The sequence below is a fragment of the Spodoptera frugiperda genome, chromosome 20 (genome assembly GCF_023101765.2).
Source record: "Spodoptera frugiperda isolate SF20-4 chromosome 20, AGI-APGP_CSIRO_Sfru_2.0, whole genome shotgun sequence".
In the NCBI taxonomy this organism is placed as follows: Eukaryota; Metazoa; Arthropoda; class Insecta; order Lepidoptera; family Noctuidae; genus Spodoptera; species Spodoptera frugiperda.
In genome coordinates, this window is record NC_064231.1 from 6943228 (window position 1) to 7204303 (window position 261076).

General features: G+C 34.7%; 8 protein-coding genes and 2 long non-coding RNA genes across 35 annotated transcripts; 3 read left to right on the forward strand and 7 right to left on the reverse strand.

Annotated features, from left to right (window-relative positions):
* Positions 1-38710: 38710 nt before the first annotated feature.
* Positions 38711-53472, reverse strand: LOC118282311 (uncharacterized). Its single transcript, XM_035603332.2, has 4 exons — positions 52983-53472; positions 46961-47464; positions 44758-44896; positions 38711-39265 (listed from the first exon to the last, which is right to left on the reverse strand). Exons 1-4 carry the CDS (start codon positions 53184-53186, stop codon positions 38958-38960), a joined length of 1155 nt encoding a protein of 384 aa, XP_035459225.1. The 5' UTR covers positions 53187-53472; the 3' UTR covers positions 38711-38957.
* A 456-nt stretch (positions 53473-53928) lies between these two features.
* LOC118281033 (protein odr-4 homolog) lies at positions 53929-57143 on the reverse strand. The gene is made up of 7 exons (XM_035601466.2): positions 56896-57143; positions 56543-56735; positions 56034-56386; positions 55458-55637; positions 55029-55236; positions 54610-54786; positions 53929-54341 (listed from the first exon to the last, which is right to left on the reverse strand). Exons 1-7 carry the CDS (start codon positions 56989-56991, stop codon positions 54154-54156), a joined length of 1395 nt encoding a protein of 464 aa, XP_035457359.2. The 5' UTR covers positions 56992-57143; the 3' UTR covers positions 53929-54153.
* Positions 57144-58009: 866 nt separating this feature from the next.
* LOC118281013 (nuclear migration protein nudC) lies at positions 58010-85785 on the reverse strand. The gene is made up of 8 exons (XM_035601444.2): positions 85555-85785; positions 84396-84473; positions 83941-84160; positions 82919-83082; positions 59910-60098; positions 59233-59305; positions 58673-58802; positions 58010-58441 (listed from the first exon to the last, which is right to left on the reverse strand). Exons 1-8 carry the CDS (start codon positions 85627-85629, stop codon positions 58390-58392), a joined length of 981 nt encoding a protein of 326 aa, XP_035457337.2. The 5' UTR covers positions 85630-85785; the 3' UTR covers positions 58010-58389.
* On the forward strand, positions 66932-82389 carry LOC118281023 (uncharacterized). 2 transcript variants are annotated; one of them, XM_050701320.1, is made up of 5 exons: positions 66932-67086; positions 68069-68184; positions 78846-78977; positions 80640-81039; positions 81234-82389. In XM_050701320.1, exons 2-5 carry the CDS (start codon positions 68167-68169, stop codon positions 81272-81274), a joined length of 591 nt encoding a protein of 196 aa, XP_050557277.1. In that variant the 5' UTR covers positions 66932-67086; positions 68069-68166; the 3' UTR covers positions 81275-82389. The 2 variants fall into 2 exon arrangements, with proteins under 2 accessions (XP_050557277.1, XP_035457349.1); XM_035601456.2 differs by lacking the exon at positions 66932-67086 and having other exon boundaries at positions 67939-68184.
* A 967-nt stretch (positions 85786-86752) lies between the features above and the next one.
* LOC118261823 (broad-complex core protein isoforms 1/2/3/4/5) lies at positions 86753-90693 on the forward strand. Its single transcript, XM_035572812.2, has 6 exons — positions 86753-86918; positions 87015-87217; positions 87484-87660; positions 87948-88289; positions 88396-88546; positions 88746-90693. Exons 2-6 carry the CDS (start codon positions 87038-87040, stop codon positions 89321-89323), a joined length of 1428 nt encoding a protein of 475 aa, XP_035428705.2. The 5' UTR covers positions 86753-86918; positions 87015-87037; the 3' UTR covers positions 89324-90693.
* Positions 90694-95275: 4582 nt separating this feature from the next.
* On the forward strand, positions 95276-109256 carry LOC118261824 (uncharacterized). Its single transcript, XM_035572813.2, has 5 exons — positions 95276-95971; positions 98991-99094; positions 104635-104706; positions 105063-105182; positions 105351-109256. The coding sequence occupies exons 1-5, from the start codon at positions 95770-95772 to the stop codon at positions 105795-105797; spliced, it is 945 nt and encodes a 314-aa protein (XP_035428706.1). The 5' UTR covers positions 95276-95769; the 3' UTR covers positions 105798-109256.
* A 151-nt stretch (positions 109257-109407) lies between these two features.
* LOC118261822 (protein still life, isoform SIF type 1) lies at positions 109408-212605 on the reverse strand. 23 transcript variants are annotated; one of them, XM_050701316.1, is made up of 45 exons: positions 212452-212604; positions 211833-211992; positions 194529-194640; positions 192217-192364; positions 191139-191323; positions 189141-189259; positions 188701-188831; positions 187773-187855; positions 187288-187449; positions 186888-187018; positions 186333-186521; positions 185302-185425; positions 181930-182134; positions 180945-181152; positions 180440-180623; positions 179474-179533; positions 179215-179280; positions 177580-177691; positions 176502-176573; positions 174811-174861; positions 164224-164424; positions 160266-160398; positions 143344-143492; positions 133494-133773; positions 133023-133154; positions 131352-131534; positions 130356-130556; positions 128066-128290; positions 126526-126712; positions 126022-126136; positions 124722-124876; positions 121848-121960; positions 121183-121356; positions 119679-119873; positions 119488-119596; positions 119222-119401; positions 118825-118962; positions 118581-118738; positions 118255-118442; positions 117703-117850; positions 117467-117553; positions 116076-116187; positions 115725-115869; positions 115496-115602; positions 109408-112424 (listed from the first exon to the last, which is right to left on the reverse strand). In XM_050701316.1, the coding sequence occupies exons 4-45, from the start codon at positions 192324-192326 to the stop codon at positions 112249-112251; spliced, it is 6183 nt and encodes a 2060-aa protein (XP_050557273.1). In that variant the 5' UTR covers positions 192327-192364; positions 194529-194640; positions 211833-211992; positions 212452-212604; the 3' UTR covers positions 109408-112248. The 23 variants fall into 23 exon arrangements, 22 of the variants coding, with proteins under 22 accessions (XP_050557273.1, XP_035428695.2, XP_035428690.2 ...); XM_035572802.2 differs by lacking the exons at positions 211833-211992; positions 212452-212604 and adding an exon at positions 196907-197534 and having other exon boundaries at positions 185302-185407; XM_035572797.2 differs by lacking the exons at positions 211833-211992; positions 212452-212604 and adding an exon at positions 196907-197534 and having other exon boundaries at positions 180440-180620.
* Positions 134500-135916, reverse strand: LOC126911940 (uncharacterized). The gene is made up of 2 exons (XR_007706439.1): positions 135195-135916; positions 134500-134839 (listed from the first exon to the last, which is right to left on the reverse strand). It is a non-coding gene; the product is annotated as an uncharacterized LOC126911940 (long non-coding RNA).
* Positions 136317-139291, reverse strand: LOC126911941 (uncharacterized). The gene is made up of 2 exons (XR_007706440.1): positions 139074-139291; positions 136317-136527 (listed from the first exon to the last, which is right to left on the reverse strand). It is a non-coding gene; the product is annotated as an uncharacterized LOC126911941 (long non-coding RNA).
* A 709-nt stretch (positions 212606-213314) lies between the features above and the next one.
* Positions 213315-232881, reverse strand: LOC118282238 (protein lin-28 homolog). 3 transcript variants are annotated; one of them, XM_035603219.2, is made up of 6 exons: positions 232574-232881; positions 230044-230202; positions 220300-220430; positions 219415-219587; positions 217234-217354; positions 213315-216195 (listed from the first exon to the last, which is right to left on the reverse strand). In XM_035603219.2, exons 1-6 carry the CDS (start codon positions 232578-232580, stop codon positions 216112-216114), a joined length of 675 nt encoding a protein of 224 aa, XP_035459112.1. In that variant the 5' UTR covers positions 232581-232881; the 3' UTR covers positions 213315-216111. The 3 variants fall into 3 exon arrangements, with proteins under 3 accessions (XP_035459112.1, XP_035459113.1, XP_035459114.1); XM_035603220.2 differs by having other exon boundaries at positions 219430-219587; positions 232574-232861; XM_035603221.2 differs by lacking the exons at positions 230044-230202; positions 232574-232881 and adding an exon at positions 225928-226509.
* Between the last annotated feature and the right edge of the window lie 28195 nt (positions 232882-261076).

Below are 261076 nucleotides of genomic sequence, written 5' to 3' on the forward strand. Positions count from 1 at the left end.
CGACGTCAACTTCACATGGATACCAAATCATTAATATTTAATCTTTATTAACTACAACGAAATTATTTTTAAACGAATTAATAATTTTATTATAACTTTGTTATCGGCCACGTAACTGTTGATGTGTCGAAAAGCAGGAGTAAGAACGCGGTGGTTTTTAGTTAGTAAGAGTCTGACATACCCTGTCGCCTCACCCAAGGGATTGGAGGCTTTTCCCAGTATGTACAGCTAGCACTCATAGTAAAGAGTACGGGTTACGATAAAATATGTATTCCAATCTGTCATCATCACACGCAATCAACAATTGATTTCATTCCAAAAAGACCAAGATACAAAATAAAATTCGTTACTTAAATTGGGCAATAATTTAAAGCGGCCCACTACAAACTCCAATCACTGTAGCCTGTATAATGTAAATCCTAAACGATGTCGGTGTTTAGGTGCCCCGGGGATCAGTAAATTGTTAGGATCCAGTCAACTTAATCAACGTGTTCCGAACTTAACAAGAAAACCTTTTTAGTAAACAAATTTTGGAATACACCAAAGCATGGATTAGTTTAGTAAACAATTTGTATTCTTTATTTAATATATCTTTACAAGATTAAACTTTAACTTTCCTACCTACAATGTTTTTTAATGGGGGCAAACAAATCTACTATTGGACGGATCTTAAGGTTGTAAGTAATAAATGCGACTCATGGACACTTACATAGCCAGCCGCTGGGAGGAAAAGGTTGTCCTTTAGTTACTTCCGTAGTTCCTAATTTGTCCATATTAGTATGGCTTTATCTCTGTATGACTTTTACATATTTCTACAAAATACATGTTCCGGTTATACTGTATACTTTTTTTTTAATTTTAAGCCTTCAATTTTACGCACGTATGCATGTAAGTGTACGGATAAAGTTTAGGTAAGCTTTACGGGTCAATGGTTCTGAAAGATTTTTCTTTCAGACAAATACTTCAGCAGATTACTTAAGCTTATAGGGTTTACGTACTAAGATAATACTTCTTTCATCAAAATAAAAGTTTCCACTGGGATGACTAAAAAGACAAATTGTCGCGTTCATTCAAGCGGCTCGTGTTGCGGGAGGAAGTCGTTATCCTATATTAGCATTTATTTTTAAACAAAGCTAGCCGCCGGCATTCTTCGGAAATCTATTCTTCAAACACCATTTATCTAATTAATCCTCGACCTTTCAGCGTCAAGAGGTTAGCTCTAAAACAATGTTATATTTAAATCCGATTTCTACTTAAATATTTTTGTAAGTAAATATCTTTTCCGTGTATTAATAAGTAAACAATCCAAAATAACGATACCAAAATAAATAATTTAACATTTAAATAAAAACGATTCCGAAAATATCCAGTACGAATCTTAATGGGTGTATTTTTCCCGAAGGATTTAATGTCGTGGATAATTTGTAATTCTGATGTCAACAGTAAGACTGAATTCGATATTGTTTTTTAAACGTAGGTACCTGGAACGGTTATATTTAGATGATGGAAAACGTACAATCTGTCTGCCTATAATCGCGTATGTGCGAATTCTTTGATCTTTGTCTACAACGGAAGATCGCTTCTGAATTACATTTATGCTTATTTTGAAGATGATTAATGGAATGGAAGTAATTCAATCTCGTGGTGCGAAAGATGCAATATCTTTTTTAAACGGTAGGCTTTTCTCCTCTATCGCTGGTGCGTTTACAAACATACAAGTTTACATACACATGACACCCAGACCCGAAACAACAATTTGTGGATCACACAAAGAGTTGCTCCGTGTGGGAATCAAAACCGCTACACACTGTGTGGCAGCCACCATATCAACCGTGCAGTCAATATACATTTAAACTTTAGTTTCATACTTCTCTAAAAGCACGAGTCCCATTCACTGCAGCTGTTGTAAATCTGAACACCAAAAAACTATTAAAAAAGTTCGAATTTAAAAAGGTCAGTACTAGTTTGTTCGTTTTTTAAAAACTCCTACTCTGCAACTTTGCTTCGGACCAAAGCAGCTATAAACAAAAATTTGCTGGCCAAATAATTTACAAATGAAAGCACATTAATTAGGAAGCAGGAAGTTTGTCTGCAATCTGAGACTTAATTAACCATTATTTCACCGGAACCCGATAGGCAGTACGTTTATAGGGTAGGCAACTGTGTAGTGTGTATATTGAACCAAAGCAGGAAATTATTCAACCACATGCTAGAGCTAGAGCTACTAGCTCGTTGGTTGAGTGATTGTAAGTTCAATTATTCATCTAAAGTTATCCTATATTAGCATTTATTTTTAAACAAATCTAGCCGCCGGCATTCTTCGGAAATCTATTCTTCAAACACCATTTATCTAATTAATCCTCGACCTTTCAGCGTCAAGAGGTTACCTCTAAAACAATGTTATATTTAAATCCGATTTCTACTTAAAGATTTTTGTAAGTAAATATCTTTTCCGTGTATTAATAAGTAAACAATCCAAAATAAAGACCCAAAATAAATTATTTGACATTTAAATAAAAACGATTCCAGAAATATCCAGGAATCTTAATAAGTGTATTTTTATTTTTAGAAGGAATTTTTGTGGTGCACAATTTGTAATTCTGATGTCAGCAATAATGTAGGTATAATAATACAAGCTACTTTGTTATAACTCAGAATTATTAAGCAGATTTGAGTCTACCTATCTGATACGGATCACCTTTTGTTAAGCGATAATATTAACGATTATTTTATTATACTAGCTTGTTACCCGCGACTTCGACCGCGCAGAATAATGACATCTGACAGAAATTAGAGTTATTATTTTTTCCTAACACTAAATATTTGTTTGAAAATAAATGTAGCCTTATTTACTTTTTAGTACATCAGCTTTCTGCCAATAAAAGTCCCGTCAAAATCTGGTAAACCATTTCACAAATTGCCAACATGATATTTTATGTTGTTATATCAAATTCCATACACGTCTTTATCCAATATATTTTTACCACTATCGTGTCATCAAAATAGTTAATTAGAGGTATTTGATGACACATAAAAGCGATTTCCTGTACACCCTTTGTAATCCCGCAACAAAATGGCACCCTTTAATTTGATAGTCTCGTCACGTCTGATTGCTTTGCCCTTTGCCAAATTACTACGTCATTTTTGTACCTAATAAGACCGAATTAGTGTGTTTGTGCTTTTATTTACTACAACATTTGATAGGTTTCGATCGATAAATTGCTTTACATTATCATACTTTATTTTCTAAGTACTAGTTTTCTGTACCCTTAGTATGAGTTTGCTTTACGTTGAACGAAAACGAAACGAGACCACGTTCGGCGCTCTGATTGGTTGGTTTTTTCGCACCGGCCAATGAGAGTGCCGAACGCGCTCTCGTTTCGTTTAGTTTTAAGGGTACTGTATTACTACAACGCGCTTACATGCACGTATAACCTGTATGAAGAGGTAGATTAAAACTAGAGAGCGCCCTAGGCAAGCACGCCTCAACCTCATAGGCGGCCCAATTTTTTTTTTGACGCCGTCGTCACTATATGGGCAGAATGCCACACGCCTCTGTATCCTGGCGCCCCAAGCACTTGCCTAGTTTGCCTTAAAGACACGAGTAATACGGCTCTGCCTGTATGCTGCTTTAAAACTATGCAAAGTTTTAATGCATAGCTAAACAACAGAGAATATCTCACCTGAATGGTAACAGGCTGCCCCAGTTACCCTTAAAACAACATGCTCATATTATCTTCACAGACCCAATTAAGCTTTCATAATACCTTATATGGTTATTCTCTTAATTTCAAACTAACTTTTAATTGGCTGTCCAGTTATAGGTATTATTGTTATATTTCCATCTTTAATCTTTTATAACAATCTGTGCTAATATTATTGTGATTGTTACACAATTATACCGAAATGGCTGTATTGATTTGAATAAAAATGTAACACAGAAATATGTATTACTTTCTAATACATTAGCGACTGAATGTATGATTTTTTTCCATATCTTTGCATAAAAGGACTAAATGAGTAGGTACCATAGAATATGAGGTTAATCCTATTGCGATAGGTAGCGAGGTTATTGCAATGTCAACATGAAGTAGGTGCAATTTTGCAGATATCACCAGATTGTACTTACAAAATTTATAATCGAATAACACTTAGTTAGACCTAGTCAAAATGTCTATGTTCCGATTAATATTAGCAACATCCACTGATACACATAGGTATACGATGTCTTAGGTACGGTTAATATGCGGGTGCAATTTTAAGAAGTGTGCACACAGCTTTAGTTCCGGAAAGCTTGCGGTAAGCTAAAGCTGAATGGATTGAGTTTTCCGACTTTTATTATGATATTTTGGTGAAAGTTAAAATTTACTTCGGCTGTGAAATATAAAATCTCTGTAAGAACAACGATAAGGTAAAACTTTACGCTTAGTTACCTGGTTCCTAGTATTTTAACACGGTATGGCCTCAATTTTTCTCCATGGTAGCAAAGTCCATTTAACATTTCGACTGTTCCTGCTTTTGACAGTTTAGGTCAGCGATTTTCGAGTTTTTCTTAGCTGAAAACTGAGCCTCTGGTAACTGTTAACTCTGAAAAATATTTCACGACTCATTAGGTACAGTTCCATTTTCTTCGTAGGTATTGATTAATTGAGTTTTTAATTATAGCTCTTTTCTTAACCATCCATGAGTCGGTAAGTGTGTGTGTATCGTATCGAACGGTTTACTAGTTAGCTGCTAAAAATCTATACATATAAAAAACATACACACATATATACATTACCTCACGCCTGTCTCCCGTGGAGGTAGGCAGAGACAATGGAACGCCAATTGCTATAATATGAATATTACATATCTCTTTCGCGTCATCATCAGTCATCAGTATTTTCATGCATGCTCGTCGGTTAGAAAAATATTTTTATTTATTTAACGGAACGAATCTCGATGCCCAAACATTTTTACATTAATTGGCTATCGGAACACTATCTAAATTTGTTTAGATATACCGAGCCCGGTGCTCAAAGGGTATGTAAATCAAAGTTTGTATTAGCATGCATTGAAGTACCTACCTCTTTGCTACGCTACTAGAACTACACCAATAAGTAACCAGTGCAAGTGGGTAAGGTTTCATACAAGATTTACAACCAGTAACACCACTCCTTTACCAGATAATTATGACTCGAGGAAATGTTAGAAGCTTCAGTTTCTTATTTATTTGCAACTAACACTTTTTAGCGTCTGCGTTTGTGAATTTCTGTGATATCCTTCGAGTGAGTTGAAGCCTATATTGTTCATATTATAAGATCTCTGTTACTCATTGCAGTTTAGTATATATATATTCAGTTAGTATATATGTATATTCAGTTTCAATAAATTTACAAACCTACAAAAAATTAATTCATTTTAATTTTTATAAAATAGCAATGTGGTATTTAGATATTGAATATTAAAATGAAGACATCATTCAATACAAACATACGAGTAAAACTTAAATTGAATCATTTAAAACCGTTACCCAATCCTCCATAATATTTAGCATGACCCATAAGTATTCAACCTGTGCTCTCTAGCACTGAAGTGACACAGCTTACACAACGATGCAGTCAAATAAATGTAAATCATTGAACAAATTACAAATGAGCCTCTGAAATCCACCCTCGGATAATGAAACGTAAAATACGGCATTGCAATTTCTGATTCATTCCGAACATCGGTTGCATGATAAATATACCAAGAGGTAATGTATACCTACACATTAAGCCATGTAATACCAACATAAACAGACCCTTGAATGTACGGAGAGATCATACTTAACGAGACCATTATAAACTGGTTTTGTATAACTTGATTGTGCTGTGTGTATGTAGGAGTAAATGTGCAATGATTGTAGTACTCTCAACGACCAAAACATTATTGATAGCCTATTCGAATATAATATGTTTGAACTTACTGATAATATTATACAGAGATTATCTGTTGGTTTGTTGACTGCCTCGTTGGTCGAGTGGTCGTAAGTGCGATTGCCAGACAAGGATCTCGGGTTCGATTCCCGGGTCGACCAATATATTGAAATTTTCGGATTATCGAAAATTTCTCAAAGCCTGGAATTGTGCCTAATATATGGCAATAATGTTAAAAATATATGACAATAATGTTAAGTTAAAAATAATTTAAATAGTTTTGGGACAGGTAATGTACCGTGTATTCTACCTATGTAAAGGAGTAAATTTGCAATGCATTGCTCACAGAGCGGTGCGAATACACCATCAATAAAGCGCCGTGAATTACTGCAACGATATTGTTAAATGGGATGTCAAATGTTGTACTCAAGTGAATATTCCATGTGCCAATTACTAGAGCTACTGCAATCTTGTTTCATTGTAAATATTTTAGTAAAGAAGTGAAATGGTCGAGTGATCGCAAGTGCAACTGCCGGACAAGAGGTCCCTGGTTTGATTCCCGGGTCTGGCAAAGTATTACTGGGCCTTTGTTCGGTATTTCGAGAATTTTTCAGTATTAGCACGGAGTCTGGAATTGTGCGCAGTATATGGCAATAGGTTTACCCCCTATTACCTGAGACCTATAACACAAATGGTGAAAAGTGGATTATACAACGGCATTACGTGCCGCAATGTGCACCTCTGTGTACCCCTTCGGATATAAAAGGCGTGACGTTGCTTAAACTATATCTATGAAAAAAAAAATCTTTTGTTATACGACGAAACACCATAAAATACATCAAAGTTAAATAAAAAGTCAGCTCATGAAACCCAAAAAATGTACCAGCTTAATTAATCCACGCCGTTCTACTATTTAAAATACTTATTTTTTAATTTTAGTATGCATTTTTGGTGTCTCCACTACATATCTACGGGAAAATATCTCGCTTCTGCCTGTACAGCATTCCAACTAATTTTAGTTAATTAAATTCTTAGCGGGATATGCGAGCAAAAACGCCTAAGTAGTAAAAACATGGAATGCATAGTATCTATGTATGTACATATATATTACATAAGTTCTGAGGCAGTCCCAGCTGTATCAACTAGGCAGCCACTTAATTAGCAGTTTTTGTTGAAGAGTCAGCACAATTTCGCCATTAACTCTGTCAAACAGATACCATGACCAACGCTATTTTTGTTCGCATATAACTTAAGTTCCTTTTAATGAACATGAGTTTCAAAAGTGCTTAAACTTCCGAAGTATAAGTAGCAGAAAGCCAAGTAGCAGTAAAATTATATTAGGTACCAGCTACATCCGCGCGGTTTCACTCGGTCTGCTTGGTTCCTATTGGTCATATCTTCATTGATTAATGCACTATCCATCACAAAAATATTTTTTCAATCCGGACCAGGAGTTCCGGAGATAATCGCGTTCAAACACTAATTAATCTATGTCTATTACATACACATATGTCTTTTACATATATTTATTCATTTCTTAACGAAAAAAAAAAACTATGAAACGCATTATAATGTTTTTGTACTATTTTCAGGAATATTAAGTTTGTAAACCAGTAACCTAAACCTTACTAAATTTCAAAAGTCGGTCATCAATTTCTACACAATTGTAGATTTTCATTAGCAGATTTCAGCTGCTTTACAGAGTCACAGTTAGGTAACCAAAACTACTAACTTATACGCCTAATTTCATAACTGCGCATGATCCATTAAAACAAAAGTCTAGAAACTAACACCGTGACATTGTGTCAAACATGTCTTCACACCCATGACAAAGACATTAGAAACTCACATCATCGCTTGAATCACATAGTGAAATATATTTTAACATTGACTGTTTAACGACCATCTCAATGAACCGTGTCGCCGAAACTACTGATTACCTAATGCCTGAATATTACGTAAGCTAGATGTCACTTGGTACTAGTCGCTAGACGTGAAGTGCCAATCAGGAGATTGTTGGATTTAATATTGTATAAACTTAAGGGCCTGCGTAGACCATTGACTTTATTATCGTTGAGAACAATGAGGATTACGAAAACGATCCATTAAGAACTTGACTAAACTGTACCACGAAGAAGGTTCGATACAGTTGGGGCAATCGGCAAAACAAGTGTGGGAGAGCCATGCTTCGGCACGAATGGGCCGGCTCGACCAGAGTGATACCACGGCCTCACCGAAAACCGACGTGAAACAACGCTCGCGTTGTGTTTCGCTGTGTGAGTGAGGCCCAGTTCCCAATCTTCCCAATCCCCGATTCCCCAACAACCCTTAAAAGACTTGTAACGCCTCTAGTGTGTATCATCGAAGAAGGCGATCTAGTAGGAACCGAGAAGCGGTTGACACTGCGCGAAAGTATCTACCAGTATGCCTTTAAGGATTCTACATCGATACAATGATAATAGTATCTCGTCTGTACAGACCCTTATTAGGGCCTGTTCATCTCTACGACATGAGATAAAGCCGTGACAATATGTTGTTGTTGTAAACTATTCTGACGCCACTTCTACTTGAAATGTGTACTTTATCTTAGCTTGACAGATCAATTATGCATTATAAGTTACAAAGGCAATTTATATTGATAAATAAATAATTTACATAATTTAATGCATTGGATTAACTTGGGTAATCAAAGTCGAAAGTCAAAGCATTTATTTCAATTAATCCTTAATAAAGCACTCTTAGTACTAATTACTCTCACTTTATTATTCTTCTGTTCTATGACCAATTCCCAAATTGAATAAGATATCTAAGAAGTCAGCATTGACGGAAGTCTCGTTCTTGAAACATTTAAATTTAAGTTGTTATTTTATAATACTGCTTTCTTAATACTTTTTTTACTATTAAGACCAAAAGTTAAAAGAAATAAATCAAACACTACAAATACAAAACTTATGCGTAGGTAGAGGTTTATCGCTTGTTTGTCGCTCAAAGTCACAATCATTTAAGTTTTTTAGTTTAAACCGTACTATAAAATTCAATGTTCAATCTATCGAACAGTTGCTACTCGTACTTTTGCTACTGGAAAATGAGCTAAATATTGAACAAACTGACATATTTATGTCACTTTGTTCAATACTTAAGTTAGTTATTTAACTAGGAAAGTCTTCATGTAACTTCGTTGTCTTAATATTAAGTTTGATACACTTTACGTCACTGTTCGGAGACTAATATAATAAGCTTGTTAAGCAAACTCTGTTAGTTTGTACTAAACATGTATAAACACACGCTTATTGCCTAGTGCATCTATCTACAGAACAAATTAAATTAAATTAGTTGAGTTAGAACAGGTTTTAATTTTACACGTTACTTAACCCAGTACTTAGCAATTGTTTTCGATACAAAATCATTACTAAGGAATAATTTAAGTAATTATTAAATGTCTCTGAGAACGGCAGTAGAACTGAATCTTCCTAAAACTTTCTACGTCCCTATGTAAGCTAAGCATTTTTTAGAAATGTCTGATTTTGTATCAGTTTTTCCTCTCAACATAATCAGTTATAAACTATTAATCTGAAAGTTAATAATACACAACCAAGTAATCTAAAAATCGCTAGCTAAACATAAATAAAGGCATATTTTCTTCTACTTAAGTAGGTACTCATAAAATACAAAATATTTTAAAAAGCTCCATAAATACTCCCAACCCTTTTGCGGAAGCCATTAGACGACTTTTCACTTAAATCATGGTGTTAAAATTTTACCATTTTGAAGGCAACTTTACCCATGTTTCATAGGTTAGTTAACATCCTTTGACTTTATATTATTAATAAAATTAGTACGACAATTAAAGCTAATTCTATTAATGGTGAAAGATTTACGTACCTTACATAGTTTTTACTCCTCTTTTATTTATTTATTTATTTGGTCTACCAACAATTGTTTATACTAAAATCTTATTTAGAAACATGCATTTTAAACTTAAAACAGTATAACAATTACTTAAAGGTAAACACCACTTGACAAAACAACTCTTCGTTTTCTAAGAGGAGAAGTAGGCCGTATTATTTAGGAAGTTCCTATCACAGCTTATTAATTCGATTCAAGTGTAGTAGGCTTTAGTGTGAGTACTATATTTCAGTGAAATCAGTGGTTGCGAAACGGAGTTCGCCGGGGTTTGCTAGTTTTAATATAAAAAACATGTGTAATTCATTATTATTATCAAAGCAGTAACTAAACTACTTTGATAACTGTTTTCATTATATAATAAAGTAGCGAACACGTTTCTCGTTAACTAAAACGGTTCCCGGAATGTGAATGAGAAAAAATAATAATTAGGTTCATAAGTTAGTTTTGTTACGCACATTATAATTAGAGGTCTTATTATTTTCTCATCAGTTTAGTAGAAGTTAACTGGTGAGATCTCTGGTTTATTTACCAGGAAAGATAATTTCTCGAAAGTTCTGTACTGAGCAAGTCCAGAATAAAGTTTGAAATGTGTAATCAGAACTTTCATTTAACATTACCTTACTATAAAGTCCAGATAAAGTTTTAGTGAAAAAAATTGATTTGCTTTCCACGGTTGGCGCGGTGGCTGGGCAACTGGCTGCCGTGCAACTTCCCGCGGGTTCAATTCCCGCACAGATTGTTGTTTCGGTTTTGGGTTTCATGTGTATGTGAAATTGTATGTTTGTAAACGTACCTACGACACAGGAGGAATACCATATTATAACATACGACAAACATAGAAAAGAGACTTAAAACTAAACAGATAAAAAAACTGATGCATATAATTTTAATTTTAATTAATATTTATTATGACATCCAATGAAATGTTGGCATTAGTAATTAATTATGACACAATGCATTATCAATGTATGTTTAGATTTGATCGATGATTATTTATGTAACATACATCATAATCATGACGTGTTCTAATTTGATTTACTCTGAATTACAATAAAGCCATGCTGATTTTCATGCGAACAGAATTAATTAAGTTGTCAGGGAAACAACTAACTATACTGAGAATAATAATTCATTGCACATTAACTGCCATTTAGTGGAGATCATGAGCCTCCTCTATGTTTCGGAGAGCACTTTGGATAACCACTGGATGGGTAGAAGTGCTAACCGCTGACACTACACATCGTCATCATCATCAGCCTGGGGCCTTAGTCTGCTATTACAATTGTGTCAGAATGGTCGATCATTGGGCAGTGCGAGAGGGATGGAGCTATACAACCTACATAGCTCCGTCCCTCTTGCACTGATCAATGATCGACCATTCTGACACAATTGTAATAGCAGACTAAGGCCCCTGTTCTCGTGAACATAGGCTTCTTCAATGGCACGCCACTGAGCTCGATCTTCAGCTCTACGCATCCTACCACTACCAGCCACCATGCGAATATCATCCCTCCACCTAGCTGAAGGATGCCCTACACTACGCTTGCCTAGACGATCACCACTCTAGAATACGTTTATCCCAACGGTCATCGGTTCTTTGATAAATGTGACGACATCACATGATTTCATAAATGGGCCAGAATAAGGAATTTTGCCAGACACCTGGTTAAAGATAGTGTACAAGTCGTACAGTTAAGAAAGACTTTTTGAAGAATATTAGGTGAAGTAGCAGATAAGGTGATCCTAAGAAGATACAAGTGCATTGCCGGCTGCCGATTTAACAAAATATTTAAGTCAAATTTATTTATCTATATCTATACATATAATAAAATCGTAGAAAAGTGCTGTCTGTACATTGAAAATAAAAATAAAAAAAATAGCAGGGGTTATTGTTATGTCGATGTCGAACCCAAAAATGTAATTAACTTTTTTTTTGTCTGTTTGTCTGTTTGTCTATTTGTCTGTTTGTCTGTGCGTCTATGCGCGCTAATCTCAGAAACGGCTGATTCGAATTGGATGCGGTTTTCACGAATATATTGTGGTAGGCTTCATAACATTTAGTGTTTGTTTCATGTCAATCGGTTCATAAATAAAAAAGTTATGTCAAATTAAAGAATCACGTCGAACACTATTCTATGCTTATACCATTAATCTCCGCAACTATTTGACGGATTTGGTTGAAATTTGGTACAGATATAGTTTAGATTTCAAAAGTCTTTAGTTTAAGTCCGTTTTTAAACTATTTTTTCAATGCCCTAAGTGAGTATACATCTATTAAATTCAAACGCAGAGCTCATTATGTTGATTTTTGAAGAGTTCCCTGGAATATCTTCTACATCTCATTTTTGAAGAGATTCCGCGAGATCGGAAACTATGTGGTTAAAACCAAAAAGAGATTGACCAATTTGCATGGGACTTTGGCTATTTTTGAACAAGCAGTTCAGCTAATAATAAATGTTTGATTTAATAGTTCATATCAGTAAGAATGAAGATACAAACTTAGTTTTGTATCCAGATTTATATTTAGTTTTTTTTTTAAATTTTATTGAATCTGTTTATGCATGAAATAAAACATTTTTTTATTAAAATTCTTTATTAATCTGATTCAAATGTAATTAAAATATGGTCTAGCAACTGGGCAGGTGGATTAATATTTTCCTGGTACCTTGCCCAGCTCAAAAACCAAATAATAGTCATTATATGTGCACAGCAATCTACTGTTCTACGGCCCACCATGCAGTTGCAGCAATATTGTTTTATAGCTGCCCTCCCTTCAGTGTTATTCTCATATAATATATATACAAAATATGTTTTTCTACTAATGTGTCTACTATGTATTGTCCCACGCAATAATCTGCAGTTGACTGAAGGGAGTGGGAAACCTTCCAGTAGGCTGCTGGCAGTATTTCTGCATAGTTCCATCGTATAGGAACCGTAATATCTGTCATTTTGACGCAAAACACAACAGACTGACAGCACTGAAGTCAACTTCAACTTCAAGAAGACTGTGAAGTTATTAGGATCAGACATTTACTAAAATATAAATAAAATTATTGGTAAATTACATTTTTGTTGAGCAGCCTGTTCAAAAATAGCCAGTTTTGGACAATCTCCTTTGCCGGAAGTCACTATTCCACGCGAACGAAGTCGCGGGCAAAAGCTAGTTTCAAATAAACCGGGAAGGCACTTTTGAACGTCAAAGCAAAATGTCTATCTGTCGGTTGGTCTTCTAGTGAAGCTATTTGTTCGTTCCAAAATATAGATTCCTATAGAGAAGAACAATATTCACTAACAAATTTATAGGAACTACTAACTAGAACATGAAAAGGGTAACTCTTAACTACAGTTTCCATTACAAAGTTATAGACAATTACAACCAAAGTTTATACATGTGTAACAAACAATTAAAATGTACTATGTCTACCATACTCTCAGGCTGTTGTACTAAAACTAACAAAACTAACGAACTGGAAATAAAATATGGTTGCGTGTAGTTAAGGCTCGATACTCATAGGACTTTCGATAGAAAAATCTACTACCATCGAAGTGTTGTATTTAATGGACTACATATTGAAAGGCATTCAATTGGCTATATATACCAAGAACCACATGTACGGACTTTGACAAACAAATTCGACCCAGAATACATGCTTAAAAATTGTCTACATCCACTTTATTTAGTACTCTTAAATATATACTACAATAACGAATATTAATTAGTATATACCTATAACTTATATTTTAGATATTACAAAGGCATACATAATCATATCAATTAAACCAAATCAAGTTGTATACCAGACCAGAAATACGTTGTATATGACAAATCAAAAAATACCTTTAGTGCTTTATTGAGTGCACAATAAACACATTCTGACCTAATATTGCGGACATTTGTGGTTAAAACCGCATATTACACATTTCCATTACCGTACGTCGATAGACAAATAGATATGACAGCCATACAAAAAGAATCTCGGATAAAAAGAAAAAAACGTCACGCCATTTATGCCCGAAGGTGTAGGCAATTTGTGTTATAAGTCCCATGTAATAGGGGGTGAGCCTATTGCCATATACTGGGCACAATTCCAGACTCTGTGAAAAACCGAAAAAAGTGTAGTAGGTTTTCCTTTCGTCGTCGTTCGTCCCGGGAATCGATCCCGAGACCCCGCACTTGCGACCACTCGACCAACGAGCCAGTCACGGTTACAATTCCCGTTTTAATTCATTATCAATATCTATAATATCTTGATAGAGGCTGCAATGGTTTTACATGGAATTATTATATGTTACTATTATGTTCTGGAAAAAAATCCATATACAATGTGATAGGGTTGAGACTTCTAACCCGTTAAGGCTGAGTACTACATCTAATTTTACCGACAAAAGTCGGGGGTCGAAGGGGTTGAATCCCCTCCCCCTAAAAGTTATGGCTATTTTAATATTTTCTTTACTTTTTTGATATCAAAGGTTGTATGCGTCGTAGAAACAAAAAAAAAACAACCAACGGTAGCTAACAACCTTGGCTAACTTATTCATTACTTTTTTCATATGTTTGATAATGTTTTGGTGAGAAAAAAAATCATTTGTGAATTATTTTTACCGAAAAAATCACTATTTTTCAATATTTTCAATTAGGGGTTCAAACCCCTATATTATTTTTTTTGTCGATAAAATTAGATGTAGTACTCAGCCTTAACGGGTTAGAAGTCCCACCCCTATCACATTGTATATAAGTCATAATTGTATACTGTGTATATTATACTTTTAGAAAAAACGACTCCTTAACTTGAGAAATATGTTTATCTTTAAAATCGGCATTTTGGGAAAATTATACGCTTGATGAAAACCAGCGGTGCGTGTGAGCGAGCGGTCACCAACCTGCTACTGCCCTGCGTAGACTATTAAAACAATAGAGTTTTATTACTTAATTATAGTAAACCTGTTGTATGATTAACGTATATTTAAGAAACTGCTATATTCGTTTAACGACTAAGCAAAAAGTAACCCGTATTTAAGCATTAAAATTTTTAAAATGACTTGGTATCTATAATTGATATGCGCTAGTTACATTGCAATCAAATAACAAATAGCATTACTAATAAAGGTAGATGTACTGTTAGAAAAACAACTTATTTTCTTGCTTATTGTAAACATCAAATCTACTTCGTTTAGCAAAATAACTGACTGAACATATATATAGAATAGAATCAGGCGTTACTTTGCGGAAATCCATGCTACACTAACAATACAATAGATTTTTAGTTTTCTATAAGCGGAATTAAAACTAAAAATGTATTGTATTGTTAGTATGACTGAACATATATTAGGTACAAGACAATTTACAGCAACAATCTGTTTGCTAATAGACATCCAAATCACCACTATAGTTTTCCATCACAACGAACAATATACCCTTTACCTTTTTCCAACTAGATCGGGGCGCCACTAGATCCAAACTATATGAAGTAAATCGAGTCATTACGGGAATCGTCCGCCATCTAGCCTAGACGACCTCGTCACGATGATACTACAATCTTAGATAGTCTCTTTTGAAGACTTCTAGACTTTTTTATGCCCTTGAGTATCTATTGGTGATTTATCACTACCAACCGCCTACTTACAGTTTGTAATACTTCAAGTGATCAACATCAAACTGAAAAAAGTCAAAGTCTATCATTTATTTTTACCCGACTGTGTCAGAAGGAGGGTTATTATTTCCATTAATCTTGAATTAGGTACTTTTGAAGTGTCAAATTGAAGGTAGGTGCTTATTTCAAAGTGTAGCTTCGAATGGAGAAGAACGAGCAAGAAACTTCATCATTATTCTTTAAAAAAAAAGGAGAAACCTTTTTTCAGGTGTTTCTGTCTTCATACCAAACTAATAACAGTCTTTGATCAGAAGAGCAAATCTTCAGGCTTATGAAGATGATTAAATATTACTATAAAATTATTTACAATGTCTCATAACATTAAGTTACAACTTCCAAAGCAACTGTTAATTAATTCATAGTATAACGATATCAATCGCGTGACACTATTACTTAACCTCGAAACCATCAAACAATATCTAACACCTAATAAAAATAATGATTGGACAAGTTCACTTTAGGTGTCAAATAAAAAATGATAAAACCGGTAATAGTGAGGCCACCCAAGTAGAGCGATAATTTTATCTGTGCGCAGAAGCGAATTAAAAACTGATGACTAAAGGCTCTAACAATACTCCTGACCCATTAACCTGGTCCAAGTTATCGCGGTTAACGCTTCTAACACCTATTACACCTCGTTAGGGGGAACTATTACGACGTCACGTGGACTCTCCCACGCCGCCACCATCCTTATAAAGGCAGAATCTAGTACTAAATTAAATTTTATATGAAAACGGTACCCAGTCTAGAGATAAAACTGAAATTATGAACTGTTAGTCTGTCCTCAAATCGCTCGATATGGTAAACTTTCGATAAACATTCAATTAACAGTGGCTGGTTCCAACTAATTGGGCACATTATTTTGCAAGTGATTATTAATGCAGATTATGTTTAGCAAACATTAGATAGGCAGCTAATGCTTAGTCAGATAAACATGAAATAAGGATTTTTGGGTAGTTAGTTCCTACGTGATGTTAATTTAAATAAATGTAATTAATTTTCTGGAACCGCGAGATAAATAGCTCGCTGATATCGAAGTTTAAGCTCTAATAAAGCCTGCCCTAATGCCTTGACAAACTTTCGGTTCGACGACCGTTTTACGAAAATCACGTCCGATAAATCTTGAATGTAATCGTATTTAGGTAAAATGGTCGCTTTCTGTGTGATCTGGTTGAAAGTGTGCCCAGATAGATTGGCACATAAATATCCAGAGATCGTTACGAACACCGGGCGGCCAACACTAGATAATATTGTCCGAAACTAATAGTTCGGGAACTTTTCTAACTTATATTTAGTGGAACTTATATTTGTTTCCGAGCAATATGTTGCACGCCAATACCACTGAACAATGAGAATAAATCATCTGGGTAAGTAAAAGAATTTGGGAAAATGTAGGTACGCCTACATTTGGCTTAGACTGTTATTTGTTATATTATTCCTGACTTCTACACAATGCCTTTGGCCACAATAAGCGATTTACAAGTTTTTGTTGTAAGTATAATCGACCGTAATCTTACTAGCCACACACCTACAGCGTATAGAACAACCTCAGTAACTACGGTACTACAAGAAACACGTTGCCGTTTCAAAACCAACAGGCGTAAAGTTTTCTTAATTATGACGTTCGTTAAACGAGAACCGAGGTTAATTTACTACGTCCTGAGCTCGACACGTATATTAATTTGACAGCCTTACAAGAGCTCACTTAAATTGTACACCTGCATTGCTGAACCAATATATTCGAGTATTTTGTTGCAAATAGCATGATACGTAGGAATGTAGTTTGCTATTTACAATAGCTGTTACGTTTGAAGCGAATGTTCAAAAACGTTTCACGGTCCGCTCGTTTTTGCTAAAGTACGAGGCACTTACGCAGTACCCACTCTATTGGCATCGGCATGCATGGGTCTATATAAGTGAAGGATTTAGTGAATGGCCTACAGGTGACCGGGTTGGAAGATTCAATCCGATTTGCGGGATTCGTGAACTTGATCTTTGAAAGCTTTTCATCCAACGCACTCCTTACTAGGAACTTGAAGACGAATGTAATTGAATTAACTAGTGGATAAAGGTGAAACGCTGGGAATACTAAAGTGGATAAACAGAGTGGAAAACACGAATGTTTATGGAGAGAGGTTACATAAACGAATGGGTTAGTAGTACTCGTATGTTTCAGGTAGTCAAAGAAAACCACAAACCGGAATGTTTTTCCACAACCTTTGAAACAGTAAGTCGGAACTGAATTAATGTAATTAATATGCAGAGAGGCTGTCAATGTTACATGTGCTTTAGATGTAGGTAAGTTAATAGAGTAGCAGTGTCCATATTAAACTGCATGCTGAGAATTTCCTAAACATATTTGTCCAATGCGACGAACAAATCTGACAGTATTTACTCATATAAAAGAGATATTTTAAGATCTTACAGCACATTTATGAGTCAAAAGGTGAGTGCCTCTATTTGAAACATACTTCTTCGTATTACTTTGTGGAAAACATTTTAGTATGATAAATATAGTATTCAAAGTTGTAACAGTCAAACTAGACTGTCATTTTGTTTGTACAAAGTAGACAAAATTCCAGGAAGGTGCCTATATGATATTCGGAAGGTTGGTCTTTATTTTCGTAATGAAAAATACAATATTACCTATTTATATCTTCTGAACTGTGATACAGATGTTTCTACTCCAATGATCCGAAAAGTCCGTCACCATTGCGTCAACTATCTTCAGGGGTATATAAAGGTTTACCGAACATTAATCTATCCTCGGTAACATCATACTCCTAGAAGTGACCCTGATTATAAATTCGGCACGATTCCAAAATCCCTATTCGTTAAAAAAAAAGTAGAAATCTACAAAAACCTGAACCGATATTGAGTCATGCAGCCGCTTCGGGTACCACTAATGAGGTAGTCGTGCCTGATCGCTTTTATTCAGGTACAGGTATAGATAGGTAGGTTCTAGTATCGGTTTTCCACATCAAAGCTTGTATCAAATTTATCCACATCAAACGCTACAAATGATGGCGAATAGTTCAACAGTTTCTATTCTGTCAGTTTGCACATTATTTACTGTTTTCACCGAACTAAGTTTCACAATTATTTAATACTTACCCACCCGCTTTTAGTTAAAGTTTATGTACTTGTAAATGAAATCTAGTTTTAGTAGTCGAGCAGTGTTTATGTACTAGTTGTCGTCTAAAAGTTATTGAATACTAGCTTTTGCCCGCGACTTCGTTCGCGTGGAATAGTGACTTCCGGCAAATTTTTGGTTTTAACCACATAGTTCCCGATCTCGCGGGATCTCTTCAAAAATGAGATGTGGAAGATATTCCAGGGAACTCTTCAAAAATCAATATAATGAGCTCTGCGTTTGAATTTAATAGATGTATACTCACTTAGGGCATTGAAAAAATAGTTTAAAAACGGACTTAAACTAACTTAAAACTAAAGAAAGCTACGAATTACGAATTTATAATAATTAAAAAAGAAACTATATTACAACCTATCCTCTATGCTATAATAACCAAGCTTAAACTAAATAATTTAAAAGAAACGACTTAAATCTAATCTAATTAAAAAAAAAATAGACTTACAATTTTATTAAAAAAACTAACTACAGTAACTACTAATAATCGATATCAAACTAAACCTACGTTAAATAGTTTAACCAAAAAACCAGGAAAACCCAACAAATAAACTTATTAATTGACAAATACAACCAATTTAGAATATACGAAACAGCAGGACCACTACAGACAAATAATCATACGACTGATAATACACTTTTTCTACGATAGTACCGAAGCGCTCGGCCGATACCCAACTAAATGAATGTAACGAAACCATAGCGCGATCTATTTCGATCCCAACGCCATCTATCGAGGATAAAGACAACTTGGATTATCTAGACACACGGCAGTGTGTCCGCCAAGTTCGAGCAAAAAAACCGACACACCGGCCGTGGGTTATATTACACGAACCATTTCGGGCCAAGTTCGACCCACCTATAACTCAAAATCTATTTTATCTACGCATATGAAATTTCTAGTATCTGTCGAGATCTACTTACTTATCTAAAATACAAAATTTCATTAATGTACCTATTGTAGGTCTTGAGATATTGACGTCAGAAAATCGCTAATTTTACTATACACTCACTGACTGACTGACTGACTCACTCACTCACTCATCAAAAACCTAGACCACTTCCAATGGTCGTATTGACTTGAAATTTGGCATGGAGGTAGGTCTTTAGGTCAAGGTAAAGGAAAAAATCTGAAAATGGCCAAGTGTGAGTCGGTTTTAAAAATAATGAAGGTGTAAATTTATATCCCTAAGGAACTAAAACAAAAAATTATCTATATCTTCCAATGGTCGTACCGACCTAAAATTCGTTACGAAGGTTAGTCAAAGTGAAGTAAAATAAGAAAAAAAGAAAATAAACCTTACAAAAATAAATGAAATCCCACCCAAAACATAAATGTGAAAGGCTGCCAAGTTCGATAAGTTGGCAAGTTTTAATAGAAAATTATATACTTGACTCATTGCGTTTAGTAGGTTTATAACAAAGTGTGTGAAAACTTGCCAACTTGTTATATCATTTTTAACTGAGGTCTGTGTATGGAACTTGGTACTTATTTAGATCTCACTTCTTTTATAGGCGAAGCATTCCAATATTATCGAACTTGGCAGCCTTTCACATTTATGTTTTGGGTGGGATTTATTTATACTCCGTTCGGGCATTTTCTTTGTACTAAAAGTTTAATTATATTGATATTATTTTTTTCATACCTTTTTACTATTTATTTACTTTTTTCGATGAATTAAAACAATAACATGAACCGAAGTCGTGTAACGATCGACATAGAATTATCTATACTCCGTTAGAGCATTTTCTTTGTACTAAATGTTTTATTATATTGATATTATTTTTTTCATACCTTTTTACTATTATTTTATTTACTTTTTTTCGATAAATTAAAACAATAACATGAACCGAAGTCGTGTAACGATCGACATAGAATTATTTATAAATAATTTATTTCTTATTTTTATTTTTTGATTTTTGAAATAAAAATATATATATGTCCTTTCTAAGGTTCTAAACTATATCTGTACCAAATTTCAACCAAATCCGTCAAATAGTTGCGGAGATTAATGGTATAAGCATAGAATGTTCGACGTGATTCTTTAATTTGACATAACTTTTTTATTTATGAACCGATTGACATGAAACAAACACTAAATGTAAATTTAAGCATCCCACAATATATTCGTGAAAACCGCATCCAACTCGGATCAGCCGTTTCTGAGATTAGCGCGCACAGACGAACAGACAAACAGACAAACAGACAAACAGACAAACAGACAAAAAAAAAGTTAATTACATTTTTGGGTTCGACATCGACATAACAATAACCCCTGCTATTTTTTTTATTTTTATTTTCAATGTACAGACAGCACTTTTCTACGATTTTATTATATGTATAGATAAAGTTACGTAGTTACATAACAACAATAATGATAATGGAATTTGTTATAACATCATAATTTGGCACAGTTATATTGTTAAGTTAATAACAGACTATTCATTTTATAATGAATACTGTCCAGGTCCGCTTAACCATTTTGGGCTTGATTGAGTAATAATAATTTAGTTAACTAACAAAACTTGATTTTTCACACATATATTAATGGAGAAAAGCTCTAATAGTTTCTAGTCACAGTGTAAGCTGTCACAGTCACAGTGTAAGCTGTCACAGTCACAGTCTAGGCAAGTGCTCTTGATGAAAAGTCCCTCTGTGACTCAAAACTAGTAAAGCTTATCTCCATTAATGTACGTGAGTAAAACGTGTTTTTTTTTTGGTAATTTACCATGTCTCACGATGGTTATTATAAAAATAATTTAGTTGTACTTGATCATAAAGTTTAGTAAAGATCAACTATTATCTACAGTAGTAGTATTTAACCATTGTTAATAAATTGTTCATATTTTCTGAAACAACGCACTCTTGACACAATACTCTATAGAGTATTGTACACTGTAAACGTAAATTTTAGGCGTACTGTAAAATTATAAAGAGCTACGGTGGAGTGCGAACAGGTTTAATCTCACGCCCTCGCATTCTGGCATACTTAAACAGGTACCTACCTCAATACGAATAGATACCTACATATTTTGGTAAACAACGTGGGCGTTCAATTATAATGCTACCGAGAAATCCGATTCCTGCGAACAATAAAATGTTATCTTGACATTTTAAGAAGGCACTCGCCGATTTGTTATGAAATCAGCTTATTGTATCTGTTTATAATTTTGTGGGCGGATTAATTTTCAGTTTTACAAACGACAGACTTCAAACTTTAAGTTATCTTATTGAATTATTTTTGGGAGTCTTTATAGTCATTTTGTCCCTTTATTTATGAAAGCTAAAGACTCGTTCCTATTGATACGTTAGACTTATCTTCTTGGAATAACGAAATTGTATAAAGTTCTTAAATAAGCACATCCGTACAGGACTCGAAGACCAGGCAGCCAGTTTCTACTATAATTATCAGGTTAGTATAACGTCCAGATACACTGTACAACTTCAAAAACTTTTGTCATCATCATCATCAACAGTCTTTATATGTACTGTTGAGTAAAGACCTCTTCTCGCACGTAGAAGGTTGAGCATCAATCAAGGCGCATTGGCGATATCAATCTTATACTTAACTAGCTTCAGCGTCAGCGGCTTCGTCAACATTCCCGTGGGATAACAAGTATCTTATGTGCTATTCCAGACCATAATCTACCCATGTTTTAAAGAACATCGGGCATTTTTGTATGGGACACTTACCTACGGCGAACAAAAATAAAATTAGGTACGGTGGATAGGCAATTAAATCTAGTTCACAATGGTATAGTTCCCATATCTGTGGGTCGTGGCAATAAGGAGAAATTGGACATTTAAAAAATATTTATAAATGTTTTTGGGCAATAATTGAAGAGGAAAAGGGGAATCAAAAATAATTAAAACAACATATTTTTCTCTTAACTTTTGGCGAAGGACTGCGATGATGATGACGAAGGACTGCGATGTAGTAAGATAAGCTAGCTACCTGCGCGAGCGCAACATATGTATACCAGTTTTAGGACTATGGGCGAGAGTGAGAACGAAACATGCACATCAACTTGACGGATTTAGTCTGATTGGGTTTACAAAAATACCACGGAGTGATATTTTAACTTACTGAGCGGTCGTTTAGTAATTAGGAAAAATAGTCAACTTATTCACTCATTTTACTTATTATTTCCATTTTCCCATTATTGTGAATCAAAATAACTACACAATATTAAATATGATTGCAAACACTATCATTTAAAAATATTTTGGTTTATGTTCGCGACTTTTAAAAAATCGGGTAAAAAACGCCCGATGTCCTTTCATCGCGATCCCTTTAGCCGTTTTGTCAAACTCACTAACACTTTATGTGTTTGTGAGTATCTTTGTTCTCACAAACTTTCGCATTTATAATATTATTAAGATAATGTCCACGTTTCCTCACGATCTTTTCTTTCAGTTTCGTACGATCCTGAATTTACCTTAATCTGTGAACCAGACACAGTAAGTCCCACATTAACGTAATCAATTAAGTACTCTAGGTGCGGTAATTCCAGGAATTACGTTAGATAGGACATTTAGTGCGTGAAATAGTGGTACATTAAAGTTATTACACATAGTTCAGAGTTTGGTTCTAGAAGGTGATATTTATTGTTAGAGCTCTTACGTGATTTGCCTAAATTATATGCTTTTTGTTCGTAACGTTCGTAAGGTCTAGTTAAGTAGTTAAACAAGAATTTTAACTGACTCGATTCGATGGTAGAAAGGCTTTCATTCGATTCTGTTCTATTCACGCGACGAAATAAAGTACTTTTCAGGATTTTATTACTGTATACCGATCACTAGGTACTAGTAATAAGATGGCGCCCAGTAGGGCTGATGCATCAATGCCTGATCCGGAGCAAAGGGCAGAAGTAAGAACGGGGTGGTTTTTAGTCAGTAATCTGACACTCCCTTTCGCCTCGCCCAAGGCTGGAGAGGTCATTGGAAGATTTCTTTCTTCATAAAAAAGGTACTAATAATATCTACTTATATTGACCGAATCAGAGGTTAAATTAACACCTTTCCTGTAACTTTTACTGCACATGCAACCATATTACTAAAACAATCTTAACAATTCACATAAAATAAAATTCAAGTATACGTGGTCGTTTCTTGAAAATGATTACCTATAAAGAGTTAGCTCCTTACACGATTTTATTCCATTACATAACAAAAATAGCGATACAATAAGCAAGATAAGTACTTTTTCTTCAAGTTTCATAAAAGTTAGAAGTTGAAGTACCCAATATTCTCACGATAATATGGCTTTTTATCTACTTTATTACCCCTGAAATCTTCAGTTCTTAGAAGAAGGCATAAACTTAACTACACAGGTTTATAAAACTTTTAGTTTCCATAAAACGTGTAGTAGGTATCTACTTGTTTCGAGTTACACAATTTTCTTAGAAATTATTGGTATTGATATGATTTGAATAACTCAAAATCTGTTATCATTCTTCTGATGTGTCTATATTTTTTTAAAGTCTTAGTAAATAATAGGCAATAGGTATATCATTTCACTATATCGATTGCATGCAGTTTTCTAGGTTGTTTGTTTTTTAATATTTTAATATCTAAGACATAAAATTATTATTGTAGGACAGCTCGAAGTTGTTAAATAGCAGGTGAATAGCAATACGTACGTATTACCTACATTTGTTTTGTCGCAAATTACTTAATTAATTGTTATTATTACTCAAATACTGTTAAGTTAGCATATAAAATTGTAAATCCGTAATTGGCCTACTTATACGCTAACACTTATGCCCTAGACGGACATATATATCGACAAGATTGGAGATATGTTAAAGAAGGGCCATAATAAAATAAACTAACTCGTTAGTTAAGGCATGCCCGCATGCACTAAAAGACTGGTGACTGTTGATGAAGCGAAAGAGGTACACAGGAATCGTAACAATTAGCGTTCCGTAGTCTCTGCCTATCCCCATAGGAGACAGGCGAAAGGTTATGTATATACGTATATTACTCAATATACTAATTATATTGAGTTCATTTCAGCATTTAAGCACTCAATTTTTAAGCAATAACTTTATTTTATACGTAACAATTTTATTTCGAGAGGTTATTACAAATTTAATTATTTTCACGTTAACACCAATTAACTAATGAAGATTCATTATTTTGAACAGCTTAGTACCTGATATTAAATACTTTAAATAAAGCTCTTAAGTCTAGAATCTTTTTACTATAATCTGTAGTTAAGTTTTTACGAAATGAAGTATTTTTAACTAGGTGTAAAATAATACTCAACTTTTGTTTTTTTCAGCAATTTTTTTATTATTTATTGTGGGTCGACGTTTGGCTCTGGGATACGGAATTGCACAAATATAGGCTTCGAAATATATTTTATTTTTTGCTTTTCACTGCAGCGACTGTCAGATGCAGCGAAATGTTTTTCTGGAGGATTTTTTTATTCCGCTCTGTAGAAGTATTGCGTTGGCTAAGCTTGTTATTTTTAGAAGATGCATATTAATTTATCAGTTTTCGTAAGTACTTCTGTTATACGATAGTGTACATTTACTTAAAAATCTATGTTTTTTGAAAAGTATAAGATATAAGGATATATCATTTGGCTACACGGTTGGAGTGGGGGCTGCCGCGAAACATGTAGTGGAATATGGTTCGATTCCCGCACGGAGCATCTCTTTGTGTGATCCACAGATTGTTGTTTCAGGTCTGGGTATGACACCCAGACCTGTAGTGTGTATGTAAAATTGTATATTTGAAGAATGTGAGAAAATCTAAATGGGGCAATGTTTAAAAAAATCATTAATGAAATTTTTACAGCAATCAAAAATGTTACAATTTACTAATACATATAAAATCCATTTTCTCTTCCCAATTTTATCACTATGTTAGTTAGTTGGTCAGGTCATTCTCTGTTTGCATTAGGCTTCCCAGTTTGAGTTCGGTTTGAAATTTTGTTGAACAGAGTCCATACATTTTATGAAACGACAGAGAACATTCAGTTTCCAGTTAGTGCCATTCATTGACTCATTGTTAAAAAACGGTAGCTGCATTGTTAAAAATTGCAGTCCGAATATTTAATTACCTACTACAAAGTTACAAAAAGCCATTTGAACTATGTAATGAATGAATGGTTTCATTGCTCAATACAATGTTTCTCTTATTCTTTTGAGCCTCTGAATAAAGCACATTACAATTTAAAATGTCAGTAAATTACTCTAGCAACATTCAGAGATATTTATTTAGGTAAATACATGAAGACATGACTATTGATGAAGTGAAAGAGGTATGGAAGATTCGTCGCAATTGGCGTTCCATTGTTTCTGTCTACCCCTATGGGAGAGAGGCGTGAGGTTATGTGTTTGTAATGTATGTAAATTCTAACTTCAAAATATAGATACTGAATAAATCACAAGATTAAATATGACCACTTATTACTGTATATCAATCAACTGACAAAAATCACCACCTCATTCCCTTACTTGTTAGTCGCACTTACGACCAACAAACGAAGCCGTCCATTGAATATAATAAAAGACATTATAAAAACATAGATAAAGGATATATTAAACTAGTGAATACAATATTCACATTATAAAAATGACATACTTACATGTTATTATTTTACAATAACTTTTAGTGACAAGCGCTGAAACTGAAGCCTTGTTACGCGCTCCATACTTTTGTTCGCTCGGCTAATGATATGTTTACATGCCAATCCATTAGAATCGATGAAACCGCAACAGATTGCAGATTTTATCAATACTGTAGATCATGTAGAACTTATTAAATACAAGTATTACCTTTTCTCCGTCATTTAAATAATTAGACCAGGTGAATTAGCAACTAACTCTAGTTGTATTTATATAGATTAGTATAGATATCGTGTCTATATATCGTGTCGATAGACTGCACGGTTGGCTCGGTGGCTGGGTAACTGGCTGCCGTGCAACGTGTAGCGGGTTCGATTCCCGCACGGAGCAATTCTTTGTGTGATCCACAAATTGTTGTTTCGGGTCTGGGTGTCATGTGCATGTGAACTTGTATGTTTGTAAACGCACCCACGACACAGGAGAAAATCCTAGTGTGGGGCAAAGTTTTTTTAACAAAAAAGAAAAAAAAAGTCTATATCTCTATCGTGAGAACTAAACTAACAAAAAATAACGGTTTACTCACACCGTCGCGCCTCCTACTGCGCATACTGCTCATAATGAAGAGTCCCTCTGTGACTCGAAACTAGTAGAGCTTTTCTCAATATTTTTACGTGAGTTATTTTTCTCTAATTCTAATTATTGTTATTTGTCAATGAGAGTTAAATCGTTGATTTTCTAGTTCTAGGTTGGTATATTAACAATAATACCTATCCAATTAAAACAACATAAAATACTGAAGAAATCGAAAACTAACCACTAAAAAGAAACTAAAAGCACCAGTTTATTTGGGCATAAAAGACTCGACTTAGTAATTGTATTTAACACTAACTATTCCTATGTAGTACAAAAACCTACTAAAAGTTTATTGGTCCGTGTATTACCTAATGTCGGTGTATCGTTCCGTATCTCAACTTTGGCTTCGCTTAGTCGAAACTTGGCTTACCAAACAGGGACTAGTACGTCCCTAATATATTAACTGAAACTGGAAGGTCGCCAACCCATACGTTAAATATAGGAACAAAGTCACTCAATCATACATGATATTGTAGAAGTTTTAAATAAATACCATAAAATACATAAACTTATCTACATATAAATTTAAACCTTATTTAATCATTCTGAGAGTGGATATTCAATTATAATCCGGTAAAATGAAGCTTATCAGATTTAAAACATAATTATTTTGAAAAGTTGCCAATAAAACCTTTAACATAAAATAGTTAAGTAGAATAATCAACATTAAATGGGGACATATCGATACAGTCCAGCGAGACTACAATAAATCGATTCTACATCCACTCGTCCAGGCATCGTGAAAACTCTGATCAATCATAATTCGAAACTCTAGGTTTGATCGATTGTTTCGTAGTTAGTCAATCACTCAATTTTACCAAATCGATAGTCTGGTGTGTGTACCTTACTAACCCAGCAATGCAAATACAACGTTCATGTGTTAATCCAAAGTTATACAGGAAACCGACCTCAACAAACTTTGGAACGATGACGATTATTTGATAGGGATCGTCATTATACATGGTTAAACGACCAGAAGATTCAATATCGTCAATCATATATAGTGCCGGTTATCAGTACAATGAAAATGTAATCAGTTCGGCAGGTACAATTAACATACAGGCATTAATTGCTTGAAGATAACAATGTGACATACGTTGCTACACGATCATGTCAAGATAACAACTGTTACAGCTGCATTACAACCAAATTGCCTCCCGAATATGAACGATTTCATAATAGTACGACAATTTCGCGCCCAAATATCTGTTCCGTAATTATTGGATTTCATATTTGCCTTCTGTTTTGTATGTTGTAAATGTACTGACGCCAGCATTACAAGCTAACCTGATATGTAAAATTTAACTTATAGATTTTCAACCTTAAAGTCTTGGTATAAAGTTGAATATCTATTAAAATATTTTGACAGTTTGATATAGCATGATCTACTGGTGTTCCTATATGTGTGTTCTCCACTTACTATTATTTGCTTTTCCAACTGAGCTTTACATAAATTCAATTTCGTATTCAGTGTTCGGTTGGATTAAGCATAACGCTATCATCGTATAGTAATATCTACATATACTAGCGGACCCGACAGACGTTGTCCTGTCAAAATTAAAAATTAATAAAAAAAAACATTGTCCAGCGGACAAAATTGTGAATCTAAACCATTCTCAGATCCCCTTGAACACACACAAAAAATTTCATCAAAATCGGTCCAGTCGTTTAAGAGAAGTTCAGTGACATACACACTTACAGAAGAATTATATATATAAAGATATATATATGTACCTACATATTGTAGGTATATTTCATATATAAACCTTTTTGAGGGAGGAAAATCATCCAATATCTTCCAGCTTTGAGCGAGGCGAGTATCAGACTCTTGCTGACTAAAAACCACTCCGTTCCTAACTCCTGCTTTTAGAGCAGGCTCCCCGGCAAACCCGCTAGGCAGTCCGCAGCTCCGGATCAGTCATCAGCCCTACTAGGCCCCATCTGTTTATGTATAAACTAGGATGTACACCTGCGTATATGTCTGTGATGTTATTCTAGATTGATTGATTGATCTAGGTCGAAACAAAAGTTTTTGGCGTTTAGGTTTTCTACCTCACATTTATTTTAATCTAGCAGAGCCTCTGCTCTCTAAAAATAACTATTGGGACTATCATTTCTGGAAGGGTAAAGTTTAATTCATGTATTATTGTCAGACTCGCGTTTCATGATCGCTTTCATTATAAAACAATCATCTTCGTGACCATATGTTTTGGCACAGGATCCAAACCCACACTGTACTTTTAAACCTAACGAGGCAGTCAATCTCAAACCAACAAAGACTAACGACCGCAGCTAATTAGTATTTTTTTCAGCAATTAGTCTTTCAGGAACTGAAAGGTTCGTGTCAGTGACTCGTTTTAAGTAAACAGTCTATTTTTCAGTGTCTTCAGCACTTGCTCTGTGATGTAAACCAAATTAGTTAATGCCTGTAAAAACCTTACACAAAGTAGGTCACTACTTTAATTACATAAAATTAAACGACACTAACAAACAAATGAAATTAAAAAAGATAGAGTACGCATATTAATCTTTTGGTTAAACAAAGACATCTCTTCATCTTTCTCTTATTAAACATTCATTTATTTTCATACATTCTCGTCTGTATAGAGTTCTCCAAAGACTTATCTACGGTTTACCCCAAAACATTCTTAGTAAACTAAGTCTATTAATATAAATACTGACCCGAGTCAAGCTAAAGGCAGCGTACAAATTAAGCGTGGCTCAGTACTCGGTGAATCATAAGGCCGGCGTTACAAGACACGGTATGTGGTTGAGACTGACCGTACCCTTTCATATTCTATTTCGTCTCAAATCTAACAAACAAGAGAAGTCAGTTATCTACTCGTATAAGGAGTCCAAACTATTTATTTGTCTTACCAAAGTTAACTCATATTCTAAGATTTGTCAAGCCACGATATTACGGCAATTTATTTCCGAAGAGATTCCTTGTTGGTACCAGAATGATACTCAGTGCGGCCTAATACTCGCTAAGTGCAAATCGCTCTCTCTTGACTTCTTATTTTTTAAATAAGCTTACAAAAATGTAGTACGTACGTAGCAACATCCACATCCAGAACCTATAAGTGGCCACTGCCGACTAAAGGCCTCTTCTCACGCAGAGAGGGTTTGAGCAATACAGTCATGATGCTTCGTCAATTCGGGTTGGCGATTTCAAACTTATAATAAGAAATTATAGGTTTGCTCACGATCTTTACTTTCACCGTTTGTCAGTGGTGTCTAAATAATCTTAGACAGTAAGTACATATAACTCGGAACCCGCACCCTCCTGGCCACCACGACCACACGACCTAACTATACTTAACTAAATTTCATCAGTTCTAAAATTAACTTTTACCAAGAATTTCTACGCAGCTTAGTGTATAAAACTACAGTACCTACGGAGCAGGCTTGAATTTAATCTGTACAGTGTCACAAAAATGCCAAAACCCGGCCCTCCACCTGTGTCGCGGAGCTCATTCATCCGTTTTAGTAATTACTCTACTGACTGCGGCTTTACCATCCTGGGTTAATGAAAAAAGTCATAAATTAATCAATGTCAGATTATTGGTAGACTCCGTGGAGCAGTATGTTGGCGGGATGATAAAAATAAGTCCTGGCTTGTTGAAAATAACACACAATCCAATTTCGGATGATTGACGAACGAGTGCTTCATTAATTAACGCCAGGAGCTTCCAATAAAGTGGCTGTCAAAAGGGTAAAACTGATACCGAGTTTAACTTCCCGTTTCATGAAACATACAAAGTTTCATTGAATAGGTAAGAATGGAATGAAAGTCTGTCGGCAAATCTTGACGGGACGCCGGACAACTGATGCGTGCGTATTTACACATGAGTAATTCCCATTCAGGCATTTCTATAAAGAAGAATACGCTTACATAATACATACATTTACATCTGCAATATAAACGTAAAGATTACACACAAATTCTTGCTTGATCGGAGACAGTAAACGTAAAAGCGCTAGGTACAGCTCGTTCACTCAGATGACAATCCTACATATACAATACCTACATTGGAGAGTTGAACCCCCTGGGAACAGCTGTTCGTGGGTTTTATCGAGAATTCCGAGTGTGGAATTTTTCGACATAATAAAATCGGAGATTGCCGAGTTAAATTCGATTTATTGGTATAGCCGAAGTCACATTAGTTCGTAGGTCGTAGCTCGTAGCAAATTGCGTAGCGCTGCTACAACTTGATTTGAGACATTTCTAGTTCATTTCTTTGTGTCTATATTATGTAATGTGTTTTATTTATTCGTAGCACGGATTCAACTAAGGACATTTTCATTGTGAAATGTGGGCCTGGATTTTCTTTTTATTATTTTTGTTGGTAATCAAGGATTTGAGGTAGTAAAACAAAAAGAACATATTTTTTGTGCGATTGAACCAGTTTTTCGAACTCTGAAAATTTTTCAATGTAATAATATCTCTAATGAAACTGATCAAGTATCAACCCAAGATACCATCCCCATATCATTAATTAAATTTCCTTTAGAAGGATTTAATTAATCAAAATAAAATATATTTTCTGCGATCTGACCGCACACTCTCACAGCTACGCACGATCAACTAAAACATACAATGATTAATTAATTGAATGAAAGCAAAGTACATAATAATATATGGCCATGTACAAACAAAGTACATGTATACTAGGTCGTCGGTTTAAAACTAACGAAATTGCTTTCATAGTTTATACAAAGGCTTTTCGGTGTATTGACATGAGTGTAAGCTTTGTTCGACATTGGATATTACAAGTTTTAACATAACGCAAAGTATACATGGCTACACGTCAAGTTACTAAAACCAATATAAATTGACCTTTGAACGAGTAGAGAGACCATACAAACCGAGACCATGATAGACTGGTTATGTATAACTTGTTTGCGTCAAATATTGTCGTTATACATATTGTTGTAAGGGTTGGTTTCCCAGCAACTGCCTACTTATTTGTTGTTCAAGATCTAAGTAACAATGAAGATTAATAACAAAAGTACTTAATAACACGATTCTGAGGTTAAGTCGGTAAATTACTTATTTAAGTTATACTCGTAATAATTTAAATGTGTTTCTATGTAAAATTATTGTGAGATTGTGGTTCAAACTAACCTAGCCTACTAGCAAACATTCTCAACCAATTTGATGCATTATTCAATCCATACGACTAATGAAACTCCCACAACGTAAAATAATAATTAAAAGTAACACTCACCTCATATGAATTGTATCCACAGAAATACAAACTGCACACCTATGTTTAAACAAAAAAAAAGTAAAATAATACATTTTAAACTATAACTTCACAAACAAATACATTAGACATAGGAACACCCAAATCATATAAATCATAATAACTTGCTACAATCATACCTACACCACATTTTCAAATTCTACGCTATCAAACTAAAACCTTTAGAACCTGCACAACCTATTTTTCTTTCTGGAACTGTTTATTTATTCTGTGAAAGTCCAACCATTGAAGTTACGAATTAAAACGTTTCTCTTTAGTTTTCGTGCTTAGTTTAACTTAATGAAGACGGTAATGAATGCACCGACTGTTAGGACAGGTCAACTCTTTGCATGGTCCTTTAGTCAAAAGACCGTTTCATGCAAACCTGCGCTCCTAACATAATATTTAGACAACGTAACTAACTTTATGTTTCACTTTTAGAGGTTCACTCTTGTTTTTATTAGGGTAGAAAATGTAGAACTTAACATTCACTTTAGAAAGGTAAGGTGTATTTTGATATTATTGCAGTCTTAGTTAAAGAGGATTATAATATATACTGATAATATTTTTAAGTCACAAATAGTAATTATTTACTGACTAGACTACTAGACTGCCTCTATGTGCTGTCGGTTGCAAGTGTGAATGTGGAGCTCTTGCAAACGCAATGAAAGGTAAGCCTCACATTATAATTATGTAGGTAATATATAAATATATATTAATTTGCACCTGTACCTACCCTTTCAACGACGTTATGCTAACATAACTTTACCTAAGTAAGTATTAATTTTCTGCGGACGGCACGCAAGGGTAGGCGGTAGGCGTTCGACCAAAACCAGAACTGTATGTACCGCGTGTTGCGTGGTGCTTCAAAGACCCATCAGACCACAACAGATGGGTCTAGTAGGGCTGATGCCCGATTCGGAGCTGCAGACAAACGGACAACGTAACGGGTTACCGGGACTCCGGCTTAAAGCAGTACTTTCTCCCTCAAAAATAGCATAATAATATGTTTGTTTAAACGCCCGTACTTTAATTAATAATATTGTTATTAGACAGGGAAAATATATGCTTTTATTTTAGACCTATTAGTTGTGGTTACCCCATGTGGTTCTATCCATTTAGAAAATTAGTTGCTCACTTTATTTGTAACGGACCATATTTAAAAGCTTTCATTATTAAAATATCTTTAGAAAGAAAGTAATGACGCAAAAGTCATTAGGTTTTTGTCGCTAGAATATATATTTATTTTTAATAGCATAGGCATTGCATTGTTTGCATTGTTGAACTGGTTTAATAAAACGCTAGAAGAGTTCTAAGCAAAAGGACAATATGAGTAATACTATCTCCTAAACACAACTCCAACGAAATGAGATCACGTTGTAGTGTAGACAATTTTCTAGACAAAACGTGTATGAGAAAAATGGCTGCCTCGTTGATCTTGCCTTTCTTGTTCGGTCGATTTTTAAGTAAAACATCAGCAATAGCCCGCAATTGTCAACTGCTGAACTTTGGGAAGGTTTGTCATCATCTACTAACGTGGAGATTTACTGTTTAGATTTTTTTTTTTTTGAGGTCGGAAATTCATTTAATGGCTTCTCTCGCCTTGGACGAAGCGAAAAAGAGTGTTAGACTCTTACTGACTAAAAATCACCCCGTTTCTGCGCCTACTTTTTGAGCCGGAGCCCCGGTGACCCACTAGGCAGTCCGCAACACGTTATAGGGATTGTAGTTATAAAGGTCCAGGTTAAACAGAGAACGCCGATACTCAGTGTCTGTAGTCTCTTAAATCTGCACGCTTATCAAGCAGGTCGGATCGTAGATCGCAGCAGTTTAAATCATCAACGAACGCTGCTGGCCTGTTTCTTACGACACCTCCTGAAAAAGACGGAGTACTGGAAGGCAAACAATCAAGTCCAATGGACTTTTTATCTAAAAATACAAATACTTACCTAAACCATATTCTAAATTCGATGGTGTTCCATGTGTACGTCGGATAGCACGTAAATCCGTCGATTTTCCAGCTCACCTCTCCCCTGTCATGTCGGATTTATGTCCCACATGATTATGGGGGTGAGGGAACGGAAAATGTTTTTGTGGTTGACAAATAACATGCTCTCTATAATATTTAATGAAATGGCTAAACTCATTGAGATTAACCAATAGACTTTCTGACAAGAAGTTTTACTGTGTTGACATATTGAAACATGCGTTTTATAAGTTTTTAACTTACATGGTCACTAACATTATCATTAGAAGTCGGAACGGGATATTTGCCATGTTGAGTTGAGTTTCCGATCATTCATTTGTCATCATGGCGCTTGCAGCAGTGCCGAAATATCGGAAACTCATAGAAACTAATAAACATGGTAAGTAAATATCCCGTTTCGAATTCTAACCATGCGTTCATTAAGAAAGAAGCTCATCAAGTCTATTAACGCCTGATATGCTTTTGTACTTACCATAATCATTTTATAGTCCCGGTACACATAATAACTGAATACGATAGACGACATCAGTCATAAGTAGTAGGAGTACCTACGTATAATTTCATGATACAAAGTATGGGCCACTTTCCCACTACGTCCCCACTTACGTAGATTTATTACGGAGACATTCATTTATCCACGAAAATAACTGTTATTAGGTAGTACACGGCATGACTAATGAACCTAATGACTATGACAAATGTGCATGAATACGTTTATAATAAGAAGTTATTGACTTCAATTTGCATACTATAAATATACTATAAATCGTTCTAGAAATACCAAATATATACGATAATTGTAAGTACTAGAAATAATAGTAATAGAAATAAATAAAAAAGTAAATAGTACTAGAAACCTGAGTACTTAGATGTCTAGTAGGTAGGTACTATTAAACACACTTTCAAATTCACCCCAATGATATTCCTTCTCGTTTTAGAAAACAAAAGAATCTTACACATATCGTATCTAAATATAAATAGGTAGGTGCCAGTGCCAGAGAATAAAAAGTGACAAAACAAACTTTTATACAGCACCCACCTTGCCCATTTATTGACTACTGTCACAGCACCGAAGCAAGTTTTCGAAACAGAGCAAAAGTGAGGTAAGTTACGTCTCAATATCCCATAGTCATATGCAAGGATTTATTTGGGCCTGGCAAGATTGAGGGACCCCAATTTACTTCGTCCATCAGTTTGATATATCGTGTGCACTATCCGTGTGACTGTATTGTGAACGAATACATAAAGTGAAAAATAAAAAGATTGTTTTGATTTTCGAAATGAAATGAAATTCATTTTAACCTCGAAAGTTCAAGAGATCTAATGTCTAGCCTAGCGGCCTTGGTTTGAGTCTTAGGATTGTTTTCTACTCTTAGAAAATGTTTATTGGTTTTCTTAGCCGAACTTAAAAACTTGGGAACTTTAAGAAACTGATTAATTAGGTACAATAAATAAGCTCTCGACTCTCGTCCTACTTAAACCTAATTAAGTAGGTAGGTAAGTCCTTGAGGTACCTACTTTATTTAGTTAACTGGGCTATTATATCTGAAGTTAATTGAGAGACGTAAAGGACCTACGTCAACAGAAAGATACAATCCACAATCTACCAAATACAGCAATCCACTAGCACATATTTTAAAGAATCAAAGTAAATTATCTTTAACGGTAAAAGTCCTGTGCACTGTTTTTGATAGCAGTTTGAAGCGCTACAAATCCTTCAAACGTTTGAAAATCAATTCGAAACAGAGAAAGGAGAAAATATTTCACAAAAATGCAATAGTGATCCTAATGCCGACAGCATAGGGATTCTGATTGATGGTCCCTTTTCGGATCTGTCGGCCGCATCCTTTCTGATTCCATAACAAAGATTCCGAGAGGCAATATTTGCCTTTTCATCCTTTTTTCACTTACTTAGGTGAGAAACGTCGTAAGGAACCATATCGGAAGTATTGTATGCAGTCTGAATACAAATCAAACGCCGCAGCATGCCCGAGGTGAGTTTTGATGAAAACATTTTCTCACGTCCCAATCAAAGTTTTCTTCCGGGTTGTAAATAAATCATGATATCATTGAGTTTTTGAAAAGGATGGTAAGATGGAGAGCTGGCTGCCGTGCAAATTATAGCGGGCTCGTATCACGCACGGAGAAACTCTTTGTGTGATCTACAAATTGTTATTTCAGGTCTGGGTGATATGTGCACTTATATGTTTGTAAACGCACCCACGACACAAGAGAAAGTCTTAGTGCGGTGCAAAGTTTTATCAAAATTAAATACCTAACTTTAAGGTAACAGTTACGAACTATTAGTCGCACATTACTATAGAGGCAATACAATAAAAGATGTAGAGATTGAAGTCATGGCATGGCTTAGCAAGTCTAAGGCTTGTTCTCGTCAACGAAGAAAAGTAAAATTTTCTTGTTTACTTTTTATTTCCAGTTGTAAAACATCACATCTTCGCACTAACCAAATTTATTTAAAGGGAAATTCCTAGCTGCTTCGATACCTAATTCGTACCTGTTTCACATTGAAAATTACCCGGAAAAGTGTCTCACATTTCAGTGGATACTTTACCTGCGTCCTTGGCCAAACACCATACGAACGATGCGATGTTTACGACACATTGTAAAACATTCGCACATAACACGACAATATAAGTACGTACTCGTACACAAGCGGAACAACTTACTACGCATATCTAACGAGCTAGATCGTGACTAGATATGAGATTTTCCGTTGTATTTTTTTTTTCTACCTTTATTGTATCTACTTACATACTAGGTAAATGTCAGTACGGTGTGCTACGTAAAGATATTAAGAATTAAAATTATTAATTATAAAGTCATCTGTTTGTTTTGCAACTTTAGGACTACGGTGTGCCTAAATACCTATACATTCATATCGATCTAGGATAATTTACTTACTTATTTAAAAGTAACTGTGACTATTTTATATAACTCACCCCTTATTACATGGGACTTATAACACAAATGGTGAAAAGGGTGTACATACACTGTTACAGTGGCAGCCGTAATGTGCACCTCTGTCTATCCTTTCGCGGATAAATGGCGTGACTTTGTAACTATTTAACATATGTGTGGCATGTATGTATGTCACACTGAATTATGACAAAATATACACAAGCCTAAAAGAAAGAAGTTAACATGCCATGACCATCATTACATTTCTTAGCCATCAATCGCACAAGTTTATTACACTACAAGGGGATAATGTTTGCGAATTAGTATGTAGCTCACACACCATCCCGCATAATATTCAGCATTCTATGGTCCCAAAACCCCATATGCATCGCCATAAGACGGCAAACCCCATCAATATTGAACATTTATTCTTTTAACTCCAAAGTTATACAGCGAACGGAAAATATAAATTCTTAAAAGTAGACGTCTATATACTTATATACTGTAAATGTATGTAGGTACGTGCAATTAAAAAACAATGTAGAGTGGTATTTTATACCTACAGGTCAAAGATACTTGCTCCCGAATTCTTACCAAGAGACTAACCCTCCCGAATATAATACCCATCGGACTAGAGGTTTATATAATAATAAGGTAACATTATAATTCTAGGTAGGTAAGCAATTTATCATTCTACCTACCTACCAGCGAAAGCGATACCTACAAATACTGAATACTTGGCATACCACAACCATGGCGTGCTTGTATTTTAAGTAGATATTATTAATTTAAGGGGCTTACTACAAAATTCTAAGTACTTACGCATACTCGTATCAACCACTCGTACAGAATATTCCTCTCATTGGCTAATTTTATCAAACAGTCACGTTCGACCTTTGATAAACAATTTGTTTAACACCTCGAAGTTAGGGAGTTTCAAAACGGCCCTGACAACTTACAAATAATAAATGTCTGTACCTTCAAACGAAGTATCTGGAAACTGTATTTGGAAAGTTTCGTAAAACCCAAATTGCGAAGACGTCTGTATTAGTCCGTAGGTACTTGGTCCTCTCGTATAAAAGACAGTCATTTCAAACCAACTTTACGTACTTATTACATTACCTTCGAGCCTTGTAATCCTGTCTCGGGTTTGGACTACTGTTTCTCACATATTTCTGTTTTTCTGTTTACTTGTTTTATTTGAAGTAGTTGGTTTAGTTATCATAATTGGTCTAATAAGTAAATGAATTGTAACCATGTATCCACAACGCAGTTAACTTTTATAGAGCAACTTAGTGCAACACGGTAACATTAGGTAAATTATGTGGATTATTAATATTTTTTATTATAAACTTTTAGCTGTCAGATGTCGCTGAGTCATCCTTGGAAACGTTGATCAACAAACAGTAACTGCGGTATGGATGCACGGTTACCGTACCTAACGAGACTACAAGTATAATTTTCATTAAGTGAATAAATTTCCATATAAAGTTTGTAAAATCTAATCTAATACATATAATCAAATCTATAAAAGGGTGTAACTTGTAAGTTATAGCCACCTAAGCAAATGCAGATATATTTATTATAATATGCGAAGATGCAAATGCATAAACTATCGATGAATAATCGAATATTGATGTCAAGGCTCCGTCATATTGATTAAGTCTAAGTACCTAGGCATGTGAACCCACACCTGGTCGAGAACCTAATAGGAACATTGAAAATAAAAAGAATTCAACTATAAAACAATATCAATAAAGTGTATTATCAATTAAGCTTTGTGATAAAAAATTAAAGGTACATTCTTATAGTTAGGAAATTAAATTAAATAAAAAATTGTCATAAAATATTTAAGCAAAGGTACATTAAGATATTCACAACGTGTTAACATTGAACAAAAACATAGAAAAATATTCACAATCATTTTGATCCCTTGTGACTTAGTCTAAGTTCGTCATAGTTGCTCTACGTGAAATATGGGGGTCGTTACTCGAAATTGACCCAAAAAGTTTTTGGTATACCCGGGTGTTGCAGGCACTCGTTCCAACTGTCTGCATAGGCGGATTTTTCGTCAATCGTCGCTTTACCCAAAATTTCCTTCTTCGCCATTTTCGTCTTACAACCAAGGCTAATATAAATACTGACTTTATTTAAGCTAGCCTTGAAAACTGTCAGTTTCACAGTAGCAGATTTCGGGTCCCATCTGGCTGATATTGCGGGAACAAATCTATCGCTTTTCCAATAGCATTCAGCTTTGTTCGCTTCTAATATTGTCGCCTTCAGGTACAGAGGAGCTGGAAACAGACAATTTACATTCATTTAATAATAATTTAATATAGCTTTAAACGTATCTATTTGTTGGGAATTAACAGACATGTATAGGCACACACAAAATATGTTATGTAGGTGACGAACAACATCAAATTATAATAATTGCACTGAATACAATTAAAATAAACATTACCACCTACGAAATAAATAATAACCTTATCGGAAAGAGCTCTCATGTTCTTGCCTGTACCTACTTATAAAACCAAACCTAAAGACGAAGTCAAGAACATTTTTTCTGGTTCATAGAAACACGTGTAAGCAACAACTAAAAAGAAATATAACTCTAAAATCACATCGTGGGTGTACATAAACATATTCTGAGTAAATATTAATTTCATGACACGAATTTCTTCGGTAGATAATCTCTACAAAGAAGTACCTAATAAATATGAGCATAACACATATAAATAGCTACATTATCAAAGTAAATATGAAATGGCAAGTACAAAATTTAATAAAACATGTAGAGTAAGTATTAAAACACGAGTCAATGTATACAGGGTAAATACCCTTGTACATACTGCCGTAAATACTGTTATTAAATTACTTTATCGTTTAATAAATTGAAACAAAATATTTTACGTAAAAAACGACCATAAGCCAATATTTATTAAATATTTTACCTTTGAATAATATACGGTTCTGATACATAAAATTGGTTTAAAAAATATAATATTAATTATCAATTAGATTGTAGGTACTGACGGCTTACTGTCGTTACTTTTCGGTGAGGATACTCAACTAGTCTCAAGCACCGTCGCAAGTAGGGCTCTTGACGTGTCTTGAAACTAGTCGAACAACATAAAGTATAATATGATAGTTATTAAGATAATTACAGAATAGCCTAGCACTCATTTCGTGCTGTGAACGAAAATGTTTGAAAATTCGCTAATAAGACCGGAACTTGTCCTGAAGAACAAATCATAGAATCCTGGGCAGTCATGCAATATTTATACAAATAATTCAATTCTAGCTTTCCACATTCTATAAGTCTGCATATAAACGAATTTGGTCTGCCAAACGCATTAATACGTTATCGTGCTATCGTAAGTCAGTCAAGGATTGAAAAATCTTTGATAACGTCAATTATCGTTTTCTAAAAGAAGCAAGTATCAGGCAATAAATACATCCATACTTCTGCCAAGGTTCATATCAATCAATTAGATCAAAGTATGATTTCCGAGAAAGTGTTCCTGTGTACAGACATATTTCCTGATAAAAGGTGGTAAACGTGTTTTTCTTCTAAGTCTGAATATGTCAATGACTGTACATCTACCAGGAGTTTGAATTGTAGATTTGTCGATAGTCGTTAGCGACGACGTACATTTTTTGTATGGCAAATTTTATAACGCCTCTACCGGTCACCTGTGGAGCAAAAATTTGCCGACTATCGCCATACACTATTGCTTCAAACTCATGGTAGAGGTACTAGTCTCTTATCAGCCAGTATATGTATAATAAAATAAAATAAAATAGCCTTTATTGCTGAACTTGTTTTAACAATTTCATTCAATTATGTTTACTAATTTAAAATAGTTTCCTTGCATGTATATAAATTAGAGACTTATCGGTAAACGGTCGTTTCTACGCTGCAGCTTGTCTTCCGACATAGGCCAGTATATATCCACCGGTAAACAAAGGCATCCCTCTTAAGAAGAGGTTTGCCATAATCCTCACTCTTGAGGGCTTGAGGGAGGTTCGGGAATCGCATTTGGTCATCGAAATGTACATAAAGAATGCCGATATTAGTTTCTCGATTGCTGGTCACAATTTAGGTACATCCTTCCTAAGTCTTTATTGACTAGCCATATTAATCGCGTAATAATAAGGGCCAGCTTTTACAGAAATAATTTATATTCGAAAAATATTTGTGTCAAAACCCGTTCGAACTTGAAACACATTGTGGTTGGTGGTGGTTTGACATTCATTGAACGGTTTTATCAAAACACATCTATATTATCAATCATTTGTCTAATCCATTATTATACAAACAGCAATCTATAAGTGGTAAGCGTATAGATTGTATATTGACAGACACATTACCTGCTTATCAGTGTTCCCTGCTTATCCTAATAAATTGACATTATACGGACGATGGTAAAAGTTACATCTACACTACTCCATGACTACAATGCGACACAGGTAATTCATTTCCCAGCGTAATTGTGGGACGTAAGTGTGAGGAAGCCATGCTTCGGCACGAATGGGTCGGTTCGACCGAAGTACTACCACGGGCTCGCAGAAAAACGACAAACCGAACCCCCTTCCCAATCCCCAATTCCCCAACATCCCTCATATTTCTAACCCCAATAGCGGGCAATGCACTTGTAACGCTTCTGGTGTTTCAGATGTCCATGGGCGACGGCGATTGCTTACCATCAGGTTATCCGTCTACTCGTTTACCGGCTTATACCATAAAAAAGTAATTAGTTATCTCCTAATTAAATAACCTTAATATTTACACGTCCCATTTTACTCGCGAACTGAATAATCAGGCCAATCAGTATCAAGAATTAACATCGTCTATATCGAGTATTAGCTTCTTAGTGTAAGGGATTAATCCTGACTGTTTACTTGTTAGTGCTCTGCCGTCTAGTTATTTGTTGACATAAGGACGTGTGTACGCGTCTATATATAACTAGTTTTATAAGAAACAGATGTGCAAACGGACACGCGCCGTATGGTGCGCGGGTCAGATGATGTCGGGCCACATACAACGGCACCTACTTTCGGGACAAAAGCCAATAAGGTTTGGCTCCATTCAACCTTACACGAATCCAACAGTGCCCGCTCATGTGTAACGAATATGACCTAAGACCGAAATTTTCAGAAATACGCGAACAATTTTTGTGAACCTTTCGTAATTGTAAAGGCGGCCTTAGCTATTTGAGTTGTGATTCAACGCACATTCGTCTTGAACGTAACTCTCTCCTCTTTAATAAGCAAACAGTATTGCGTGGGCCGCCGCGTCGCCTCGAGTGCCTGTCTCTACAGATAAATAATATGAATGAAGTTTAGTTACACGGTCGCGGGCCACTGTCCGCCTGATGAATCTCTAAACAGGTCGAGGTTGAGCTCTTTGAATATTTATGAAATTTGCTCAAATGTATCGGACACAATAACAAAATAACTTCCTGGTATATCAGTACCTAGTAATTTTGTTTTCACAGTTATTTATAGCGGGACGCGTTCCTTATGGGTTCACGGTTATTAGTTCTTGACGTTAGTTAGTCGGCCTCGTAAATCTATAGGTTTTTGTATTACATACAGATATAATAAGACAGAAACCTACAATAACATTATGTGTACAGCATACTATTAAAACAACATTAATATAGTACAAACAATCTCAATACAAACTTTCAAGTAAGTAAGTAATAATATTATTCGGGTTATCGTTGTTTTACTTATTACCGGAATATTCGTAAAACAAACATAATAAGTATGTAAGATCCCACAAAAACATTTCATGTTAAATGTTGCCAAGACGAGACCATATAGCTCGCACTGTCAAAAAGTAATCAGATCCCGTGTAGAGCCAAGTTTCTAGCCCTACATGCCCAGACCTAAATCGATAAGCCCTAATTTCACACTCAAGTTACGGGAAATTCTACAGCCATAGCTCGTACTGCGTAGTTCGTAGCGCGTAGCAGAGTTTTTACGCTATAATCTCGTAGGCGTGCAAACCTTGGACGTAACTGGCGAGTCGGCCGCACGGACTTTTTGCTATTCGTCATATGGGCTTGAGCTTAAAAATCTATTCAATCTTCTAAACTCTTTCCGTGCGGCCAACTCGCCAGTTACGTCCAAGGTTTGCACGCCTACGAGATTATAGCGTAAAAACTCTGCTACGTGCTACGAACTACGCAGTACGAGCTATGGCTGTAGAATTTCCCCGTAACTTGAGTGTGAAATTAGGGTAGGATAATGTTTTGATTTGATGAAAAGTTTGTGTTCTATGTACTTGTGTATAATTTTCAGATCTCAAGCAGGAAATAGGGAATTAAGTTTCCCTATTTCAGATTTTTACCCCTCCGCGGCCGCATTCAGACCTCTAGCGTCAAAAGTTGCGGAAGTCTCGAACAAACTTTCACCCCTAGTTTAAGGGGTTGGGGGTAAAAGTTCCAAGTTTTAGGATTTTTTTGTTGTTTGGGTACTAATACTAGCTTACATACCAAATTTCAGTTTTCTAGGACTTCAGGAAGTACCTTAAGAATTTTGTTGATCATCAGTGAGTGAGTGAGTGAGTGAGTGACGAAATCGGGGTATTTTAGATATCAATAAAATTTAAAGTATAAGAGCTATGCAATTGAAACTTTAGAGGTTTATTAAGTCTACCACTGACATTATATCCTGAAAATTTTGTTTATCTGGTATAACCCAAACTCAAGTTATGAAGGATCAAAAATACGACGAAGCGCTTCGAGAAAAGGTAGGTAGTGCCCTTGCGCTTGCGCTTCGCTTGGCTCGTCTTGGCGGGGGCACTACCGTGCCCCCAGATAATATTTTTATACCTAATATTTTAGAGGTAGGTAAATGTTAAAATTTTCTAGCCTAAACTATGTGCATGTGCGGTTACCACATGTGCAATACATCAAGTAGATCGCTTCGTATTTATCTAAGTTGTTTTCGGAGAGGAAATGCGTCCTTTATTCTTACACTAAACTGTTGAGAATAATAACCACAATTTTACCATTTTTATCGGGACGACAATCTAAGAATATGACACCATACACTGGAAAATGTTTTCCTTCACGAGTTTACGATTTAAGTCCGCGTCAGTTTATAGAGAATTGTGTTAGTTCATGCGACACTTGCTTACACAAGCCACAGTCGTCTATGTAATATATTCAGGACGTAGAGCCCTTAACTCGAGTGCGGTACATTGTTTCTCCAAATAGTTGTAAGAGGGATGCAGGACGTATACCCATAGATGCTGAGGACTAATGGTACTAGCGATAGATCCTCCCCTCGATATCATTAAGCGAGGGTACAAGATACATGGATATATTAAGGCTACACTTCCAAATATATTGAGTCGAAGTAGCAATTATTTCCCCCTTTTCCTGTACATTTAAGTAATTGTTACTTATAGCGAACACATAATGCCACTCGTATCGGAAACTGACCGAAAATGTGGCTAATTAGCGACGTGTTATCGACCAGTGTATCGTGTACTGTGTTACTGCTGTTAGATAGACCGTATTGTGATACGAATTCATCCGTAGGCCATTTTCTGTTTAGTTCTGCTAATTGTGTGGGAAAATTAAACTTGTTTTATATAATTCATTTCTTTCACAGTAGTGTATTGATAGAGCAAAATAACACAACAAAATCATAGTCAGTAGACCTTGATTCACTTGGATGCTTAACACAAGTGATTTCAGAACAAAATAACACTAGTTGACATTTACAGTAGCCGGTCATTAAGTAGTATTATTGTCTGTAGATTTACCTTTATACTGTTCTTGTTGTTGCATCGTCTGCACACTGCACCGTAGCCTGTTGACCGTCAGCTGCACTATGTCATTCAACCCGTCTTCACTCGCCGTGTACAATAAAGTAACTTCCAACTGGCCCTTCTTGTTTTCCCTCTGTAGACACAAATTACACGGAGTTTATGCTAATTGTCACAGATTAGAGGCCCCTATGGGCAATTTGTACACAATCAACCATATCTGTGCCGCCTTCAACGAACATTACTGGAGATACAAGATATTTTACTAGACAAGGAAGGAAACTGGGCACAGATCCAAGTAATACTAGTAATAGTAAGAATAAAATGGTGTTATGTTAACTACCTACTTTGTAATAATGTTAGTAGAACGATTCAGACTGTATGACTTCATGGTCGTATATGTTCCCAAAGTATTGTTTTATTTTCCTTTGACTGTCGTTTATGCTAACAGTTTTTCCTCTATAGCTTTTTTTAAATAAAACTAAAACCTTAAGCCATTTTAAGTCTTATCAGTAGGTGAGTAAGGCAATTTTCTAATGTTCTTTCTAGCGTTGAGATAAGTGTCTGATAACGTCTGACGCGACGTAACGACAGTGTTTTATTGCATTTATTTTATGTAAAATTGTACAGAAATATCCAATGACGTAATCTCTTATGTAATTTATTGAAGTGTGATTACGTCTTTCAATTTTGGTTGCAGTTGCTTGAATGGCAAGGTCAAATTGACGATCGAGGATTTCAATTCGCAAACGGAATAAATGGCTTTAAAGATTTTTATTCTTTTCGAATTCACCCATGTATATCAACAAACTCTTTATTACAAGAGGCCTACAACGTTGAAAATAATTTACAAAGTAACTGTTATATTTTAATACTTCCACGTTTGCCTTCCCAGAATCTTATTCGGGATCATGTTCACTCTTTGTCTCTCAGCTACGATTTCTCTTTTTAGTGTCTGTGTATTCAAAATATACTAGTTGCCCTTTAAATGAAAAGGACCTAGTGTTCAAAGGCACAACAATGACTAACATAATTAAATTTTCTTCACTGAATGCCTACTCAGTTCGTACACTTTAAAGCGCTTTCAACGTTAATAGTGATAAGAACATTAAACTTAATAAACTGAATTCCATAGCATTCCAACGAGATGCTAGAGCGTTAAAATGTGGTTTATATTCTGACTATCTAACCTAATTCCACTAAGTACTCACCCAGACTATAATCAACGGTATTCAATTACTAAAAGACACTTACAAGGATCGTGGGATCACTACCTAATTGGCACAAGTTATACGATTACAAATTACCCTAATTCAACACGCCACACTAACTATAAAACAATCTAATGAAATAAACCAACTGTACTTTAATAATTAGCAGAAATCAATAATCGATTAGTAGGTCTAATAAAATCGGTATGAATTTATTCGTAATTATACCGAATTTGTGCGCACGAAGATGAAGCATAGTTATGACCTTACATCATCGCAATAAACGTAGGTAGACGATCAGATGGAACCCGCCGAGGTCGAAACTATTCTATTGTACGAACAGCATTAAGATTTTATTCACACGAACACGCTCTTCGCATATTAATCATACATAACAATGACTCATACATTAATTGATATCGTTATCTTCAACTCGAGATTTCTATTGCTTCTTAACTATACTTTAAACTGTTTAAATCTATAGCCACAGCTTAGCTTAACGACAATTTCTTCATAATAGAATACATCGCCCTCTTCACGACCCCTACCAAAAAAAATTAACATGATCTTATTTGTAACCATGGCTACAACGAATACGACTTTGACGATAATTAATTTAAAGAGAATAAAGCTCTCTCTTGTTCTAAAGTAACAACTAAACTGTACAATTTACTGAGCCTTTGAAGTCTTCATTGTATTTTTGCTTGCCTAATACTTAGTAACGAAAAATAAAGACTTCACACGAAATAATAAAGATCACACTAAAATATTAGGTACAAGAAGAAACATTTTTGAGAATATTTTGTTGAAACGTAGGTATTATTTCATCGAGATCAAGTTCATTACGAACGGTAATAAACTCACTGTAGAGGTACCTAACGAGTCTATCCTCACTTGACCATTTAAGACTATTTTTATCACAGTGATTAGCATCGCTCGCGACTGTGACTTATAGCGTTGTCGCTGTTAATTACCATTGGAATACATACCCGTGAATCAGCCGCCGTGATTCCACTCGTGATTGCGTTGATTGGTCTCCAAATATCTGGAGTGCCGATCAAACCATTCTTTAGATCATTCTGAAACAACTTTGAGTCGAAATTCCAAGTCGCCGCTCCCACTGTTCTCCGTTTCTCCAGAATCGACTTTTGTGCTATCGCCTCGGCTTTCGTTGATTTGAAACTGCTAAATGTCTTTTCTAAGAATCCAGTCTTAGGTTTTGGTTCCTCTTGTTCCGCGACCTTGGCAGATTTTTTCGAATCTAGTGTTTTGCTATTTTTTCGCTTGTCTGTGTCTTGTTTTGGAGCCTCTAATATAGCATAAATGGTAAGCGACAAAAAGTGGCCGGCGAGCAAACTTTGAAGGTCAGTTTTTTCTTGTCCCTTCTTAGCATCTTTTTGTTTTAATTGAAATTTAAAATCCTCATTCCACACCGGCCAGGAACTCTCCTGTAATGTTGTTTCAAACCTACTGTCGCCGGGAAACACTTTGACCTGAAAAATGTAAATGTCGTTATTTCAGCTGGATGGTAACAGTTACATTAACTATTTTATGTGTATAACTAACATGAAACAACTTTTAGGTAATTATATAAATAGGTATAATATTAATAGCCGCAACTTTATCGTTCACAATTATTACATTTCAACATGACATCATTATGACGCTACATTGCAACTTATCATGGTGAAGTAAACCGCTGAAATTAATTAAAACTAGTTTTTTAATTCGATAACATAGCACGAGTTTTACACAAACTTGTATTGGAATTTAATTTTTAATTCTTTTGGCACTAGTTACCACGAAGTTTGCGAGGGCGCTAAAAGTATCTACTGTTTAACTAGTTAATAAGTAACTACTGAAAATTCTTGCCCGTTTTTGTTTTAATGAAGAAAAATTGTTAAGGTTATTTTCTACTTAAGAACATACCAAAAAAGGAAAGAGAAGGGAAGGATGGATAATTGAAGAAATTACCATGTTGTGGTGATCCCAAATAATTGGAACAATGCAGCCAGATTATGATGGCAGATGAAGACAAATTGTCACAAGCAGTGATATAATAAATGTCCGGATCAGACGGGATAAAAAGTATTCACAGCGGCTAAACCTCCCAACTGATGCGACCCATATAACGCTGTAGCCGCAAAAAAGCAATTTACGAATAATACATAAAAAAATATTCTGTTTTGTTTCGTTATTTTTTAAACAATAAATGGTATAAGTAGTTGTACAAAAATAAGCTCAATTGGATCTTTGTCTGTCTAGTCTAGTGTCCAATAAGAGTAATTATAGTTAGTTAATGATTTTTCTGTAAGTAAGTAACTATCTAGTTATAAGACATTTTTAACTCTGTATTGGAATGGAGCAAGCAACCTCTTCAACTTTAGGTGCCTAGTTAACTAAATTAACTCTTAAGAGACCCGTTCCTTGAATAGATGTCCTTAATTGGTAAGGATTCCGTTTAATTGATGGTAGCATTTGCCTACAACGTCATTTGAATGAACCCAAAATCACATACGGTTTTCCAAATGTATGGGGTCAGTCAAGGTAGCCATTAATCATCAATCGTCTCTGATTAGGGTTTGAATGTTAGATTTCCACATCGTTTCAAACTATGGCAATGTAACTAATAGAACCCCATTGATTGCCAGGCAAACAAGTCATACGGCATGTTGGAGCCAGTCCATTTGACCCGTTCGTTTTACCAGTAAATTGAATTTAAATTAATGTCGAGATCTCTATACAGTGGCATCAACAATACACTGTCGGGAAGGGCTTGCTTGAATAGGATTTTATTTAGGGAAACCATATTATCGTCTTTTGTAATACAACACTAAAACGTCTTCTAGCCTTTTGTGGAAATGAGTTTAAATTACTATAGTTAGTAAACTTTGTTCATTATAGAATCCCTTGAATTTTAATTGTATTTTGAACAATGGCGTTTTGTAGAAACACGAGTAGGGTCTTATGATGGGACACATGTCTTATTAAAGGAAGCATCTAGTAATTAGATACTCTAAATTAATTTCCTAGTTAAGGTCTTCTATGTCAACTGGGAGTCCCGAACAGTCGGTATTTATTATTTATCATCATATTTTTTAGATATAACTAAAGCTCAATGTTTGGATGATGATATTATACAATTATATTAACCAAATCAGTAGTGATTAAATTTCGCAGGTTGTTATAAAAACAAGAGTTCATTGTTGTTTTCAAATTTTAAATAGTAGTTATATGAAGTATCGGATATCAGTGTATCAATGGAATACAAATCTGATATCAATGAATAATTGCTTACAGTTTTAATTCATTTAACTAAACTTATGTTATAATATCAATTTTCCTGCTTAAATTTCAATGATAAATTGCGATGCAGCAATTAAATTTAATGATGCTCAGTTTTGGTGGTTTTTCAGCGAATACTTAATATTTTTTGTTACAGTGATTTTAAAGTGAACAAAGAAACCTTGTTTTATTCATAAATGCATTTGTCTTGAAGCGACTGAAGACAAAATCGTACACTGAACTTAGATATTAGTTAGATGACAAGTATCTTGGATTTAATGTTTTAATAAAATACGAGTTGTTAGGTATAGATAAGTTCTACATGATCTCGTTCAATTTCGGAAATAGTTATGTTATATAGTTAAGTAACTTTGGAAAAATAAAGTTCATTGTGGCATTTGGTTCATCAGAGTAACTATTACTGTGGACTTAGAGTTTATAGCACACAAAACAAATACGCCAACATTTTATTTAAACTTTATGGTAAACAACAGAATACAAGAAAAATGACGCAAAATTTTAATCATTTTCCTGAAGGAAAACGGTCAAAGTAAAGTTACTGTCCCGTGAAATATTTACAAAATAAGTAGTTACTTTTAAGTGTTCCCACAATGTTCTTCTCTGCTGCCATGATTCAATAAACCTTATAGAATGAAATAAGCCGTCAGAGCATCTTTTGCCATTTATATCTGCATGGTTGAACATTTACTCGAATTCCGACCCTTTTAAATTAAATGACGCTGGCGAATAGAGGTGTTAATGTAATTTCAGTTCAGGATAATGCAGAAACGGAGTAGGTAAGTATTGGCCTACATTTTTCGTAGTACACGTACCATTATTACAATTCCCATTGGAAATTCAAGTGCAGATTTCGTAATATGGAATTGTGTAAATAAATGTACCGAGATCTAATCAGTAGGTATTAGGGAATACCCAGCTAAATTGATCAAGGCCTAATTTATAAGTATAAATATTTCAATATCAAGAGAAATATGTGGTTATCGGAATTGATACCTAATCCCTAAGTAGGTACACACCAATGATTTCAGATGCATAGCAGAAAGATAAGAGAGCCGATAACCGCATTGTAATAAGAACTAGTGACTTCCATTGATAAAAGAATGATAAAACACTAGTAGGTAATGTTGGTGGTGACGATAACGTAATGACAACTTTGATTTGGGCTTTAAACATTTAAATGTTTGTATAACTATTGAGTAACACGACGGGCCTAATAGTTTAAATGATTAGGAAGAACTAAGCACAAAAACAATATTGGACCTATTTAGTAGTTGCTTAAGATACAGTTTTGTTCGCATCACAATAGTTACAATGACAAATTGACGCAAATGGAATCATCATCGTGAATTAATTTTCCAATCGGTGGCTAGACTTTGAAAAAAACTTATTCCAGTTTGTAGGTACTAAATGCATTGAAACATCACTGGTTATTGGGTACCAAAAGAAGATATTTTTAACAGATCTCTTATATCTATGATCTAATATCAGGCGCAATAAAGTGGATGAAATATCAACCTACTCTTTATCCTTTTATAGTTTGATAGGACATTTACTATACATGCCTATCCTTATTATCCGAACCATAAAAAAGCGTTTTAACAGGTCCTATAAATTAAACAAACATCTGTTTATAGATGTAGTTTATTTTTCGTGTGCCAAAAATATCGAGATGTCCATTAAACAAGACAGGCACATTGCCGGCATACAATATCAATGTTTAATGGCCTGGTATTACGTTTTGGATATTTTATTAATGTCGACAACTCAGACAGCGTTTAGGCACTCTACCACAGAACACAATCTACCGCAAGTATTATGAAATGAGAATGTAAGTAGTAAGGATCTTTTTAGAAAATTACAGTTCTTATTATTTAGAATGTAGGTACTAAAGTATTAAGCATCTTTTCACGAAACTAGTTCGTATTCTTCGAATTATGTAAGTAAGCCTCTAATTTAAAAATGCAAAGCAGGTTCGGGGCTAGCATGGCCTTCAAAATTATTTTTACTAACCAAGTACCTACCTATGCTAGGTGTTTTTCTTTTTCATTAAAGTTAATTAATAAGTATAGTTGTTCGTATAGTTTTCCTTGTTGCTTTACATGGCACGTGTAGTGTGCTAAAAGTTACAAATTGTTTTGTACCAACTAGTTACAAAGTTCTAAAGCGCTTATTCCCATTAACTTAGGAAACATTTTACATTTACAGGTCCCTAGGCCCTACACAGAAAAGTTAGGTACTGTTATGTAGAGATATTTCGGGATTCTCAGTTTAATATATACCCAACTGGACCGTTGTCATCAACAATTTAATATCAAATTGATGGATCGTCCGCATCAAAGCAAATCTTGAATACCGAAGGCTCTCGGGAACAGTCTTGCCAATGCAAGCGTAAAAAAGTTGAATAAGTTTGCCCTATTCAGGCTCTCAGTCTATCAATATATTTGGAAAGGTGAATATCCTACATGCCGCCATTTCGTCTGGAGAATAACTACTTAGGGTATGTCAATCTTACAGTGACTAACAACCCTTCTGTATTGTGTCGTATCTTTCACGTGGTCACGAAGGCACGGGAAGCACAAACTCTCAACAATCATCAATCAGCAGCTTAGATCTTATCAATACCCAGATTACCCTTAATGCAGGTACGGCAGGGTTGCGAACGACCTTACGGGTTACCGAGGTCCCGGATCGAAGCAGTAGACGAGGTGGTTTTCAGTCAATAAGAGTCTGACCCTCCCTCTCGCCTCACCCAGGACGGGAGAAGGCATTTTAGACTAATAGTTACAGGAAGATTGTTTGTTATATTTGAGATTGTTTAAGAAATCGTTGTTGTTTTTATACATATTGACAATATTGGGGCCAGGTAAATATTTGAATGAGCGGCACAATGAGTGGTGCAGTTTTTACCTCTGTATCAATTAGTAAAGATAAACTAACGAGTTTGACGGTGTAACACCGGTTTGGCCTCAATTAGAAAAACAATTAAACGGATGTTAAATAGTAGATGTAGCTACTTAGGTAGATGCGATGTCACCAACCATTGTAATGCATGACGCACCGATGAAGAGATAATGCAGCTAATTGCAAGATTAACGAAGAATTTAGCATGTAAGTGTTCAAGTGGGCGACACTGTTTGGTCCAATTAGAGCTGAATTAGTACCACTACCCCGGCTTATCTACAAAAGGGTTGATTAACAATTCAACTATCAGGGTCCGATAGTAGAACGATCGAGATTTTTGTAGATGGAAGATGTTTTGAAAAATTCGAACTACTCAACAAGAAAGTTCTTAGATAAGTAAAATAAATAGAAGGAAATATAAAATGTCATTAACTAGGAACATAACTCCAGTTTCTGTATTCAGAATAATAGGGTTTTACCTGCGTATTTATATAAAATTAGGGTACCTACCAGAGAAACATAAAAAAGGGTATAATAAAGGTGATAACTTGTAGTAACTACTGCGCATCTAATTCGACGTAGGTAATTGGGCACTTAGGTAAACAGAAAATAGTTTTGTTCTTAGGCATTTATTTAGACAGACAGTTGTTAGACAAAGTTTATTGTTCTCTTTCTGTATACGAGTAGGTTTGGTAAGTATTTAAAACCATTATGCTCCCAAACTAACTTAAAATTGGAAGGCTGTCAACCTATGTTGAATGTTTACTAATGAAGCGTAAACGGTAAACAACAATTGAAAGTTACCTTAACAAGGTATCCATGGGCGCGACTCAACCCAAACAAGGACGGAAGGTGCCGGGCGCCGATAACGGTCACATATAAATTTTTACTGATTGGATGCAAGGCCAACTTGAATCCTATCTCTGGCTCCAAACTGCCACTGCCGGCCAACTGACCCTCCCGGCTCGTATTCAAAATATTCTTCAATTTATTAAGTGAAAATGCCATTGTAAACAAAGTCTTCTCTGTGCTAACTAACGTATCACACTCGCATTAAACCGGTTTTACTGAATAATTAATCACGCAATACGATCGATATAATACGACCTCATCGTTATACGATCGCATTTGCTCGCTGTCACAATTTTTTTGCAATAATCATAACATAACTCCGAAAGTTTAGAACACCATTGCACGTCACTTTAATAAAACACACTCAACGAAAACCCATACAACACTATCGCTGTGTATGACTGACTTACGTACGATGAGCGCATACTTCTGTAGATAGTGTCATTGGATCTAGTTATCAAGTTGAACTTGTATGAATGAAGCATTCATGCATCTAGGAAACAATCGGACCTCTCTGTCACACACACGTGATTCCGCGTTGACACTAGCGCCACAAAAAAGAGACGTGAGTATGTTAACCCTCTACTAACATTGCCATTATGTCAGTAGACATGGTTTTATTACATTTACAACAGATGGCGTAACTAAATCGATAAACATTGCTTTGTATCAGTACTTTTTCTTGTCAAATGAAACAATAATAATTTGTAATGTTGAAATTGTTTTTACGATCAAGAACCTTATGAAACAGGTCTGATAATGTAATATTTATTTATTTATTTATTAAATATTTTACCTCGCAGGCATAAAATTGACCTATGTACTAATACTAAATCTTTTTTAAACTTTATGAAATGATAATTTTCGTCCTAAGTGTGATAAATAAAAAAAATAAGAATATAATAAAAAAAGTTATTTATTTATTAAAATGCGACAGTTCAAATGACACCATATTTCTGTACATAAAAATAAATGTTAAATAAAATTATTGTTTTCTCACAATAAATCATAAAATTATCTGTTACGTAAAAGAAATTAAAACAAGAAACCTTACACAAGTCATTCACAACAATAATAAGTCTTTTAAGCTTCAACAGTTATATTGGTAAAATTATAATTTCATTTATTTAGAGAGGACTTTACTGACAACTTTGACGATACCGTCGTAATAGTGTATGATGATGGAGACAATTAAAACAAACATGGCAAAACATATTCCTGTGATGTACATGAACTGGCTTGCTTCTTGAGGTGTTGCCAGTAGCTCTTCACTGCTCGCATCCCTGTCTAGGGCATCAAACTCAGACGTATCTGCAAAAAATTATCATATTAGAATACGATTTTCAAAAAAAACTATATTTTTTATGGGACAGAATAGGATAGGTTGGCTAACGCGCAGATGGACCTGATGATAAGCAATTGGCGCCGCCGATAGACACCCGTAACACCATAGGAATTACAAATGCGTTGCCGGCCTTTAGGAGGTTAGGGATTTCAGGATAAAGTATTTTGGTATTGGGGAAATTGAAGAATGAAGGAATTAAGGTGTTTGAAATTTGGTAATGACTCAAATATTTACCAGCTGGTGTCTCGACGTCACAGATTACATCGGCCTCAGTAATCTTCAGGTCTAACAACTCTCGTACTGAAAGGAGTGCTTCAGCAGGTGCTTCGCCAGGAAATAGATAATCACAGAGGTACAGGGCACCCACTGGGACTAACACTCGGCGAGGCGGTTCATTGAAACAAACTTTTTCTGTGGATATAGAACAAAAATTCAAATATAAATCATTCATATCCCAGTTTAAAGGGTTAAGTTAATATATGTATGTGCTATGTCCATATTAATAAATATCTCAAAAGGATCACTCTATCCATTGGTGAAACTACATAAAAATCTGATCAGTCATTCGGAATGGATGTAGTTATTATAAGTTACAAAGCTTATTGGATCAGGATGGGTGACTTTATTTCTTTATATCAGTGGCACATTCTCACCTTCAGGTAGCAAGTTGTCATCAATCAACGCATCACAATGCATAGTGAACCGAGATGCTAAGGATCTTATAATGTCTTGTTTCACAGCTGCAATGGTTTCACTGACAGTTGCCTTCGGATACATAAACACACTTGAAGACACAACACCACTAAAATGGATACTGCCATCACATTCCAAATACTCCACTGTTTCCGGAAGCGAGTTTTCCTGGAAAATAAAGTTTACTCTCATTACATTATACATAGTACTTTCAAGATCTTCTACATAAAAGTGGTACTATTCTTTGTCTATGAGATAATGCTCTACAATAACTCATTCATGTGTTAACAAAAGAAGTAATAGCTGTTCAAAATATTAGCATAACAAATAAAATCAATCATGCACGAGATAACCATTCAGTTACCAGTTACAAAGTATTGTTTACTCACAAATGGCACAAATAATGACACATTCATTGATTTAGGAAGTTCCTGCTGCACTGATTTAGAATTCGTTTTAGGTTTCTTCTTTTTAAAGAGTGATTCCAGAACTTCCGAGTTGTCTTTGAGTTCACCGTCTATGAACATGATGCTGGATTCAATTGTTTTGTGAGCTGATTCCAAAATTTGCTGGAATTATAAAAGTGAATGTTAAAACAAGATGATACATTATAAATCATGTCATTATCAAGAAAAATACACTATCATATAATATAGTATTAACATTATATAAAACAATTAAATCTATTTTTACATCATACTCTTATTACAGTATGATGTAAAAATAGAAGAATTACCATCTTACCATCTGCATTAAACGGACAATGCGGACAACGTAAAATTAGGGCTCCGGCTCAAAGCAGGAGAAGGAACGGGGTGGTTTTTAGTCAGTAAGAGTACTCCCTCCCGCCTCACCCAAGGCGGGAGAAGTCATTGGATGATTTTCCCCCTCAAAAAAAAAAAAAAAAAAAACCATCTGCATTATTTGGAAGGTAGTTAAATATAAGAGTATAATAATTAACATACCTGAAACTGTTGTTTAACAGAAATGCCACTCTTCTTCACTATCACAGGATACACATCATCAAACTCGTAGTAGCAGTCCAATCGCTGCCACTGTTGGGGTTTTGGCAAGAACTTCCATTCTACCGGCTTGATCACTGTACTTTTGGCAGGTGCACCAACTTCGATACTCTTACAAGTAAGGACTTTTGTACTAGTAGACATATGTAACATAAGTCTTTCATTTGAATAAGGGCAGTTCCCAAACATGTACTGGTTAGCATTCATAGCCTTGTATATGTGATTTACAATTGACTTCACTTTACTGAAACTGTTTGGCTCCTCAAAAATGTCTTCATCACTTGTTATGAAGATCCCTGGAATTTTAATATTAATATGAAATAAGAAGAAACTCTTATGAATAACAATCAGATTATTATGATAATGACTAAAGATGTGCATAAAGTAATAATAATACATGAACTTTGTTCTTGTATATTAATTTAAAACAAATCACAAAAATGTAGTCTCACCTTGAACAAACATGCCTCCAGGAAGCATTCTAGTTACGTGTTTCGCATGATCGGCGACCCAGGCCTCGGAGACATTCAAAAGTGTCTTCGTTTCTATTTTGTCCAATACATAACTTGTCTCTGAGGCACTTTCAGAACTTTTCTCATCTGGTGTGCGGGCCAGGTGGATGACATTCTCTCGAGCGGCAGTTGACTTAAATTATAAGTACGCATAGTTTTAGACTGTTAGCCATTAGACTCGTACATAGCAGTCGAGTGTAACACAAGAAAAATATGCGTTATTAACACGGGAATATGGTATTCAATCATAACATAATAGATCCTATTGTAAAATACTAAGATAATTGACTCACCTGCCCGAGAATTAATCCTATTACGAAAATTTCTTTCGAAGCATATTGCTCTAAATATTGCAAGCAATATTCCGGAGAATAAACTGTCCGGACCATTTTTATAATTTGTTTTATTTCAGGGACATGCACTGCTTTAGTTAATTGGAAAAAGTTGCGCTGTATCCTCTATTTTATTATTAAAAATCGAGTGCAAACTTTGTTTTGTCGTGTCACAGACAGAATTTACACCATGTTTCATTTGTCACTGTCACTTATCAGTCAGTGTCAATGTCAACATTATGACGTTTGACACATTAGTGTCAGTAAAGCAACGTCAAAATGCAATGTTGCCATAACGAAAATATGGATTAAAAGTATAATTAAATAAAAAGTTTGACTTGTTGACCTATTGCATAAAGTAAAGGTATCAAAATTATTTAAAAATGTTTTTGTATAAATTAGATCTAATGCAGACTTCGATTTTTTTTAACGACCAAGGTTAATGTGACATTTTGTATGGATCCTGTTCCTTTATTGAATAGAGTTCCAAATGTGTAAAAGATATCGCATACAATTACTGAAGCAATAATGCATTGCCCGATACAACACAGGGTAAAAGGGATATATAAATACGTAGTAATGTTACCTTGGCGATAAGGATCCATACAGAAATTACCATCATAGGTAATTTGAAAATAATGTGATCGATAATTTAATTTTAATAAGGTTCCTGCTTATATTATAATATGAATTAAAGCTTATATTTGAATTAAAGCTTACAAGATTTATAGCATCTAGAGTGGTTTTCGTCAATCACGAAGTTTGCGTGACACATTCTAATAAACATCAGTCTTGTCGGACTGCAGTCTTTCTCTTATGAGTATGTACATATTATAGACAAGTAGTTGCCACCTTGATTTGATCAGTCTATTTAATCGAGTATCTACCCGGTGCTCTAGTCTCTCTCTAGTAATCTGCGGTACCAGACATCTCACATACCTATTTATCTATTATTGCTCCGTGATAAATGGTCAAAGAAACTTCGTGTATGAGTTTGAACTACAGCCGACAAGCTTATAACTTATAGTTGGTTACAAATTGTGGTAGTTGTGGACAATAAATGAATAAAAACATCTTTAAAAATCAGAATTGTTATTTATTTAATATGAATACAACAGTAAACATGCTATTGTAATAAGTTCACTTAAATAATAGAAAGTGCTTGAACCGACCAGGCGATGTCCAGCAGTTATCATGGTAGGTTAACATGACCGCAACTAGTCACTCAGGGCACCAATTTTTTATTGTGCAAAACTCCCGCACACTTAAAAATATGAAATCATACGTGCAGCAACCGAAATTTTTTAAAGTATACGTTCATATACATCTTCTACAAATGCGTATGAAAGAGGCGTGTAAAATCAAAATATTTTGTAGTAAAATAAATTTGACATTAACACCGCGGTTATTGACACCAAGTAATTAAGTATTAATTAATTAATAGCCTATTATTGTTTAATTAAATTTGCATTTCGAGAAGTCCATCTCAGGATGCTGTTCCATGAACCTGTAAACAAAAAAGGAAAAAATATTAGGTATTTTGAATGGATTCTCACGTTGCGTGTCGTCACCAAATTGCTTGATTTTGAGTCTGTTGGTTCAATATTTGTAAATAATACGGTGCGAATCTCAAAATCCTTGATCAGATCCGACTGTTTGAGTAGGTAGTCTACCTTTGTTTCACACAACGATAGTCAAACATCACCAGGATTTTATCTAGAATCTTAACGTGACTTACTTTTTGAGCACATCTTGTTTCTTTTGTTCATCACTAGTAGGCAGGCCCATTTCCTTTTGCCGTTGATCGTACATCATTTTTTCAACTAAACCACGGGTTTCTCCGTCCAAATCGGACAGTTTCGATGGCTCTGAAACAATTGGGATATAAAATTAGTTTTGAAAAAATAATAATTTATTTCAACTTCCTAGTTCCTGTTTAAATGATCTTGAATTCAAGTTACAAGTAATTTTAATATTTTAATTTTTTGCTGTGGCCCTAAAGCTGCAGTTACAAATGATCCGAAATGCAATTAACGTCCTTTTCCCCGACTATTCCACCTTGAAGTTACGAATTAACCCATGGTTTCGATCTTAAGATAACGGTTAATTTGGCAAATTGAATGCAGTTTCCGGAAATACCGCATAAATAAACAATAAGTACAGAAACAGAGTCCATTAACGTACTACTGTCTATTTAACAGTTTAACTGCCGTATAAAACGCCACGAAGTACCGAGTCAGTTCTGCGTGAGCAATTAATTACCATAAATACATGCTATAACTTTACCAAAATGCTTACCTGGGTTGATCTTCCTCGTAGATATTTCCGGGTCGGTAGTGACTAGCCTGCCCCACCAATTCATTTTATTGACCTATAATAAAAATTTACAACATTATTTTATAAGAAACTCATCATTACCTTAAATTGGTTTCCACAGTAAAAAAAAACACACCATTTTACGTTACATAATGACAACTTCATTAAAATGTTTAAATAATTGTACAAAGCAATTTTAGAAGTGTTACAAGGTTTGTTTATGACATTTTAGAAAAAAAACCTCACGCATTTGTATTATCAATGTTCGGCTCAGTTGTTTACACGCTGTTATACAATAAAGAACGGAGCTAATAGGTGTTGGCTACCGACAAGGACCTTATGTTCTCTAGTCTGGAGATTACAACAGTATCCTTTTCCTTCTGTGTATGATCTTGTAATGCTTATCCTAATGTTGTAATTGATCGTGATGATACAACGGAACTTACATAATTTGGAAACTAACTATAAATAAGGAAGCAATAGTCGAGTGTCGTTGTGGTTATTTAGGACTGATTCGGTAGCAAAAAAACAACATTGGCAAATGTACGAGTAGATTCGAAATTAGCACATGTTTAAGAATTCTTAAGAGGTAGACGATTGTATAAGAACTTGAGATAAAGCTGTATTACTCGTGGCTAGAAGTAGGATCACGTACGTACCTTTTCTAAGTTGATAAGTAAATTGCGTCCATCTTGCAACACCCACGTTGACTCTTCTATCTTGACTTCGGCATCTAGTTCGCCATCGATGATAAGCGGCTGGCCTTTGATGCCGACTTTGAGATGCTTCTTGTTGATGATAACCGTTAAGTCGCGTGGCCTCAGAACTTGACGCAGTGGCACTCGAAGCTGTGAACATAAACACAGGTAGGTAGGTAAGCAGGTATAAAATTATTGTATTTTCCGCCAGACAATACGCTAGTTTTTGCACGAACTCGGAACCTGCACTAAGTACTTAAGTACACAAGTTATATGCAATGTTACATTGATATTATACTGTGTCCAAGATTCATTGTTAGTTTAAAGGTTATACGATGAAGATATAAAGTTTAAATTACATAATAAACATAATTATATAATAGCCAGAAGCTAATTATGTATACACTTTATTTATTCAATATTTACTTATAGAGATAAGTACCCAATTCCGTAATTTATAGTCTAGAATATTTAATGTTGCTAAAGGTGAGCGCTGGTCTAGATACCAATATACATAATATTAATAAGTAGACTCATCTCGGTATGTTATGTCAGATGGATCTGAAATACTAGTATGATTATGACATCTGGTAATACTGTTCTCGAAGAATGGTTCTAAAACTACCACACATATGTGGTAGTTTTTCATAAAATGTACGTATCTTAAACATATAAAAACAAACACAGAAATACGTTTGTTGAACGTAAGTTTGAAGAAATACGTATATGTGAGAAGATATGAAAGAATTACAATGGGTCGTTTAAGAGAATGGTTAGCCTTTTTCAGTTCCAATCCAGTTTGATTAGTCTAGAGCTTAAAATAAAACTGTACGGAAGGAGCAGAATATCGAAGTGATTACCTCGAATGTGAACTACATAGTACATACCACACACCGTCATAATTGTCATTTAATTGGATATCTACGTAAACGGATATAAACAACGATTGTTAATTCAGTTGCGTTTCATTCATTGAACAAAAAACTTAAGGTGAAGGGTCACAATGACACCTTAACATTTCAACACTTGGAAAAGTAAAAGACAATTTCTTGCGTTGCGTCATAATTATAACCAATATTATGGTTGTGACGTCAAAATACCTTAGTACCCAGTAGTCAATTAAAAAAAATCATAAACATATTAAAATAAGTTAATTACGATTAATTACTCGTTTAACCCAATTAAAATACTTTCACTTGTTTATGTTACCTCCTTATGTCACCTTGTTTCAATATTCAATATTTTATGTCCCGATTCGTAGTTAAACAACAACACGGCTTAATAACAATCTGGTTGAAATTTTCCAATCAAAAACAGTAAAAATATAATGTTGTTATGATGAATATGATAGGTTATTCGTCAATGTGATGGAATGTTAGACGATGCCGGATTCTGTTCTGTTCTGTTTATGTTACCTCCTTATGTCACCTTGTTTCAATATTCAATATTTTATGTCCCGATTCGTAGTTAAACAACAACACGGCTTAATAACAATCTGGTTGAAATTTTCCAATCAAAAACAGTAAAAATATAATGTTGTTATGATGAATATGATAGGTTATTCGTCAATGTGATGGAATGTTAGACGATGCCGGATTCATCGACTTCAAGATTTAAATATTCATAACAACTATCGAATATAATGTAAAAATAAATGCAATAAAAAACTTGATTTCCTTTTCTTGATACAACATTATTTACCAATTATAATTATTATTGTATATTGTTCTGAGAATGCTGTTGCCACCGGACCGGTCACGCTCATTTTAGTTGGACTTGGAAACCTGTGTATATCCTCGACAAAAAGACTAATAACATCCTCCTTTTAATAGACATAAATCGAAGGTTGTAGCAGCGAAAATCCTGTCTACATATAAATAATATAGAAGGCTAGCTTCGGCTAGGAGTCACGCAGTAAACCATTTAAGTACAATTATCAAGCCAGGCTGGTAAGCTGGACAGGACAACACGGTAAGTAACAAGGTGCTGGCCGCGAACTGACATCATAATGACATGCATAGAATACGGAATGAATAAGTCTAAAAACAACAATAATTATGTTTCACAAGAGGACCGCCAAGACAGAACGCGTTCTTCGAACGAAGGCGTGATGACCTCGCATTCCTGGCAAGGACGATGTGCATGAATATACCCGCGTCTGCGCACAACCGGACCGGACCGGACAATATACTTACGAACTTCTTTGTGAATCATTAACGTGACCCCATAATGACCATCAATTGACATGAACATGCCGAAATGATGACCAGGTGCTGCGAAACAAGTTTTAATGAGGATGGCAATTTTATATATTCCTACTTTATGCATCTGATAAGTTTGACTGGCTGTTTATTTATAATGGCGAGCCTGAACATGTTATTAAATTCGTTTTTATAAGAATTTGCTACCCGACAATTAATACAAATAAAACGCCCTCTTTGAAACATATTTGGAAGCTTTTATTCAAATGATAACAGAGTATGCTTATGAACCTTGGCCTTGATAGAATATTTTAATAGTGAATTCTGCGTTGTCACATAATATGTAATTAGTGATACAGTCTATTAATATCTAAAATAAACAACATAATGTTTAGGTGACCCGTGGCCATGATGATTATACAGATATGCTAAGATGATGCATAATAAAATGATTAAGTCCTGTTGATACGACCCAGTTCAATGCTAACCATATCTAACTGGAAATTCTGTGAGCTATTATAAATACACGGCGCTTCACAGTTTTCCTCAAAAATATTTGATGAAATATCTGATATTTATTGCAATAATTGCGCAAGAGGTTTCCCAAATATCGCATAGGTATGATAAGAACTAAGCATTCTATAAGTAGAGTCTTGTTACTACCGACATAATGCACTTATATTAAAACATTTTTAATATAGCTTCAGCGAAAAATTGGTTAAGAAAGATTTCTTTATCTGAATATTGATCTAAGATTACTCGTTACTAATTGGACAAAGTTTGCGAAACTGTTCTCCTTTATCCTTTGATGTGTCAAGAAGTGGGCGTTATCAGAATTCATAGAGCAACGGATAATTGGGCAATGATACAGCTAAGTTAATGATATAATTGCATTCCAATTAAGCTGGAGTCGTGCGTGCGACTGAGAAATTAAGCAAGCCTTCAATCCTTTGTTGCTTTAACGAATAACTTCTTATAAGAACCTTGTGGTAACTGCGCTCAATAGCGTGGTGTTATAATACCTTCACACGATTACGCGCCGATTACGGCCCCGTTCTAATGGAAGCCCAAGTCGTCGGAGTCTCTGTTCCAAACACATGATAATAGTATTCAAGCAGAACAGTAATTAGGCGCCTCGTTGTCGCCTCACGAAATTCTTAGTAGATTAGATATTGGCATAGCTTATTAGGCCTGCTTGATATTTAAATGAGAGTCATCATATAAAATGATATGCCTTATTTCTGTTTGTCGAAGCACTTGATATTATACATATTTAAAATATTTGTAAACTTACGTAATAGTCGAAGCAAAACTAATCTTTAATTGGCAGTGATTATGTGGGTGTTCAAGCGTAGCGTATCATGTGGTTGAAGCTTAATATCTTCAGAATAAATGTGTAGAATATTAGAGAATTGTTTTCCAAAAACATCGTAGTATTTCATGCAAATATAAAGAAACAAACATTCCGCATTAAGAACAGTTACAAAGTAAAATTAGTTAATTAAGAAAATAAAAATGAATTGATTTACGATCCTTTTAATGATTGGCTTTTTCTATTATAAAGACTAACGGCACTGGCTAGAGGATATTTTTATAATTGTTTTATTACTATAATAACATATGGGTAAATAAAATGAGAATACCTATGCAACCTGCAAAAATTACTACTACAATGAAGCACATCGAGAAAAGCATGTAAGCGGCCCACGGTCAAGCTTTTGATACGATACTTCAGCGGTCAATCAAAACCTCTCCAGCATTAATAGCATTACATTTATGATACTCAGTACACGAGAAACACTAATGACTTGGAATATTAATTGGTGGTTTCGTAGAGTGATAACGATCACTCAACAGATTATGACAATGAACCGCTCGTGTTCACTACTCTGTACTACATGGTACAGCGTACATACCATTGAACTCTTGATTCCCCGGTAGATTTATTGCAAATACGTCATGGTCATGGGAGGTCATTACAAGAAGCGTAAACTTCACACCTTAGTTAATTACAAAATCACTACTATACACACGTTTCTGTACGCTTATGTACTACAAACTTAGAATAAATAAGCGTTTTATCTGAGATTGTTGGTATAAGAGTAGAATATATTCAAGTATTCAAGTACTTGTGTTAGAACTTGATATATGTTAGAACTTCGTAGAGTGTGTTTGCTCTATTCAGATTTGGAACCATGTCTGTCTCTCTTTGGTACTGTCTCAGTAAATAGTAATTTGAAATAGACAAGACATACCACCTACATGAATCAATTAAGCAATGAAGATCTAAATCGGAAATTGAGTTGTCAAAGTCAAAGTCAAAGTCAAAATTATTTATTTCAATTAGACCAGGAAGGCACTTTTGAACGTCAAAGCAAATATAATAATATTAATAACGTCAGTCTGTCGGTCAGTCCTCTAGTGAAGCTATTTGCTCGTTCCAAAGTGTAGATTCCTATGGAGAAGAACGAGCAAGAAACTCCATAGGTTACTCTTTTCCAATCAGATTCACAATACAATTCATGGTTACATTGTTTCGATTGCTTGATGTGAGAACAATGTAAAACTAATATTTAGTCAAAGTGATAGAAAAAGAAAATAACCCTGAGGACAACAATCTTAATGCAGTCTGGAGCTGACCAGTCCCAGTTGACAGCGCCCGTTCACGAACATGACACGTACACCAGCACCGCCCAACTCAACCATGTTGCAGGGAATGAGCGATCCAATGCCCGTGCCACCGCCAATGAGACCTTTGAGTGAGCATGACAACTCCAAGCTGACACAAGTGCATTCTACTAGTCTAATACAGTTTTAGCTAATTACAGGGCTCTCACATTTACAATGATTGTATCTAATTTAACAGAACAAATTGAAATAACATGGTTTTATTATTACATTATTGGAATTACTTTATTTTTTCGTTACCCTGTGGAGCAACGACTAAGAATAACCCAGTAAATTCTACCAGTTAAACTTGTCTAGGTAGATTGTTAGTGCTTTCGAAAAGCATATTTCTTTTCAATAACATTTAAAATATTAAGCAACCATAGGAGAGATTAAAGATTTAGATGAAATCTAATTTTGTTCTGATATTATATTTTTACTCTCAAGTTAACTAAGATAGGTCTAGGTAACTAAAATTAAAATATATTCTATAATAAAAACATAAAGTATAACCATTCATTACTAATATTTCGATCTATTCTACACGAAGTACCACTGCAATGTACACAAAATGTATACTATCCAGTTTACTACACTGTATTTTTATTTCCCGGCTACGCCGCGTAGCCCGTAGCAGCTACAGCTCTACGGGTTTTACATGTCGCAATAAACAATGGCCAAAAAGGGTTTAAAAAACTTTACCACTGTACAACCTACAGAGTAATTAATACAATGTATAGAAGCCTATTTAGTACTATAAGTTTTTGTAATAGAATAGAGAACAGAAATCGTTTGTGAAAGAACCCATAGAAAATCGTATTTCAACAGCGGTTTTGTTCTGGTCCTCAAGATCACCCACACCTCTTAAGAAATATGGCGAAACGCGTTTAATTAATGCTACGACCGAGATAGTTGTGACGATACCCTTCGATAATCGATACACACATGATTATGCGTAAGTGCATGAGTTTCCTCCAACGTCATCATTATCGTCATCTTAAAAGCTTTCGAGCTCAAATATTTTTACAGAGAAATAAATGCAAATGCTAAACAGATAAAACTTGTATTTGTTTTTGAGGAAAAGGTATTTAAAGCAGCCGTCCTCAGGAAGGTTGAACAACTTTTATCACCAACATGAGATATTTTTAAATAGCATTCAGTAAGTATGTAGGACATACTGTTGCCTGACGTTTTTTAGACAAAGAGACTAGTAAAATGCTCCGAATTTCATTATGATATCAGCCACAACACGTCCACTGCTAAACATAAGCTTCTCCCAGTGACTTCCAGATAGGCTAGTTGGAAACGAGATGCATCCAGCGGTTCCCTGCGACATTAATTAGGTAATCCGTCCACCTAGTGGAACCGAATTTCATAGATTGTTGAAAATTAAGCTAATATTCTCCAGATCTGGGACATGTTAGGCCAATTTAGTAATTAAACATGTGTCACCTCACAAAAAAGGTAAGTAAGTTATAGTTATGTCTGGATAAATGAACTCGATAAGCAATTATATCAACTCACATCATTGAAATTCCTAACGAATTAACACCCACAAAATTGTTGCTATGAAGATCAATACGTACACAAATAAATAAAAAACACGCACACTAAAAATAGTAGCATAATGTAAAATATACGCAACAAAAAAGCGAGGGATAAAATGTTATATCTTTATAACTCACAAAACTTAATGGGTTTGGAGTGATCTAATAATTGGCTTCTTCTAAAGCTAATCGAAGGTCGTTTTCTTAAAAAACACACAAACGAAATTGGGATATCTATCACTACCTATTAGTAGAGTAATCACAGATATTGAATAAAAAAACTTGTAATAATTTGTTAAGCGCAATGTCCGGTTGATGTCGTGACCGTGATTGGTTTTTTGGCGATGAGAATAGGTGTAGTCGATTCATCGAAGTCCTGTAATGAAATTCCATGAGCGGAGAGTTCGTCCTCGCGATCGTGGACGATTACGCAACTACTGGCATCGGCTAAGGGATACGTCATACGGACTTGACTCGCCACAAACTGATGCACACAACGTGACATAGCCACCGTATTGCTTTTTTATTATTTTCCTGTGGGCTAGAGGCTATCGCCAGTCGTCGCACATGGTCACACGAAAATTGTTCTGATCCTGACCACTAGTGTTGTTATCTTGTTCATTTTTTATTTATTTATTTTAAAGTGATTCGTTTAGTGTATGTGTCAAAGTTCTTCTAATAATTCTAATAGTGATGGACGACAACATGGGAAGAGCTTCACTGGTGAGCACAATCAGTTCACAGTTCTATTAGTATAAATTGTATTACGAAAATAGCTGATTAGAAAAAAATATTCTATTTGCTAAATTCGGGAAACCATGATACTAGTTTTATCATTGATCTGAGATTTGTATTTTATATTGTGTAAGTAATATATCTGGACAAATTCTTGAGAGAAAATGAAGTTCCTATAAAATTTTGATTAAGTATTTTGTTATCCTGTTTGAGAATAAGTATCTGCAATATTGGATCATGAAATTACCGATATTGTTGTATCGTAATCGGATAGCCCCACGGGGAAAACGCGTGTGAGTAAGCTATATTTGTGTTAACATTACCAAACTCTTAACTATATCTACCTACATACCATCTGATGTTTTATTTTCCTTTACCTATCGACCTTTTTTTCACCTTTATTGCAAGTATTTCTTGATACCACAAAATGTTTGAGATGACAAATACGATTAAGGAAAACAGAATTATTTAACTAACCTATAAAGTAAGTTAAGTAAAGTATATATTATGTAAAAGTCAGGTACTTAAATGTGACCTGTGTAAGTTTTAAGAGGTCAATGTACTCAAGTACACCAACAATTATTTTTGTTATGAGACAAACCATGAAAGCGTGAAAAAATCATCTGTTCCATCGTAGAGATGCACACTACCACAATTAATACAATACTAGCGGAAACAAGATCTGTAGAAGAAATGGGTATATGAGGATTACCTAAATCTATAATATCTATCTATAATATAATAATATATTTTATAAAAATATTGCAATATTTTTCAAAATTCTATGAGAAAAGATCTGTACAAAACGGCAGCGTGCAACCTCATATATAAACCTTGGTGATTGTTGCAACACTCTCAGTACGACTCTAGTCGCTTTGCCGCTTGGAGCAGGCGCGTTGCACGACGCCGGCCACACGGAGAGGGCGAGAGAGGTTTAACTCGAAACTACAACCTAACGCAATTTTGACAGACATGTGGACCGAGTGAATGCAGTGTTCAGTGACGTAACATTAGTGAACAGATCCTAAGAGAACAACAATAATACAGTGGAGGTGGCACTAGTAAACAATGGATACCAAAAGCTCGGTAAGTGATGCATGTAATTTTTTAAACAATGACTAGCCTTATCAACATAGAGCCGGTGGTTTTGTCAAAAGAGTAAATAAAGGTTAAGAGTCTTTGATATTATCTTATTGAAATGTGAGCTTTACGTGGTTGCAGACAAGTCATTAATATTTGTTATCATTTATATGATAGATGAATAAACCTAGATTGAAATTGATGTTACTATGTTAGTAATAACTTATGAACAGGTTTACATAAACACGTAGGATGCATAATCATACAGAAATACACTAAATAAGGAAATAGACAACCTTATTATACTTTTTTTGGTAAATGTCATCCACGTTCTTAGAAGGCTCACAATCCTAACCGTGTTATTGAGAAACTAAGTTATGCTTCAAGAGCATACATTGCCTCTTCTCCAAAATAAGGATATCCCATGATATTCAGCTGAAAGTAAGTACTTAATGATCAACAGTTCCCAGACGCACTTCAACAGCTGATATCTTACTCATCATTGCGGTTGCAATAGCAATTAATAATTCTAAATGAATAAATGTTAGATACGATACATCGGAAAATAGATAAACAAATATTACAACAATAGATGAGACTAACATAATATGAAGAAAATGTAATATCCAAGCAGGTGTCACATTAAAACGGATATGTTAAATCAAAGGGTAAATGCAAACTGACAATGATCTATTCATTTGCAACAAGAGCGTTTACGTGAAGTTGAGCTTGTGTCTCAAGATAATCACGCTCGTACAAGTTACGTTTACCGCAATTGAGTAACAAGTAAACTTTCTTCAACAGTTTACGTTTTCCATAAAATCAACATTAAGAGCTTTTAAGTCAAAAACAATTACAACAACAAAAATTATAAACAAAGAGTCACTATGTTAAATTTAGCCTATGTTCTATACCACAATCTTAGACAGCAAATAGGAATGTCAAATATTAGCACATCGAGTTACTACGATGACACACCAGTTAAACTTAGCGTACACTTTCCTGTAAATCATAAAAATATTATCGAAAATACAAATGTCAACAACATTGGTCAAAGGTCATATCGATGATATTGTTTATCAGAATATCAGTTAGGTATTTCTCAAAGCGAATAAATACAAGATTTTCCTCACCAATATGGGTGGAGCAGCACTTAGCAAAGCTTTTGAGTATGTTCAAGGTCACCAGGAACCGATTCAGACGCTCATCGAGTTTAAAAAAAAAGTGGTTTGTCGTAAACTTTGGAACAAATATTTGGAATATCATTAGGTGCGCGCAACACTTCGTGCAACGGCATAATACCTATTTTATAATCCAACAAAAAATATGTTAAACAAAAAAAAGCTGTTGAAAGACGCGCATGTTAGTCCATTTTATGGGGTGAGGAGCACCCCATCCATGACTGCACGACTGGTGCGGTAGCTGGGCAACCGGCTGCCGTGCATCATGTAGCGGGTTCGATTCACAAATGGTTTTTTCGGGGTTGGCTGCCATGTGTATGTGAACAAGTATGTTTATAAACGCACCCAAGACAGAAGAAAATGCAAGTGTTTAAAAATGTAGTGTTACGTTTTTAAAAACGAAATACAAAATCTAGATATCTACATTATCAGTTTACCATATCATAAATAGTTATTAAAAATTGAAAACAATATCCCTACATTTTCATCGGTCAAAATTATAATTCATCTGTATGTAAATACGTTATTTTCCTAAGGTAAGCATTTTGTTGTGAAACATTATTTTTCTCGACCATCCAACCTCCAAATTATACAAGATTGTGACGCGTCTTCTTCAAAATATGTACGAGCTAATAATAAATATTAATGGTATATCAAATAGCTTTACATACTACAACGTCTTTAAAATTATTTTAAGTCGCTAGCTAATTATTCTATGCATCGGACAATACCGAACGTATGTGTTGTAATTAAAATGTTTGCTCTGTTACGAGTGCAATATGAATAGACCATCAGTTGTAGGTTATACATATAAAAAAGTTGGTACCAATATGGAACCCTGTGGTACACTTTTCTGTTTGATTTATGTAGGCAGATACACCACATGCTATACAGACAGAACTTTTTATTAATACGGGTAATATACTTAGAAGTAGAGACGGTAAAAACCTCATCCAATTTGTGCAAAACCATGGCCACTTAATAAGGCTTTGAACTTTACCGAGGAGTAACTTAGAGTGTATCATTAGATTGCCAAAAAATTAACAAGTGCGATTCCAACTAGACTATTATGTAATAATATTAACCTTTGTATACGTTTGTGGTTTCTATTCCAGAAATCCACTAGCCTATGAAAAGGTCTATATGATTTCATTTACATCATCATCAATTGCTCCAAAAAAGTCGTTGTAATAACTACTTGAAACGTTTAATAGATTCGTGACTCATGTGAACTTTGTGGAATCGAACTTAATCATCATCGAAGTTAATCCAGAAATAACACAGACGTCACTGTTGCCGTGATATTAAAGTTTTCCTATTTTATTTGTTCTCGAATTTATATGTTGCTACACCAAGACTCCGGTCTTTAAGAAAAGATCACCCACCACATTTTATGAAAACGTAACAATACCAAACGCATTGGCATTTCCTTAAAGCAGACTATCTATAACCTCATTATATTTTCATTAGAAGTTACATTGATTTCTTTGGAGTCATTAAAAAACGTATAACCTCTAAATCAAATTGAATTGAGAATTTAAAACTAACTACGTTTGTAATTATTGATAATTATCGAAATTCAGCCTTTCAAGTAGTCAATTATAAGATTGTTTGACCAAACAATTTTATAAAATACAGTACCTATTATATAGATAAGTACAGTTTCAGTCCCCCGATTTTATGATTAAGTCCATCAGTATAATTATTAGAATGTGACTGGCCATTCGTATGTAATTACGTTGGCAACAAAACTATTTGATGATCGCCGTCAGTGCAATTAAACAAAATGTTTTAAACAGAAAACGCATGCGATTTTCTTTCAACGATCAATCTTAGTCCGTGTGTGGAAAGAATGTAAAGCCTTATAGGATTCTCATTAACATTAAATTGACTTGCATGTTGTATTGCACCAATGTAGCCACTGATTACCTAAATCAGCAAATCAACTTAGAAATACATAGAATTGACGTATGTTAATGACGTTTTAATGATATACAATAGAGTCTGTGTCTTCTGAACTATAAAACGCATTTACATTTCCTCCTATACAAAAGTTGTTTGGCAAATACGTAAGGTGTATATGTAAATTACTATTATATAATAACAAATGTGAATCAATTCAATTGAAATGACAACAATATATTCTATATAGTATATCCTATTATGAAACTGAAGGTTAAAAAACCCGGAAGAATTCTTCTTGCAACCCTTCCGCATGTTAGAATAACCGAGAACTGAAATATTATGAAAAGCAAAAGAGACTATACTAGCGTAATAAAGGCGTTGTTTAGATTAGATTTATATTGAAAATCAATAAGGTACAGCTATACTTATTTCGAAATTGATCAGAGAGGAAGCACTTGAACTTTTAAATAATGATAATGGCTATAAAAACCGAAGCAAGTCTCGATGACTGCCTACGTGAGTCGGTAGCCAGGGCTGGTTGTATTAGTCCGAGGTAAATGGCACAGGGACTGACAACTAAAATTGCCCTCGACGCGCGGCCTTCACATTTCACAACACCCGGACTTAGCGTACATCCAGCCGGTCCGAACGGTTGCGGTGCATTCATTTATACAAAATCTCTCAATAGACCGAAGGATTTCGAGAAGTTCATTGTTTAGCATAACTCGAACAATCATCAAGCCAACCAGATTATAATCTACTTAGAGATTTAGTTTGTGAACGGTTTAATGTTTGTTTCATTACAATTATACTGATAGTATTTAAGTGCCAGGTTGCAAAACGCAACAGGTAACACTTGGACGTGGCTGTATTAAAATTACGAGCTAACTAATAGTGTTCACAATCTAGGCAACATTTTTCCCGATAGTTACATATTCTGCTCTTGCATAATATCATTTGATTAATCTACGTGATATAACTTACTTGTTAGGGTAACCACGCGTGTAAGGGTTATATTTAATTTTTGTCTTCACGTTTTTTATTTAGTAGAAAACGGACTCCTTTTTATAAAATATGTTCAAAATATTCAATTTTATGTACACAAATTAATATTAACGATAGGATGGCGGATATTTCCGTTATGCTAATTTTATAAACTAGCAGTGTCACAGCGAATTAATGAAATCTTGGCCACACTGTATTATAGTAGTTCATGGTCAAGTGTTTGCACAACAGCTAATGAATAATGACCCGATAACATTATAATATTTCTGATAGGTATTCATTGCCTCCAAGAACATCTATTGTTATTTGTAGAATGATCTGTTTGGTCGTCACAGCATACTTATGTTGCACAAAACAGTATTGTACAAATACATAGAAAAAATGCCCGTTCTAAACAGAAAATGAATCAATTGCCCCTAACATCTTTTAAATGATCTGATTGTAATTCCAAAGCTAAAATAAAGGGGTACGCCACGCTTAAAATATGGATTGGACAGTGGGGTACTCATAAAGACATTCCTCGAAAACCAAGATGACACGAGAATTAATTTGTGGACTAAATATCTTAATTCTTGTATGAGTGCCACGCCTCCCTTTGGAAGGAGGAGTGATATATCTCTGTTACGTCACACGTAACGTATTGCTCAAACGTCATTGGGCCACATGTCATAAGTTACTCGTAAGAATAGGTCAGGTTAGCAACAAGTCACATTAGCATTTATCCGCTGCCTGATAAAAGGATTTAATATTTTTTGCATCGAGATGTGTACGTTCTATTCATACAGAATCGTGCGAAAGTCAACGACACTTTATTCAAATAAGATCCTAGTCACAAATGGAACGGGTATGCTTAGGATTTTCCACTTAGAAACGGATCTAACAACAAAGTATTTATATGACGTAAGAGAACAGGTATTCATGGGACGAAAATAAAAGAAGCTTGGAAATACACCGAAAAACAACAGTCAATGCTCTATTTGTCCGTGCTTGATTAGTTACTTAATTAAATCCTATTTTTAAGAAGTATGTGGCCCTTGAATTTTTTAATATGTTATATTTATATGTTTATATTTTTATCTTCGAACGGTACATACTAAAGTGTAATGACGACATCGTTCCGAACAAGTTTCGGATTACGAAATAATTGGTAAACAAAATTTTTCGCGCCGCTGAATGTTCTTCACACAACAAATAATTAAGGTCGTTCGATTTACTTAACTTGATTTCCGAAACGAAGTATTTTGATAGATGATTGTAGTGGACTCTCTAAAGTCTTTAACAAATAGTTACACAATAAGAAACAAGTACATTTGGGCTACAAAGACATTTCATGTGTGCAACACAGAACGTCAACCGGTTGCATTTTTACGTCAGACAAAATGTAGTATTTCTGCAATTTATGAGTAACGTTACGAGACCTCATTCTCCAATCTGTGATTTGGTATTTTCCACTTTTTACAAGTTTTTATTTTTAGGTATATCGGTCATTGGTTTCGTAGCAGCAAAAGGAGGCAAGAAAGTTTCAATTAATTCACCGGAGGCAAAATGTTTTTGACATAAATATTTTGTTATTTTCGTTGATATGTTGCCAGATTGCTATTGATACATATTTACCAATACTGACCTTACACTCAATTGACACAAGTAACAGTGGATGTTGTGATATTTGTCATACATTTAACATGATAGACAGGAAGCGGTATTGTGGCTTCAGTTTTTTTTAGACTTCAGATTGCCAAGGTTTGACGTTTTGGCATTAAAATTTGCAATTAAACTCTTAAGATTATTTATTTTACGTCCTACTAGCTTAACTTATGACTTATGTTAAAATGTAAATCAACAAAAAATGGTTGTCTACATTTTATTATAGTATATTAGGAGTAATCATTACCCGATCGTTGATATAGGTATAGGTAATCATCACGTAACATAACAGCAAATCATGGACGTCAGCAAATGATGTCATCGTAACAGGTACTTAAATAATAGGAGAATCCGGCTAAGTAACCCATCTCATGGCCACTTTTTCTATTGTAACCTCCCACTCACGATATAGATTACACACAGACGAACACTATACCATGGGTAACGACTTAAAGAATGCTGCAATTACTTAACACATACAGGGAAGCACACGGTACTCATCAATTAATTACATAATCGTCTTAAAACATTCCGGAAAATCTATTTCGAGCCAAAGTTCAATCAACCTACTATTTATTGAACGTTTGGCAATATCGACGTCTACTACACTACAATAAAGCCTATAATTAAAATAATCGTTGATTGGATTTTTTACCAGTACACTGATAGGTAATAATTATCATGATATCAAAGTATAAGTTGAATTCGGTTTATTTTATTAAATCATCTTCGCCATCCTCATAACTTCAACATTATGAGAACGCTTTTTGTTCCATTTAGTTTTTGTCTTAATATGAAAATAGATAAGGAGTATATTCGTCGCTATTTGCATTGACACAAATCCCGTTAGCTTCATAAATATAAGCAATTGAGTTCAAGGACGAGCATAAGCATCATGTCAATGTTTGTGACCAGCGTGAACAATGAGTTATACAGCGGCGTCCTCATGCAATCGCGTATAAAATATGATAATTGGATGCTCAATAACACGTCTTGCTTTTGTCAAACTAACTCATAACTGAACTTTGCATTGTCACAAACGACTTTTCGAGGGCCATGCTGCATTTAAACGGCTAATACTCAGTGATAAGTTTAAATGGACTGCTTATTCTTACTACACAAAGCTAATAACTCAAGTATTCAAAGAGGCATTTTAGGAGAAACTGAACAGTATGCAAGCCGTTTCGCCGGTAGCGCCGATAGAGATCAATATTGCAACGCCCATAATTCAGTTACGATAAGTCAGTCTGACCACAGAGAGACGTGAAATTAAAAGTATCGAAATCGTGGACAGTAACCCGTTATCCATTGTGACATTTGCAGCACCGAAAGTATTCTAAGAAGAGCCATGTATCGGGAATGTACGCTTTCTCTTGTAAGGGGAACAGACTACTTAGTCTTTAGCCGATTATCATACTAAGTGTAGCGACTATTGTTTGGGATTATGAAAGTCGTTGGAGGCGTCACCTCTGCTTTTGTACCAAGTCCATCTTGAAGAAAAACAACGTCGTGAGTTCGTGACTTCAAATAACTTGAAGCAAGAAGTTATATATTGAAAAACTTGGTAATAAAACCAATTCTATATAAGTAGAATTTTAATTAACTCCTGTAAAAAATGTATCTGACGTTAGATAAATACGCAGGCAATTAACGCAAATGTCACGAAACGTATTTTACAGCAATTTCAGGTGTCGTGAGATTGCATGACGTATAAGTTGGGTTATAGTCTAATGATTTCCGCGATTACAATGAACCGTTATGAGCACGCAGCTAGAGCACGCATTGACTGTTGATTCGTAAAGATTACACATTGCATAACTAGACCGTCTCGTCAACGACCGCGACGTACCAACCGAACATGTTCTACGACTATGCACTTGTTATTATGGCGCTAAGTAGTTTCGTAACGTAACTGTTCATTATTTTCAATTACAGACAAATGATATACAGATGTTACGATTCCTTTTCAGTTAGTAGAACATGACGCAATGGTAGCTATGAAGGTTGTTTTCAGAAGTCAATGAGTCTAAGTTAATCGCGCATGTAAGTGCTCATTGCACCAAAGTAAACCAGACTGTTTCGATGATAAATGATACATATGCCAAGTAGATTGTCGAGATAAAAATAACGAGATGGACCCAAATATGACAGAAGTGTACTTGCAGCCAAGATTTACCTTCACGGTTTAATCATATTAACGTCTCAGTTGAGCATTATGATTCGCTTATATGGAAACGATGTCCGAAACGCAGCGGCTTTATTATTTAGTTTGACATCTTCATTAACTTCAGGACAAATGGACAGACAAGCAGCAGAGTTGCGGACATTAAGAGACTATTCATAAAAATAATTACAAAAAATATAATTAATAGTTGGATATATCAAAACACTAGAAACATAATTAATGATTCAAATGATCACATTGAGTTAAGACAAGTCGAGTATTTGTTCCATCAATGTGCACTATTAGTATGACAAATAATGGTTATGAGTAGAGCCTTAAAGCGCACTACATGTCTGTGAGCACGTGCTCCCACACACGTGGAAGAGCAGGCGTACAGATAATAACATTTTAATATAAACGTTTATTCAATACTTGTTCTCACGGGGTTCTTAACGTGTGCTAACCACGTGTTGATAGCAATTAAAAGTTGATTCATATGGTCATATCCGTAAGTACACACGTGCCCAATGCAACATAAAATGTACAATGCTAATAAATACTAAACCATTATATTTAAATGAAACAAGATAAAAAGACATCGACATGAACTAGACTACACTAATTATAATTTATTAGCATATCACGTGGAGTTATACTTGTGAAATAATAATTTATAACAACTAAGTTCATAAAATAAAATTTGAGTAATTGTAATATTGGCTAATACATGGAAACATTCTAATTAAATACTATTTCCTCATAGGCGCAAACAATAGAAGTTGAACAAAACGACCGCGTTCCCACTTGCTGCATGTTATCATAATCTTACCTTATTTACTAGTATACAGTTAATTATTTCTCACACAAAGAGCGAAAGTGTATGCATTTTATAGGTACGTTGTCAAGACATTGCTGAACATTACAGTGTAACAGTATCGACGTAGACCCCGGAACCGGTTCTTTGCATTTGGCGAAACATTTTGCAACGCTCACCGCCTCCATCGTCTCCGAGACGAAACTCTCGTGCCAAGAGTTGAGTGAACACTATTGTTTGAAGGTTTCAACAATGAACAATCTATCAACTGTATAAACTGAATAATTCAAGAGATATTTCGTAGGTAACCGCCGAATAAACAGAACATTGTTAAAATAACACAATAATGACGCGACCTTGCCATGTAACAATAAAAAGTAAAACGAATTAATGATATGACTACCTAAAATGCTTATCCATCATGTTATCAGAGTAACAAAGAGGACCATGAAGCCGAAAGCAAAGCTAAGATTTATTGCAACAGAGGCCGACGAAACGAGACCGCAAATAAAGAGAACAGGGACCTTGAACACCGTATCTGACAAAATCAATCGGACTCCGAACAAAACTTGACCTAAAACGTAATGGATGAAACTGAATACGATCCTGTCCATAGGACAAACACAGGAAGTTTTTTTACATCAATAATAGCCCCACGTCATTGTTTCAAACATATCATTTACAAATACAGCAGCACTTCGGAAAGCTCTACACTTGTACAGTTACATAAATAAATGATTTGTTGAGATTGAAAGGCGATCTTTAGATGAAACTAATCTCCAAAGACGCGACAAGGAAGAGTGCTGCAACGATTTCCGTACGCATTCAGTAACACCCAGACAAAGTTACACAACACAACGACACTACAGAATATGTAGATGTAAATGCCAGTTACTTTTATGGCGACGTCTTTGTTTGATGATCAATAGAAGTACATGAAAAAAGCCTTCTAGCAATTTTGCAAGAAGCAGAACATTTTAAAACGTGACGGTTGAACTACTGAAAAGATTTATTAATTTTAAGCAATTACGTTACGTCATTACTTTAGGCCTTTTGAATTTTATAGACCGAAGTAATCGAGAACTCCTTTACTGTTTCCATTTGCAATAAGACTTGACTAACAATAGTATGTCTAGTCTACGTTCAAAATTGCATTAATTAATTTGAACTTTTAATAAAAAAGTGACTAATGATAGACATTATTATTTGTTGAGGACTGCTTAAATTCGAATTGCAATTGCAATGCTATATACCAGGGTCGCGAGTAAATTCTAGTCTTCCCTATTTTTTCCTCGATTAGTTGATGTCATCGTAAGTGGAAATAAATATTTCTCAAGATATTCAAAGACGCCGCAATCCTACATAAACTGATCTACGTAGGCAGTGATCGAGTTGTTTGATATCAATTAATATGCTTTTATAGGTATTTGCACAGACAGAAGGAAAGAGAATGTCTAACATGTCGTCCTTTTACTGTAATATGAATATGTATGCAAGGACCTGCTACAGATTATAATTAAATTCATGTTAATGACATAAACTAAGAACGTTGTCTCCAACCGTCAAATAGATGAATAGGTAGAAACTCTGACATCTATTTGGTTTGAATATTTTAAGTATAATTTGACACACTTGAGGCAACTTGACCTACTTTCAAATGTAGTGTTTAAATTGAACAAAGCTTTTTAGAAAATCATTTCTAGCTTATCATGTAGAGTAATGAAAGTGCAAAAATGAAAGTGCTTTCATCCATCAATGTTAGTACATAATGAAGTCGGATGTGCTAAATGTTAGATGCATTTGCGATCAGATATTGGCGTGCCGGAGATACGCCATATTTTAACTGTGATCTTGAATTTATTCAGATTAAGTAGATCATGGAGGCATGTTTTTGTATAATATAAATATCGGTTTGAAAGCGAGGAGCTCATGTTTATTAATGTGACCATTTCAGATCTCATCACAGGAGTGGCACATACCGAGACCATCGCTATCAGGCAGTAGTGGAGCCGGGAGCTTAAGCGATGGGCGATCTCGTGGTGGCTCCGCCTCCAGCCAAGGCTCATCAAGTAACCACAGTACCCACGTAAGTTGACCTTCTAAATCATGCGTCACAATGATTACGAACTTAGTTTCCGCTTCAATTACGAGCCAAGAATTCACGTTGTGTATCGATAGAACAAAGTCAATAATTTATGCATCGATACTTTTTCAATAAGTAAATGACATTAAAGCAGCCGTTGGGTATAAAAAGTCCATGCCTAATTTGGCACCTTCGTGTGATGTGTTTGAAATTATGCTCGGCTAATTAACAATAAAACGTACATTTTTTGTTTGTTATACCTAATTTGATATTGTTTTTGTACGACATTAGATACATATTATTTTGATAATAGACGGGGTCAAGAAACTGGTTGATATTGCCGTGTCCGGTACAGGATCCACTAAACTTGTACGATCTCATTCTCATACAACATTCCACAGATTGCTTAATTTGAGTTGACAACAGTTGCAAAACTGACACACAAGTTGAACATTTTTTTAAAGGTCTCTTGTACAATATTTATATTGTTTGATATTGGAATCTATAATGAATAAAATAAACATTATACAATTTAATTCTAAGATATTTTTGTCACAAAGTATCTGTCACGTTTTTGTCATGTTTTAAATAAACGGTTGCAAACACTTTTGCTATCTTATAGACTGCGATACATTATTATACAGACCTATTTAATTTTAATAAAAATAGACCTGTGTATATCTTGTTAGAGCAGTTTATTAATTAGATGTTAATGAGTAAATATAAATGAAATATAAATATTTCTGTTCATGGTGCAATATTTCACGATGGGCGCAAGATTAATTTACAAACATGACTTTGACTCACGTGCCTAAATGGCACTTTTAATCCTATATTTTGTAATTGAATATGGCTGCAAGAACGACTTGTTTAAAGATTCACACATTATTAAGACAACATAAATTGATATTTTTATATAGCAGTGTCTTTTAGCACAGTCTTTTGCAACGTGATATTTCGACACTAACATTCCTAGCAATTTGAGACTAATAGAAACCTCACAGCGTTGGTTACTTGGTGGAACTTATTTCTTAATTTAAGCAATGTGTGCCTTGTACAAGATGTTGGAGGTCATGAATTTATTTATGTCTTGAAATAATACTCCGACAATATGCAAACTGTTAGTGCAAATAAGAACATGAAATGCAGGTATTTTTGGCAGGACCTTAAATAGACAATATCTGGTCTAGACCATTTTAAACGAACAAACGGCTCGTCGTGTCGTCTCGCCGCGTTGCGACAATAAGTTCAAAGTTCCTTATGTAGAATCGTGACATAACTTACACATGGTAACAGCGACCCACGCAGCACTCCATAGCATTTAATGTCGACGAGTTCAAATCGATTAGAGATTGTTACTTTTACTAACGCACGCTGGTATTACCGCATGCCATTTTTATAATACGTCTTTAAGTAGTTGAATAGTTTATTTTTTAGATTTTTAGTACTTGAAGTCTTAGTTAAATAAATTGGACTTATTTAAAGTACATGACACTAAGGTTGATTTCAAATTCTTAATCGAGAAGCAGATGCACCTATGAATGTAATATTCATTCATTCTTACTTATGCCTACATACTTCATACACTAGTTATAATTCAGTATACACTAGTGTGACCACTTGACAAAGGTGACGATTACTTATAACAATATTTTTTACTTCCAGAGTGTATCATCAGGCTCGTTGCTACTGAGCGCAGCGCATTTAGCACGCATGCACGGCAGAAGTGCAGAACAAGATGAGGTTGGAAGCTATCACACCAAATTAGGGAGCTATGGACGTAAGTCAGGTCATTCAGAGGCAGTGGTCGCCATTCCTGAGGAGTCACATGATGGTTTGGACTCTGTTTGGAATGGTGTCAAACGAAGTTCGGGGCCGGGTCAAGACACGCAGTCAATCGCCAGCTCGACCCACTTCACCGTAGTCAACGGCTACACAAAACATCGCACAGGGAAGGAGCCCAAATCCTGCTGTTGTGATCATTCGCACCAGATAACTGTCCTCGTTATATCAATGACGATACTGTTCTCTGCGTGCATACTCGCAGCCATATGCTTCGTTGAAAGTGAGTATTCATCATAATTAACCCACTTAAATTCTCATTCAATTGAAATTAAAGCCTGTCCTAAGTTTTTAACGTAACGCCTTGAATCTAGAACAAATTCGGTAGTGCGTCAAGCTAGTTCACCCAAGAAAATTTTATTTTTTACCTGTGTATATTATGACAATGTGTTAACCAATTCTTTTCGTTTGTTTCAGTGCGAATGCGCAAGGAGACAGGGATGTACAAATATTCATAATCTCAAGTATATCTCAAGTGATAAGTGTATAAGTATTAAATAATCGACCACAATTTACTTAGCTCGCAGTTTGCAGTTACTCGACAATCTCTTGTAACAAAATATTACACGCGAGAAACTGTTTGTAACATTTTTTAGACAATTGCTTCACGTTCAATAAGTACCAATAGTTAGACAATATAATAGTGCAATATCTTACTTACCCAGTTTGTACAATAATGTAGAATAATATAACATAAGTAAAACTTTATTTATTTTAAGCTATTAAGCTGTGATGTTCATGTTATTTTTAAATAATCTGAAGGCTAAATTGGTTTCCTCTCGATTTTATAAAAATTAAATATTAATTAATACCATTATGTTATTATGTGTATTCAAATTATTTAATAGGTATTAAGTAAAATCTGTTCGATAAATAGTTTAAATTATAATGCGATTAATTTATGAATTAAGTAGGTATTATTTAGGACCCCGGAAAGCTGTGTGGATATGGTACGTCTTGAAAGATATGGACCAACGATTCTGTAAAATAGCAGTACATGCGCAACAAAGGCTTTGTACCTAAAAAGGGAGACAGATTACGTAGACAAGAGCCATTTGATCTGTATCATCATAATTTAATTTTATCAACGTGATGACTGACGATATTTGATTTAGCGCAACAAAGCGATTACGACAGGCACCTGATTACACCTCCAAGTAAAGGGTAGCAATAGGTGTTTATTACTCTTTCAACTACAAAGCCAATTAAACTCGTTTAAGTACCAATGTAACTATTATTTTGTGTAGTAAGTACTAATTCAAGCGCGATAAGTTCAACTGCACTGGTATTACCTAGATACTGTTATAACAAATCGTTAGGAAATAAGAAAACGTACACTGTCGACACAGCTTTTATACGAATTTTATTGAAAGTGTAAAAAGTTGCAAATTTTCGTAAGAAACATGAAAATCTGCACCTTTATTATTGCCTATACATAATAACGTTTGTTATAGGACTATTTTGTAATAAGGCAGTGGCATAATAATTATATAAAAATGATTAATTTGGTTTTATTAAAGTAAATTAATTCAATTGTTATCGACAAACTGTGATAATAAACGAAAAATAACGACGCTTTGTTATTATTACTTCCTTTGTAATCTATTCCTTTACCTTTGATCACAATTTAAAACAGAATCCTCCTTTGAAAAATAAAAGGCAAGGATGCTAGTGATTATGTTAAAAAAATAAGTTAAGCCTGATAATTAATCAGGAATCAGTAGCACCTAATACTGACAATGAGTTTAAAAAAAACAATAAATTAAAATAAAATTTAAAACAAACTACACATATGTGTAGCTATCAGTACTGTTTTACCACTATGGTCCTAATATTTAAACTACAACTGAATCAACAACGGATCTGAATCAAACTGTATGGGTAAAAAAGTAAGCTATCTATTTTTTTAAATCTTCTCACATACCTTATTGACCAGTGTAATAAGACTAACTAAACCCTGAGCAGGCAAAGTGATTATATGCATGTGAAGTTTACTTGCACGAAACACATAGCGCCATCTCTTGGCATAAGTTTGTAACAACAAGAAACAGTTGCTACAACTGAATATCAACATTTAAAATGTTAATGAAGGCTTCACTTACCTCAACTTCTTCTAGAGTCTGGGTCCATCTGTAGTTTTCAAGGTCACATCCATTGCCTGCATTTGGCTTCAGTTTACCCTTCTCTTTGGGGTCATCTTCCTCCTCAGCTTCAGCTGCAGATTCTGGCTCAACTGGAGTGCCATCACCGCTGCCAACTTCTGTTTCTGTTGAAATATTGAGTGAAGAAGAAACAATATAGTTAGTACACCAAAATTATGTACCTACCGATGATATGTAATGAATAAATGAATTTGAATTTAAAATAAAACTGGCAGGACTTTGGGACAGAAAGGAAACAAAATAAAACTCTAATCTAAATAAAGCTCTTAGTCATCTTTATATATATAATTCTTCTGTAAGTGTGTATGTCACTCTTAAACTACTGGACCGATTTCGATGAAATTTTTTGTGTCTTCAAGGGGATCTGAGAATGGTTTAGATTCACAATTTTGTCCGCTGGACAAGGTTTTTTTAATTAATTTTTAATTTATTAGTAGTTGTTGATTTTGGAATGTTTTACATTGGATCCGACAGACGGCGCTACCATCGCAGTGTCAAATATTAATGACGTTAGATATTGTCATAACATTTGAATAATAATTTTCACCAAAAAGGTCCAGAATGTTTTAGCTTATTAAAAAAAGATTAAAATTTTCAAATTAAAGACGTGTAGACAGGACAACGTCTGTCGGGTCCGCTAGTAATTTTATGAAATCTGGATTACTACCAATTGTATGGCAAGAGTATAAACTTAAATTACTCCAGTTAAAACAGAGGTTATAGTGTAACATCATTATTGATTGATTAGGAGATTTACGAAGTCCAAATAATTTTCGAAAATAAAATAAAAAACTTAGGAATTTCGCCTGATCCATTTTGATTAGGAGATTGCATAAGCAAAGTCATAGCTAAATTAACTAACACACTGGATTGCTTTAGTAAAAACAAGTGCCTGTAAAATATTTCACAGCAACAATACACAAGTGTAAATAAAATAAATAAACAATGAAGTAATGACTCACGAGTTTTCTTTTCTTTGTCAATATCCTCTTGTATTTTAACAGCTTCCTGGTCTGTTATTTCTGTAACAGAGGCAGGTTCAAAGTCCTGAGCCATCCTCTCTTGTTCTTTCTTTTGCTGGATATCTTTCAATCTTCTATCTGCTTCTTCCTTCTCCCTCTTAATTTTATCAGCCTCATCCTTTGCTTTTTTAGCATGAACATAGAATGTATCTTTTACCACCTGTAAAAAGTTTGATAATTTTTTTATTTACCATTAATTTTGAAAATAGAAACCTGTCAAATAGTTAACCCTTTACCGCCGCAGTTGTATATAAGCAACTATAAAATTTAAGTTGCTTATATACACCCACCGCAATTGTATATAAGCAACTATAAATATATAGCAACTATAATATTACTACTGCGGCGGTTAAAGGGTTAATAAAGATTGCTGTAAAGATAAACAGTATCCTTACCTGCTCCCATTCACCTCCTTTGCCACCAGTGAAGAAGTCCGTCTTTCTGGCCAAGAAGCCTACTATTGTGTTCAGCAGCTGAAAAAGGCAAATTTAGAGGTTTTAAAATAAATGAATATTGGTTTAGGTGTTATATAAAGAACACCTCAATTGTAAAATTGGGAATCTAATTGGGAATTCTTGGCTTGAATTCTGGCTTTTTGTTACATAATAAGTTTACCATTCTGTACATTGTTTTCGTTAAATAAGTTGTAATATATAATCATGCCAGCTATGTTTATACTTTATCATTCAATGACTACACCAAATACCTAAGTGATTAATATTGTTAAATCATAGAATGTGTCATGAATTTAATATTGGCATACAAAGAATTTTCTATACTGCTTTTTGAGACGGAGTACACAATCTGCAACCATAGATCAAATAGCTTGTTGGACTACCAATCATCTCAATTGTAGTACCCCAAATATTAGGCAGAAGTTTACCAATTAAATGTAACATCCGTCTTTCACCGTTTAATGTTATGAGAATTATGTATTAAGGATAAGCTTATATTATACATCTCCCACACAACAGGCATAGCAATAATCTAATTTCTAATGACATAGGTAACTAACATTATTCACTATTAACTATAAAGAAGTCCATACTTAAAATTCCATGGAAAAAGATGCCCATTGATTTTTAGATTTTGTTATTAATCTTAACACTAATCGAAAGATTAGTAACTACATAAGATAAAAATGTAATTTGTCAATTTCCAATAGCCATTCTATTGAAAATTGACAAAAAGTAATTAATATCTATATAGAAAATTACTAGTAAATAAGTAAGATAATAAAGATCTGTTCAAACTATTGCCAACAACTGCAGCTAACTATATTTCATAATGGGGCAGTAACCATTCAAGCCCAAGTTAAGCCAATTCAAATTCAATATTTTTGGTTGTGTTATTCAATACAATTCCGGTAACCTAGCAAACAGGATCGTTGAATCACATGTGATCAATAATCCCATAGAACTTTGTAGAACAATCGAGAACCTAGCTACGTTTCTAGAAGAGGACAATTAGTGGAAAACTAATTAAAATATAAGGTTTTTTCAAGAATGTTTCAAAATAGTTTGATGTTTTTTGTATAATTACTAACACACTTACATCTTTAACACCTCCTTCGTGCTGTTGAGCCATTGCTAACAACATCGTATCAAATCTTTCGGGATCGTTAGCCATTGTTTCGCGTTACTGGATAAGAAGACTTGATATTATTGATCTAAACCAGACAAAAGGGCTGAGTGAAAACAAAGGTTCTGTTGTCTTTTTGTCTTCAATCACACGAGCACACGAGTCACCGCACCGCGTCGCTAGACAAACAAAATTTTCGAAATTTCTATGCTTTGACATTATGTTGACAGCGGTATTTGACTTTGACGTGACAGTTGTAATATTGACAATGAGTCTAAAAGTCCATGGTTTCATTGGTTGCGAGAGTTTTAAACTTTATCCAAAAAGTTTATCCCAAATATAAATGGACGATTTTTCGGATAAATATTTAAAGGTAATAAATACCAGGTAAATACTGAGTATTTTTCCATTTTTACTCGAGTATTTATCTACCAGGATACCAAGTACGTATTATTTGGTTGCATCACAGTTTGGGATAAACTTTTTGTGTAAATTACAATCAGAGTAACCATTACAGGTAAATGTACAGTTAGGAGTACTTTTTATTAAAAAAAAAGTGATTCAAAATTATTTGAAACATGATAATAAGTGCAGTCGTTATTATAAAATTATATCAATCAAACAAAATACTTTAATTTCACTTCTTTCCACCTTGGGTTAGAAAGTGTAGACCTAACTAGCTAAAAACTATAAAAATCACCTAGTTCCAACTAGAACTTCTATGTACTGCTCCTTCCCAAAGCCTCAGTTCCATAGTCTCGGTACTTATACCGGCAATTTACCAGTTTACAGTATGATGCCAGGTGCGATTTTGCGACGCATGGCAGAGTGTGCACGGCCGCCTAGAACCTAAGTTGTTATCATTATATGTATTTAAAAAAAAAACATTGTATTTGAAAACCTTTGGGTAGTACCTGCTGTAAGATAAGACACAAATAAAATTAAATATTATTGTGGTATGGTATACGTCTACACCATACAATGAGTATGGTGATATTAGCTGGTTTTTCACTTACAACCTGTAAATGTAAATTTTAAAACTACTTTAAATAATTACCGTACTTGTAATTTACAGGTACAGCAGTTTGTATTCACGAATTTCGAATTTTATTATTTTGCAAACTATTCAGCGAAAGCCTAGAATAAATCTCAATTCTCTATGGGATTTATTCATAGACAAAACGTTTTGCAAGAAAGTGAAAGAAAAAGACAGTGTCAAGCGTATGGAGGTCATGCCTTGCATTTTTTATGCATTTTACAAAGTTATTGAATCATAAAACAGCAAAAATTAACTAAAACTAATGTTATCTGTTAGTGTCATGAGCGTTTTACTCCAGGTTTGTATAAATTTACGTTTAACGTATGGTTTCAACGGTTTCATACACTGTCATTTGTCAAAACTAGAAGTCAGCATAATTATTTTTGTTTTGCAGAATATTCTACAGAAACCATAGGGATGGCTGATCAATTTTGTTTACGTTGGAACAACTTCCAGTCAAACATAGTGAGTGCCTTGGATTCATTGAAGTGTTCAGAAGATTTGGTCGACGTTACACTCACCTGTGAAGGCAGAAATATCAAGGCCCACAAAGTCATATTGTCAGCGTGCAGCCCGTACTTCAGGAATGTGTTCAAGGTGAATGACTTAGGACATTAATAACCTTCATATTTATATCAATGAACATATAACATGTACACATAGCTACTTTTAATTTTCCATTCTGTTTGACCCTGTTATTTTCTAAATGATGAGTTAGAGTGCAGTTTATTTTCTGTCTTAAATATTATTTTGCTTAAAGTTAATTCAACACTATCATTTGACAATTCTTACTTATAGAATTTGTGTTGAAACTTATGCAATCACTAAAGTTAATTAAAATGGGGTATGATTTATTATTTTAGGAAAATCCATGCCAGCACCCAGTGATAATACTGAAGGATGTGTCTGCTGATGACATTGTCAGTCTACTCTCATACATGTACCAAGGAGAAGTGTTTATTGAAGAGAGCAAACTGTCATCTTTCCTGCATACGGCAGCACTTTTACAAGTAAAAGGCCTAACTGGTGTGACACAACAGGTAAATAAACACTTATTATGATAATTTCTATCATCAGTCTATTACCATTCACTGTTATTGTACCTAAAACATCTTCTCTTTAAATTTTTCTGCTATTCTGTTTGTAGCTGGAGTATAATATATAAACATAGTAGATATCAATTGTGCTAAAAATAATAAATAGTTAAAAATTTTAAGACTTATTATTCTAAAACTGTTATTAGAATTACAATGTTCAAAACAACACACATCTGTCATTGTACTATTTATTTGAATATAATTAAAACAAATATTTTATTTTATTACAGAAGGAAAACTTCACATCTCCGAACACATCAAATAAGTTATACACGCAACTAACTATATCATCAAAGCCATTATTTGGTGCTGCTCACAAGGAAACGAAATTGCCAGCTTTGAAGAAGAGACGAAGTAGTACTTCGGATAAACCTACAGATGTTACCATTGGGGATGGCCCCAAAAAGAATAAGATTATAGAAACATTTGATATTTATAGCAGAAGTAACCTCACACATGCTACTAAAATCGACAATCCAGTATTCTTCCCAGAAAACAATATAGACAAGAAATGTGATGGAAAAATTGATGTACCAATAATAACTGCAAATGGAAAAAGTTCATCATCTCAGGTATTATTTATTTTTATATATTGAATAAACAGTAAATAATTTATCTGCATTATAAATTAAGGGTTTAAGTAAGTTGGATAGTAATATGTTCTCTTATAACTTGCAGGTAGCTCCAGGAGACAACATTCCGGTAACCATAAAGACAGAAAGGACAGATGACAACAACTCACCCACACTCTCAATAAATGCCAACTCTGAAAATGATGAAAGTCTTCCCGATTATGAAAACAGCATGCTTGCCAGATCTCTGCTCTCAGGTATGTTTTAACTTCTCTTACATTCTATTTCTCAGTTGTAGTTAGTGTCTTTTATTCCTAAGTTCCATTCCTGTACAGAAAATTTCTTATTGCTTAAGAATATAATTTTTGTTGCCCTTTTTAATAATAATTTGAAAATACGCGCGCAAAATAATATGGTGTGATTAAAAGTTACATGTGTGTATTTTTTCCATTACAGGAATAAATCCATCGAAAAGTGAAGCTAGTGCCAACAATTCAACTCTAAAAAAAGTGTCAAATGTGATGGTAGATGTGCATTGTTCAACTCGGTCAAAAGATATTCTTAATTCGGATACTGTGACATTCACCAATGCCCCATCTAAAAGTCCTGTGAAGTCTATGCTTACTGAAGAACTACATTTGAAACCGGAAAAACAGTCGCCGAAATCTGATGTGGAATATGAGCCAGAAGTGTTATTGTCAGAACATCAAGATGGTACAGACTCGGATAGCAACTTTACCCAAGACCAATCTCAAGCTCTACTCATGTTGGCTGGAATGTCCACAGTGCCTGTACTGACTGGCGGCGCCTCCACATCGCAAGGACTCGCACACCAATCAAACCATGCTGCTATTTGTGGTGATTGCCCTCACTGTGGCATGAAGTATTCCAACCAGTCAGCCTTAAAATATCATGTCAGATTAATGCACTCTGACTTGACCAATAGACTGTGTTGCTACCTTTGTCCAAGGTCATTCACAATGCGTGAGACATTCAAAGAACATATGTGGACAAGTCATGGTCAAAGGAATTAATTTTCATTTATTATCCTGCAAACATGTGCCTTAGGTTCTTTGTCAATTGTGCTAGGACAGTGGATGTATGAGGTGGAAAGCTAATGTGCCTTGTTGAACGACACCCAATGCCTTGCTAAATATATTTAGGTCAAATGAAGCAGCGGAAGAGACTGATAGCTTTTGCTTGAAAAGATATAAAAATTTTATAATATTTTAAGGACGATTTTGTCCCATAGTAATGACCCAATTCAGTATTTTGAGATTTTAAAAATATCCAGTGCATCTGTGCTTTCATGAAATGTTTCAAAAACTCAAGTTGCATTTCAAAACCATTTTTGGTTACCACTAAAGTGCATATTGAAGGTGCATAATTATACAGATTTAAGTGTGGTATGCAGCTGGCAGACACTTGTTGATTTCACTATAGGAAGTGATATTGTAGATATAATTGGCTGTATTTAGTTAGGATATTTTATTGCAAGAAGAATCATCGATAAAATTGTAAGGCAATTTTCTCAAATCGGTCAACAGAGGCGGCGAGTAAACGAATGATCGAATGTGTATTATAGAGTTAACATTTTTGATGCGGATTTACAAATATGTGAGTGTTGAAGGAATTTCTCAGATTGTACAAGTTTGAAATCTGTTGGAATTGCCAGAGATCTTATTGTTATATTAAAAAAGGTTACTGTTACAGTTACTAATAGGTGCTTAAATTGGTTGGATCTTATTACGAATATCATTATCAAGCTGTATGGTCCACAATGCCAAACAAAATTTGAATGTTACAAGGAATGCAAACATGTCTTCAATCTTTTATTGATATTCTTTTACTACTATATTTAAGTTGTCCTTTATTGTTGATAAATGTTTAATTAAGTTATTACTTTCGAATACAGCCACTTTATGTGGAATTTCTATAATTAAGTTTACAATAAATATAAGAAATAAGTTATTATCTATTTGAAATGTTCTTTTTGGTATTGTGCCAAAATGTTTCTTTGAATAAGTTATTGAATTAGTAGAATGTTACTTGGAATTTAAGTTACCTGTAATTCTCTGTCGTTTTCATTATTATTTTATAGTTTTAATATTAGTAGTAATAAGACAAGTTTTTATTTCTACTTACTGTTATCTCAAATATTTTTATAGTACGAATTGTTTATTTGAATTACTCCAGCGAATGCCATTAGTGAAAATTGTTATTTTGTGAAACAAATTACCTATAGATTAGGTTACCGAATCTAAATAGCTATAGTTAAATTTATAGTTAGGTTAAATAAAATATTATATTTGCGTTAATATAATATTGTTGAATATTTTATTCAGAATTTTACACGATTTACATGATTTTAAATTATGTTATAAATAAAAATTATGCTTCATAATTATTTTTATCATTTCCTTCATAGATTTTTCCCATTTTGTAATATACAAATTCCAAAAAGTTTTAAACCCTCGTAAATATAAAATTAATCGATTTATATGCCTTACATATAATACAAATATAAAATATACTATCTAAAAATTTATTGATTGAGTTTTCAATAAATATCAGATAGATACCTATCTATATTTATTGAAAACTCAATCAATAAGATGAGACCCTAATAATGATTATACTTCACTAAAACAAAAACATTGTCTCAAAAAACATTTCAAGAAAGACGTTCCGTTTCATAGCTTACGCTATTTAAATTTTATTCCCTCCATATCCATAGCTTATAAAGGGTGCCGTGAAATAGTCGCCGAGTTGGCACGCTAAGAAAAGAGGGATGCACAAAATAGCAGGGTAGAGGGTAGTTGTAGCGATACATAGGCCGGAGTATAGCCTATGGCGTCTAGATTGACAATGGGGAAGAGTAAAAGATAAGCTGTTGTAAGTATAGCAACATTCATTTATTGATTTAGGGTTTTATAGGTAGGTTTTTTCTTAGGTGGTGCGTGAATGTGGTTTGATTTGTAATACACTGTAATTACTATGAGTAGGTATTTACAGCACCTAAACGACCTACTTTCTAAATATGCCAATGAGAAAAGTTATTTCATTAAATTATGAATTTGGTACTCAATTTAGTTTTGTAATCTGAGAACATAAATATAACCTACATAGATTTATGAGACAATATCAACTTATATTCGTCATTATTTACTCACTAAAGAAAAGGATTTCAATAAAAGTCTTCATAAAATGAATAATGGATGTATAGACTACTACCTACCTACATATAAGTTAGGTGTAGGTAGATATAGGCACCGGCATGGGAAACAACCGCTCGATTCTCTGTCTACACCCCTAAGAGGCTGGGTTGGCGCGTAAGTTCGTTAGCTACCAAGCTATTTAGCCAATGGACTGTTAACATCGACTCAATTGATCCAATGCATCTACGTTAGGTGTACCTATTAAAACCAATGGTCTAAAACATTGGGTATAAGGTATAATTAATTATGCTCTGCAGATTTCTGCAAAGATATATATCTACTTACCTAATTGGTGTATACAGAGGTAACTATAGATAGTAGGTTATAGGTAGATACCTACTTGAATCTACATAGGAAAATATAAAAATAGAAAATAAGTATATAAAAAAACCTAATTACCTATAAAGTTTATACCTACCTTCTTTACACCTTGCTTGGTGGTACATGTTCTACTTACCTATGTAGCTACCTACTAAGCCCAGTCATTTATTTAAAATCAATCACCAATTTATTTACTAAGTATTAGGTACCTAAGGTTATACATTTCTACAACAAGATAAGTGCAAATTATGCTGGTTTTACAGTACAGTTCGCATTGCGGTTGCGGTATATGAATCTGCACGATTCATTTCTCTCACATTTTGTGATTTTATTTGAAAGATTGCGCATATTATGGTTCGTAGTCTGCTACATTTGTTAGCGAGGGATCCCTGCTCACCCCATCATTACGTCTGTAGGAATCTGAAATGGTAAGAAGGGTACCAAGCCTAAAATTTGTCCCGCGAAAGAACATAGATACAGTATCGATGATGATCCCCGTAAGTGAATAATGTCGTTGGTGCGCTACACGTGATGTGCGCATACCTTTACACTGTGTAGTAAGTACATAGATATTGACAGATCGCTAGCTCAACGCAACAACCCATTTCCCATAGCTGTTTGTTACAGCCCGCGTGGAATGAGATTCTATTCACACTCAATATTTTCATTCCATTTGCCATTGATTAGGTATCGTGGAAACTAAAGATACTACTAGCTATTGATTTTAGACCATACAAAGTACGCAGCTAGTTATAGATAGTTACACATAGAAAGAATGCAACTAATGCATTTCAATGTTATTTATACCTAAGCCTTATTAAAATACCTACTCAGTACGCTCAATAATTAGTTAATTTATATTTGATACATATTTCAGTTTCAGTATTCATCTGATTTAATTAGATTTTCAGGAATCATTAATTACTTAACACCGAAATTTAAAAATGTATGATTGCCACTCAAACGAACTAACTATCTCCATGAAATCATAGAACTGACATAATAGTCGACCTAGGAAACTAGACACCTACGTAGTTAACAAGCTGGCGTCCAGATTTCAAAGAGAAAAGTCAACGCACGTGCGTAACTGGCTATTTAGTAAAATATAAAATGTTCGTTGAAATGTATAATATTGACACGCGTTCGACACAAACAGTCGGCACATTGGTCGTATTGTAACACTAAGTTATGTACGAAGTGTAGGTAGACTGTGGGTAGGTGTAAGGGCGTTCGAGGAAGCCCCTTAATGCGGAGACAGCTCCACTGGGACGCTATTGATCGTCATCCGCCGTCAGTGGCCGAGGCGCCCCTATTGATTCGCCGCAATCTGCATGATAACCCGCGCCTGGCTTCTCTACAGTTACTACACAACATACATTAGAACACAATTACCGAGACACATTTATAGACGACATTGCTGACTGATACGTTATCACAGCGAAGCACTTGTACTGTTGTTACTTTTGCTCCCCAATATTGTTACCAACTGCGCGAAGTCTGCTTGAACTTAGGGCTAACACGTGACGTTACTATGAACAGAGGAGTTCACAGAACTGATTGAAATACAAATAAAATTCTAAAGGACTTAAGTCTGTTAGCTCGTTTAAAATTGATTAATTTATTTAGATAGTTAAGGCTTGACTTCATTATAATAGGAAAGTAAAAAATTACGTTTTTGAACCCCTAGGAGACCTAAGATATTTTTATTATTTAGGATTAAATTGGATGGTAAAAATACAATTTAATTCAGAGTAATCTATTTCCGAATAAAAATATACTTTTTTGCTACGAAACTGCTACGATTCTGCTACGTAATTTTGGTGACAAATGTTTTAATAAACATGTAAGTAAAGTACTAATCAAAATGATTATCAATAACTTAGTTAAATATTTAAGAAAATAGGTGATATCTAACCTATTACTCGTATTTGAACAAGTTCAAAACTGTAAACAGTTGCGTAAAGATCTCGCCGGAATTTTGAATGTTCGCGCCGGCGTAGTTGGTACACGGAGTGAACTCACTACAGTAAGTAACGTGATACATAGGTACTTTGTATACATAGCTTCAGAAGGATCTATCACACAGACGACCGGCCTACGTACTATCACGCTTTTTTCAATGTGGAGTTGCGCAGAACTCAAACATGTCGATTCAAACGATTTTTGGTAGTTTCTCTGGATAACAGTTTGTCGGTTGCCAGTTATTGGTTTCTTTGGGATTACGAACACGATATGGCAAGCCGTATCGTTACAGTTACGTTAGCCAAGGGTAACGTATAGCTTGCAATTATTGTAACAAAAAATCAATTTGCGTCTACGTATTCATACTTTAGGAAAGCTGATATTGATTTCCGCACACTGTAAGTAGGAATGTTATGTTTTGAAATATTATTTAAATAGGTCTACAATCTTTTATTAAAACCTTCTAGATGATGTCTTTATGATCTTATAGTATTCATAACTCTATCTTTACGGCAACTGTGGTGAAGGGGTAGCATAGAGAACTACCCTCTGGCACAAACGGTGTCAGTAACATGTCTCCATACTTTTGTAACTTCCTCCGTTTAAAAATTCATAAGTGCAATCATCTTCAGCGCGAAGATCGTTCCAAATTAAATGTGCTTAAAGTTTTCTCATGGTAACTTGTAAAACGTGAACCATTTAACCCAAGTTGTGCTGTTACTCTAAAGTTACCTGTGTTGTTTGTCAGTTTCACACTTTTTCAGTAACATTATGGTAACACTATGTCAAATCACTGATGTTTTTAAACTTTTCATCTCAAATTTAAAACATTGAATTATAGAAATTGCTCTACATGAATCTAAAGTATTCGTAGGTTACGTACGAGTTAAACGAGACAATGTTGAAATGTTTTGCAAAGTAAGGATATCAATAACACCAATTTTATTGAAAGTTGTGAGTGGTGTCGGCAGAGGCAGTGGCAGGCGAAGGACGAAGGGCGCGGGTGATGCGCCACATGATTGTCGCCGATGTGGGTCACTGCCGCCTACGCGCAATTCGATAAAACTTTGCAAGTATCCACCTCCTGACTACAAACAGAGCGCAACTCTCGCACTACTCATATTACAAACTAAACTAAACTTTTTGCTCACCAATTCAAAACATTCGATATAAATCCGCGAATCGAAGGAATGTTTCTTTCAAACGTCAATAACTATAACCAAAATTATAAAGGAAGACTTCCGGTACTGAAACTTGAGTAAAGTGTTAAGAAAGTAGCAGCAAAGTGATCAGGTATTTTCCTTCTGGAATATCGAGTGAAAGTGTGTAGGTACTAATTAATAGTGCAAAGTATCGATCAATCGTTTCACCATGGTTCTAAATATAAAATTCCGTCGGGGAAGACAAAGTTCGCGCGCAATACGGGCGCAGGCAGGTAGTGCGGGCGGCGAGGGCACGCGGCGGGCGGCCGCGGGCGGCGGCGGCGTATCGATTCCGCGGCGCCTTCAGTCGGCGTCCGTCGAGCGCCGCGCTGCGCCGAGCCGCCGGCGAGCGGGCGTCGCCCCTCCTCGCGGCCCGCGCCCCGCAACCGCCCTCGTCCGTCGAATCTCTCGTCGTCGCCGGCAAACTCGAACGACCTCTTTTCGCTAACTAACGTCGCACCCGCGTCCGATTCCCGCCGCGAAACTGCGCTCGATCTCTTCGCGTACTCATAATCGCACTCTGAAATATTTTTCAGAGTTTAGTAGAAATATTTTAAAGAAACTTTGTTTCATAGTTTGGAAATAAGCGGTCGTTGATTTAATGTAAGATTTCATTTAGTTTTTGTTAGAGTGGGTTTAGTCATGGACTTGGCAAGTTTAGTTCAATAGTGGTAGGGTTGTTAGAGCGCAAGAGTGCGGTGATGTGGCGGTGCGCGGCTTGGCGAGGATGTCGGTCGCGGCCTGCGTGTGCGCCGGCGGGCGCGTAGGTCCTGCACCATGGACTGCTGCAACTACGGGGAGTACCGCGGGCCGGGCCAGTACGCGCCCGCCTGGGACGGCTACGGCGGCTACGCACCGCTGCCTTACGCGCCCTACGCGCACGCCTACTACGCGCCGCACGCGCACGACCCCTACGCGCGATACTACCGCTATGACTATCCCAGTCATCACATGCACCATGAACATGTCATGCCTATGGGTTGGTATATCTCTGTTTCAGCTATTTAGACGGTAGTAAACACTAATTTATGCAAATGCACACAGTTTAACTAATTGAAAGTAGGTAATTCAGACCGTTATACAAATTAGGTAGACACTACTCAAATTGCACATTAATTACGTAATGAGGTACAAAACAGATTAATACAATAGATATTAATAATTAATATTTACACGATGCAATAAAATAAATAATAAAATATTGGTCAGTGGGTCGTTTTAGGGGCGGATTTATTAAATAAATAAATTTAATATCATATTTATATTTATTAATACCACCAGATTGTAATGTAAATTAATATTTGAATTTGTGTTAAAAACTAAATGAAAATAAGAAACATTTCTTAGCCAGCACTGATTTGTAGGTAAAACGTAGGATTTTTACTTATTTTTATTTTTTGATTTTTGAAATAAAAATATCTAGTCTAGTAGGTAGTATAGCACACATAGTACTGATATAATAAAAATAGAAACTTCATTAAAAAGTTCAGAATGTAAATTATTTTTTCATTAATTGAAATGAGCAACAACATCACATTTGAATACCTAAATAAAATATTGATATAATTATCTACAATAATAAAAAAATGGCAACTATTTTGTGTAATATAAACCTAAATTCAAAAAGTTTATTGGAACTACGTAAAATGAATGAATAACTATTAAATACAATAAAATAATATTGGACGAACGATTTAAAACAATATTTTAATTCAAAGCTATAGCCAAAAAATGCTTTCCCTCAAAAAGTTTATCTAAAATAACTAAGATTTACTTTTGCTTTCAATATCCTGAAAATAATTCTCCGTAGGCAGTATACCTAAGTAGGTACATATGCAGTGAAATATATGTAACTAATTCCTTGAACGTAATTGAATTACAAGTATTGAACTATTTCACGTATATTACATACACGAGCGGGGTTAGTAAGCATAATAACATGCCTGACAAGTACGCGGAGTGTGCGTCGACCTGAATTTGTTTACCAATACGAGAGAGATCGGAATCCGCGCGCGTGGCGCGAAGCGACATTCTGAACAATGAAGAATGAAGTAAGAATTAATGTTTACGTTTGGGCGGATTTCTCGGTGTCTACGTCACGTGTCGATGTCAGAGGTGGCGGGGGCGCGCGGGGTGCGCAGGGCGCGCTACAGGTGGTCGCTCGCCTCCGCCGCTCCCGCCCGGCCGCGGCGCCCGCCCCCACGCCGCAACGCGATTGATCGCCTGCACAGCACAGCCACTCTACATATTGACCGGGGTACTAACACCCGTGCCGCTATCCACGCTCAACTCCTTATAAATGCTACGTAAAACATGAAACGACTTTCGCACTGACGCGACCATGCCGAGCGCTCATCCGTTTTGATAGAACATGCACACAGCTTACTTAGAAACGTACAATGCAAGCAGATATTGTCTTGTTTACGAATTCCAGTTTATACATTCATCATTAAAAAAGTCGTCATCGTCAGGTCAGCGACTAATGAATATGCAGATGGAATTCTTTGCGCAATTTAACCCGACAGCAAACAATTTGTATTTTAATTTCGTCAAATTAATTTGCCAATTTGACAGCTTTCATTGCGTTACAGTGAGCATTTACATTAATGGGACGTGTATTTATTTATGAAAGAAGTTTTTCAGTATTTTTTGTTAAACTGATGAAATAAACTTTGGTTTGTGATTACAGTTTATTGGATTCTATATTGAGTAGAACAATTGCTCTATTTTGGTATTTATGGCAACTATTAATCATGTTAATGATATCGTTAACATGATATTACTTTCAGTCATTATAGACCAATAAGTGAAGCGAGTGTCATTGACGTACTTTTAATACCATGACAATATTACTTATGGGGATGTATGAAAAAATATGTTATGATATTTACAATCGCATTAAGCTAAATAATTTTAATTAGGTGAAAATTTATCCCAATTTTCATTTAACTGTTTTATAGTCGTAAACCGCGGTAGGTAATTTAATAGTCTAGTTCTCTTTACTTCCCTCTTGAGAATATTTTATGGGAATTTTTACTATACGATGAAAATACATTTTTATCTTCAGTTTATAGGGTCTACTTTTAAAGGGAAAGTAAATGACTTTTGTTTTTAATGGTACTGAACACTTGTACTATTCTATTAACAGTAATTTTAATTCATTAAAGTATGTATCATAATCATACCTTTTACCATATGGTAAATAAAAAACACTATTAATCAGTTAAATTGTTGGCTTTTCAACATACAGTTACATACATAGTAAGATTGACATGAAAATGATCACAAACAATCGGCGACTTTGCTTAGCAACGGACTTTATTAAATGTGTGCTAAGAACTAAAATTAATACAAATAGTTTGTTCATTGTTATTGTTTAATGATTTAATACAATTGTTTTTATAAAAGATACATGATACAAAACGTTTTAATTGCAAATTTAAGTATGTTAAGGACAAACGGAAAGTAGGCAATTTGCAGAGTCATTTCAATTAGTATGTAGGATTTGATGCGTCAGCAAATGAACTAATGTCGTAGCGGCAAAATATTCGTCTCCAACATTCAGGGTCACGGTTTCGATTACTATTGCTGCATCGCTACGAACATAAAACACTTATGATCGATTTTTAAATGGAATGGCACCTACAATGACGTAGGTAGCGTGAGTGCTACTTCAGCAAAGTTAGTACAGAACATAAACTAAGCGTATGTCCATAAGTTATGAGCAGAAACAGTGCTCTTGATTTCCTCATTGCTGACTATCCTCTAAATTGTTTTGTGCACTCAAGAATGTGGTTCAAAAAATGTAATTGTAAATGTGTGTGTGAGTAGTTTAGTTTATGGTATGAAATTCTGAAAATGCAATACAACCTGTTGGCCTTTGTGCTATACAGAGATGAAAGGAATTTGTCAGTGGATTCTAATAATGGTGTTGATCAATATTGACGCATGCTATTATGATGGCGTTGGAGAGATAATGATAAACAATGCATGTTTAGATTACGGCGGGTACGCGTCGAAGGAGGCGCGCGTGCGACGCTCGCTGGCGCGGCGGGAACAGCGCGCGCACACCCCCGCTCAACACCTGCCTCTCCCACCCACGGTCAGTATATACCTATTACATTACATATTACTTTCGTATTACAACTTTATTATCACAGTAGTTTACTGAAACTGCTGTACTAACCAGTTTCTCTTCAAACAAAAAGAGTTCGGGCATCCGTTACGATAACAGATATTTAAGTATCAAACTATATGCATGTATTTAATTATTTATAAGTTTCTTCTTTGTTTACGTTCTCGTATAAAATTAACAATTATACATTTCGAAATTATTAGAAATCCATACCATATTAAATATTCAAAGTATGAGTACTTAATTACTACTTAATATTTAATAATAATTTGATTAATTTCTTAATATACCTCATGTCTCTCCGGTTCTTACTCTTTAAACCATATTAATTAGTCAATAACATAAACAGCGAATTGATGACATGTTAGATGAAACATTCACGGCTTGTGTTTTAAGAAAAACTATTACCAAAGTTTTTAGAGGCGCACGACTTGACTCTAATGTCAGTTGATTCGCAAGGAAAATGTTTCCGTGGGAAATCTTCCGGAAACTTAATTGTGTACAAGTTAATGTACGTAACTAGAAACGTTTCAAAACCTCTAAGAAGTTATTGTGATAGTTACAAAATACTGAAGAGTAGTAATCTTACAGTTTTATCAATGTAAGCCTCAATAGAATCTTTATTTTGTTGTTCTTTTTCCTTGTAAGTTGTAAGCGATACTATAAAAAGATGTTTTGTTGTATTGTGTCGAGGCCACTTCAAGTAGTGCATAGAAATTTACAATTGAATTTGAATAGAATACAATATAAGTATGTGAGGTAGTTGACTCACGAACAACGAACACAATTAAGTGCCCTAATCCCCTCCGCTGATCTTTACAATATGCTCAAGAACGACAACCGACTGATACATATCTATTATCCATTCCGTTCTGAGCGGTATGTAAATATTTTGTTACAATGAACTATGGAAATATGAATGTTAATATTACATGAAATAGTACTACTTATCTCATACCTCGATACCGTTCGAAGGCTTTATGATGCAAAACAAACATTATCATTGTTCGTATAAAAATAGAAACCGTCAATGAGATATTATACTTCGATGCAAAAGTTTCAAAGACTCGAGCAATATTTAAAACACTTAAATAAGTTATTATGAACGTACTAAATCTACTGTTTATTGAATTACAGTGGAATAGGTCATCGACATACAAAAAGACTAGTTAAAATTATGTAGGTCAGTGTCAGAGGACAGTTGACATCCTCATTCGCTACTAACGTTCACTCTTCAGCGGCACTATGCATACATTATCAATCGTAAGCATTGCAAATAGAGTTTAAATTCAAGCAACACACTATAGGATTCAGTCAGGGAAAGTTTGTTGTGCAAATTCTGAAATGACTGCTCATTGAAAACAAAAGTTTGTTGTCATTTCTACTCAGACGTTACAAATTAGGTAAATGCGACGTGCCGTTAATAAATATTATACGGACGGACGGGTAGTGTGCGGTGGGGAATATGTTTGGCGAGACTTTATTCAGACGTTTCCTTGGGTATTATGAATGTAAGTATATATTTGTTGTGTCTGTGGGAATTTATAAGAAATAAAAATCAGTAAAATTAAAAGGGTAAAACAAGACGGTCATCTTTGATTTAGGCAGTCAACTAGTAGGAATGTTAACGAATAATCGAGTCGTAAGTGGTATCATTACGGCGTCATATTACGAGACAAGTGAGCGTCACAAAGGCGCTAATGAGGGCGGGGAGTGGGGGGGGGTGTCGGTGGCGCGGCGCGGGGTGAGTGGAGAGGTGGAGGTGGCCTATGAAAGCTGTCAGCGGTTGATTTTTCCGAGTGTCGTGGGCGCCGCGCTGATCGATAAGTCACGTGGTTCGCGCGCTCGCCGCTTGCCGCTCGATAGTTAGTTAGCCTCTGCAAATCTCCCGTCACTATTCTACTTCCCCCACACATGAACGGTTTTCAGGCCATTACGAGTTTATATAACGCTTCAAATACCTAACGTGAGCATTCATATATTTATGTAGGTGTATTTGGCTTAAGGGATGCCAGAACATTAGTTAGAAATGTAAAACTTAAAATATAATTACTAATACTCGTATAAGTAAAAAAATATCAGGTTGATTTAGAAAAAAATATTATCATAAAATTAACTTTTATTTACTTTTAAAAAGTTTAAAATTCATAGAAAAATAAATAAATATCATAATTAAATAACAAAATAAAATAAAACTATGAATAAAATAATTAATTTATCAAATAGAATCATAAGATCCGATGCAGAAATCAAACAACCAAAAAAATACTTCCAAACTTCAAACCGCGTAGCAGCGTAGCGGCGACGTAGCAACGTCGTAGCACAAAATTTATTTGCGGTTTTCTTTACCAGCGATTAAAAATCACGAAGAGGAACTTTTTAATATGATATTTTAGGGTATAATGAAATGAGTTTTCATCATAGTAGTGATGATGATGATGAGTGCAGTGGGTGCAACGCTACGCTGCACAGGGAGTAACGGACATCGATCGGCGGCGCGACCACCCCGCCTCCACACGCCCTCGCGCCACTAAACATTATCTCATGTACAGTTCGTGCACATATTTCACAATCACTAAACGTAAATATAGACGAACAAAATATCTTTGAAAATATTTATGGCATTAACACATTTCTTCTACAAAATATTAATCAGTTTTCCCGAGTTTAGACGTTGACGGAGTCCCTGTTGCTACGTGCGTCGTAGCACGTAACTATGATAGTTGTTAGTAGTAGTTAAAAGTTATATTTGAGCAGTTGTTATTTATTGCTGTGAAGAAATATTAATAGGTATTCTTTTAGAAGCATATAGCAAAATAAAACAACATAAATATGCATATAAGCATGAAAACATTAAAGAATAGATTTTTTTATACTCTTCTTTCTATACAACTACTTATAACAATAAAGTTATAAGAATGTCGATTAGTAGAACAATGACACTGTATTAATATATGTTTTATTTAAGTTCAAACATAATAATACATCTGTATTGTTATGTTAAGATCTCTTAACAGGTAGTTGTCTGGTTGAAACTTTTGCTGAAATAACTTTCGTTCCGTCGCTGCCGCGTCGTGAACCTCATGAAATTGTTTTAAATGTAATCGCAATTAATTTGAGCTCGTCCCGGTTGATGTTCTGTATTTATTTTAACTATTATTTCAAATAAAGTTAAGTTTATAACTTTGAGTTATTTTTTAAACTATTTATAAAGAGTTTATATTTCGTAGTTTAATTTGTAGTAAAAGTGAGATTTTGGAAATAATTGTCGAGTGTTTGGCTATAAACTCATTGCTTTTGTAGTATACGCATATTTCTAACTTAGATTTAGAGCATATCTGTCTACAAAACGGTTTGTGCTGTTGATTTCCAACTAAATACAAACTGATTATCTTTGGATGTTTGTTAAAGGCCTAAAACTTCGTATGACAAATTTTGCTAGGAATGAAGATTTTAAAACATTATTTATCTATCAATATTTTTTGTTTATATGAATATTAATAATATTTTTTGTTTATATGACATTAAATTATTTTAATTATTATATCGCTTAACATGAGATCCAAAGTTCAATGTCCAGACACTTATTGGAGATAACCGTTTCGAAATTCTAACTTGCGGAAAGTCGATGACACCTCACCCAAAGGTCACCTCTGCCTATTCCACAGGGGAGAAAAAGTTTAACTTTTTTTAGCAAAGTCATCAAGTCGGGGTTGTGTCAATATCGAACTCCGTTACGCACAAAAATGTTACATGCTTGTTCCTTTTTATCCTTTACTTTATTTTGACATATTTCGATAGGAAAAAAAACTTATTTATGTATTAATTAGAATAATAATAAAAACTTAATCTGACAAAAAATAACTATGTCTTGAAACCACAATAATAATACAAAAATGTGGAGTGTGCATAAGTTTAACATGACCTGTACCTGTCTGTCTTATGTGTTCTGTATGTCTCTCTTATGCCATCATAGCTCCAGAACGGATTAAACAATTTTGATTTCATACTTTTTTCCCTTTGAATAATAGCTCGATTGAGAGTGTTGTTCATGCAGACGCGGCTCAGTATTGTTTTTTAAGATAGAAATTAATTCTACTAGTAAATAAACCTTCTCATAGCAACGACAAGTTTATAATACTAATTCATGCTTGAAGGTCGTTTTGTCTATATATATATATAAATGTATTGCTGTTTGTTAGTCTCGCTAAAACTAGAAAATGGTCCGTGGACCGGTGGACCGTCTTTAATTATTTGTAGATAAACGTCTAGAGAAGGTTTAAAAGGTGAGTTGCGTTTTTTGAGACGGTACGAAGTTTTACCGTCAGCTGGCTAGTTATGGATAAAAAAGATGTAAACTGTTACTTAAATAATAATATAGTGTATGCAAACGAACGGATATTATTTATGCGTTGATTCATAAACGGTTCCTTATAATCTGTATGGGTTCAAGCGCACCGCTGCGCTGCTACCTGACCGCTACGCTACCTACCACACCGTGCCTTTTTGCCGTTGTATTGGAGGCCTTACAATCCTTCAACTTAGGCAAAGAGAAAGTTTTATATTGCGCAAATGAAGGAACAATAGAATACCTACAATTTCAGTTCTGACTTTTTATAGAAAAAAAATGTTTTGTATTTTCCATCTTTTGTGTACTTCGGCCTGTTGTTTACAAAACGTGACGGTTGAGCACGTTACGAGCAGGTTGCGAGTTTAAACTGAAGGTTTCAGACTTCTTTTCAAAAAGTTTTTGTATGGTATAAAACCGTATAAATTATTAAAACTGTTTCGTTTAGTTATTTTAACATTAATTAGTGCCAATTAAGTTATACATTTACATATATAAATTATGAGTAGACACATTTTAGTCATAGTACTATCAATCCTTACTGGGTAAAACTAATGTGGTTCGATGATAAAAAGTAGTTTTACCTTCCATATAGTAAGGTCAAACGGTATCGGAAGTAATCCTAGAGTCGAGTTTGCTATAAGCTGTCTGTTAGCTACTGTCTGAATCGATAAGTACCTACGCGTGGGACAGACGATCCCTTTTACTCAGTAATCAATGATGCCCAACTCCTTTTTGTTCCTATAATACAATATTAAAATACGTGGGATCTTTTAAAAATACATCTACGTATTTTTGGTTAGTAATATATTTTCTCGACAATTTTTCTTTTACAAAACCTTTATCATATTACCTACAATATAATTGAAAAATATTGACAAATTAGCGAAGACTTTCTTTTATCTTGAGCCTAGCAACATGTGTAACCTTTAATTCTTCTTTTTCTAGATCCACTCCCTTCTAATATTTTGTTAATAACGTACCGTATAGAAACATAATTCTTACTTGTACAATTAAATAATTTAAATGGTTTTCGCACAGAATGGAACGTCGAATAACACATAACTTTTTAAACATATAAAATTTGTATCGAAGTAATATAAAGTGTTATGATTACTTGAAGAGTTCACGTAATTTAATTACCCCTTTGTATTTTCAGCCGCCGCTAGAATGTGGAATGAACGGTCGGGGTCCCGCTTACTGCGAACCGCAGATGTGGCCGCATTATCAGGTAATATGAATTTACAAACTTTTTATTTATTTTATTAGTACAGTTAATATTCGTAAAAATATGGGATGATGAGTACCAAAGTTTGTGTTCGTTGCTCAGGTCGAGCAAAGGTGTTTTGAATTCGAAATTCTCAGTACAGATAAACTGAAAACAATACTCTGAGATAGTACCCAAAGTACCTATAGTAACAGCATAGTGCCTATTTCAGGAAAAAATATCATAATTAATTTTTAACAAAGGAGAAAACACAATTCGTCACGCAATTTATTCAAATGTTCACAGTTTTCTCATTTGATTGACTGACTTCGTAATATATTGTTTGCATACTTACGTTTTATGTATGTTTCCTTTTCCAGCAGATGGGTGCTATGGGTGGCGGTGGCTGGAGTGGCGCGAACGCAGCCAACGGGTGGGCCCCGCGCAATGCGTGCTCGCGTGACCACATGCGGTATCCTCCTGAATGTCGCCCGATGAAGGTTATTAATGGATATTTTCTATAATGTTTGTGTAAATATTATGAAATCATAATTTCATTTTAATATTACATTACTGTAACTTATTTTCTTGAAATTTTCTTTAAGTAGGAAGAAGTACCTACCTATGTAAATCACAATACAAAGGTTATTTTTATTACGTGTTTACAGAGTGCTCATTTGCATAGTCAAAGTCAGGCTTGTCAACAAGATGGGAGATCCACGCCTTATCCTGTTTATGAAGATTCACATTACAATGGAGAGGGTGGTGCAAGGCAAAGAAATACCCCCGAATTCACGCCGGCTGTAACACAGAGTGAAGCAAGCCGCGCTCCTCGTGAACGTTTTCCTGTCGAGCCACGTCGCTCCCCTCCCGAAGAGAAGCGGGCGCCGCCAGTAGTTCCGTTGCCAGCTTTCCAACAAGCGTTTGGGTCAACAGAGATCGGGAAATTTGCCGAGGCATTTAGTCGGACGGAGATCGCAGTCGACGATACTCCCGCCGACAATTTTATGTACGACTCGTTTCCCGAGTGGGATGGATCTGTCGAGCCTCAATGGTCCTCCCAGCCCGCGGCGCAACCCACGTCGCGGGAAATCAAATGCGAAGACAACTTTTAAGTTGTCTTTGCCCTAGTACTAATTTGTAGGCAAATATGCCTTTTAGTTAAATTAGACAAATTGTAGTTCCACCACCAAGTTGCCAAAATGAGTAGAATTGAGATGAGGAGTTGAATGTCATAGGACTATTATGATGTGATGTCAAAATTACTGAAGATTACGAAAATTTAAACGACCGGATAAAATAGTGGTGTGACTTTTAATTCAATATATAAAGTAGTTTAATTAGTTAATCCCTTTAACTAGTTTTAGGCCGATCTTGAAATGAGAAATATTATAACGAGGAAGTGGGAAGGTTAGGTACTGCATATAGGATAACAAATGAATCATGACTCAATGTGCCTTTATTCGGAGAGCCCGGCCGCTACTCGCGCGGTGTCGTCCGCCCCATTCTGCGTTGCTATGTACGACATAACATTACAATAGCAATTATAGGGACCAACGTTTAGACAAATATACACGACCCGGTCGCGTGCACACACCATGCGCAATAAGCTCAACGAAATACTTTATGAATGTTCTGGGATTTTAAAGAAAATTATAGCAACATTAACTTAAATAAAATAAATAATAAACAAATTAGTAGCTTGTAATTAAATAATAAAATAATTAAAACTTGATCTTTCAAAACTAACTGTTCCCTTTAAAAAATATGCTTTCTTATGCTATCCTGTATAATTTTGATATTAGATACATAATGTAAACCTTCTAAATTAAAAAACTCATAATAAGGCAATTCATATAATTTGATTCCTATTTCTGTTAGACATATATCTAATTATAATAATAATTATAACAAATAAATAATGATTGTTATTGAAAATATTTGAGGGGCTATGAGACGCCGCGCGGTCTTATTATAAACATTCAAAATTTTTCAGAAAGTAATGAACAAGTCATGTGTGTAGGTATAAATAGGTAGTTAAATTTGATAAAAATTTTAAAGAGATTACTTATGAATAAAATGGCTTTTTAATTGAATATTTAGGGGTCCAACAACGTTGATGTAAAGTGTTTGTCGTGATTTTAATTTTCCATTTAGAATCACAAATACGACAGCAATATATCGCGTAGATATATACTGGTAATCAGTTGCCATCGATTACCCAATACCTAGCTGAATTAATGTTACAACAAAATGTCTGTTGTTTGTTATGTTTAGTTAGGTATATCAACTTTAATGGTTGCTTGGTGACAAAGAACTAATGTCGTTTCTCGTTTAGAAACTGAGTATTTATTAAATTATTAAGTATGAGTTTTGTAAATGATTAGTGTCTGTGATAGAGTTGTTTGTGTATGTATATGTTTTAATATAGTTTGCTATGTAAATTATGTCCTACAAATTAAAATTTGGTATTTATGTTTATATTGTCATTCATTAGATGTTTAAACTGTCCACTTACAGGCGATTTTTATTTATCGTTGACGAGCTTTCGTGATCGTTTATAAGAAAGCTACGTTTATGTAAGAACAGAGAAATCCAAACATTCCGAATTATTTCATAGCCCTTTTGATTCCACAACGAATTCATTGTCACAGTGTTATTGTGTAAACAGGTCCCGAGACTATGTTTGGTATAGCACCTGTCGAATTTGTTGTTACATCTGTTTGATTGTCAGCGGAAGCTAAAGTTGATGTTAGTTACTTTGTTTCGAGCTTAATACTTAAATAAATTTATCTTATAATGTGCGGTGCATGGATAACAGTAACTTCCAGTGGTCTTCATTTTTATAGAGGAAACTTGTGTGACAGTATTTTCGGTCCTTTTCGATTAAAAAAAAAAAACAGCAAAATTAATGGAGTGCCTTACGTATTTAATATGATATGAAATTAGGATGGATGAATTTTATTCTAGCATAATTTGATGAAACACCATAATAAAATATAATAGCGTAATGAAACTTCTTTTAAATCGAGTATTTCATTAATTATTAGATATTGTAATGAACTTAATAAGAGTTATTTAATGATTATCTTTATATATAAATATATATTTAAAATAATCGTGGTGTGCACTAAATTATTTTATTGCAAAGTTTATTAATTTAAAAATGTTTTGTTATTTTCTTAGTAGAAAGAAACGAAGTATGATTTTAGTACCTAGTGTTTATTATTAAGATTAAAAATAAACTTATTCCGATTGTATTTATTTAGTTATAGTGTGATCAATTTAGGTACGACTTTATGTAACTAGTGTGTACACCATTTCTTCCGACTTCGAGTTATTTAGAGGGTATGTTTACTTTCATACATAATATATTATTGCAAGGCTTACATTTAAAGAGGAATATAGCAAATATAAGCGAACGCTGAACAATTTTATCTTGAATAAAGGGTCTATTACGAATTTTGACTTTGGGTTTATATTTTCATTTCATTTTTGAAAACGAAATGAAAGTATATTCTAACCTAAACGTCAAAAGTCGTGCTTATACCACCCTTGTCCTATCCCCTTAAAACGCCAACCGGTGGTGGTGAACAAAGTTAAAAGGATACAAATGTAGCCAGTGCCACATAAATTATGTATTTACGATATATACATCTTCTTAGATAGTCCTATTGTTATTTGTTTAAGTAATGTTAGGAAGGAATATAATTTCTAATGTAGAGAGATGTAAAGACGGTAATGAGGTTATACATTATATAGGTGTTCACAAATAGAGCTTCCCGAGTGAGTAAATCACATTTTGTCTACCATTAATGTTTTCCCTTTGTTCCCTGATCATTAAACTATTATTATCTCTTAATCTACTGCTACTTCATCTCATTTGTCATTACCTAATTTCTAATGTGTTTACTTTAAATAGTTTTCCACTCCACCCACATTACCACCTTTGTCCGTAACTAAACATATTCATAATTTAATAGCACTATTCATGAAAATTACATAGGATTCAGACTAAATCAAAGCTAAAAATAATCATTTTTAATCTTACCTACTTGCCACAAATAGATTCTAGAGCATTTTTCACGTAGAAATATTTCGAAATTTTCTTTCCTTTCATATAATAACATAGCTGAAATCTTTAATAAATAAATAAATGATAAACGTGACTGTATAATGAACTTAAATCGTTTTAAAATATTGTAGTTATGAGGCCTCCATAGTTTTTACCTATTGTTGAGGTCAGGTATGAGTGAATTGTTCTTTAAGTTTTATTCGAAATTCGTTAAAAAAATTAGGCCAACAAAATTTAGACGCGTAAGTTTTATGTAAATTTGTTGAGGCAGTTCAAAATTAATGAACAAAAATATTTAATGAAAAATATTGTGTACCTATCTAGTTATAATTATTATTAACCTTGTAAATACATACTTAATTATATTTTGAATGTTTCACTCATATCAATTTAGAAAATCTGTTTTATTAGCAAATTGTAAGGTTTTGAATCCCGAAACACTGAAATGTTTGATTTATGGACGTCGATGTACGATTTAATAAACACATTGTACCGATTACATTCTCGGCTTTCATTTAATTAGATGAAAAATGTACACTGACCCCTCTAACTACATTCTTTTAAAAAAGAAAACTATGGAACCCATTAATTTTTCTACATTAAATTGTGGATGCTCATGGGATTACAGGGAATTGAAATAAGTAAAACGGTTATATCATATTTTAGTTTTATTCATAAGCAATAAAAAGTAATTTCCATACGTGTCACAAAATTTAACATATCAAATACTTATGAAAACAATAAATACATCATTAAAATTGTAAATTAGACTAGTTGTTTTGGAAGCCACTAAAGGATACTAGAATTAATACCATTTCTTATTTAACAGGCATTGACAAACTACTTGAAAGATTTTTGGATAATTTGTCTGTGAAACTTAGACCCACGTGCACAATGTATTTAAAACATGTGAAGGCACTTTAAATTTAGTCGAAGAAATCATTATAAATTAAACGTGGTTAAGGTTCAGTCCAAGGGATATAATTAATTGTGTGGAACTACAAATAAATGTATCGTTTATTAGTAATCAATAATTAAGACACATTAGGAAAATAATCGAATTCATTTAGAGGAAACCATACATAACAGTGCACGATAGTGATCGACAGACACAAGAAGATCCATATGAAAATCTGTGAAGTAGTTCGCCAACTTCAATAAATATGTAACATTGTGTACAGGTGAGGTTTTCCCGATAATACACTGTCAGTAAGTAACGAGAAAACAACGGAATCGGCAAACAATACAAACAACAAATTATAAAAGTTCAATACTTATTATAACATTAGTTACTTTCGTATTTTACTTCAATAAGTCTTTCTAAATATTCATTCATTTTTCTACTTTACTTCCAAATGTCATTGAAGTATGAAATACAATCGCAATTAATGAGCTCATCCTTCATTTAAATTTCACACGTGTTTGTTTATTCATTTTATTAATTATAATTTTCTTAGTATAATAATAATCTATAAATTGATTGTATAAGTTCGTAATTATTAAATTCGAATATTTTAACATATGTATATTAATAAACTGTTTTATTTCAATAACTCACAAAACAAACACTTAAACAATATTCAAACTTCAAAATATAATGTGGTCACAATAATATACATACATATTACACAGGTATTATCTAAGTATCATAGTGCATACTGTGTACATATATACTCCTGGTAACTGCAAAATACTTAAAAATAATAAACATTTACTAAATCACAAGAAAACGTATAAGCTGAACGAGATAGCTCCACCGCCGTTGATATGTCCCGACATGAAGACCTACCAAAGTGCGACGAGATACTTGACACCACCGATCTACATAATATATTATTACAAGTCACAACATTTCATATATTTATATCTCTTACCAGCAGCTCAGTAGGTGTTCATACATTTACAGCAAATATTCCGATAATAATATATTACTAAGCTACCTTACTCGTAGCAGTACAAGATACAGGGGTTCAAAGTATTTCGTCGATCCAGTTTACAGTTTTCCGCGACTGCATTCAACACATTTACATTATATTACAGCAAATTAACAATCATACATATATAAGTATAATACATTCAATAATAGTAAAACCCAATTTGTGGATACATGTTATATCATTCACCTAGCCTATGATAGAACTTTCGAATTTGATCACGAAGAGAAATTATTATCAAAACTACCTAGTGTATATTTTCCATTTGGTTAGTGCATTTTGAACTATAGGGTAGTGAGTTGCCAATGTGACGAAAATGAAACGCAAATACATTACAGCTAACTACTCTGACAATATATTTATTTATTCAGGAATATCTTCACGACAAGTATCAAGCACAAGGAGGTGTCGAGAGTACCTAATTTGGCACAGAGCAGTCCGTACAAAACGAATCTATAGGACATTCGCATGCTTAACCAAGTATCAAAGTAATGCCTTAAATAAAGCTAAAGTAGAAAGTCTTTACGAGGGTGTCTCTGTAGAGTGGTGGCATGCTTCCGACTACGGTTACTTTAGTGTATATAAATTACAGTTTATGGTGTAGGCGCTATTACAAGTAGAATGTTCTATGTGAATCTTACAATCCGTTTTTTATCGAAAAGTAACATATCATTAACATTTATCACTGAAACTAATGGGACTCAAAAATGTCTTGATTTTCTATTGATATTGTCATTTATTTGTAGTTATAAAATAGACCTACCTAAATAAATGTGTCTTGTAGGTCGATTTTAAATAAAACTTATTTCTATTAATATGAGGTTTATTTATTGTTCAGCAACTACACTGAAACAACAAATGTTCATAGTGGAGCCAAGAACATGAAGCGACACTGTATTGTTGCGCGTTTTCAGTTAACTTTTCCATTTATATATCAAACCCCATAGAATGTTATGTTCTGCCATATATTTACTTTCTATTATGTACTTATAAGGAAATCTTCAGGGACATGTTACAATGCCTGTTCGAACTCCAAGTTATCTTAGATATTCAGACAATATGTCTAGTTTTCCTTTAGTAGAACGTTATTATTTTACAAAAGAAGGATCTCACCAAATAATTTGTTGTATTAATGAGGGTATTGTCAAATTATGTTTCGATATAATTAAGTAGGTACACCATACTTCACAAAAGAGCCGCACGCAGTCTTATTCGTTACGGGCACAGGATTTTGCACCTAACACAAATATATTTTGAGCTTAAATTATTTATGAAATCAAAAAATATTATACAAAAACAAAATAATGGAGACTGATTTTAACTCATTTAGGTGAACTTTGAGCTTTAGAACGAAGTTAAGAGATAGAGCAAAACAATACATAAGTGAAGGAAACTCGAGGGATACGACAAGAGGTACACAAACATCGCATGGTGAAGTGATTTGGTATTTAGGGTTCGGTAGGCGGCGGACAACATAAGTCGGGCGACCAGCCTCGAGAGCTGGGGGTCGCGGGAGGAGAGGCGCAGCGGCTCCGAGCGCGGGCGCGGGCGCGGCGTCTAGTGGCGGTGGTCGGGCGCCAGCGACTTGCGGCTGGCGGACAGGTGGTGCGGGCGCGGCGCCGCGCGCGTCGACCGCGGCAGCGTGGTGGGCGCCGCGCCGCCTGCGCCCGCGCCCCCGCCCCCGCCCCCACCCGCCGAGCTCGACATGTCGCGCGGTTTCCACACGGGCGATCCTACAACACACCAAACACCGAACTCTTTATAAAGCCCACTTCACACTTCATTTGTTCCAATGATGCACGAGTGGATACCACAGTACAGTAACGACCTCTATTGTTATACCTCAAAAGAACTTTGCATGTAGGATGGCGACCATCCTTTATATTCGTCACCACGTTACATTGTAATGTAGAACTGTAGTTATTTATTTTCAGTTGAAAAGATGAAAATCCGTAAGATTACTTTTTGTCTTACTGTACTTTGGCATCCAATTTGCAATATCAATGAAACAGGTGCCGTGTGATCTAGGCTTACATAATCTCACGGCTGTGGGCGCGCATTGCGCTGACGGAATTTGGACGGATGGGACCGATCGCCGGGAATCGCGCACGCGAGCAAAGAGTTGAATGTTTGATGAGTGTTGTGGGGGGCGGGGGCGCGCCGCCGCGAGCGCGTCGTCATCGAACATTCAAGCGGTAGGGGCGATGCTGGGCTTTGGCGGCGGCCACTACTTTAGTTAGAACATCTACTTACTTTACTTAAGCGGTAGCCTAGATACACACAGTGACGATAGAATCTACGGTGCACCGATCCATTAATTTGCATTGAATATATTTACTTTACTCACTATTGATTACTTATTTAAGGACATTCACTTTTGCTCGTGGGTGCAACATCTATTTTGACAGAGTCTGTGCACAGCTACGGAGGAGGTAAAGCACTACGTGAACATAGAGAGAGTGTATTTGTCTACGTCAATTTGGTTATATTATAATTTGGATACACAGCTAGCCTATTATTTTAATAGTAAATTGTTTAGTTTTATAATTTTAACCATATATGTAAGTCAATATTTTTTATTAATGCATATTATAGTAATATGTAATCTGAGGATGATGATTGTGTTGAATAACGGCGTACAGCGATTTACTATACCGTTTGATATCTGAAACACTCTTTGGTTACTTTTACCTCTATTTGAGATGTATCCACAAAAGTAGTTCAGTATATGACGTTTCAATATATTCAGTATGTATCTACGAATGAACAATTATGATTGGTGATTAAGTTTTGCTTCGATTAATACATTGCACAACCAGCCTATAATGCTACGAAGCTTCGAATGTTGGCCACAATAATTTAAGTATTTAATTATAATATACCTATTAGTGCAAATATTTGGAAATAACCTATCTATAATAATAATAAATGTACATTCATAAATATATGTTTAACCAAATGAACATGCCTTAAATTATATAGGTAAATATACATAATTAAATATTACGTATAGTGCACAATGGCATGTATATGTATAATAATAATATAATATTGTTTGGAGTGTAAAATATTTATGGAATATACTTAATAAATTGATAACGTTAATACTAATTTGAGCAGGTACTGAAGAAATGCGAGAGGTAAAGTAAATTAATATCATTACTTATACATACTTAGAATTGGAAGACTTAATTAACGATACAAATCCATGGCCATCTACAGAATAATACATTAAACCTATCGGGATGTATAATAACAGTATAAATTAACAAGAAGAATACTATGACGAAGGTGATAAAAGGATTAACATCAGTACGATACCACAGCCATTATTATGTAACACTTAGCACTTGGATTTATCTAGAATAGGAGTTGATTAACTTTAACATGCTATAATATACGGTTGTAATATTTATTGTGTCTACTAATATTTTACGGGGGTACATTTAATTCTACACCGAGATTCGTGAAATTACTCTAGTCTAGTACAGTTTACTATAACTGCGACATTGAATTATACGATTTGAAAATTTCCACGTATACATTTTATTTGAACGTCTGGGTAATTTTGTCGTAGATTTGAGAATATGGTTCGTGTCTTATTTAATTTCGAATGCTTAATTTCACGTCTTGGTAGTCAGATCACAAATTGGTGAAACAGTCTTGTAATGTCAGTAATTTTTGTCTTTATAATATTCTGATAGTATTCAATTGTAATACAACTTTTAAAAGTTTATTTTTAATTAAGTAGGTATAAGTTATTTTGAGTAAATAGTACCTTGGACTGTCATAATTAAAGCAACTTATATTTGACTTGGTTCCATTTTGATGTTACGTTCAGTACGTTAGGTAAGACTAGGTATATCAAATTGATTACTTTCAGATAAAAATGTATCATCCGAGGTTGCCACAATCCGGGAATTATTGAATGTTTTAGGATTTATTTAAACGTGTATTTGATCAAATTCACTCCGTTCGTGGTGGCGAGTTGGCGTGCATCGAGCACGCTCTTGGGGCATGTCGTCCAAGGTCTCGACACTGCTTCGATCTGATGATGTTAAGATCGACTGAGCAGTCATTGACTTTCGTCGAGATTTGGGCGACTTGCCCTTCCCCTTATGCTAGGAGGTTTTACTCTGCTTTTTCCCAGAAAGGTAGCACTGAACACAAGTTGGATGCTCGATAGCCTTCGCGATAGATTCAGTTGATTTTGAAACTACGATACCCATTTTTATTGCCTTATCTTCTGCTTTAGCTAATTGAGAATAATGAGTCATTCTATCTAAAGAATTCGTTCCAAGACGTGCTAATTTCTCTCCACCGGATTTAGAAGATCGTCGGCTTAAATTTGGTGACTTGCAGGGAGATTTATCGAAACTAGCTTGTGGGGTTCGCATGATTCCTTTTTTTGGTACAGGTTTTGGTGATCGGGAGCGATCGACGCTATTTTCACGTGATTTCATGATACTTCCACGAGGTGAACGGGATCCGTCAAAGCTTTGTTGAGGAGACCGAGATTTGTCAATGGATCCTCGAGGAGACTTTGATTGATCGAAGCTTCCCCGAGGAGATCGATGCAAGGTTTTCGTCTGCTTCAGACTGGATTTATTAGGAGATTTGCAAACAATGACTTTAGTAACGCGGTCTCGGTCTGGTGACGTGTGGTCGACCGATCTATTGGGAGACCTATCTCTATTGATGCTACTGCCGCTACAGGAACGTATGACCTTAATCCTCTTCTCTGGTGCTGATGTAGACGTCTTTCGTTCCGGTGATGATTTGAGAGACTGCGATTCTTGCTTACCTAGATCCTTTGCCATGGTCATGGGTTGGTACTGGGCGGGCTGGTGTGAAGACTGGATGAGGCGAGCCTGGCTGCCTGTGCTGCCTGCACTCAGCGTCGACGTCGTGCTGTAACGCAACAACACTCACATGTAGTGGGAGTAGTGGGAACCTAATTGGGTTTAACGGTATGTATAATTGTAACAATGTTAATGTAGAGCTGTACATTATGAACGTGTAGTATCCCGTACCTGAGCGTGAGATGGTTGGGCGTCCTGCCGAGGCCGCGCTTGGCGGGCGGCGGCGGCTGCTCGTCCTCGCCCTCGGACTTGCAGCCGGGGTCGCACTTGTCGGCGTCGGGCGGCGGCGGCGGCGGCGCGCGCTTCACTACCGGCTCTGTTAGTCACCACAAGCGGGTTATATTGCGCTCATGCTATTAGATAGCAGTTATAGCTACTATGTAAGTACATTTTATATTACCTGTTGCGATTACTTTGAGAATCAGTAATTTAATTATTTTGTCTGTTATTTCTACTAGCAAATTGTTAATGCAGTTAAAATATTAATAGCATAATTACTAAAGAGAGATATGCTACACTAACCAGTGGTATCGCCGAGTGTCTTGCTGCGATGCCTGAAAGCAGGCTCTTCAGGTGGAGGCTCTGGTGGGGGTTCCTCTGCATCCTGAGAATTCTCACGTGACAAGTCACCCACCTGTTAATAATATATCATTAGAATTGAAGTTTCCGTAAAGCTACCTTTTACTGTTACTACAGGTGTAATTAAAAAAAAACTATAAGGTAACCTAACCAAATAAGGCCTACCTTATTCTTATTACCGCCTAGCTCGTAGGTTTAAAATGACAATGGGCTGATAATTTCAAAATCTTATATTTATTTATTAAACTTTGTAATAATGGAATCAAAATGGCTTTACAAACAAGAATTACAATTTTGTAAACACAAATAACTAAAGTGTCACTTTGGCCTTATTGGGAACCCTATGTCTTAATAAGGCCTCAATAAAAACTAGTAAGTATTCAACTTCTAATTATAACAAAACTTTGTCAATGCTTATAATAAATGTAATGAGATCTTATTAATTAATTTTGGTCATTATACATCAGGCTAAAAGAGTTTCTCATCATGTAATACCCAAGTAACATCTTTGAAGTCATCGGTACCCCAGCATCAGTCAAACGAATGAGAATAACTTATTGTTCTGTAGCCAATTTAGCGACCGACCTAGCTTTCGTGTAGTGGAAACCACTCTTTAGATGATGCGTACTTCTTTGGAAGTTATATCTGGCTGCAGCAGCCTACCGGCTAAAACAGGTTGCATAAAATTCGAAGGGTGAATAGATACTATGAAGAATTTCCCGATATCCATTCACCCCTTTTCTGTATCTATTCACCCCGTTTACCCCTTTCTACCATTTTAACAGCGTTTTCCATCTTTTGCAAAATCCATTGGCTTTCTTTTTGACAGAAGCTGGTGATCCGTTTTCTATGAAATTACTGAAAAACAACTATGCCGTAATAAGGCCTACACGTTTTTTTTGTAGGCTTTATTAGGACATGGCACATAGGTAAACAAAACAACGATTATATGAAATACACCGATATTATAGCTATTTCACTAATGTGAGGAGATGGCTAAATGTATAATTGTCATACAGACAAAACACGGGACGTCGTATACTGATAAATATAAAAATACTAACAGTTTACGCTACTCGAATTTTATAAAAACTAAAGTGCGCTCCACGTCGTGATTGTTTTCGTCTGTAGGTTCCAACATAATCGCGGCACGGGTTGCTTGCTGTGCTCAAATTAGTTAAGTAATGTGCATGCACACTTCTACAAACTTTGGCGACCATTTGACATCGGGAAGAGGGAAATTTTCAAAATAGGCTTTATTGGGGCATAGGCCTTATTTGGTTAGGGTACTATATATCATATATTCATATATCATTATTACATATGTATCTTACCTCAATGTTTCCGGCCGATAATCGTTGTCCAGATGTTTTAGGCTTCTTAGTTTTACCAAGAGTTTGCGATCCTTGCATCACTTGCACCTGCACAAAATACATTGTTACACCACTGAGATAGAACAAGACTGATCGTTATTGTTACGTAAGTTGTTTATTCGACGACCTTTTTTGATTTTATCTATGTTTGTAGGTATGTCAAGTTAAAGGTTTTGTTGAAATTTAGGTCTTATTACCTGGTGTTTAGGTCTCTCTCGGTCGAGAGTGTGTGGGGCTCGCGGCGGTGCCGGGGCAGGCCGCGACGTCGGCAGCGACATGTTGCGAACTGACTCGCGGATGATCTGCCGGATCGTCTTCAGGAACGCGTTGCGGAAGTCAGCCGTGCTACGAGTTTACAAATAAATTAATTTCATATCACTTTTTTATAATGCACTGACCAAATATTCTTACTATTTAATGATTAATTAAGTTCACGTTCCAATAGTTTCTGTTTCTAATTCACCCTACAATACAATCGTAATATGTTTTTTTCCGGATTTAGCAATCGAACTAAAAACACGAATTGTGTTAACAAACGTACATTATAAGTAATTTTGTACATTAATAGATGTTTATTGAACAGCTTAATAGTACTAATGAATGACGTCTATTAAACTAGTCCTAAATAAGTTTCGGAGCAAATTGATTAAGCAACACGACTCGTCTATCCATCATTAACATTTAAATAGTTTCAAAACTAAACTTGGACGGGGATGGAAATGGAATCAATCATAGTTTCAAACTCGCACCTGTTAGACAGAACGTAAACTTTCTCGGAGCGACGTTGCAGTTGGCTTCGTAAATGTATGAGCTCCCAAAGGAAGTGACTGTCCATATCCTTGGCAGATGAGGCCCGGACCTGAACCTCCGTCACCGGTATCAGTACCTGGTACCTTATGATTTCTACTTCGTTTGAACTATTTTTAGATGAGACACCCTAAAATTAAAAACGCATTCTGTAGAATTTTGTTATTAAGTAAAAAACACAGAAGTACACAATTCCCTTTTTTTTTGTTAAGAAATGTTTTGTGAATTAAAATATCTGTTGAAATATGCAAGTTCAAAGTTTACGTACCATAAGTTTTTTCTTCTGCCTCAGTCTTTCTTTACAGAGGAAGACAACAGCTGATTTAAATACAAAGCACATTGCATGCAATTCCAATCCCTTTTTTATTTTTCCTAAAAAGTCTGAAATATTTAACCATTCTACTCCACCGTAGTATAACAAATCGCCTGAAAAAATACATTATGGTTAGAACTATACATACTGTTTCTACATGAAGACTAATTAATGATTAGTCAGTAGATATTGTACATACCAGGACTTAGATCTATAGGTTGCTTGCAAGACTTTTGATGTTGTCTAAACAAGTGATCAAATATAGCACCATATTCTTCATGTATTCGTTGCATTTCATTGATGTGCTCTGCAACTTTTTCCATACCTTTCAGAGCCTCTGAAATTTCATAAATTTTAATAGTACCGAATGTGAACTAGTCATTTCAATTTCAATCAATCATAAATGTTAACAGTCTCGAGTAATAAACGTCGAGGTTAATTAGACGTAGCGATCATAACGATACAACATCTTTCATTATCAAGATTTGAGAAATTGTAAACGATCAATAATTTTAAAGACGAAAGAAGTGTACTTAATCTGTACCTTAAGAATACAATTACAATTTGTAATAAATTCTAAATGTCAAGTTGCTCACCCACTAAATGGAGATGCTCCTCCGAATTAACATCAGTCAAATTTCTGAGTTGTTGAAGCAAAAGTGGATATTTTAATATCCGTTGAATAGGTTTTATTAAGTACGACTCCAACGTTGATGAATGTTGCTGTTTTGGATTTCGAGCCGCAAGAAACTCTTGTAAAGCTTGATTACCTTCATCTACAAGAAGACACGTATTATTAATCACGTACTTACACAAAGAACATTTAAAATTACGTTTATATTCGTAAGACACGTTCACTTACTTGGATGTAGCACTTTTTGAGCCTTACTGTGACTGGCACAGAACGAACTGTACAATTTGAAATGGTTGACGTAATAGAGGAAAGCATTTCCGACCGCGAAGAGAGCATTCTGTAGAAAAAAATGTCGTTAGAGGAAACGAAATGTTGTACAAGAGGTTGATAAAATTATCAAAGAAATGGTTATTTTGTACCTTAAACTGGTTGGAGAATTCAAAGTGATGAAAGTTAGGTTCAGCCTCAAGCGCTTCCTCTAAGTTTTGCAGGAATTGTCTTTGGAAAGTCACTATCTCCTGTATATTGCCGAACAAAGCGTTGATCTCGGCGTTTGATAAAAAAGTTTCTTTCTTGAGAGGTTCCAGGTAGTTTTCCAGTAAGTTGTTCAGGTGCTAGAAGTAACAATGTTAGATGTAATATTCTTCTTCTGTCTGAATTAATATTCAAACTTTTAATGTTATTCAGCCCCGTGTTACAATGTTGAACCTAAGATATGCATTAAGTTCCTATCAGTAGATTTATCTAGCTAGTTTGAGATATAATACCTATATACGGTATCTCTGTAGTAATTAGTGCTTTGATATTGAAGAGCCTTGATGCCTGGAACAATTAGTAGTAAGATGCCTACATACTGGCATAAGATTAAGTCAGTTACATCTCATATAATGTTGTATACTAGTGTCCAGTAATTTTAAGTGATAATGAATCATCTAACAATGGTTGTGTTACAAGTACCTCTATTACAGGTAAACAAAATCTACAAATAACAAATAATTTCTTTGTAATTAAAGCCATAAGTAACGTATTAAGATGAAAGTTCACTACGCTTTATTCTAATATTTTGTAAATTACTTATAGTACTTATAGACTAAAATCTAGAATTTCTTTTGGTACAGAATTAAAAATAAATTATATGTTTTAATGGCTATACTTTTTCACTTGCCTCATCCATTACTTTTATAAGCCTCTTTTGTAGTTAAAAAGTTTTTATGAAGACCGCAACGTAGTTCTAAATTTAAGATTAACCCCATTTAGGATTTATTTAAAAGTAACTTTTTAATCGTGAACAGGTAGTTATATCGCTGAGCAGGTGCGACCAGGTTAACCAAGTTTTAAATACGTTTTATAAATCCATCAAAACTTTTCGTTCGTAATGAATATTTATACGAAGATGACTTTTTACTATTACTTTATCTTTCACTCTGTTTGAATCTGAAGATTGAATCGCGTCGCAGTTGACTCGAGGAATCGTAACGAGTTTTTATTAAGTTACGGAGCAGCCTACCCGCAGCCCAAGTTATTTTAGTTCGCAATAAACTACCGGTAACTAGTCGCGAATGTGTCTCGAAGTTGTTCTCCAGATGTTCTATAGATAACTACTTGACGAGTTGACGCAGTTAACTAGAATTGGATCCTGACGACACACATCTAGGGCGTTGCAGTATTAATCAATTACCTGACGTAACAGTACCTAACACAATAAATGATATTATTGTATAGTCATACTAGGTGGCACAATGTGGTTTATGGTGACAACGTTTACGAATACATGAGTTTATGTTTCAATGTTTATTATTATAATTGGGAAGATTGTTGCTGTTAAGATTGTGATATTAGATTTTTACTATATCACTATATTGATATTTTACTTGATTCGTGTCATTCTCATAATAATAGTAAAGTTGGTGGTTGTAACCTTACCTTGACATAGGCGCGTTCCGTATCGACCAGCTCCAGTAGAACCTTCCTGAGTTTATCGGCATCGGAGAGATGTCGCGAGGGCGTGCCGGCTGCAGCACTGGCAACACTGCCGGTTGGGCTGCCACGTCGAGTCTCCGCCGGTGATCGACACCAGCCCGTCACCTGCTCCGCACTCTATACGTACCGTATAAAATATTAAGTTACATACAATTCACACACTCATCACATTCAAAAAAACAATTTGTGGATCATAGAAATTATTTGTTCCGTGCGGGAAAGAAAAGTAACATGTTGCACACCACTGTGTTAAACAATTAGTCAATTTAATTCAAAGGTAAGACGACTAAATCCAATGAAATAATATATGTATAAAATATAAGCTTCAAAGATTACGCAGTTATTATTGTAAAGAGTCACATCCAGCTTTGATAAAATCAATAGATACCTATAATTCGTAAAGTTAGAGGAAGGGATATAATAGGGGACGCTGGCGGAATCTCTAGAGACGATTATTATTTTCGAGAGAGACATTACCATGCGGGTACGCTAACGAAATAAAACGGGAATATTCTCCAAGAGCTAGATAATTGAATCGGGGATTAAGTCGCAGAGGCGTGCATGTGACGAGCGTCGTAATGTAATTTTTTTGTTATTTTGTAACGTACCTTGAGTAGATTTTCGATCTCGAACGAGTTTGTTCGAGAGCTGACTTTAGGCGGGCCGGTGTTGACAGAGTCGCCACCGTGAGCGTCAGTGTCCGGGCTGTATAACTCCTTACCTGCATAGTATTCAACGTAGTATCAACATGCAAACCACACAAACTATTTAAGCATGAACATTATTTGTGTCTGCTCAAAATTTTAAGTGTTTAAAAAATGACATGTACACATGTCACACACACATGGGACAAATAAATTTTTCCTTGCTGTGGCTGATTTAGTTTACAAGAAAATCTAATTACATTAAACATAATGATTTATTGTTTTCAAAACTCATTATTGTTACAGGTATGTAAATCACAGCTGGCAGTCGTATCTACAACAAACGAAGAAATTGCAAAAGTTTTATGAATATCCATCATTCAAGTAGATGGAAAACATAAGGTATACAAGGAGGTAGCATTACCTCGGCATGATAAATACGGAAGAATTTATTGTTGAGTCGTCTCCGACGGAATTTTATTGTATTCTAAACCAAAATTTTAATGTTCATGTAAGAGTTTTCCCCAGAATTCTAAATTGAATAGCTCATATTATATATTCGTGCCCTTATTTTATCTTTTCTTTATAAACGTTGCTATATTAAATCATATCCTTTATCTCTTTGATATTTGAACCAGTTCGATATATAGATATAAGCTGTAAAAATATGTCCTTTGACGCAGATATATCTACATACTCACACAATATTATATATCCAGTCAATATAATACTAACGATCTCTCCACAAATCCTCTTTTAATACGAAAAGATTAAGAAATGTGAAATCAAAATGTTCAATAAAACTGGTTTGAAAAGAGATGCTCAGATTTCAATAACATGAGAGGAAATTACACTGTTCGTGATGAAACTTTCATGTAAAGGCCGCTTTATGACAAGAAGTCACACAATGAGTTTTTGGCCGCGGTAAGTCAACATCGGGCACAGGCAAATAGCCGTAGGCGAGGTCGTGGCCTTTATTTAGAATGCCAGTATTTTTGTTGCAGAATTAGCACAACAACCTGAGCCTCTATTTTTATCTCTCATTGCATTGTGGAGTTAATGAAGAACTGCATTTGCAAAATTAAATTTCACAGAGGCTTTTGTTTTATAAGCCTAACGAACGAGCATTACGACAAGTAAAGTAGGTAATTCATCATCATCATTATCATGCCAGCCATAAGAGACTCTCTGCTGAACATAATCCTTCCTAATAACTTCCACGTTTACTTAAACAAAATGTGAAAACACCTCTTTGTCAACTTTCCGCTTTACTGCAAAAAATAAGAACTATTTTTCTTCCCATATGTCCATTAACTCAGAAAAGTAGTTTCATTAGTGGAGAATGTCGTGATAAATAATGTGTTTGCGATAGTGAAAGCCTTCCATTGTTACGACCAGCCGCGATTCGAAGTCAGGCCGCGTCAAGCCGCACTTTGGTACTTACTCGTACGTATATAGCTGTCATAAAACAAACAACAAGTACACGTCGAGTCAATATGTCGTTATAATTGCCTCTTATACAGCTAGAGCTCGAGCCGTGAAATAAATTACTGCAAACCTAAGAGGGGCAGCAATTTCGGATCGGTAACTTTAAATAATGACCAAGCACGGTATAAACGCCTCGAGTCAGAAACAGGGATGAAAAAGGGGTGGAAAAAATTCGTAAGGAAATAATAATTCTCAATTTACTTCTTTCATAAGGAAAACCAGGCTGGCAGGGTTTCCTTGAATGAATTAAATTTAAAAATATCCCCCAAACAAATAGCTGCCTTTTGGTGGATTAAAATTGCCGTTTTCTGTTAAAAAGATTTGAAGTAAGAGTTTGTAGATTGTATAAGTAGGTGTATATTTAGACATTCTTTAGTTACCTCACAGTCAGTATTAAAAGACGTTGCATTATGTAAACATAGTATTGTTGGAAACTTAATAACACACAATAATGACGAGCGAACGAAACGTTCAATAAGTGTGCTAGGTACTGGCATATCTTTCATTTACTGAGCCATGTTGAGCCTTGTTTGCTTCAACTACGGCGCTATCGTATCGCATTCTGATTGTGGCTCTCAGAGCTCTTGATGATTGTGTATACGGTAAACAATGCTTTCGCATAACTCGCATAGACATAAATAACGGCAATAAGCAGAATCGCACGAGTTGTAACGATGATCGATAAATAATCCGCATAGTACGATAGTACGTTGTTATGCACAGAGCATTACTGGCTGACGGCCACAATTTGAAAATGAAGATTCAGTGTGGTTCCGAAACGATGCCAAGTATTACGTAAAAGGAAATATTGAGGAGTTGCTTGTTAAGCGCTATTACGCAACAAACAAATAGTAAGATATATCAATAACGTTGTAATTGAATATGTACGTGCTTTTTATGCTGATTTAATCTTTATGTTCAGATATGTATAAGTTTTAACGATTATTAACGTAGAGGAATTATTTTGTACACATATGAAAATATTTATGGTTAATATTATTTTCCTTGTAAATACATAAACAACTTACCAAAATTATCACGAATATGACGTTGCAACTATTTATCGAATAGTAAGCTCAAATAAAACGGGAAATTAAAAATGTTTCGCAAAATAATCTGCCTCGTCACCTTAACGGGTCCCTGAAAACCCTAATGAAACTTGTATACAATGTATCTGAATGTTTTACTGAATCATCTTCTATTACCCATTTTTTGAATAGCTGTTCGACATAAAAGGTACCGGGCTAAAGTGAAAAGCCACTGATTGAGGGGCGATAGAAGAGGATCCGTAGGTATCACCTATATTGTACAAGTAAAAAATATGGGTAAACAATACGGTTTGGTACTCACTCCAGGCTGGTGCGGGTACGATGAGGCCGGATATCATGTCATCGGAGATGACTGGCGGCTCGCTGGGCGGCGGTGGGCACACGAGGGAATCGATTATATCGTCCGTGGCAGCGCGCATCACTCCTGTCAGCTCTGGCGGCTCCGTGCGAGATGACCTGCGTATAAATCGCTGCTCAAACCGCTATCTAAATAGCAATCTTTTTACGAACGATAAAATTGATTCGATTTACAGAAACAACACGTGATGTGTTTACTCTAGACTGTATACGATCGATTCGAAACTTGAAAGAAACGGGAATGAAACGCTAACATAAAAGATAATATTGCAGTACGAATCATTCGTCTCCAGCGTCGCGATAATCAAAATAAAACGAAAACGATTTACATCTTTTCTGATGGTAACATGAATTGCTCAATAATTATGAAAGCAACGCTGCCATCAAATGAAAACTGGATCAAAAACAGCCTTTGTTAAGAACCGGTGAGGTAAAATCCAACCTTCAACTTTTAATCATTCAAGACAGACTGACGCGATGTTATCCGTAGATGTTGATTGAGTAGAACTCATTTTAGATTTAGAGACCTTGTCTTTCTAATGTAAGTTACGCAAGACTTTCATAATTCGCATAAACTTTAGCAGGTTTAACAAGACAATAAAAGCGAGCGCCTTAAAGCCGGAAAGGCTTTATGTGAACGGGAAGATGAAACAACTCACAACAATAATAATATCGTGTCCCGAGTGCTTGTTTCGAGATGACATTTGTTGGGGAGCATTATTTCACGCGGTACGGGTGCGGTAGCGTCGAGAGGCTCAATTGCGGTCGTTCACAATAGCTGCGGCACGGTGGCGCGGTGACGCGGTGACGAGGCGACGGGAGCGGCTGCGAGCCAGGTGGAGGCCGGCGCAGGGCTGCAGGCGGCCGACTATGTAGGTCGCACCGAGCGCTTCAGTAAACTTGTCGTGGCCGCGAAAGGTCAGGTGTATGAGGGCGGGAAATGCCGATGAACAGGCCTTCCACCCTACCCCGGCTGTGCGCTCTTTAACTTCCGTTTTATTAGGTGCTAGGCGCCCGCTTTCCTGTTTGTCAGTGGTACTTCGAACCTCGCTAAATGGGAACGCTGTTCGACCTTTTTGTATTAAGAAATATTCTCGCTGCTGTCTGTTATGAATTATTCTATTTTAACGAGCGTTCGTAGCCGGTTTCGTCGATTAATGAACACGAGCTGTTTCTTTTGTTGATTGTTTTATCTTCAATACTTAATGACGTAAAAATATTTGTATTAAAATATGTTCGCATACCTCATCATCATGACGAGAGACAGTTCCTCTTGCAGAACGCTTTCCAGGTACATCATATCTAGGTCAGATACGATAGCTCCGTTGATTACCATTATTTCATCGCCTTTGATTATACCTGACAGAAAAATGAAAAAGAACTGTACTGGGAATGATTGTTCTTATTTTTACTCATCAGGTCAATAACGATGGCAAAAATTGAGTTACGATAGTTTTGCCTTGTTAATAGAAGTAACGATGTGGTTTTGAACATTACAATATTTATAACTACAGCACTACAGTGCTCGGTGCAATATATGGGTATATTTAAGATTAAATAAAATGTGAATGGTTCAAAAGTGTAGCAAACTAACATTAGCAGTTCATCTGCCGTGTATATAAATAAAATGTAGAACTTACATCGTGCGGAAAATTACAGCATTTTAGTAAAAAGTGTTGAAATATAAAAACTTGAAAGAAATGCAAGCGCTAGAGATGGAAATATAAAGTTGAACGATGATAAATTACCATTTTGCATGGCGACGCTCTTGTCTTCAACTCGGCTCACGTAGCAGCAGAGCTCGTCTTGCCGCTCCGCGTTCTCAATGAGTTCGGCTTCTACACTGAAGCCCCACATTTGCTCCAACGTCGTACGTTGTAATTCTACTTGATACAGGATCTTAGCACACACTTCCACGACCTCATGTGTATGCAACTATTGACAATAAAAATTTAAAGTTAGATTCCAAAGGTCTTCTACCTTATTTCGACAGTTTAATGTTGGGTCCTTTAAATTCAAACTAAGTACTCATATTTTAAAAGTTTAGTTTTTACTTAGTTTGAGCTTAATTTGGCAAACATGGTGTAGGTATATAAACGAAGGTGTTTTATAAACATAATAAAATCCCTCAGCTTAGTGGTAGTTTAAAGCAGACAAAACAAATAGTGAGTGAGTAGAGGTTATAAATATTAGGTACAGCTGTGTTTATTTTGTAGACAAAGTGACAACCCGTCCACATGGAGCACGGTCCGAAAATTGATGATACGAGTAGGCAGGCTCGTGGGGCTCACGAGATAATTAGGCATGGGTACAATGTGTGAGTATGTATGCACTAAATGTAACTTTGAATACCTACATTGTTTTCGTACTGCGAAACGAGGAATATATTAATTCATTTGTGTAAATTTACATTTTCCTTCTCTTAATAACTTTTGCTAAATTTTGCGACTTTTGCATTGTTTGTTTGTAGAGCACGTACCTACTTATTATAATTTATTCGCGTGAAAGTATTTAATTGTGGGGTTCTGCTTTCATTATGAGTTTTTAAGTAATTATCTTTACAAAATATCCTGTCCTGTTTACTTAACTTGCGGCTAGTTCTTATACATTTTTAAAACAAAAAACTTATTATCTGATCAGCAAGGAAAAAAGTAAGAATATTTACATAATATAAAACAAAGTTAAATGTAATCTATCTTTTATCTGAAACAATTTACATTTCTACGAATATTGTTGAGCTCAGTTCTACCTTCCACTCAAAGGATTATGAGATCTTTCACAAATGGAATTTATTTGAACAACAAACAAAATGGGATTTAACTTCGTCATATGCATTCCGCATTCGTTGATCCTAAAGTAACAGTAATATAACTTTTTGATAACCTTTCCACGCTGTGTCGCGCAAAGCCTGTGACGGAATGGGTCCTGTCAGACCCTACTCACGTCAACCTCGGTCACAAAACATTTTATACTTTTATTTCCACATGCATGAATGCGCGGTATACAAGTAAATTAAAAGTAATCACGCTATTATGTTGAGATAACACTATCATGATTTTAAATGAGATTACGTTGCCAATCTCAAAATGTATCTTGTCGCTTTTTGTGAATACAATTTAGGTTCGCCGTGAATTTTAAAAAAGAGAGGATTTTGCTTTGCAAATTGTTTACTTTCCGGATGATTGCGTTTTCAAATTGGATGCAGAATTGTTCTAAAAAGGTACAGATATTTCTAGTCTTTAAAATAGTCCGTTTTGGAAATATTGTTTATAACAATTTTATACTTACGTAAGTTTCAATGAGATCGCTGCGATGAGGAACGAAATAGTTGTGATCTTCCATATCACGCCTTTTCTTCACCCTGACAAAGTGTTCGAGGGCATTGAGTGAGCGTCGGGCGCATGCGGCAGCTAGGAACTCTTCAACAGACATGCCCTCGCGTACTCCCACAGTAGCGGTTGTACCTTCTGGGAGTGACACTCGCACGGCTGCCTCACCATCCTCGCGAGACATCTAATATCAAATTATATTTAGGATTGATTTTTGTTACTAATAGGAATTATGTAAATCTATCTCGCCGATTTCGTTTTTTAATTTTATGATATTAAAAATAGATTGTGTTTTGTATTCATCGAAGTAAACCACCATCACTTAACAATTAACTAACATCTTTTTCTACCTAACTTAATTTGTTCAAGTATAAGATTCAAATAGTTTCCCAACAGATTTGATGTCACAACTCAGAACAAACGACATGACTAAACTAAATCAACACTTGGAAGCAAATCCTCATTCCAAATTAAATTATAGCGAGTCAGAGCAAATCTCGAGCTCTGCCGTCACTTCTATTCAAATAGCCCCCAAGCTAGGGTTGGATTGGGCCTATAAAAGTTGTGTTTTGATAGGTACGTATATAAATTAGAATAACAAAATTATATTATTTTGTGATAAACTTTGTTCAACTTACAAAATTGAATAATTTATGCGATAAACAAATGAACAAAGTTCCCTTCATAGAAGGTACCTTCAAGGTTTACACGTTAAATAAGTTGAAAATATTTTTATTTATTCGAAACCCAATTATTTTAGGATTACGAAAATATACGACAGGCTACCTACATGATTTTGTTGTGTTAATCGGTTAAAATGTTGTAATTCTAGAAATCAAGCTTTGAGCACCAATCATAAGTTCCATTCTGCTCGCAAATAATTAAACTGTTAGGTACAGATTGCTGAAACAACAATATTAAGTAATGAGCGAGCAGTTTGCCTCGAGTAATAGTCTTTTTTCGTGACGTCCTATATTACGACCTCGCCAAGGATTAGGGGACACGCCACATCGGCATTTCCAATTCGAAAGCTTTGTTGTGGCTTTTATGTTCTTACTTTATGAGATAACGTAGTAGATAAGAAGTTTTGTTAGTATATCAAAATATATTCGCTAAGTCACTAGAGTACTCTTGCTTTTTATTTACCAAATAGTGCTTACAAGCCTTTATGCATAACAGATGAGAATTGATGTCCCTTAAATGAAGTTATTTCTTGGGAACGTCGACACAAATTACTAATCAACGTGACCTATTTAAAATACAGGGTGGATTTTTGAGACGTGACAGTAAAGGCGGCTACTTTAATCGTTGCTGGAAAATATTAACGAGAATCTGCTTTTTCTTTATAGCTTTTTTGATGGAAATATTCAGTTTTTAAAGTTACTCGAAAAGTATGTCGTCAACAGTAAATTTATATTTTAATGTTTATACCATTTTCAGGTCTCGAACCTTTACGTCAAGAGACTTTTTCTCATTTCACATTGATGATATACACAGCATTAAAGGGTGCAAGCGACGTGCACGTACGTTTTATACGCTCCGTGCTCTCCTATAGCTATTAAACAGAGTAAATGATTACGAAAGCACATTTGCTATACATGTGCCTTTATATGAAGCACGTTTGTACACTTCCGAATGACTCAGCTACCTGAGGGAAAAGCGCTCACGTATATTACTTACGACCATTTTCAGTAATACAAACGGCTTTTATAGCTTTTTAGTCTCTTTATCTCAGACTGCGCTGAGTCTCCTTCACAACACATCAAAGTTAAAACAGTATCAATACTGAAATAGCTTTTGGAAAAACTACAGCGCGATTTATAAATTCCACTAAATAAAAACTTTTTTTAAAGCTACAGTAATTTATTACAAGATGTTCTTAGTTCTACAACATTCCAATCTAAGAAATGTAAATCAAACTAAAAGGAAATACACCATAACAACAAGATTACATTGCATTAACAAGATTACGGTGGTTTGCATTGGACGAACTGTACAAAAGGTGTAGTCGTAGCCGCTGTAGACTGCTACGCGGCTACGTCGGCAATGGCGTAGCAATCTACGAAACGGTAGATTATTTTCATTGTTTTAGTTTTCATCAAAATTTATATTTGCATGTATTTTATATACTAATGAACTTTACTTTTATATATTTTAATTGATAATTCCTAATAATCGAATAGAAGTTTAAAAAATTGCTTTATAATATCAAAGTCGCATATTATATGAAAATTAGTTCTATCACTTACCTGCATAGATCGCCTGCTAGATCCGGAGTTAGATCGGGACAGTTGAGGAGCACGCCGTTTAGTGGCTCCACGTCCAGCCAGTAAGTTATTGAGCAGTGATGGCGACCGCGCGCAAATGAACGCGTGGAAAGACGACACCGTGAACACGCCCAACTTGTTCAAAGTGCTCTTTGTGCCACGCGACACGTGGGTCAGCAGAGACTATGACAAATATTTTCAATTGTGAGGAACTCAACATTTTACTACAATTAAATAAAGTTTATAGTAGAAGAAACTAGATCACTAAACATTTGTAGAAGACAAAAATAGACAGAGTAATATTAAGAAAATAATGCGGGTCTTGCAAGTTCCATTATTCTATCTACGAAATACCTTTTGCTCATCGCATATTTACATAAATATTTGATCCTCAAAAGGATATTGATATATCCGTTAATCAAACCCATTTCTGTGCAAAATTGTAAGCAACTTTTATTATTCGCATGTTGGGGACCATTATGACGTCCCGTGACATGGGTCGCGGCGTAACAGATTCCAACCCCGTTCCCCCGGTCAACGGAACTGTCAATTTGATAGCGAAGCCAACAAATTTCCTTTCTCTGTCACCTCGATGAAATCACTTGACAATTTCAACACCCCTCTCTTGTCTTATTATCGGGTGATAAATTACGATCAGCACGTTGTTTTCGTCATAATATTAGGAAAACATAATTATAAACGACCGGTGAGTTGGCAGAAAAATTTCAATAGACATGATTTATTGAACTGGCTTTTACATGAGTAACGTCGGAAGTAATAAATAAAGTCAGTTTTATCAAAGTTTCTTATATTCAATAAAGAACAGTTGTGGATCGCAAGAGTGAATCCAAACTACTGCTACGACTAAAGTTGTCGTGGTCCAACACCGAATAAAAAGTTATGGAGATTTTACTGCTTCATTAGGTAAGGTCATTTTTGTAGGAAAATCCGGTAAACTCAATTTCGTAGAACATTTACCTTGGGGTTAGGGAGTTCACCACTCTGAAGGCTTGCCATGTAGCAGCGCAGTCGGAATTGCTCACAATGTAGGCGTTCCAGATTTTCTTCCCACTGCAGCATTTGAACAGCCAGTTGTGCCCGGGTCTCGGGATCAGAGACTACAGATTGTTGCAGGTCCGCCATATGCTTTAGCTTATGATCCTGCAATTGTTAAGAGCGTTACTTATGCAAAAAATGTGTTACTTGCAGACAACTTGGTTTAAGTTAAGTATGCATGTAACATAATTTGAATAGTCCGAGCGCGGTCCTCGAACTCGCGCCTGAGGATGACGTGTGCTATGAATATTAATAAGCGCGTGCTCCCACCTGCCTGTGATAACTATCACAGTGATAAAATAGATTGTTTCCAACAACAAGCATGTGTTCCCGACCTTAATTACGGTATCTATTTGAATATTTTGCAACACAAGAAGTCATTTGAAATTCATAAAGCTATAAAACTTTGTGGCTTGTAATTAAGATAGCAAATTACATTTGGTTGTATATTATTTTTGAGACTAATGTTAAATTATGCGTTTAAAGTTAATCTGTGACACTGGTCAGAGTTTAATTTAATTTCCTGCTGCTTTTGATCTTATCCGAGTGAATGCATTGCTCAACACAGCAAACAGACGTTCGAATCGTATTTGCTTCATTTCCGTTACAGTTAATCGAAAACACGTCGGACAGAGCATATTCTCGTGTGGTAAGTATGTAGTAGTATGAGGTGGCCACAAAGGCTTTGATGCGTGCTGCGGTCACCCGGTGCGGGTCAGAAATTGGCGCGATTTACACGAGGAACGTTTCGAACCGCACGCTGCCGCCGACTCTGTCCGGAGCTCACATATGTATTCAGCTAATACATAATAACACTAGTACCTAACCTGACTAGAGAGAAGCTTGCTACTGACATATCTAATAATTTCGTTTGATCTAGCTCTACTTACTTATTACCTACTATTATGCACTAATCAAAGATCTAAATCTCAGCTTGCAATGTTAGCAACTACTACTTCTATTATGTACGCAGTGTATATATAAGCACTTATTATATAGTTGATATTTAGTTTGGTGATCACACGTTTAATTTAAACATAACGCACCTTTCATAATCCCGTTTTATTATTTTGTCAGTACCAGTTCGTATCACCAAGCGCACGGCACGGAATTTGCTATTCATCTAGTGCCTACATAATGGAAGCGAGGTGAGCCATTTGAAATTAGGTTTTACGTTTGTGTGTTTAAGGTACCACAGGAAATCGTCCAACGAAAGTAGATTTATGATAGTCAAACAACACATTGTTTGTTTAGGTCATACGATGCCCAGTTTGGGTTGGACGGTGCATAATTTCTCAGCGAGATCACTTTGTGCTTCAGCATATTTTCATTTATTCAGCTGTGCATTTAATAACTTAACGTTCAACTTTAATACGGAAGCTGATAACCTTACTGTTTAATTTTCATATGAAAACAAGCGCACACTATTATACGTTTATGTTTATGACATGTAATATACAAACGCATTTCTCGTAGAGTGCATTTTTAATTTCAAAGCCGCGCTAGGAAACATGCTACAAACAAAACATGTAATTTATTGAAATATATCTAAAGCTTATACTAAGTAAATAAATGTAAATTGTCTTTACTTACAGATTCGATGGCCTTCTCGAGACGATATATTTCCTCTTGCAGTAAATGAAGAGTTCCAGTCTTGCCTCGGTGACGAGCGAATGCAGCGGCACAAGCACTATGAATGCTATTCACCCAATTTTCGAGCTCAATCTACAAGGTATCATTTATTTTAAAAACAATGGTCATTTATTATTTGTGCTATTTTGCAATATAATGTTGATTTCATTTGAGTAAGATTATCTAATTGATTACCAAATATATCTCTCATAACCACTATTGAATGATGTTTTAATAATTCATTTTCATGAATATTATAGCTATCATGTAGTTGGTCTAGATATATGTGGATGGAAAGGTTGAATTACAAACGATCTCAAAGAAAAAGTGAATTATGATGTGAAGATCACGCCAGATAGGGGAGAATGACAAAGGAAGGTATAATGCAGTAAAATGATGATATTTGATGTATTTGACTGAACACGAACTTACCTGACATGGAGCTTGGAATAAGTAGGCGTCACCAAATGCGGTGCTCAGACAAAATATGTAGTCACGTTTTGGGTGCTCTGGTATGGGTTGCATGATGGCTCCGTCAACTATGATCAAATGTTTGGGGGCTGCTTCCACGGAGCGGCCTTCGCGGGAATCGCAGGGATAGAAAAGCAGTGTAGTGCCCTTCAAGCACACCCAGTAACCCTTCCAACCACGTTTGCGTGCTAATTCAATCTGGTGCTTCTTGCGGAGAAGCCATTTCTTCACGCTCAAGAACCTAAAAAGAAATTCTCCATTAACCTTAAAGCTATGAATACTTCAAGTTATTATTATGTCAAATGATCCTAAAGTTGTGACTGTAATTTAATAGTTATTATGCCATGTATAATTCGGTAAAATTATCCGGTATCAGTAGGCAGGTAGTCAAACTTCATTATAGTAAATGTCGTGGCTTACGGTTACGAAGTTTGTTATTTAGTTTGCTTGTAGTGGGATACAGAGAACTATTAGTTACAATAGTGAAGTTAATTGGTCTCTGTTTTTGATACTCAGCAGAATTATTTACTACTAAAAACTGTAAATACAAACATACGAATTTAATTAATTTAGTTATATCACGAAATTCTGTATATGTAGTCTTGAATGTTGGATTGATATTGGATGATGAATTATTGAAAATAATAATTGTAATCAGACTAAACATTATTTTGTATCTCATCATTTTCGATGAAAGTACAATAGGGTAGTTGATAGGGAATGAAAATTAAAAATGTATTCATTCCATTAGTTAGATAATTATAAAATACTAGCTGACCCAGCGAACTTCGTACCGCTTTCGCGTAGCAATGATGCTCTACTTTATTTTGTATAGCTGAGTTATGTATGAGTCCCTATTCAATTTGAATTGGAATCTATAAATATCCTCCATATAAAAATGAATCCATAATTTCCTGATCTCACTATACCTGAAAAGGACTTCACTAATTAAAAAAAAAACAAAATATATTTTCATAATAGTGTTTATTTCATAGGATTCAATCATTTCACTGTCCTGTAGGCGCCTTATCGGCTCTGATGACAATTTTGTGATTATCTGATGGCATGCGGTCTAATGCATTTGTGAATGTCTAATGCATCGGTCTAATGCAACTAATTCATTGTGTTGAAGGAAAAATGTTTGAAGTTGTTCATCACAATGGATCTCTTTACTGAGTTGTTGTGTGCGCAACGCTGATCGACTTCTCTTGCTGAATTGTCCATAAAATATATTTGCAAAAATGTATAGTCTTCAACAGGCACTGGCAATAAGGAACCTGTTTGATGATATATTTGAATCCCTGAATCTGCAAGAATATAAATATGTATACAGGCAATTGTATAGCAAATTGTACCACCATGTGGCTCGCAAAATACTGCCACAATACTTTACATCATTTCAAGTTAAAACTACTTTTAACCTCGACATTAAACAGCCTTCCACGGCAGCTTTAGGTAGTAGGCTTTACCAAGAACATCTTGCTCATGCCACTATAAAATACAACATGTTATAAATGTTGCTGATTAAGTCTTCGGATTATAGACTATTATTATGTATTTGATTTATTGTTTACAAAATAAACACATCACTGACTCGACATATTTTGCACCAGCTACATGGTTTTAAAACTAAAAAAAAAAAACGTTTGCCATTATACTTACTTGCTAAAAGTAGGCAAAAAATTGTCTCGTATAACTTTTGTTGCCCCAAATGATGTCATTTGAAAGCAATTATTGTACTGCTGGATATGAGTCAAAAAATTAACCAATGAATGTAGTGGCTCTGGTGGCGGTACCAATGGCGTCAATTTGACTTGCTCGCTGGCACAACACAATCCAGAGACTTCATTTTTGAATTTCAATCCCAATGTGGACACACAATGTTCATTAGTCCAATAGCAACAATTTGCTCTGAACTGTAATCAATTGCCACATTATAACTGAATGCAGCTTTGTGGGGATTAAACACAACATTTCTATCTTGATATCGATTCAGTTCAAGTTCATTTCGCGCTTCGCGATGCTCATTAGTTTGATTTGCTCTTATATTTCTTTGACTTGCCGTATTTCGAGTTCTGCGGCCTAAGCTTGTACGTCTGGTTGGTAGCATTGTTTAAAACGAAATTCCAACTGAAAATAAAAAGCTCTCATACATTTTCTGCATAACCGTGTATACCAAATTGTAGTATTTCGTAGTCACCAAAAGTTACTAAAAATCAATAATGAGGATGTGAACTTACCTTGATTAACAAACACTTATTAGCAAATAAAAATCTTCTTAGTCTTTAAAACTCGAAGAAATATTAAGATAATCTCTCAGAAATATTGAAAAATATACATTTAATTTTGCATATTTTAAAAAACGCGCAATACGAATGTCAATGTCATTCACACCAATAGACTATATTGAAAGAGCATCGTTTGTTCGAAAACGTGAATAGAAACTTTAATTTACACAAAATAAATTTCTGAACACACGCGTAACTGTTGATAATTTGTCATTATTTCTGAACGCACGCATAATTAATATTTGAGGAATTTCTATTAATGCTTAATGCACTTTTCAACATTTTCAATAGATTAAAAAAAATACAGACAATTGTTTATTCACCCTTTTCATAGTTTATTCATAAATGTCAATCATTATTTACAGAATTTGAATTTAGAAACAACAAATATTTGACATGTACAAATGAAAATTTATCGAATCTAGCTTTTGCCCGCGACTTCGTCCGCGTAGTGGTGTTAGTGGTCAAAATGCTGCCGTATGTCATCTAAAATGTGAATTACTTGAGAATATGTTACTGTTAGCATTTTTAAAGATATGTATTCCAAAGAAACCACGACCGCCGATTCATCATTTTATAATCATGATGAAAAGTAGCCAAGGTTATCTATATTATTATCCTTTAATTTCCTATATATTGCCTATCAATAAAAAAATACATTGTTTCGTTGTTATATTCCAAAAAAAAAACATTCGTGCAAGCGTAACCTCAACACAAACAGGATTACTTTCGCATTCATAACATTAGTATGGTAGTAGGGATATTGGCGATTTAAATAAGTATATGTGTATTTAAATAAGAATCGAACGCAAGATAAGCCACAGGCAACGTATTAACGAAAATGACGAATTTTCAAGCAAACATTAATCTCCTCTATCAAACATACTACGCCTTATACCCTTTTTATTAAAAAGTAGCCTATGTTCTTTCGCTCCTCATTAAGTGTCTAAATACAAAATTTCACTGTTACAGCTTTAAAAATGACGAATTTCCATATGACCATTCATCCCCTATTTTTACCCACTCTCCCCTATTTTTTTGCAATAAAAAGTAGACCATGTTCTTTCGTTCCTCATTAACAAAGTTTTACTGTTACAGCTTTTAAAATGACGAATTTCCATATGACCATTTATCCCTTATTTTTACCCATTCTCCGTTATTTTTTTGCAATAAAAAGCATCAAGGTCTATTCTATCTCAGTACTAAATTCCATCAAAATCGGTTCACTGGTTTAGGCTTGAAAGCGTAATTACAGACAGACAGAGTTACTTTCGCATTTATAATATTAGTAATTTGTTTTTTAGTATCCAATGCATTTATCCAATATGAACTTTATCCAATAGCAATAAAGCACAACTTGACTCTCCAATTTCGTTTGTATTGCTGTTTTGAGGATTTTCCCGGCAATTATTCGAACTACCTTTTGCCTTCCCGACCTCCACGAATAATTCAAGACCAAGATAAGATAAATCAGCCGTTCTGAGTTTTAGCGAGACAAAGGAACAGCAATTGATTTGTATATTATACTAGCTGACCCAGCGAACTTCGTACCGCTTAAAACTCGCGTAGCAATGATGCTCTCTTCAATAAATGAGTTATGTATGAAGATATTCCATTTGAATTGGAATCTATAAATATCTCCATATAAAAATGAATCCATAATGATCTCACTATTGAAAAGGACTTTTAATTGACTAAATATACTCATTCATTTCATAAAATCATCACTGTTCTGCAGGCGCCTTAACGGTAACTCTGATGACTAATTTTGTGATTATCTGAATGCGGTCTAATGCATTTGTGAATGTCTAATGCATGTCTAATGCAACTAATTCATTGTTTCAATGTTTAAAACAATGGATCTCTTTACTGAGTTGTTGTGTGCGCAACGCTGATCGACTTCTCTTGCTGAATTGTCCATAAAATATATTTGCAAAAATGTATAGTCTTCAACAGGCACTGGCAATAAGGAACCTGTTTGATGATATATTTGAATCCCTGAATCTGCAAGAATATAAATATGTATACAGGCAATTGTATAGCAAATTGTACCACCATGTGGCTCGCAAAATACTGCCACAATACATTACATCATTTCAAATTAAAACTACTTTTAACCTCGACATTAAACAGCCTTCCACGGCAGCTTTAGGTAGTAGGCTTTACCAAGAACATCTTGCTCATGCCACTATAAAATACAACATGTTATAAATGTTGCTGATTAAGTCTTCGGATTATAGACTATTATTAGTAATTTGATTTATTGTTTACAAAATAAACACATCACTGACTCGACATATTTTGCACCAGCTACATACGTTTTAAAACTAAAAAAATTGTCTCGTATAACTTTTGTTGCCCCAAATGATGTCGAGTTCTGCGGCCTAAGCTTGTACGTCTGGTTGGTAGCATTGTTAAAAACGAAATTCCAACTGAAAATAAAAAGCTCTCATACATTTTCTGCATAACCGTGTATACCAAATTGTAGTATTGTGTAGTCACCAAAAGTTACTAAAAATCAATAATGAAGATGTGAACTTACCTTGATTAACAAACACTTATTAGCAAATAAAAATCTTCTTAGTCTTTAAAACTCGAAGAAATATTAAGATAATCTCTCAGAAATATTGAAAAATATACATTTAATTTTGCATATTTTAAAAAACGCGCAATACGAATGTCAATGTCATTTAGACTATATTGAAAGAGCATCGTTTGTTCGAAAACGTGAATAAAAACTTTAATTTACACAAAATAAATTTCTGAACACACGCGTAACTGTTGATAATTTGTCAATTTCTGAACGCACGCATAATTAATATTTGAGGAATTTCTATTAATGCTTAATGCACTTTTCAACATTTTCAATAGATTGCAAAAAAAAGTACAGACAATGTTTATTCACCCTTTTCATAAATGTCAATCATTATTTACAGAATTTGAATTTAGAAACAACAAATATTTGACATTACAAATGAAAATTTATCGAATCTAGCTTTTGCCCGCGACTTCGTCCGCGTAGTGGTGTTAGTGGTCAAAATGCTGCCGTATGTCATCTAAAATGTGAATTACTTGAGAATATGTTACTGTTAGCATTTTTAAAGATATGTATTCCAAAGAAACCACGACCGCTGATTCATCATTTTATAATCATGATGAAAAGTAGCCAAGGTTATCTATATTATTATCCTTTAATTTCCTATATATTGCCTATCAATAAAAAAATACATTGTTTCGTTCGTGCAAGCGTAACCTCAACACAAACAGGATTACTTTCGCATTCATAACATTAGTATGGTAGTAGGGATATTGGCGATTTAAATAAGTATATGTGTATTTAAATAAGAATCGAACGCGAGTGAAGCCACGGGCAACGTATTAACGAAAATGACGAATTTTCAAGCAAACATTAATCTCCTCTATCAAACATACTACGCCTTCTACCCTTTTTATTAAAAAGTAGCCTATGTTCTTTCGTTCCTCATTAAGATTGTCTAAATACAAAATTTCACTGTTACAGCTTTAAAAATGACGAATTTCCATATGACCATTCATCCCCTATTTTTACCCACTCTCCCCTATTTTTTTGCAATAAAAAGTAGACCATGTTCTTTCGTTCCTCATTAAGTATCTAAATACAAAGTTTTACTGTTACAGCTTTTAAAATGACGAATTTCCATATGACATTTATCCCTTATTTTTACCCATTCTCCGCTATTTTTTTGCAATAAAAAGTATCAATAAGGTCTATTCTATCTCAGTACTAAATTCCATCAAAATCGGTTCACTGGTTTAGGCTTGAAAGCGTAATTACAGACAGACAGAGTTACTTTCGCATTTATAATATTAGTAGGGATTCTGTGCTCCAATCTCCAACGCACATAGCATTTGTTTTTTAGTATCCAATAGCATTTATCCAACAATGAACTTTATCCAATAGCAATAAAGCTCAAATTGACTCTACGTATTAGTTAGAAAACGTTTGTATGGGATAAAGGAAAGGGCAGTTTTTAGGGTTTTTCCGTCAATTATTTGATATTTTCTCACCTTTTAAACCTTCCCTGGACTTCTACAAATAATTCAAGACCAAAATTTGCCAAATCGGTCCAGCCGTTCTCGAGTTTTAGCGAGACAAAGGAACAGCAATTGATTTTTATATATATAGATAGATACTGAATACTGAATGTTTCAATACAGGATGTAGGTACGCGACAACGTTAAAGTGAAAAACTTTGATCATTTACTAAAATATATTTACTTTACACTTTTAACTTTACAATTCAGAAACGTACAAAATAATAATTACTGTTACTCCACTTATTCACATTTCCTAAGAAACATTATGCTTTAATGATTAGGAAATTTCAAGAAGAATAAATGATTTGTTTCTTCAATAATTCCAAAATCTACTGCAAACATAACAGTCATTTGTATTTTCTTATCGACCTCTTGATCCTTGTACGGCAGAATAAAGTGCGTTTTGACTAGATTTCGTATTTTCTCTATAGATACACCACGTTTACGCCGTCCAAGAACTTCCATAGCCCATATAATAACGTTAACTGGGGTAGGAATTCGTTTTTTCCTTCGATTCTTAGTTACTCTGATGTCAGATCTTACACGATAAATTGATGGGTCGGAAGAATCAGGTCCCACTTTTATATCCATGCTAATGTTTATAATTTTCTATTGATCATGATCCTGAATCAATTTATTGAATTTTTTATATAACTCATTTTTAATCATTAAATACAATTACAAAATTAATATTTTATCTTGTTTCATAAAAGTAATGTCAGTGTGACAAAGGTAAGTCATTTTACTCTGGCTACTAAAGAGGATAATGCACAAAATAATACTGATCGATGGGTAATTAATACGCAAGGACGTTGAAAAAACGCTTAATACGTTTTAAGACAAGCTTTTACATCATTTGAATATATTATTGTTAATTGCAACAGTTAAAATTTTATCGCGATGCAAACTAAACATGTATATAACATTATTTTGAACTTAATCGGTTGAAGATATTGGTTTTAAACATTTTGTTGCAAGATTCCACTTCACAACCATACATTGCAATTTAAATAAAAAAAAATATTTTATTTATTAAGGTTCTCTTCAAAAAAGGTTTCCATATGGTCTATGACGTATTTTTAATGTCTCCGTCTCGCATGTAGGCTGTGGTAACCATGGGTTATGTTGCTACAGATGTATTAAAAAAAAATAACATTCAACGCATACGATTTCCACACGTAGTTAATAAAGAATAAAAGCTTTCTGTTCATATAAAGGTAAGCACAAATCTTTCAATGTTATTCCGGTACGTTGCTGAATAACAAATAAAAAAACCAATCAACTGAAGCTTCGGAAATTAATCATGATATTTCGATAGGTACCCAAGAATTATTACCTCTTATAAATATTTATAGAGATGGTGCTCATATTCATTGCAAATAAAATAAAAGTGCTGGGAAATAAGCGTGGCTTATCAAACGTAAATCGAAATTGTTTAACTTTAGGTATGATACGAAATAAAAGAAAATTTTAGAAAACGAATTACATTCACAATAGAAATTAATTTTCTACGAAATAAAGGAAAATCGGAATTTATTGAACAAAAAGCTTAATGTCCTCGTCGGATTTGTAAGGATGCTTAGTAGGCAGAACACCATCTTGCCTGCTTAGTCTATACGCGTTTACTACGTTGAATAGGTCACGGCTAAGATTTCCCTCCGGTCATTTGGAATTCATGGAAGAGGAATTGTAGCCTCAAGGAACATAAAGGACGCCGTAGGCTTTTCCTAATAGAGACTATGACACTCGACAGAAGGCGCTCGTCACACGATGTCAACTTCCTTTCCTCCGCTTCATATCTCGCGTACATTTATTAAGGCTTCTCGAAAACGACACAAAGGACAGGTATTAATATTAAACCTTTGTTTTGTTCACACGGGCGCTACGGTGCACAATGAAGTGTCGATGTAAGCACACGGTGCGAACGGTGAATACATGCTACGGGTGAATTATGTATCACGGTGGAAGTAAGTAAAGATAATGACTCTTGGAGTTTCTAAGAAAGAATCACGGATAACTTGGAAAGATAGAAAAAAGTGAAAAGATCTATCCAATCTCTGCAAACCTAAGCAAAATGACTACCTATAATGATAATTATAGTCCATTTGACTAGATAGTCCCGAGAGATTTATTGTAACGGTCGACTTTGGGTATTTTTCACCTTGATATTGTGATCATTTACTTCATACGAACGTTCCTTTTTTAACACTTAAAGATTTTTTACTTGAATATTTATTGGCAACTACATTCATAAATGTTTAAATGGTATTTTTGACATAAACTTTATAATGAAGTAGTTGTAAATGTACACAAATTACCAACAAAAAGTCAGTTATGAAATTGCGGTTCACCGAAATGTAACTACGGTAACAATGTAATAAATTAAGTCGTGCATAACATATACATCATGATGTAACATGATGTTTATCCACATGTTCGTCGTTTATTGGATTATAAATATTCCTAGACTAAACCAAATAACTCGGGACCGTCTTGAAATATTACCGCTCACAAACTATATCTGCGTTCCCTTAATATTTTATGCAGATTTACATAAATTCGGTACATATAAGTATTAATATATCTTCTATTGGATATCATATATGGTACGGTATTTCCGAGCCAAACCTTACAAATAGTCCGGGGGAAAGCGGAGACGAAGGTTATATTTCACATATAAAGATTTTTCATATAGGCACAATATTTTAGTCCTTTGGGTTCATCCCAATTTATTCTTTTATTTTTGGATATAAAGGAATTCGATTATTTATGTTACTTTTTCATCATTGAAATTGAGGCAAAAATATTAACTTAAAATTAAAATTCATCATATATTAATCAGAAGCGGATTATTAGATCCAATTTCGCTTCTAATTTTCAATTAATTATTTCGACTTACATAAATATTTACATTTAACCGAGTCTACTCTACCTATATGGACCTATTTTCATTCCATAAATGTTTTTTTTATGTATTTATCTTAAAATTGGCATATTCCCGTTTTTTATGTCTTTGATACGAAAAATTACCTTCTATAAAGATTTGAGGAATTTTTAGATTATCGTTATTAAATAAATCGAGCTCTAAGTATAAGTATCCCGGTGATCATTTACTTTATTAAATTTGGCACGTGAGATATAAATGGGATCACAACTCATAATTAATTAATTGCTTTGTTCCAAAAGGGACGCAGGAATTATGAGAAAATCATAAGTTAGATAATTAAGAATGTCATTATAGAGAATTAAGTTAATCTATTTTTTATAAGTTTAAATAGACTTACAAGAAAATAAAATCGCTTAAGGTACCGCTTCTACATTGCGGTAAACCAGGTCCTGGTTCTTTTTACAATAAAATGAATCAGAGTGGAACTAAATCTCGCCACGAATTCTGAAAATGGCATATTTCATTTAAATCTTTTCAAGAATCTAATATAATAACTTACCCAGCTTTCCTGACGGCTCCTGTGCAGTTGAAGGATGCGGCTGCAGCGCCTGTCTGCTTTCCTTTGTAAGGCGAATTCATTGCGCTCTCACCAGGGTCCTCTTCGTCAGATACCGCCGTCGTTAACGACATGCGATCGTCATCCGATATCTGTATCGAAATAAAATGTTTAATTACAATGTGTTTTATTTTAAAAGAATATTCAACCTTTCTTGTCACAGCTGAAAATACCATAAAAGTTAATTGAATAATAATCATTTGAAGTGACACACTAACAACCGTTCACAAACAAGAAAATGTTTTTAAGACGCAATAGTCGAACCATATAAGAAAATAAGGTGCAGCAACGTCTGCACTGACGTCATTTAAATCTCGCGTAAACAACATAAGTTCAAACTTGGACACTTTCAACATTTTAGAGTGTAACGTAGTTTTCACCCCCGGACCACCCCTCGTTTCCACTTTTGAAATTGTTACCTCGCCTCTCAGGCGCGAGGCAAGGTGCACATTGGTGCAAAACACAAGAATAAGTGCTAAACGAGACTGTTTCAATACTTTTTGTTTATCTAGAAGCTACTACTGTTGTAATCAGTTCTATTTTTAATAAGTAATTAGAAAAGTTCAAAGCCATTCTGCCATCTTTATGTTAATTTTCCTCTTAGGGTGAATTTTATTTTATTAATTCAGTTACATTTAAAAGTCTCTCTTGTTACATTCTACGCTAAAAAAGGAAGCAGAAAATCGCTAACTACATTGCGTGTTCGAAAATAAACGATGACTGATTGTAAGCTGACGTAATCATTGGAAATTATGTCGGGGAACGACCAATATTAGGATACTACATTTGTAAGTAGGGACAGATTTTGATTTGAAGAGGTGGATTTTGGACAATATTTAAAGAGGTACGTTTTGTATGAGATTTTATTGTAAGCGAAGGCCAGCAGATTTCGTAAAAATAAATATTATTTTACGAGGTATTGTGTCTTGCGCTTTTGAACAGAACATAGTATATAAGAAAAGAGTTGCTTTGAGGCGCATGCGGACCTCGGTAGCACGCTCTCGGCTCGATGGCTCTTGACGCCGCACAGCGCCCTTGCCACCGTCTTTCACAAAAAAGAATACTATGTGCCTCTACATATTTATAAAATTTACAGTAATTGTGACTTGCATAATGTAAAATATTACAAAACAATGGATATTAATTTTTATCCATTGATGTGGTACACCTATCTAGTTTTAGTTTATAAAATAATGCACAAACATATAAGATTAAATTTTGAAATCTCTCTCACCGCAAATAAACAGCAAGGTTTGATGTTGTGAGTCGCACAACCGCGTTAAATTAAATTGCATTATATGAATTTCTTGGCACCTCAAAGCGTAAGCTTAGTTATACCGCCAGCTACTGGACAACTCATCTACCTATATATAATACTTAATTGCGCCTCGCTTAGTTAACTGGGAATCGCAACTCTGGAACAAACTAACTTCGGTGTAGTTTAACGTAATACCTACATAGTTCGATAAATATATCCGTCCATCGTTTCTCGTTGAAGGTAGGTATTGTAATGACGTTATATAACAAAGTTTTTCTTGTTTGGACTTTTGCTATGTCACCACGCCAGTTCGAAGTTACTATAGATCCAGAAACATATAGGTAAACGACTATACTATTATAATAATATTTACAGTTTTGTCACGGTATGTCCGCGGCCAGTTGTTTCGTAATAAGTTCAAAAGATCATATTATACGGATTTAGAAAAAGCCACAATGGTACTTGTCAGGTTTTAAAGTTTATGCCTGAAAAAACCGCTGGTCACTATAATTGTATCTTCAATTTAATATTATTTCAGAATTGCATTGTTATCGTTTTCATTTATACGACGTAACATACCCACGTACAAACATACAAATACTACCTACATAAATTTATTTATAGTATCGTATAAGTTAGTATGTAATTAGTTTGAATAAGTCACGAAAGAGTACTATTAAACGGCAGATTTTTAATAAGATTTGCCTTCAAGCTTAAGGATTATTATACCATTATGAACAACTTATACCTACTTAATGGATTACTATAATTTTAAGAATTTTATTAGGTATGTTAAAATAGTTCATTTATTTACATTTCATTATTTTACGTAACCAAAGGGGACGGACACACCTACCTATTTGTGTGAAATAAAAATACAACACTAATTAATGTAAAAGAAAATAGCACCCACAAAGCCTTATATTTCAAATAGAGTAAAGAGAATAAAAGCCCTCATTAGCAAAAGGGAAATTGCAGTTTCCACTAAGAGGAAACTAAAATAAGGTCAAAATGTTAGGAATCTTCAACGTATTTTCTTCTCAGCCCCATTGTAACGGTTTACGTCTTTCAACGCTATTATCTACAACAGGTACATTTTGAGGTATACCTTATACTTTAGAACCAGAATTTATAAATTTATTTTATAAGGGGTCTCACCTTCCGAAGAAATGCTTCGTTACAAGTTTGTGCAGTTCCTTTCCAATGGTAATGACGAAATCTAACATTTCCAAGCAGCCTTGTTCCGCGCAGAATAGATACGTCGTACACTATACGTCGGATGTTGAGCACATCGGTGCGTTTCTTATATTTGTTTAGTTTACGCCTCCGCACCATGCGCTCGTCTGGTTCTGAGTATTCCCCAGTACTTGTAAGACCTTCTTCAGCTGCCCAGGCACTCAGTACGCTTTCTATAAAGCTGAATAACTGTTGCACATTGGGCTCTAACTTACTAGGTATATAGAGATAAGGCGAAACGGTTTTCTTTGGAACAATAGCCTTTTCATCAGGCTCGTCTTCAGGCGGTGGTGCAACGTCATGGTATGGACAACTGTGGATTTTATGATGGTGGTGGTGGTGATGATGATGCTTAGTTTTACGTTTGGGCTCTTTGGACGCTGAGCCACTACCACCGGTTTCTCCTTTATCCCCAGTTTCACCGCCGCTTGAATGGGAGTCTGCACTTCGCTCTCTACGAGGCTTCGGTCGCCCGCTCGACGTAAGTGCTACAAGAGCTCCTGCGGCTAGACAGCAGTGATGTGCAACACAACAGAATCGGGCATCCCCTTTGCGAAGCCCTGTATGAGCTTTGTGGCAAAATGAAACATCAGGAACTCTCGCTCCAAGTGCTGCTAAGTGTGCTCGGTCAGCGCAAACTTGCATTAACAGATTTTCGCCGAAGTGAACAGTTTTGTGTCGGCGTCGACGCAGGTGCATGACAGTTCCACTGCCGGCCAACGAAGGCGGCGCCGATGCTGAGGCGGGTTTGGTGCGAGACTCGAGCGCGCGCGCACATCGAGGCGGCGGCGCTCGGTGCGTCTCCACCATCATTGGCAAGGAGCGGCGTCAGCGGCCGGCGCGCAAGCGTCACCTCATCACGCGTCTACTCTTCTATTCTCTGGTTCGCTCACACCCCGATTTTGTATTTTCTATGTTGTTATATTGAACATTATTAAAGCACTTTAATGTTTGTAAGTCATTTTGAAGGATTTGGTCGCTTGATTACCAAAACTTTAATTAAATTCAGCACTTTAATTGGATGATGTTCAAAGTTTATAGAATATACACTTCATCTTGTGTTTAACAGTCTATTCACATTTTCGCTCTAGTTTGATTCAATCTAATAAAATTTAAGAAATAGGAAGAGTTTTAGTGAGTGGAAGTGTGATATGAAGGGCAATTAAACTAGAGATAAACTGATAAGCAATTGTACGAAATCATTAGGAGTTTAAATTATACAAAGATGTATAATTTGGGTTACACAGTTCTCCATGTTTTTTTTATGTGTGGGGCATTTCTCGCCTGTCAATGTATGCAGATTCCTTTTTAATTGGAATCTTATTCATTCGAATTACAATTATTATTATTATAAGACATTGCAATAATTAAAAGAAATATAGGTACCAGGAAAAGCGATAAAGGTATATTAATACGATTGATTTTACTAGGATTTACACTTTTGTTTAAAACTACGGCACTCCACTAGTCTTTTGAATTTTATCATTCGTTTCGTTAATCACTATATTATATTGGTAGGTACGACAGATTTAAATGAGAACGTGGAAAGCATGGAATGATAAGTAAATAGGTAAGCGTTTATAATAGAAATCCGATAAAACGTTCTGCGTTTGAAGTGGCTTGTTCCCGGCAGAGACGTTAACAAGCTGTCAGAATAATTGTTAACCATATCTTTATATACCATTTCGTGAAATCTTGTGTAGGCAGATTTATTCAAAATTACTGAACGAGCATTTTAATCGTAATGATATATCTACCACATAATGACTACACCAATAATTGAGTTTAAATACACATCTCGTTAAGATAAACCCTGAAATTAAGCAGTTAATTAACTAAGTTCCTTTTTTTCGAAACTGCACTGCTGTTATTCTTAACAAAATATAAGTTGGACATATTCACAGCGTCGTAGTGATGAATCTTTTTGTAGTTTGGTAGCGTTTTAATTACGCTAATAGCTGGCGCGAACTTTTCCAAGTGAAGTAGGGCGTGACACACCACAGCAAAGCAACATCCCGTCTGGGCCATGGACTACAAGTATATTTCATAAATTGAATTACAGAATATGAAGAATTTAAAAGATTTTAGGTATATGAGTTTTAAGCTTTACGTTAATGCAATTTTTAAGCATATCATTGAAGAGAGTTGTATACAAGAAGATACATTAACACTGAAATATGAATTTTTATTTAATCGTTTCAATATATCCGATCACTTTACAAAATGTAGTAAACGTGGGTACACGTGAAATAATATCGTTTAATGATATATTTTAACTGAGGAATAATAAATAGAAACTGTCAATATATTTTAATTTACTGTGTAGTCAAGCGACCCTTGGCCTCCCTAGATACGGCCGAGTACAAGACAATAATCCTTGATTAAAATTCTATGAACGCACTGATAATCCAAATTTAGAAAAACCTTACAACAAAACGAAATGAGTAAATCGCGAAGTAAGGTTCGGCTTCACGAAGAAAATGTTAACGTTATAAATAGTCAATATGGTACGTTTTCATTGATATCTTACATTAAAAGCTATTCAAACAAATCACTTGAAAATAACGCAAAGAGATAAAATAATGGAATTTAATCTTCAATTAGATCTGATAAATTGCCTTCGTTAAGCCGTTAGATACCTTCTGTTTGCTATTTTTGTTATTACTGAATCCATTAAAGGAAAAAGTTTTTGAATAATTGATAGACAAAGCTTTCGTTGAAGAACCATCTTGTTTTAAGATTAATATCTCGTGTTTGTCATTGAAAAGAATAAACAGTGACAGTATCCCTTCTCTTGATATTTTATATTCTATACTTCATAACTAATTTACGATTGTAGCTGATATCCGAATGATAAAGTACCTAATTTATAAAATTGTAGATATAAAAGAAATAAAATATCGCAAACAGGTAGTTATCGTTAAGTGGGGAAAGTCATAAATATGAAACGTCGTCGACAATACTGGAAGTCGAAATACCAACCCGGCATCGACAATACCGCAAATCGTATCTAGCGCTTGCATTACCTTTCAACTCGAGCGCGATATGAAATGTTCGAAATGGAAAATGTCATGTTTTATTGAATCTTCTTTCGATTCTACATTTAGCTTATATTATACATCCATACATCATAAGCAGCTTTGTTTGTATCGTGTTCAAATATATGAAGCATTGCAATCTTCTCTCTCGGCCCCGACGGCAACATCGGTAAACAGAAAATACGTACAATATTCCATTTACGGGATCGTATCGTTAGAACACAGTCAGATGTAATGACAATTTAAGTATTTGTATAGGTGTGTAGGTACACGCGTGTGATTGAGATTGCATCGAATGTTGAATCCACTAAGCAATTATGGATTCGGAATGAGTCACCGCAACTCGTGGACGTTTCCATCCAAGCGCCCTGCATTGCGCCAAATTCAGTTTGGTTTGATTCTATTTGTTCTTTTAATTGGAACAACAACGACAAGCGTGATCTGCTACCAATATTTCTGTTAGTCCGCCCCGTTCAGTACCAATAAGTTACGCCGCTGTAATGTTCACCTGACTTCCATCACGTATTCTTACAATAACGCTTAACAACAATATTATTATTCAACGAAATTTATGATAACTGCCTTAATATCACACTTCGAATTTATCAACAATTGCAATTACTTTTTTATTTTATTTTATTCTATTTATATACTATGTGTGCACACAATGCAATTGAATATTTTTTAACCGAACGATAAACCTGTACAGACTTTCAATAGCTTCGAGGATAGGCGTCCACATCACTTTTGCACATAATACGTAAATTAACAGCACAAACATTCATAATTATTTGACCATTGTTTATCGGCACACCTAGAGTCAAGCCACGATTTAAGTTAATAAATAAATAAGTTTTTTTGAGTTACATAACCAAGCACTAGGCACACACAGAGCCGCTCCAACGCCCTGGCGGCCCTCGCTGCGACTGGATCCAGCACGCGTCAACGGAGGGTGGTCGCGATCGTCGAACTTCGTTACGATTCGGAATGAAACGATCGTAAGTCCTCGGGCGCTTTCGGAGCAAGCGCGCCTGCGGGCGGGCGGCGCCCGTGTGCCCCGCTCTACCCGCCTACCACACGATATAACAACCCTCTGTTTAAATTTATTTCTCCTAGAAATAACGGATATTTCAAAATAACTACTAATATTGATAACGACATTTATTGAATTGATGTAAAGTAAGTGATAATTATTTCAAACCCGAACTCGGCCCGGTTTAGTATATTCCATATCTTAAGAGTCTTCGAAATGCTTGTGTTAGTAAAAATAACGTATCTTTTTGTTGATTATAAAACTGCTACTGATTTTCTTGCAAAATTTTGTAGCTTATATTTACTGCAGTTGAAATGGTATGGTATGCAAAATTGCACGGCTTAGTAACACTATGAATGTAGATTTCCTTATTCAAATAGACTAAGATGTAGACTAAGTAAATGGTATAATGCAGACGAAGTTTTGTTCAGTGCCGGCTTAATCTAATTAGAGTACAACATAGCAGAACGTTATCGCGCGCCTGTCACGCTTCGCTACCGAGTTTTCCCACGCGGAAAATATTCTTGCCATCTTCGTGTTACGCTAAAGAAGTAAAAAGACATAAAACGTTTATTTTATATACATGTTAAACATGAGGTGAATGCACTTTGAGCGGTTATTTACTCGTGTGAGATTAGTAGGGCACGCCATGAGATATTATTGATTGATATCATTTTTTCCGGTTTGATGTCGCCCGTATATTCCGTTAATATCAACATCGAGTACGGTCCGTTAGTGATAGGTAGTCGTCCATCATTTTTAATATTCGTTAGCGGAGCGTAAAACTACGAAAATAAGTTATCTCGAGCCAATTTTTACGTTTTGATGGCGTATTGTGTATCGAAGCAAATAATAATGTGTCTGGGGATTTCGACGACTTCCTTTTTCATAATTTTAAGGATTTATGTATCATTTGGTTCCACGCTTTGTATTTATATGGTAAATTTTCACATAGCTTTAGCTTTGATCTAATGTTGTTAGAAGCATTTTCTTTTTCTATCACAATAACAAAACTTTGAAATGTGATATCATTTCAACTTTATCATAAAATAACATAATTCAAGCATGACTATACCAGTACCAGAAGTGACGAGTTATAAAACATCGACTGAATCATCATCAATAATAAAATATCGGTAAGCGTCCACTCATTGAGTCTACAAAGTTCGCCCTTGCTCGTAGACTTGCAAAACAAACGACCCACGGGACGACGGAATGGTTAATGTCATAATCTTCAGAGGTAAGGTTTAGTGCTGTCTCCAAACCATCTTACCTCCCTAGATTATGACTGTAGGTACTTGTATAAATGTGCCATTTAAATATAGGTATGCGGTGGAGGTGACTTTGTAATCCGCCGTAGTTAACTTACCTCTATAATACCTCTATCTATTGAAGCAGAACATAGTAAAATATTTCAGTAAGCGATACTATGTACAATTTTAACTTGCAACAATCCTATTGTTCCTCGTGCAATCAATAACTTTCATATGAATGCTGAACTTTGTAAAACTCTGCGTTGATTAAAGATTCCTCTCGTCGATCTATGAGCAGTTGAACAGTTTCATTCATATGCAAACCGTGGGTCTTCATACGCAATAAATGGAATGCTTGCCTACATGAAATCCTCTTGAATATTTCTTTTTGTTTTATTTACGGGAGGCATGGAAACGGTCGACCTTTTAATACATATATTCAGAGTCATTGTACCTGTATTGGGTTGAAAAGGGTGCTATAATCCTACTGATTAGGTATTCGCCCTCTAATATATTACTTTGGTATTGGAGAGCAAGGAAATATTCGTGCCAATTCATTTGACCAAATGGTTAATTAATTTGGGCGACATCAATGGAAGTACCTATTCGTTTTATCATGAAACCTTTGGTGTGTAACTAATGACATTAGTTACGAGTGAATTTTATTCCCTGAAATCTAAATCGATAGTCGTGACGTTAATATTATATTTCGCAGAAGATACCTTCTTACTGATTTCACATTTTTGTTATCTTATATCATTTGAAGATCAGAATCTGTCTGTCAATAAATATCCTCAATCTCTTGATCAATCATCGACAAACAAAATGTCTTCAAAGTATATTTGTGGTCAGATGGGGACCCGCCGCATTGGTCTACTATGAATCTTAAACTCCATTTTTATTGAACTATGCTATACTAAAGTATTTTTACAAAAGTAGGTAGGTAGGTATGCAGAATAAAGTGGCTTATTCTGCATACCTACCTACTTTGGGCCATGACAATTAAATACCCTTTCTACAAAAAAATCAGGCCATAACATAATTAGCCTTTTTCATATCTTATGCTATAGAGTTTTAAAACCTGTTTAAACTTAATAAGTTGGTTTGATTAGAAATAGCATTTCTAACGTACCTTTATTCGTAGAAGTTGGAAAATCACGCGGTGAACAAGCAAAGTTAATTAATCATAAATTATGATCGCTTTTCTGGCTGAGCATCGCAATCGATTTAATGAACCTCCTACCTATTCAAATTTTATCGAACTAAATATTATAAATGACTAAGCCATTATGAATAAATGTAATTAAGTAAGGCTGTACATATAGATATTTATTTGGGTCATTAAAGAGTTTACATCTTGCAAGAAGCCAGTATCTATGTATTAAATTATTGTGTTTTGTAAATGAATCGTAATTTATGAATAGTGACGAGTCACTATAACACATTTCATCCTGCTCCAATACGTTAAAGATAATTGACCTAGCAAACGAACCAAGAGTATGTTACAAGAGGATAAATGGCGCTGGCGGCAGAGCGCAGGCGTAAGGCTTTACAGTCCCCCGCGCGTCATACGTCTGCCCCGCGCCCATCCCGCTACCACTGACGCCAATGCATGTAGCAGGCGAAGCAGAGTTTAATGCGACATCGATGCGAGCGACCGGAGCGACACGGAGGGCCATCGGCCTGCAATAAGACCTGACAGGGCCAGCGCACGACGTGTTCTCAATTTGATTTCCAACGAAACGATCGTTTCGTAGAATTTTTCCCGGGCAGCCTACTTTTCAATTATTGTGAAATGCAGCCTGATAGATCGATGCACCGATTTCATGTATACGTATGGTTTATATATTAATGACATTGTAATATAATATACATGCTTACTATTGAGCTGCAGATATTACATTATAACTATAATTTGGTAAGTATAACACCTAGTTTGTGTTTAAGTAGACTGTACGTGACTAGTTGATTAATATTCTAACAAGTTAATTTTACAATTATTCAAACGGATTGCTGATAACATAACGACTGAGTACAAATAGTGAAAATGATTAGAAACATTAATTTCATACATGAATTAAATTCATGAATAATGTATTACTCAATTTTGTAGCTCTCTGAAAACGAAAGTAGGCAGCTGGGTTTTAAGATAGTATCTGTTTGAACGAATGGCAGTAAAAGGGGAAAAAGTATTCTACAGTAGTTGCCGTAACTCCGTAAGGTAGGTATAAAATAAATAGCAACAATATCTGGCGGGCCACTTTCCCGAAATGGCTCTGAAATGTGTTTTTATATGGACCGTATTTGGGAAAAAGAAAGAGCTATGTTTTTCTTCTATCACTGCAATTATATTGAGAAAGCAATTTCTGAAATGTCCGTAGTCCGTAACTCGGCAAGGAAAAATATCTTAAATATTATAATATTATATAATGGAACGCTTTGATATATGTGTAGCTAAAGGTTACGTACTTATTTAGTCGCAGATATTCATCTATCTCGCACTCACATAGTACCCAAAATATAGCTCTTTGCTATAAAATTTTACGAGTGTATTACAAACAAATCATATTCAAGATAAAGTATCAATATTGTAAAGATGAGATAAGAAAAAGACAAATAGCAAACATACCCTCACTTCACAAATCGTAAAAAGTTGAATTTGCTGGAATTTGTACGCCACAAATGAGATACGATTGCTAGTTAATCACAAATTCAATGACATTATGATTCAGTTTATAATGTGAGTGGGTTCATCATTAAGTTAACAAATTATACGATACGGGCTCGGCTCGCTGATTATATTTGGACAACAATTTCTTTTTACATTTGATTAATTAATTCCCAAAAGATTTTGTGAGTACATTCGAAGAAGAAAATTAAATTATTTTCAGCATCTTGAGATACATTTACATTCCACCCAGTTTTTAGAAATGTTTTTGAAATTGTTACTTATAAATTCGTGATGGTAATTTAATATTTAATGCTAAAGTACTTACCGTAACGTTAACCATGGTAGTTTTAACGTTCGTATCGACTTACCTGTAACAAAAAAGGAATAATTAAGGTTTTATTAAGAAAAAATAGTGTTTAAATTAATGGTAAGTGTTATGTATAGCGGTTATTCTGAGAACAACACTGTTAGTCCGTGGCCGTGTCTAAAAGCTTTCAACAAAAGGAGTTTGCATTACCTACGATAAATAACCTGTCTTCACCGTATTACATGTTTCCTGCGGATATACATCATGTCGAGCTGTTTTGTCAGCCATTTATTTAGTCACTAGCGAAAAATGCTTTATATTTGCTGTATAAGGACTTATAAATGTTTTTGTTATCATTCGGGCGATATTTTTGCATGCGTTATGAAAAATGGCAAGGACTCTTTCATTTTTACTGTGAAAGACAAACAGCTATGTAATTTATGAGCAATGAATTGGAAATCTTGATACACACACAATGTAGGTGTATTACGAGTATTTGGATTTGAATAAACGGCAAGAATTTAGGGATGTTATTTACCTCGTTGTGTTTTGATTTATTACTTCAAGTCTAGATAGTTATTGAGTTTACTACGTGGAATATAGCACAAGTAAACTATTATATTTATTACGTTGACTTGATATTATTTTATGTGGACAAAACCATTTTTAATATTATCCAACGATATTCTATTATATATAACGATGCTCTTTACTCAGGTATTATGTGTAAGACGATTATTTGTAACTCGGTGAAAGATATTTTATGGAATATCTATCACAACACACTGACACTGAGCTATTTATATGAATATGAATTTACGTCTGCTATTAACGTACATACTAATTTATTATTTCAGAGCTGTTCTATATATTATTGGTTTACAGCACAGCATATAAATGGCCTAAAATTATCATCAGAGTTCTGTTTGTTTATAAACACAGCATGGTTACTTAAATTTTGTCTAGTGTAGTGTTTTTTTTTGACAAACTTAGTACTTTTGTTTAAAATAATATTTATTTAAAATATCTAGAATATTTAATAATAATATGTAAATCTTTCATCATTTAATTTTTATTGTAATGAGTTTAATCAGTATAATTACAGATTACGAGTCTATTACAGAGCGTCCCCCTTTTATTCGCCAAAAAAATACGCAGAAGTGTACAATGTATATACTATAAATGAAATCGCCACTCTTACTAGTTAGGTTACATTACAAGTATATTCCCATGTAATAGTGGGAGATTGAGCCTATTACTGAACACAGGGCACAATTCCAGACTCCATGCTCTTACTACAATATTTCCAAAAATCTGAAAAAGCACAGTAGTACATCAAACTTTGCTTGCCCTGGGAATCGAACCTGAGATTCTTTGCCTATCATTCGCGTTTTGGACCATTTGATTTTCTAGGTGAATAGAGGAGGCAAGCAGAGGCTCTATAAATAACTCCATATTAACCATAAATACTCTAAATGATGTTAAAGGTCGTAAAAATGTCTTACAGACGAAGAATACTTCCACATATAACTTTATTGACCCAAACACAAGTCAAAAAAATAAACGAAGCAATAAAAAAGAACATTATCAACATTGAGAAGAAAATAAAAGAAATCGTATACAATAAAAAATCACTTCCAAGTATCTAACCCTTTTTATATTCAATTTGTCCGCTGGGTCTTGAAATAATTATACACATCAGAATGTATAAACCGGAAAACACATGGGACGGGTCGAGCCTCGCTACGAAAGAAGGAGATCAATAGAAACTCGACCTTGACACAATTTACAGTGGCCGTACCTTCGTGGCCGCGTTCAAGAATAAACATTAGGCCTTCAGTATAACATTACAGTGAAATAGAGAGGGAGGCGCTCAACAAACAACCTAAAATAAACTTGCCTTTTGCAGGAACACCACCAAGGACTATGTTAAAAGCGAACACAAGTATAAAATTGAAAACTCAATTTAACTAGCATTAAAAGGCTGGATTCTCGTTTTAAATTACCCATGTGTCGATTCATTTGTAAATTATAAAACAGCGGTTGTAAATTAGCCCAAAAGGGTCGTGATTTAATAAATGATAGAATTATAAATAAATCTAATTTAAATTAGTATAATTTGAAGTTTTTGAAGCAATGTATGAAGAATATTTGTCAATTATGATAAACACAATACCTTTAAAAATACTGCATTCTTAGATTTGATGGCCCCCATGCAAGTTTATCGTTTAAACATACATAATATTTATGTAGTATGAAATATCGCTACGCGATTTCTTCAAGTATGTATAATGTCTATTTTTGTTTATATTTATTAGCTTTTATACTATGTCTAACAACAGTAAATATTTACGTATTTGAATTATATTAAGATTAACGTCACTGTAACTTCAATTATTGATTCTACAGTATAAACAACTAACATTGAACACTCTATGAGTTACAGTAAAATATTTACTTAAAATTGGCAGTTTTAGACGACACCTACACACAGAGGTTAACGTTAATTAAGAAGACGAAATATCACAGGTGGATGAAGCGATATACAGGCAGGAACTCTACTTAAGTAGTAACAAGTAATATATTTAATTATATTAAATATCTTTTTATTGTAAGTGGAAATGGAACATTTATATATGTCAACAATTCACTCATACGTAGGCCTTGGAATTGACTTCACTTCAACACGCAGGATATGTTTATAGATAATATACGTATCTTCACAACAGTTTCATTCGATTTATACTTTATCTATAACAACCATAAGAGTTACAACTGAGTATCCCAGTTAAACGTAGCAATAGCGAGGACGACGCAACTCTTCTTTGTCCGTGCACTTGACAGTAAAAGCTTTGTATTTACACACACGAAACGTCTCAATTTTCGGTTCAATGTTCTCTTACGCGACATTCGACACGCCTAATTTGTAACAAATTTACGTTTTCGAAACACACGATTAGCTTCAATTCATTATATTATAAGTGAGAGAAGTTAACCTCAAAATAATATTTTTAATACTACGTTCAGGATACGATTGGAGGAGTTGAGTGCGCAGCGCGCCTGCCGCGCAGGCTCCGCCGATTGCTTCCGAGGGCGGGCGAACCATCCCAGACCTCGCTTCTCCGGATCGTCGGCCGTCACTATTTTTTTTTTCATTTGTGAACTATGCTATAAATAACCTATGAATCCAAGGACTAGATAACACTAGACAATTAAATGTCAACTAATATCCCATCAAAAACATCCTGTAAAAAACCCAAGTCTCGCAGCTCAGTCTTTCTACCGTCAAAAGTTGTGAGATCCATGTAATACCAAGTCGGTTAATCTATTTAGTGTCTACTTGAAGGACCTTCTGTCTTAAGTTATTACATAAGTTATTATCATGCCAATATTAAAAATATTTAACGTTTTAAACAAATAGATCGACTTGGACATCGCTTGATTTGATTATTAGTATGTATCACACTACACAGCACGACGGGCCAGCGACCAACAGGAACGAGAGTTTCAATCGCGTGAGGCGCGAGACACTAAATAATCTAATATAATATTGTAATATTAATTTTGTTTTCATGCGATGTCCAAGTCGATCTATTTGTTTAAAACGTTAAATATTTTTAATATTGGCATGATAATAACTTATGTAATAACTTAAGACAGAAGGTCCTTCAAGTAGACACTAAATAGATTAACCGACTTGGTATTACATGGATCTCACAACTTTTGACGGTAGAAAGACTGAGCTGCGAGACTTGGGTTTTTTACAGGATGTTTTTGATGGGATCTCACTTCTTTTTGTAGAGCCTTTCTTTTTGATACCATCTACTTCTAACGAATTTTGTTAAAGGTCTTATGATATTTTCTTATTTTTATATGTAGTCTTCCTCTTTTTCTTTTCCGGTACTACTTCTTGAGCTTCAGCCACAGTTTTTCTCAAAGCCCACTCCCTGTCTCTATGGGCTTTTCTCGGAGGCTTTGATGTCTCAATTTTTGACAAGTCTGGACGGTAAATACTTCTTAATCTGTTGTATTCACAAATTGATGATTCCTGCGCTTTAATACTTCCAAAGTCGACATTTCAGTTTCATGGGCTAAACACACCCTTACCCACCCTATACCCCCTCCCTTGCCTCATATGGTAGGTACCTATCTACACCTATTAAATTTATAACCACCACCAACCACCAACTGCATAAATAACTTTGTAATCCCATATATTTATATGGGATTACAAAGTTATTGATGCAGTTGGTGTATTTGGAAAACTGGACCGAAATTACAAAATATTTAAGTTTTCCCATGATTAAGACACTAAACTCTATATGTATTCCAAATATGAAGCTTCTAAGTCTGCTAGAAGTGCCTTGGACTTTTGATGATCGGTGAGTCAGTGAGTGACAAAATTTAGAAACTTTAACAAGTTGTCATTCTTAAACTACTGGTTCAAATTGACTGAAATTTTAAATATTCCGTGTTTATACAATGCCGGATTAGTTACTGAAGATTCAGGTTTCTTGCTTTATCCACAACCGAATTATAGGGGGTCGAAAAAGGCCCGAATTGCTTCGAGAAAAGGATGGTACGGCCGTGCCGCTTTTTTTTGCTCGACTTGGCGGGGGCACTGCCGTGCCCCCAGATCAAGCTACTAATAAACTGTATTTCAATGTGACTATTACACTATTATTACATTAGGGAACTGAACTAATAAAAAATGTACCTACATTTCTTTCTCTTTTTGTTTGGATTAAATTATAAAAGTACCTACACGTTATCCACTAAAGACAAGTAACTTCAGTCACCTTGTATTATTATAAATAGAAGTGTATTTTTAGCACCAAAAGCAACACCCAATATGGCTCCTAATTTAAGTTTATTAAGCTTGTTCATCGTGAAAAACATGGAGAAATAAGTTAGTACTACTTCATTATGAACATAATGACACAAAAAACATAAAATTAATTCAAAGACCGGTAGGCCAGGTGCCTACTTTGCATATAGATTGGCCACTGATGTGAGATTATTAAAGCTCGGAAGTGCGTTCATTTACAATTTATAGGAATTAAAGGCTAATATCGTCGTAATCTTTGTCTAACACTTATTAAGGTAAGGAAAGATTTATTTCTCCTTGGTTTTCTTGTTTATTTTTGTAACCGTCGCAGAATTTATTGTGGTTCGGTTTCCGATTTGATGTCCAAATCTATCTCTTACACTCTACTGCATCAGGCTATTAACATAATTGGGAAAACATATTATTCTGTGTCCCAAAAAGTGTCTTGCAAAATAAGAGTCATATTTTTGTACTTTATTTCCATATACAAGACAGGCACAGATTTTATATATCTTAGTAGACAGCTAGTAAATATAAGAAACCATGAGTTATGTAATCAATTATTACATTTAGGTACCTACTTAAACAGAAAACACGTTTTCTTCATTTATGTTCTGAAGAGGATAATGTAGATCTCGCAAAAGGTAGCAACTTGAAAGCACAAGTAGTGGAAGGCCTTTGATCAACGGTGCGGCGATAAGCGTTAAATATGGATAATCATAATGCGGGGTTTAAGTAAGTGATGTATTTTAATTATTTCCATTTGGTTTCCTCGACCTTACTTCAGAGTGAAATGAATACTTGTGTTTGGAAGCTACCTTGGTAAATCGATTTGCCTTTTGCTTCAAATACGTGGATAGATTTGGTAAGCCGGGTATTAGAGTACCTCATAGAATTCATAATTAGATCTGGGACAATTTTGGAAAGGATTCAGCAATAATGCGAAATTCATCGTTTACGTATTCCCTCACCGAGCTTGACTTATATAACCAGTAGCTATGTTCCTACTATATACTTATGCCTATTCACAATTTAGAAGTTATTTTTTCCATTGTCGTATGTGTATTCGTTGTCAATCTTTTATAACTATTATAGTTCATATGAAAAGACAGGCATAGAAAATAAGGTTGTAGCCAGTAGTGTAAATTTTAGCCTTTTATCGATGTTAAAAATGAAGCACTATATATATTTTTTTTTGCAAAGAATAAGATTTTTATTGAATACAGCTCTTTAAGACTTACCTCGCTCGATGTCAAGTAGCAGATCCTGGAGTCAGTGCTGTCAATCGAAGCTTGCTGAACAATCCCATATCGCGTTGATTCACGATCGCTTGTGTATTCCGAACGAACACTGTCTTGACGGTCGAAAACGCCTCTGTAACAGAAACTAAATATTTACCCCCTCTTAACTTACTTGATTAAAGGATTTCTGTTTATCTTTGTCTTAGGGTTGAAATTGAAATGGAAATAAAAGAACAGCCATTTTATTACCAATGTTTGTGTGTATTTGGCTTACACATTCACACCACCGACAACTTATCGACATGCCAAAAATACAATTTCGCGACATGTTGAAAATAGCTTAACGTAGGAATGCATCATCAGGTGGAATGAATTCCCAGGAGAACTGGGGACGGTTCTAAGAAGATACAGGAAATACCTTTCGAAATACCTTTTCGGGAAACTTTTCAATTTTTGCCATCTCGTGAGAATTTAGAAAATGTTTTTCAAATAGTTACATTTTTGGCATTTTACCTGTTCGATCACAAGAAAAATAAATGTTTATTGTAAACATTGTTGACGCTGTTATAATCAGATTTTTCTACAATTACCAACTTTTTCTATGGAACGTTAAATGTACCTACGTAAATAAGTCAAATTCAGTTCCTCTGAGAGTTAAGTTAATTTTGTTTTTAGGTCAACGCCGGGATCTCAGAAAAGAATAAATTTTCATTTTTTAAGTAATCAGTTTCTTTGAAAATTGCAATGCGGAGGCGATGTCCATAAGGACTTCGTTAGTGTTGCAATTTTGCACGATAAAAAATGGCTGTCTTATTTATGACTCTTTGAGGAGAAAGCAGCTCGTTTAATGATCTTCCAATCTTAATTCGGAACTCCATTTAACCACATAGATAAATAAGTACTTATTTTACTGATACTCATAAATCAAAGCAAAATCATGAATCATGTTCATTTCATGATTTCGCTATTGACATACAACTCATTAAAATGAGAGAAACATGACAGAACTGTTTTAATTAGAATACCTAACAATCAAATAGCTTTTCTATCAAAGCAAAGAATTTATTAATTGGCAAAAGCGTCTTAAGCCAACAGATGAAAATAAAATAAAATTTGAAACATACGCGCGCAGATTTAAAAATATCATTAAATTAACCCAGAAAGCACAAAATAACTACATGATTAAAAATTCAAAAAATAAGTCAAAGACGTCGTGGCAAATAATCAACAATAAAAAATCTCAAAATGAACCTATCTCTAAAATATTAAAAAATGATAAATTAATATACGACCCTAAGGAAATTGCGGAGTCCTTTAATAATTTCTTTATCGATCAAATCTCAGAAATACCTAAAGTCACAACAGATAATAGTGTACCGATAGAATATAATGATCACTCCATATTTATGGCTCCAGTTGTACCACAAGATATAATGAGGATAATTCGACATTTAAAGAACAAAAAGAGTTTCGGCTATGATGGCATCTCAACAACCGTAATAAAATTTGTATCCAGTAGCATAGCGGCCCCACTATGTCACATCATAAATAACAGTATCAGTACTGGAATATTTCCTGACAGTTTAAAAAGCGTCGTAGTTAAACCACTTTTCAAAAAGAACGATAAAGAGAATATGGCAAACTACAGGCCAATTGCCTTAATACCTATAATTTCAAAAATATTCGAAAAAGTTATTTACGAATCCCTGTATAAATTTCTAACTAAATTCAACATTCTTTGCGACGAACAAAAAGGGTTTAGAAAGAATAAAAACATAAATATGGCTGTGTATGACTTGTTAAACAATGTTATGAAAAACGTTGATACTAAAACACCTGTATGTGCAATTTATACAGACATGTCAAAAGCCTTTGATTATGTTAATCATAAAAAGCTTTTGTCAAAACTAAACGCTTATGGCATACGCGGGAATGCTCTTGATCTAATAGAATCTTATTTAAGCAATCGTAAGCAAGTGACAGAAGTTTCCAGAGTCTGTATGAGATCTAAGCAAGAAATAAAATATTTATCTTCCTATAGATACATCAAATTTGGTGTACCCCAAGGAAGCGTTCTCGGACCGTTACTCTTCTTGCTCTACATAAACGATCTGCCTCGTCAAGTCTCTAGTCCTATGGTATTGTTTGCCGACGACAGTACAGCTATAATTAATTGTATTAACAAACAGAAATACGAAACAGATGTTAATAGTGCGTTAAAAACAATAATCGACTGGCTCAATAATAACAACCTATTAATCAATATAGATAAAACTAAAGCTATGCATTTTTACCAACGGGTAAAATCTGAAAACCTAAATATAAATTATAATGGTCAAATAGTCGACGAAGCAAATACGGCTAAATTTCTAGGCATCCTAATTGACAACCATCTTACATGGAAACCTCAAGCAGAAGCTATTTGCAAAAAACTAGGTTCATCAGCATATGTACTGCATAATCTTTCAAAAAAGTAAATATTAATGCAATACTAGTAGCATATCATGGCTTGGTAGTGTCAAATCTGAGATTTGGTGTTATATTCTGGGGCAATTGTTGTGAGCGAGAAAACATTTTTAAAGCCCAAAAACGTTGTATCAGAGCAATGTTTAAGTTAAAGGTTACAGACAGCTGCAAAACTTACTTTCTAAATAATAAACTATTAACTTTTCCTTGTATTTACATATTAGAGCTTTCTATTTTTGTCAAAAGTAACATCAAATTATACCCTACTTTAAAGGACACCACTAACCGAATTACAACTATCAGATCTCAATACAAAGATAAGCTATGTACCGGTGCTTACAAAACAGCCTTATTAAAAAAAGTGTCTTCGGTATGGCACCTGTTATTTATAATAAGATTCCAAGTAGTATTAAGGAGCAACCTTTAAGAATTTTTAAAAAACAACTTGCATCTTTGTTAATACAAAAATGTTATTATTCTGTGTCTGATTTTTTATTAGATGATTTGTAGACTGATTTCTGCAAGTTTATTGTTATTTTTAATTTCTACTTATGTGATCTCAATTTTTTAAATTTTTAAATTTTATTAGATTTATATTATCCTTAAATGTTATAGTAGATTTGTTTTCTTTATTTTAATAAGTTGTTATTATAGTACCTAAATAATGTTTTTAGCTTTAAGATTTTTCAAAATGTTTGCATGCCAGATGGTAGAATGTACCAGGAACGATTTATCTTTGTAAGACCTTATATGTGTATCTACATTCAATGCAAATAAATGATTTCTATTCTATTATATTCTTATTAAAGAGCAAAATGTCGTTAGTACGTACAGTACCGAATCAACCGTTTAATTTTAGTTTGAAAACAAATTAAAGTTAGTCGTATTGAATTCTTCTCATTTTTCCATCGCTATTAATGAATAAAGTATCAAAAATGAACTTGTCAAGGGGAATCAAAATTCGTTCATTCCATTTCGGGTCGAGTTTCGAGAGACAGGTAGTAATGAGAACTTCATTTGGATTTTGATTTCACTGCCAATCTTCTCGGGTGGTATAAATTGTTAAAATGAGTATTGAATGTCGAACCAGACCGTATTGTTTGTTTTATAAATAACACATCTTACGGTTGGTAATTGGTTGATTTTAAAGCAATGTCAAAATTCATTTATCAACTTTAATTTTGTATTGGCATGTGTCTCGCATAAACTCAAAAATATTTTTATAATTTTAAAATATATGTACCTACGTACTTATGTTTTACATACGTATTTATAATATTGAGCAAACAAGAATTTGTTTGCTCAATATTATACTTTATTATAGTAATAATATATTAACGTACTCATAATGGTACTTAAGCATATTTTGATAAATTCCTATTTGAATCAGAGCACTTCTAAGTAAAATATCTCAACATAACATAGCCGAAATGCTGCTGCTTTACCACTAAAATGTCTGAAATAATAACGTAGAAGTATACGTATATCATACCTTTGCTCGAAACTGTCAGCCCTGTTGCTCCTGTAGCCGGAGTCGTTAAGGCTGCCTTCGTGGCGGAGACTGGGAAGGGAGTCCCAGGGGGAGCGGCGGGGGCCAGGAGGAGGGGCACCGCGCCACCCGTCTGAGTGGCGGTACCACGCCGCGCGGGCTGACTCACCGATGCATGAAGCGCACCGGGATGCGCTCACGAAACTGTGCATAACGTACATTATAATTGTCGTGCCGCCTTTACTACTCACTACTAAGATTAACACAGGCGCTATTTAATGTTAGCTACAGATTAAAATTATCCTAAACCTATTTAAGGATATCAGGTACAATCGTTAAATATCTTTGTATATATATATTTTTAAAATTTTTACATTTCCAATAACTCAGTTACTCAAATTATTCATACCAACAAACTGCTATGAACTCATATTGTTTATTTTGCATTTTGATTGGCAGAAACAATTTCGCGAAACTGCACCTATCAATTAGTTCACGTTGAAACAACTATGTTAGGACGTAAAAGTTCCCCTTTCCGTGCCTCAGATAAATGAAAAATAAACAAGCCATCCAAGTTAAACTAATTTGAAATGGACGAATCCCAACTGAGATAGACTTACCAATGGGATTGGATGCCATTGTTCCGTGTCAGATTAATGGTTCCTAGTTTTCGAAGTTGTTTTAAATATGTAAATGATGTTGATAAAAAAAGATTGGGGGATTTGACTTTTAAACTCTGACTGATGGAAATGAATAAATTACAATAGAAAATCTACACAATGTTTACAAAGAAAAATGGGTTTAAGAATACTCATATTGAGTAAATTATGAATTCATTTTAAAAGAAATTTACCTACACAGGTTTATACATATAGTTCTTGTGCCCATCATATAATATTTATATTTTCAACAACAGTAGTGTAGACGTAAAGGAAATCTTGTGACATGACGGTCAAACATAGAACCAACATTAAAAATAACCTTTAACGTAGGTAAGCGATTTGACATAACGGGACTTTCCTTTGAAGTACTGCCACATTCAAAGAAATAGGTATTTGTATTTTATTTATAGAATACTTTATGACATATGTAATTTCTATATTTCGTACAGTTACAAAAGATTCTTCCGTCTTATCAATCATATTCGAAATGGGAAAAAACACAATAAAGACTTTTCAAGTACTTTGCTAAACATTTCTTCGGAAACAAAGCAAAACCTTCGTGTAATTTGCGAAATCATCCTCAACTTTTCCATCCTTCAATCACCTAATAAGATCCGACTTTTCAAACTTAATACCCTTGTAGACCTCGAGGAACAGGATTATAGATCGCGAAATTGTGTAATAATATCAAAAGCATCATAAATTATTGTCGGTCCTTGAGTATTACAAAAATTGCTTGCTTCGCTAATGTTCAGAGTAGCTAATTCTTTTTTTTTTTTTTATGGGACAAGCCCGCCACAACCTCCCACACCGCTGCAACTCCTGTAAGCCAGGATCTACAGTAGATACAACCATGAAAACACCGGAACATTGAAGTCCGGCGCGTCCCAGGGACATGAATGACTGTCTTGGATCCCGCAACGAAATAAATCAGAAGATATTATTAGAGGAGAAGAAAAGAAAACGATAGTTTCCACTTCCCTCGGTGAATTTAATGCAGGAGACAGAATGACTTAAGCCTTAAGGCACAAAGAGACTCCACAACTGGGAGAAGCCCAGTCGCCAAGCACCACGGAAATTTGACTTAAAACTAAGTGGGTCCTATGTGTGAGCTGTTATACTTGCTTCCAATAATAGGTATGGCAAAAACGCCTAAACGCACGGAAATTCGTTCTAGACTCCACAAGGTCCGTATAATAGACTACACCTGATGAAACAATTAAATTATCTAGCATAGTGTTACGCTCAGATTGCCAGAGACCACACTCCCAGAGTATGTGATGGGCGGATTGCTCATGTTGCAACTCCGCTGTCGAACATTGGCACCATGGTGAATCAACGAGTTTAAATGAGAACAATTTGCTTTTAAAGTTGCCATGGCCAGTAAGAAACTGGGCAACACAGTGATCCACCTCCAACCATGTCCTCTCCAGTCGCTCATGCACGGATGGAAAGAACTGGTAAAGGTGACGGCCCTTGGTGGAAGATTCCCATCTGCACTGCCATTCAATTAGAAGCTCATCCCAGACGTCCGTTAATGGCTTAAGCAGTCTAGCAATTTTGTTTCGATCACGTTGTGCTAGAAAGTTTGCGGAAAAGTTAGGTCTCGCATTGTAATACATAGCAGCACGTCGCTGCACCTCAAGATCGACTGGAAGTAGTCCCGCGAGCACAGGTAGGGCCTCTGTGCTAACCGTCCTATAAGCCTTACACAGAAAGATCAAGGCTAGACGCTGACCTTGAAGAAGCTTCCGCCGTACCGCGCCTATTGTGGCCCTATCAGCCCATACTGGTGCCCCGTAGCACACGCATCCTAGGTAGGTTGCTCCATATATGGTTTTGAGCGTAAGAAAAGAGAGACCCCAGGTAGCCTTCGAAATTCGCGTGAGTGCATAGAAATTATTTTTGGCTTTCTCACTAATAGCCTTAATATGTTCAATAAAAGAAAAGTTTTTTTCTAAGACTAGACCGAGATAGCAAACCGACTCCTTTCGTTTTACGGGAACGTTTTTGAATTTAATGGACGGCCATGATTTCAAGTTTCCTTTAAGCAATAGCTGGTAAGTTTTATGTGGTGCAAAAGTTAATCGATTACGTTCACCCCAACGCGAGATCTCACCGAGGCAGTCTTTAGCTAGATTCTCCAGTCCGGCGCGGGTATTTGACTGTATTAACAAAAGGCCATCATCCGCATATCCAGTCAATGTACAACCAGAAGGAAGGGGGATCGCGAGCAAATCATCAAACCCTAGATTCCATAGATACGGGCCAATAACCGAGCCCTGAGGACATCCCATTGACAATGACTTCGACCGCGAATAATGACCAAGTTTCAGTTTTACAGAACCGTGAAGAAAATACGTGTATATTAGTTTGTATATGTTACTGAAACAGCCACGCCCTTTAAGTTTTAGGAGTAACATTGGCCACCACGCGTTATCAAAGGCACCGGAAATGTCTAGAAAAATACCTACTACATATTTGTGCTCAGATGAATTCACCGTGGTTCGGACAGAGAGAGCCGCGTCAACAGTAGATTTACCTACAGTGAAGCCAAATTGATTATTGTGAAATTTCGGTCCACCGGGCATTAAACGAGGAACGATAAGCCGCTCAAGGAGTTTTCCTAATGATGGTAAAAGCGTAATAGGCCGGTATGACTTAGGGTCATCGGGTGGCTTATTTCCATTCTTAGGTATTATGCGAATGAATCCACGTCGCCATATACGAGGAAAGACGCCCTCCGCTATACAACGATTAAACACGGTCAGGATCGCATCAGCCGCAGATTTACACGCTTCTATTATCATTTTATTTGAAACTTTATCCTCACCAGACGATTTATTCAAAGGCAAGGTTTTAACAACAGTTACGAGCTCGTTGATGGAAGGAAGATCAGACACCGGTGAATCGGGCGGTATAGCTGCCCACGACCTAATCTGCTGATGATAATCATTGTCTGTCTCGGATACATCGTCCGGGATGAGTTCATCGAGTAGAACTTCCGTTGTCTCCTCAATACCAATGGTGTGAACATTGTTGACTTTTATGTTCTGTACGAATGCCAGATCGACGGATCTGTTGGCTTTGAACTCATGGTACAGAGGCGACCACGGACCCTCGCTATCCAGTCTCTGCACTACTCTCCGCAACAGGTTACCCTTGGCTTTCTCCACTGAAGCTCTATAGCGTGACCTGGCAACTCTAAACGCAATCAATGCTTCATCAAATGCAAAACCTGTGACTTTACGTTTCTTTAATCTATTTAAGTGTTTGCGCGCTCTACGGAAGCATTTACGCTGTTCAACCAGATAATTATTCCACCAGTCACATCTGCGCGTACTGGTCAAGGAACCCCGACCAAACGCAATGTCGGCACAGTAAGTAAAAGTATCCGACATGATTTCAGCACCTTCTTCGGCCGAAAGATCTCCGCGAGTGAAGTCTGTGGCCTGAGATGCAAATAATAAGCTAAAGAAGTTCCAGTCCGCGCCCTTAGTTTTATATCTAAAGCCACTACTGCAAAGTGTTGGACCCTGGGGTAATCCCGAAACAAATTCGTACACGATCAGGCGATGGTCACTACATGACGCATCCGGTAGGACACGCCACCTATCCAAGCTAACGTCCGAACTAGAAAGTGTGACGTCAATACAAGATTCGCCCATTTGGCTGCAAAAAGTAGGTGGTGCATCAGGGGTGTTATGTATGGAGAGATTCATTTCGGCAATGAATTCTTCAACGGCACAACGCCGTTCCATGTCAGTAGCCCTAACCTTGCCATACCATAAGGATGATGACGCATTAACGTCGGCGCCAATGATAATTTTGGAGCCGGATAGTGACTGCAAGACGTTACGGAGGTGATGAATGTGAGGAGTAACTGAGTCAGAATATTGAAAGTAACAGCTCACAGCGTAAAGTTTATAGTTTCCCGAAGCAATCTCCGCCACGGCACAGTGTGACGTCATTAAATTAGTTATTGATGTTACTGTAAAATTAGGTGATCTCGTGACGTAAATTCCAGCTCGTGACCTACTGTTCAGCTGCACTACCCTGTGCCTTAAGTGGGCATTTTGATACTGTTCTTGAACAAGTACTATGTCAAGTTGATAGTCGACTATTAGTTTATCTAACTCGGACGTCGCAACCCTATCATTGTGGAGATTCAACTGTCCTATAGTCAAGTAGCTAATTCTGTCCCCAGAGTGTACCCTGGAGCATACGTGACTCAGGAAAAACGATAAGTACGACAATAACTGAGCCGCACGATCGATGCCTAACCCTACTTACACGACAATGGGTCTTGTGGGACGAAATATCAACAGTCCTGTACCAAAATAACATATGGTACCATACCAGTAACATAATTGATAAGTGTACGCATTGACTTTTGGCTTTTCTACTTCGCGTAGGTGTACCCTACGAATAGTGTTATTGATTACATGTTGAGAACCTGATTTACGGAAACAATTTATAGTTTTCTAAGCCCACGTCTGAAAAATATAGATAAGCACATCCACAAATAAACTCTCCCCGTTTTATGAGATTATTAATACAAAAATAACAAACAAAATGTTCTGTATAGTGTATTTATTCCTCCGTTACTGTTAATTTTACCTGGGGGATAGACTTACACGCAATGAGCTACCACCAGTGAAATTAATCGGGAAGAAGTTAAATATAAATTGATTTAATAATAAAACACATTACTATTGGTGGGTAGTAAGTTAGTTCCATTAAATTTATCTGTGCCATATATTTTTATATGAGATAGAAGCAGGAAACCCTGACCACTTTGTAAGAGATATTTTTCTTCGCGCTAACTATTGTTATTTTTCAAGTAAAGCCCTTTGCTAAGTGGTTAAGCGAGGGATGAATCGAAATCGTTATCTCTGTAAATGTATCGTAAACACGTACAATTTCGTATCTCGATTTTGGGAATTCCTTGTATTCCTACTGAGCATTATTGTTTTCGGAATGAATCTCTTTAATCCGTTTAGATACCTCGATGCTTATGAAGACATATTACTAAATCTCTGGCAATAGGCTTACGCTATTATACTGCGTTTAGACAAATTAATTCTCGAATAAAATATTAGTCAATACATCGTGTAGCTTCTTAGCCGAGAGGTAGCGTTGTGTTCTTTAAATATAACAGAAGCAGTCTGTTTTTGTTGAAGAAGTGTTGATTATTTTCTCAAAGATGCAAAGCGTTTGTATTATAATGAGGTTCTTGAAAAACACAATAAGAAATCCGTGCCTTCCATAAGATATTCGTTGAATTTTCTTTTCGGTAACAAATATACTAGTAGCATTAAAAGTTTTTTTTAGAACAAAGATCCTACTTTTGTCAGTTTTGTGTCGGCTTAGTGGTCACAAATGGCTGTTGAATACTGCTGTGTCAATTTTTCTGACAACGTGAAGTTTAAAAATTAGGTCATTTTTTAAAATGTAATGTCACTCAAAAATCGCAACTCCAAAATGTTTCAGGATGTTTGACAAGAAGAAGAATTAATTTTATCCACTTCCTTTTGAAAAACTGAACATATACTAGCATTTCGTTCAAATCAGTCTTTGTATCTTTGATTTCATTATTTTAAGTGGCATTATTTAATTGTTCATATGTATTGGCTTTGACATTCCTTAGAGTCTCAAGTTATTCCTGGTACCATTTCATCCAATCAGAATTAATCCTATGCACAGCGGGCTTTGTTATCAACCCTTTAAACCAATGACCCAATGGTAACGGAAATCGGATTAACTACAATGTCAATACCCCTTGTATTTAATTTCAATTTGTATTAGTTGTAGTGTTATTTCATTAATCCATACTTGTGTATGCACATATTACATACGTCATGCATATTGTCATGCACTAGGCTCTATATATTCCAGGTTGCATTTGATAATTTACAACAATTAAAATATTTTGCCGAACCTTTCTCAATCTTATGATCGCTTGACCAAGGAAGTGAAAATCCGAACATTTTACACAATGTATATTACTCATAACAACATTATATACACAACTTATTGTGTAGCCTATGAATAGGTATCATGGGTTTAGATCGTTCCTCATGAGTGACTTTTCTTTCAGACACAAAGACTACCTACTCATTTTCTCAGAATAGTTATTTTTTACGGTTTCCTGGGGAATTCGTGGCTAAAATATAATCTACGGAAAGTATAACCGTATACACCCACAAATGTAACTTTTATTATTAAGGATTTTGACAGTATTAGGTACTAAAGCCAATATATACATATACGTATATTTACGCCTCTTTCTTATTACATTCCTCTAGAAATACGTTTCCTAATGTTGTAGTGAAAAATGCCGTGACAGTTTCTAGAACAGGAATTGTGTGTTTTTAGCTCTCTTATAAACGACGCACAATTACTTACAGCTATACTACTACTTATATATGTAGGTACTTAAGAAGTTATTGTGCCACTGAGATAAAAATAACTCAGAAAGTATGTATGAATTATGTGACGAATAAGTTCAGATATAAGGAAATGTATGTTGTTATGACATCTGATAAGGGAAAATGGAAAAAGAAGATAATTATGATGATTAACCGTACAAAACAACAACATACTTTCCATTTATATCCCCAGCGGAAAAAAACCAAATACCAACTACTGTAATAAGTAAAAAATAAATCAATTCTGGGTATTTTCTAGCATCAAAACTTTACAGTAATCGTATTAATAGCGTCAGACTTAAAAGATGCAGACAGCTGCATAGGTATACAGAGGATTTAAAGTCAAACTTTTAAAAATGATACTCATACCTGCATCGGACAGCAGAGGATGACCTGGCTTTTACGTACTATCCGAGGTATTTTATTCGGAAAAATAAACCGAACCAAATTCCTTTTGAGGTTGGTATCATTTTCAGTGAACTCGTACAATTTAACCATTCCAAAAACATTAATTGACCTACTTTAACACTCCCGATGCGGATCGTTTAATTGGATTCTAATTTAAATACAGATACTTTTGACGGTTTCGTTAATTGGCCAATTAATGAAAGCAAAATACGCCGTCAATTATTTCAGTTACCCTCGATCACCGTCGTCTAATAGTGCATGAAATCTTTTATCGATTGCGTGCCAAATTGTAGGTAACATAGAGATAGACATTTTATGAGTAAAATTCCAATAAATAGTACAATAGCCATAGAGTTAGAAGCGGAATTTGTACTATTTTGTACTTCTCGACATGGACTTGGGGACATTAATTTTAACTGCCATATAAACTCTCTAAAATTAAGTTCATATCTTAATTCTATCTGTATAAAAAGTTGGGAAGGTACAATATTTTTATAAAGGATGATCTCAATCTTTGCCGTATAAAAATGTAATAAATTACTTCATAATACAAGGTCAAGCCGTCAAGTAAGTAGCTTTTCGCTTATCACTAAGCGGCTTTCTTTGTAGGAGAAAATAGCATTATCATTAGGGTTGTTATACACTGATAATAATATAGTAAACGTAACAAAGAATATGGGGCGGTAAAACGGTGGTGGTGTATTTAATTGTACAGCTTTGAACGATAAAGATATCTTAACTTACAGGAAAATTCATACAGTTGTATTATTAAAATTATGGCTAAATACAGTATGTATTTTAGAACGAGACCATAAATATGTTTCTCTGGCTTCGGGTGTTCATTTCTAACACCATTTTATTTATTTTTTTCTCACATAACATAGCTATACAATCAGGTTTACTTTCACTTAAAATATGATCTGTTTTAACATACACGACAGAAAAGATTTAATTCATTCGTCATTAAGATATTGTATGTCATTTGTTTTGTTTTAATTTAGGTTGCTAAGCAGCCCGCCCCGATATCAAAAAGGTTGCAATTTTTCGATTTTCCCGTGGCCATTTTTTATTAAAATATCCTGACCATAGTCTACAACAGTACTATATTCTGTAACGTCATATACTATACTATTCTATTCTATTCTAAAAAAAATAATTAGTAAGAATACATTCAGACATGTTACCGTAATCAAGCAAATACTTAGAGATATTTTTTTTTATTTATGCGCACTAAAGCGTACCTACAAAATGTTTATCCAGTCCCAAAACTGCATGTCAGAACATAATAAGCGTATCATGAAATACAAATTCCGTTTCACTGAATCGAATCAAAAGTACTCTCAAAATTATGTTTGTTAAAACTGAGTACGTAAAATAAAATCTAATTAATTTACGAATCATTATCATCACATTATTTGAAGTGCATGTTTTTAATGTTAACATTTCATTAGTGGAAAATGGTTTGGACAATATTTGTGAAACTTAATTGGATTCAAATGAATTTAATTATAAGTACATTGGTACCTGTTACATAGACATATGTATTTATATTATAATTGGAAATAGCAATAACATTTCAATTATTGAAATTGTTAGCATTTATTGACAGCCACCAATATAAACTGAACAAAATTTAATGAACTGTGTACCTAGTATACCTATTATTTTATTAATCACGTTAACAATGTTTTGCTTATTTTGTGTGCGATATTCGTATAATTATGCCAGGGTGAGTGACGAAGAATATGGCAGTACCATTTTATTAGCATTTATTATTAACGCAACCGAAGATATTAGCGATAGACCTATTTTATTTGCCACAATTATTTAAGAGGTACTTGACAGTTTGCTAAACGTCCAGCCCAGATAGTTAAACACGATAACTAGTTTGCTTTCAAAGTAAATTTATCTACGATACAATTAGGTAATAATGTATAGATATATATCAATAGTGTAACAGAATACATCTGTAATCCTGTATATATAGGTATTTGTACACTTCTTTTACCTGGCATGTGTTTTAATGCGTACCTAAACTTGTCTTTGAATTCATTGCAGACTAAATTAATGTAAAATGAAGTCGGTTAAATAGTCTCAACAGAATGGTCTATACGAGCACAAAAAATTGCTTTGTAGTTTTGGGCATTTCGATTATGATCTAAAATAATTTTATGTAGATTGTAAGCTTAAAATAATTACAAACTTTCTTCTATTACTTTGACCGGCAAAGCGATCAAAGGTTAAAATTCTATTTCATAATTGAATAATAGAGTCGGCTAGTAATAGTTTCAAATGTTTCAGTATAATAATATTCATTGGACTTGAACTTATAGTTTTATTATTTTTGCTACCGTGTTATTACCTTATTTTAGGCCTGTTTCTTAATAACTACTTGATATTAAATAAACATAAGTTATCTTAATGTTATAGCAACATTCCTTATCTTGCCTTGTTTTAAGATATTATTACCAATATTTTCCTGTAAAAACGATCCCTTCGAAAACCATGTTACAACCAGGACAGGGTAAACCAATCCATTACGAATAAGAAGATTTAATTTAATTGAAACAAACGTATTTATTTCAACTGCTAGATACCATTGGGTATTTGATACATATATACGTAATAAGTATTTCAGACTCGTTTCTTAGAAATAGCTTTTCTTGGAAATCTCATCTAGCAGGAAAGAATACCTTATCAAATCTCACCCTTGAGGCTCTAAAAGGTTCCAAAGGGCAACGTTTTTCCATAAAATACTGATATCTTCTATCCACTTTACTGAATTTTGTTAAGTCTCAATACTGATCATATCCTAGTTTCGAGAAATGATGAGAAGTGGAAGAAAGCAATTTTAAGACGTCTTTTAATCCCTAATAAAGTAAATTCCTTACGCTACTTCTTAAGTGTAATGTTTTCTCGTTAGTCGAATGCATGAAATCGACTACTAAACGATAAGTTATGAAAAAGAAGGTGCGATACTCGATAACATATTACAGGACGTTAAGATTCTAAATTCTCAATGGTAACTGATTATTTGGAGTTATTATTGTATATAGTACAAGATATTGAAAAGTAATATAGATACTGACCTGGATTGGTGATCACTGAGATATCCTTGATCACGATCACGGACTCTGTCCCTGGAACAAAACATAGTATAAAATCCTCCAGTAATGGTATACTCAAATTATTAAATAGTTTGCTAAGATCTTACAATAAAGGTGTAAATAAAATATTGTAGTTAAACTACATGACTGCAATGCAGATAATTTACCTATATCTTCACATTGAAAACATCTAAAATATCAAATTTAATCATGATCTTTCTCTGGTTGTTTTAAATACACCACAAACAGCTTCCTACTTACAAGAAAATATATTATAATTATGGAATAATTAAATATGTACAGTGAGTTAACACCTCATCACGCTTACTCAAGATTGTTTACTGTAAACAACCCAGATCCTCATAATCAAGAGTGTTTGTGAAAGGCTTGTTATTTTCTTTCGTTATTTGACTAATGAATCAGCAGTCATGAATATTATTAAATGAAATAGGTTTATTTGTTTTATGTTTACTACGGCATTAAAATTGTTTAACATATCTATATCGATGCCTAATTTCCACCAAAAGACGCTAAGCGCCTTTTTATTTTGCGATTTAAAGTTAAATACAAATTCGGAATCGGCTCGTTTTCTCTATCGAATGATATTTATAACTCAATATCGCGAAAAAATGTTTATTGGTAGGTAGGTACATAAAAAAATGTTGTAGGGTAAGAAACGTGAAGAAACGAAAAGAAAGAAACGAAGTGTGAGTGAGTGGCCAAACATGTCGATACCTCGGAAGGTATTCTCGGAAGGCTTGACATTCGAAGAAAATGAAATGTATACCTTTTCGGGTAATGGAAGTAGTGTTACAATAACACAAATGCATTTATAAGTTAAAAGAAGAATAACGAGTAAATTGTAGTAGTAGTAGATAAATACTATGATTTTTTTGATAACGCAGGAAATCCATTAATCCATCACCATTAATTTGTTCGAAAGGATATAAGTAATGAGGAACACGTAGCGCAACAGACGGTAGTCCAGACCAGTCCCAACCTTATGAACTCTAAATAAATGTACGATATAATGAAGAAAATATATTGTTTTATAATAATTAATGACATTAATTAAGCTTCATTTATTTAAAGGTGTACAATAAAGGTTATTTATTTATTTATTTATTTACATTTGAAATTACCTATTTTTTTCACACAACGAAACACAACGCAAAATGAGGCCGTGGTATTATCCGTCTAATTCGTACATTATTTATAACCTTTAGACTCGTATCTTACAAAATTCAATACTTTCGACGATACGTCACGTAAAATATCGTGTGACGCCACGACATACTCGCACTATATTTTATAGAGCAACGTGACGACCTTCCACTCCTTAACTCCATTTTATTTAAGTATTGTAAACTTATAAGACAAAATAAAAAATACGCGTCTGATATGTTTTAATTATTTAACTGGCGATGACAGACTAATTATATTTTTAATTTTCATACCCTGCATTCTACCCAATTACGTGTGTAACACGACTTTGGTTTCGGGATAGGAAAATGCATTGTTGGATCCATTCATTTTGAAATTCTGATTAAAAATAGGATTAATATCATATCTCGTGATAAAATTAAGTGACCTTTTCTACAAAAATAGACCTTTTCCAATCCCTTCGTAGATTTTATGTACATATACATTATATAGATTATCTAATAAATTACCTGGAGTTGTGATCACTCAGGTAGCCGCGCTCCCGATCCCTCTCACGTTCACGCATCAGTTCATTTCGGTCGCTGAAAATATCGTAATGGTCAACTATTTTCACACTACATAGTACATTTTCAACCCTTATGCTATAAACATTATAAACACCAAAAATAATATAATATCGAATGTACCTCAACGAATGTATCAATAGTTTCCATAACTTCATTTAGTTCATTGACATTTTAGTTCACTATAATTAATTTATCAATGTTAATGGACACCTATTGTAACCAAAATCTGTTTTAATTCATCAATTAAAATTACGAAACTGAGGTGATCCGCAAAAAAAAATATTTTTTATTCCACACATTTTTTTAATTGTTTGAAATTGGCGGCAAATATTTTTCTTTTCTATTTTTTTCCATGGCATCCATTATGCATGGCCAGTCCTTTTATAACTATTTTACTATACGAAACTTTTTCGTCATTTTACACATTGTTTTAATTTTGTTTGATACTTAACTATTTTCGGCCAGTATTTTAACTATTTTTATTTTCTTTATTTTTTTTTAATAAGTGAACATTTTTGGTAAAAAGTATTTTATTAGTACAAAAAAGCAATATATTTTATGATTAGGTGTGTTGTTGAAAGTTTCTTCAAAAGGTGTAAAATTGCCAGAAAATAAAAATAATTAATTGAAAAATTCTCAACAAAGACATATTTATTTCTGTATGATAGGATTGGATGAATCAGTGTTGATGTGATGTGTATGTACTCGTATTTATAATTTTGCTAACATTTTGGAGTTTTTTTTTCATTGAAGACTATTTCTAAATGTCTATCCTATCGAAAAGTTATTTATTAATTATTCATATTTAACTTTATTTTCAATGTCAACCCTATAAGAATTAAAATTAACTTATTTTATAGTTTTGATAGTTACTACTCAATAATCAGAAATAGCTATTTTAATCTTGTCAAACAAGCTATTGAATACAAAATGTTTTAATTTAATTTTGTGTATCGATTGAATCTTTCCATCATAATAATCGTTTATTTTAAAAATAACGTTATAATTTCTTTATAAGGACCTGTAGTATCCATCGCGGTCAGATCTTGCGCTGTGCTGCCGTTCTACGCCAAGGCGATGTGGCAGCGGTAACGTTGAAGATCGGCTGCCTCCCCCGGAACACTGTGACGCTGCTTCAGTTCAAAACATCAACACGAATTAGTAATAGGTAATGTTATTGTTTTTTTTTACATTTAAGAATATTTTCACACACTTATGTAATAAGCATACTTTATATGTAGATATTTCTGTTCATTCTTGTATCTCATACTTTATAAATAGTAGTTTTTTCAATACTTTTACAAACTTTTCATTGGATTTGTACCTATATACCGTTACTGTATGCTGCCGTTGAAGAATAGTTCATCACTCGTAATGGCTTGCAAAGAGAGCTGCTACTAGCTAGCTAGCTTTCAAAAGCTCCTTTACTTTAAGTTTTATTATTTTTACTTATAAGGTACATAATAATAATGTACCGTATGTTGGGTAACCCCATTAATATGTAAATAGATAATACAGTCGACTCGCGTTAATCCAAAACTGGAGAAACACAAAAAAAAATAATTGTACAATGTTCGAAATATCAAATGGTTCGAAATTTGAACATGCCACAAAATGTAGATACTTATCTCGGTTAACTCAAGTTGTGCAATCTTTCTGTCTGCAATTTCGAACTGTCGAGTGTTTAATGTCAAGAAGTCATTTTTTTTCATTCAGATTACCAAACAGTGTATAAAAATGCATTGCTTTAGTTCGAGATATAAAAAGATTTTCTAGGCATCTCGTCTTAACTTTTGAATTAGCGAGAGGTTGGAATTATCGAAAGTTTGAATTATCGAGAGTCGACGGTAGTAGTAACCTTACATATTGGGGTAATATTACCTCATATTGTAGTGCTTCAGACATTTTTTAATATTGTATGACTCACTAGTGCGAGTAGTGCATTAAATACTATTTTAAGGTACACATATCTCCACAGTAATAAGACGATGATTCGTCTAGTTACATGTGGAAAATATTCGATTTATATAACATGTAATTGCTTAAAAGTACAATTACTTAACTTAGATGTCCAATGAGTGTATATTATATACTTTACTAACTACATATGGCTATAAAATAAATTAGCGGCAGTATAATTGATTATAGGATAAGATAGTGTGTGTTTTATATTATTACACTTATGGAGCAAGGCAATTAGACTGATCCCCGGGTGAATTTGATTCGAAGTATTGATAATGCGCCTGTTATTGCGCCCTATGTTTAGTGTCTGGTAATCTCACTCCTAATAGATAGGTAGTACAACATAACTGACGAAAAGTGTGTGAATTAAAAAAAAACACCATCTACATACACCTCGGGGAACAACAGGCATGATATTATTTATGTAAATAATGCAAATAGAATACAATTGACTTACTCCACACAGCAAAAGAATTGAAAGGAAATAACAGAACCGAGTACGTGAGTACCATGCTTTTCGTTTTACAAGAACCAAATGAAAGTTCCATGGTAAAATAAAATCAAAATAAAACATTTCAAGGGTAAGGTGAATAGAATACATAGTTATTAACATTCCAACATAGGTACATATTGCATAGATATACACGATAATGCAATGATACCAATCATACAATAAATAATTAATTTTTATCACCTCTGTCCCTTAACGCAGCCTCCTTAAGGTGTCTCAAAGACTGTAGAATTGATTCTTGGGTCGGTCCTCAACAAAACAAAAACAGGGTTGAAATTAAATCTAAACAAGGTTGAATTGTGTGCAGTTTATGTTGTAAAAATGTATATTTTAAATTCAATTTATATTTATCAAAGTTGGCTGCATGCTTTTATTTTGAGAATTTTAAAAGTGTCAAAAAGCCAAAGTATTTTAAAGTGACTGTCAAATGTTATATACTTACGTCTTCGCGGTGGATAGGGGCTTCGTTGATTGGAAGACGAGACGTTGTCGTTGTACTCCGCTGAATTAGAACAAATACATAACGTCAACATTACATAACATTTAAAAACTTTAAAAGCATTGTTACCAAATACCATGGTACAGTTATTTCATTACAAGTGCTCATTTGTTTGTTTACTGTAATGATATATCAAAACAGAACTAGGCTCTTGCAAGCAAGAACGTGCCCAGCCTTATTTTAGTTTTTGCTCCGGCTGACAGAGCAGAGCAGCCAAAGCAAAGACTAAATTTAATGTATGTCGATTGAACTACACATGGAACGAAAAAGACTTTATCAAATTATTTATATTTCTACTAACAATCAAGAATGATACGATAAAGAAATTAGACAACACATTCAAATAGTCGAAATTCTATAAGTAAGTACCCATGGATTGGGCAAATTACGATAGTCTCAAATTTCACCAAAATGAGACTGATAAGTAAACGTTCTTAATTTTTAATCTTATTTGTAGCATGGAAGTCAGGTAAAAATATTAATGCGTTTGTAATACTAAGATACTTCAGTCAGATAGCCCTAAGACTACTTGGTTAGTGGTAGCATCAAAGTGGATACCATTGATGATGGTAAATCCAGAAATCTATTTCCCAACTTATGGTTCGTTTGACAGTCACATGGGTTTCCATTACTGCTACTCTTAGACGAACAGAAGATTGCCATCGAGGACACTCTTCAGCTAGGACACTTTCATTACTAAAGGCCTAAGCCTTTTTTTCATTACTAAAGGCCTAAGCCTTTTTTTTCATTACTAAAGGCCTAAGCCTTTAGTAATGAAAAATACTCTACACTACACCACTCTCTAAAATACTCTTGGTAGTAGACAAAGGATTGACAATATTGGGGTCTTATCACAATTATTAATTTAATGGTTATTATTCTTAAAAGAGCTTTTGTAGAAAATCTTACCCAAATCTTCCATGCTTTGGCTAAGTAGAGCTTCAAATGTATGTAAGCTATAGCTCTCGGCGTCCATGCCTTTGGCGAGAGTGTTTCTCAGGTGCATCTCGTACTCCAGCAGTAAACGGGAGGTAGGAGATCCAGGGGCTGGTGTGGCACTTGATTGAGACGCCTGACGAGATAAGCACGGCTTCTGGGGAAATGGCTTCATAAGTCACGGCTACTTAATGATACAGTCATGTTTTCAATTAACATAAATTGTTTGTAGTGGTATTTTATAAATCTTCTAGGTATCAAGTACTATGTTTTTTGTCATATTATACAAAATTTAAAATAGATGTTTTTGCTTTTCAGTATTTTTCTTAATGCATGGTTTTTTGTAAAACCATTAATAAGACAATATTGTATTTGAAACTATTTATGGTCAAACCATTCCATTCAACGACGTTTATAAATATGAGCATAAACATACACAAAACATCAGAATAGAGCTATCTATCTTTTTGTTACTCACCCCATGATGGTGCTGCCTTGAATCACGACGTTGGCAAGGTTCTTGATCTGAGTTACCATTTGACGAAGACGGTGTGGTGGCATAACACTGGTTGTCAAACATCACATTGTCGGAAGGTGGTGACATGTCACGTTCTCCACCGCCCAACTCTAGATACAAGCCACGACCGGGATATCCACTGGGAGCAGCCCCAACTCCAACACCACGCCTATGTGCAAGGAACATATTACATCGAATTGAAACAGCCATCTAAATAAAATATGCTGTGATATGGTGCTAGAGCTCAGATTGCCATAATAATTATGGTATGACATGTTTTGACCAAAAGTATGGTATAGTGAAACTGTGGAACGTTATAGTTATGACAGATTCATTTAAGTAAATCCTAACAAGCGCATCTTTTGGGGAAGAAATTCTAAAATCGATTTCCGGGTTGACCCAAAAATCGGTCGGGGTTCCTTGGAATAGTGCCCGGAGTATATTATCTTATTACCATACTATACAAAAGTAGTTGTTGTGTAGTATAAATGCACCACAACCGTAGTGCGTTGATAAAACGCAAACGCAAAATGCGTGATGTTACATTCTGAAGATTTACGAAAATGGTGCCGTAGACGAAGCTGCGGTCTACCTAGCGGGTTAATGGGACTCCGGCTCAAAAAGCAGAAGTAGAAACACGGTGGCTTAAAGTCAGTAAGAGTCTGACACTCTCCCACCTCACCCAAGACGGGAGAAGTCATTGAATGATTTTACCCATTAAGAGAAAAAGACGGACGTAACTCAAAGTGGAGACATTTAGAAAGAGGGCCAAATCGAAAGTCATCATCATGCAAAGGGCTAAAAAGATTGAACTTAGTGGCGTGCTATTAGAGATGCCCATAGTTCGCCGTAGCAGTGGTAAGATTGATTAACGTATAAGTTGTATCAACACTGTAGCTTATTAAGGTTTCTCTTTTAATTTAGCAAATTACAAAATTATACATACCGTTGCGAGCTCTGTCGGCTGTTATTGTTGACGATGTGTGAGTAGTGTCCGTGGTGCATGTGCTGCTGGTGGCGGTGTCCGTGTGAGCCGCAAGATGGCGGGCAGGGCGCTGTGCCACCATACCGCCGACGTCCCATCTCTGGTGAAGTTACCGGGCTCTCCGTCGACGGCATCGGCTTCAACATGCGCTTCAGAGTACTTGAGTCTAGACAACATTTTAGAGAGTTAATAATTTCAGGAACCTGATAGAGGGACAATATTAATATTATTATGTAACTAGCTTTTGCCCGCGACTTCGTTCGCGTGGAATAGTGACTTCCGGCAAATTTTTGGTTTTAACCACATAGTTCCCATAGCTATAGGCTGATGATGATGATGATGATGATAAGTTCCCGATCTCGCGGGATCTTTTCAAAAATGAGATGTAGAAGATATTCCAGGGAACTCTTCAAAAATCAACATAATGAGCTCTGCGTTTGATTTTAATAGATGTATACTCACTTAGGGCATTGAAAAAATAGTTTAAAAACGGACTTAAACTAACTTAAAACTAAAGAAAGCTACGAATTACGAATTTATAACAATTAAAAAAGAAATTATATTAGAACCTATCCTTTATGCTATAATAACCAATCTTAAACTAAATAATTTAAAAGAAACGACTTAAATATAATCTAATTAATTTATAAATTAGACTTACAATTTTATTAAAAAAACTAACTACAGTAACTACTAATAATCGATATCAAACTAAACCTACGTTAAAAAGTTTAACCAGAAAACCAGGAAAACCCAACAAATAAACTTATTAATTGACAAATACAACGAAACCAATTTAGAATATACGAAACAGCAGGACCACTACAGACAAATAATCATACGACTGATAGTACACATTTTCTACAATAGTACCGAAGCGCTCGGCCGATACCCAACCAAATAATTGTAACAAAACCATAGCGCAATCTATTTCGATCCCAACGCCATCTATCGAGGATAAAGACAACTTGGATTATTTATTTATACTCCGTTCGGGCATTTTCTTTGTACTAAAAGTTTAATTATATTGATATAATTTTTTTCATACCTTTTTACTATTTGTTAACTTTTTTTCGATGAATTAAAACAATAACATGAACCGAAGTCGTGTAACGATCGACATAGAATTATCTATACTCCGTTAGAGCGTTTTCTTTGTACTAAAAGTTGTATTATGTTATATTTTTCATTGCTTTTTACTATTTTGTAAAAACAAATTTCCAATGAATTAAAACAATAACATGAACTGAACAATTGTAATTACACCATTGCGCGATCAACGCCATCTATCTACGGAGTATAGGAACAGCCCGACATTGTTCAATTCCGTACTATAAGTACGAAATTGAACAATAGATGGCGCTGTATGTCCGGAATAAATTTATTTTTTATTTTATTTTATTTTATTTTTATTTTTATTTTATTTTTATTTTATTTTTATTTTATTTTTATTTTATTTTTATTTTATTTTTATTTTATTTTTATTTTATTTTTATTTTATTTTTATTTTATTTTTATTTTATTTTTATTTTATTTTTATTTTATTTTTATTTTATTTATTTTTATTTTATTTTTATTTTATTTTTATTTTATTTTTATTTTTATTTTTATTTTTATTTTTATTTTTATTTTATTTTTATTTTTATTTTTATTTTTATTTTTATTTTTATTTTTATTTTATTTTTATTTTTATTTTTATTTTTATTTTTATTTTTATTTTATTTTATTTTTATTTTTATTTTTATTTTTATTTTTATTTTTATTTTATTTTTATTTTATTTTTTTTTATTTTTATTTTATTTTTATTTTATTTTTTTTATTTTATTTTTTGATTTTTGAAATAAAAATATATCTATGTCCTTTCTAAGGTTCTAAACTATATCTGTACCAAATTTCAACCAAATCCGTCAAATAGTTGCGGAGATTAATGGTATAAGCATAGAATGTTCGACGTGATTCTTTAATTTGACATAACTTTTTTATTTATGAACCGATTGACATGAAACAAACCCTAAATGTAAATTTAAGCATCCCACAATATATTCGTGAAAACCGCATCCAACTCGGATCAGCCGTTTCTGAGATTAGCGCGCACAGACGAACAGACAAACAGACAAACAGACAAACAGACAAACAGACAAACAGACAAACAGACAAACAGACAAAAAAAAGTTAATTACATTTTTGGGTTCGACATCGACATAACAATAACCCCTGCTATTTTTTTTATTTTTATTTTCAATGTACAGACAGCACTTTTCTACGATTTTATTATATGTATAGATATAGATGATTTTTGAAATAAAAATATATCTATGTCCTTTCTAAGGTTCTAAACTATATCTGTACCAAATTTCAACCAAATCCGTCAAATAGTTGCGGAGATTAATGGTATAAGCATAGAATGTTCGACGTGATTCTTTAATTTGACATAACTTTTTTATTTATGAACCGATTGACATGAAACAAACCCTAAATGTAAATTTAAGCATCCCACAATATATTCGTGAAAACCGCATCCAACTCGGATCAGCCGTTTCTGAGATTAGCGCGCACAGACGAACAGACAAACAGACAAACAGACAAACAGACAAACAGACAAAAAAAAAGTTAATTACATTTTTGGGTTCGACATCGACATAACAATAACCCCTGCTATTTTTTTTATTTTTATTTTCAATGTACAGACAGCACTTTTCTACGATTTTATTATATGTATAGATATAGTATTTCACTAGCTGTTTCCTTACTCATGCAGAGTAAGATTAATTGAAATTGAACCAAATGTATTCTTTTCCATAACATTTAGTGATTAGTTTAAAGCATGTTATACTAATAAGCCTGTTACGCTACTGGCAAACATTGTTTTCATCGTCATCGGCCCTTTCGTATCGTATGGGCTCTAACAGATATATGCAGTCTGTCTATGTATTGTTACTAACAAAGTGAGTCTGTAGCTACTTGAATAAAGAGATTATTATTATTATGCATATATACCATAGATATGTAATGAACATTGAGTGTGTCCTTTCACAAGACAAAACTGTAGACGTTTACAGTAACATTGATCGAGCTGTCTTGGTATACCCTTCCTCTTCTTCCAGTAAGATTACCCAAACGAGTAGCAAAGCCGTTTTATTATTAAGAAGTTTTATTTTTGTAGATAATTTGACGTATCCTGCGTAACCACGCCTACTTGTGGAAGTACTTTCACACGGCCACGTCTAGATCATTTTATACAAACTGTAGGTGTTGTAGATTGTTTACCTCCTTTTTGATACATACTTCAATTTGAATGTGTACTTATTATATTATTTTAAGTGTTCTTCTTACCCATATTCATGTCCTCAGTACTCTTGGATTTGGTGCGTCGTGATCCTGATGTGTTGTTATTGATCACGTTGTGATGATGAGCTGCATGCCGGTCCGATTCACGGGACTGAAAATTCATACAGTCCTGTTGAGTTTTCAAAGGATTAGTACTTATTAATTGACTAATAGTTAAGGCCCAACACATGATAGTGTGAAACAAAAAAATGTATTAGTTACGAGACGCGAAAATGATAACTTGTACTGAATTATAGGTGAAATATATATTTGGATTTGAGAAAGGAACAAGTTACTTTTTTGTTTATACCGTGTGACGTCATTGACGTGTCGTGTCATATTATTTTCTATTGTTTTATTTACGGGTTGTTTTTTTTTATTCAGAAAAAGATGATATATTTACGTCCTTGTCATTTTGGCTCTGATGTCATTGACGTTTATTTTTCTGTCACGTTGAATTTTTCAATAATGACATAGGTATTTGTTCATTGTCTCATATCTAATGGCACTTACGTCGATTCGTACGAGATAATTAATTCTTAATTAATAAATCACTTCTTAGTTATTTTATTTTGAAAATGATATTGATAATATTAGTAACTGCCCTGTAATTTTTCAACGTTTTAGCCTTCCTTGCACGTATAAATATGTATTTCAAGACTTTAACTTTATTTAATCGGTCTAGTTGTTTTTGTATTTTAGCGAGACTAATTGACGCCAAGCACTATATTGCGGTGTGCGTGTGTACAGGAGTCATATAGAACTCTTATTTAAGATGGTAATCAAATTTTTAATCACTTTGCATTCGTTTTTATCATTACATAGTTCCACACTAATGCGAGCTTGGTTTTAGACTACATTCTATCACAGTCTTTTCTAAAACTGATTCTAAAACACCTGTGTCATCGCTATTGCTTGATTATTAAAGCAGTGCCTACTAAACTATGTATGTCATAAGTACTTCTTTCTTTCTTCTGTGTTTAGTTTTATGACCGGCAAAGAGCTACCAATTGTTAACCAGTATTAATTTAACTTACTGATTCGTTCCCATCGCCATAGTCAACGCTCTTTGGCATATGTTGAAGGTGTTCCTTGCCGGAGCGTGTAGAAGTGGCAGAGGACTTTGAGGAGGTGAGAGTACCACCGGCCTGCACTCCTTCCGACTTCAGGTCTTGACTGTGCTGTGATGAGGCACCGCCGCCGCCCGCTTGAGTCTCTTCGTTCGTCTTTGAATTTAATATATAATGTCAATAAACAATTATTCGAATTGACATGTCGTTAGGTAGAGATGAAAAGGTCTACCAAAATATGTGAGGTAATAAATGACAAGTCATCAAAATTAAGTGTACTGGGTGAGCAGTGACAGAAGTCATTTAACCCAGAATGATCTGAGATTGAGCAGAAAGCAGATATTGATTTGTTTTATATGAGTTCTCGAAAGACAGAATATTTTAGTATAGATGTGTCTTGTTTAATAGAAAACTACTAATATTTACCTAGTAACTGCTCACTGTTTACCTCTCTGAGCTAGATACACTTTGTTGGTATGTGTCGAAAGTAAATACAAATTGGTTTCATTAAATTTGTCTTACATTAGTGCCATGTGTTCCCACTGAAGCAGTAACAGTTTTAGGTGCAGTCGATGTGTTGGTTGTCATCGTCGACGTTTCTTGTGACTTCGGAGGTCGTGTCGGAGGCTGTGTGTCAGCTTGTCGCGATGCCGCTGTAATCAGAAACAAACTCTCTTTAACACAATGCAAAGTTGAGAAAAGGTTAATATTTCCCCAGTGTAAAAATTTATTCTAATTGGCCTTAAAATTGACACTATGTTTCGATGGACATTGAAATACCCCAAAAGCTACACCAACATTGCGTGATTATCATTCATTAGTTTACAAAATTGGGTAGGTCGGTCTACCTATCTACCTATATAATTTTAAGTCGTGGATAAATAAAATAGTTGTAATTAGGTAATAAGTAACTTGTACTAACGTTTTGGTGGCGGCTGGTGGGCAGGCTGCGAGTTGGATACGTTGTCGTACAGCGAGGTCGATGAAGTGGCCGCAGCAACTTTGTCAGAGCGGCCGGCCGTGCCCGTAGCACCCGCATCTGTCTCAATCGCACGTGTTGTAGTGCGCGGCAGAGTCGATGAACCTACGCCAATAGTTCCCATTTACACAAACTCTCTTATATTTGTGCATTCCTACGTTTACTATGCAAGTTTTTCTACTGTAAATGTTAATAAAACATGTGCTTAATTGTTGGATACACACATGTCAGGTGATTTTGGGAACATTAATAAGGTGTAACTAAAACTCGGATGTATGATTCTTGAAAATGTGTGCTAAGTATTATATCTTACAAAAGCAAATAGGTATGGTTTAGGTTAAAATCAAAGTATGTATTGTGAGGCATAGGTTTTTGTTTGGGGTTTAGTTAAAAATAGTGTTTGCAACAAATTAACATTTTATACTCACGATATCGAGGATCTTGTGCTCTCAGTCGGGCGTATTGTTCTTGTGTCATGCATGTGCATTGCGGCTCACGTCCGTAGGTCAGACTACAAACATAAATGTTTATTACTCACAGACTTAATGGGTACAAAGGCTTAGTCTGCTCAACTGTATAATCTCAAATGTTCTGTATAGACCTACAATTACGTAGCGTTGGGGAATGTTCTCTTTTTCTTTCTCCATCAGCCAAACTGGTTAGATGGCCATAATATACCATGACATATGTACAGAGCCTGGGTTCTTCTATTAAGATACTACTATGAGAATGTGTCACTGACTTGCCCCTCCAAAATAAACAAAGCAATAGAATCACGAGCCCGAATTTTAAGTTCCATTCACCCATAGGCGTTCCAATACCTATCAAAACTTTGATATTCAATTTAACTGGTTTTAACCAGACATCAAATACTTCACAGAACATCAATATTGTAAGGTTAATAAACATTGTGGTTAATGTCCGTCATAAATGTCATTTACATGCCTAGAAGTTGTAATTAAATAGAATCGTTGACGTCATCGGGTAATGGTCTATTTGCGTATTACACGCTTTGTAAAGAAAATTTAGTTGAAGTTTTTAGTGAAACCGTAATATATGGCCTAAAGCCAAATTATGTTTCTCTCTTTGAAAGAAATACTAGATCTCATATATCTAATTAGCTATAATTATTTTAAAACAACGCGTTTATTTTCTTTCAAATATATGGGATCATCTACAATTCTAAAATTTGTTTTCTCTGGACTCTTCCCAATTAGTTTTCGAATCAGCACTAAGTTTTAATAAACTTTACACTAGATATCTCATTTTGTATATAGAACAAGTACCATCCACTTTTCACAGCCCACACAGAGTGATGGAGAATCTTGTAAAAAATATGATGTGTTAGTACATTACCTTGATCGATTGGGACTGGCAGGTGTAGAGAGTGGCTTCCTCTTGGCCTTGAACTTTTGCTTATTGCCAGGAGGCTCCAGCTTCAGGCTGTAGCTCGACGAAGCCTTGCGGGAGAATTTGAATGATGGTGACTATAATAATAAAATATGTTAATTGATTATAAGTAGACTCTAGGACTATTTCGGATCATGGTTTGATTATCCAAGGCTCACGCTTGCCTATATTTTAGGGAGCAATATTTTCGAAATTCTCAGTAATGCTTCTCTTCTAAAAGAATCGAACTTAAAAAACACAGTGTAAGTTTAAAAAGTAGCCAGAATAACGAAAATAGGATAGTATCCGCTACTTTAACATGACACTTGTCAAAGTTTCAGTCGAATTCCTATGGTAAATGCACTTGTTAGTATTAACCATATACTGCGTTAACTTAAAATACTTACGCAACATTCTCTAAATTGTTTGGCATCAATGGGAGAAGTGAAATTGAGTCCCCATGTGTCGTTAGTCATGGGATCTTTCCAATACACGAAGCATTCGGACGCTTGCCCGATACGGGTGCCTGAAAAGACAACGCATTTAAAAAATCAATATTACGTGACATAAAACAGTAACTCCACCTTAAAAAAATATTAATTACTCTAAAATACCGATCGTTATAAAGTCAGGCTACTTTATATTGACTGAATGTTTGTAATAACAGACAAAAAACAACAGATAGTTTCGATCTCTCCACCAGCGAGATTTAAAATCACAAGCAGACGGCATTTATTTATTCAGTTGTTTTATTTAAATTCGACTCAACTGTTGGTGTTGCATTATGTAAATAGGAGTCAACATGAATCTAAATAAAATACTGGTTGCAACAGCGGGACTGGTGTAAGTAATAGAATCAGTGAATGTATGTATGTAGTACCGTGTTGTTTTCATATAATTTTTCGTATCTTAATTTTAAGTATTTTCAGCAACAACTCAACTGGTGCTGGTATATTGCTGTGTGCTTGAGAAGGAAGTAAAGTAAAGTGTCGGAGGTCGGTGCGTTCTGGTGAATTCGGTCGATTACTCTTCTAACTATCCAGTGTAAATTTAAAACTAGGTTAGAGCCGCTGGCGTCCGCCGTATCTGCCGAATTGCCCCAGTAAAATGTAGGTGTTACTCTGTCAGAGATCCCCACGTTTGTTACTAAAGTGTTTATTTCGGGAACTATTTTTTAACGCCCGTAATGCATGTTATGTAACTGTCATGAATATGGCGTTGAAATTGAATATTGCTGTTCCAATGAGTTTCGAAGCCAAAAATGAGTAGCGTTGTATATTCCAAATGCATTTTAAAAGACTTCAAGTGATTACTATGGTGTTTTGCTATGTTTGACACGTTTCAATATTAAAATATTCTTTCTAATCGAGACACATCTGTTAATACTTACGACACACGAATGTTATGATAAAATTATACAAAATAGTTCAGATATACGATCAATATTTACGGCTTTAACAACTTCGGACTAACATTTTAAGATCAACAGCTATATCATCCCACAGAACACATTCAAAACGTTCAACCTACGCCTAAATATTACTACTAGCCCATAATTTGTATACAATACATCAGCCTATCTTAACATACGAAAGATTTATGTCGATACTGCATTAGCATGACTATTTTTAGCTGACTATTATAAAAGGCGATCCGAATTGCTTCATGGATCATTTTAAAATTTAAAGCGTGTGGGCTGAAGAAGCTGCAGAGAAGTCAAGTTTACAACTAAGACGAATTTATATCCAAAGGAAACTTAGTATGCATTTCCACTTTAAGATCGCATTACCCTTTACCCTTTAAAATTCAAATACAAGTAAGTATGTATTACTGAAATATCAAAAGACGTCAGTATACAGGCGACGAATAACTTTGCAACTATTACTTTATATTTAGTTTGATATACCTGAAAATGTCAGCTAACTGCATTGTCCAAATTAATGCATTAGTAATTATTTTACTTCTTAATGTAAGTTTCCAAAATCATAGAAAATAAGATGTGGTCTCTACATTACAGTATACAGATATTTCAAATCATAGACATGTCATAATGTCTATTTGTTTTAACGAAATATTGGCAGACATAGCAATCATCTATTTTTCGTCAGTTCTATTAGTAGTCTCTCTCGAACATTTATATAAAGCCATAAAATGGGCGTTTATGTTCAGAGCCATTATGTAAAAAAAACTTTACTACTAAACTGAACTTTACTCGAAATAATTCTATTGAAATTAAAATCTTAAGCCCAACATAAATATTGTAACTAAACTTTATTGATTAACCACCAGCTTCATTTCCTTATGTAGATTTGCTTACTAAAGATATCCATTTTAGATATAACTTATTAGAAAATAATTATGTATAAGGCTAATGTCAAAACTACTCGTATAAAACATAAACGTACCGGGTTGCAGTAGTCTAACGTCGAGGATCTTGTCGACCTGCGAGTTGTAGGCAGTGATATGGAAGACGCACTCAGGCGAGTCCTGGATGCAGGTGATGTTCACAGGTACCAGGTCTTCCGATACTTGCTGCCACTTCACAGTGCCTGCACCGCTTGCAGACACGTGGAATACCTCGGCCCATAATCTGAAACGAGATTTTGATTAGGTATATCGGAGCAAAATAAGATATGCTAATGTTATAAGAATTATTAATTAAGCATTTTAGTTCTTACACAGTTATTTTATACAATGAATATGAAACTTGATGGTTACATCAAAATTGAAACACGGAATCGTATTTCTATTGATATATTTTTAATAAAACCACATATGCAAGTATGAATCAAGAATCTTCATACGAAATCAATAGAAAGGAAGATGGCTACGAACGTATCAAAGAGAAAATCAGAACTTTTAAATAAACACGTAAGTACTGTCGCTACATTCACATAAAATGTCGTTAAAACTTCTTCCACTCCGTTCGGCTGCATAAAGTTTACTTAGAAACATGTTTGTAAGTAAAATTAGAACGAGTTGCTTTGATGCAACCAATACAGTAAGCGTGATATATTCTGTTTACATTTTAGATGTACAATGTGCGTCTAACTTCGTAACGACAACACAACGGTGACAGCATTAATTTAGAATCTTAGACAACAAAGGTCAATTTCATTTTTAACATGTCCATAGATAGGAATACATGTCCTAATTTAATGGTAAACCTTTTGCATGCAAGACTTGTAATTAAAGTACAATCAATAATGTTACAGTTGTTGCTAGTCTTGTCAAAGTCATTGCTGTAGGTGACGAAACTAGTCAAACTACTAAACAGTATTCCGTACTCCATGTAAATACTGAGAATGTCGTACTAGAGGAACTCAATAATGTCTTGGACTGCGGCGAAGAAATCACCTTATTTTATAGATCTTTTACTGTGGCAGTTGCAACCTTTCGACCAATGATTCCACACGGTTATTGAGAAGTACCTACATAATTAAGACAAGACTTACACATCTATAGAATAAGTTAAGGAATTACCTTAGCAAATGTCCGTCTCTTCGTCGTGAGTTCTGCCACGGGCTGTCTTCATAGCGGTACGCCTTGCGCAAGATGGGCGCGCAGGAGCACGACGATAGCTTATTGCCCATCGTGCGCGTGCCACACTCGGCGCACTGCACTATGCTGCCTGCAAACCAACGCTCGTCAACGTATACCCAAACATGACATTGATTTATTTTGGGTTCATGTAGAGTGTACCTAGTTGTTTGAGAACTAAAAAATCTGATATTCTTACTGATAAAGTATTAAATGTAAGTAAATACATTAAACTATAATAAAGACTATGCTGTGTGTGGTATAACTTTTTATTTATGTGTGTTGTCTTCTGAATCTCATAACAAAAATCCGCCTACTTTTAACAGTGTACCTATGTATTATGTGCAAAATAAATATGTTAATTTCCAATACCATGTTGTAACCTTGAGAATGATTAGTGGTACCTTTAGTTTTTGTTATCACTTTGTATTATGTGTGTAGTTAATGTTTTGATTACAATATTGTGATGAATGTAGTGAATTTGCCGTCAAATCACCTTTTAATAACATTCCGTTATATAAAGTATACCAGGTATGCTTTAAACTAATATGCTGATTAAGTTGATGGTCAGTTTTAAGTGGACAAGTTCCTAACTTTAAAATAAGTGATGTTGTATCTACACGCTGCAAAATTAACTAAACATTTATTTGTCTAATCCATAAATATCTACTAAATTTTAATAGATATTCTACTAATATTCTATTGAAACATGATAGTATGCTAAAGTAAATACCTACTATCAATATTTGATTTTAAAATAACGTTAAAAAAATTCCACACTTGAAGCGTCCTGGAAAACATTCTAAGAATCTCTTAAAAACAAGAACGTCTGCACATAAGTACGTACTTAATGAAATAAAAATGGATACAAAAATCAACCATACCTGCTTAGAAAAATATTTTAATTACGATCGATGTTTGTTTGGTGTTTTATTTTGCTTTCGTTACTAAGTGGAGAGAGCTGTCTCAGACTAGATTCAATATTTTAATAAGTAAAACACATTCTAATTAGTAAACATCTAAATAGGAGGTGCGGACGTACCTTCTGTTTTACTTAGAAAAACAGTAATAATTTAACTGCAAAAAGGTGTATTAACAAAAATTTTTAGATAAAATGGGACTGATATTTTTTATCATCATCATGTACTGCTAGAGGCAGTTCTTGCCAGGGCCACGACATAAGCAAACAAAGTTTAACTGGTACTTTTGAAATATCAACAAATAAAGAAATAAACAATAGTCTGTCCGTCAGGGAAACTAGGTGCTCGTCCCAAAATGTAGATTCGAATGCAGAAGAATGAGCAAGAAACTAAATTCGTTACTCTTAGAAAAAGACAGAACTAAGAAAGACAAACTGATGGAACTTAATACCTGCCTAAGAATATCACAAATAAAGTGTAACAGTCTTCGATCTGACCTCACAGTCCTATTTCTGGTTAGTAGATATCGATGCATATTCTCATGTTTGGCTAATTATTATTCAGACTCCGAGTTTCTGCCTGCACTAATGGCTTCCATATTTTAAATTTCCATTTTGGGAAGCTAATATTACTAAGTAACGTTTATTTATAGATATTTTGTTACCACCCTTGGGATGTAGAAGCAGTATAGGATAACCAACAACGATGATTAAAAACGTATAATGTGTTACACTAAAACACTTTTGAAAATAGTAACTTTCAGAGACAGGGTAATGTAACCTATTATTTAAGACACTACATTAACTTACTCTATAACATTATCTACACACAAATCTCATATTTAGCGATAACAGAAACGTAGACATGTGAATAAATAAATCAATCAGATCCAGTCATCTTTTAAAAGGTGGCCTAAGGTATGTATACATTTCTTTCAAGACATGATGATAAACAATTAATAGACTTGCTACAAAATGTTTTGTTTTCGCAAAACGTTTTCAAATTGGATAAACATAGAGCTGAAATAGCGTATAAATTATGTCTTCTAGTATTATATGACCAGCCTAGTCTAGGTGGATCTAATTAGAGAGGTCAAAAATAAAGTAATTCCTCTTTCCTTACATAAAATTGAACCAAAGCAACTCTTATACTAACCTAAACGGAAGTTCAATATCTTATAATAGAACTTTGTCAGCTTAAATACGACAATGCAGGCAGGGTCTTGAACAAGGCTGCAGCGGAGTATCGATGTAAACTAGTCCTAATAGGTGTAGAGTACGGTTGGATAGATACAAGTGGATAATACTGCACATGAGTGGGTGCGTGTGCACTCACCCGCGGTCCCGTGATGTCACCAGGTGGCATCGGTGCGCGAGAGCGAGTGGCCGCGGTTCAAGCTCTGCGACCGCTGCGTGCCGTGTCTGTACGGGTGTTTCACAACGGCATGCTGCAACCCACAACACAACCATCTTGCATTCTTACACAACTTACCAATATTTACACTCAACACACATGTTAGCGAATCTTCTTTGCCAATTTTATTATTAGTGCAAAAATCTTCTCATAAACAAATTCTGTGTTCTCTCTCAATTAATATTTTACAAAGTCCAAGCTTGTATTATCACACATTATACATACAATTATTTAGAAATATTTTATTTTAGGATATAGAAGGAAGAATATAATATTTAATATACGTTTATTTAGATATGATTTTAGATGATATATCAATTGATAGGAAAGGGGTGTGAAACGATATAGAAATATGTGCATGCATGAAAACCAAAAAATATAATACACAAACTACAAAATAATAGACTACAATACGTTGAAACGAGGCCAAAAATGTCACAATATAGCGTTTATGATCATTTAATTTTTCGTTGATATTTTTGGAATCAGTTAACATCCACAATATAGAACACATGGGGTTTCGAAAGTGTCAAATTTGACTTACTGTAAGGCTTCACCTGCCTTGCTTAATCACTTAATGTCACTATCTTACTAAAAATACGCTCTATGCCCAGTTTCTCGTAAAACGTAGTAATCGAAGTGTCATTGAATTAACTTCGAGCGTTGAATTCTATCCAAGATGTACATGGACACGTGAGTCATTACTATTAAGTCATCTACAGCTGACACGCCTTGAAGTTAGCTAACTATAATTGACATATACTATACATATATTGCATCATCATAGATTGAATTATCCTATATCAGTTTCGCGTAGAAACCTATCTTGCTTGTAATAATTTCATCTGTAATAAGGTAAAGGTGAGACTGCTATCCTTGATCATAAGGTAAAAGTTTTCGACCCCCTACGTCGACATAGATCGTCACTCTCTTTTCACTAAGATGCAAGTTTTATGAACCAAGTTTCATTAGATACGGATCAGGTGGTATTGCGGGGATCTCCGAAATTCTAGCTGGGGGATTTCGGGATAGCCTTTTTATATAAAACTTGGTATAATATTGACATAAATCTTTTATAATAACTATTTATTTCACGTTTTTATAACGGACGACAATATTTTGACACGTTCGTGATGAAACCATAGGAATGAGTCAAAAACGAGCTTCACTGTTGCTCTATTTGCGCTATTGATTGATCCTACTACAAATAAATTAACAAATTGATAAAAGTATTGCTATTTAATTTAGTAAGTATGTAAATTATGAACAGCTACTATTCTTTTACATTTATACTTTCATAGATTACAACTAAAACTAAAACAAATTCAGATCAATAATAGTTGCGGTAAACTAAACCGTTCTTAGTTAACCTGGTATCTAGGCTATTGATAGAAGTTCGAGTCTATCCTATCAAAAGGTAATTAAAATTCTAACGCCGCATTTCGATCTCCACAGCAGTGCCTTCAATCATGTTAGATTAGACCGACTGTATGTGGGTCAGCCTCAGTTTGGCTTCTTATTTAAAACTGGCTACATATACACCTACTTATATACAACTTGTCGGTTTTAATTAAACGTTTCGACAGCTGATTACCTACTGCTATTCTCATATTTAACTAATTATACACCTTAATAAACGATTATTTAAGTATCTACATTGAATATGTGGTTTTGTTATGTGTCTGTTGTTATACCTGTATGTGTATGTCTTCTATATGTATTTGATACACAATTATAGATTAGAGAATGTTAGTAAGCTTATTAATATTATCACAATTCTAAAATAAACATATCATTGTATTATAACAGTATTATAAAGTCTCTCCCTAATTACATAGATAATAAACATTAAGTTAATTGTACCCACGATGTCCAAGCCTATCTCCATGACCCCAGTTCATAGGTGCGCTTCACTGCCAGCGCGTCGATAGATTGTCTTACGTGTTAATTAAATATTTAGAAACGTCTAGCATAGGAAATGGGCATATACTACATATAATAATACAACGAAACTTTAATACATACACTCATAAACATAATATTATATCAATACTTACTTAATTATACAGGCTTAGCTTGTTATCATATTTTAATATTAGATATTTTAAACATAACGTGTGAACATGCAAATACTGATTGCTCGATAAAGTTATTGTGCATGAAATTTTAATTATGATTTCACATAACGTTAATTTATCATTATTTTAATGGCAAAAACGCCCCATAATACAGACATTCACGAGGGAGGTAGGGGAATACAAACACTCCATGTGCAAATCAATTTAAAGGTATTTACGAACCTCGAAATTGTTCCAATTTTGCGAAGAAAATTTAGCAGCTTCCACGCTTTCTTTAGCACCCATATTTACGAAGTTGTGAAATCACTCGTATGAACTATGACAATTCTGTTTCGATGCGTATGCTCTGAGCTCGTGACACTAATGTGCACTACGGCCGGGCTCTCTGTGAGAGTCAGCTTTAATAAGCATTTAAATACCTCTATCTTCGGTCGTTCGCAAAGTTAAAAATTCACAGCGTTGAATAGTAAATGAGGGGTGTAGTATGTTGCAGCGAGCAGCGCACGGGGCGCACAGGGCACAGGGGCCGCACGAGCCACGGGGCCGCTCGGGCCGCTCGGGGCTCGGGGCAGCGCGGATGCAGGCGCCGCGTGTAAACACCGCCAGCTGCTGTGCGGCGCGCTCGCTCGCTGCGGGCCGGCAGCAGCCCGCACCCTCGCTACCTGGGCCGCACCGTCCGCGACCCTACTGTCCTACGAGCGACCTCACTACCACCGGCAACACCTAACACTTTCGATTATCTCCGGATATCTCAAAGTGCGCAGAATATAATGTGCGGTGATACGTTTTTGCGAACGGTGCGGCAGGGCGACACCGGCGGCTCGGCTAAACGTCAGAGCAGACTGGGTCGCGATACAAGCGTGCGTGGCGGCGCTGTGTGCGCACAGCAGCGCCGGCCGCCGCCGCGCACCAGCCGCCCGCCGAAAGCCGAGACGCAGCGACGCCCAAACCTAGCAAACGATACGGTGGCCAGCGCCCTCCATCTCATCAAGATGTGTTCGACCCCGTGTCTCCCTAACTTTATCTCGGCTCACTTCCTCAATAAAATCAATCTTTAGTGAAAAAATGAGGAGATGTACGCCTTATACGAGTTTGCATACGAATAGTATTAATAACATGTATCGAGATTAAGAAGATCATCAATGGACGTTCGGAGCGGTGCGGCGTGGGGCGGGAGTTGCGCGCGCACTCTCCCCGAGACAACATTCGATTTTGGTCCATGACTGTTGGATGCTTACTGTGGCCCAACCAAGGCTTTAATAGTTCATTCTAGACTACGACCGAGCACACGACTATTTGATCATTTAACTTATTACATTTCGAATTTCATTATACCTTCGACCATCAAACATTACCCCTGTTTCCTCAGCATCTAATATAAAACACGACATGTCACATTAACTCAAAATAAATAACACATTTAAAGTCAGTAATAACACCAATTGGTTCAACATCTTCAATATTGTAAAGTAACATACACCTACATAGTATTAAATGTTTTTGGGTCCATTGTATTGACGCTCATAATGCGCAGTTCTTGGTCAAATTATCTCACAGTAAAATATGTTATGTCCTGAACTATATTTTGGGTATTGCCATTATGATCATCAAAATGATGTCGACAACCCTACGCTACATAAAAGTCATAAAACTACTCATACATTACTTAAAAATATAGGTCAAAACATCTGAATTTTATTACGAATGGTTGAGAGACACTGAAAATTGAACAATATATAGTAACAGTATTTCAAGCAGAAAGCTATCTTGATAGTCAGCTGTTAGGAACAAGTATGAAAATCGAGATAGTTTCGCGAGAGTAGCAAAAATTTGGAAAATTAGGTCAGCCTAGTGCACAGTTGGTTATTTTGTTAAGAAGCCCAATTAAACATGAAATATGAAAGGTAAAATATAGGGCTTTTTATGTTGCACACCGAAGTGTTAACGTACTATTTTCTGGAACTATAAACAACATAATTTCATATTTTAATAGGTACGTCATACAAAAACTTTGCACGCCTTTTCCAAAAATTACGCGAACTAAGTAACTAAGTAACATTTGATACACGACATAGGGAAAAGAAGTGCAGAAAGTCAATATTTTTGTTTTTAAATGCTTGTCGTTTAATGAAAAGTTTCAAAATTTTCATCTACACGTGTATCAAATATCAGTCATTCGTACAAAATATTCCGTAAAAAAGAGCTTTACGGATAATAGCCAAGGTAAGATATGTAGTTGAATCCCGACCAGTTACACCTCGCATTGTAATTATTATCTAATTACAAATAAATAATGCACAATGACACAAAATGTAGATAACGTGACGATAATATAGGCTCGAGAAAAAACAAAAAAATATATGATCTAGTTTATATTAACAGATCATCATGTTACAAAACAAAACAATGTACATACATTTTATAACAAAATAAATTTGCCATAACTTTTAAAAATCGAATTAATGTGCATAGAATTGCAAATCATTTATTATGTTTCACGTAGTAAACATAACACGTGATTGCGTACTACACCAGCATCAAGGAACATACCTATAGCTACCTAAGCTGCTTACTTTCCACCGTATTAGCCATTGTCTATGATATTTCCTTCACAGGTGTCAATGGCTCGAATGTATTTACAACGTATTGCGTATCTATTGTGTAAGGCACGCACAGACAGCGGCCTTATAAAAGGTGTCTACTACACACTTTTAGAGTACTACGCTTGAACCAGACAGTATAGTAGTATACGCTGTTATTTCATTAAAATTATGGTAAGTATGACTGTTGAACCCGAGGTATGATATGGGACTGATAATTTGGCTTAATAAAATTAGGCTTTTGAAGTCAATAATTAGGTATCCTATAAGTATTTTTTTTTGTTCCTTTATTTTTTTGTAACACTCGGAAAGCGCATATTAAATCATTTCCAAAATAACAGTAGCCCAAATAATTTTCACTAATACATCAATGTAACGAAAATCCCATTCACTTGTGTTTTGATTGGTGCGAATCACCTCTTCATTGGAGGCAGTGATATAATTGTATAAAACACAAAACAGAAGGGCCTTTGTTTTCACGATATCGTGAGGCCGCACTCAAAGCACTCGCCCCATACACAGTGGCGGCGCGAGTAGGTCAAACATTAACTATGATAACTGAAACCAGTATGGCAACTTTGTATTATCTTGGCCAAGTAACTCGTGGGTAGCAAATGAGCAGTATAAACGTCATTTGTCTCACAGACGACGCTACTGTTGGTTGAGTCTGTCAAATATTAAGCTAATTTCGGGCTCTTTCAACTAATACAAACTTTTGGCTTCCCGTTCGTATGAAATGAATAGTGTTTAATAGTATTCATATAGATATTTTGATGTGAAAAAGTATTTATTATTAGGACTTTTAATATTGTATGAAAAAAAAATGGTTGCAGTTTTCTCTAAACTGTACAATACCATTTTACGTAACCTAGTAGTTAATTTAATACAAAGGTATTTCAATACTTTTGAAACTCTAATGACCTTCAACATATTATGGATATGAGATCTACGACGATTCTACACACTACAGTGATAACCTGCATTTTTAATACCTAGGACATAATTACTACATATGGGAGAAACATTAATTTAGAAACCAAATCGATTTGATTACAATGGTTCACAGTTACAAGTTACGAGTAGGAGTATCTACCACTAATTAGTTTCGTGATGCTGACCCAATCAGTTCCTGGAAAATTTCCAGGAGATTGGAACACAGCCCATTAGGTGCTTGTCCCAAACTTACGACGAATAAACTGAGAACTGCGAATTCAGTACGTTCTGCTATCTAAATGCAAAAAAGACTGCTTTATTTAACCTGTTATGTGTGTGGATGGTTTTTTTTTATTTAAAATTAATATACATCATACATATGTAGTTGCAGTACGGTACTTTTATCTTATGTTCTTACAGTGAACTGAAAAACTCGCATTTAAAAACAAAATCCTTACTTTTTTACAATAATAATATTACGGTCGCATTAGGACTGCTAACTTCATACAACAGTATTCCTCATATTTTGAATTAAGAAATTAAAATGGAATGAAAGAAGTATGAAGTGAAAGAGGGATGTAAGAATGGTAAATATGTATGTATATTATAAAATAAGATTTCGTTCAACATAAGATGCAGCCACCAATGGAATAATTTCCTTTATACAACATCCAAGTATATTTGCAACGTACCGTTCCCAATAATATATGAAAATAAATGAACTGACCGCAGACAGTCTTAAAACTTACGTTCATTTATCTGTTTCAAGAAACCAAGAGTTAAAGTCCGACGTGGAAATGAACTAAAGAAATCCACCAACAAACAGATTTATAATTATTTTATAGCGATATATAATAGGAATTAATGTTGAACCTTATAACTAAAAAAGTACATACATGACATGTTTGGATACATTTAAAAACTGGTAGCTTAGTAGAATTCTCAACTCTCTTCTCGTGGTAGTCGTAAGACGCTACTAAGGGTCAACTGATTTATTCCAAATCATTTTATAAATGGAATTCATACAATTATAAGCCGTGTGTGAAGTCTATATATTTGTGATTGCAAACGCACTCCTAATAAAGAATAAAGTATACTACAAACAATGTTCCAAGAAAGTCCCAAAAATATTTTTGTTATAATGGTATTCGTAACTATGATTTTATTCAGTACATTTTTTGAACAGTGTTCTCATGCAGTGGAGTATGATTTACGTACTCTTCCCAAAATTATGACTCACCCGATCGTAGCGATCGTAGTCACTTTGCTACGCCCGCTACGGTTTCGTAGAAGTGACATAACCACTACGTCACTTCCGCCGTAGCAACAGAGCGTAGTACTTCAACAGATTTTTACATAAAAATATGTAAATATGATTCTAAATAAATAAATAAATACTATAATAGGTACTTAAGCATTTTTCCGAATAATAATATTATATAATTTAATAACAACTTATCCGCTTTGACAACGTGATGTACGTTTAAAAAAAACAGTAATTGTGGCAAATTATCTCAATCTGAAAATAATTTCAGAACATTCCGATTAATTGAAATATAAACTGAACAATTTGTCATTCAATTCAATTAACAACATGAATGCAATCGGAAGAAATTGTATGTAAAAAATGTCTCTCATACATGGAAATGCAGTCATTACGCTGCATTTACACAACATTAATTACTGTGAGCGACTTATATTTCCGTTCATTAATTCCACAAAGATTGAATTTTGACTAAAATAATTGGAACGCAAAATTGGGAAACACTCATTACTGATATACGAAAATGATTTCAATACTTTTATCTGTTATATTCGAATGCATGAACAGAAATTCGTCGAACAACATTATTAATGAAATGACTTTATTTGTAAAGTTTCGTCTTAAATAACATTTTAATTAAATATTTTTATATTATTAAGTATGAACAATGAACAAGTCATTATTATCATCAGTAACGAAACTATCTAACGTCAACCCATCAAATACATTGAATTAATTAAAAAAGCTTGTGACTATCCACAGCTGGACTATGAGCAGAGTCTTAAAACAAATGAGGTTTATCAAACAATTTGTATAATCTCTACATTTGTTGGGCCGTAAATTGCAGTTTAAATCGAATTCGAAATCTTTTGCTCGACAATCGCACAAGCGTCTACTCAAACAAAGTTAATATTATAAGTGAACAAAGTTTATATTTTATAAGTTTCGTGAGACATACTAAATTAATTATTATGTTTTTCGGCTTGCTCAAACCATTCTAAAGGTTCATATTCATGAACAATTCGTGACAAACGACACATTTGAATGAAGTCTCTAGTATGGCTTGAAACTAATCGAGTTCCTCATCGAACAGTTACGTTAATAAGCCGAAAAATATTTAATAATTAATCGAACAAGGTCGTTTGAATGCAAAGATAGATAGATATAATGTACACTTGTACAGTATATGTAAAGTTTGAAACTTTTCTTCCATTAATTACTTATTATAGCGAGCTACAGCTGCAAAATTTCATTTACAACTTGCCCACTAAACAACTTTGTGCAGCGTAATGAAGTTACAAGCGAATGCAGAGGTCATCTCAAACTATATTAAATATGTAGACGTACCTATGTAAACTTTAGGTACGTATATATGTTGTTTTAAAATGGTTTTTAATTACAAATATTACGTGGAACATTCGATTCACGGAAAAATATTTACAACGTATTGATTGGAAAGATTTTTTTAAATTGAAAATCTGATAACTACTTATTTATTTCTAAAATTAGCTACCATGACTTAAGTAATTTTGTAAAAGCTTCCATTTTCGTAGTACTTTAACTCTAGACTGGTGATTGTATCTGTGTATAAATAATACAAGAACACGAGAATATCAGTCTAAGAACAAAAACTTCATATCAATCTATGCTAAACAATACCAGGTAATCAAAGGCCCAAAACCCTGATGACGGGGTTCACCAAGAATGTCGTATCACACCGAGGACAGATTGTATTCACTCACCAAACTCACTCTTCTGGAAAAGGTCGCGAGAAAGTAGTTAAGGACCTTTTTGCAAAACTTCAAATAATCTAAATTAGTTACAAAGACATACTATACCTACAGATTGTATCGTACGCACCAATAAAATAACATAATATAACAGTTTATAATGAGAACGCCTTTATCTCATAGGTGCAACATAATACTGGATCTAATATGGTAAACTATTCATAAATAAACTGAAATCCTATACTTATAAAAGAAGGAAAAATAATAAATGATCGAGTATAATAAAACATCTACATAACATACATTTACCTATCACTATAACAAGTTAAACAGATGAAAGGAAGGGGTTGGTAATTGCGTTAATATATCGTTAACCGATTGGCTTGGCAACATATCACTTTGTATTCCAATTTGTCTACTGTTAACCCACAACATTTGTATCGAACATCGCAGCCAGTGTTTTGGCAACAATCGAAACACTGCCAAACGTGTCATATGTAATTAAGTATGTATTGTTACACACATTAACTAAACTAGCTCTTTGGTTCAATAGTCAGCCACGAGTGCTCAGCCAGAGATGTTAGATTAGATCACCTGATTGGAGTTTCAAAAGTTATTAGTTGTAGCACAGAGTTTTAAAATTGTGTCCGAATTGGAAAATAAACCTTCAATGATAAACAAACACCTACTCGTATATAATATTACGTCTACATTAAAATTGTAACGAAAGGTATTTAACATTCCACACATTACAGTAAGTATATTATGGATTATTACTGTATGTATAGTAGTTGTATTGAGGCAATAAATACTTGAATACACTTTTTAATCACCGATGGTAAAGGTGCACATACCCAATGTAACATCCACTTTTGACTAGTTATGGCATAAGTCCCATGCAATAGAGGAGTGTATGTGTCAACAACAAATAATGTAGTTATCATCTAGATTCTTTTAGAATTTCTCACGGAGTTTAAAAGCTACCTATCTCATAATCTGGACAGTGGGCTGTCGGTCAGCGGATAACGAAGCCGTCACATGAATTGGATTAGCCCTTCTTATGTCAATCCTCTGGCAACATACAAAATTTCCTCGGTGTTAAGTGTACCGTAACTATCCTATGTTTTTGTGTTGTTTACAAGGTAAAGTTAACGATAGCTAATTGTAAATCGACCATGTCTAATTAAAATGTATTAGAAGATGGACGACTAATAATTAAATTGCAAGTAAATTGGTGGTTCCTGATTTGTCTCTACATATATGGATCTCGTATCTTAATTAATATAAATATCAGTACGTGAAAATTTTACAGACTACAAGTTGTTAGAAAAACTGCAAAAAAAAAACTCTCTAAACTAAACAACTTCATTTACATTTTTAAGTTATTACTCTTGAAGCAACGATACACATATTTGAAAACACAAAAATATAAACGAGGATTTAAAATCAGTAGGCATAAATAAAAAAAATGTCGTATGAACGCTTATTGAAAATACGACTACTTTATTTTATAGGCAATACTACAAAATATGGCCGAATATTATGAATACCTACGTAGACAGAGGTGGATACATTTTACGAGGCAGCCTTTCAAATTTCTTCGCTTATACGAGTAGATATAAATATGTGTGAGTTGCAGGTCTGGCTACTAGTAGGTATCGATTTCCGCAAGGCTAAGCCCAAATGCCCTATCATTTCACTTACGTGCTCATCTGACATTACTACGTACTGCAATATTTTATATTTCATTTTCTTGATGCATTTGTGGTGTGCTTTGTCTTTTAGACAATATACTGATTACTGATACTAACTCACGTCATTACCAAAGCAAAGTGATCGAATGTAACCGAATGTTGCGGAAAAATAGCGTTGCTGCTAGTCCTTTTGTTGTATTTCTAGCTTAACTATATAAGAATTTGTTGTATATAAGAATTTTGAAGTTGTTAAATAAATAAATTTATTCAACGTTCTAGAATTACAAATATATAATCACAAATTTCAAAACTCTATTTTGATCACGCGAGACGACAAAAATATGACCACAATTATTGATACCTCATTTTAGTATTTGGAGGAACAAAAAAAAATAAATTTGCATTAATCTCTGTATAACTAGAATGGGGATGAAAAATGCAAAGTAAATTAGATCCTACAGAATTATTTTCCGTTATAGTCTCAATTTTCCGTTATAGTACAATCGTAATTATCCGTATATTATTTTATCAATAAACAAATATTGATAAATGTTAACGAAGAATACGAATGAAAAGTTATAACCACTGTTAGACTGTGTGATAGACTGATGACTGCTAATTAAGCGAAAGAGGTATACTAAGATTCGTAGCAATTGGTGTTCCAAGTTATCTATAAAGAAGAAGAAATTTTACCAATGGTTACTTGAACACAGACACACAAAGTTTCCAACATGTTAGTAAATGTAAAACATAGTTTCGTGCATAAAGAAATTTCCCAACGGAAAATAACATCCCTGCATCTTACTTGATCGATGTAATTACCTCTACCTGAATATCTTTTCACTGAACCCAATCAAGATGACGAACATCGTAAACAAATCAATTATGTGCAGATTCTTACTGTAACTACAGAATAAAATTGTAACGTACATAGCTAGTCGATGAATTGGAGTAATTTATGCTATTGAATGCAAGGGCATTGATAGGTAACCATGTAATGACGATCATGAATAGTGAAAAACCATGGCAAATGAAAGCAATTTTATTGGTCGACAAACAAGTCAATTACTTGAAAAGTCTTTTAAATTATTTTGTTCATCATAGTGTAGGTATTCAAGTAAAATGCAGTAACTATTATCAAAATCACAAGCACGTTATAATCTATACTGAAATAAGTAAGTAGTCCAATAATTATTTTGTAAATGTACGAATTTAAGTTCGACTGAATTGTCAGAATTAGAAGAAACCTCATAAAATTATTAAGTACCGTGAGCCTATTTTAGTTACGGTCTGACAAATAATATTGGAAATTGAAGTGTTGGAAGAGACCAAAATACCTAACTTAAAGATATGCTGCGGTAAAAAAATTATTATATATACATACAATAAATCACCGTCATTCAGTAAACCAATGTTAACTGCAATTATAAAGCCATGTAGTTAATGTAATAACAGAAAGAGCCCGGCCCAGCCCACTGCTGGAATATTCTTTATGAGTCAGATCGGCAAACGAGCAGTCAGATTACTTGATGGTAAGCAATCGGTACAGCCCATGGACAACTCTATGCATATGAGTATTTTTCACTTAAAATGGTTTTCCTTAATCTTAGCAATTTCCTAATGATATACGCATCTGTATACGATAAGACTGTATCTACTTAACATCATCTAAAACGTACAACTCTGCCTACCTTTTCGAGAAGCAAAAAGCATCTTGTTGTATCAACAAACAAGTATGTAGTTACTGTGTAAAAAATAGAATAACTTATTATGATCAAGTATATACTCGTACCGACTTCAAATAAAATCAATAGTCTTATAATTTCTTTGTATTAGAGAAACCAATTTTTCATACAATCAAAATAAGCTTTATTAATTTCTACATTTACGTAGGTATTCTACGGTAAGTAGGTAGGTATTCTTTCAGGTCATAATCAAAAAATCATTTAAGTCATCGAAAACTGATTTCTCTTTTGAAATTGAAATTCATCAATTACTGTGATCTTCAAACTCACGTTAGTTCTATAAAAATGAGTGATCTGAAGACGATCAGTGGTAATTATTATCACTTAGGTAGTTCTTGTAGAAAACTTTAAAATTAAATGTTATTGCAAACTTGATTGTACTGCTAGGTCAGGTTAGTCATAAGTTCAGTTTCAGTGCATGACAAAGTCAAAAACATTTATTAGTTTATTGCAACTGCAACAATGAAAATTAAAATCCTCCAATAAAAGTCTGGTTACAGAAAAAAAAAATGGTAATGGTGTTTTACATATTTTTTACGGTGGTACCTTCTTGGCTTACAATAAATACACCTCGAGACTATTCCACTACTGGGTTCAATCGGGCCATGTTGGTTTTCCACCCTATCGAATCACGAGAGTGATACTTTGTACCTATGTTGTGTCTCCCCAAGGGTTTCGTGGAAGGCAGAAACCAGTAGCTTCACGTAAAATACTGATATTCTACCGAATCTGTTTAAGAGTCAGTGCAGACCATGCCTAAATCTAACAAAGTAAAACCCAGGAAAAGGAACTTATTGTTCGAACAACGTAAAACTGCTCAGTCAATTACAGTTACTGTAACGTAATGTGGTCGCTACTACATAATATTTCAGTCGATCTTAACTAACTCTTCAGTCAAATGTTTGTTCATATGTACAGATGTAGATATTAATACTTTGATCGACATAACTATAGACTAAGGGCAGGCCTTTCTCCAGTAGTGGATGATAATGATGGTCATGGAACGTGAAATAGCAACGCAATCATGTTTTCGCAATATTGTATTTAAAATTTATGCCAAGTTCAATTCTATCACTAGGTACTAGTATAGCCTAACGGGTTATTGGGGTACTACGGAGTGGTTTTTAATTAGTAAGAGTCTGAAACTGATTTAAAATAAACTCTCCTGGACTTGACAAGAGAATAGAGTACTTTTATTCACCCATCAATATCTATAAAAGTTGTCTGTTACTATTGAATGACTAATTGAGTGAATTAACACACAATGCACTGTCGAATCTATTGTAGGTAGGTAAAAACTGAATATCCTGTCATATACACGATTTTTCCTAAAATAGGAAAAACTTAGCGCTAATATTGTTAATTTTAGGAATGTTTAGTTATAATTTATTAACATTGTAGATCAATATTACCATCATACACATACAAAAGTTCGTGTGTGGTTATTTGGCAAATGATCGTGTTTACATTGTAATGATTTTTCTATTACAACACATTGGCGCATATATTTAATCTACTACTAAAATAAATAGGCATTGTTTGTGTTATTGAAAATTGAATATTGATTAAATTATTTATGTACTTAACAAATAATTTGCCCAATGAAAAGCGGATGTTAACGTTAAACAGACGTTTGTTTAAAATTATTGTTATTGTATGTGATTTATCGTGAAATAAATAAAACAAAATAATACATTTCACCACCATTATTTCTGATATTCATAACTAAATCAATAATAATATACTGTATTGCTCCTACTCCTTTAGGGAATAAAAAAACTTCAATAAGTGAAGTAGGTGGAACTGTTTACTAAGTACTAGGTAATGAGGTACCTAATACCATCCACGGGGAAATAATGCAAACTATTTTATATGCACCAAGCAATTTCTCAATACATACAGGTTCATGTAACCCTATACATAAGGACATTACATTTCACGATGCGACGTCGTCGTATCGTGGGAGTCTACAAAAAGCAAACGACACAATAAGGCTACGTATCATAATTTCGTCGTGTGGTCGGTCACAGTAAATAATAAAGACGTATAAAGAAGAAATAGATGCACAGGAGACGTTGGATACGTCGAAAGTGTATAAGTCCCACTACTACTGTGTATCTAGTAATGAACTAATTCGAAATCCTAACAATACAATGTCCCAATTTTAAGAAAGGGATAAGTACAGGTGCACAAGCCACCACTCAAGTGCGGATCTGCGGACGACAAGCGGAGGATAGCTCGCCGCCCGACCAGCACCAGACCGTGCGGCGAGTCGCGTTTCGCGCGCGCCTCAAAGAGCCATCAGGCACCACAGATGGGCCCCAGTAGGGCTGATGCCTGATTCGGAGCTGCGAACTACCTCGTGGATTTATCGGGGCTCTAGCTCGGAAAGCAGGAGTAGAAACGGGGTGGTTTTTAGTCAGGAAGAGTCTGACACTGCCTCTTGCTTCGCCCAAGGCGGGAGAAGTCATTGGATGATATTCCCCGCATAAAAAAACCACCCCTATTCTTCTGATTGGAATCATACTAAGGAACTACACATTTGACAGACACTAGGCAACAGCGGTCTCTGATAAACCTGAACCTATTATTACATACATTGGGTTTCTCATGGGCAGTTGTTGCTTAGGGGTAAACAATTCTTCAAACCTGAACATCAAGTATTTTAAATGTACTCTTAATACCTTTTTAGTCTATTACCTATTTGACATTTAAATACAGTAGTGGTAATTTAAAGGAACGAATCTCGAATCGCAATGTACCAAGTTGTCTCTACATTAGTGAGCACGCTACATGTAAATTAGTGAAAAGGAAATGCCGTTAATAACTCTTTTGTACATGTAGGGTTAACTTTTCTATCAGAGATGTGATGCTACGTGGATGCATTTGACTTCCACCAATCATATTATTGGTACACATAGCTTAGCACTGCTGAAAACGGGTTCAACTAAGCCATGTTTATTTATAAGGAGAGTTGCGTGCTATAAATGTGTGCTATGGGTGGCTTCTCTACTATCAATACATCGCATACTTAAGCTGCGCATCTTCCTCGCACAGCTACATAGCTTAGTATCAGTGGAAACGGCCACATAGTTTTACAGCTTAGCTTTTACATCTTGATAGAATGGTGGAAAAGCATCCTTAGTCTATTACCTATTTGACATTTGAATCTAGTAGTGGTAATCTAAAGAAACCAAATCGTAATGAACCAAGTTTTCTCTACATTAGTGAGTACGCTACGTGTAAATTAGTGAAAAGGAAACGCTGTTAATAACTCTTTTGTACATATTGCGTTGATACCTCTATGTATGTAATTAGGTATAAGAAAATATGGAAGGAGACTTACGACATTTGACAACTAAGTAGTCAAAATACTTTTATTGAAATATCAAAAACTATACTTTCCTATGATTTTTGTATGATATACCTACATACTAACTTAATGACGTCATCGTAACAATTTTTGTATTAAATGTAAATCTTTAAAAAACATTTAAGTAATAGAAATATACGAAAATAACGTAAATCGTAAAAACAATTAAAAGGGGTGATTATTTTTGGACCTTTTACTGTATTGAAAGTCGAATGACTGAGTAAAATACCTAATTATAACGTCACATAACATCATGCCTAGAATTCCATAAAGATACAGACAGAACTGCCAAGATTAGATGTAACACCCACTTTTATCCCAATTTTATTTTTAGTATTTTAGAACCCCAAAATAGAGGCTGAACCTATTCCAATACATCAAGCACGATTCCAAACTCTGTAGTGTAATATTATCCTTGTAGTAATTTGGAGAAGAATGGAAGGATCTGCCAAGAAGTAATACGATCAATAAAATAACAACTGAGTGTATTGTTAAAGAAAAATATCAAAACTAATACTTAATACAATAAAACATTACATCCTACCTACTACGGAAACAACGTAAAATTCAGTTCCCGTCTTCGCAAATAATTTTCTTCCATATATGTTGTACATAACGTACGATTCGTACGATACAACACAAAAACATCGTAATTCTTCAACCTACCCATAATTCTCGTACCCTCCTACCAAATAATGAATTAAACAAATCATTAATGTAACCCGCAGCGACCTCTACCGACGAAAATATAAACAAAACGTCATGAGTTACACCATTAACTGGCAGATGGCGCATTAAAAACTTATTTTTACGATTTCGGGACGAACAAGGAATGTTAATAATTCAAGAAAATTGACTTCGTGGAAACTATTTGCCATTGCAGTATCTATAGTTACTGCTCTTTTATTTGACTTTGTTACTGAGTGCATTTGAGTCTAATTTTATAAAGAGTGGAGTGCAGCCCTCCTCTCAAGGCCTTTACACGCGATGTCAATTCCGTAAATTAAATGGGACAGTTAGTTTAAAGCATTTTCTACTACATTTTGTATTGATGTAGATGTTCAATAGTTGTCATTTGTAGCAGGAACTAAATAAATGAACAGTGTTATATAGCAGAGGTAGGTAATAAGATATATTAAGGTGTTTGTAAATCACAAACAGATACCCAAAGTATTATCAATTTACGAATATAACCGATTTAAAATTAAAATTACAACAAGAATAAAATTAGTAAAATCAAACTTAAGTATACTAATTAATATAAAAAACTACAAGTTATAATGATTTAGCAAGTTAATAAATATAAAAGATGATGAACCAGTTGTGTATAAAAACCAAATTAACTGAAACATGACAGTAGTTAATGCAACAAGTCGTGATGATCTTCAAAATCGATGTTCCGCTTCCCCTCTGAGCACTGAATAGACAGTGGGTCCTAATTATATAGAGATCGATATAATATGTTAGCTATCTCGATGCTCTCAGCATAGACACCGCTGCATTTTAACTCGAAATGTCGTTGTAACAGTACTCACTTTACAACACAGAGTAACTTTCGAGTGATTGACTAACATCTGCATGTATGTTTGTAAAAATAACGATTACATTCATCTAAATTCAAGGCCATCGATGCTGCTGTAATAAATAAAACTACAATGAACATGAATGATGGTATGCACGAGGCAGTCACCAGATGACTCGTTCTGGGAAGCTCGAAGATATAAAATGCAGTAAATGATGCTTCTAATCACTAAAAAGCTTAATGTTTACACTACATACGCTTGTCAGGATCGATCACATCTAACTTACCGTAAGATCATATCAATCGGTACTATAATCCAACTATCAATACTGTGTATAGAGCTGACTGCTGGTCTATTTGATACACATTTCTGCTGACAACACAATCGATCAGATATTATTATCCGGTTAGTTGTTTTATGTTACACAACTTCGGATATCGTGAGACCTAGAAGGAAATGTCGTGTCTAGTTATAATATTATCTCTTGTGCCTCTAACAGTCCGGAATCAAATTGATCTTTTTACTTAATTTTGATACTTTGTTGTTCTGTAAACAACCCACGGCTTTGTTTTTCTAACTATTATTTTACACGTCTCTATCACGCAAACGAATCTCTTTACAAAAAGAATATCAATACTTCTATGCATTACATTTCTCTACTACGCTTCAATATAAGAAACTGTAAAACCCCTATCTGTTCTGAATCACAACAATGTAAGTTAATTATTGCTTAAATTAACGTCCAATCTCTGTAACATGAACTACCAACGCCTTAGAAAAATTAAAGAGCCGAGATTTTGCAACGCGATAACTCATTTGAGAATGACACCGATGCATCCGGCCTTTAAGGGCGGTGTCGAGTATTTACGGCAATTAAAAATTAAGGTAAAAGCTAGAGAACGTACATAGGCGAATGCACAACCTCGTCATGCACCTCATTCACTTTTTAAGCTCAGAACCAGAGCGCAAAATGGGAAACGTCAAGTGATTAGCACTGATGTCGTGCAGGGCGCGGCGTGCGTGATGGCCCGGTCGGAGCGCGGCGCGGCACACACTAGGGCGGGCGGCGGACACGGCAGCGTTACGTCAGCGCGGGGCGCGGGCCGCGGGCGCAGGGGGGGCCCCGCACTACTGCATCCTCCGAGCGCCCATCTTCGCCCGGCTTCGCTGAAAAACGTGACATCTTTGCTCCGCGCCGACCGCTCCCCGCGCGCCCCGCGCTTCTCCATCTCTCTCCAAGGACCATACCATCACTCACTCGTGGTCATTTTGTGTAGAAACTCATTACGTAGATGCAATTACGGGTACGGTTCACATTTATATTAGTTTATTTACTTATAATGAGGTATGAATCTCTCTATAATATACTAAGAGGTAAGTTTACACAAACAGATTGATGAAAATTAGTTCTATGATTGCGGAAATAAGTTTTATAAGAAAAGTTGTTCAGTAACGTTTGTTTTTGTAACTTTATCAATGATTCTTTAACCATGGTAAAGTTTAAGTACATACCTATATGTATAAATGTATAGTAGTAAATCAGGCGTTTTTGTTCTCGTTTTTCGATTGTTCAGTATTTAAGTAGTAGTAGTACAAGGTACGTAGTAGGCAGTAGTTACAGAACAACCACTATAAAGTAGTACTCGCTGCATCCTGTAAATTTTAGAACGTGGGGTAGACAAAAATAACGACAACATTTTTTTATGATTTATTTTTCTTTGAATAATAATAAAAAACAAAATTTAAACTCTAAGAAAGAAATTCGGCATTCAGCAAAGATATAATTATGGAAAAAAAATAATAGCTAGAATTTATAAAATGTTAATTAACTTATCAATAGACTCTATTTAACGTAATTAAATTATGAGGTAGATGTTTGCAAATAGTCTTTCATTAAAATCTTATAAATTAAAACTACATTACAACTACTGCTATATAAAAAGAAATGCAAAAAGACCCGTAGTGTATAATATCTATAAACCGACCTGTCTCTACCGTGATGTAACACTGACTAAACATACTATATCATAATTATTATAGACACGTGATTGTTGTATTCAAAATAAAAAGAAACATTATTCACATTGATATAAGATCAATTAGAACTAAAGACAAAGTTAGTATAAAAAAATGAAATTTGGAAACATTAATTAGTGATAGTACCTTAATATACTGTAACTGATATTAACAACAACTGACTTACAATAATTATGACTTTGACTTTACTAATTCGCACCAAGAATCTAATAAAAAACTTCAGTAATTGAACAAAATAGTGCAACTTGTATATAAAATGTCTCGGCGCCACTGCGAACTGAGCCTCTATATTATTCAACGTACATATACCTTACTATGGCTTGAAAACTAAACATTACTAGATAAATGTAGTTATACAAAAATTACTACGAACACAATATAAAATCATTGGTATCTAACGCAGGCGGACGTTATACATTAATTAATATTAACTACATACATTTAACATTACTTTTAGATGAGGTTTCTTGATATATTATGAACTATAGAAGTGCAGATTATAAGTAAAGAACAAATGTACCGAAGACAGTTTCAGTGGCCCTATGTAAAGATTTCAATAACACGTTGGTTTTTCGACAGTCAGTTATATAACCTAAAAACAAATACATTAAAATATCTTAACTACAATAACTAAGTCATATTCATAAATATTGAGGTAGATTATTACTCCTTCGTGTATGTATCTAAGCTACCTAAATAGATTTTTGTGTAAAAACAAAGTCTTAAATTAACATCGATGGGTATTAAGTATTACGTACAAATAAATCGCGTGCTTTAGAAAATTCTCACCTGTGATAAGTTCAGAATTTGTGTGAGTATTTGCTAGTGAACTTTGGGTGCAGAAAAGTTTGCTACACATTTCAGTGGAACACTATAGTATGCTGTAAGAGCTACTTCAACGTGTGATCATGTTCAATTCGAATGGAAGCAAACTTCCAAGCGAGACATTTAGTTTTACTCAAGTAGATTTCTATCTTAAGGTGCAGCTTTTAACCGTTTGTTACTTACAAATTGCCGCAACAACTTTCCAACTGAACTGTCGGAGACCGCTTTACAGTTCAAATGCACTAATTGCTATGGGCAGCATGACTCTAGATGTATCTGGCGATCTTGATTACATTCAATTTAACTGTGAATACACTAACACTTAGATACCAAACTGTAAAAAACGTAGGATGAAGTTTAAGTACCCACACTATTCCCAAAACTTGTTCTACTTAATTATGATTAGGCTCTTGAGCAAACATAAGTCGCAAATGTTATATACATGACAAAGTTAATCTAAAATATTCGTAGAAACATTACATTTGTACTCTCGGTTATCTGTTTAAAGTAAAGCACTCGTATGCTAGGGCAAGTAATAGAAATACAACTCGTACAGAATCTACACTTAATTAAAAATATTTTTACAATTATTGCAACAATGTTAATTTGACTTTGGCACATTAACTTCAACGTTTACATTGCATAATTTGTAAAATATACAAACGAAAATTGATATTTTTTCTTTCCTAAATTATTCGTCGAATATTATATTTAAGAGCTTACATATACCTTCTGTTTGTCAGCCCTACCTTTAAGGTTTTGTACTTTAATTACGATATAGGTACTCCAGATTTCTCAATTTAACATAACATCATGCGTATATTTCCCCTAAGGGTTTTAACAAGACGTATGTATAGTTACACCTCAAATTTTCCACCAGTAATGTTATTCCTTGCAATAAGAGGTCTATTCTCACACACCGGACATAATCCAGACTTCGTGCCTCTGCTAAGAATTTCGGAATCGAAAAACATAATAATACTTTGCACGACCTAGGAATCGAACCCAGGACCTCGAGCTCAGCAACGAGGCAGTCAGATATCTCATAATTCTTTCCATATCTGATATTGATAATAGTTTTAACTGTTCATCTGTAAGCATATGTTTAACCTTCATGGTTTGCTTCATAGCCAGTTATAATACTTCTTATAACTTGTCGTTACGTTATTTATGAGCTAGAACTAACATAAAGTTTGTCATAATATAATATAGCAACAAAATAATAATATAAACACACACTTAACTTTGGATAAACACCAATATACGTAAAATAATTAAGGTCACTCGAACACATAAAATTTGTACTTACGTTACGTTGCAAACTTAGGTTGTAATATTACTATCATTAAAATTATCATGTAAAATGTATATATTGTATAGTTTGTACTAGAATTATGGATTTGTACCGATCAGTCTTGTACTTATTTGTATAGTTTAACTGTAACTATAGTGAGGTAGATGCGTTCTTAAGTTAGTTAACATTTGGTTATACATATGTAGTTTGGCAGTTACAAAATATTTTCGTAGCAGAACCTGTTAATTCGATTAAGTCGTTTCGTTTTGGAATGGAGAATCTAGACGGTTGTAAGCATTGTCTAAATTTATAAAAAGTTATAACATAGTAAAAGTAAGAGCGAAGAAATGCCGTTAGAAAGTCTACAAGTTCCGTGGGGTCGTGGAATACAGGGGATGTGTGTATGGAGTTACGCATGCGGTGGACTGTCCTGCTGCCCTCCCTGAGAGCCGCTCGAACTACTCTTGGTGGCGTCGTCCCTCTTTTTCTCCAACTGTAACAAAATAAAAACACAAATGTTACTAAAATTGACGAAAAAATAAATCTCTATTATTAAAAATAAATCGGATTTTCCTTCCTGACGTTATAACTCCAGAGCGCAAGAGCCCATTTCCGCGGTTTTGCATTCGTTGGAAAGATTTCGGGCTCCATGAGGTTAAAAAAACCAGAAAAATTAAAGAGAAAAGCAGGAAAACAGGGAAAATCACTGATGGCGAAAGGGAGTTCGCCGGGTTTGCTAGTATACTATGTAAAGGTTTAGACTTAGTGTCATGACTGAGATGGACATATTTTTTTAATCTAGAACCGAATACTGTTAGTCTTTGACTGACAAACATTCAAATAATAATTTATACAGGCGTCCAGTAAATCGAATCTTTTGCAGACTTAATTAAATGTGTCTAGTTCAATTGTTTTTCCAAAGAACTTCATGTCTCCATAAATGACACCGTCTAAACAGTGCTAGTCACTGTATTTCACATTCGCTGGAATATATTCTCAGAAATTCCAATTAGCACCTATTCTAAACCCTGTTTATAATAGTAGAGTTCCTGGGAAGGAACTGATGTGTCAAGTCTTAAGTTAAACTAACTAACATGACTTAATTTATGTGTATTCTCTAGCAATTCTAGAATATTATTATGTCATGTTGGCAAATGTTACAGAGAGCAGACATGCATTCTGTATTCTGTAATGAATGTTCGTTTTGATGCACTGGATAGATTCAATGTAGTGGATTCGAATCCCGCATGGAGCAACTCTTTATGTAATCCACAAATCGTTGTTTCGGGTCTGGGTGTCATGTGTATGTAAGCTTGTAAGTTTGTAAGCGTATCCACGATACAGGAGAAAATCGAAATGTCGGACAAGATTTTAAAAAATATCTTTAGTATAGTGGTGTTATTAGGCCTTTCGATTTTTAATATTCTCAGTAATAGTATAAAGCATACACCTGCTTGGTGTATGACAGTGGAATCGTCTCCTACTATTCCGGACTAATTTACAATTTATTGTAATTGTACTATGCTATTACCTTGACTGGGCAGTCGGCGATAAGATGATCCTCGCTCTTGCAGTTGTGACATCTCTTTGGTTGTGGGCTGATGGTACACTTGGCCGCTATGTGGTTAGCGAACTCGCCGCAGTTGTAGCAACTGGAAACAATAACATTGTATCTATGAGATCTAGTTTCACTTTTTTTGCTATAAAATATTACACGTCAAACGAAAAGGCTCGCCACACAATGCCTTGCATACTACTTGCATAAAACGCGTAAAGCAATGAAGTAAAAAAAAGGTTAACTCATAATTTTACCTTTCCTAAAACTGAATGACACAAATATAATTGTAAAAACTATTTTAATTAAAAACTATATTGTGTCCTGCAGTTATATATTTGCTTGTCCTATAAATAATTCAATATAGGATATGTATTGTAGTATCTATTAGCCAAATTAAATTTAAAATCGTTTAGTGATGAGATTTTAACTGCTAAATCAATATCAATTAAAATCGACTAGTAAATGAAATCCCAAAATCTAACCACTTACATCGCGCTTTTTAAAATGAACAAAGATGCAAAGATTGACCATTGTTTTACCTAATTTGGTATTTTTTCCAATCTCTCCAGACCATAAAAAACAAACAAATATGACATTTAAATGAATAGACACAAGTTTTACTATTACATTTTATACCTAATTAACATGTTTCGATTAACCCTTATCTACGAACATTACTCAAAATAGAATTTTATCTAGCATCTGTCCACACGGTGTCGTAAAAACGATTTCAACTATATTTCCAAGAAAGCAGGGTTTAGTAGTTTCGTAGGTTTGATAGTTTGATATTTTCCCATGGTTAGATAGCGATAACCCTCCGATTTAGTGTTTGACTCGGCAACAAGTAAACAGATAGAATAAATCCAATGTGATAATGATGTAATATGAACGCTCATGTGCATTCTGACGTTGTTGCACTTTTAGTATAAGTACTGGTCTTTGTTATAATAATAACTTATTTATAACTAGTATGGTTTTTATAGTAACTACGTCAACACCAATGACTAAAACTATAATTAAATAGTGAAATACATAGTTTCGTAATCGTTCGATATTAATTTCAATAGGTTATCGTTTGACTATTATGTACTTCATGAAATTGTTTAATAGTTTGATAACTGTTCACACACGTAACACATGTAGTTTACAGTAGAAGGATTCTAGTTGTTAATAATTTTATCATGTGACCGAGTACTCTATCATAGTAACTACGGTTATCATAGAGATATTAGGTGCTAGAAAAACTATTAACCACTCCGCTCTTGAAGTAACACGTGGTCTGCTTACTAGCTTTTGTAGGTTGTACTATTAACAACGAAATAAGGAGAAAATGATACGGGATGATATTCCATTTAGAGTTATATTACATTTATGTATTTTTATATGGTAGGTATTAAGTTTGCATAAATAAATACAGGAAATATTGACTAAATGACTCCCGTGAACATGACATTAGAGATTCCTACTCTCCTTTCAATGTGGTAAGGTCACTGAAGTTTTTACTGTTGTTGCAATATGATCTGTAAACTAAACTCAGTTTACACGTTTGGTAACTTAGTTTGAACTAACCTCTCATTATTTGCTTTATTGAAAGAAACTTCTAATAAATTAGAGGTTTAAAACAATACCTAATCCTTCTCGCGGTGATTGCATTTTAAAATGTATTACAACATTTATTTTTCATTAAAATACTGTGTGTATATTGAATCAATGGTATTGTAAACACGAATGCAAAGTTGCCTGCCAACTGCAAACCTGCCATAAAAGCACGAAGATACTATCTGGCTTGTCTTTACACAGCATTTTGCTGTTGTACATTTCATATTACTCCATTGTGTATGAAGTTATTATATTAAGTATAGTATTTTACATGCATGCATGTTACCTAATGGAAAAAAAAATCTTTTGTTAACCTCTCAAACACCTTTAACCGAATTAGATCGACGGATGCACAAATTTTGTTAAGCATCATGTAATCATGCCATGTCATTATGTCTCCTTTTAGTTTATGAGTTTGATAAGCTTATGAGAAGAAGTTGCAAATAAAAAACATGGTCAGCATTGCCACACTGCAAACTGCAAGCAAAGAAGTATCGTCCATTTACACAGGGTTTTGATACTTCTTCCCAAAGTAGCAACTAAAGCAAAAATTACCGTATCTTTCTGAACCGTTTCTTGGCGAGTGGACGTCGATGTGATCCCTGGCAGTCCACGGATGAAGGCCCGGAGACCCGCGTCGCCTCGAGCCCCTTGTCGGACTCTTTGCACTCGAACTCAACCTCTTCGTCGTCGCCAAGAGACCGGAATCCTGGCATCTGAATGACGCTCTGGAAATAAACGAACAAACATACCATTACCATGCCACCATCTTGTCATTTCTTAGTAAAATTTCAGAGAGCTAAGGTTTCAATATCGTTTTTAACTTTTGTACATAGTCATAGTCATTTAAACTGCATCTGTGTTCATAAGGAAACAGGCTCTGATAATTCTGGTTCAAAAAGTATTGAGAATTGTAAAAGTAAATAATATCGCCAGAGTAGTCACAAAGTTGTAATAATATTTGTGCGTACGACAGCGGCGCTGCGAGGCGGCCCGCTAGTTCAGTATAAAAATAACAACTTCATGCTAACTATTATTATTGAGTGTGGGTCCCTTCAATGGGCTATAAATTTACTTATCGCTTATGAGAAAAAAATCAACGTTATCGGTATCCAGTAACGTAGTCTTGACCTAATATAAGTTTTACCGCTAGCGTCGCTGCAGCCGAACGAAGTACAAGTTTGGTGGCGCAAATGTATAGAAAAAACATCCGGCCTTGATAAGCCGAGCAAACAAATAAGCGCACTATCGGGTCAACCGCTAGATACGCCACAATATTTTTTCTGAATGGATTTATTTTCCTATTTTAACTATTGTAGAGAACGGAACGATTTAATTAACTACGTAGAAATAGGTACCTACATCAGAATTTTGCGTTTGTTCTATTTTTACTTATGATCGTTGCGTGCATGTTTCGTGTAATATAATGATAACAATCACCTGGTGTACAAAAACATCTTGCCCGCCGTCGTCAGGGGTAATGAACCCCCAGCCCTTCGCGACGTTGAACCACTTACACCGTCCACGGCGCGTCACCCCTATGACGGCGCTGCCGCTCGCGCCCGCTGCACCTGCAAATAACATACACTCAGTTACTACATCTCCACCAGCACTCCGCCCGCTCCACGCTCGCTACTCGCTCTCTGGCCCGCTCACAGACCCGCTCCCTCTCCTGCGCCGCACTCGCAGCCCCGCGTGTGCGTGGGCGCACCGCTCCCCTTACCTGTTACGGAATCTACCATCTAATTGAGTTTTTTTACAACTTAGTTCCCTCACACTGAAGTTTGGTTTCCGGTACAAACGAAGCTTTTACGACATACCGATAAAAGGACCTCATTTGCATTTTTTACGCACACATTGACAAAATATTCATTAGTTCATAGAAGTGAAATAAAATATCATCCTACAAAATGAAATGTAAATAAATATTATTCGACCAGATCGACATCATTTATATCCTCACGTTACAAACATTATCTGTAAACTTTATCAGTGAATAAAATAAATAATGCCAGCGTCGCATTAACATGTTTTTATTGAATAGAAAGGTCGTAAAGAATTCACGACTAGTCAAATTGCATTAAGTGGGTCGTAGTCCCTTGCTTCTAAATACATGCATAGACATTTAACGTTCGGAAATCTATTAGCAATAAATAAGGGCCTACAATCGTATCCTGAACGAAGAAAGGGTATACTGTTCCCCTTATCGGGCACCGAGACAACAAATAACGTGGGAACCGAATTAAATAAAAGACAACTTCTTTTAATACCATAGCTATTAATTCCTCCGTGTTCAATATTCGAATAGCTTATCAGCTCGATAATTAAAAAGTAGAAACTTAAAAAGTGTATTTGTGGATTCATCTGCCAGGCAGTTGGAGTTTTAATGGAAATAATGAAACATTCTCAATACACGTGGTATGTAAGTTGATTAAGTAGGCTGTGGTAGTTAATCAACTATCGAAAACATCAATAATTGTAGCGATGACTAATGTAACGCTACTTCCTTGAATAATATATGTAATGACTAACTAGTTGGTTAGAAAAATCCGGAAATACTTCAGATGACAAACAACGATTCACATATATACCTATTCATATTGATTAACACCTAACATTTTTTTTTATTTCTTCGTAACGAATGACTTATGCCCAGATACCGAAGTTGTTTATGTAAAAAACTAGGCTATTCATTTTCTTTACTTCACAATTTGTTACCATAGAAATAATATCTTGAATTTATAGAAGCTATAAAGTCGTTATAAATGATATCGAAAGTATTTTATAAACGGTCAAGAATTATAAATATGCATTATACGAGTCCAATCTAGACCATAACAAACCAACATTTAAATAAAACAAGCTAAAGTTCTCACGGCGCTCTCTCATCAATCGAGCGTTAGTATCGCGGAGGCTTACTCAAATGTTAGTTATATGAGAATTTATTGGTGGGTTTGCTAATTCGATATACATTTCCATGTGTTGGTATGTAAGCTAAGCATATTATTTCGGGCGGCGGCAGCGGTAAAAGCGTGGTGGCAGCACACGTGGCGACGGCGGCGGGGACTGGAAGAATGTTCGGTATTTAGGTTAAGTTTCTGGTACCTTTTTCATTCATTGCCGTAACACTGCACCTAGCGGCCTCGCCGCCACAGCGCCGCACTCCCTCACCTTGCTCACCATACTCAATATTTGTTATTCCCTATCCCACGTTAATGAGAAAGCTTTAGACTTGTTTCTAAATAACTTGGAATCCATTGAACACGTTCGTATTAAAAATCAATCGACCGCCAACTTAGTATGTGAACCAAAATCAAGTTGTATCTTAACCATTTGCCGTTACAAAAATATACTATTTCTATGAGGAGACTTGTTTTTTAGTATTTAAATATTTATTAAAGTGAACTCATTGTTTATTTAAGAAACGAGGATATGTCATGTATTCTTCAACACATTTAAGGTTTACCCATTGTAATAACTTGTTGGAGGACTTAAATGCTTTTATCGAAGAACTTTGCTCTGATACCTTAGTAACTTTCTATGAATATTTAGAATGTATTTAATTGTGTACAAATAAAAATGGAAAATATAATTTTGACAACAATAACATAAAAAGGGTAATTTGTTTGGTGCATTAAGATCAAATCAATATTATTTCGATCGAAATGTAAAAAAAAGTTCTGAATTTGCTTGTTTAGGACATCTTTTTCATGGTCTTTTGAGTAACTTTGAAATTATCGAAAACATGTCGCCTTATGTACATTCAATAACTGGCAAGCTCAGCGCTTTCTGAAATGAAATATGAAGATGGTTACGTGCAATATGAGGTGTGCAGTTGTTCGTGTACTACAATATATGGTAGATAGTGCGGCAGTGCGGTAGCGGCACGTTATTTATATACGTATATGTACCGAGTGAGGTAGCACTCCGGCGCATCCGACTGCTGTACTATGTGCCTGTTTTGTAGTTTTGTTTACTCAGCATGGAGCGCGCGCACCCGCCCGCCGCGCCCCGCCACAACTACGCACATTCCACGCTACACCTCAACATGCGCCGGAATTTCTATGCAACAGATGCATTACAAGGTATTCGTCTAATGCAACACTGACGCGCCTCTTCAAATATTTAACCATTACTTTGCCTCTTCTACTTCGTATCAAATTACCACAAGTGTTGTGCAACGAACTGTTGTGGTGCAGATTAAAATGTCCCAGTTTCTACGAATATAACGAGAAATGTTTAGCTAACTTCAATAACAAAACACGAGACAGGAATCGTGACGTTTCTGGTTTATTGTCAGTTCCTAAAGCGATTAGGTGCACTATTTTTAAACTGGAATTTAAATATAAGCGCGTGGTATTTTAAAAGCAGGAAGGGGAAATTCTACGCATATTTTAAGTGGAACATTTGTTGCTTGCACGCACCCCAGTGTCTTGTTATATTCATTTACGTGGCAAGTAGGTTCAAGTTCTCTACAGTATACATCAGCATAGATGTTTTTCAACACAACCTGTATAACCTGTATGTGGTAATTTTGGACTATAGTAAATAACCATTTACGAATTTTGTTTATCTATAAACGGTATATTTTGTAAATGATATGTCTTAACAATATTTTCGTTAATCTATGACACGAGGTAAATGATCACTTCTATGAATGAAATAAAGTTTAGTCAATAAGCGAACACGTGTTGACGCACGCATCTGTTGTCTCAGTCTATTCGTATTGCGTATTTGACATATATTTCTCAATGGTATTTCCATGTGAGCGTAATAAATAGTCGATCATCTTTTGAAAATCTACTACTTATTAAAAGTTTTCAATTCATTCAATTACAGGTCTACTGTTTGTGAGGCACTTACTTATACTTTGAATGATTTTTTCATTTATGTACATATAAATAGCTATTACGAAATGTAGAAGGTACTCTAAGAAAATATTTATTTATTATTTTAGTATTCATGTAAACAAAGTAGTGAAGAAAGCGTAAGCTTGTAAATTTGGTAAAAGTGGGACCCATGTTTGATGCCCGCACAGAGACCAGTTTACATTAAAGAGCTTTTGTCGTGAATCTATCTCAGTATCGAATTATTTAATGGGTTTACAATATACATCATATTCCGTAGTCGCTAATGCTTTTATGTGATCGCGCCTGCGAGCCCCGATGCGGGCCCATGATTCGTATCACACGCTGAGAGCGACACATCAGCCATCAAATGCAACGCCTGGTGACGCGCGTAGGAGGAAACTGATATAATACGTTCATTAATTATAACAAATAAACTTTTTCCAAATAATTAAACGCTTATCAAAACCAAATCTTACGATTTTAATTAAAATTTTGAAGTTGATACCTACACTTTTAATCAAAGACGTCAATTATAAATTTTTACTACGATAAAATATGTTACTCATTAAAATTCAGCGTAATGGTCAGTTTATTATTAATTCACAAATTTTTGACATTAATCTTTATTACAAAGTCATTGTATCACTATACAATACTACAACTTCAACCAAATAAAGTTCTATATAGGAAATAGTAACAACAGTTTATCAAAGTTCAAATGCTCATTCATTATTTCAATGGAACGAGTCACACGTGTAGTAAACAAAACGCATACCAATATGATTGTAGGACGCATGTCCAGAAAGCAAATGAAATGACCTAAAACATAGTGCCATTCACCACTTTTTGCTGTTATCAATCGTAGGTATGGAATTTCAACATGAATCATCGTCAAGTGGCGCTTGTGCTTGGGTATCTTGAACTAGGTGGGAAAGAGACAGCCGAATGTACCACCATTCGGATTTAATTGACTGGTTACGAACTCGGACCCTGCCGTAGGGACGTCACCTCACTTACATCGACTTTCTAAAAATTCCGGATGGTACTTGAATAACTCTCTATGGCAATTCCTGTTTGAAAGAATGTTCTCACCTTGTTTGTGTAATTGTGTATATGATTTATACAAACAAATTAATTTTACCGATTTGACATAAGTTTGTTACGTTTTCCATAAAAAAATAATTTCCTACTTGGAACTACTACGCCGCAGAATGTAAATACAAACTCTAAAGGTACACACATATTGAGGATGTGCTACAACACTTCGGCCCGTATAATGTTGTTGCGTAAGAATGTAAACAATATTCTAATCAGCATAAAAATATCGATAGTGCGTTCTTCACTAGAACTCTGGTATGTCGACGACAAAAACACGTAGTGCAGGAGGAGTGGGGAGCGAGATTAAGGTCCTTCTAAAATGCAGTCGGCTTACCTAAACACATTCAAGCTTTTATCACTCACACAGATAAATATAAATAGAAAGTATTTTAGTAGTATAAAACTTATAACAGTGTTGTTACAGTCGAAAACGGCATAGCAGCGGCGCCAAGTCGCAGGCAGCACGCATGCGAGCAACTAAAACGGTATCGTAGGAATAGTAAACAATTAACTGCTCGATGCGTAGACCTTGTTTGATAAAATGTTCACGTCACATGTTTCCAATTCAATACTTGATACTCATGTTATACAAGGACTGCTGGTACTTACGTCCATTCATGAATATACGCAATTTGTTTTTAATTCATATCAAAATGGGCTTAACTGCTATGTTTTGAAGTATAGTAGTTCATAGTCCTCAAATAAATATCTATTATTTTATTACAAAAGTACAAAAATATTGCGTAAAACGTGACGTCATGCCATACAAGACATTCTCTAATTAGGAAGTACGAATTTATAATTAGTATATCTTGTTGTTGATCAACTTTATACCGAGTAAACATGGCACACATATGTGTGACATCAGTAAAACGAGACTCTATTAACCTCAATTTGAATAATTTCAATGATGAACTGTTTGTGATTGCCTCCCTGGGCACTGCGTACAACACATCCGTTCGATAAGGGCCATGTCAAGTTCCAACACATAAAATAACTTTTTGGCGTGACTTATTAGTGACTTCAGTGTATTCTAATCCCTTTTATTAAAACATGTAAACAATAAAAGTAACGGAAACTATTTAAAAATGTAAGAAAAAAATGTCTTAAGTTTACTTACTTGAAGAGGGAACTGCATTTCCGCCTTCCCTCCCGCTCATGGTAACTAAAAATTATCAACTGGCACCACAAATATCACCTCTGCGTATCATACATCCTCTGATTGAGAAAAGGCACTTTGTTTATAATAAGTTCATTTACCTTTGCACGTTAAAACTTATTAACTATCAAAATGTGTTAAGTGCATAAAGGCGGACGCGCGTGCGCGCGAAGCGACCAGCGACGCGTACGCAGGTCGACTGCATCGAAAATGAGTGACAGTGGTGTAGAGTCGACGCCGCGGTGATGCGGTCGGTCCCTTCCCGGATATCGTCAAGCAAGTAGTTTTTAAAATAGAGAAGCTAACGAAACGTGTACACCGCCCGAAAGCGCCGGCCGCTTTACCCCAACCCAAATTGTGTCACTTGTTGGCGCGGCGGCGGCGCAGCGCGCAGCGTACAGCACAGCGTTCCCTGCGCTGCCAACAGACACGAGCGCGCTGCAGGGTGAACGGCTTCTACTACCTACCTCACATATTGCTTACAAACACCCAACAACATCTTCAAACCCAACAAAAAATATTCTCAATAGAAGCCGCGTACGACCGACCACAAAAGGGATCTTTTGGGACTGACCAAGTTCCAAAGTCTCTTTGTTTTTATATCCTGCAACGATAAATCGTTTTTGTTATGCTATTTTCAGAATTGTAACTAAATAAACTGGGTTACGTAAAGTGTTACTTGCGATTTCCTCTGTAAGTATGTATTAAAAAAGTTTATGCTGAAAAACCGTTGAGTGAGCTTTTGTGGGCTTCTGTACAGACTATAATTAAATGTTTGTTGAGGTTAAAACATTCACCCTCATGATAAATGTTAATGATATTATGTGATTATGCTTAAGCGGAATTAGGCGTAATAATAATTAATGCGTAGTTCGAAGTACGTTTAAAAAATCAAAACAGATGAATTGCACGTTTTATGACCGGATTATTAAAAAAAGCATTAGATGTAATATTCTTTATGCTGCTGGTCAATTATTTTGATAGTAAAATAAGATTTAAAAATAACGGAATATTTTCTTAGTTGTTGAGTCGTGTGATAATGAAAGAATCCAATCTCGTGCCCAACATGTGTGTCACCGTCACTTCTGAGAGACAACTTTGATCGGAATGCAGAGTTCGCGTCTAAGTTTATGGCGTGCATTAACTCGAGATACCCGGTCCTGTTGGAGCACACACCATGTGGAATTTTACTCAATGAATCTACTATCTCTAACATTCATTTATTTTGTCCTTTGTGTATCATTTCAACAATGCTTAGTACCTGCAAACATATTGAAACATTACATACAGGGTTTTAAAGCAAACTGTTTTCCAACAGGTTAAATATTTTACTTTCTGAAAAGAGCTTTGAACTATTCACAAATACTGTTAGTCTAGTCTTAAATAAAAGTTAATTTAAAATTACTTTATTTATAACTTCATGTATTATTTTTATAATTTCTTATCAATCTTATGTATTTTTCATGCGATGAATGTGAGTTGCTTCATAGATGTAAGTAACGGATATAACACATCGACACAACAGGTATTTCGTAAAGGGAGAAAAGTGAAACAAGTATCCCAGGCTCATACAAAAGTCAGAAAGCAGAATAAACAGATCAATGAATAAAGTATTCACTTGATTATTTAAATCTGCGATCCCCTCTGAATTTGTGTTAAATTCATTACCAACGCTTGATACTCATTGTTACTAGTGTGACAATTTTACGCATGCTTTTCTATATTTCTGGTGAGAACCAGGTATGGCGAAATTTGGCTCATGTCCTCCCCAACCGTTAGAGGGAGTCCCCTTCGGTCACGTCACTTACTGACGACCTGACCGACCGGACCCATTGTTGCTGATCTAATCCACGTATGATTATGCATCAACAATATTTGACAATAGCCCTCTCACAAGAAAAACTAGTTTTGGAAATAATGTAACTCGACCAATTGTCGTATTCACTTTCTCTGAACTTTTCACCCTAAGCAGGAGCTAGTTAAAGATTTTAATTTCTATTACTCGATGCAAATTAAAACCAACTGATTAATCAATTGTTAGACTTCCCTTCGCAGAAATCTGATTCATATTGTATGAAAAATGTTAAAAAACAAGATGAGTAATACATTCGTAGATTGTAAGGGTTTAAAGAAATGATTTGTTAACCTTGAAACGATAACCACAGCTACTTCTGATCGTTCTACCTACAATAAAGGTCAATCAAATACAACATATAAACTTGGAGGAAATATTAATAATTCAAATGGTTGTAGCATTTATTAGAGTTACTTTATCTACTCAGTAAAATTTACTCATTTTAACTGCCTGTATCTGGTCCTCTAAAATCATTTTCAATACAAAATCTGCAAGTTCTTGTTATTTTTGTAACAAAAAACAATAATTTTCGTAACAAACATTGAGTTAGTAAAGGCACAAACACCAATCAAATGGCCTTAAAGTGTCATCTAGCGTTTGACTGTTGTACGAAAATATTTCGTGGTGTGGATCCCAATTTGTTAGTTCGTCAAGTTAACTGCAGATGGCATTAGCATCGTAAATGTCGTACCGCCATCTGTACTGATGTTGAGGAACTTTAAAATGAATGTAGAGTCGGAGGGTACGGCGGTAGACCCCACCGTATAATGTTAATTTCGCTTTGAAGGCGTTCCCTACAGAGGGGTGGTGCCAACTGGCACCCTCAAATATAAAATAGGTACGTATACGGTTTCATATCCTATGAAGTGAGGATTTGTTTTACGTACACTTAAAATTCTCTGACCGTGTATTATAAAATGTTTCTGAAATCCGTATTTAGAGAAAAGGCAAGAGCATACTATTCTAATACTTGCAGGTTAATTAATTTTAGAACTACAAATTAAAAAAAGGACTTCACAATTCCTATAAATTTAATGCAATCCATAAAATTAGTTCTAAAGACGAGATGAAGAAACCATGAGTGAGATATCGAACACAAAGAAAAGGAATGAAGAAATAGCCTTTACAAAAACTGCTACCGTAGCTTGGATCAATAGAATGTAAAGTTATAAAGCATACCACTTTCCTTTTATTACTATATCCTAAACTTACTCATATTACCATATTTATAGAAATCGTTATAGTAAACAAAAATATGACTAATTAAAATTAATGAATTAATAATCACCCGCTGGTAGGTATTGAAGAATATATTTAAAATAGAAGAACTGTGTATCTTATTCTATACTTTTAAGAATTAAAAATCTTATTTTATATCAAAGTTAAAATTTCAATTGACTACGTGTGTACGTGTGAAATACTTCAATGCTACGAAGTTTACTCGCATTGCTACACTACCTGGTCTACGCGCTACGCCGCCGCTACACTTACTACGCACATGCGGATTGCAAATTGCAAAATATGCTAAATATTTAACTGTTTTGATCCCGAAAATTAAAAGTGAATTTAACTCCACAACATAACGTTACCCCTTTTTAATCTCTGCAACGACAAGCAGAGTTGCAAATTTTGCAATGCAATACCCATTTATCATTTGTTTTATAGTGAGTCCTGTGTTATACATAGGGGTGGAAAAATACATTTTGAATTTTATTCCCGGTTTGGGCGAAGCATTATTTAACATATGCATTTAAAATATAGATTCTAGAAATGTATAGATTAATTCCCGATTACATGGACTCGTATCTAATATAAAGATCTGGTAAAGAGTGAATAATGAATAAATATACGCATTTGGAGTGAAGGTCGGGGTACTCCAGACTGAATTGTTTAGACAGCATACTTCTAACTTAGATTATTGGCAAATATAATAGTTATGAATCTCCCAATGGCCTTATAGCCAAAAGCCTCAACCAACACCTGAGTAGACTAACGTTAGACGGTTGGATCAAGAGCCTGATGCAGAAGGCAGTACTTCTGGACACGGTGCGTATTGTTCGGAAGTTTCTTTCTCTTGAGCCCTGACCGCCGGTAGCTTGGATTTATCCCGTTACTGGTGGGCTACTGCTTTTTATATTTTTAAATGTTTTTTTTTAATTGAATATTTAAAAATGTAAATATCAAGTAATGTAAATAAATAAATAAATGAAAATGAATCTTACAGGTGCCATTATATTGTGGTGTCCCATTAAGAGTGCCATTGGTGATGACGATGGGGGAGGATGCCTTGCTGATCTCTGCCGCGTGGTTGGCTGCCCATGAAGCTGCCGCCGCCGCCGCTGCTGCAGCTGCGGCCGCTGCCGCTGCGCACACGCTGCACTCTGCAAACAAATTGCATATTTTGTAATGCTTGGTCGAAGGTTCTATCTATAGTCACCGAACATGAATGTGGTATTATGATGATGATGAATGATTGGTTGCAGAAGATATTTAAGGATTCAAAGATTTTTCAATTATTTCTTTGTATCAAAACCTTTTAACTATGTAAATTTATTCCATCTTACTAATAACCTGTGAATACATAGATAAAAGAAATATACACATTGTTAATTTTACAACTCATGTGTTAAAAAATTAAACAATATTACAATAGCCTACACTTTTCTTATGATTATTTTATATAATTTATTGATTTTATAAGTAAATTAACATCATCTTAAACTCATTCAAGTTACTAAAAGTAAAACACGACAATGACGTCATAATTGTTGAAAAGAATAAGAAGCTAAGCCGAATGACACTGGACACAAAAGCTTTTTCTGGAATGCACCTTACGCATTCACCATACCTACTGTTACAATACGGTACAAACGTTGTATACAATGAATACATTTTTTATCAAAATATTTCTTTTGTATATGGAAATAAGATATATTCATGTTAAAAGTTCTAGAAATCACATTAAATAACAATGTAAAATGTTTAACTGTATAAAAACTACAGTAAGGGTGTTTTTCCATCACAGAAGCTATGCTACTTTGCTGTAGTTTCATTTGGCTTTACCAAACATATTAATTGATACACATAGCTTAGCAGTGGTGGAAACGGACTCAACCAAGCTATGTTATTTATATGGAAAGATACGTGCTTTGGATGTGTGCTATGGATGTTTTGATAGTGTAGGGATAGTATAAATAGTATACTATCAAAACATCACATACTTAAGCTGCGATTTTTCTCGCACAGATACTTTGCGGCGGCGCATCTCATAGCAAATCTTACTCCTGAAAACTGATACTAAATTATGTAGCTACATATCGCTTTTACAATCGTTGCTAGTTTTGCACTCTGCAAACAAATTACATATTTTGTACTGATTTGTCAATGTTCTAAATAAAAACCATACCATAAGCCACAAAAAATGCACTTCTTTATCTTTATTAACAATGCACCTGAACTACATTATTCTTCATACATTTAAGTGTATGAAATGTCATCGCTCTTTACACTATTGACTATGGCCGTAAATAAACTCTCTTATACTACTCAGTTTAGTAGTAGTAGTAGTAGTAAGTTAATCTTACTACTAGTAGTCCTTCCAAATGACATTAGCAATGTTGAAATTGAAATTGATATAAATCTTATTAGATTGATATTCTTATTAGAAGCTTGTCTTATTTATTTTGTCTTCAATTGTGATTAGAATACGTATCTTTTGTCTCAATAGATATATCTATTCTATACTTTTACAGGAGTAGTTGCTCTAAGGAGATTCAAAATTTGGAAAAATAATAACGCTTATTTTCATTTGTTACACGCATAGTCTATTGAAGTAGAATGTATTATCTATACAATGATTTATGTTTTTAGTTTTGAACTAGGGTTTAAATTAATAAGTACATATTTTCAAACACACGCCTTAAATCCTGTAATAGTGTTAATAAAATAATAAATAAATTGAAGCAGTTTTATCTTAATATTGAGTTATAATGTTTCTGTCGTCTCTGTAGTTTATAATTTTACATTAATTTTAGTGTAGTACAAATATGTAGTTTTAATTATTGGTAGGTACCTACCATTTGTGCTTATTGCTTACTATTTCGATAAAAAAATCATAATAATAGTTTTATAGATTTAGATCCAATTTATTTGAGTTGGAATATTATTTGTTACAATCTCTTTCTCTTTCTGTATCCAATTAGAATCAAAGATTTTTAACATTCAATCGCATTATAAGTAAATTATTTCTTTGTTGTTATATAGTTTTATCTGAAAAACTATATTGAATATTGTTTGATGATGTTTTCCAATACCAGTGAAAACATCAATGTAATGACTCAATGAAACCAATATATCGTCCTAAAAACACCCTTTACTAAATCAAATTAATTAAAAAATTCGTACCTAAGCTTTAAATTTACTAACAGATTTGTCTTCATACGTGTATTGAACTTCAAACCAATGCAATAACAACATACTATGATAAATATCAATGTGTGAATATAAGTTTTTAAACTGACATGGTCACTAACACTATAATTAGAACTTATGACGGGATATTTACCATGTTTATTGAATTTGGTGAGTTTCCGATATTTCGGCACTGTTGCAAGCGCCATGATCACGGATTAAGTCAGTTAATCATGGTAAATATCCCGTCATAAGTTCTAATTACAATGTGTGAATATATGAATTTATACAATTTTAGATTCAACATACTGGTTCTCAGCAAGTAGGCATATAAAATCTCACCCTTCATGTACGTCGCGTGCCGCCCCTCTAAAGAGAAACCCCACAAACGTATCACATACGCACTCTGCTACTTAAAAATATTCATACATAGACCTTTTTTAATGTCAAACATAGTTCAATAAAAAACACAATTACACCACACTTGTAACTCGCCGACAAAGGGAGAATAGGAAGAAAGCGCGCGCCGTGGCCCTTTACACCTTACTTATTGATTTTAAGAAATATTTATTCGATTTTTTATAATGTCGTAATTGTGAAATTAGATTGGTATACATGCTAGAGTTGCTACCCGCGTGACGATTACCGAAAGACTGCGTCGACCGTTTTGATTTGGGGTGACGCGCATGGACGGGGGATGCTGCCTATATTTACTACAAGTAAATACAATAGTAACAGTTTGTTGATATTTGGGAAATATTATTGCTCGTGAATTCGATAAAAATATGAGTTAAAATATTTTAATATCAGTTTTGAAATTAATATTCGTCTCGGGGTTTTAACAACTTGATCTGTTACGCGCTCAGTAAGTATATACTATTGTTCTTTAAGGCATAACCTTTTTCTATTACATTTAATAAATTAATTGAATTACATACTTAAATCTACATTTTGAAAATATACTTTTAATTAATTTAACTTAAGGTAAATTGTAATTAAATATTTCTCGGCATGAACGCGCGGACTGCCGTTAAATTAGCATTACGGTTTCTAGTCATTACTTTTTTAATTCTAATGTTGCTTTGCAATAGGTCTTATAAGACACCCACACTAACAACTAATAATAGCAATGTTACGTCTTCTTAAAAGATTTTGGGCTTTTATGCGCTAAGAGTAAAAATGTATAACTTTTTTCGCGCTATCCTATTGAAATGCGATAGATAATGCCAAATACTCTAGAACATTATCAAAATAGCATTTATACATATCATAATAATGCTTTAAGACGCTAAGTTTTATTTAACTTAATTGTAAAAGGCAAAACATGATTAAAATGAAATGATTGATCAAGAATTTCTTTAATTAATATTTCATTAAAGTTTTTAGTCCAGTCAAGCCAGATTTTAAAGCTAGTGGTGATTTTTAAAGTAAAAATAAATATTTCAGTTTATCGCACACTGTTTTTTTTTTATAAAATTCAAACAATCAACACCTTAATACAAATTTTGTTCAACATTGAAAAAAATGAATGGTGATTCATTTCAAAGAAGGTGTTCTTTGTTTAAATATGATTTACAGAAAAAAATAAAAATAATTTAAATAAGTGAGATGGTCGGCGGCCATATTTGCGAAAGTTTGGTGGAGGGCACGCATGCGCACAGCGACGAGTGAATACAAACAGCCGGCCGCACATCTGCTGGTCAGCTCGTGGACACAATGCCGACTACTGACACCATACTTTGGTAAATCTGAGACCATTTTCGATCTTACTTCCATAGATGTATCGAATGAATTAAAACTTTATTCAAATGCGTTTAAGTCTTTTGTACTTGAGGTTCTTGTTTAAGGCAAATTATATTTTTTTGCGTATCTAAGTAGGCTCAGCGAACAGTTAATATTTGATATTGTTTTATCTGTAAGTAATATTCGAACAAGCACCTACACGTACTCTTCGTTACTACTGACATTCGTTTTAAAACAAATTATTACATTCATGGCTCTTCTACGCAGTAACAGCTCTTCTATAACAATTATCATCTGAAAACTTAATATTTCTAAAAGTATATTTGTTGTGCATCACAAAAAGTAATTGCAACATATTTTAGTCAAACATTAATTTTTTACACAATAATCTTACTGAATTTACCTTAACAACATACGGACGTGGCAAAATAGTACATATGTATCTGAATACACATATTCAGTATCGAAATATTTCTCGTAGTATGTGTAGTCAAGATAGTTAGAAATGTTTTTCTAACAACATTGTCCTGCAAAATGTCGGATGCAGTACATTGTGGCTGCCCTACACTATTACCTGACCCACACGACGCCTAGGCGCGCGTACGTCAATGCTCCAATTTTTTTCTAACACATTTCGCCAAAATCAATGTTATGCGATTTGATATGCACATTTCGATCGTTTGCAGATTTCAACTAAGTTGTCAATTATTGATGATGCTGTGTTAATTTTATTTTTAGAACTTTTACTGCCAACATTTGTTGGTAAAATAAAGTTTTAGTTGTATACGTTCTTGTTTAAAATAAACATACACATAATTTTGAAGTCTTCTTTCTAACAAAGCTTTTATTACTTTACTTTCGAAGTCAAATCAGGTATAACTGATACTACTGAAACCAAATTAATGTAAAACTTCATGACAATTTAGTTATAAATCAAAGTTAATCAGCCTGCACTTTGTGGGAAATATATCACGTCTATTAAAACATAATTGCACAACAATGCTAAAAAACGCCATAAAATCTATCACATCATAATAATGTTTCATGAAATATTTATTTTTAATAAGCGGCAGGATTAAAGGTCCCTGTTATTTACAAATAGGGGAAGGTTTTTTATCCATTAATGCAAAAATATTAGCTGTGAAAAAACGAATGTGACAAAAAATTGATCGGACGCGTGTCACAGGGAATGTTGCGGACAATGGGCATACTGCGCCCGATAATGAGAACCGATACAATAAAATAGAAATATAAATAAATAATAAAATATCTCCACATGAAATTGGTAACGTATCAAGTGTTAATTTTATGCCCAACGGGAATAATTGCAACATTCTATAGTATTGGACAAGTAATGAAATGAGTCTTACGGAGACTAAATTTACAAATTAAAGATTTAAGAAAAATTTCAATGGGATTACACTAAACTTTTAAGATATACATATAATCCTGCTTGAGATGGATTCAAGCAGAGGTAGCAACAGAAATTAACCCAGAAGTTCATCATCATAAAATCCAAAATTTTTATTCTTTTGTAGTCGTTTCATTTCACAATTTTGAAGTTATACAAAATGTGTATATGTAGATTGTATCTTCTAGTAAGCAAATCTGCAGATAGATAGGCAATTGAATTTGACCGTTTAATTACTTGTTAAGGTCTTTTAGTTTTAGCTATTTCTTATATAAAATACGTAGGTGCATGGTTTTTAACATTTCCACGTATGAGAGATTTACTGAAACATAACACCAACAAAAATCCCCTTTTCCCAAGATCACTCAGTATTATTTTTATTATTTTGACGTAAATGCAGATGGCAATTTGCGAGTGACCGTTGCCTGTCAATCAATCTCTACGAGGCAGGGGCACATGTAAAAAACTGACCCCTCGTTGACCATACAAAAAAGGCGAAAAAAAAAATCACAATAGTCCCAAAAAACCAAATTGAGGATTGCGAATAAACCCCCAAATTAAAGTAAGGACTTATTCTTTGTGATTGAGTCGCGTGCCACCCCTCGTGACAATAAAAAGTGATATATTTTAAAATTAGCAAAATCATCAGATTCGACCACTGATTTATGTTTGTCACTTTTCAATAGAAATGACAATAGACACAGAAAGAACAAAGATGAGGATGAATTTCCGAATAACAGATGGAGAGTAGTTGTAAAGTAAAAACATATCAAAGCTAGGATAACTACGATTTTCTTACTTTGTTTTGTGTTAGTATCTACTATACCCTGTTTCTGTACTATCTAAGGATAGACTAAGAGAAAATGCATCAAACAATCCGTAACAAACATCTACGTATGTTTTGGGCAAAAATTTCAAGCTAAAAGCGTCAAAATCTCCTAAAAAGTATGCTTTTAAAAATTACTGGAACAAAAAAGTTGATCAACTAGTGAAATTACTAATTAAAAGTAATTGCATAAAATATATTTTCTCTTTAGTAACCAAATTTGAGCAAATCATCCATATAATTTAGATTCGTATTTCATATACATAGTCGTTTTGTCAAGTCATCATCTCGTTGTGTCAGTCACGAGCTCTCGATCCCTGAGAGTCGCGGGGGAGTGCACCCTCGGTGCTACAACTTTTTGCCCACACAATGTCGTTCATTCGTTCAATCATCGCGTCACGTCCACAGTTTACATATTCGCGAAACAAACTCCAACGAACAATGACTGAATCAAAATTTGACATGTTTAAGTCATGGTGAGTTTGTTTATTGGTAGGTTTAGCACTAATATTTGATAATACTTAGGGTGTTCTCCATTGAAATGTTTGAGTGGCCTATGATAGTGTGTTGCAAAAAAAAGATAACATAATTTGTTTACGTTTCTTCTTTTAAAATTATAGTTATGATCCATCGTACTTTGTAATAGATGCCGATTTTGTTCTTAAGGATTTATTATATATTTTTGCAGTCATTTTAGAGAATATAGATGAAATTAATAGATACGGTAATTGTAATTGTAAGTCAATACAAGTAATACTGTTGTTGCTAAATTATGTTATTTTCTAATGTATTGTACTAAGTAAACACATACATCTGTTAAACACAAGATTAAGTAGACTATGTGCTAACGAGATATCCCTTAAAACTCCAACTATCCTAATCATAAGAGATTTGGTAGACGAGTAATCCAAAACACTAGTTAAATCAGTCGGATTTTCTCACCCATTTTTGGAATAATTCCGATCTCTTTACAAAAATTGATTTTGGTACAAAGCCAGTGCTACTGATATAACATATTTCGTGCATACGTTTTCCAATAAAATCCTATAAAAAATACTAAAACTAGGTTGGAATGTTTAGATGTTCATACCAACTTTAGAATTACAGTTTAATTCATAGAGTTACTTCAAAAGCATCACAGACAGAATTTTAGATTCAACCAATGTTCGCAATTTGCTCGCTTACCAAAATTTCGCATAGAAGAACAAAATGATTTTTTGTATAATGATAAAGGGCGAGCACCCTCATAGGGTCCTGGCTTGTCATTGGTCGGTTTACGGAGGGACGCTGCGCGGTGCGCAAGGTCGCTTCGAACCCCGCGCAGCCAATCAATTCGCTTATTTTTTAAATAAAGAATAAAAATGATAAAAAACGTTCGCGTTTTACGAACCACGCGTTACTTTACATACATACATGTACCCCTTATATATGTGTGATTGATGGTCCGCGGTTCTGTACGGTTGTTTACTATAGAAATTACGTTACTGCGTAGTTTTTTATGTTATTTTTATTTTATTGCGTATGTTGAAGTGGTGTCATTTACAAGTATGTGTTATTATTATTTTAAACTTAAAAGGTTTTGTTTACAATTTTATTCTTATTGGATAAGTCGTAGGTGGAACTTTATACTCACCGGTAATACTTTAGTTCTAGGGCCAAATGTTTTAGACAGGTCAAATTATTATTGGATTTTTAAGACTTTCTAAATTATCTTTACTCGGACTCCATTTTATCCTCAAAACAGAACACAATTTCAAATATTATTTATATTACAAATAATGCAGGTACAGTAATGGGCAAAATTCGATTCCATTGTAGATTTCACAATGCAGTTTATAATATTGGGTGTTATAGGTATGTGAACCTGTACATTTGTACACGCACCCACGACAGGAGAAAATCCTAGTGTGGGGAAAAAAGAAAAGTTTCCATCAAATTTAACGTACACGATTTTAGTTTTATTAGATACTCCTTTTAGACGATATTAAATGATTATCAAACCCGTATTTACAATACTATGTAGTTAGTACTATAAAATAAACTAACATGTAAAGATTTTATACAGATACAGTGGTAACGAAGCTGTAAAAACCCCTTATATTTACGGGCAGGTAGGATTTCCGAAATAATGGAAGCATTGTCACTTTGATCGCGGTAAGGACCCACTCACCAAGCCTTTAACCAAGTCTTTTTGGTCACCTGAAGTATCTTCTTTACAGTGTCTTGGTAAATAAGAAAGAAGTGTACAACTGAGTATAAAAATATTAATCCCAAAACAAAAAGTATAGGCTTTGAACTTTTTATATGTAGCTAGAGATTATCTGATTCTAATAGCGTAAGTAATAGGGTAGAACTTGGTACTTATTTAATTTTTAATTCTAATATCCGTTTTGGGTAGATTATTTTAAAACGTGTATTTTTTTTATTTTACTTTACTTTGACTAAATACAAACCTACGTAACGAATTTTAGGTCGGTACGACCATTGGAAGATATAGATAATTTTTTTGTTTTAGTTCCTTAGGGGTATGAATCGCATGACGTCATTTCTAGGTATGTTTTACACGTAGAAATTACGTATTTACTAATTCTAAACTTTGATTCGTTTCATACAAGTATTGTTATCTTATATAACAAAATAAAAATATGTGTCTTATTAGATGTGTCTAATTTTCATTACCTAACTGACGGACTAAATAGATTTTTAATTGTCATACCAGTCATCATCCCTATTAAAGCAAAAATATCCAAAACTCATATCATGAAAACGCTACGTTGCGACATCAAACAAACACTCATTTTAATTCTTAAAAGAATTTCTTTAAAATAAAATACTAATACCCCTTTGCCGTTTATAGTTTCCTGTAGTTGCTGTTACTAAACATGTTAAACAACAACCGATAAAAAAACATAATCGTTATATAAATCATCTTAAGCATAAGTACTGAGCACTGAGCGAGTACAGGGCAAAAATATTATTGATTTTATTAGAAGCAGAATTTTAGTAGAGGCGATGGGGCTCGAATCCGATGATTTAAAGGCGTATACCCATATAATTTAAAATCTGTATTACAATATCTGATTAACTTTTTATTGGTCTACCTAACATAGGTATTTCGTTAAAGCTAGACTTACTTTAAACTGTTTTTCAATTTTCCTTATTTTATAAATATTTTGTCATGGTCTTCTTCTAAATCTTACGGTAGCAAAAATACCTAAATATTCCACTACTGATATAATAGAAATATGTATAATATTTACTGTATTAAAAATGTTAATAATTAGCATTCGTCTTTAACGTAGATAGTTATTATTATACAATAATGATCTTCAAACAAAATAACAATACATTTTACATAAATAATGAAGCCCTATTTTTTCTTTTACCGTACAAACGGCCATCTGTCGGAAGTCTTTGGAACCACTGAGTTGTTCGGTTGTGTAAACTATGAATCGGCGTAGAACACTTTTTGCCTCTGCCGATACTCGCTCCGATTTATAGAGAAGGGGAAGTGAATAGTTACTACAAATGAAAATAGATGGCGTTGCAGAGGTAAGACCATAATAACATTCTGAGTTACTTGTTTAAGATTGAAAGTTTCTGAAGTTTCCTCAAGTTTCCAGAACATGTTATGTTTTAGTTGATATTAGCTACAGCTTTGGTAATATAATTATGTAATGTTATTGTCGTCAATTTTGGTTAATATGTTTTAGTCCATGTCCATGACTGAAATAACGACCTCATGCTTAAAAGTTTGGTTCCCATTGGCTAGAGCTAGTTTGTTGAGCCGATCTAAACTGAGTTTAACATCTTGGTTAAATTACAGTCGACTACGAAACCTAAACTAAACCAGTACAGCGGAAATTACAAGCACTAACACGAGGTAACGGCGGATCGTCGGCTGTGATTTACCAAGATTATCCCGGCAGGCTCTTAGGGCGAGGGCCGTCTAACGGGACCGCGTGTTTCGATTTCGTAGAGCATTTCTCCGCGCAGTCCCGTTACTCGGCCGAAAGTACTTTTGTTGGTTGCTCGCGCGTCGAGCCAACGCCATGCGCGCCGCTCCGCTCGCTTACACGACCGATCGCTCGAGTTCACTGTATTGAGAACAACGTCGTTGTTTAGTACGAGTTCCCTCAAAACAAAGGCCTTTTCAAAATAAAATGGCTCCACAAGGAGAATGTTAAGTTCAGTTATTCTTACAGTTATATCTTTCAACTTCATTTACATAATTTATCATCACATTGAACTTGTCAAGCTTACCATCTTATGCAATACGCATTAAGTTTGATCGCAAGATTATATTGGTTAAGTTGAACAAATTAAAGGGGTCCGAAAGAAGTAAGTCAATAAAATTTAGTGGCGAGTTGTGTAAGCGAGTGGCCTTGCGAGCGCGCGGGTCGATGACTGCCGCTGACTGGATGATGTTTACCTTATCAACAGAGTGAGCGTAACCAACGAAAGTTCCAGCGCCTAACTTTGTGCCCAAAATTTTTGAGAGCGCTACACATTTATTGCATGAGTCTGAACGACTACGGCGTAGCACGTTTATTGCCCTGCTACGGCTACATTGTCTCTACCCGAGCTTAATTGCGGCCATCAACAAAAAGTTCCTAAAAAACTTTTATTGATTCTTATTAATTTCTAAACGCAAAAAATATATGATAGTTTTAAATCTCTACGGCTTAAAAAAATAACCTTGAATATTTGAGCTATCGTTTTTGAACTTGAGTCCTTCAGCAAAAAGTTTAACGAACATTTTTTTGGGCAATAGTGAAGTATAGGAATATTCCATAGCGAGTTCGTCAGTTGGCACTAGGCGTCGCGGCGCGGTGATCAGGCCGGTATGGGGGGGAGGCTTGCGCGGTGACGTAATCCATGCGGTTCGATACTCTCGAAAGGCTGCGGGGTCGACGGCCGCTAGACGCGGAACCGCAGCCTACACGACTGCTCAATTAAACATTCCGCATGTACATTGTACCCATACCCACACCGTGGAACATCATCACATTCAAATATTCATTTTCATAATATTATAATAGCCGATAACACCACGCAAATATTGACACTGATACAGTTTCATGTGGTACTAATATAAATTCAATGCATAAAGTCAAAGACCAGTTAATAAATGCATGGAATTGTTTATTATATAAATATACATATTGGCTCTAAGTTAATATTAACACTATATTAAAATGTAGCCTTTTTAAGCAAGTAGGTAATAATCTGAAAAATTAAATAATGTTGAGTTCAATAGCCTCACAATGGTGATGTTACTTCCTTAAGTGGCAAAGACAATTTGTCTGTGTATTCTGTAATGTTTTCGTAACTGTAAATAAATAATGAATCTTGCAAAATATGAATTATAGTCGGCAATAAATGGAGGCCTATAATTAAACAAATGGTGACCAAACCTACGCGATTAATCAAACGCCCACGTCGCGGTCGGCCTACAGATTGAATTGTTCTACCACACGTCTTACTCGCTTTGCTAATTATATTATTAAACGTCGCGATTGAATCATATGATATGCGTAAGATGACGAAGGTTCGCGATGCAGTGATACAGTATAGGAATTTCGAGAAAAGTAAATAAGTGCAATAATGAGTTCAAGTGAGAGGTGCGCGTGAAGGGCCGAGAGCGAGTTACACAAGAAGGGTTACAAAACTATGGCAATGAACCCGAGTGAACCTAAACCTTGCGAACCGCTAGCCGCCGATGGCGACAGGCGTCGTGAACCTGCGGCACCGCGCGATGCACTTTATTGTTATTCACCGTCAACCACACGTGTCGTAAAATCGAACGCTATTTATAGGTCTACTGAGAACAAAAACGTTCCTGTGGTTTGGAAATGGCATTTTTATTTATATTTACCGCTATTTCATCACAGTTTCAGCTCATTTACCCTTTGATCATGCATTTGTATTGTATGGAAATACATATTATACATACTTTAGCTTTCAGCATTCATAGTAACGGTTTACAACACAAATTATGCGAATGTAAATTCATAGGAATAAATTTATATGCAGTATTAATAATTAATTATTGTATGTTTACTCTATTGAAATATTCATGTGACTATGTTCCTGTGTTCCAAGAATCGAACTGTTCTTAATATATTCTTATAAAATAAAATAAAAAATATTTGCATTTTAAGGAAACTTGAACTCAAGATAATAAATTAAAATAGTTTTATTTATCAACATTTCATTTTGTTATTGGTGAATCCCAAACTAGATTTCAATCAACGAGTTCCAATTGCTAAAAGCTACAAACTTTTAGCATAAATAAAATGATTGCAGTATATTATAACAGTAAAAATGACGAAGATTGCAGCAGATGTCGGTGGGATGAACAAAATGATTATATGAACCGTTACAAACGTGTGTTTATATAAAACTTTTTTCAATAAAAATGTTGATGATTCCCTCCGCTCGTGTTGCAGGCGGTACAACGGGCGCGGAAATGTTCCCTGCAGGCTGCACTGCGCGGGCGCCGATCTGCGCTCGCAATGCGGAAACTCAGCTTTTTGCTGCACTCGTGCGCACAGGAGACTCTTCGACTATCAATTAAAATAAAAAGTTACGCCATAATGCTGTTGTTAATCACTTCATTAACATAACATCAAGCCTGGTATTGCTGGAGTGAGTAAGCAGAGGTAAGAGAGAGGGTTTACATTAACCACTTTTCACTGGTAAACCAATAATAGTAAAGAGGGGCTTTGCTCTATAATCTCAAATTACTACCTACTGATGTCCAAGATATTTAATTAAAACATTTAACAATGACTTGTTACAATGAAGTTCCAGGTCAAGTCAATAATTGATCGTTTGTATTAACGGGATAGCTTCTGACGAAGACACATTGTGATAAAGTGACCCTCATTCATAATACACTATCCTTCTGTACCTATCACAGTCATCCCACACTTTTCACTTGGATTAGTGGCATCTAATTTTCCACTTTAATATTAATTATATTAAGGACCTATTTCAGTTAAATTTTATCTTTTCAATGTCAGCCGAAAAGCCTGCTTAACTATATATAAATATTCAATTGGAGCTGCACAATTCAAATGTTCCTCCCTCTTTTGACCAGTTATGTTAAGCATCCCCTATGGGGAATGCAATAACCATAAGGCACACATCGAGAATTAATAATGTTATTAAAAAAACCGAAAAACCTTATGTACAAATACCTAATCATTATGAGACAATCTGCATACTTAAACCTTAGATTTCAGTTTACATTCGGTGAGGAAAACTAGACTAATACTTACTCATCATCTTGCCTTATAATACCCCAGTAATTGTTTAAACTTGTTTAATAATAAAGATGAATCTATAAATCTTACATAGTCACCTGCTATACATTATTTGCTACATCCCACACTACGACATGGTGGTTTTGCGTCCAAGAGCCTGCTTCTAAACAACGTAATTACGTACGGCATTAAAGTTTAATCTCAGAGATAAATATCTACAGTATCTAACTGTTTGTAACATCTAACCAAAATAATTAATATACAGATTTGTTTCGTTTATTTACACTATTAATATTGTTAAGTAAAAGTAGCAAATTCGCTGTGACTAAGTAACCTCAAAAATATATGTATTTATTGACCTTTGTGTAACGTTAGGTTGCTATAATAAGCTTTGATTAATATGAAAAATGGAGCTCAAACAATGTAGTAGGCCGCACAAAGCCGCGAGCGGACGCTAGAACAAACGACATCAACGTGCGCGCAGCACTCTGCCCTGCGCCTGATTGCTTGAACAGTTAAATGCGAGCTATCACTCATAATTAATAAGTGTATTAATATACGCCACTTCCTCGCTCATTCTCTCCTTCTGCAGTCATTGACTTCACCTCGTTACATACTCGTGTCTACTTCGCGATTTTCTCACACTGCGAATCATTTTATTGCACATTTTATACCATCTCTAACATTTATTATTATGCTCCAAGTCGAGATTAAGTCACATAATAAGTGTATATCTAATACTTAATTGGACAAATCTTGTAATCATCTCAAGTTTATTACATGTAATTTACTAAAATGGGAAACAGTTTGATGTTAAACGTTTAAATTGTTCACCAATTTATTTTTTCGTGAATGTTGTTATTGCAAGAGTAACGGTTATGACTATTTTTCAAAGAAATGCAAGAGTTCAAAAGTTCCTTCGTCATTGTTTTTAACAGTGAGTCACATATGTGAAATATCAAGAAGTAAAAACCCAGGCATCCAGCTTGAAGTCGTCATCAGCTTCTGTCACGTGGCTTGTCAGAAAAGTGCGCGCTCGCGAACTGTAGATTCCCGCCAAACGCGGACACCGCGGGGTCGATGACCGCCACTCACATGCTCGATAAAAGTAAAAACTCATACTTTGCGCGTTATTACAAAATGTAAAATGTTCATCCAGTCAATCCAGTGTTCAAATTATTTTATACGCATGCATTGAATGAAATGATACAAAATTGAGAGATTATGAAGGGGTGAATTGATCAAAGTATTCAATGAACTAGTTCAAGAGCAATGAGCAAGATGAACTTATTTCTAACTTGCATAGATGCTGAATTATTATTTATAATATCTTTTCGTTTCTTTATGACAAAGGCAAAATATTTTTATTACTTTATAAGTAAAAATATGGTTTGATAAGTAATATTTTCAGCACAATAGGAGCATGACTCAATGATTAACAGTATATGTTAATGTGTTTACTTACACATATTTCAAAAAATATGTTAAAAGCCATGAAGTTTAATATTTGATGTATTCGCTTTATTATGTAATGTCTTCCAAACGTTTGAACAATTCTTAGACTAAATATTTAATTGGCGAAACATTACTGGCGTACGTCTACAAAAATAATTTTAAGATAAATCTTACATTAAGATGTCTCATTATCTCGGCTAAGCTCACTAAAATATTGAGGCGAAGTGCAACAGTGCGTCAAAGTAAAAAAGTAAATGATAACGTCTTAGATGTAAAAAGTGAGTTTTCATTATATCAAAAATAAAGAAGTTTACAATATCCATAACAGAGTGAGCGTAGATGAAAAGTGAATCAACCTGACGTTTGGTTGCGCGGCCACTTGCGTTCGTTCACCTCACAAATTTTCGTTTCGTTGGCGTAGTGTGCGTGCCGCCTCCCCCCACACCCTGCCAGCGAAGCCCCCCATTCCGCCAACTTAGATCACGACTAGCTATACAAGCCATTGTTCATACACACATACAAAAGATTCAATGGCTCGACAACATATTAGCTAAACTCATATTTCTTGCAGAACGTCAATCAGGATCAAAGGATAGAAATCCAAATATTTATGAAATTCAGGATGTACATTACACCTTTCTTATAATAATAGAATAAAACCAGAATTATGACAATGGCATACTTCTCAGTTTTGCAAGAGCCGGATGTAATGCAAAAACATCATAAGAAGGATTTCATTAACACGTATTATGTTTCCATTACTCTTCATTAGAAAGAAAACTGATGTAGTGGGAACAGAGCGTTGAATAAGCATTGTTGATTCAAATGGTATAATGGTGGTGCGAGCTAGGCCTTGTCAATGACCTCTATTTCGCCACCGAACATTACAAATGGCGAGAGAGGTCGATGATTCGCGTCACGCCTGCTTCGGCGGCAGCGCGTCCAATCTAACACTTACAACTAAACTATCACGGCCGGCAACGCGTTTTTAATATTATCACTACATTTTAGAATAATATGTTTTAGGAATTTTAAATTGTTGCACTCTAATGAAAACGGTTACTAAGTAGGTAAGACAGCTTTTAAGTTTTCCAATATTTGTAACTTTTTTACTACCTATAGGAAATAGGAGGTTTTCCATAAAGTAGATAAATCCATTTGAAGCGAATAATATAGATGTATCTAAATTAAATTCTAGTCTTAACCAAATAAGTGGATGATGCTGTAACATGTGCCGTAAGTGTGGTCTACGACCTGGAAATGGAGTCACAAAAGAGTGTCAGTACATTTGCTAAATCTCATTAGGACAAAGAAAACTTACGGTGAATGTGACGGGTAATATCGTTCAACGGTAAGAGCACGGCGCGTCTTGGAGCTGTGCAAATGTAGGTACCCTTCAGATGGCGAAGATAAAGTCATGGTGACGGATTGATAGAATGACAATTTGGTGAGTAGGCCAGGTACCGCGGAAGACACCGGTCGCGGTTCACCATGGTTCAACGTGACACTTTCCGACGTCATAAACAACTTTCCTACTAGCAATGCGCTGGCGCAGCGACGCTAGCGCCGCGCGTCGCGCACGCCGCCCACGAGAATTATTGTGCGCCACTTTTCTAGAAAAATAATTAATTTGCACTACGGCTATGACTTTTCTTCACACTGCTTCTCACTCTATTAATTGGTGATGACTGAAAATATTCAATACGCGAAAGCGTTGCGCTAATCCAATTTACTTTTTTTGTTTGGCCAGTCAAAAAACGAAGCTTGTTAGACCTATAAGAATTCAGACTATGAGCCGGTAACCTAGAAATTGTTACCTCACGCTGCGTAAAAACCAGACCTATTCCATTTGGAATAAATACATCCACTTCTAGCTCAATGTTGTGATCTTGTCACAGATTTTTGATACAGTTCTTGAAGTTGCTATTTCATTTAATTGTTGTATGATGTAACAGCACCATTTGACAGTTTTTGTTTCCTGAAGGAGTTGGTAGGGTTGCAATGCACATGTAGATGATGATGCTTGTTACATGAATGTTACCTACAATACATGTTACATTGAATGTGTGCACTTGTGCAGAATTAAATTTAAGGTAACACTCGTTTTTACTAGGTTATTTTATGATTTCCATATAAAAGCATTATATATTAATAAATGCACCGGGTACAATTCTAAGCTGTATAGGTTTAATGAAAATTCCTGAATCCTCAATAATAGCATGGATTTTAGAAGTGTACCCTGTGTGTATGTAAGAATAGTCTATCTTTTTGTTACATGGGACTTGTAACAAAATTGATGAAAAACAGTTACACTTCTACCTACCATACTTCTTTAAAGGAGTAACGTAACGTAGTTAATGTCATTATAAACTACTAGCTTCTACCAGCGGCTTCGCACGAGTCCCATGGGATAAGATACAAATTTCAACAAAATCGATTCAGTAGTTTAAGCGTGATTGTCGGACAAACATCCAAACAAACAAAATTTCACATTTATAGTATTAGTGATTAATATTTGATTTAGGATAAAAATATTAATTTCAGTATCAATTTCATATACGGACTATCAGATCAAGAAAATTATAAGCGCCATAAATATAATGGAAGGTCCAGGAAACGCGTCCCTGGCACACATAAACAGGCCGTTGCCACGCGACCACTTAGTCCTTCCACTCAAATTGGAATTTAATGAAACTTGTATACTTTACAATTTCCATTTAAGTATTTTACTTACAACTTACATTACATGAGCTTTGAATACGTATTTGCTAGAATGAGGCGTTTATTGCTTAAGCCAATTTAAGTCCTAGTCCCTCTAGGCAAGTTGCATTCTACTCAAACCAGAGAACAGAAAAACTACACTAATGTTTAGGATTGAACTCAGATTTGATAATTATAATTTTTCGAATGCCGCTGTCAATTCTACGCATTGAATTTTCAATTCATTCGTTCGACTACCGTATTCAAATGTACCGTATGTCTAGGAAGACGAATCTGATGAAAATCATTTTCAAAAATCTCAATAGTATCTTGTAGTCTGGAATTAATAGCCCTGTTTAGCAATAATTCCCCCTATTACATTAGAATTCAGACAAGTGAAGACAAAACGTAGTGTAATTTATACATTTCCGGCCATTCTTGCGTGTGATGTTTTGTTTATGTAATTTAAGGCAGATTCCCCTGATATAAATAGTATGTTATACCATTATAAGATATAGATTATGTCGTGTGGTGATGGTAGAGCAGGATGCTAATTACCACCGCCCTAATTCTTTCCGTGGGTGTCGTTAAAGTTGATTAGTGATTAAGGTGTAATTGATTACTCTGACCCAATTTAGACGGAAACGTACCGTATTCAAGAAGTTAGGTTAAAATTAATAAATATTTAATGTTGTTCTTACTTATCATACTCTCACAATACATTCAGTATATTAACAAAATCGTAGTTAAAAAAACAAAACAATTCAATTACTAAAGGCTGTAAAAATGACCTAACTCTCACGATATTAAAGTAATGGACCCTATCGTAAACATCGGAGCACGCGTCAACAGATTACTGTATTTTCATTACGTAATGGCAGGCAGGCCATCAGGTAATATGTTGATGCAGCGAGCCTCCGACCTATCTATCGGTGCATCCACTGCATGCCGCGGGATACCGGCCTCTAACGGGACATAAACCTTTTTACTTTTTTTCAACCTCGGACCATCCTCGGTATGCGTTCACTTTTAATGACGACTCTCTGACATTTCTTTTTCGGTTGTTTTTAATTACATATCGTACATAGATTGTTTGGTTAGACTTATTTAGATGGTTTTGGAGTCAAGTTGTTATTGTAAGTAATCCTTGCTTGACATTAACTTGATATGTGTGTATGTTTGAGAATGAAGAGTTTAGTCGTAGGTCAGTAACACAAACACTTCACTCACCTACATTAATCTCAAGCATGTTATTTAAAATAAATTGCCAATAATCAATATGAAAGAACTTTAAAACAACACCTCGTGTAGAATCTATAATTCCATAGAAACCAGTCTGCTACACATGAATGTAAAAACAACAAACAATATTTCCCGTTACCGATTGATTTATAGCTTTAGTTCAAAACAATGTGCAGTGAGCAGCTACTTTGTGGTCAAACTAGAGGTCCTTTGTTTACGAGCCCTTTGTGCGAGTAACGGGAGGCAGCCCGTGTGACGTATTCTCTGTGACGTCACACGCTGTATTTTCAACAAAAATGCACTTTTGCCGTCATGCAGTGCCCGCTACAAAGTAACAGTTCCTCTTGTAAACCGGGATCTATAGTAATAGCTGTTTCTCAGAACCAACGGACCCTTTAAGTACAAAAGATTAGGAAGATATATGGCCAGTCATTTTTCGTTCGCTCTGTGACCAATTTGAGGTTTAAATACCATATTATCTTTGGACCAAAGTATTCTTTTTGTTTGTGTTACAACATCAGGTAGTCTTTGTGGTTGAGGATACATTAAAACAATGAATATTCTAGTGTAGATGACTTTATTATTGACAAATACAAATAACAATACAGATTTTTATACCATAACGATAAAAATAACCCACTTAGTATTATATATTTTTTTATGTTTTATATAAGTAGCCTACATGTGTTGGGTACATGTACAAATGTACACATGTAGGCTACTTACTATTGGCAATGTATTCCTATTGTTTATACTGAAAAATACCGGTATAAACAACAACAAGCATGTTTACAACAATCTCCAATGAAAACTCATTCCATAAACCTCTCTGCGGTTATTGGAGAGTCCGTAATCACAATTTCTAAAATCAATCATTGGATAGTTCTACCTAATAAATAAACGCGTATACTTCACAAGTTTACACCCAGCTATCTAGCAACAGATGCAAATGTATCCATTTCAGAGACGAGTAAATATAATTAACGAAAAAAGCATCTGTTGATCTGTGGTGATGAGCAAAAAATGACATTAGCAAGGCGGGCCAAACTAGGATGGCATCGATTCTAACCGATTCAATTAACATACCGCCCATACGTGCAAACGTCTACTTTTTGTATAAACTGTACTGTTATGGCATTAACAAAAGAAAGGGGTTTAATAGAGAGGATACAAAAAAACGCCTGTGATTACTTAACCCATATCCGGCACCGGGTCCACGCGGGCCATATGCTCGCGTAACCCTTTGGCCCCGTTATATCGCGTTTGTTTAACAGTTGCATAATCATTATAATAGCTGACGTTTTTTGTACTTACCAAAGAACAACAATATGCGCCAGGTGATGTTTTTTACCCGCGATACACAATGTGTTCTACTTATTTGGCATAGACACAGATAACGCTTACATATTTTGATAAGACTTGTTTACTTAGATGTTACGATAACCAAATGCGAGCTAAAGAAACATGGCTTAGCACAAGTTATCTAGGTGTTGGTGTTTAGTATAATTATTTTCACTTTTCGCCTTATGCAGCGCGGGGCGAGAGCTGCGAGACGATCGCGCCACGATGTGTCGACGTGTCGCCGATTCCTGGAAGCGCGCGCTTTCCACGCACGCTGACTGAACTGCATCTTCCCGATGAAATGCACGCGAGTTCGTTGCACTTACAAACTCATAACCCCCTTTCTAAAGCGCCGATCCAATTATGTGCACTTTCGCAAGCCGCTACTGTCACTCGCCTAGATACGGATAGGAAACTCGGCGCATTGCGCTCGCGCACCCACCTGTCCGTGTAACCCTCAACACCATGATTTACAACATTGTGTAAAAACAAAAGAAATGCCTGAGTCTTGTTCATATGCATGCGTATAATGTTTATTTTATGCTGCCCGGAAACTTTATCGAGCATTGAGCAAAAAGTGGGGTCTATCCAATTATAACTACAATAGAGCATACATACCTAAGTGGGTTAGAGTATTTTAAATGATTAAAAACTTGATAGATCCGACACTGATTCTATACAGCGTTTGTATTACCTATATTATACATTAAGTAGAATGCCCTTTCAATTTAATTACCTAATAATAAGAAAATTAATTTCGGTATCCCAAGAATGTCTAAAATATTAGTCTAATCCCAAGTATGCATTCAGTAGATGTGTGATAAAGACGCGCGCGTTGTAACATGAAAGTTTTTCAGTCGTAACCAGTACCCGTGGCGCACGCTAATGAAAACGAGACAGGCTAACGAACCCGTTTATTGCATCTCCCAATGTCTGACGCCTATCAGTTTACCATTTTATTTGCAGTACTTTGTCATTTAATCGTCTACTATTCTATTGTAACAAGATCAGTTTTAATACGGTTCGAAATTTACTTTAAAATTGAGTTTTTTTTTATTAATATTTAGCAGTATCGATTACTACTACTATGTTTTTTTGGTATTCATAGAAAAGCAATTTTACATTGATTACTTAGCAGGTTTATATATTTTTATATGACCTAAAGGATGTTGTTCTGTTTAAAATAACGTAGATATATCAGTTGTTTTTCATACAGAACTAAGAAAAATCGTAACCTTGGTCTGCCATTTTCGTGCGTGCGAAATGTTTGAGTTCACTTACTCAAATATTTCAATTTATTTTTAAATCTTGCTTCAAATCGATGTATATTTAAAAATAAATAACGCTTATCTAATCTGTATAGCTCTTGTGTACTTTATGGAGAAAGTATCCACCTAGTAGATATGCTATCATTGATTAGTGCATAAATACCCCTAAGTAGGCACATTTTTTGCGAGTAAGTTTGTTCCACATAGGGCTCGGGGAGACTAGACGAGTTGAACTTGTCATGAGTGATTGCAGAGAGAAGGATGGGGGGGATTAGAGTGCATTGACACACTTACCTACTGCACACTGCAGCGGCGAAATGCATCGGCGGCGCGTCGTCGCCCGCTTCTGCGGATACGTTTAGACTAACCAGCGTCATCGGAGCTCCCGCGGCCCCTCGGGCTCCCACACCAACACCTAACAAAAGGAAAACCCGCTTCAATGACTGAGCTCAAACAACACCGGTTGCCTTATAAATCACCGACGACGCCTCGGAAAAGTGGAATGACGTCCGCGCGGCCATGCAGTTTTCACTCACCAACACGAACTTAGAGAGAAATGGAAAAACGTGTTAATTTTATATAGCCTTGCGAGAAACAAGGCTAGATTTGTAGCGATTATAAGAAACCACTAAGTGTACATAATTACTGCTGGTATTATGAACATGTTGATCCGTCTTAACTAATTAACCTAACTCAAGTGATCTAAACTACAATCGCCGAACTTAAATTAATATATCAGGTTCAATTCTATTTCAGCCAAGATTACACAGAACCTGGATTGTCCTGAACACAGATTTGACGTAATCGGCATTGGTCATTTTCTATGTCAGTACCTATAACTATAATAAATTACCGTACCTGTAGAGTTGGAGAACTATCAATAATTTGGTAGAGGCGCTATAACTAGGCTCCGAATTATTAGTAGTATTGAATAAACCAATAACTAATTACTACCGTGATATACTTGTAAGTATCTATTTCCTCGTGAATAATAATTAAAGCCAAAAACAGACAAATCACCGAAAACTGATCTCTTCAGTAATTCAAAAGTTTGCAAACTTAAAATGCTATCTGGATTTACTGCACAAAATCACCTAAACAAGAGGAAAATCTCAAACATTTCCTCAATTTAAAAGGTATTGTTCTAGAACAAGAGGCAGTTTACCTTCCTTACAACCTACAACAATAAGTAATAGTTAGCACTTAACTGCATCATTATCGGTTTGTATTACCTTTAGTATTAACGTTAAGGCACATTAGCGCCGCAGTAAGGCCACTTAGCAATAGGACGTCGTTTCATAGTCAACGTTATTTATGTTTATAGTGACTGAGAACATAATTACAATAATAAACCTGACAAACAACTCCTCAACACACTTCCCACCCATGCACTGAGTTTTTCTTTGATTCCCAGACCAATATAGAAACTGAAAAATGTTTAGAAAGTGGCATACTTGCAAGTATACGCAGTCTAAGGTACATATTGATTGTATCGAGAATAATCGAGATCATATTACCAGAAGACGTCATGTTAAGTAATAAAATGTATTTTCTTTTTCAGAAAAAATCCACAGACTGTCCCGAATGCCAGTGCTTCAAGAGTTTAATCAAGAATGCTGAATTTGCAGTCACACATCAGGAAATAATTTGAGACATAGTGCTATTCTACTGCTTAAGAAGTAGGAAAATCTTAAAACCTTATAATAGATACTCTGTTCAACCCAGTTAAAAAACTACGATGAAGCAATGCAATATGAAATAAAAATATCAGAAACAAATTATAACATCAAACTATAACAGAGATAAAACTGCTATCATGCAAACAAGCCTACGTCACCATTTTAACCTACAACATTATTTAACTTTTACTATATTTTATGATAGTAAAATTAAAAGGAAAATGAAGGAGATTAACGTCACCGAAATGTAAACATCAACACTGACATCGATACAGAGTTATGTAGAGCAGGTCATTATCAGCGTAACTCGACTAAAGAAAATTTACAATGGTTGGCGTTTTTTAAAGAAGTTACAATGGAGTTTCATTTATGTTTAAACAAATCTACAGTTGGCAACTGGTAGTCAGTTTCACTGTTATACAAACTGATGGACAGTTTTATTTGATCAGAAGTGCCTGTGTAAGGATTAATTAAAACCAAATGGTTTGATTTTTCAAGTCATAGGTAAATAGAAATGCTGAGGAACTGAAATTCACAATGAGCTTAGGGTCGTTTCGTTATATGTATTTAGTTAAATTTCAGTACAGAGTAGGCTTACTTTTCTGCGTACGCTCTGAGCTGAGAGCGTTATCTGAACTCGATGCACTTGACAGTGAGTGACGTAGGCCAGCGACTGTTGCGCCATTGTTACAGCCGCTCGCTGCGCGCCGCCGCCGCCGAATCATACAATCGTGTACCGTAGCTGACCTCTCCAGACAGATCTCCTTCTCCGATAACGACTGCATACATTCAGTACCTAGCATTCACACTACCAGTGACTCAAGTCATAGCTAAATAACAACAGGTTTTAACGAATAAACATTAAGAAAGTGGTTTGCTTACGGAAACGTAATAGGGACCAGTTATTTAACAATACACGGAAAACTACCCATCCGATCACGTCAAATCTTACGTGACGTTAATTATCTTCAAAGCTTATCATTTTTTATCAGTGCAACCTTGACTGATAGAAGCTGGTTGAAGCACTGAGTGGTGTGCGTACTGCGAGGTGACAATGAAAGTACACGTCGCGTTTCTCGCTTGCGATAGTTTGCCGGAATAAGGCCAGCAGCGTTCATCGGCCCCGATCGCGCCGTTACAGCGCACTGCCGGACCGTCCACCACACTCTCCACTGCAAGCCTCATACTAACATCATATAAAAACATACAACTACATGCATTGTATTAGTAGACAACACTTTTCCCTGAAACATCTCCAATAGAATAATTGAAAAGTGCAGAAAATCTTAAGAACCTCTTTAGAAAAAAACAAAACTCGAAGATGATTGGTAGCTTAATGTTAATTTAAACATAACTATTAGTTAAAACTCGAGCATGGAACAGGAAATTAGGAAAATCATTGGCTTCGTAGAAAGTAATAACGGTGTATGTATAATACGTGTCGTGCGTGTGCGCATGATTCACGAAACTTGGCCGCTCGGTGACATAAGAAGTCGAATTAACATAATTCTCCTGCGAATTTCTGCTAAAGCCTTTCCTTCACTCTTACTCATAGTGTTTAATGCACGAGTCATTGGTTTATCTAAGTTAAGGAAACTTGTTCTAGCACCGTTCTATTTGCCAAGTGCAAGCTTTTAGTAAAGGTCAGGCTTGTGCGCCCATTGTGCAGGCGGTGCAGGCTGTTGCACTGTTACTGTACTGATATGTTAAGTATATTTACTGAGGAAAACTTTAACAAATATATTGCCATCTTAAGTTAAGAAGATATGCTCTTTTATCCAGAGTTTGATGCAGTAAATAAAAGTGCAAATAATGTTACACCAAATAGATTTTTGTTCATACAGGTTATACTAAAATCAATAGGTATTTAAAAGTATGCCAAAGAAAGAGGCCGATTTTAATTTCATTCAATGTTATGTAAATATTATTAAAAGTATTATTTAATAATATTCAAAAGATCTAGGCAAACCAGAATGAGCAACCCAACTGCCTAATGAAAATTTAGTTTGCCTCAAAGACGGAATCGAACCTATTATGTGCGGAGCGGCCGATGCTGCGGGCATGTAGGTGATTGCAACTGCTTTCCGGTAATGTAACCGTCGCGTATGCCTGTAAGAATTCTGCTGGAGGTTCGTTGAACTTTCGCGAGTGCAGAACTGAGCAGCAGGGTGGGGGAGCCGCACTAGGTCATACCCGGCCGTCGGCACACTTACCTTGACTCGACGCACACCGCCGCTGCCACCGCCACTGCCACCGCCGGCATCGCCGCCGTGCGTTCAACTTCGACGCATAGAAAACTAGGCAATACCTCGCCCGACATTTTCTTGCCATGATTTTAATGCACCTATCATCGTTGCATCTACTTCTTACGCACGACTTTCAGAAACAAATAAAGTCAACAGTCTGCTCTACTAAGTCTTTCCAAAGCGCGCACTACTGCATACATCTGTCTACACGATAAGTAAAATGACTTAGAACAATACTTATTAAATGTTCCAAATAATATCAAGGGCACCCTTTCATGTAATTAGTACATAATTCAGACTTTCACGAATTATGGCTATTTCGATGATTGATCTCCAAGGGGGATATTTTATTCAAAAACATCTTGTCTTTTCAAATTTCATGTCAAATATAATTTCACTGTTACATTAATCATCATTATTTCATATCTGACGCATCAATAGTCGCATGCACTCGATGACCGACACACTCCACATTTTTTACTGAAAAATACATAAAGGGGGTCGCAGCTTAATTGTATGCTCGATTCGTACGACCAATACTGTACTGTCTAGTTCGTTTGACCAGATTACCGAGAACGATCTATGACATCAGATCTACTTTGTATTGCGGGTAGCCTTTCTTTTTCTTCCGATAAATATTACTATTCATATAAAAATGGAAAGGGAAAGAAACCTCTAGAATAGCCCTTACAGAAAAGATGCATCATTTTATATTATGGTAACAAAAAGTGAAGTCCAAATACGTAATTGACGTGAGACGAGAAGACGTGACGACATGTCGTCAGTCCTTTACAAGTAACAATAAAGTTACATTTAAAGACAAAGAGAAACAAAAGCGAAATACCTCAGGTATCCTAAGACACAGCACCACATAATGGCGCAGTTTGCCTTGAGATGAAATCTGTAACAATATAAAGGCGTATAATGTTCCTAAGCAAACATCTTTAACAACATTATTTTGCAAATGCAACATCATAATAAGACAATTACGTAGCGCTGTTTGATCCACTTAGTTGTTATCAAGGCTCCAATCTTGAGTCGAAATACGTTGACCTCGAGCATCTACGTGCGTTCGCAATACAGCCACTAGTCACATAATACTTTCTTCTTTTTTCAACTACATGACCAAAATTATTTGTATTTAATTATCTACTCTATTGTAATAAGTTTATGTATCTTTTTAGAAAATCAGTGCACCTATTACATAGAACTACATATTGTGATATGAGTTCCTGATAATAGGGTGTGAGTTTATTACTATAACGCTAAGCGGTTTGTGCTTGCAAGACTCTATAAGTTACCATAATTTTGAAAATCCAATACACATCTACATAGCTCGATCTGAGACCTCGTTTTTACTGTAGTATGTACTTATCTATCGTAAATATATATCTTTAAGTACTGAATTATAAGTAAGTCCAAGCATAAGTAAATACATCAAATTGAATAATGTTCTACGTCGATTATTATCAACCATAGGACTAAGAAACCGTAAGGTTTAACAAACTAATATATTTTCTATACATACATACATAAATCAATACAATTGAACAATGAAAAAAAGATAATACAAAATCACGTCAAGATTATTAATTCGCATAATTTTTTAAAAGTAATCTTTAATCTACTAACTTCATTTTCTTTAACCTGGCTATTAACACTGTATATCTAGGCCAAACAAGCATTCAAAAAGTGTTTAGTCACTTAGACAAACGCAAAATGTATTTGTAGATACAAAAACAGTGTTCAAAATTCTAATGTCTATATCTAGTACTTTCTGAAGCAAGGAAAAAGTATTAATGTGTAAGCTTTTACATTTTGTACATTTCAATAGATATTCAAATTAATATTTAATCGTTACTTCAATATTATATTCTGTTAAATCTAGCATCCCGTCATAGCCTCGATCAAATGCTATTAACGGGTTGTCCAGTAATTTTGTTATCTCATATTTGCCATAAGAATCTTCTCCTGAATTCGCAAAATTGTAGTTTTACTTATGGGACTATTTTTTTATTTATAGAATACAGTAGATATGTACTTTCATATAGCAAAAACTTTACCATAACGATGATATCATCTTCACTAGGCAAGGACAACAACCAGCTAAAAGTGCGCAACTTACTTATCATTAAAACGTTGTTGTTATATTTGACGCCTTGTCTATCTTTGAAGATTCAATTAAAATGTATCTTATACATATTTCTTGTAATAAATGGCTAGCCTTTAACCAAATACGACTACTACTACGAAAATCTTTTCTTAATCCAAGAACCGAATAAAAATAAACTGCGAAACATCATCAAACTTAAATAGCACCATTGATGTTTTTCTATCTTTCTAGCTCACTGGTTTAGAGATTGAAGATACCTAATCTTCAAGAAATAACAGCGAAGTGTTTATTTTGATCAAGACAAAATTTAACGTCGAATAATTATTTTTGTAAATGATAGCAGCAATAAAATATGCAAATTAAAAACATGTATAAAATATTGAATCAATGAAATTACGACATAGCAACCTGTGTCATAAGAGAGGTGACTGAATGTATGTACGCACACCATGACGCATTATTTAATTTACAAATGATTAATTTCCAACAACATAATACTGTTACTACGAAACAGAACAAACAGTTTAACTAAATTATTTGGCTTGTCAATAGGCAATGTCACTTGTACATATGTGCACAAGTGTAACAACTATACCCACTGGAAAATCAATATCAATTTCCACACAATTACAAAAATACATTTTATTTGTGTTTAAACATGCCAACATTTTTCACGGTCTTTGTCGCGAATGTCAAAAACCTTTGCTTATGCGGGTTATATGCATATTACCGCCAAACAATACATAACAAATTGGCTACATACAAATTTATGTGGAAAATAACCCGAAATCTTTGTTTCCCTTTAAAAACCTAAAACGTGGTTTTGTCAAAAGAAGGCTTGCAAAAATCTGTCCACGTCGACTGTTGAATATTATGTGGATATTGTAAAAGCAATTCAAACGTCGTTAGTTCGTCATATAAATTGGCTAATAGCAGCCATTGACTCTGTTCGGCACTCAAAAGAGTTCAACGCTCGTGGACTTGAGCTAGCTAGTCTCACGACTCTTTACACAATGGCTTTTTTGTGCATTCTTGCTTTTGGTTATGACATCACCCCGACCAGCAACTTGACGCTACTCTAGGCATAAGTCATTGAACATATGTATGTATAGCTATCTCTATTTGTATGTAACCTTGAAGCCTTCGTCACGGGAAAAGGTTTTCTTTTAAATAGAACGCAATAAAATAGTTCGATGTTTTGTTCGAGTGGAAAATTCTAAGCACTTAGTGGAAGGTTAGTTAGTTTGAGAAGTGTGTTTTATGATGATGTAATATGTATGGTGTAGTAAAAACTTAGCTGAATCAATAAAACAGCGCTCCTTTAGCAACGCATTCCTTTATCTACTTTTATTTTTATCGTTGCTCGTTTTCATTTCTTGTTTCTCTCTTCACTCCTCCGTATTTCCTACTTTGTGCTCCTTTTTGTTTATAGAAAAACATTAAGCAAAAAGTGAGAACAAAATATCACTATTTTTAAAAATTGTGGTAATTTTGTATTGTATTCAGACTCATATTTTTCGGTTCGTTAGAATCACTATTAGATTAAAAAAAAACGTAACTACAAGTAAGTGCGCTAACTAAAACGTATTACAAAAGCAAAACATTACAAACTACCGCAGACATATTAAAAAAAATCTCGTAAAAGGGCAACCGACTAATACTAAGAATATGAAATTAAAACATAAAAATGGTTCTAAAACATTTATTATTTTATTGCCCACCGCACTATTGCGTATCCTTGGTAACTTAATTACTATGCCTTACAATAGCTGCGGATAGGAACAACAAAACGACAGAGATTCCTGGCCGTAAATAATAACTATCTTTTTTGAAAACAGTTTTATGTATATTGTAATAAAATCTATAATTCTATAATGAATACAATTTAATATGGATCACTTTTTTGAATAACTTAATTGTTTTACTGCTGTATTCAGAGACATTTAATGATTACTTAAACTATTCCTTAAACTATTTTATTTTTATACTTAGTTATACTGTGTAGTATGTGAGATTATTAAATAAAGGCTATATTATATTATAAACCATATCTTAGTAACGATTTTGTTGCGAAAACAATAGCTAAGGACTGGGTTAAGTAACCATTAAATGAATCTGAGTATGGCGATTATTGTATGACTTAAAATATTAAATAGATATACATACAATTATTTGTGACCAGTGACCAATTCATTTCAAAACACCCGGTGTGCCTTGAACACTCATCAAAGCAAAAATTAATTAACAAGCTGTCACATCTCACGTCAGGTACCGTGATTAGTTGTTTGTCTTTACTCAGCCAATCACAATGGTCGTCAATTACTTCTGGTTACAGATTGACTTATTGAAAACGCAGAAACTGGATCTAAGGAGTTTAATCCACTACGTATTTTCCATCACACACACATGTGTGATGATATTTAAATAGTGTTTAAAAAAAGAGAATATAGGTTATCTATGAAATGTACAGATAATATTACAAAGAAGAAATTTTTGATTGCTCATTTTTTTCTGTTACTTAAGTAATCTACTCAACTAATTTAGAATTCTTTCACTTATCTTAGGCTAAAACTAATTATGTACCTACTTATGGTATAATAGATTTTTTACAGGATTGGAAACTCACCGCGATAATACGGACCACGAAGAAACACCTATTACTTGAGTGAAACATCTTTTATATAATAAGTACCACCAAAGCTTGTATGTTATGTTAACAAGAAGAAGAAGAAATATCTGCTGTCACCTACATCAGTAAACATACCTCTACATGAGACATTTTATCTGCAAATAGACTTAAGGATTCCGTTTGTTTATACTCTTCCTTTTACCGACCCGACAACTTTGAAACAACCTTCCTTTTAACAAATAAAAGTATTTTGAAGAAAAAACATGGGAAAGTGTTCTCAGATAAACATCAGATTTTGATAGTTTCAAGTAAAATTGACTTTATATACATATTTTCTTCGCCGAAGGTGTTTTTTTATGATATAAGCCGGTAAATGAACACACGGATCACCTGATGGTAAGCAATCACCGCTGCCCATGGACACCCAAATAACCAGAGACGTTACAAATGTGTTGACGGCCTTTTGAGGGTTAGGAATTTAAGGGTTGTTGGGGAATTGGGGACTGAGAACATTGGGAAGGGAGGTAATTGGGCCTCTGGTAACCTAGTTTACACAACGAAACCCAACGCAAGCGTTGTTTCACGTCAGTTTTCTGTGAGGCCGTGGTATCACTCCAGTCGAGCCGGCCCATTCGTGCCGAAGCATGGCTCTCCCACACTTAGGAGTACGCATTTGTGTACATACTGTACATAATTACATATACAATCTAAGACCCCACTTTTCACCAGTTATGTTATGAGTGCCATGTAACAGGGTGTGAGTAAAATTTCCCAAAAAACATTAATACATCTGATAGTTGTACAGCAACATGTAAGTTATTTAACACCTGCGTTAGCTCGTTCAATCATAACGAGTTTACATTGTATAAAGGAGTGATTACGCCATACACCATGGCAACCAAGCTAAAAAATCTACCTACT

Bases quoted from the DNA above. Each gene is read 5' to 3' on its own strand.
- LOC118261823 (XM_035572812.2), top strand. From the start codon at position 87,038: ATGGCTGATCAATTTTGTTTACGTTGGAACAACTTCCAGTCAAACATA. The intron at 87,661-87,947 runs GTAAATAAACAC...ATTTTATTACAG, and splicing joins TAACTGGTGTGACACAACAG to AAGGAAAACTTCACATCTCC. The intron at 88,290-88,395 runs GTATTATTTATT...TATAACTTGCAG, and splicing joins GAAAAAGTTCATCATCTCAG to GTAGCTCCAGGAGACAACAT.
- LOC118282311 (XM_035603332.2), bottom strand. From the start codon at position 53,186: ATGGCATTTTCACTTAATAAATTGAAGAATATTTTGAATACGAGCCGG. The intron at 44,897-46,960 runs GTATGTATTCCA...TTGTGTCTACAG, and splicing joins TCACGGCGGCTGATTCACGG to AGGGAAAACAAGAAGGGCCA. The intron at 39,266-44,757 runs GTAAATCTACAG...GTCTGTTTCCAG, and splicing joins ACAACAAGAACAGTATAAAG to CTCCTCTGTACCTGAAGGCG.
- LOC118281013 (XM_035601444.2), bottom strand. From the start codon at position 85,629: ATGGCTAACGATCCCGAAAGATTTGATACGATGTTGTTAGCAATGGCT. The intron at 84,474-85,554 runs GTAAGTGTGTTA...TGCCTTTTTCAG, and splicing joins ACGAAGGAGGTGTTAAAGAT to CTGCTGAACACAATAGTAGG. The intron at 83,083-83,940 runs GTGAGTCATTAC...ATATTTCAACAG, and splicing joins TGACAAAGAAAAGAAAACTC to AAACAGAAGTTGGCAGCGGT.
- LOC118261824 (XM_035572813.2), top strand. From the start codon at position 95,770: ATGGACTGCTGCAACTACGGGGAGTACCGCGGGCCGGGCCAGTACGCG. The intron at 95,972-98,990 runs GTTGGTATATCT...ATGCATGTTTAG, and splicing joins TGAACATGTCATGCCTATGG to ATTACGGCGGGTACGCGTCG. The intron at 99,095-104,634 runs GTCAGTATATAC...TTGTATTTTCAG, and splicing joins ACCTGCCTCTCCCACCCACG to CCGCCGCTAGAATGTGGAAT.
- LOC118282238 (XM_035603219.2), bottom strand. The intron at 219,588-220,299 runs GTGATTGTTATC...GTTTATTTCCAG, and splicing joins AAGATGTTTTTGTACACCAG to AGCGTCATTCAGATGCCAGG. The intron at 217,355-219,414 runs GTAATTTTTGCT...TATTGTTTCCAG, and splicing joins AAACGGTTCAGAAAGATACG to TTGCTACAACTGCGGCGAGT.
- LOC118281033 (XM_035601466.2), bottom strand. From the start codon at position 56,991: ATGGTCCGGACAGTTTATTCTCCGGAATATTGCTTGCAATATTTAGAG. The intron at 55,638-56,033 runs GTATGTTAATTA...TTATAATTCCAG, and splicing joins CTGTTAAACAACAGTTTCAG to CAAATTTTGGAATCAGCTCA. The intron at 54,342-54,609 runs GTAAATATTTGA...AATTTTTTGCAG, and splicing joins TGACGTCGAGACACCAGCTG to ATACGTCTGAGTTTGATGCC.
- LOC118281023 (XM_050701320.1), top strand. The intron at 78,978-80,639 runs GTAAGTTGACCT...TTTTACTTCCAG, and splicing joins CAAGTAACCACAGTACCCAC to AGTGTATCATCAGGCTCGTT. The intron at 81,040-81,233 runs GTGAGTATTCAT...CGTTTGTTTCAG, and splicing joins AGCCATATGCTTCGTTGAAA to TGCGAATGCGCAAGGAGACA.
- LOC118261822 (XM_035572790.2), bottom strand. From the start codon at position 192,326: ATGGGCAATAAGCTATCGTCGTGCTCCTGCGCGCCCATCTTGCGCAAG. The intron at 133,774-143,343 runs GTAAGTTATTAT...ATTTCTTTTTAG, and splicing joins GGAGCCGTCAGGAAAGCTGG to GTTCTTGAGCGTGAAGAAAT. The intron at 117,851-118,254 runs GTGCGAGTTTGA...GTAAACTCGTAG, and splicing joins GTTTACGTTCTGTCTAACAG to CACGGCTGACTTCCGCAACG.